The sequence below is a fragment of the Callithrix jacchus genome, chromosome 13 (assembly GCF_049354715.1).
Source record: "Callithrix jacchus isolate 240 chromosome 13, calJac240_pri, whole genome shotgun sequence".
Taxonomy (NCBI): domain Eukaryota; kingdom Metazoa; phylum Chordata; class Mammalia; order Primates; family Cebidae; genus Callithrix; species Callithrix jacchus.
Window position 1 is genome coordinate 56,215,298 of NC_133514.1, and position 288,358 is coordinate 56,503,655.

Below are 288,358 nucleotides of genomic sequence, written 5' to 3' on the forward strand. Positions count from 1 at the left end.
CAACTCTTTGCTGTGCAGTTAGATTTTTAACTGGCTCTTTGTCCCTCTCCCCAGTTTTCCTGCCATTTTCTTTAGAGTTGTAAATTGGGTTGATGGTCTCATTTTATTCTGACATTACAAGCAGGCTGGTTGTTCTCAGACTCATTCATGGAGATAAACTGCATGAGGTGAAGAAAAGATGATGGTGTGTTGGCAGTCACACAAATGTCAAAGTGAAAATGAAACAAAGCCAGATTGTTATAATTTCCCTCCCACTATCATTTTTAGCTCCTTATATCAATGTTCGCACCCAGAAAAAAATACCTTAGAGAGTGCAGTACAATTGTATTATGTGGCCAAGGCCCTAAAAACAGAGGAAGCTCTGGTGGTTGCAGGAGCTGGGGGTGGGAGAAATGGGGAGCTGTTGATCCAAGTCCACAAAGTGTCAGTTGCACAGGATGAGTAAGTTCTGAGGGTGTGATGTGCAGCATGGTGGCTGCAGTTAATAATATTGTATTTAGATACTTGCAATTTGCTGAGAGAGTAGAGCTAAAATAGCACACACACACACACACACACACACACACACACACACACACGGTCACTATGAGCTAGCCAAAACAAATTCTGGGAATAAATGAGACCAGCTTAAGACTGCATAGCTGCTAAGTCACAGAGCTCTTTATCCTGTAGTTCTAATCAGTATTTAAAATTTGAGGGGGACTCTTTTAAGGCTCTGAGAAAGTTTTGAACTTTCCTCCAAACAATGCAAAAAGTTTCTAATTTGGCATATAATTTCAGAGAATCCCCAAATTCCCTGAAGCTCATGCAAGTGAACTCTTGGTTAAGAATCTCTAATGCACCTGCACGGTGTTTATACGAGCGTTCACTCTATGATTGTTTACTTAAAGGTACATATGTCTTACATTGACTTGTTTATATGTTTTATATCTCATAATAAACAGTGTATAAAAGAGGCAATAAGTTAAGAAACAAAGGCTGTTATTTCTGACGTGGAGATTAAGACCTGATTTTATAATACATTATAGATCTTCCTAGCTTGTCTACCTGCACAACCATCTTTAGAGTGGTACATTATAATTAGAATGAAGCACACATGGCTGAATACGGAGCATCCATGTATCAACACAGTGCCTGAACCAGATAATAACAGTAGATAAAATGCTCTATTAAAATTGCTGGTGCCAGGAGGCATTACCTTACAATGCCATAAACTAACGGCTAAATTGTGGTGCCATGAGCCAGGTTTTAGAAGGCTTAGAGAGCCCACCGTAACTAGGCTTTGCAAAGTGTGGGGCAATGGCATAAATGGGAGGCAGCACGAGGTACAAAGTGCGTTCATAGCTACAGCTGTGTTTAGCCTGGCAAAGGGGATGTGCGAGCAAGACACGTGGGTCTAACAGACCAGTCAAAGCAAGGGAACCGCTGGGAGGAAAGGGGTGAGGAGAGAGAGAATAGAGACTACCGGTCCTGGTCCTGGAGCACCCAGCAAAGGCCAGGAGGTACCGAGGAGACTACACAGCATGGCTCAGGATGTGGCAGGATTTTCCATCGGGAGAGTGTTATGATGAAATCGTGCATGGGGTGTTGTTATAAGCCGGCTGGAGCATGCAGCCTGAGTCAGCTGGTTAGGCAAGAGTAACAAAGTGTAGTTGCTGACCAGGGTGGTGATGGGGACAGGAGGATTGTATAGAAATGTGAGAGGCAGCCAGGTGCAGTGGCTTCCACCTGTAATCCCAGCACTTTGGGAGGCCAAGGCAGGCAGATCACAGGGTCAAGAGATTGAGACCATCCTGGCCAACATAGTGAAACCCTGTCTTTACTAAAAACACAAAAATTAGCTGGGCATGGTGGCACGTGCCTGTAATCCCAGCTATTCGGGAGGCTGGGGCCAGAGTATTGCTTGAACCCGGGAGGCAGAGGTTGCAATGAGCCAAAATAGCCTGACTTCGCTCCAGCCTGGTGACAAATCAAGACTCTGTCTCAAAAAAAGAAAAGAAAAGAAAAGACACGTGATAGGCTCCACATCACATGTGTTAGCTTTAGGCTGTAAAGGGCTGCAAGGCTCAGCAAGAAGGTTGGGGCAATGAGAATGATGGTTCCAAGAACAGGAGAGACCTTGTGAGAAAAATGATGAGGTAAGTTTTGAATGCATTGAGTTTAAGAGGATGGTGAGAGCATCTGAAGGGAGATGTCCTGACTGGTTGGATGGAAAGGAATGGTGGTCAGGTAGGTCAGAGAGCTGGCTGATGGGGGGAGGCCTGGGCATTGCTGCCTGTATGGTGTGGCAAGACCACCATGGAGTCCTGGTTGAGGAAACATGAAGACGGACCTGAGAGGTGCCCGCTAAGGCTCGCCTGCTGAGGGGCTGTCCCTGGGCAGGACTGCGTGTCGACATTTTCTAAGCACTGCTAGGTTCCCATCAGGGCTCTTCCAAAAAGAGCTGTTCAGTATCTCAGTGGCTGAAATTTATGTTCATTAACATTTCATTTCTTTTGCATTCTTTTTTTTTTTTTTGATCTCCTTATATATTCTGGTTCTTAATCCCTTGTCAGATCTTTTGCATTCTGCACATGGTTTCTGTTACCATGTTTTATTTTCTAAAAAGTAACACTAAGAAAAAAAAAAAAAGACCAGAAAATCAGTGATTCAGAGACAAGTTTCACTTGATTTCTTATAACAACAATACTGGTTGGTACCTATGACACTCCCTTCTTATCCAGTGGCAGAAACTTGGTAATGGCTAAGTATGTATTTTTAAATGTCACACAATGCCCTGAGTGTGTTCCCCTCAGCGGTAATAAACTCCCCCTCCACATCACTTCCTGCTTTTCCCGCTGGCTTGGAACTCTGGCTGAAGACAATTCTCCAGTACCTGCCTCTGTGATATTCTTCCCTGCGTCCTGCCCAGGACCCTTCTCACAGCTGCAAACTGTGTTCCTTACTTATTCCTAATGGAACAGTCAGTCTCTAGCACAGCCCTGAATGTTTGAAGGAAGTCAATGGGAAGCATCGGGTCCATTTCCTGGCTTCGACTGCAATATGGATCTGGGCACCTCTCCTGGCACTTTGTGATACCCGTTTTCTTTTTCTTCTTGAAGTTGTACTGTATCGAAGGTGTATTTCTCTGTCAGGTTCATATTTCATATAGTTTTCAAAATTTCAAAAGTACCACATACATTCCAAGCGTGCATGGCTCCCGTCTGTATTTTACGGCGTGCAGGCACATCTTCGCCTTCCGAAGCCCTTGGTAAGTCCTCCTAGACAGCCCCCAGTGGTGCTGACTGCCCTGGAACTGTTGTGGGTCTTAATGGCTCTAAGTTATGCTGAGTTTTCCCCTCAGATTCGATGGGATCCTCAAAGAGCCTCTCGTTGTTTCATAGTTCCTTGAAGGTCTATATGCTGCTGGATATTTCTTAGGCATTTCTCCCTAACATAATAGTTAAAATCCTAAGGACATGGCAGAGGTAATTAGTAAATAATGATTAAATTGAAGAGTTGTTCCTCATTTTTCTCTAAACATACTCCAGCAGTGTCGTTGTTCCTGCAAATTTCAAAAGATCTTTGCAAATGTAATGCTTCTCCGCCATCTAATAAGCATTTAAAAAGACAGAATAATGGTCGCTTCAGCAGCACATATATTATACTAAAAGCGGAGGATACAGAGGTTAGCATGACCCCTGTGCAAGGATGATATGCAAATTCGTGAAGTATTCCGTATTTTTTTTAAAGTCTATTTAATAAAAAATTTAAAAAAGAATTTAAAAATTATAAAATCAGCCATTTTGCAAGATATTTCCAAATGAAATTTCATAGGCTTTCCAAAGGCTTGTTTCATAATATACAGTTGAAGTTTTCAACTTAATATGCCCTGAAATGTAAAAACTATCAGGATTTTTTTTTTCACAAGGTGACAAACGCAGAGCTCATGTTCCTTTCAAATCCCTTCAGTGTCCAACAGCGGGACCCATACGAGCTGTCTGAAGCAAGGGCTTGGAGGGGAACGTAATGAAATTCATGGATTTCTCTCTGAGTAACACAATTTTCAAACGATGTTGTCTTCTCACTGTATGTGCTGAGCACAATACTTAATTATAAAGTATTGAAACATGAACTCCAGTGTGAATGCCAAAGAACTGTGGTCTCTTTTCACATCTTTATAAAAGATTCAAGTTTATAGCAATTTATTTTAACGAGAACCGTTCTATGCATCAGGCATTTCATCCATGATGTAATTTTTAGCATGTGTTTGACATGCACATGTGATTTTCTGATATGAATACAAAACAGTAAAATCTTTGTTAAAAATGCACCAGTGTGGTGATCAGAAGAGAACACTTAGAGGAAGAACATCAGTGAAGGGAGCAGGTAGGAGACTGTGGAGAGTAGACAGGCACGTAACAGAGGCTGCGCATGCGGCTTTGCACCCAGACTAGAAAAGTCGGCAGGATGGAGGTGTGGATACAAGTTACTGTGATTAATGCTGTGTGACTTAAATGTAATTCTGCACCCTTGAGGTCTGACTAAATTGAACATGGAATTAAGAAGTATGAGTGAAAATGACAAAAGAGTAAGAAGGAAATGATCGGGACAATTCAGTAAGTCTTGCTAGGAAAAATGTTCAAGCTTGGAAGGAGACTCAGTGGAAAGCCTTTGATCTAGGTAGGATTGGAAGTAAACGAAAGAAAACTTCTTTTAGTACGCTAACCTAAAAGGAAACACTTTTTGTTTTGTTTTGTTTTATTAGGTATCACATTGAAATTGAGTGAGCTGGAGGGAAGGAATCCTAAAATGTAAAAACCACCAGGCAATCATTGATTTACTGCTGATTCTTACAGCACTTCCCAAAGTTAAGTGGAAAGGGGTGTGTGTGTGTGTGTGTGTGTGTGTGTGTGTGTGTGTATTTAAATTAATATAACCACAGAAGGTGGGATAGAACTTGTAGTCTGAACATAACCTAGTTAATTTTTCACTAAAACAGACATCAACATTTTCCAGAGGCCTACAATAGATTTAGAGTCTGCAATAGGCGACATTCGCAATGTCCAGGATACAACTCAAAATCTCTTGATATACAAACAACCAGGAAAATGGTACCAATTCTCAGGGCAGAAAGACAATCAAACAAATACCAACCTCAAGAGAAAATCATCAGACTTTAAAGCAGCTATTTTTTCTATGTTCGCAAGGTCAGGGAAAGCACACTTCAATTGAATGACATCATAGAAATTCTCAACAAAAAATGGAAAATACAAAAAGGAAGCAAATAAAAAATATTGAAATGAAAAATAGAATCTCTGCAGTAAAGATGATAAAAGGAAAATTAAGTTGAAGGCAGAACAATGAAAATTATCCAATCTATGAAGACAGGTAAAGGGTTTAAAGAAAACAAACTCAGAGTGTCAGGCACCTGTGTATTACCACCTAAAGATCTGACATAGTATGAATGGAGTCTCGGGAGAGGAGAAAGAGATTAAAATAGAAAAAAAAATTAGCAAGAACGCCCAGAAACTCCTCAATTTAGTGAAAGACATAAATGTACAGATTCAAGACACTTAGCAAACTTAAAGGAAACAATGCCTATTAACACATAATAATCACACTTCTGAATCCTAAGATTACTAAAAAATTCTTGGAAGCAGCTATTAAAAAAAAGCACACATTACATAGAGGAGAATCATGACTTAATGTCCGTGATTTCTCATAGAAACCATGACATTCAGAAGACAGCAGAACTACATCTTATATGAACTGAAAGAAAAGAGCTTCTGAACCTATAATTTTATATCTATTACAAATATCTTTCGGCAATAAATGTGAAATAAAGACATTCTCACCAGAAAGACAACAAAAAGAAGTCATTACCAGTTCCTACTCTTGTGCCCATGGAAAGAACTCTCATAACTCAGCATGAGATGAACAACTCAATTAAAAATGATCAAAAGATTTGAACAGATACTTTACAAATATGAATGGCCAACACACGTAAGAAAACAGGCTCAGCACCATCAGTCATTAGGGAAATGCAAATTAAAAGCACAGGGAGCTCTAACTACATACCTTCAAGGATAGCTAAAAGTGTTGGGGGGATGTGGAGCAACTCGAATTCTTGTACATTGTTGCAGGGTGGGAATGTAAAATATGCTACAACCACTTTGGAAAAGTTTGAAGATTTCTTTAGAACTTAAATAGTCTTACCATATGTCCCAGGTAAGCTATTCTTGGCTATTTATTAAAAAGAAATAAAAATATAAGTCTACGTGAAGATTCATGGCTAAATGTCAGAGCTTTGTTTATACTAACCAAATTGTGGAACTATCCCAGGTGTCCATCAGTAGAATAGATGAACTGCAGCATACTCATATAAGGGAATACAAATTATAGTGATCGCAAATTAATAGCCAGGGATGTAAGCTTTTCTGCATTTGACTCCAGATGGTGCTACTATTCCCAAGATAAGGTCCCCATTAAAATGTATCCTGGAGAACTGGGACCAATTTAACACACAATCTTTTTTCTCTGACAATACCCCCTGCTAAGTGGAAAAACCTGGCCTTCTAAGGAAAGTATAGATTATGACACTATTCTACAATTAGACCTGTTTTCTAAAATTGAGGGTAAATGGTTTGAGGTCCCCTATGTGCAACTTTTCTTTTCTGCAAGGAATAAGCCTCAGCTCTGTCAGGCCTATTCCCCATACCTTGCTCAACCCTCCTCAGGACTACCTCCACATTTGGGACTCCCTGTGGCTTCTAGCTCCACCAATGCCAACCAGGGCTCCTCAGCCCTTGTACTCCAACAGGAGCTAGGGAAGGCTGAGATGGTCAAGGCATCTCAGGCTACCAGGATGCCCAGACACTGCCCCCTACAGGCAGTAGGAGGAGAATTTGGCCTGATCAAGGTGCATACCCCATTCTCTTTCTGACTTAAATCAAGGTGGACTTAGGAAAGTTTTCAGATGACCCGGACAAGTACATAGAAGTTCTGCAGGGCCTGGGTCAGTCCTTCAAATCAGACTGGAAAGATATCATGCTATTTCTTAATCAAACCCTAACTAGCAATGAGAGAGAGGCTGCTCTAGCAGCAGCTCAAGAGTTTGGGGACACCTGGTACCTTAGTCAAGTACATGATCTAATCATGGCAGAGAAAAAGGATAGATTTCCTACGGGAAGACCAGCAGTCCCTGGCACAGACCCTCCCTGGATCCTGATTCAGAACAGGGGGACTGGAGCCATAGGCATTTCTTGACCTGCATACTTGAGAGATTGAGGCGAATTAGGAAGAAGCCCATGAACTATGCAGTGTTATCCACCATAACTCAGGGAAGGGAAGAAAAGCTAACAGCTTTCATTGAGCGATTGCAGGAGGCCTTAAGAAAGTATACTCCCCTGTCACCAAACTCCATTGAGGGTCAGTTAATACTAAAGGACAAGTTTATTACGCAGGCAGCAGCAGGTATTAGGAAGAAACTCCAGAAGCTGGCCTTGGGGCCAGAGCAAAGTCTAGAATCTTACTGAACCTCGCAACCTCTGTGTTTTATAATAGAGACCCAGAGGAACAGGCTGAAAGGAGCAGGAGAGACCAGAGAAAGGCCACAGCCCTAGTCATGGCCCTCAGGTAAGCAGACCCCAGGGGCTCAAATGAGGGAAAGGCTCGGGTTAGCTGCCAGTCTGGCAGAGCTTGTTACCAGTGTGGTCTGAAGGGACATTTTATAAGAAATTGTCCCCAGAGGAATGGACCACTACCTCATCCTTGCCCACTATTCCAAGGTCACTCATTTCTTCTAGAACCATAAGGTCATAAATAATCCTGCCACTGGAACCCCAGATGTCCTTGGTTCATGAGCTCTATCATGGACCTCAGGATCCATTTGCACCCCTGAAAGGCTCCCCTCTGGAGGAAACCTCAACTGCAGGGCCCCTTCTACACCCCGTTTCAGCAGGTGTAGCTGAAGAGTAGCTAAAGAGTGATCAACGCCCATGTCCCAACAGCTGTTGGACTTTCCTCTTGAGACTGGAGACGGAGGGTATGTATTGTCTTCCTGGGTCCACAAGGGGGCGTGGTTTCAAAGGCAAGAACTCAGCACATACCTCCACCCACTTCTCCATCCGGGAGTTTAGAGGTGTTTAATTTTCACACACGCGGGAAGATAGACTGGTCAGGTGAATTTCCTTTCTCTCTCTCTCTCTCTCTCTCTCTCTCTCTCTCTCTCTCTCTCTCTCTCTCTCTCTCTCCTCTCTCTCCTCTCTCTCCTCCTCCTCTCTCTCTCTCTCTCTCCTCTCTCTCCTCTCTCTCTCTCTCTCTCTCTCTCTCTCACACACACACACACACACACACACGAGCGGACTCCATGTTTCGATCCCCTTCAATGACATTATGGGAGCTGCTTTTCTTTCTCCTTTTTCTCTCTCTCTGCCTAAATAAATCACTTTCTACAGAACTCTTTTGGGTCCAATATTTACTTAAAATGAGCTCACCGCACCTGGCAGGGTCCTCTCTCCCATTCTTGGGTGAGTGATGGACCAAGGGCTTGGAAGAACATATCCTATCGGGGAGCGACCTGAGCCCACCATCTGCAATTTGGTCACACCAGCACTATAGGAGGCTGAGGAAGGTGGATCACCTAAGGTCAAGAGTTCGAGACTAGCCTGGCCAACATAGTGAAACCCCGTCTTTACTAAAAATACAAAAATTAGCTTGTCATGGTGGCAGGTGCCTGTAATCCCAGATACTTGGGAGGCTGAGGCAGGAGAATTGCTTGAACCTGGGAGGTGAAGATTCCAGTGAGCTGGGATCCTGCCATTGCTCTCTAGCCTGGGCAACAGAGCAAGACCCCATCTCAAAAAAGAAACAAACAAAAATGAAGAACAACACCGAAAGTCATACACTTCCATGTTTATAGAGATAGAAAGTAGAATGGTGAGAATAGTGGCTGTCAGGATTGGGGGCTTGGGGAAAATGGGGAAGATGGAAAGTTCTCGTGATGGTTGTGCAAGTGTGAATGTACCTAATGCTATAGAACCATGTTTAAAAGTGGTTAAAATAGTGAATTTTGTAGGTATGCTTAATCACCATAAGGTAATTATGAAAACATAAAAAGATGACAGCAACATGTTTTGTCTCAGCAAAGTCACCCACACTGAATAAATCCCACAAACAGGCTGATGTTTAAAGGATCCATGTTCAGGCCAGGTGTGGTAGCTCAAGCCTGTAATCCCAGCATTTTGGAAGGCCAAGGTGGATGGATCACCTGAGGTCAAGAGTTCGAGAACAGCCTGGCAAACATGGTGAAACTCTGTCTCTACTAAAAATACAAAAATTAGCTGGGCATGGTGGCACATGCCTGTAATCCCAGCTTCTTGGGAAGCTGAGGCAGGAGAACCACTTGAACCTGGGAGGTGGAGGTTGCAGTGAGCAGATTGTGCCACTGCACTCTAGACTGGGTGACAAATTGAGATTCCATCTCAAATGAAAAAAAAAAAAAGATCTGTGTTCAGAAGTGGAATTTTAGAAACATATAGGTAGAAATACAATGTCATACTGTGAATATGTGCTCCTAGGAGAGATATTAAAGTGAGTTTTTGTAACATAGCAGAAATTCTGTGAAGTTTAACATGCCCTGTCCTACAAATTCAAGGACAGTATCTTAAAACAAAGTCCTGTTTGTGATCAGTCCTGGGATAGTGTCTTGTATTTCTTTGCAGGTGAATTTGCTCTCAAACTTCACCCTCCCAGCCTATCATTGCCATTCCTATCAACTGCTGCCTGAGAATGAGAATGTATGCATTCATGAAATGGTTCTAACTTAGGTGTTTTGGGGCTAGTGTGCTTTTCAGCTGGTAACACAATATTATGCCAAGTCCTACTTCATTAAACATTATGAAACTGAAGGAAAAGATGAGACAAATTCCATGAACCATTAAGTTAGACACAGGGGCTGCCCATGCTTTGTTCTTAGGAACAGCTACAGGTGTTTACATTTGTTAGAAAAACGCAGCGTGGTGGATTTCAATCAGCGGAAAATACTGGTGCACAGCCAATAACTTAGTTGGCACTTAAAGAGTGTTCAATTTTCCACTTCTTTAGGGCCTTACTGAAGCTATTTAGAAAAAGAGCATACATGGAAAGAGAGGAGGATCAGACTGGTAGATTCCCAGAGATGAGGAGTTGAAAGACATCGATAGACGTGAAACACCATCTCCTCAGGCTGATGCTACTTTTATTAGGCTGTTCTTGCATTGCTAAAAGAATACTTGAGCATGGGTAATTTATAAAGAAAAGAGTTCTGCAAACATGGTACCACATCTGCTTGGCTTCTGATGAGGGCCTCCAGAAGCTTACAATAGTGAAGGTGAAGGGGGCAGGCACCGCACATGATGAGAACAGGAGAAAAAGAGACAGAGAAGGGGGACGTCCAACTCTTTCAAGAAACCAGATCTCAGCCATGAACGGACTGAGTGAGAACTCTCTCGTCACCAAGGGGATGGCAAGAAACCGTTCATGAGGGATCCACCTCCAAAATCCCATCACCCCCTCCCACCAGGTCCCACCTCCAACACTGGGAATCACAGTTCAACATGAGATTTGCAGAGGACAAAACATCCAAACTCACATAATCAGTCATCATTCCTATACCATAGCCACCATAAATATTGCCTCTTATTCAACAATTCCAATTGGAAATATTTAGTACCAGTGCCCACAAAAGTTTCTTTGTACTTGTTTACAAGTTCTGATGTTTTGTTAGGAAAATATTGCCACACATTTTTCCCCAGCCAGGGCTCAGCCACAGTGCCACTGGGTGCAGTTTCTCTCATCTTCTGAGCGGTTAGCCTAAAGTGACCCTGTGTTTTCCTTTGCTCTTTCTCCTCTTCCTCTTCCACGCCAGTGCAAACAAACCTCCAGCCCTTACTTGAAGGTCCTCCATTCTTTGAACCAGGCAAGCACGGCACATTTCGTACCTAAAGATTCCAATCCACAGATGACTTATTTTCTTGACATTGCTGCATGACAGACAATAAAGGATCCAGACAAAACATTAGAGACAGATGAGAAAAGGACTAATTGTGTATGAAATTCCTTTTAAGCACCTTTAAAAAGAAATCATGTTTAAAAGGGAGATAAGCAAAGGAGGGAATTTTTGTGTTTCCATTTGGGTCATATAGAGCCATAACCAAACCATAAGCTGGAAATGTGGAGCCAGGCTCAACGTACTGAAAAGCAATAGTAATGAAAATAATTCTTACGTTTCTGGAGTTTCAGGGTTATAGAAAGAGTTCTGGAATTTTCTGTTTTGTTTTTTTTTTTGAGATGAAGTTTTGCTCTTGTTACCCAGGCTGGAGTGCAATGGCGCAATCTCGGCTCACCGCAACCTCCACCTCCTGGGTTCAGGCAATTCTCCTGCCTCAGCCTCCTGAGTAGCTGGGATTACAGGCACGTGCCACCATGCCCAGCTAATTTTTTGTATCTTTAGTAGAGACGGGGTTTCACCATGTTGACCAGGATGGTCTCGATATTTTGACCTCGTGATCCACCCGCCTCGGCCTCCCAAAGTGCTGGGATTACAGGCGTGAGCCACCGTGCCCGGCCTGAGTTCTAGAATTTTCACAAGTGCTTTTACATAGACCATCTCATTTTGCCGTGAAGATCCTATGCAGCCAGCAGAGCAGGTGTGGATGTCCCATCATAGAGCACCAAGGCCTGTGTCAGCTGCTAAGGATCTGATCCTAAGCTAAACAGGCATTTGCCCACCCTCACAGAGCTTACTATCCAGTACACAGGGAGTGGAGTAAGTGAGAGATAAATTAAGTTTTAAAAACATATCAAAACTATATGTGGGAGACAAAACACAGCAGACATCTGGCACAGATGGCTGCAGGGGTAACAACTGCCAGGAGCCAAAGAGGACCTCAGCCTGAGCAGGGGTGCCTGGCGGTGGAAGTGGTGGTTTTTGGGGTGGGCAGAGTCAACCTGCTGCGAAGGGGTGGGGTCGTGGAGCGGGAAGAGAACACATGGGAGCGGGGCCAGACTAGCAGTGGGTGTGGCTGTTGGTGAGGTGGGCGGAGTCAGCCTGGGAGGTGGGTTCCCGGAGCATTGGGGCGGGGCAGCCTGTGGCCTGGAGCGGTGGTTGGTGATCTTTGGAGTGGCAGTTGGGCCATTGGGCGGTTGGGCCATTGGGCAGTTGGACCGGGTGGCCTGGAACTTGGGAGCGGGGGTCAGTCATTTAAAAGCTGTGCCCAGCGCTGTTGGAAGCATCCAGTCCAGCCCCAGACTGAAGTGAGCATCTGCTGGGACAATATGGCTGGACCCACGTGGCAGGTGTGAGGCCAGGTCACTGCCAATGGAAGAGAAGGAGTAAAGGCCTCGGGCCTTGTGGGGTGTCACCTAGAGATGCGCCAGGAGGGCTGGGGAGCCCAGGTGTTTCCAGTGAAGCCAGTTGGCATCCTGGCCGCCCTCTCTGAGTGGAAGGCAGAGGGAAATAATTGTATTCACACAGGGTGGATAGGGCGGAGGCCATCAAGATGGAAGGAGCTGTGCTGTCAAGGAGCTCAGGTGGCCTGGTATAGCCCCCGGGAAGCTGGGCAGGGACCTGGGTGGCAACTCTGTGTGGGCACGCTGGGCCGGGACCTGAGTGGGGACCTGGGTGGGGACCTGGTGGGGATGCTGGTTGGGAACCCTGGGCAGGGACTCTAGGGGGCTCTGCTTGGGTGGAGTCTGGCCTTGACTTCTGAGTCTCGGCAATGCAGACGGGAGGTCACGAGCAGTGGGAGGAAGCCCAGGTCCCAGGTTTGTGATCTTCAGATGAGGGCAGCTCTGAGAAGGTTGGGGGCCCGGCTGTGGCCCCAGGAGGGACTCCCCAGCTCTTCCATGTGGAGGTGGGGGCTGGCGGACTTTCTTCTTGGATTTGAGAATGTCAGACACCTCTTTGATTTTCTTGCTTCAGAGAGTATGCCTGGACCCAACAGATGGAAATTCCTGGAAGGCCGATTTAGACTTCTTTAATAATTTTTTAATTATTATTTTACATTTTTGTGGGTGGTTAGGTGTATGCAGACAGCTCCAATACAATCTTCTGCTAATCTTTCAGCCATTATAAATGGTTTTTAGTTTTAGCAATCTGAAAAGCAAGTCTATGCGAAGCTCCCCAAAATTTGTTTACGTGTGAAATACTGAACATTTGTTTCTATCTGCCTTTCAATTCAATTCAAGAATTCTTTGTTTTGAATTTGTTCAATAAGTACCACTTAAGTACCAGTTTCATTTATGGTTTTATTAGTGCTTTTTCCTAAATAACACTATGATTTTAGCACTTTCCAATCTACAGTAAATTTACTTGCCTAATGCAGCTACCAAATATATATGTGTGTATGTATATTTATATTAAAGTCATTAAAATTCAGAATGACTATAAAAACAAATTAGAAATTGTAAATTCATAGATTATACAGCATTGGATTACAGTTGACAAACCTTAAAGCATGACACATTGTGAAGAGGTCCTGGGCATGACAAGTACACAGCTCTTGCCACATGGCCCTACCACCTTGCAGTGCTGGTGCAACCACACCCAAGCTGTCTCTCCCCTAGTAAGGCAGAGCCGTTGATACACTGGGAGCGTCAGGGACATATCAGACTGTTATATACTTTTCCAAAGTTTTCTCCCATTTGTTCTGCTTATCTTGTCTTGACCAGTAACAGTTTGCCAACTGGCACCAGACCACAGACCACACTTCGAATAGCATTGTCATAGATTCAAGATTGGCATCTGTCCAGAATGTAAACCTATGCCAAGTACCAAATGCTTGTCCAGCAGTAGATGAAGGGATATGCCCATTCTTGCTCTGGTCTGGCCTATCCCACTGATTGCTTGAGTCTTCTTTAAAAGCTCTGCCTCATCACACAGGTGTGGAAGCTGAGGTTCAGAGGGCAGTAGTGACCTACTGGAGGGGGATGCAGCTGGATTCAGAGGAAGGGTGAGATCCAGGTACTCCGAACCCCAGCCAGGAGCCCAAATGCACAGCCAGCCAGCCCAGCCCACACCTCTCTGAGGTTGACTTGGGGCTGTCCTTGTGTCAAAGAGGGCTACAAAGTCTGGTCATATGTTAACATCACACTCAAATTTTGTACTTCCTCAGGAAATGGCGTTTTCTGAGGATCAGCCCTGCCAAAGTAGATGCCATTGGATATAGCTTGTAAACAGCAAGGTAGGTGCTTAATATTCAAAACTTTTTTCTTCCTGGGGTCAGTAGCAGAGTAGTTGGAAAACATGGAACATCCCTAGCACCACCTCTAGTTATCTGCTATAATGGAGTGGAAAAAGGCATAACGTTAAGAGGCTGATAACGAAACACCCTTTAATTCCTTTGACAGTACCAGTGAGGCATTCTTTCGCTGCTTTTGTCTTGGCAGCTCAGGCCCTGAATGGGTGAGGGTGGAAGGAGACTTCCAAGTTACTCCCCTGGGTAGAACAGGCTGTTCGGGGTTAATGTCGATGAACTCTTTCAATAATTCTATTGATGTCAGCAAAGGCAGAAAGTGGGACATACAGAAACTAGATGTATGTGACCTCGCCATGGGACTGCAGGCTCTTGGGTGGAAACAATTACATTTCTTTTTACTTGTTTAATACAGTGACTGGCAAGATGGTCGTTAAATCTATGCGGTCTCTTGACACTAGAGAATTTTTTTTCTAAAACAGATTGTATTTCCCCTTTCAGTGTGACAGACTGATCTGTAAGACCTGCCTTTCATCTGATAGCAACTGGGGTTTTTATTATTACAGTTGGTCACAAGACCTCTTGAGAAAAATCCTTTACAAATGAAAATCCAGTTCTTTCACATTTATACTTTCAAGAAACGGGAGTATGACCTGCCTTGAGATTTGGCAGCCTAATCGTGGGGGCTCTGCACTCAGACAGAGCAAGTCTCTTATTTTTCTTTTTAAAAAGTTTATAAATTTTTCTTCAGAAAATATAATAACAGAAAGGAAATCAATCTATATGGCTGTTCCCTTTCTGGAAACAGTAAGAACATGAACAGAACATGATAGCACCAGACATAAAACATTCATAAAAGAGATAAGATATCTAGTTCAGTGATTCTCAACCAAGGAATATTTTCCACCACCCCAGGGGATATTTGTTTGGAAACATTTTTAATTGTGACAATGGGTGTGTGTGTGTGACTACTGGCTTCTAGTGGGTGGAGGCCAGATATACTGTTAAATATCCCACCATGCACAGAACAGTCCCAACCACAAAGAATTGTCCAAAAAATCGTGTCAAGTTGAGAAACCATGATTTAGTTGCATCTTTAAGTTCTAAGGTAAAATGGTTGTGGGTTTATGTATATAGTCAGTCCCTGGTGTTTTACCCACTGGGGTTTAGCTGTTCTATATATAAATATTTACTAAAATCAATAAAATTTTCTTATTTCTGATTTAAAGTATACTTATAAGTTGTACAATTAAAAAAAATTAAAAGAACTCCCAGGTTGAATGTGCGATTTCTCCCACCTTTAATAGTGTTTAGAGAAGCCAGTATTAAATCTTGCAATCTTCAGGGCAACTCTTTGCTAAAAGAAGACTGCTTAGGGTAGCAAAAATATTTTTTAAGGCATCAGTACACCTGTGAAGTGAGTACAGTCTGAACATACACAAAACATTTTTGTTAAGTCTTTCAGGGTAGTGGCCTAGCTTTCATGCTGGACTTGGTGTTAGTCTCACATATTACATCCTCATGTCAGCCCCGCAGACACAGCAGAAACTTCCACCAACTTCATGTCTCCTGAAGAGCTTTTCCAATAATGCCAAAGTCTGAGGATCTGTCTCTTTCACAAATTATTTTACTTTATCCACAAACCAATATGGAGGTCCTTCCTGGAAGCTTGTTTTCAGTACACCGAGGTCACATTCAGTTGTTGAATGGGACCTCCAATTCTGCTCTGCATGTGGATTTGACTGACTTCATATAATTGTCCTTGATAGAAATCAGTGGTAGTTATTCAGAACTAGGGGTGAGCTCAGTGTAGCTGACATAGGCTGAAATAATTCCTATAGTTAAGAGAGTCTGGGGATTTCCCCAGTCCGGGCCTGGAGTGTTAGTTTGCTGAATTAAGGGTTTTCTGAAAGCCTCTGCCCACCTGGCATGTCTTTCCTCATAAGACAATATTTCTGCAGGTGGTGCATATACCTCTATGTGGGATCCTTAGGTGAGAGAGGAATGGCATATGATGGAGGATTCTGAGAGCATCAGTTGGCTCTTTTCTCTGGTATGTCTGCCTCTGTTGCTTGGTTTTTACCATTTTTATCTTGAGGAGTTATTAATCAGTAAAATGTTTTTCCCCACCAGAGGAGGCAGCAACCACGTCTTCTCTATGGAGGTATGCAAGAGCTGTCCAGCTGCATCACTGTCTGGGACAAATACCCGGGTTCGCTATCTTGCACCAAGAAGATTAAAGATACAGACACATGTGAGTGGGTTAAGGAGTGTAAAGTTTAATAGGCAGAAGAAAGAGAGGAGAGCAGCTTTCTCTCTCTTTTGAGAGAGAATCAACCAAAAGGGAAAAAGATGTCCTGATGTGGACTGCAGCAGATTTTATAGGCAGGCTTGATGAGGTGGTGTCTGATTTACCCAGGGACAACAGATTGATTTGATCAGGTGTGACATTTATATAGTGTGCTGGGAAGGCTGGTCAATCCACCCTAATCTTATTATGCAAATGAGTTTTCTGCTTGGCCAGCGCCATCTTGTCTGCTCCTTACTGTAGACGTGGCTGGCAACGAGAAGATGGAGCCATCGTTTTGAACATGTCTGTTCCCAGGTAACTCTTTTCTATTGGCACAACTGCCAGCATTCCCCTGTGCAAGCTTCCAGCTCGCTTGTCTATGTCTGCTGCTCGATTTTACAGGCTGCTCTTTGTTAGAAAATAAAATTATTTGGGGCTGCTTTTCATTAAAAGGAAGACCTTACCAAGGACTTCCTTATTCTCGCTATCTGCCTAAATAATTTCTTTTTAACTCCTATATCACAGCTTGGAAGGCACAATACACACAGGTCTTTATGGTCCACCAGAGCTGTGCAGCCACGGGCCAGCCAGGAGGTGGACAGCTGCTGGGCACTCTTCTGAAACAGGTGAGCACTGGAGTCCCCTGTTTGTTGGCAAAGAAACAGAATGCAGACATCACTGCTGTCATGGTCTCAGCAATGTCATCCCTGATCAAGTGGAAGGCCAAGGTCTCTTTCTTGCAACTACATAAAGAGAGACAGAAGAGAACACAAAACAGGAAGACATTTTTTCCCTTTTCTCTCATTTTGGGCCTCTTTTAAATACAAATGCTGATTTTTGTCAGGGAATCATTTTTAAGAAACCTCTCCTTCGTGGGCAGGAAAGTTGTGCAGGTGGTTTAACCCAGCCTTATTTCCTGACCAGAGTTACCAGGCGAGTTTTTTACAGTGCCTGCGTTGAATGCTGAGCCACCTGAGACGAAGATTGTGCTTTTTCTCTACTTATTGTAATGGGAACATTATTTTCTGATGGTTGAAAGACATTTGTCAAGTGATACTACCTACTTAATTCGGAGACTATCTGAAGAATCATAGCAATATTCAAAAGCTCCTCCCCAGTTTCCAAATGTAATGTAAACTTTTATTTTTTTACAGGCAGGATCTCACTCTGTTGCCGAGGCTGGATTACAGCTCACTGCAACCTTGAATTCTCCCTCAAGCAATCCTCCCTGCTCTGCCTTTCAAAGCACTAGCATTACAGGCCAAAGCACCACTCCCAGACACTATAATATAAACTGTCTTCTTTAATATTTCCAGTAGTTGCAGAGTAGATCAGATAAGGGTTCTTCTTGACCCTTGCTTCAAGTTTCATTCTCTCTTAAATGATTGAAGGTTGACTTCCATGGTCCCCTAAAGAATGTGGAAAGTGTGTCTTCAGATCCATGTAGTGTTCATGGAATCCCCAGAGAAGGCTGATGTAAAACGCTTTTTTTCTCCCAAATGTCTCAAAAAGTTTTATTTCCTGGGTCCTAGGGATCTGCAAGCCTCTAAAGGCATTTCCATTGTCACTACCATCAGGTGTGAACTGTAATCTGGCACAGTCCCAAGAACTGTCATAATACATGCTGAAGAAATATTGTGATGGTAACTTGCTGTTACCAACTGTGAAGTCATTAGCTAGAGGAGTCTGAAATCTGAAACACTGTGGAAAGAACAGAAAGATCCTGTCTGTTTCCCACAATTGTTCTGCTGAAAGTTGTCAAAATTATTTTCTTTTGAGACAGGGTCTCACTCCGTTGCCCAGGCTGGAGTACAGTGTTGCTACCTCAGGTCACTGCTGCCTCCATTGCCTGAGGATTGCCCAAGCAATACTCCCACCTGTCACGTGAGTAGCTGGAGCCACAGGCCTGCACCACTATGCCCAGCTAATTACTTTTATTTGTAGAGACAGAGTCTCTCTATCTTACATAGGCTGGTCTCGAACTCCTGGGCTCAAGTAATCCTCCTGCCATGGCTTCTCAAAGTGCTTGGGATTACAGATATGAGCTACCATGCCTGGCCTCACAGGAGACATTTTTAATGTCCTTCTTGACAGTCTACAAATTTTTTTTTTTTGAGACAGGGTCTTGCTCTGTCACCCAGGCTGGAGTGCAGTGATGCCATCATAGCTCACTATAGCCTAGAACTCCTGAGCCCAAGGATCTTCCCACCTCAGCCTCCTGAGTAGCTGGGACTACAGGCACTAGCCACAAGGCCCAGATAATTTATTAATTTTTTTTTGTAGAGTCAGGGTCTCACTATGTTGCCCAGGCTGGTCTCAAACTCCTGGCCTCAAATAATCTTCTGCCTCAGCCTCCCTAAGTGCTGGCATTATGGGTATCAGCTGTCACGCCTGGCTACAAATCTTAATGTTTTCCCTTTCTGTTGTTCTTTTCTCAGGTAATCAAAGTGGGTAGAGAATGATCTTTTCCCTAGGCTCCAGTGTGTAAGAATTAAAGAAAAAGGAAAGAAACACAAACAGTGGCTTGATGGTCAAGGATATTTTAGAGAAAACAAACCTGAGAGGGACTTCTGGCTGAGTTAGGTCAGAGGCACGCTCTCTTACCATTTTTAAGGATTCAGGGTGGGAGTGTTTATCAGAGGCTTGAACTGCTTCTGTATCTCTTTAGTTGTGCTTATCTGGGAGGGAGAGTTGTGTGTCTGTTCCCATACATCTTTCTGCAGTGCAGGCATATCCCCCGAGTCTGCTTTTAGCTTTCCTATTTTAGTGCACCTGAAGGGAAAGGAATGTGCTTATTAAGGCCCACTGTTTTACTGGGGCCCATTGTGTGAAGGTGAAGTTTGGCAGTTACCCAAGAGACTTTTCCCCCATCTCCCTCTGTGCCCCAGCTGTGTTATCTGTATTTTACTGTCTGCTCTTTTTGGCTGCTTGTAGTTAGAAAAGAAGTGATTTCCTTGAAACGCATGAGGCTAGAAGAGGAGATATAACTTAAAGGGGCAGTGTTTGTCCAGGATGATGGTGCTCTTACTTTGTCACAGTGGGCATGGGGATTCAGGCCACTGCCAGTGAATTTCAGAGCCCACACACACAGGCCAGAACTAAATTGTGAGTGTTTCAAAAATAAAACAAACAAACAAAAAAGCTTTATTGAAGTATAATTGATATGCAATAAACTTGAATATTTAAAATGTACAATTTGATGAATTTGAGCATTTGTATACACCCCTGCAACCATCACCACATTCAAGAGAATGAATATACCCATCACTCCTAAAAGTTTCCTCACATCCTTTGCAGCCCCTCCCTCCCACCCCTCAAACACTTAATGCACTTTTTCCCAAAAGGCAAAAAGTTAGAAAGCTCCCCTACACATTTATCAAGGCTGGTATAATCTGACTCCCAAACAAGGTAAGGAAATTATAAGACAATTAGAGAATATTAACTATTGTATTCAGTTGGAAAAGTCTGCAGTAAAATACCTGTAACAGTTAAACTCACCAGTTATGCAAAAACATATGGTTAACTACAATTGCACCCTATAGACTCCCCTTTCTATTATGTGTTATATTTCACTAAATCTTTGTTCACCTTGCCAGTTTTTCTTCTAATTTCTCTGCAGCTTTAACTTTGGTTGATGCTATAATTTGAATATTTGACCTTCCAAACCTCATGTTGAAATGCAGTCCCCAGTGTTGGAGGTGAGGCCTGGTGGGAGGTGTTTGGGTCATGAGGGTGGATCACTCATGATTGGTGCTGTCCTCATGGCAATGAGTGGGTTCTCACACGATCAGTTCCCTCCAGAGCCGGTCATTAAATAAAGAGCCTGGCATCTCCCATCCCCTTTGCTTCCTGTCTCATCATGTAATGTCTGCACACACTCTTCTGCTGTGAGTGGAAACTCCTTGAAGCCCTCACCAGAAGTAGGTGCTGTTGCCAGGCTTCTTGTACAGCCTGCAGAACCATGAGCCACATAAACCCATTTTTGTAAATTATCCAGCCTCAGGTATTCCTTTATAGCAACACATATGGACTAAGACAGTGATATTCTCAGTTTACCTTGACATGGCATGCAGCCTGTCTGTTTCCTCATAAGCTCCCAGAGTAGAAATGTGTTCTGGACAAAGGATGCCAGTGAGTGGCAGTCCCCTACAGTTCAGAAGGAACAGAACAATGAAACCAGTTGTATTCAATTACAATTTTCTCAGGCCTTTCTAAAATTTGTCAACCCCTTGAATAAGTCCATAGATGAAGTACCACAGGTGGGCAAGAAGTGACTTTATTTTTTGTGTCAAAGACGAAGACTTCTTGGACCTGGAGAATATGGTCCAACAAATAGGCCCTCTACAATAAGGCATTCATTTCTCATTTGGTCTTTCCATGCAGCTGTCTCTAACATGATTCATGGTATTTAGGAGTGATACATGATTAAATGTTGAACATTTGTCAACAAATATTTTTCAGTTGTTACCTTTTACCTGGACTGTATATTGAGGTGAAAATGGAGACAGTACTTTATTAAAATTGGGAGGATCAAGAGGCATATGTGCTTTTAACTTTAAAAAACCATAAGATGAAGGGCTAACTTGTAAAGTAGGTTGGAGTGAATGATTTGGGCATCTGTTAAGATGATATGTGTAACCAGGCTCTGCAGGATGTGTAGGGGCAGCCTTTGTGGTAGAATAGCCCAGTTCACAAAGTGCTGTCTGTGGGGATGAGACTGTGGGGATGGGTGGGTGGTAGAGACATGGCAGATCTAACCACCTGACTGAAGCAGAGGGACCCTGCTGTGCAGCAGTGGGAGGGGAAAACGGACAAAGTAGGTTGGGCCTGATCATGGAGATCCCAGGGGAATTACCCCATGACCATTTCCAGCTGGTCCCTTCTCCAAGCGACCCACTTTTCCAAAGTCTATCTCCACAGATTAGCTTTTCCTGCTGTTGAATTTCATGTGAGTGGAATCATGAATTGTTAAAGAAAAATTATTCATGACACTCATTAAAGATGATAAGGCAGACTTTATCATGGGGACCCTCCGTAATGAGGTTGTACAGTAGGGGAGAAAGATTTGGTTCCACTCTGAATACACCAGGGCAAGTGGGAGTTTCTAGCCAAAAAGCAGGGTGGGGCTCAGTGGATGGAAAATTCCTAAGAGGAAACATCAAGCCTAGGGAGGTTTTTATTAGAGGAGCTCAACAGTATTTTTGCTCAAGACAGGCCAGGATGGGAAGATATGAAGTGTGGGGGGCATGACATTTGATCAGGTAACAATGGTGGGGGATTTTCCATAAACTGACCCAACAGGATTCTAACTCAACTAAACAAACCCAGGACAGTCTAAATGTTATGCATTGAGGGCTTAGAGGAGCCTCACTGGAGTTAGGCCAAAGAGAGCCTCTGTCGGGGACTCATGTTTGACTTTTCGTATGCAAGATGTTTTTGAAATTCATATTGTGGCATGTGCACTACATTTTTTAAATTGTTGAGTAGTACTCCATTATGGAAATTAACCAAATGTATTTAACCCTTTTCCAGTTTTGTCTGTTATGAATGAAACTTCATAAGTTCACAAGTATTTGTATGTGTTTTAATTTCTCTTCGGTAATATCTTAGGAGTTGATTTCAAGGTTACAAGGTAGGTACATGGTTATCTTTATACTATATTGCCAGTTTTCCAAATTGGTTCTACTGTTTTAGGGTCCCAACAGCAATGTATGAGAATGCCAGTTGTTGCATGTCTTTGCCAACCTTTGGTATGATGTCTATTTTTAATGTTGAGTATTCTTGTGGTTGCATAGTGCTATCACATGGTGGTTTAATACGCATTTCTCTGGTGACTGATGACGTTGAGTACCTTTTTATGCATGTTGACTATTTCTACATTTTTGTGAAGTGTTCAAGTCTTTTGCCCATTAAAAAATTATCTTTTAAAATCACTGATTTGTTAGAGTTCTTTACATATTCTGTGAATTACACACACACAAACATCACACACAAGCATACACATTCTTCTCCTAGCTTGCCTTTACCAGTTTATTTGCTGAGCAGAAATATTACATGGTATGGATGCAATTTACCAATTATTTCCTTCTAGGCTAAGGTTGTTGTGGTCCTGTTGTAGTGACACAGCGAGAACAGTGTGGTAGAGAAGCCTGTTTCCGATGTCTAGGGAACTGGAACTAAGGACTATAGCTAAGTCCACTGATATGCAGTGATAAAAATATTATGCAAACGCAGAGCAACTACCGATAATGAGGTATGTGTGTTATGTAACATAAAAGGTCCTAAATAAGATGTCATTGCTTGTAAGAGTGTGCAAGTGATTATTAGTTGGCAAAATTCAGGTGAATATTTCAAGGGTGGCTCCTTCCTCCCATGTATCCCTTTTCAACTTCTGTCTGGTCAGAGTAGGTGTAATTTACTGCTGGGAAGAAGAGAGATATGTCTAATAGGGCCTTTAGCTTCCCTGGAGCTCCTGATTCTTTTCCATCTGCTTGTGTACTTTGCTGTCAAACAACATTTTGTAGATGTCTTTGGAACTGAGATAATGCCTTGCGTCACTTCATACCCAGCAAGCAGGGCTCCAAGTTGATCTAGTGGAAGAGATTGCAACCCAGCTCAGAGTCAGAACCTTCCAGGATGGCCAGAAGGGGACAGCAGGTGTTTCCTGGTCAAGAACACAGGAGTAGACAAACCTCTAAATGTGCCCTTGAAGCCATCAATCAAATACCAATGACAACTTTCTTAGCTATGGAACAGAAAAAATACCAGTATCAGGGCAGGAAATAGTACCATAGGATGAGGACTTTCATTACTCTTCCAAACGTAGCATCTGGATCCACCGAGAAAGAGAAAGGATAGAGAAGTGCATGGGTTTAGCTATCGTTCAGGGTCATTCTCTGCCAGAAGTCAGGAGCTATATCCAGGGAAGTAAGTTATCCCTATGGGATGAAGCTACGTTTGTGTGGAGTTAGTGAACAAAAGTCGTCTGTAAAAGAATTTGGAGGAAAGAGGCTTTATTCCAGTGAAACAGTTTTCAAACCTGGGAGTTGCAGACTTGAAGGTACATTCCAAAGTATAAAAAGAGGGCTCTGGTACTAAACAAGTTTGACTCTTTAGTCAAACTTGCTTAGTTCTGATTGGTCAATACAGCTGAACTCTGGCTGATTGGTTGATACAGCTGAGCTCTCCTTGGCTGGTTCGGGCGAGAGCAGCACATGGCAAAGTAGAGCAGAAGTGCGGGTGGTCTGGGGACCCAGGGTGACCCTAGTCAGCTGCAAATGACCACATGGCTCTATTTAAAATGTAGGCCCAGTTGGCCATCCGGATGCCTCTTGGAGTGGCTCTTTCGGATTCACCTTTGTTTACAGGTGCCAGAGAAGAAGAGACTCAAAAAGATACGGCCTGACCAGCTCAATTTGACTGAACGCTGACGAAGACCGCTGGGCCCTTTGTGCTCCAAAGGCGGAGCACAAATTGGTATTTGATGGCTTCAAGGGCACACAGGACCTAGGGTAGGGGGTGAAGACTACGGGGCCTGTCCCTCTGGTTCCAAGCCACACAGGGAGGCAAAGCAAAGGTGGATCACGCGGGCTGACCGAGCTGCAGGGTCCGAGAGCGGGGAAGCCCAGGCCAGCCTGGCGTGGGTTTGCGGGCACCCGACCACCAGCGCGGCCCCAGGGTGCAGGACAAAGCTTTAAAGGGTCCCCATAGCCACCCACCAGTCCCCAGGTATAAGACTGTCTGAAGACCCTCTGCCCCCTCTGCCCGCTGGCGAGTTCCAAGTCAACTAAGGCAACAGCAAGGACGACACAACAACACAGAGCCACAACCACACACCACCACCACCACAACCTCCCTCTGAGCAGCTCAGGCTGCTTTAACCAACCTATTTGGAATCCAATCAAAATCCTCTGCTGCCGTCTAGCGACAAATACCGGGAAAGCAGAATTAATAAGATAAGCTGTTTAAGAGGCAAAAAGTGATAGTCTAAATGTTTAAAAGTGCAAACCAGAAGAACCTGGGCATCCTGTGTTCGTGACTGTGCCTTGAACTGGGTCACTCCACACTTGCTAAGGGGCTAGTACGGGATGTGACAAGAAGAAAGTCGTCAAGGGGACTCCCAAGATTTTTGACTTGAGAAACTGAAAAGATAAAGCCAATGTTAATTGAGATTTGTTTTTTTGTTTTTTGTTTTTTTTTAATGTGGGTGGAACGGATTTGGGCATAAAGATTTAAAAATCCAGTTTGAAACATGCTAAGTTTGGAATATTTAAAAGGGGATACTTGCTAAACTGAACAATAATTATGGCTGTATCCAGGTTAGCAAGTGTCCCCTTTTAAGTCAAAGGATACAAAGTAGCAAATATGTAGGAGGAACAAGTCAAAAGAGCTAACGAACAACATCAGTTTCTATAGTGTGTTGTGTTAAGGATTTTCAGTAAATCAGTAGATTATAGCTGCTCTTGCCACAGGCAGAAAAGGGGTGACTATGTGAGATGATGGGTATGTTAATTTGTTCCACTATAGTAACCATTTCACTAGATACATCTTATAATATCATGTTGAGGCCAGGCGCGGTGGCTCAACCCTGTAATCCCAGCACTTTGGGAGGCCGAGGCGGGTGGATCACGAGGTCAAGAGATCGAGACCATCCTGGTCAATGTGGTGAAACCCCGTCTCTACTAAAAATGCAAAAAGTTAGCTGGGCATGGTGGCGCGTGCCTGTAATCCCAGCTACTCAGGAGGCTGAGGCAGGAGAATTGCCTGAACCCAGGAGGCGGAGGTTGTGGTGAGCCGAGATCGCGCCATTGCACTCCAGCCTGGGTAACAAGAGCGAAACTCCATCTCAAAAATAAAATAAAATAAAATAAAAATAATGTTTAACACCTTAAATATACACGATTAAATTTATTTTAAAAAAATTAAAATGGGCCAGGTGTGGTGGCTCACGCCTGTAATTCCAGCACTTTGGGAGGCTGAGGTGGGTGGATCACGAGGCGGTCAGGAATTCGAGACCAGCCTGACCAACATGGTGAAATCCCATCTCTACCAAAAATACGAAAATGAGCTGGGTGTGGTGGCACGTGCCTATAATCCCAGCTACTCCGGAGGCTGAGGCAGGAGAACAGCTGGAACCCAGGAGGCGGAGGTTGCAGTGAGCTGAGATTGTGCCACTGAACTCCAGCCTGGGTGACAGAGGAAGACTCCGTCTCAAAAAAAGACAAATAAATAAAAATGAAGCATGACTTGAAAACCAAAAAAATTATGCTGTGCTATATTTGATGTGTTAAACATTGTCATGCCCTGTTATTTGGTGTAAATATGCCCGTAATCCCCAGGATAAAAATATTGGAGTCCTACTAAGACTACTTGGACATTAGGTAATTGCATTGGTCAAGAGGTGAAAGGTAGATTACTGTCCCATAGAAAAAGTCAAATCCTGGTTTTTGTATGTATATCACTTTGCATATTTGTATGTTAAGTGGATTGAAACCGCATCACAGATGAAAGGACTGAATAAAGGATTAACTTAATCTTTTCTCTGTCTCTGTGAAAATCTGACTTTAGGCTGTCTACCTTCCTTCCCCTGGGAACCTGGTGACATGAAACATTTGCTTGAGAGTGTTGCTTTTAGGAAAAGAATGGCTGATCTTAGGATGTATCTTTTCAAACTATGGTTTTCATAATCTTTCTGTCCTGAAACAGAAAAGACTTTCCTTCAACTGGATGGGCATCGCAATGTATCGACATGAAGTTCTAGTTCTAGTGGGCACAGAAAGACCACCAAGATTAACTTCCCACACTCATCCCTCGGAGAACTCCTGAGGACCACAACTGTGCCTCGCCCTGCCTTACCCCTGGATGTGCACTTTGAAATCTCTGCATGACATTAGACTGTGTTCAAAAGATGAACAAGTGACCGCTATTTGGTGTTCTGACCAAGGAAACTCTTCAGACTTGCAAATTCATACACTTCTTCCAATAGAGGTGGCTAAGAATAGCATCCTGGGATTCGTTATCATTTGTGAATCCTTTAGGTTACAACTGTTGGCAAAATGGCAGGGGTGATGTTAACTTGCCAAATGAATGTAGAAGGATGCTAACTGCTTATGTTCAGCATAACAAAATGTGCTGATCATCTGCCTCACTAAATCGTACTTCTTGACCAATTTCATTACTGAGTCAAGAGTTGCAGATTTGGAAATACTGTAACTGATAATGTAATTGAGAATAGAATAACTTCAGATTCCTTGTTAGAACTGGATTGCATTGGTAATCATTTGCAAAATAGCTGTTGTTGAAACCGAACTGTTACTGTTCAAAAACAAATATTTGCAGCATTGAAAGACTTATGGAAGTAGAAAACAGCTTCCACAGCCCTGTTGGGTAATAGACTTTTAAACTGGTGAACTGATGGACTATTACTGATGGGTATGGTAGTACTGATTTTGGTACTTACACATGCAGATTGTTACGTGATTGGGTTGGTGCCCTGGGGTGGTGGAGTCTGCACTCCAGCACAGGCTTGCAGCTGCACAGTGATAAATATGTTATGAGATTGCAGAGCAAAGTTCAGAATGAATTGTTGTATATACAAGTCCATAAAAACATGGTGAGAATACACATACGGTAGAATCTTACCCCCACCAATTCTCCTCCCTCCTTACCCCGTGTGAAGGCATTGAGAGAAAGTGCGATTTACTATGGTGGAGATAAAAGAAACATTCATGGGGAGCCCTGCATTGCCCCAACTCCTGATTCTCTTCCGTGACTGTACGTGTTTTCATCAAAGAAATAATATTTTGAAGAGAACTTTGGAATTGAGAAGGTGTCTTGCAACGTTGTCTGAGGAATATTACTTACCCCAAAGTCATAAAGATAACCTCCCCAAAGTCTTCTGGAAGACTGTACTTTTAGCTTTCACTTAACGTCTGTGCTCTTACTTGCATATTTTTTACTTTGGTGAAATAGAAGTCAAGGTTCATCACATTTTTGTCCCAAAGAGGTGTCTCCGTGTATTAGAGTTCTCCAGAGAGAACCAATCAGATATATGGGAATCAATTTGTTAGGGGGAATTAGCTCAGAAAATCAATAAGAGGTGGAAAATTCCCACCATAGGGGTGTCTGCAAGCTGAAGACCAAAGAAGCCCACAGCGTGGCTCATTCTGGAAGTAGCCCCCAGTCTGAAACCTAAAGTCTGAGAGCCCCTCAGCAGTCTTGTGATGCAAGATTCCCAGAGTCCAAAGCTGAAGAACCTGGAATCTGATGTCTAAGGGCAGAAGGTAAAAAAGCATTTGTCTCCAGAAGGGAGAGAGAACAGAGAGCAGAGTTCCCCTTTCTTCTGCCTGTTAGTCCCAGCCAAGTCCCCAGTCCATTGAATGGTGCCCACCCATATTGAGGGGCTTCGATCAGTCCACTGCCTCCCAGGCCAGTCTCCTCTAGAAACAGCCTAACAGAAACACCCAGAGATAATGTTTCACCAGGCATCTAGGCATTCCTCAATCCAGTCAAGTTGACATCTAAAATTAACCATCACACCCAGAAATCACAGAACTGTCTTTTTTTTTTTTTTGAGATGGAGTCTCGCACTGTTGCCCAAGCTGTAGTGCAGTGGCACAATCTCGGCTCACTGCAATCTCCACCTCCTGGGTTCAAGCAATTCTCCTGCCTCAGCCTTCCGAGTAGCTGGGACTACAGGCATGCACTGCCACACCCAGATAATTTTTTTGTATTTTTTGAAGAGACGGGGTTTCACCATGTTGGCCCGGATGGTCTTGATCTCCTGACCTCGTGATCCACCCACCTTGGCCTCCCAAAGTGCTGGGATTACAGGCATGAGCCACTGTGCCTGGCCTGGGCTGCATAATTCTATGCTTCAGGGTAGTCTCATACCTTGGAGCCGGGTCAGCAACATCCCTGGCTTCTCACCCACCAGAGGCTGGCAGCATCCTCTCACCCCCCCAGTGGTGAAAAACTGGTAAGCTACTCTTCAAAAACAAGATCATTTGGAAACAACATCTGTTTCCAGGTATTGCCAAATATTTCCTGAAGGCAAAATCATTCCTAGCATCACTGTGCCCTTGGACAAGTCAAGCAGAAGAATTCTCATACAATGTTTTTCGTTTTTTTTCTCTTTATTTTTTATAGATAAAATGCAACATACATATTCTACTTAACAATGAAAGCTGATGGAACAGAAGAAATCAACATTAACTTTTGAGATGGGCAAAGACATAAAACATTGGCGTTTTCTAGTGTCACGATTTGTCAATCAAATTTGTTTTAGAAAATTGTTGGTAAATGCCTGACAGAAAAAAAATGTAAGATGTATGGAAGTGTGTTAAACTGTTACAAATGCTTGAAAACAAACATTTTAATTCCATGTCATATTATTTTTATTTATGGAAAACAGTTAAAAACTGCCTGTAGGGTTACTATTTAATCCCTTAACATCAAGTCTTTTAAGGCAAATAAACGTTTATAAAGAACAGTTGAAATATGCTCTCTAGGAAGAAGAGACATTTTAACTCCTGTGACCTTTCAGTCAGGTGAAATACGTGGACAACAGATGAAAATGCCTGAAAGAAAAGATGGACATTAATTCCTACTCCTGAACACTTGTATCTGCAAGACCGTGACCAGGGCGCAGGAATTCTCTCAGCATATAACCACATACATCACAGTTCCAGAGCATTTCTGGTTTTAAAGCTTTGCTGAAAATATTTTGCATCATTAAATGTATATTATTAAACACACACTGAAAGCTAACTGAATGACTTAAATAACAAGATTCAGGCACAGTTTGTAACAACAATTGTTAAAGTCCATTCATTCTTTTCCTATGAAAGGCAAGTGAGGTAGTTTATACTGTATAGTTGTTGTAAGTAGTTAATAATCCAGTTAAAGATCATTGACTCCAAGAATCATATTCCCAAGTGAGCTGCTTAACGAAGGGATCTTCTTTTGCAGGATGGAGGAAAGAAATGAATCGACTCTAGGGTTTTTCTCTGAATAAGCAGTCCTAAAATGTTAGTTCCATCTAGTGCTTTCTCCTGGAGGACATTGTTTTCCCAAGCGTATACCAAGAGCACTAGGAATGGGTGGAGATGAGAAGCTCTTAGGGATAGCATGTAGAAGCCCAGTATCTGCTCTTCTTTTGTTTGCAAGGATATGATTTGTTTATATGAATTCATTAAACTTTTTAGAAACAAATCTTGATAAGGCAAGAATTCTTTCAATGCATAGATGACAGGCATCTTTGCATTTTAACTGTAGGGATTTGTTTATTCTTAAGAATAAAATTGGTCAAAAAAACCTCCTTAACTGCATAAATATTTAGTCTGTGTATCTATTAAAAATTCTTCTCTCATCAATTAGCCCTCTGATTAAGAATAAGAGTTATATTCAATGATGCTAGTATTGACATGGCCTTCCATATATATATATATATATATATATATATATATGGAAGTTGAATATCCTTGAATAAACTAGAGTGATTACAGTTATTGACTCAGCTAAGTCTCTGCCATTTAAAACCACACCAAAGTGGATAAGAAATTGCATTTTACTTATCTATTAGGCATTTATTTAAAACTGGTGACAAGCTGAAGTAAATCTTAAAACCTTCAGAATTCACCCATAGGTTCTAAGGTGTTTCAGTCAAAAGAAATAAAAATTCTCAAATAAAAAGTTAAATGAACAGATTTGTGAATTTTCAACATAAAAACAACAGAATTGAACTATTTGAATGAGAGGAAATACACTGAGAAATATCACTCAGTTTTCACATATAACGCAGAAACCTAAGGTAGCTATTTGAAGAATTTCTTCCATATGTGGTCATAAATTACTGCCATTTTATGTCTTGGGATTCAGCAATTACATAAAGCAAAATGTTCATCCTTGTTGTCTGAATTGCAAAAATGATGAAGCATTTTTTTCAGACTCTAGAAATTCATTATGTAAAGTCACATGCCACGAATTACACATACATTAAAAATGAATAAAATGTAGGAATAAATATAAACTTAAATAGAAGGCATGTTTCCTTTTAGTGGTTTTCAGGCAAAGAAAATGAAAATTCTCAAAGGAACAAATCAAATGAATGGATCTTGTGTTTTCTATAAAAATATAACAGAATCCCAAATTCCAGAAATGTTATCTACATGTTTAATACAAGCAATGTTTTGCATAGACATCAAGGTATATTATATAAAAGATTTCTTCTACAAATGGGCTTAAAATATTATCATGTTTTGAGATGTCTTCTACAAATAGGTTTAAAATACTATCGCGTTTTGCTAAGTAAACAAAAAGATGTTTCCTGCATTTGTGAGCAACTCTGTCTACTGCTTGAATTGTAAGAGACAGTCATTTGGGCCTCATCAAATCCAATATAATTCATCAAAATCTCCATCTGTAGATTCCAAGCCAAAGTATACATCTGGGATACATGAGAACTCTGCTCCTTTTCCAGCTAACCGAAGAAGGGCTATATCCACAGTCTCAAGCAGAAAGGCAGAGTTGTCCAATCCCTCAGCATATTTTAGATTTGCTCCGAGTTAGAAATGTGGAGACTATGTGTTCTGGCCAATTGCAGGTCTGAAAAATGGCTCTGCAGGCTCTTGATAGTGAGAGTGTTCATCTTACCAGACATGCACCTGATTTTAAGTTTCAGGCTAATCCACAGGGCTCGGCCATGCCTGTGAATAACAAACAAATGCACAATCTGCTTTGATAGTTTAAAAGCCCTGGACATAACCGTATTTTTCAGCATTCTTGGACAAAGCAGTTCTGCATTTTTAAATTGGGACTGCAAAAGTGACTGTGTATAGCTGTGAAATATAACAAATGGTGTGTTTGATGAGAAAAGGAAGCCTGTGCCTGTTACTTGGAAAGATACTGAGCACCATAACCATAATGAAAAAATAGAGGCTCTGTGAATGTCAACTACAAATAATGTTAGGAAAGCATAAGACACCCTTTGTCAAACTAAGCTTCACTAGGAGGACCTGTGCTCACAGAAGATGCTTTAAAACTATCAGTTTTCCACAGTCGATGACAGAGAAAAGTTCATTTGCACCAGAATGCTGATGATAGTCACAATACAGTTTTCTTTAGATGAAGTTCTTCCTCCTCCAATTCAGGAGTGAGTCAGAGCATAAATATTGTATGTTTCACTTCAGAAACCGATTCTCTTTGGAAAGCAGATCAGGATTATTTTGCAGGGTAGAAATGAAGGCTATTTCTGGCATTGTCACTCAAAAAGTCAATATATGTACATTAAGTATAAAAAAGGGTCTCTTCCCCTCTTCTGTTTGGCAGCATTGGCAACATCACGAACTGTTGCTTATCCCAGGTCTAGGGCCAAGTTCATTTCTGCTATGAAGTTGAAATACTAGAAGTAATTAAGTAATTAGAGTTCCATATTCTAAATTGGTCTTTTTTTTCTGGAGGGACCACATCATCTTTCCTTTACTTTTATAAAAAAAAAAAAAAATGTCATGAGAAAGCTTCAGTTGAATTGGTGAACCAGCGCCTCTTCCGTAGTTTATGCATAGACAATGCCCACTGCTGAGGGCCAGAAATACTGAGAAAGCCATAGGAACAAACATGTCAAAGAGTGTTGTTTTCCCTACAAAATGTAGGCTCTTTTTGGCATATAATGCATGATAGCAGCTATCTTGAGGATATTTTAAGAACTTTCTTGGGGTTTAATCACCCATTCTGCTTGAGGATTTATACGATATACATCCAATATATAAGCATCTGGATCCAAGCAATGCTCTCCTAAAAGAAAGAGAAAGATCAAAGAATCAGTGTGCGTGTATGTACACATATGTGTATGTCTTCTCCCTCTCTCCCTTCCTTTTTTTTCTTTCTTTAAGGCTATGAAGTATGGGTTCTTCAAACAAATCTCATGTGAAATTGTGAAAGAAAGCAGACATACCACCACAGGCAAATTGTTCCCTTGCTTCACGGCAACAATTAGAAAAATATGGCAAGGGCTGGGTGCAGTGGCTTGGGCCTGTAATCCTAGCACTTTGGGAAGCTGAGGCGGGCAGATCATTTGAGGGAGACCAGCCTGGCCAACATGGTGAAACTCTGTGTCTACTAAAAATACAAAAATGAGCTGGGCAGGGTGGCAGGGTGTAATCCCAGCTACTTGCGAGGCAGAGGCCTCCCAAGAATCACTTGCTCCCGGGAAATGAGGTTGCAGTGAGCCAAGATCATGCCACTGTACTCTAGCCTGGGTGACAGAGTGAGACCCTGTCTCAAAATTAAAAAAAGCAAAGCAAAGAAAAATATAACAAGAACTTGTTTCAAGTATAAACTCATCATTTATATGCTAATACATGTCCTCTAATGGTTTTATTAGGTACTTGACCAGAGCTAGGGAGGATTCAAGTCAAGTTCATTTTAGGAATGGTCATTTTGTTTCTTTACTATGGATGTAAAGCCCATAGGCAGGAAATCCAAAAATGGTAACAACTAAAAGATCATTCCCTGGGGCCAATATATTTGAAAACCTTTATGTGCAGTGCACTTCAAATGTGTGCTGAAGTCTCAAACAAAAGTACCAAGAGCTGCCTGCATGCTCCATTGCTTGATGCATTCATTATCAAATATTTAAGTTATTATGTGCCAGGCACTATTCCAGGGGCTGGGGTTACAGCCATGTAGCAGTCAAAATCATTCTAACAGCAGCACAAGGCAACAAACAAACAAATATAATATCAAGTAAGTCCACTGGTGGTAAGAACATGAGAGAAAGACCAAGCAAGGAAGGCATGTTCAGGAGGGTGCAAGGAAGGAGGGTCTCACCCGGAAGGTGATTTATTGGCAAAGGCCTGGTGGAGGTGAGGGACTGAGAAATGAGGCTGTCTGGAGGGGAAAAGTCAGAGCAAATGCAGAGGCCCCAGATCCATACCTGCCGGGTGATTGGATTGACAGGTTCAGTGTTTAAAGGGACACCTGGGATAGAAACTTCAGGGGCATCCATATACAGGTGTATTTTTAACGCGGTGAGATAGATTGAGCTCGCCAAGAAGGGTAAGTGCAAATAGAGGAGAGTTCCGAGGACTGAACCCTATGGCTCTCCAACTTTGAGAGGCTGAGAGGACAAGAAGTAAGGGGCACGGGGACTCCAGCAGAGCAGCCAGGAAAAGTGGGAAGAAAGTCAGAAGCTTAGTGTGTCCTTGAAGTCAGGTGAAGAAAGTGTTCTTCAAAGGAGGGAAAGATCAACTCGGGCAGTTCTAAAACCGGACGAGCTGTCTGGTGGCCATGACAAGCGGGTGATTCTGGCGAAGTGCCGATGGGCAGAGCGTGCCTGGAGTGGCTTCAAGAGAAAACAAGGAGGAAGAAAATGGAGTGCAGACACTGACTAAAGAAGTTTTTGCTGTAAAGTTAAACAGAGAAATGGGAGTGGACTTAAAGGGAGTCAAGAAAGAATTTTGTGAAGATGAGAGAAACTGCTGATTTTTTAAATGCACAAGGAAAAGGCTGCAGTTGGGAGGGAAAGGCTGCTGGTGTGGGAGAGTGGAGGGTGCTGGTGAGGCGAGGAGCATGGAGTGCGCATGGGGCTGTGAGGGCATTCACAGACCAAAGGGAGAATTCCTTGGTCTGGGGGGATTCCTCCCCTGTTCTCCCAAGGAAACAGAATGACTTTGGTAGGAGAGCGAAAATAGGGAAGTGCATCAGAATGGTGCCATGCTTCTGAAAGTTCTTACAGCATTGTCTGCTTTGTTTTGCACTGAGTCTCCAGAGAGACTTTCCAACTTTAAGTCACACTGAAAAGACCTAAGCCACCTAGGCGTGATGGCTCATGCCTGTAATCCCAGCCTTTGGAGGCCGTGGCAGGAGTATTACTTGAGGTCACAGTTTGAGACCACCTTGGCCAAGAAGGTGAAACCTCATCTCTACTAAAAATAAAAAAATTGTCTGGGTATGGTAGCAGGCATCTATAATCCCAGCTACTAGGGAGGCTGAGGCAGGAGAATTGCTTGAACCTGGGAGGTGGAGGTTGTAGGAGCAGAGACCTCACCACTGCACTGCAGTCTGGGTGACACAGCGAGATTCCATGTCAAAAAAAAAAAAAGACCCAAGTCTACTCCATATCAACACTAAAACAGTCTCATTTAAATTTTGAAAATATTTTAGAAACGTTGTGCAACTTTTCTTATATGAGATAAAAATATCAGAAACCTAATGATTTTTAGTTTTTATATGAGAAATTTATAAAATATACCTTTATGATAATAGCAACATATTTCTTTTAGAGTAATCAGAGAACTTAGCAGTAGAAATTATTAAAGAATGCTTACCTTTAAAGAATGCTTACCTATATTTCCTCCAATTTCATATAACCTTTGGTTCTGAATCTTAATACATTCTGATGAACCATGACTGAAAAAAATGAGAAAGTAATTTAATACACTTTCCTGATCTAAGAATGCATGTTAAACAACGAGGCAACAAATAATTCATTCTGCCTTAATGAAATATAGCCCCCAAAACTATGACGACAGAAGTTATGATAAGAACACTTGTTTTTCTGTCTGATACAGATGAGAAGCTGAGGCCCAGAGAGGACAGGACTGCTCCCCACCAGGATGGGAAGCCGCCGCACTGCACCACATACAGCCCATTTCGGCCACAGTTGCCAGCTCCATTTTAGCTCCATTTTAGGGTAGTTACTGTTACTGACACATCAAGGGTGGCCACGGAGCAGCTGCATGTTTAATACTGCCTTGTCATTGGCCACATTACTCTCAATCCAAAAGAGGTCAGGTTTCATTTCTGCATTTGCTAAAAAATTAAATGGAATTCTCAGCCCAAGTCACATTTCTCAGTTTGACCCATGCTTTGCAAGGTGTCTAAGACTGACTATATTGCAAGTCTCTGCCCCTTAATAAAAGCAAGTAATGGCTGGGGTGCAGTGGTTCACGCCTGTAATCCTAGCACTTTGAGAGGCTGAGGTGGGTGGATCACCTGAGGTCAGGAGTTTGAGACCAGCCTAGCTAACACGGCAAAATCTCATCTCTACTAAAAATACAAAAAATTAGCCGGGCGTGGTGGTGCATGCCTGTAGTTCCAGCTATCTGGGAGGCTGAGGCAAGAGAGTGCAGAGTCCACTGCACTCCTGGACGACAGAGTAAAACTCCGTCTCGAAGATAAAACGAAATAAAATAAAATAAAAGCAAGTCACAAGGAACTATCACCCAATTTAATTTTTCCACCCCAGACTAGAATGCGGGGTTAGAAGAGTCTGAGTGACCACCGCTGACCTCCATCCCAATCCAGGAATGACCTTCAGCTTGGTTACTTCGAATGATTGTCCTGGCCTCTCCACTGTGAGGAAGATGCATGTGTGTTCTCTTTTTTTTTTTTTTTTTGTTTAATTGAACTTTCATTTGAGAGGCTGTAGATTCACATGTAGTTGTAAGAAATAATACATGCGGATCCTGCGCACCCTATACGGGTTTCTCTCGATAGTAACGTCTCACTAAACTCTAGTGCGGTATCCTGACCGGAATGTTGACACTGATCTAAGGAAGATGCAGAACATTTCCAGTCCCACAAGGAACCTCCTGTTGTCCCTTTATTCACATTCACTCCTTCTCCCCATCCTACCCTAGCCATATCCCTTACCCCAGCAGCACTACCCTATTCTGTTTCTATCAATTTGTCATTTCATAAAGGTTAAACAAATGGAAACATCTAGTATGAAGAAGTGTTGTATCGGCCTTTTCTCCCACTTGGCATAAATCCCTAGAGATCCACCCAGGTTGCTGTACTTTTTTTTCCTTTTTGAGACAGTCTTGCTCTGTTGCTGGGCTGGAGTGCAGTGGTGCGTCCTTGGCTCACTGCAACCTCTGACTCCCTGGTTCAAGTGACTCTCCTGTCTCAGCCTCCTGAGTAGGTGGGATTAAGGCATGTGCCACCACACCCAGCTAATTTATGTATTTTTAGTAGACACGGGGTTTCACCATGTTGGCCAGGATGGTCTCGATATCCTGACCTCAGGTGATCTGCCCACCTTGGCCTCCCAAAGTGCTGCAATTACAGGCGTGAGCTACCATGCCCAGCTTGTTGCTACACCTTTAATGCTGAGTAGTATTCCATGGTATAGATTAACCAGTTTCTTTAGTCGTTCACCTGTTGAAGGACACCTAGGTTTTTTTTTTCTTCCAGTTTTTGACCGTATAAATAAAGCACTATAAGCATTTGTGTACAGGTTTTTGTGTGAACATTGCCATCATTTCTTCAGGATAAATGTCCAGGAGTGTGAATGCTGGGTCACATAGCAGTTGGAGATTTAATTTTTTAAGAAATTGCCAAACTATTCTATGGAGTGACTGCACTATGGACATTCCCATGAGAAATGCATGAGCAATCCCGTTTCTCTGTATCTTTGGCAGTATTTTTTAGTTTAGCCATTCTCACAGGTGTGTAGTAATATGTAACTGCGGTTTTAATGAGCATTTCCATAAAGGCCAATGTTGAACATCTTTCCATGGGCATATTTGCAATTGTTTATCTCTCTGATGAAATGTAATCTCCATCTCTTAGGTAAAATGTCTGTTCACGTCTTTTGCCCACTTTCAAATTGGATTTTTTTTTTAGTGTTTTCTTTATATATTTTAGATACTGGTCCTCTGCAAATATTTTAGCCCAGTCCTTAGTTTCTCTTTTCATCCTATTCACAGGGTCTTTTACAGTATAAGTTTTCCATTTTGATGAGGTCTAATTTATCAATTTTATTTCTTATAGGTCACACTTTTGATGTCAAGTTCTAAGAACTCTTTAGTTTTAGATCACAAAGATTTTCTCCTACATTATTTTCTAAGGGGTTTGTAGTTTTACACTACACACCTAAGTCTGTGATCTAGTTTGAGTTAATTTTTGAATAGGTGTGAGGTTTAGATCGAGGTTTATTTATTTATTTTTGCCTATGGACACTATGGACATCCATTGCTACAACAACATTTACTGAAAATGCTTTCTCCAGTGAATTGCTTTTGTACTTTTCTCAAAATCAGTTGCTAGAATAATCAAATTCATAGAGACAGAAAGGAGAAGAATGGTTACCAGTGGCTGAAGACAGAGAGAATAGGTATAGAGTTTCAATGTGGGATGAGAAAAACATTCTTGGTATGAATGACGGTGATGGTTATATGACAATGTCAAGGTACTTAGTGCCACTGAACCATCCCCTTGAAGTGGTTAAAACATACTTTTTTTTTTTTTTCCTTGAGATGGAGTCTTGCTCTGTTACCCAGGCTGCAGTGCAATGGCACGATCTCAGCTCCCTGCAACCTCCGCCTCCTGGGTTCAAGCAATTCTCCTGCCTCAGCCTCTGGGATAGCTGGGACTAGAAGTGTACACCACCACACCTGGATAATTTTTAGTATTTTAATAGAGACAGGGTTTCATCATGTTGCCCAGGCTGGTCTCAAACTCCTGAGCTCAGGCAATCCGCCCACCTTGGCCTCCCAAAGTGCTAGGATTACAGGTGTAAGCCACTACGCCTGGTCTAAAACATACTTTTATGTTATGTATAGTTTATAATAAAATCTTTTTTAAAATCAGATGGGCATATTTGTGTGGGTCAGTTTCTGGGTTCTCTATTCCATTGATCCAAATGTCTATCCCTCCACCAATACCATACTATCTTGATCAATCTAGCTTTTACATAGTTGGCCTTGATATCTAGTAAAGTGATTCCTCCTACTTTATTCTTCTTTTTCAGGATGATTTTAGTTATCCTAGGGCCTGAACTTTTCCAGACATATTTTTAGAATAAGCTTGTGCATGTTTATAAAGTACCTTGCTGGGATTTTGACAGAAATTGCATTAAACCCATAGATCAATTGGTGAAGAATTGACATCTTTACTGTGTTTTCTTCCAATCCATGAAAATGACATGTCTCCCCGTTTCTTTAGGTTTTCTTTACTTTCTTTCACCAGCAGTTTGTAATTTTCAGCACACAGATCCTGTAAAGGTTTACTTAGGTTTATACTTAAGTATTTATTTTGGAGTGACTGTAAAGGGTATTGTGTTTTTACTTCTGGTTTTAAATTTGGTTTCCACAGGTTCCAAGGTGATTGACTTTTGTGTTAATCTTGTATCCTGTGATCTTACTGAACTAACTTGTTAGTTCTAGGTCTTTAAAAAAATTTTTTTAAAAGAAATTTTGTATGTAGACAATTAGGTTATCTGCAAATAGAGACAGTTTTCTTCCTTCCTTTATAATCTGTATGCCTCTTATTTCTTCTCTGTGCCTTACTACAGCGACTTAATCTGCCAGTAGTATGTTGAATGAGACTGATGAAAGTGGACATCCTTACTCTTGCTCTTCGAGGGAAAGCATTCAATCCTTCATTGTTAAGCATGATGTTAGCTGCAGGTTTTGCAGATAATTTTTATCAAGTTGAGTAAGTTCTCCTCTTTTCCTAGTTTTCTGAGAGCTTTTAACATGACTTGGTGTTGGATTTTGTCAAAAGCTTTTTTCTGTATCAATTGAGATGACTGTATGACTTTTCTCCTGTTGACATGGCTAATTACACTGATTGATTTTTTAATGTTAAGTCACCCTTGCATGCCCCCAAAAAATCCCAGTTGGTTTATGGTGTATAATTCTTTTAATAAATGCTGTTAGATTTTCTATTTTGATGATAATTTTTAAATTCTGCATTTATGAGAGATATTGGCCTGTAGAGCTTTTGTTTGTTTATTTTTTTTATAATATCTTTGAGGGTTTGTCTTCTTGGTATCAGGGTATTAACACAAGCTTCATAAAATGAGTTAGGGAGTGTTTTTCCCTATTCTATTTTCTGGAAAAGATCGTTCTAGATTAGTGTTAATTCTTTAAATGTTTGCTAGAATTCTCCAGTGAAACCATCTGGGCTTGGAGAGCTTTTAAAAACTTTAAAGTTGATGGCGCTGTAGGACCAACTCAGGATTGCAGCTCCCAGTCAATCCGTGGAGGGTGAGTGGATGCCGCATTTCCATATGGATCTTTGTTGTCCATATGGACTAGGAGATTCCCAGGTGTAAGAGCCCCATGGGCTGCATGGCAGTTTGGGCTGGCGCAGCTGTTTGGGCCGAGGCCACAGCGCAGCGACACTCTGTACAAAATACGCTGGTTTGGTTGCCCTGTTAAACTGACAATTGGAGATTTCAGAAGGCAGATTAGCACATTAATCTGATTAAATGAGATGTAAACAGAAAGCCAGCCCAGGAGATTCCCGGGCAGCAACGTGGTTTGAGCTGGCGCAGTGGGTTGCTGCACGGGAAATCACACAGATCTCGGCGCCCTTGCAGCAGGCAACTGGAACACCTGGGAGAGAGTCAACCGCTCAACTTAAAAAAAAAAAAAAAAAGGGCTCTGAGGCAGGGAACCAGGTGATCAGGCTCAGCGGGTCCCACCCCTACAGGGACAAACAAAACAGAAATTGGAAACACTCGGGGTTGAGAGTTTCATGGCAAGCACAGTGGAACCCAGGATGGTGCAGCTCGGAGGGGAGGGGTGTCCGCCATTACCAAGGCACTCAACACCTGTGGAGCTACACTGCCATTGCTGACGCAGCCTGCTGTTGCCGAGGCAACCCGCTGTTGCCAGGACAACCCGCAATAACAGAGAGTCCACCACTACAGAGGCAAGCACACTCATATAAACAGGACTACAGGGAATTACACACAGCAGCAGGGCGGAGCCCACAGCAACAGGGCGGAGCCCACAGCAGCAGGGCGGAGCCCATGGCAACAAGGCGGAGCCCACGGCAACATGGCAGAGCCCATGGCAGCTCAGCATAGCCACTGCAGGCAAGCAGTGATTAGACTGCCCCCTTGCTGGGCAGGACAGTGCAATGGTTACTCATAAATGGAGCCCTAACTCCCTGGGACAGAGCACTGAAGGAAAAAAAAAGGGGCTTTATGAGTTCTGCTGCAGCCGACTTAAACGTACCTGCCTAGCAGTCCTGAATGAACACCGGAGCTCACAGCTCAGCACTTGAGCTCCTATAAAGTACAGTCAGTCTCCTCAAGCAGATCCCTGACCCCTGTATATACAAAGAGTCACCTCAAAAAGGACTGATCAGACTGACATTTGACAGGCATCATTCAGGGACAAAGACAGCAGAAGAAGAATCTAGTAGCAACCCTCATGTTTCCGCAGCTGCTATAGGAGTTCCCCAGGCAAGCAGGGCCTGGAGTGGACCTCAGCAGTCCTACAGCAGTGGGGCCAGACTGTTAGAAGGAAAACTAAGAAACAGAAATACTCCATCATCAACAATCTGGACATCCACTCAGAGACCCAATCGGAAAATCAGCAACCACTCAGATGACAGGTGGATAAATCCACAAAGATGGGAAGAAACCAGCGCAAAAAGGAGGAAAACACCTGAAACCAGAACACCTCGCCTCCTATAAAGGACCAAAACTCCTCACCAGCAAGGGAACAAAGCTGGACAGAGAATGAGTGTGACGAAATGATGCAATCAGACTTCAGAAGGTGGGTAATGAGAAACTTTAATGAGCTAAAAGAACATGTTCTAAATCAATGCAAAGAAACTAAGAACCTTGAAAAAAGATTTGAGGAAATGATAACAAGAAGGGACAACTTAGAGAGGAATGAGTGAATTGAAAGAGCTGAAAAACACAACACGAGAACTTCACAAAGCATGCACAAGTTTCAACAGCCGAATTGACCAAGCAGAAGAAAGGATATCAGAAGTCAAAGATCAACTCAATGACATAAAACGAGAAGCCAAGATTAGAGAAAAGAGTGCAAAAAGGAATGAACAAAGCCTCCAAGAAATGTGGGACTATGTGAAGAGACCTAATCTATGTTTGATAGGTGTACCTGAATGTGATGAAGAGAATGAATCCAAGCTGGAAAATACTGTTCAGGATATTATCCAGGAAAATTTCCCCAACCTAGCAAGGCAGGCCAATATTCAAGTCCAGGAAATACAGAGAACACCACAAAGATATTCCGCAAGAAGAGCAACCCCAAGGCACATAATTGTCAGATTCACCAGGGTTGAAATGAAGGAGAAAATGCTAAGGGCAGCCAGAGAGAAAGGTCGGGTCACCCACAAAGGGAAGCCCATCAGACTCACAGCAGATCTCTCAGCAGAAACCCTACAAGCCAGAAGAGAGTGGGGGCCAATATTCAACATCCTTAAAGAAAAGAACTTTCAACCCAGAATTTCATATCCAGCCAAACTGAGCTTCATAAGTGAAGGAAAAATAAAATCCTTTGCAAACAAACAAGTACTCAGAGAGTTTGTCACCACCAGGCCTGCTTTACAAGAGCTCCTGAAAGAGGCACTACACATAGAAAGGAACAACTAGTACCAGCCATTCTAAAAACATACCAAATGCTAAAGAGCAACAAAATGAAGAATCCACATCAACTAATGGGCAAAACAACAAGCTAGCATCAAAATAGCAGTATCAAATTCACACATAACAATATTAACCCTAAATGTAAATGGGCTAAATGCACCAATCAAAAGACACAGACTGGCAAATTGGATAAAAAGCCAAAACCCATCTGTGTGCTGTATCCAGAAAACCCATCTCACAGGCAAGGATGCACAAAGCCTAAAAGTAAAGGGATGGAGGAAGATTTACCAAGCAAATGGAGAGCAAAAAAAAGCAGGAGTTGCAACGCTCATCTCTGATAAAATAGACTTTAAAGCAACAAAGATTGAAAGAGACAAAGAAGGACATTACATAATGGTAAAAGGACCAATACAACAAGAAGAGCTAACGATCCTAAATATATATAGACCCAATACAGGAGCACCCAGATATATAAGGCAACTTCTTAATGACTTAGAAAGAGACTTAGACTCCCACACAATAATAGTGGGAGACTTTAACACTCCACTGTCAATATTAGACAGATCCACCAGACAGAAAATTAACAAGGATATCCAGGACTTGAACTCAGACCTGGAACAGGCAAACCTGATAGACATTTACAGAACTCTCCACCCCAAATCCACAGAATATACATTCTTCTCAGCATCACATCACACCTACTCTAAAACGACCAGTAAAGCACTCCTCAGCAAACGCAAAACAACTGAAATCATAACAGTCTCTCAGACCATAGTGCAATCAAGTTAGAACTCAGAATTCAGAAACTAACTCAGAACTGCACAGCTTCTTGGAAACTGAACAACTGGCTCTTGAATGTTGATTGGATAAACAATGAGATGAAGGCAGAAATAAAGAAGTTATTTGAAACCAACGAGAACGAAGACACAACATACCAGAATCTCTGGGACACATTTAAAGCAGTCTCTAGAGGAAAATATAGAGCAGTAAGTGCCCATATGAGAAGAGTGGAGAGATCCAAAATTGACACCCTATCGTCAAAATTGAAAGAGCTAGAGGAGCAAGATCAAAAAAACTCAAAACCTAGCAGAAGACAAGAAATAACTAAGATCAGAGCAGAACTGACGGAGATAGAGACACAAAAAACCCTTCAAAAAAATCAATAAATCCAAGAGCTGGTTTTTTGAAAAGATCAACAAAATAGACAGACCACTAGCCAGAACGATAAAAAAGAAAAGAGAGAATAACCAAATAGATGCAATAAAAAACGATAAAGGGGAAATCACCACAGATTCCACAGAAATTCAAACCATCATCAGAGAATATTACAAACAACTCTATGCACATAAACTAGTAAACCTGGAAGAAATGGATAAATTCCTGGACTCCTGTGTCCTCCCAAGCCTAAACCAGGAGGAAGCCGAAACTATGAATAGACCAATAACAAGGTCTGAAGTTGAGGCAGCAATTAAGAGCCTACCACACAAAAAAAACCCAGGTCCAGATGGGTTCACAGCCAAATTCTACCAGACACACAAAGAGGAGCTGGTACCATTCCCTCTGAAACTATTCCAAATAATCCAAAATGAGGGGATCCTTCCCAAATCATTTTATGGGACCAATATCATCCTGATACCAAAACCCGGCAGAGACCCAACAAGAAAAGAAAACTTCAGGCCAATATCCATGATGAACATAGATGCAAAAATCTTCAATAAAACACTGGCAAGCCAATTGCAACAGCACATCAAAAAGCTTATCCATCATGATCAAGTAGGATTCATCCTGGGGATGCAAGGCTGGTTCAACATATGCAAGTCTATAAACGTAATTCACCACGTAAACAGAACCAAAAACAAAAACCACATGATTATCTCAATTGATGCAGAGAAGGCCTTTGACAAAATTCACAGCCCTTTATGCTAAAAACCGTCAATAAACTCGGTATTGATGGAACATATCTCAAAATAATAAAAGCTATTTATGACAAACCAACAGCCAATATCATACTGAATGGGCAAAAACTGGAAGCATTTCCTTTGAAATCTGGCACTAGACAAGGATGCCCTCTCTCACCACTCCTATTCAATATAGTACTGGAAGTTCTAGCCAGAGCAATCAGGCAAGAAAAAGAAATAAAGGGTATTCAAATAGGAAAGGAGGAAGCCAAATTGTCTCTATTTGCAGACGACATAATAGTATATCTAGAAGACCCCATCGCCTCAGCCCAAAAACTCCTGAAACTGATAAGCAACTTCAGCAAAGTCTCAGCATAAAAAATCAAGGTGCAAAAATGACAAGCATTCCTATACACCAATAACAGACTGAAAGAGAGCCAAATCAAGAATGAACTGCCATTCACAATTGCTACAAAGAGAATAAAATACCTAGGAATACAACTTACAAGGAAAGTAAGGGACCTCTTCAAGAAAAACTACAAACCACTGCTCAACGAAATCAGAGAGGACACAAACAGATGGAGAAACATTCCATGTTCGTGGTTAGGAATAATCAATATCGTGAAAATGGCCATACTGCCCAAAGTAATTTACAGACTCAATGCTATCCCCATCAAGCTACCATTGACTTTCTTCACAGAACTGGAAAAAACCACCATGAACTTCATATGGAACCAAAAGAGAGCCCACATAGCCAAGTCAATTCTAAGCAAAAAGGACACAGCAGGAGGCATCACACTACCAGACTTCAAACTATACTACAAGGCTACAGTAATCAAAACAGCATGGTACTGGTACCAAAACAGAGATATAGACCAATGGAACAGAACAGAGGCATCGGACGCAACACAACATATCTACAATCATACAATCTTTGATAAACCTGACAATAACAAGCAATGGAGAAATGACTCCCTATTTAATAAATGGTGTTGGGAAAACTGGCTAGCCATGTACAGAAAGCAGAAACTGGACCCCTTCCTGACACCTTACACTAAAATTAACTCCAGATGGATTAAAGACTTAAACAAAGACCCGGCACCATAAAAACCCTAGAAGAAAATCTAGGCAAAACCATTCAGGACATAGGAGTAGGCAAGGACTTCATGAACAAAACACCAAAAGCATTGGCAACTAAAGCCAAAATAGACAAATGGGACCTAATCAAACTCCACAGCTTCTGCACGGCAAAAGAAACAGTCACTAGAGTGAATCGGCAACCAACAGAATGGGAAAAAATCTTTGCAGTTTACCCATCTGACAAAGGGCTGATATCCAGAATTTACAAAGAACTAAAACAGATTTATAAGAACAAAACAAACAAGCCCATTCAAAAATGGGCAAAGGATATGAACAGACACTTTACAAAAGAAGACATACATGAGGCCAACAAACATATGAAAAAATGCTCATCATTACTGGTCATTAGAGAGATGCAAATCAAAACCACATTGAGATACCACCTCAAGCCAGTTAGAGTGGCGATCATTAGGAGCAGTGTGAAGAAGAGGAGGCGAGAACGACCCCCGGACCGACCGAAGCCCATGCGCCGCTGCATCCCGCGCCCAGCGCCTACGTCCCGCCGCCGTCGCCACCATGCCCAAGAGAAAGGCTGAAGGGGATGCTAAAGGAGATAAAGCCAAGGTGAAGGACGAACCACAGAGAAGATCCGCGAGGTTGTCGGCTAAACCTGCTCCTCCAAAGCCAGAGCCCAAGCCTAAAAAGGCCCCTGCAAAGAAGGGAGAGAAGGTACCCAAAGGGAAAAAGGGAAAAGCTGATGCTGGCAAGGAAGGGAATAACCCTGCAGAAAACGGAGATGCCAAAACAGACCAGGCACAGAAAGCCGAAGGTGCTGGAGATGCCAAGTGAAGTGTGTGCATTTTTGATAACTGTGTACTTCTGGTGACTGTACAGTTTGAAATACTATTTTTTATCAAGTTTTATAAAAATGCAGAATTTTGTTTTACCTTTTCTTTTTTTTTTTTTTTTTTTTTTTTTTTAAGCTATGTTGTTAGCACAGAGAACACTTCATTGTTGTTTTGGGAGAAGGGGCATATGTCACTAACTGAATGTCTCCAAAGCTGGATTGATGTGGGGAAACGACTTTCCCTTCTAGTTTTGAGAGACTTCCTCTTGGCTCCCAGGAGGAGGGATTCCCTGACTTTGACACACATGGCCACCTTGGCACACAAAAGCCTTGTGGTATGGAAAAACAAATTCGCTTTTATGTCCTCTTCTCCCTTTCCGTCTTTCAGCATAGACTTAACTCCCTTAAGTCCAGGCATCTGTTGGGACCTGACCCCCAGTCATTGGTTACCAGTGTGTCAGGCAATCTGGTCTTGCCAGTGATGCCATTGAGATGGCACCTGTCAAAAGAGCAGTGATTCCATTTCTAGATTGTGGATCTTCAGATAAATTCTGCCATTTTCATTTCACTTCCTGAAAGTCAGGGTCGGCTCGTGAAAAGTTGTTAAACAACATGCTAAATGTGAAATGTCAACCCTCACTCTAAACTTTCCCTGTTCAGAGCATCAGATGAAGACTTCATTGGGTTTTATAGTGGCTTTCTGATTTTTGGTAGTCCATCAAAGAAGGGAGTTTGAAAGTTGTTGTATACTGTTAATGATTGTCTGCCCATGTCCTGCCTGAAATACCATGATTGTTTATGAAAAGTATCTTTAATAAAGCTGGATACAGTTTGGCTTGGGGAAAAAAAAAAAGAATGGCGATCATTAAAAAATCTGGAGACAACAGATGCTGGAGAGGATGTGGAGAAATAGGAACACTTCTACACTGCTGGTGGGAGTGTAAATTAGTTCAACCATTGTGGAAGACAGTGTGGCGATTCCTCAAGGACCTAGAAATAGAAATTCCATTTGACCCAGCAATCCCATTACTGGGTATATATCCAAAGGACTATAAATCGTTCTAATATAAGGACACATGCACACAAATGTTCACTGCAGCACTGTTTACAAGAGCAAAGACCTGGAACCAACCCAAATGCCCATCAAGGATAGACTGGACTGGGAAAATGTGGCAAATATACACCATGGAATATTATGCAGCAATAAAAAATGATGAGTTCCTGTCCTTTGTGATGAATCTGGAGAACATCATTCTCAGCAAACTGACACAAAAACAGAAAATGAAATACCTCATATTCTCACTCATAGGCGGGTGATGAACAATGAGAACACATGGACACAGGGAAGGGAGCACTACACACTGGGATCTATTGGGGGGAATAGCAGAGGGACAGCGAGTGGGGGAGCTGGGGAGAGATAGCATAGGGAGAAATGCCAAATATGAGTGAAGAGGAGGAAGGCAGCAAACCGCACTGCCACATGTGTACCTATGCAACTATCTTGCATGTTCTGCACATGTACCCCAAAACCTAAAATGCAATAAAAAAAAAAATAAAAACTTTAAAATTATAGATTAAATTTCTTTAATGGCTATAGCACTATCTGGCTAGTTAATTTCATTTTGGTTGTATTTTGGTAATTAGTGTTTTTTGAGGAATTGATCCATTCTCAGTTTTTGAATTTCTGAGCTATAAAGTTGTTACAGTAATCCTTTGATCCCTTTGATGGAAATACTATACTAGTGATATCTCTTTTTGATATTCTTGATTTGTATCACCTCTCTTTTTATCTTTGTTAGTCTTCCTAGGAGTTTATTAATTTTATTGTTTTTAAAAAGAACCAATTTTTTGTTTCACTGATCTTTATCATTTTCCTGTTTTTAATTTTATTTATTTCTGCTTATCTTTATGCATTTGTCCTTCTGCTTGCTTTAGGATTATTTTGCTCGTTTTGGTAGTTTTTAGAGGTAGGAACTTGAAGAGTTGATTTGAGATCTTTCATTTTTATCATATGCATTTATTGCTAAAACTTATTCTCTCAGCACTGCTTTAACTGTATCCCACATAATTTTATTTTTTAATTTAATTAATTAATTTATTTATTTATTTACTTTTGAAATGGAGTCTTACTCTGTCACTCAGGTTAGAGTACAGTGGTGTGGTTTCAACTCACTGCAATCTCTGCCTCCCGGGTTCAAGCGATTCTCCTGCCTCAGCCTCCTGAGAAGCTGAGATTACAGGTGCACTCCACCATATTTGGCTAATTTTTGTATTTTTAGTAGAGATGGGGTTTCGCCATGTTGATCAGGCTGGTCTTGAACCCCTGACCTCAGGTGATCTGCCCTCCTTGGTCTCCCAAAGTGCGGGATTACAGGTGTGAGCCACCGTGCCTGGCCACCACATGATTTTACATGTTACCAGTTTTACTTTCATTCTAGGGATTTTTTTAAATTTCACTTAATACTTCCTCTTTGACATGCAGATTGTTTAGAAGTGTCTGATTTAGTTTTAAAGTGTTTAGAGGTTTTCATGTTCTCTTCCTGTTACTGATATCTAGTTTATGATACGTTTATAGTCATAGAAGATGCTTTGTATAATTTCAATTATTTTAAATTTGTTGAGATTTGTTTTATGGCCCACGATTTGGTCCATCTTTCTGGATTCTATTTTGTTTTATTTATACAATCTTTTAGTATATTGCTTTGTATGTCTTTTGCTTGTGGTTTCTCTGAATATTACAATGCATGTGTAACATATCGCAGTTTACTGGCATTGATGTTTTACAAATAAATGATGCGTACTTTCATTAGTTCCCTTAATCCTACACTTAAAACATTAATTAGATTTATTCCTTTAAAAGTTTTTATATTTCTATCATGGTGAAATACATACAACATAAAATGTATCATATTAGCAATTTTTAGGGGTATAGTTCAGTGGTATTAAATATATTTGTAATGTTGTACAACCATAACCAGCATTGTTTTCAGAACTTTTCATCTGTAAAACTGAAACTATATGCCTATTAAACAATAATTCCCCATTTTCCCCTTCCTCTAGGCCCCTAGCAACCACCATTCTATTCTGTCTCTATGAGTCTGACCATAACTGAAGTGGAATCACATAGTGTTTATCCTTTTGGATTGGCTTATTTCATCAGCATAATGTTTTTGAGGTTCATCCATTTTGAAGCATATGTCAAAAATTTTTTCCTTTTTATGGCTGAATCATATTTCATTATATGTATATACCATATTTTGCTTCTTCATTCATCTGTTGGATAGCAACTTGGGTTGCTTCCATGTCTTAACTATTGTGAATAATGCTGTGAACAGGAGAGTCAAATGTCTCCCAGAGCTCCTGCTTTCAATTTTTTGGCCATAAACTCAGAGGTGGAATTGCTGGATCATATGGTAATTCTATTCGTAATTTTTTGAGCAATCACCATAGTGTTTTCTACAGTGGCTGTACCACTTTGTATTCCCACTAATGGCGCACAAGATTTCCAATTTCTTCCCATCCTTACCAGCAGTTATTTTCTTTCTTTCTTTTTTTTAAGATAGTAGCCATTCCAATGACTGTGATAATTCTATTTCTTGTCAGTTATTTGAATTCAAAATCACCTAAGTTAAAGGAGGCCTACTGATGCATGCACAGATTTCATTTTTAAAACAGAAAGATAATTCTAATATTCTGGCATAACTAAATTTTACCTAGTTTACTCTGAAATGGCTTTACCATCGAAAAGTGATAGTTTTTAAAAACTGGTAGAATCCTGGAAACAATTTTAAAATAAATATTTAATTTTAGAACTCTTTTAGACTTGCAGAAAAACTATGAAGATGTTATGGCCCTGTTATAAACATCTAATATTAATATAGTACATTTGTTACAATTAATAAACCAACATTGATACATTATTATTAACAAAAGTCTGTGCTTTATTCAGATTACCTTCATTTTAACCTAATGTTTATTTTCTGTTCAAGGATCCTAAACAGAATTTCGCATTACATTTAGGAACTATGGGGGGGGGTGAACAGTGTCCCCCAAAATTCATGCCCACCCTCAAGTTCATAATTTGACCTTATTTGGAAATAGGGTATTTGCAGATGTAATTAAAGACTGTAAGGTTAAATAATCCTGGATTTAGGGGCACCTAAAATGAGTAAAGATGATGTGACGATGGCAGAAGAGATGGAAATGATGTGTCTCAAGCACTGGAATTCCAGGATTGCTGGCAACCACCAAAAGGCATGAGAGAGGCATGGTAGAGTTTCTCCCCCTGAGCTTTTAGAAGGAATTAACCCTGCTGACATCTTTATTTCAGACTTCTGGACTCCTGAACTGTGAGAGAATACATTTCCACCTTTTAAGCTGCCGATTTGTGGTGATTTGTTATGGCAGCACTGGGAAACTAATATAGTGGTCGTGTCTCCTGTGACTGCTCTAATAGTTTCCCATAGTTGCCTTAGTTTGGATGACCTGAACAGTTTCAAGGAGTACTGCTCAGGTATTTTGTAGAACGTTCCTCAGTTAGGATTTTTCTGATGTTTTTCTCACGTTCAGATTGGAATTATGTGTTCTTGGGAGAAAGACCACAGAGATAAAGGACTGTTTTTATCGTATCTTATCAACCGTGTACCTTGATGCTATCACCATACTATCAACACGACTCATCACTGTTAATGTTAACCTGATCACCTAATTGAGGTCATATTTCTTGACTGTAAAGTTGCCTTTTCCCTTTTTACACACTGTATTTTTTGGAAGGAAGTGATTCTGCACAGATCACATTTAGGGAGTGGGGGTGTGCCACCATTTTAAAATGTAATTGTCTTAAGTGTGTCCTCTACATACACTGAGCAATTTATCAGGTGATGTAATTTTTGCTTCTATCACCAAATGTGATTTTAAAAATGCATGAGAAGTAGGATAGTTTATAGCCCTGTTTTTACCCAATCGGTGTTCTCCTGGCCTTTCTGATGTTCTAAGCCTTGTTATAATTTCCTTTCTGTTTAAAGAACTTCCTTCAGGCATCCCTTATGGGTCAGTTTGTTAGCAACAAATCTTTTAGTTTTCCTTCATCTGAGAGTGTCTTTATCTCTTTCTCATTTCCAGAAGGACATTTTTGGTGAATACAAAATTCATAGTTGATAATTCTTTCCTTTAAGTACTTGTCAAATGTTTTGTCACTTCCTTCCAGCCTTCATGGCTTCAGATGAGAAATCTCCTGTAATTTGAATTAGTGTCCCCATATTAAAAACATCATTTCTCGCTGGATGCTTTCAAGAATTTTTCTTTGTCTCTGATTTGTACAAGTTTAATCGTACTATTTTGGCTTAGATTTATTTGGTTTATCCCATTTGGGTTCACTCAGTTTCATGTCTTTTCCTAATTGGGGATGCATTTTTGTCATCATTTATTCAAATATTCTTTCAGTCTCAATCTGTGTTTCCTCTTCTTTTGGGACTTTGGTTGTATGACATTTAGCTCACTTGTTAGACTTCCATGTTCATTTTTTTTTCCTGTTTATTTCCTCTCTCTGCTGCTCATAATCAATAAACTCTATTGATATGTCCTCAAGTTTGCTAATTCTATCCTCTGTTATCTTCACCCTACCACTGAGCCCACTCAGCAAGTTTTTTACCTCAGTTTTTCATTTTCCAGTTCTGTAATTTCCATTTGTTCTGGTATTTCTTTGCTGATATTTTCTACTTTTTCATTTGTTTCAGGAGAATTCATAATTGCTTGTGGAAGTATTTTTTGTTATAGTTGTTATAAAATTCTTGTCAGAAAATTCTAAAATTTGATGAAGTGTTGATATCATGGTTTGATTTTTCTCATTCATGTGATTTTGCTTTAATGAGTGATTTAGGGTTGTATTGCGAACATTTTGGATATGATATTATGAGACTCTAGGGCTTACTTAATCTTCCCGTTTTGGCATGTAGCCTTCCTGCTGAGGTTTAGCACAAGGCCAGGGTGGGCATGTATGTTCAGCTTCTTCTTGGGCCCCATTGAAAGCGGGACACCAATTGGCTCTGCCCCACTGCCTCCAATTGGAAGTTTAAGATCAGCTTCCTCCTGGGCACTGCTGCCATCAGGGTGGGGGAAATAGAAGCTAACACTGCTTTGTTGCCACAGGCTGAGGGTGCAGCTCAGCTCTTCACTGGGCCCACTGACCCCAGAAAGGAGGAGGGGAGGAAGCAGAGTGTCAACTGTTCCCACATCGTACCCTTTTCCACCAGGTGTCAGGTGGAGGTTCATTTCCCCACTGGGCCTGATGATACTAGTAGGGCACAAGGGAAGCTCTGCTTTGGCCTGCCTTGTTCAGTTTTGTTCACATGGTTGAAGAAGAGGCTCAGCTCCCACAGGGCCTTACTGACACTTGTGCTAAATGGTCTACCTTGCATTACTTTGCTGCTGCTAAGTTTCATTGCTGCTGGGTGAAGGTGGAAGCTTAGCTCACTCACTGCAGGACTCTGCAGACATGACCCTGGTTTGGAATCAGACCACCCACCAGGCTGTGTTAGGTGGCAGGTGGTGGATGGCAGATCCATGCCCTGATTGCATCCACTGAAACCACGGGGGTGGTGCCGGGTTTTTCCTATTGGTGTTTGGTTGGAGCAGGGCAGATACTGCGAGAAAGGTTTTTTGTGGTTAGGCCACTCCTTTCCTAATCCTTTGGCTAGGCTTTTCTTAGCGCTCTTTTTTGTCTGTGCCTGTTGTCAGTTCCTGGTTGGAAGTTTCCGCAGTGCCCTGTCTGGATAAGTGGGAGGTGACAAGGAAACTCCCAGAACTCACCGTGTCATTTCTCAAGGCCTCTTCTCTCCACCTTTCAGAGCCTTTCTCTGCTTTTTGTTGTGTTACTATCCAAGGTGTTCCAGTTGTAAAGGAGAGTACCTGGAAGGAATGGGGCTTCTCCCTCCTTTCTAACTTAAACACATAGGGCTGTGAGTAGGCAGTCAGAAATGAGCCTCTAGCGAAAGATGCAAAATCAGGGCCAGTTTACAACACTTAAACTGAAGTAGGCCATAGTTCTAACAAGCAAAGAGAATGGATAGGGCAAGATTTTTAAAAAGTTATTATTTTTAAAGTTTTTTTATTGCCATAGGTTTTTTGGGAACAGGTATTTGGTTACATGAGTAAATTCTTTAGCAGTAAATTTCTTTAGTGGTAATCCTTTTGTGGTAATTTCTGAGATTTTGGTAAGCCCATCTCCTGAGCAGTATACACTGAACCTAATTTGTAGTCTTTTATCCTTCACCCCTTCCCCATTTCCCCCATGTCTCCAAAGTCCACTGTCATTCTTATGCCTTTGCATCCTCATAGTTTAGCTATGAGCTATGAGTGAGAGCACATGATGTTTGGTTTCCCATTCCTGAGTTACCAAGATTTTTTGAAGAAGTTGTTATAATTTATTTTTATTAGAAACATTTTCTTTCTGTAAAAGGTCTACTTGAGAGTACAAAGTCAGTTTTGTAATATATATAACTAGAAGTCTATTGGATGTCCAGATCCATTGAATGATATTTCAAGTCTCTATATGACTGCCTACATGGAGGTGTCCAGTGCAATAGCAAAGAGGAATACATGTTTGGGGCTCCTGTTGGCCTCTGTCTACTTTTCTTTTTCTTTTTCAACCCATTTTCCATTTAAGAAAGAAAGTACAGCTAACTGCCAGTGCAGTACTCTTGGGGCAAGTGGGAAACGGGTTAATGTGTGTGTATATATTATACATAACATACACAAGTCATAAGTGTACAACTTGATGAATGTTCACAAAATTAACACATCATATAGTCTGTGCCAGTATCAAAAGGAAAAGAAACTTCTGGAGGCCATCAGCATGGCTTACCGGTCACTATGCCTTCCACCAGCCCTTGCCTTCCATTACCCCGATGGTAGAAAAACTACCATCCTGACCTCACACCATAGATGACTTTTACTGGCTACTTGTTTTTCTTTTAATTTTAATTTTTATTGAGATACCTGTAGATTCACTTGTGGTTGTAAGACATAATACAGAGCGATTCTTTGTATTCTGTCATTTTTCCCAATGGTAACAATTCATAGAACTACAGCAAATGCCACAATCAGGATACCAATATTGATACAATCTACCTATCTTATTTAGATTTCCCTTCTACTCATTTGTGAGTGTGTGTGTGTGTGTGTGTGTATTAATTTCAATAGAATTTTATAGAGGGTCAGTTATCCCTCACCACAGTCAAGATCCCAACACCACAAGTTCCAACACCAAGGGTCCTTCATGTTGGCCTTTAATAACCAAAACTGTCTCCCTTCCAAATCATCCCTCCCAACCGCTGGCAACTAATCTATCCTCCATCGGCAAAATTTAACCTCAAAAATGTTAAATAAATGCAATCATGAAGCATATTAACTTTTACAACTGGCTTTTTTGCTCAACAAGGCCACTTGTTTTCAGCACAATTGGAATGCTTCATTTTAAGGCCATCCATCAGGGTCTTACTAGAGGCAGCAAATCATACATGCCCTACAATAGATAAATGAGTGTTTCTCACCCTTTAAAAACCAGAAGACAAATTTTTATTCTTGAGTAAGCATGTCCAGACAGAAACTATCATGATTTGTGTGCCCCTTAGAGGTGACCATGGCAGATTTGCAAAAAGAAATTTTGTATTATTCTGATTCTAAGAATTATTCGTAGTATATTTAAAGGAAAGTAATAGCTATGGTATCCACTTAACTACATAAACTCTATCTGATATAGCCATGTTAAAGCCAATACAGGCCTAGGAAAATGTGATTCCTGAAGGACCATCAAGTTATCTACAAAACGAACCTGTTATATTTTCATTCTAACAAAAGGTAAAACTCAAGCCTGGCGCAGTGGCTTACAACTGTAATCCCAGCACTTTGGAAGGCTGGGGTGGGCAGATCACCTGAGGTCAGGAGTTCAAGACCAGCCTGGCCAACATGGTGAAACCTTGTCTCTAATAAAAATGCAAAAAAAAAAAAAAAAAATTAGCCAGTTGTGGTGGTGCACGCCTGTAATCCCAGCTACTTGGGAGGCATGCAGCCTCCTGAGTTGAACCCAGGAGGCAGAGCTGCAGTGAGCCAAGATTGTGCGATCTCACTCCAGCCTGGGCAAAAAGAGCAAAACTCTTGTCAAAAATTAATAAATAAATAAAAGGTAAAACTCACTGAATAAATGAAGCTACCAAGATAGACAATACCTATTAAGAATTCCATTTGTAGAAATTCCTTTGAAAAACAGCTTTCGCTGGGCACAGTGGCTCATGCCTGTAATCCCAGCACTTTGGGAGGCCAAAGAGGGCAGATCCTAAGGTCAAGAGATCGAGACCATCCTGGGCAACATGGTGAAACCCGTTTCTACTAAAAATACAAAAATCAGCTGGGCATGATGGTGTATGCCTGTAGTCCCAGCTAGTCAGGAGGCTGAGGCAGGAAAATCACTTGAACTCAGGAGGTGGAGGTTGAAGGGTACTGAGATTGTGCCACTGCACTCCAGCCTGGGTGACAGAGTGAGACTGTGTCTCAAAAAAAAAGAAAAACAACTTTTGTTGTTAGCAATCCTATGTCTACTAACTTCATTCTCTGCTTTTTATTCTAGTAATCCACTGGTAAACTCCCTAACGCAACAGATTCTATATTTTACAAAAGGTCAAATTTGTAAATGCCTAGAAAGTTATGCATCTGATAAAGGTTTTCCTTCTCATGCAGAGACTTTCATTCACATTGACTCACCTGTTTTCATATTGAAATTTTGCCAGTATGTCTTTGGCTTTGGTTTGATTGTTGAGTTGAATGGCCATGGACACCTTGGAGAGAAGTGGAGCATGGACTCGTATGACTCCTTCCGGCACGTCAGACTGCCAAGGAGGAGAAATTCGGTACATTCTGTCAAACTGGGATGCATATCAGCTCAATGATGTACTTAAGACATGTGAAAATCAGTGCTACTCCGAATTAGGAAACCACGTAATCAGAATGGAACACTGCTTTCTTTCTCACCTGGAAACTCACTCATGACTAAACTAGTATTTTATTTTTACTACACATGGTCAGGTCTTGCTATAATGCCTTCAAATCATGAGGGGGAAAAACTGGGTTACGACAAAAATCAAACATTTCTATCAATGCATTTCTTGAACAAAGTCCTAACTGACCCTGCTTTAAGCAGAATTCTGTACTTCAATATATTTTAAGAGTATCAACCTTCTGAAAAATTTAAGAGTCAATTTAAAAATATGGCTTCTCCAATACCCTCTTTCTTTAGTTAGCAGCCATGAATGGCTGGCCCAAATTCAATTCCCTGTGGGCACTTGAAATGGGACCCCTCAAAGTGTGCTGAAAACACTGTGCAGAGCAGTGTAGATAGTGGTGGGAAAGATGGAATCTCTTAAATCCGTACCTTCTCAAAGGATGGTGATGTTGATGTAGAAGGTTTATATAAATGGACTCCCTAGAGTCATTTTCTATCAATATTCTATTGATACCCTAGAAGAAATATGTTATGGGTTGAATTGTGTCTCCCCAAAAGAAAAATTGAAGCCCTAACCCTCCCAGTACCTCGAAACGTGACCTTATTTGGAAATAGGTCATTGCAGATGTAATTAGTTAAGATGAGGCCATTACATATGAGGTCTAAACTGCAGTAGGATGTGCCCTTAATCCAAGTGACTTGCATTCTTATAAGAGGAGAAGAGACATGGAGAGGCAAGAAAGAATGCCATGTGAAGATGGAGGCTGAGAGCGGATGAGACTGGCATCACCAAAAGCGAGGAAGAGGGGCAAGATGCAGGTGCTTCTTTTACAGCCCTCAGAAGGTGCCAAGCTTGCTGACACCTTGATTTTGGACTTTCAGCCTCAAGAACTGTGAAAGAATCATACATGTTTACTGTTTTATGCCACCTCGTTTGTGGTACCTTGGCAGCCCTAGGGAACCAACACAAAATATTTTAGAACAGAGTCAGTCCTTACAGAATTCTCCTAATATTATCAGCAAGGACCAAGAGAGCAGCAGTTCAGGAAAAGGTACTGAGGGCTTTGGATCTAGGTGGGGGCCAAGTCCCAGGCTCACTGCAGACAAGACTGTACTCCTAAAGTGTGCCTTGATCTTCTATGTCCTATTTCATCCAGCTCCCCAGATAATACATTGCACACTCTGACATTATTGACCAATGATCATAATAATCTCATTCCTCCTGTAACTTTCCACAGCATTGTAGCTGTCTATAGGAGACCCAGGCATGTATTCTGAATCATCAGCTAGTCAGGTCCCTCTACGATTCCTTTAGGTGGCACATTGAGAATGTCAAGTTTGAAGGATAGATCATGACCAAAATTAAGACATAAATGTGGTGCATGTAGCCACAGAAGACTATATAGGGATTTAATGGAAGAGAAGGGAAATTATTTTTCTTACCATTCTTCTTGCTGAGGGCGATTTTTGCAGTACCTTTGAAGTCTTGGGGCTTGTAGTCTAAGAGGAAGCACAGTCTTTATGAGTAATGTTGAGAAAACAAGCATATGCTGCTTTTGGAAGTGTAAACTGGTACAATCTTTATGGAAAACATTTTGGCAATATTTATAAAATTTAAAAATGTACATGCACTTTAATCCAACAATTCCACAGCTATACATTTATCCTACAAATATACCTCATTTGTGACCAATGATGTATATAGATGTTGTTCTCTGATGCACAGATTGTAACAGCAAAAGAGTAGACACAAACTGTTTACCAATATGAGATTACCGAAATAACTTATTGTGTATCTGTGGAATAGCACACAAAAGAAGCAGAGAGGCAAAGTTGGGGCTTTGTGGACTGATATAAAATTATCATCCATGATTTGTTAAGTCAGTAAAGCAGGACACAGGACAGGGTTTCCTGTAAGCCACATTCCTGTTAAAGGGGAAAGAACATACATTCACATTTGCTGGTAAGCGGATACAGCATCTCAGAAGGTTTATATACCTGCATCTTCCTGTGCACACACCCTTGGTATCACATTGGTGATACCATTTGTCTCCAGGAGGGGAAGTCAGAGGTGACTAATTTTTATTCTATGGTCTTTCGCGACTTCTAAATGTATAACTTGTTAATGAACTGTCCATTCCAATCAAAATTAAGAATTAAAAACACAATATAGTACAATCATATGAAAGAAAGACTATGTCTTTAAGTGTTTGCTTCTATGGCATTTATAATCTTTACATTCTGTCTTGGTTCTATTTACAATAAAATATTAAAGTGACATTTGTATAGCAATGTACAGTTTATACACACACATACACATCATGTGAGTCCATCCTAATGACAGCTCTGTGAAACAGATAGATCATTTCTGCCCTTCCTCCCAATTTAAGATAAGAACATTGGGGCTCAAAGAAAGAATGTAGTTTGTCCAGGCTCATATGGGTAGTAACTGGTAAGGCCTGATCTGACCTCTGCTCCACACGTTTAATTATATTGTTATGGTTTTCCAGAGTGAAAATGGCAGAGTGACAAACTCAAAAAGTCTGCCCCTCCATAAAACAATGGACAAACTGGCAAAAACTGTCAGTATTGACTCTTTTAGAACTCTGGATACAAATTCAAAGGCATTGACTAGGGGAGTGCTTAAGTAAGAGAAAGCTGTGTGTCATTTTAACTTATGCTTTTCCATCCCTGCTCTCTAGTTCACAGATAGCCTTGAAAATAACAGCCTGCATTTCTGGCCCGGGTACTGCAGGGAGCAGAATGGACCTCACTCAAGAATTCTAATGACTTGTTCTCATCTGTCTGGTGGCTCCCTTGAGGACTGGCTCAAACGGCTTGCCTTTACCTTGTCTAACTTGGAACTTGATGGGTGCTAAAGGGGGCGTAATGTCAAAAACGTTTACAGGCAAATGTTTTTGTCACAGCTGCCTGATGCAGTGGATCAGAGTTGAGGAAAACAAGAGATAATGAACAAGCTTGTGAGGCAAGGCTGGAGGTTGAGAAGCTTTGGAAAATAAAGGCTGTAAAAAGTTTTAACATAATCCTGAGAATACAGAAGGCCATATGATCGAGAAAGAGCTGAAAACATAAACTTCTGGCCGACCCTCAGGCTCTGTGCAAGCAGGTAGTGAGGGCTCAGGCAGAGCTAGAAGAAACTGCTTGGCTGAGTGCTAAAGGTGTGCCCCAGCACACACACTGCTCATCTGCAAAGACTAGGAAGTTTTTTTAGCTCCAGACATTTAAAAGAATCTCTGTCCAATCATTAGTTATCATTGACCTAGTGGAACATAGGCTTCCATAACCACACAAAACAAAGAATACAGACTTTACAAAATCAGTTCAGGAGAAAAGTCACAAAGCAAACAAACAATAGGAAAAAGAGCAGAAGCAACAAACCCTGAGGAGGGAGAAGAATCTGATTTCCAAAGCTGACACATTACAGTATTCAAAATGTCCAGTCTTTAACAAACAGCTGTTAGGTAAAAAAGTCAGGGAAATACTGCTCATACACAAGGAGAAAAAGCAAGAGTTTCCAAAGAAACTGTCTAAGGAAGTCCAGACATTGGACTTACTAGAAAAAGTCTTCAGGCTGGGTGTGGTGGCTCACGCCTGTAATCCTAATGCTTTGGGAGGCCAAGGCAGGCAGATCACTTGAGGGTCAGGAGGTTGAAACCAGGCTGGCCAACATTGTGAAACCCTGTCTCTACAAAAAATAAAAAAAATTAGCCAGGCATGGTGGTGGGCACCTGCAATCCCAGCTACTCAGGAGGTTGAGGCAGGAGAATTCCTTGAACCCGGGAAGCAGAGGTTGCAGTGAGCCAAGATCATGCCATTGTACTCCAGCCTGGGCAACAAGAATGCAACTCCATCTCAAAACCAGAAAGAAGAGAAAACCTTCAAATAAGCTATTTTAAGTATGTTCAAAGAGCAAATGTAAACCATGTCTGCTGTGATGGTTGCAGGACATTATGAATATACTAAAACACACTGAATTGGCACACTTTAAAATGCTTAGAATCATGAATTTTAATTATGTGATTATTTACTCAATTAAAACAAGTTTTATAAAATTTCACTTCTAAATAAAAGTACTGGTTTTACTTGAGATGAAGTCACTTTGCCTATCATCAGTCAGCAAATACAGTTTTTCATCACGATTATGATAAACCAATTAACAACACTCCCTCCCACCCCACTGCCTTGGCATTTACTGTCCTTTTCCCTGGATTAAGCGTCTCTCCTTTCTCCTTTCACAGTGATATCCATCCTTCAAGATCCAACTCCAGCCGGGCACAGTGGCTCACATCTGAAATCCTAGCAATTTGGGAGGCCGATGTGGGAGGGTCGTTTGAGGCGGGGAGTTCAAGACCAGCCTAGGCAATGTAGCAAGACCCCGTCTCCACAATTTTTTTTTTAATTAGCCAGGTGTGGTGGTATGCACCTGTAGTCCTAGCTACTGGAGAGGCTGAAGAAGGAGGATCAGTTGAGCCCAGGAGTTCAAGGTCGCAGTGAGCAATGATGGCACCATTGCACTCCAGCCTGGATGACAGAGCAAGACTTCAACTCTATAAAAAGAAGTGTAGCTCCAGGCTGGGCACAGGGACTCAGGCCTGTAATCTTAGCATTTTGGGAGTCTGAGGCAGGTGCATCACCTGAGGTCAGGAGTTTGAGATCAGCCTGGCCAACATGGTGAAACCCCTACTCTACTAAAAATAAAAAAATTAGCTGGGTGTGGTGGCGCATGCCTGTAATCCCAGCTATTCAGGAGGCTGAGGCAGGAGAATCACTTGAATTCAGGAGGCAGAGGTTGCAGTTTCAGTGAGCCAATATCATATCACTGCACTCCAGCCTGGGTGACAGAGCGAGATTCTATCTCCAAAAAAAAAAAAGAAAAGAAAGAAAAAGAAATGTAGCTCCAATGCTTCGTCCTCTGTGACACCATCCAGTCTCCCACACTAGAGCACATTTCCTTGTCCTCTGCACGGCCCTGGTACAGCTGGGCCCTTGGGGCTCTCATATACATTTGTTTCCCACATTAGGTATAAGTTCTTCTGAGGACAAAGTAAATTTCAAGTATCTTCACATCCTCCTCAAGGTTGAATGCAGTATCTGCTACTCATGATCACCCTCAAGTTAAATAAAAGGAATAAAAGTAATTCTTCTGAAACTTGTTTCCATTACATGCCTCCACACAAATAACTGTGTTAAAATTCCAAATTCCTTGGAATGCAATGAACTTACCCAAAATAATTTAAGGATTAGCTATTCATTAACTATCCAATCAATGAAGAAATCTCTTTTCCCAAGTATTAGACATTCGAATGCCGGATTGCCCTTAAATTGAGTTGACAGGGACTAAAATGCTGACTTTCAGCTTTTGCAAGAACCATTCTAGCCCTTCTGGTAGGATATCCAACAATCTTCCTGACTGAGATATTTAGAGAACTTTAAACAAAAAGCACGTAACTCAACACGATGCAAAGACCACGGTAGTCTGTTATAGACCCACTTCCCACGACATTTATAGTTACCACACTCCCTGGTCCTAGAGAATATAAAACACTTGGTTCTAAATGACAAGCTACTTTGTGCCTCCCTTAGAGGAGTACAAACATAGGCAGTGGACAATAGCAGAGCCTCGTTCCTGGTCTTACCTCCCGCTCGAGGGTTTTCCTCCTGAGCAGCTTCCTGACACTCGGGAGCTGCTTCTTTAACAGCATTGTGGCTTCATTCATTCTTCTTACTTGAGTGATTAAGAAAGATGGAACCTGGAGAAGAAAAACACTTGAATTCAACCTCCCTGGCAGATTCTGTCTTCAGGTATGGCAACTCCTCCCAGTCACATGGTATCCTGGAGCCAGGAACGATGGCACCATCCTTATAAAGTTTAGAAAAAGTTATGTGGATCCTTGTTTCAAAGGGAAATCATGTTAAAGAGCAGCCCTTCCAGAAGGTGTAAGGATGTCACAGCAACCTGGGCTTATCTTCTCATATTTCTTCCCTACGACCAAGGGAGTCGCCCAATCATGGAGCCTTTATGTTTCCTGGGGCCACGGACTTCCGAGGGGGACCTGTCATCACAATGTCACTCACCTTCCACAGAATTTTCTGGTATTTAAGCATTAGGCGGATGATGTGGGCCGCAGTATTTGCTAACAGTAATTCTTCATAATCAGAGTGTTTGCTTCTACTAAAGAAAAGGTTTGGTGCCATCACCGTAGAAATATTCCACATACTCATTCGGTTTTTTGATTCATTGGCGATCACTTTATTGAAGAATGTCATGAGGGCCTAAGAAGAAACAGCATCATGTCACACAATTGTAAACTGTGAAAAGGTGCCCCTGATTGCTGTCATTCACTCTATTCCCATTGACTTGGCTGCCAGAGAACTGTTAGAAGCATAGAATGGTAAAATGTACCATCTTTCCCCTGTAATTGGTTAAAAGTACTGAGAAGAAGTGTGACCAGTATATTCAACTGTCTGCTTCATAAAAATAGCTCCCTTTTCATGGATTTATATTGTAGTTTCTGTAACTATGGTTTGCATTTTCTTTTCTTTTATCCTAAATGAGTTTGAAAAATGTTAAAATTATGTATAAACCAGGAAGAGAAAATGCTGCAGTTCACACAAAAGGTAGTTTTGTTGTGAAGGCAGAAAAGTAATTCTGAAAAATATCCTTAACTTAAAGCATTGCTGTTGAAAACTATTTACCATTTCCTACAGAAAGGAAAACCCATTTAAACAACATGAGTATCTCATTCCTCAGCCCAAATGTAAACTCAAGTGAAAAATTTAAAAAAAAATTCATGTTTTGGGTGCTATTTTTCTATTGTTTTTCAACTTTGAAATATTCAGCTGTCCAAAAGTAAATGTTTGTGTGCAGTTCTTTTAAGCATTAAAAAAATAAAGAATTGAATAAACTTAATTTGCTGAGCTACCAAAGTATAAATACTTATCAGAACCTTCTGAAATTCACCAAGACAACTGAAATCCCCAAAAGAAGGGCTCTTCGGTTTTCTGAGTTTGAATTCCACTATACAGTATTTGCAATGAGAAAAACAGCACTGAATAGTAATAATAGTTAACATTCATTTGAGTTGGCTGTGAGCCAGGTGTTATACTTAGTACTTTATATATATTCATTTGTCATGATTCAAAACCCTGTGAGGAAGGTACTATTATTATTTTACAGATGAAGGGATAAAGGTGGAGAGGGGCTGAGCAGCTTTGCCCAGCATCAGTTAATTAAGTAGCAGAGCCAGGATCTGAATCAAGGGAACCAATTCTTCAGCTAGAGTTTTTGACCTCTAACCCGCACCAGCTACAATCTTAGCTCCAGTCACAATTTAGAATAAAAAATGAGAGAAGAGAAGGAGGAGGAGAGAGAGAGACAGACGACGCATGTGTGTAACATCTTCAGGTCCTGTGATGTTCTGGGGGAAACTTTTGTTAGAAATGTGTTGAATTATTTGATAATTGCTGTCTCCTCAGTTGTATGAAAGGGTAGAGGACATTTTGACTCAGATATTTGATACCAGATGGATTTTTCTAATAAAAGAACACTGCGTAGACAAAGCCAAAAAACAAGCTAATAAATTTTCAGCTTTTGAAAAATTACCAAATTATATTAGAAAAGGACATTTTTATGTCATAGCTGATACCCCTCCTTGCCTTGAGGATATAATATGACTGACATATATTGTAATTGACATAGATATTTTCACTGTGTAGGAGGAAGGTTCTCACCACACTGAAATGCCTGATAAGAGGCAGCACTAAGAACCATCTTTGTTTTCAGAATTATGTTTACTGGCCTCAGAATTGCAGTCTCTTTTCAACTCATTGTTATCTCAATTTCATTTCAAAGATTCCAAATACCTGTTGTGCTTAAAACAAATTTCCTATTGTATATAGAATGATTGTCCAGAGAGTAAGGGAAACTTTGATTTTTACCAAAACACAGCAAAGGATGAACATGAAATAAAGGGAGAAAAAATGGGGATGAGGAACTATAGAATATGATTCTATCAAACGTTCTATTACATACTAGCGGAGAAATCACTTTTCGGACTTTAATTTTCCTAATATGTAAAATGACCAAATTCTATCAGATGATCTCTAAAATTCTGAAATTCTAGAACTATTTAAATTGAATTACTTTCACAAATTTAAAAATGTGAACATGTTGGAAATATAATTTAAACCAGTGATTTCAAATTCCTCCCCCAGGACACTCATCAGAGTTTCCTTTCTACTTCAGTACATCAGACTAACATGAGTAGCTGAGGACCAGCAATTATAGAGTCTATTTTACAAGTTACATAATGGTCTTATTGACTCCTGACACTGTTCCACTCAAGCCTTCATCTTTGCCTCTCCTCCTACTCCTAACACCTTGCCCAGTGCCTGACACAAGATAGACAGTCAATATCTCTGGGATGAAGAGTGAATGAAACTTAAATGTTTAAGAATATACCACCCGGGCATGGTGGCTCACACTTGTAATCCCAGCACTTTGGGAGGCTGAGGCAGGAGGATCACTTGAGCCCTGGAGTTTCAGACCAGCCTGAGCAACATGGCGAAACCCTATCTCTATAAAAAAAATCAGCTGGGAATGGTGGCACATGCCTGTAGTTCCAGCTACCTGGAAGGCTGAGATGAGAGAATCACCTGTCCCTGGGAAGTCAATGCTGCAGTGAGTTGTGATCATGCCACTGCATTCTAGCCTGGGTGACAAAGCAAAACTGTGTCTCTCAAAAAAAAAAAAAAAAAAAAAAAAAAGAAAAAAGAAAAGAAAAGAAAGAAAGAAAGAAAAAAAAGAAGATACCAAGATCCCCACTCTTTCTTGTCTTCCTCAGGAGAAAGGCAGTGGGGACACAGAAAGGCATGTGTTTGCAGCACACTCTGGTGGCTCAGTGAGCTGTCATCTCCATTTTCATTTTCCTGTATGACCCATGTCCTCTGAGCAATAAGAGCCTCATGACAGACCGGGAGGTGGATGGGACGTACCTGAGCTGTATCTCTGTTGGCATCAGGCAGCGCCATGACCATGAGGTGTAAGGCTTGAAACTGTACTTTGACATGAGGCCCTCCTAACAAGAAAACAGAAATAGTCATACATCTTAAATAACACTGATGCATCCCGACAGCATTTCTTGCTAGCATCTGGCAGCACAGGAGGGCTCCTGACAGCTTTTGTTGGTAAAGACTCAGGTTTTGTGCCCAGCAATGTAAATTTGTTCACTTGGACAGGAGCCTCCGTCCATCAACTCTCTTTTCCCATCCCACGATGCCACTGTTGAGGCAGGTGGCCCAGGAGATCCTCAGAATAATTCTGGATTTGTATAAGCACTTCCCTTTCAAAGTACTTTAGCAGATCTTCCCTTCCTTTAATACTACAAATAGAAGTTAAGCTCAATACAAAAGAAAATAAACCTTGCTTCCATATCATAAGGTAGAAGAGTATAAGTATTAGGAACACAGAGTTAGAACAAGGTTCCAATCCTCGTCTACTATTTAGTTGCCATGTGACCTCGGGCAGGTTATTTAATCCCTGCCGCATTTACTTTATTAACTGTAGAATGGGAATAGTCATCGCACCTACTCACAGGCTGTTATGAGGATTAAATGAGTTAACATACGTAGAGTGTTTAAATCTGTACCTGTCCACAGTTATCTTTCTACATGTTTGTTCTTGTTTTTATGATCTATGACACTTATGCTAGATCTTCCATGGACACCTAGGGAAGGTGATTTTACTCCTCAATAGTGACACAAGATGGCGCCAGAGGGTTGGCATTTAGACTCAGGGATTCCATCCACAGCTGGATAATCCACGACCAGCTGTGCTGAAAATTTAGCATACACCAGGGAATCTAGGCTTTCCTTTGGCTCTCTGTATTCTCTTGAAAATGATGTCTTGGTGGGGAGTTCCTGGAGGAAAGTATTATGTTCTGGAATCCCTGGGGAGTTCTCAAGTTGAAGGAAAAATCTATTTATGTCTATTCAATGGCTGGAAGGCAGTCAGCTGCCGGTGAAGTTAACTGAGCTATTCAGCCGTGGAAACATTTGTGACAAGCTACTAGGTTACCAATGACAAGTGTATACAACCAAGTAATATGGGGGGAGACAGAAGATCATACTGTTGAAGCAAAATCCACCTGTGGATTTGTAGATACTTTATCAAATTTATAATAACAGGTCCAGAATGTTACTCAAAATGGCAAATACACATTGATGTGGGTTTGCCTGAATAATCGAAACTTTAAGAGCAAGTCTCAGTGCAAAGCAATTGGGGGCAGATAAGACACTATGTTAGTGCATAAACTGCAGGCTGAGGACTGTCTCTAATTTTCCAATGCAATTAAAAAAAAAATAAAACTTCTGGGGAAAAAAAACAAGAGATGCAGATGTAGTATTGAGACTACTGTGTTTCCATTAACGTCAGAGAAACTATGAAGCTCCTTTAAGATTAAGTTTGATTTGGCAAATAATACATTTTCACTTAGGAAGCCTGGCCCAACACTGGTTTGTGGTTAATAATTTCGTAGTTAATTCATTTCATACATCCCAGTCAAGAATATTCTCTCTCCTCAGGTCATTACTTCCCCAGAAAGTTATTAAGCATGTAATGAAAGCATCTGAGGCTTGATTGATGAACTACTAGTCCTTTAATTTTATGGGCAAGTTTGGGGCCAAGTTTGAAAAGAAAAAGTAATGATATTAGTGGAAAAAGCTCTGTGTTCTGAACTCCATTTGAGGGTATTGAGAGAGACAGCTTAACACACACACACATACACACATTCACAATCCTCCCCTTCAGAAAATCTTGTTACAACTAGAGCTTACTTAGGTGGCAAAAAAGGCCATTATTGCCTGCTGGTAGCAGGCCAGAACTTTGGGCTTCCTGCAGGGTTCGCTGGTATCAAATCAACCACCTGTGATATAGTATTTTTCACTTTCAAAGTCATACGAAGAAATGTGGACTCCTCTGCGAATGCTTTCAGGTTATTTCTCAGAACCTCTCCCTTCAGTGAAATGTGCTGGCTGTGGTCAGATAGGCAGCAATGACGACACTGCATGCAGTAAATGCTATGCAGAAGATAATTTGTCTTGGAAAATTATGTCCCACAGTGCTTTTGAAAATTACAAAGTCAAAAAAAAAAAAAAAGAAAATTACGAAGTCATACAGATTAGGTCTTAAGTGAAGTATTTGGGTAAAAGCACAAAAAAAACATAAAGTGTATTTTGTAACTGACAGGGAATTAATTGGCATGGTTTGAACATAAGGATTGAATATTTTGGAGGATGAAAACTAATATATTTATATATCTTTCTTAAATATGATTCTCTGAATAGATCTGGAATTAGAGGTTTGAATCATCCTGGCATAATTCAGAATACCAAAAAAACAAAACAAAAAAAAACCAAATGAGTGATCCAGAGATAAAAGGCCCTAATTCCGGTATAAACACCCAAATCTCTGGGTGACCCACAAACTCCGCCATGCGTGCGTGGGATAACACAGCGAAGCAGTGAACAACTGAGCAGAGAGCTGAGCTCCTGCCCAAAGGACCACTGGCAATTAGAGTCCAGCCAAGCAAACTGCCTGTTTAAAAGAGCAACAATAGGAACAGAAACCAAACAACATTTTTTGGAGAAATACTTCAGAATCCACAGTCCCCAAACACTCTATTCATAATGTTCAGAATAGGCTTTAAACTTACTTGACATACAAAGTAACAGGAAAGTGTAACCCATTCTCAAAGAAGACAGAGCCCAACCCTGAGATAACCCAGGTGTTAGAACTAGCCAGCAAGGATTTTGAAGCAGCTGTTGTAACTGTGCTCAGTGATGTGAAGGAAAATACACTGAATGAGAAGATAGGCCACTTCAACAGAAAAACAGAAAGTATTTTAAAAGAACCAACTGAAAATTCTAGAACTGAAAAAAATACAGTATCCAAAATAAAAAAAGGATGAAGGAAATTAGTAGCTCTTCTCTCTTTCTCAGCAAGTTTTTCTCATAAAATAAAAACAGTAATCTTACGAAGAAAAGAGATATTGGTAGTGGATGGCATGTGAATTAAAGCTTAGGAAACAACTGCCTTGCCTGCCATATTCTCTTCTTTTAAGACACGAAAGATTATTTTACGAAGGTGCTTTAGTTAGAAAATTCAAAGATGTATAACCTACACAATTTTTAGGACCAATTTAGTCTTACAACTTAGGATCTATTATTTTTGTTCATTGTAATTTTAATGATTTTGTAGTTCTGGCCAACCTGCAGAAGGTTGTAAATTGGCAGATACAGACATAACTCGTTAAGTTCACTTAACATTTTAAAATTTAAATTAGCGGCTGGGCCGATTGCAGTGGTTCACACCTGTACTCAGAGCACTTTGGGAGGCTGATGTGGGGCAGATAACTTGAGGGAAGGAGTTTGAGACCAGCCTGGACAACATGGTGAAACCCCATCTCTACTAAAAATACAAAGATCAGCCAGGCGTGGTGGCAGGTGCCTGTCATTCCAGCTACTTGGGAGGCTGAGGCAGGAGAATAGCTTGAACCCTGGGAGCAGAGGTTGCAGTGAGCCAAGATTGCACCACTGCACTCCAGCCTGGGCAACAGAGCAAGACTGTCTCACAACAACAACAACAACAACAACAACAACAACAACAACAGTGGTTGACATTCTCACATTAAGAGTTTCCCCATTAAAGCCTGGATTTGGCTCTCAATCTGACAGCAATCATTATCGAGAACCAAGCAGTGGCCAATGTCTCTAGATGGGGTATGTCCTCTTGGTTTGGACACAGCCCTTTTTGGTCCACGTACAATCAACGTTTACTTAGCAGGCTCATACATATTTAGACTTGCGATCCCTGAACTCCCCAGGTTAACAGTTAAAGCCCCCACTATGTACCCCCATTCTACTTTTCCAAACTTTTCTCTTGTTACATCCTCCACAATAGTCAACCTTTATGTTCAAACCATGCCAAATAATTCCGTCAATTACAACACACACTTTACAGTTTTTGTGCTTTTACCCACATACTTCACTTAAAGACCTAATCTATATGACTTTGTAATTTTCAGAAACATGATGTGACATTGTAATTTTCAGAGACAGATTATCTTCTGTGTAGTATTTATTGCATGCTGCATCATCAGTCCCAGGACCTCAGATTTAAGCAAAGAAGTGATCTCGTATTTTTAATGGATTATCACGCACCAGGCTCTATTCTAAATGACTTCATTCAATACCCATGGCAACCCTGACAAGTAATTATTATCTGCAATTTACAGATGTAGTAACTGAGCCTCAGAAGGTTTGACTGCATGGCTAACAGATGGTTGCACAGGAATTTAAATCTCAAGAGCCTGGTCTTTCTGCAAACCCCTCTGCCTTTTAATGATGATAAAACTCTCTAAATCAGGCTTCAGTATATAAGTATGTAAGTAGATGACTGTTTACCATCAAACTTAACATTTCACCAAGCACTGTCAGGGCACAGCAAATCTACGCATGAGCACATTTGATTCAGCATCTCTCTTCTGCTCTCACTTTATTGACCTTATATCTTAGTGCATTCACATTCAAAATCTTCTACCTACTTTCCATTAGACTGATGAAGGCAGGTATATATTCCACAGGGAAGAGAGAGGTGGGTAGTTCTCTGAAAAATGCTTTCAACATTACTGCAGCTTCTCTATGGCACATTTTGTCCCATTTAAATTTATCAGCATTAAATTTGGCATCGAGTTCTTCACGGTATTGCTGTAAATCAAGGAAAACAGTCAGTATTCAATGCGTTTTTACCACCTGACCCCATTTTCCCCTTCAGAAACTGTGCTTATATTTTTGTAAACAGACTGGGAAGGTAATGTCTACTAAGAGTAATTTTTTTCAACATGATTAAGGGAAATAGCTAGTTGAGGATGAATTTTTAAAAACATTTTCTAAAATACTGTTAATCTTGAAATGATTTTCTAATTCTACACAAATATAGAAGTTCTCTACTCTGATCACAGTTTCATTTCTGTGGTTTTGGCAGAATACCACTCTTTCCACATGATAAATGCATTGCTAGATTCTGACAAAGTCTCTGTTCCCCCTCTTTTCATAATTCCTTTTGCCATCCTCTCTTCCATCACTAAATTAGATCAAGAAGGTTTGCCTCTCAGCCGCTTCACATACAGAATGAGAAATAACCCAATAAAGTAACTCTGACCTTGCTGCAACGTGCAAACCTATGACATCTTCCTGGAGCAGTGACAGCAAGGCTTTTTTCCAAGACAGACACATGTCTCCCACATGATTCCATGCTTGCCCAGTCCTTTGTAAGGTTTGGAACACTGTACAAATACCTTTAAAAAAATCTTTAAGCCTCCGTAAGTTCTACTTGGCTCACAAATTTTACATGATTAACTCATCTGATTATCAATGCCACTCAGGCTTCATGTTTCTTTTCAAAGGCAAACTCATTTTTTACGGCTCCTTTGAAATACAAGGTTTACCTATAATGCCAGCCAGTTATAGTCGGTCTCCAGGCTAACACTAACTGCTCCAGAAAGGATACTTAGAAAGGGAACTCTAAAAGCTCTGTTTCTTTAAGGCCTCTGCTTTATTCTCATGAGAAGCCTAATTCTTCTGGCCTTGAGCATACACAGCAAGAGTCAGTGTACACATCTGACCTTTTCCTAACAAGGATCAGCTCATTAACCAGCCAGATAATCACTCTCTCGGCTCCCAGAGCCTGCAAACTGGAGGACCCTGGCAGCCAAAGTTTCTTACGGGGACATACATGATTCTGATGTACGCTCTCACCCCTACTGATAACATCAAAAGGAGACTTTCTTCTTTTCCTGGAGAAGCTTTCAATCTTATAGGAATACTTCAGCTAATCAAGAAACCCTTTGGTGATAAATACACTTCACAAAATCTTAAGCATAAAGTTCTTCCTAGAATGAAAGAGATAGAGGGGCTCTGGAAAGAGGAGGATGCAGGAAATCCATTCTTTACCTTCAGGTGTCCTGTAGTTTAGTGAGTAGGACTATTTCATGAGCTGGTACTACTAATTCAGAGTGCACATGTTATTGGTGCTACGCAGCCAGGAAAGAGAGAAGTCAAACCCTGCTAGGGCCAAGTCTTGAGGGTTACAGGGAAAAGGAAATATAAGGGCATCCTCCTCAAGCAGTGATACAAATGCCAGCAGATCCAATGTGTCTGGGGAACTCCAGTTCATTCAGCATTGCTGGCACATCTAGAGCAAGGAATGAGATGGAGAGCAGCCAGTGACCGTGCTAAGGGGACCAGCCTTCACCATGTAGGCAATGAAGGAGCCTGGAACATCTCTAAGCAAGGGAATGGCAAGGATAGATTGATCTTTTCTGACAGCCAGATGGGAAAATGATTTGGGGGGTGTGGAGCTTGGCACAGGTCAGGTGGGTGGAAACAAGTGACAAGCAAAGAACCCAGTTATCAGGCGGTGGCACCACTTCCAGGAACGGATAACTAGGGACTAATCTGGATAAACAGCTGCAGGATAGAAAGGAGAGGAGGCATTTAAGAAATGCCCAGGCGGAAAAATTCTCAAGAATCAGTGATGGATTGAACATGAGACTCAGAGGGACAAATAATCATCCAAGATGATTTTCCAAGATGATTTCCACTGATTTGTAGTTGGCAGATGGCAGTGCTGTTAATAGGAAAAATACAGGAGGAGGAGTAAGCATTTCCCATCAATTGCCTGGTACCACTGCAGTAAAGCAAAGGAGACATTGTTTTCCAAGTGCACAGGAAGCCCCAGAGAGAGGAGAAGAATTCAAATTCATTTTCCACATACCTCTGCCAAAGGGATCTATCTGAATCACGAATGTGGCCGTCCTAACCTGTGAGTGATTCCCAGTCACCTAAGGGGCAACAGGGCACCAGGGTCAAGAGGAGGTGCCACAACCAGATCCTTTAGGCTTTTATCACAACTCTGCAACTGACTAGGATATGGTCTGTGCCTCAAGCTTCTCACTGTATAATGGAGTATTAAAATGACATTCCCAAGATCAAAACAAATAATATCATGTAGAGCTTACAGGACAGGGCCTGCCATGCTGACAGCACTCAATAAACACCGCACCGCTGCTTGCCCCTCCCCCACTCTCAGGTCTATTCTAACCTGCATTGTCATTGCTATGGGAACCCCACGCGAATACAGTGTGACTATTTGGGGAATAATACCGCATCATCTTGTCTGGATGGCTGGTATAAAGCAACACTGAGAGAAAGGATGTCTTTTTTGGGTTCTGAACAGAGCTGATGTTTCAGTGGTGGTCCCAATGTAAAGCCATGTCAACCAGGTGTGACTTTACCTTGCGGAAAACAGGGAGCACCTGAGGTTCAGAAGTCAGGTTTTTCTGACCCCTGTTACTGAGAGTACTAGGCAAGGATAAGAAGTCTTGACATTAAATCTCTCTTCAGCAAAAATGCAACCTGCTTCTATGTCTGAGGTAGTTTTATACAAATGCAAATAACCAGCCTAAATAAGCCAGGTGAGGTAATTATAAAACATTTAGAACAGCCTTGGAATGATGCAAACTAGTCGAAAAAGAAAATCTCGCATGTCAAACAGTCTGCCTCTTTCCATAAAATATATTCCCCGGTGTTTGGCTCAAATTTCTGTCATTTTTGAAAAGAAAATCATTGCAAACACCAACCAAAGCATTAAATTGGTTCCAAATGAGCCGAGACCTCAAGTCTGGGACTTGGCTCTGCAGCTGCGTGTTCCCTGTTTGGCTGAAACCAGCAGCTTCCTCCCAGGCTGCTTCCCTCGTCAGCCTCCCCAAGTGTTTAAAGCACAAAGCCAGGCCAGACTGTTCACAGTAATGATACACTAGCGGACCACAGGGCTGGTATCATCAACTTGGCCCAATTCGAGGATAATTATCCTGGAGTTTTTAGTAGTTCAGTGGATGAATTACAAAAAAGGAGGTAGTTTAACTAAAAAGTTTGAATAAAGGAGAGGAATAAAGATCACTTTCATGCATCACATTTCAATGCCTTCCTAATGGCAGTGTTGCCCAGTTTCTGTTCACTTGCCAGATTTCTTTCACATTGGCCTTCCTGGGGCTCAAACCGTGAAAACATCTGGATTACATTTTCCACTAATAGGTGATGGAATAAATAGACTGAAACTACATAAAACTGAGTAGAGGAGAAAAGACTTTGATCTATATGTGGTTCAGAAATGCATGTGCCTAAAAGAACATTCTGAACGAATGATTTGCCTTTGAGAAGCATTTTTCAGTGGAGTATTAGCCAAAGAAAAGTAACTGCTGCTATAATGTTAAACTCTGTGCACACAAGAAACGCCCTGTAATGTTTTCTCCTTTGGGTGATTTAAAAATAGGACATTTAAATCATATCCATTATGCATTTTATACACCCATGCACGTGTGTGCACCCGCATGCAGATGCATGCACACACACACACACACACACACAGGAACCAGTAAGAACATGTGCAAATACAGTTTCCCAATCATGGAGGGAGGTTTCAAGTGATGGAATCTGTTTCTGTTTAGGAAATTTGTTTCTTTCATTTTTGTTCTCTGACTCTTTAGATATAATCAAAGATTTAACCAAAATAAGTAATGGTTTTCATCCTTAGATGTAGTAGACATTTATTTAGAAGTGTATGTAAGAACCAAACACATGAGAAATGGAGACAAAAGGCAGACTGAATTTAGAAAGCATAAGCCTTAAGGAACCGTTAGGCATTTCCCTGCCTGCCACAAGAGCTTGTGCCAGCATTCAGCCAACTCCACTCTCAGGGAAGTCATAACTCCTCAGCATGCCCGGAGCCCGGATGCCCTGGTGCCCTGCTCTCACTCCCTTCACTGGAAACCTTGCCCTCTTCTGCAAAAGCCCAGGTAGCGGACTCTCGCAGCTGCTAGCCCCTTCTGGATGTGGCTCAGCTGTATTTTCCACAGGATGCCCCAGCCTAGGATAGGGTGAGGCAGGGGTACTAGGGCCTGGCTGATTCTGCACAGCACGTGGCTCCTCCATGGTGAGGAATTGTCAGACCTGCACTATGGTCGGGGCCTCACCCCGGTCAATCAGGATTCCTGCCCCTTTCATCCTTGAGAAGCAGTACTGCCATGACCCTCCTCTGCTCCTCACTCATCTCAGCATCGGCTTTCTGGAGAGTCCAATAGACACAGCCTATCTATTCTGTTACCTGTTAGAAAAACCTCTCATCACACTTCTATATAAAAACTCCGAGACTGATACAAATAGAATTTCCCAAAACGCGTACTAAAATGAATTAATGAAGAGATGCTGTTTTGCCTCTAAAAATTTCCTTTGGATAAACATTACCACATTTGTTTTCCCCTACCCCTGAGATTGAAAAGATGGATCACGGATCCATCTTTTCAAACTGCTCAGGTTTTCAGGTCTGCAAGCCAGGGAGTGATCCAACTGCAGGAATGAACTCCATGGTGTGTGCCTACCCGCAGGCACAATGCGATGTTTCGGTGCATTTTTATGACAAAAGCTTTTCTTCTCTAATAATTCTTTACTTTATTGTACTGTAGAGTTTGCCACCTCATGGAATTAAGAAAGCAGAGGAACAAGATTCACACTGAACAGCTGGTTTTAGATGTGGGTGTTAACATTACCGTAAGTAGAACTGGGTTTTGGAACTGCTGAGTGAGTAATCTAGTGGTTATAGCCTTGCTACAAATTACTGTAACAACTTTCACTAAAGGGACAGCCAAACAATGTTTAAAGCAACGAATGATGGAAATGAAGGCTCATACAACATTGGCTTGGTGAATTCCATGGCTGAGAGGACACAACAAACTAAGGTGTTTAACCTCCAAAACAGTGGGGAGACGGTTCAACTTTTCCAAACTAAAGACAAGCAGCAGTTTCTGAAGATGAATTGATGTGCTGTTTCATTGTTGTTTTTGGTTCTTTAATGTTGCTGTTTGGATTTTTAAAATTCTGGATCATGAAAAAACTCTGGAACAAACATTTTACCAGAGGTACCAAGGAATACTAGGAAGGACCAAGTAATAATATCTAATAAACAACAACAAAGCGCTGGGTACCCAGTGCGTGTGTGAACTGGATCTAGCCAGCTTAGAACACGACCTAGGAAGAGACAACACGTTCAATACCTTGACTTTAGCAGTACATCCCGAAAGTCGAAATATTCCTTCAGATTCAAGACCCGATTCCTCGACTTTCTCAAAAAACTAGAAAGCAATGATATAGTACATGAGTAAGTACCTCTATATGATTACAAACATCTAAAATAATAACAACGATGACATGAATCGATAAGTTACCAAGCATATCTATGTGCCTGGCACTTGAATGCTTTGTTAAACATTCACAGCCATCCTATGATGACAACATTATTCTCCAATATGCAAATGAGAAAATACAGATTTATAGTAGTTACACAGCTCTCCTAAGATCAGCCTCGTAAGTAATGGCAACAACTCAAGTTCATGCTATTAACCACTCTAAAATTATATATGCCTCTTAACCATCTTTAAGATCTGATTCCCATAACTCTTTCTGCAGATTGATCAGTAACAAAAGATTCTAAATCTACTGTCATTGGTTGTAATCACTCTGACTAAGAAACTATAGGAATTCTAGATGTCTGACCAAAGAGTTTAGATGAGGTAATGATTAATAGCTTTTATGAGTTCCTACAGTGGGGATGGGTGTTAAAAAAAGTAATAAACACTGCCATTTATTGTGCATTTATTATGTGTAAAATCCTACTCTCAGTCCTTTACCTACATTAACTCATTTGATCATCACAATAACCCTATGAAGTAGGTAGGACCATTACCCCTATTCTACTGCTGAGGAGACGAGGTAACACAGTTCAATCACTGTAAGAAAGCAGCTCATAGTGCAGCTCTGGAAAGGATAATAACTTGGCCAAGTTTGCCCAGGTAAGAAGGGGATCCAGCAGCTCTGCTATTTTCCTTTCAAGAAATGACGGTGGATGGTGCCTGGAACTAAGGCAATTCTTTTAGGTATGAAGATAAATAGATTTAGGAAGAAGAAACATGTCTGTAAGAAAAGCCTCTCTTGCAGGAGTGGGAGAACACTATCTTGAGGTGTCATAATGAGGAACACTTAGCATCCAGTAGTACTACAGCTAACATGCTGCTAACATGATAGAAATCCAAATTCAGTTTAACTGGCATTTATTGAGTACTTTCTATTGTGCTAAGTTCTATGCTAAATTTTTGTACTTACACAGTACTATAAACTTATGTGCCAAAATGTCCATCTTTGATTTTGATGAATATTTCAAACTCGATCTTTTAAATACAGGACAAAGAAAATTCTGGTTTTAACTCAATGAAGGAAAGAATATCTCACAGTCACCATGAACTCTGGACTTTGCTGTATGCTATGCTCCTTTTCCCACTCCACCTCTTGCTGACTGTGTGTCTTGGGTAAGTTATCTCACTCTCCTATTCCTCAGCTGCCTCATCAGTAAAAGGGTGATGGTAACACCAGCCTCCTTGGGCTGCTCCATGCTGACTAGACGTGATATTCCATGGACAGCACTGACCGGCACAGCCCTGCCTAAGGAAGTCGCCCACAGAGGGCCCCTGTGCACAAAGGTGCTGCCTGTATCCTCTGGCCATCTGGGTGCCATCCTCCCAGCCCCTACCTCCAGTCAGTCACCTGATTTGAGAAGCATCTCAGTTTGAGGCACTGGTAGTAAAATATAGGAAGCTCAACAAATGATGTACAATTGTCAGTGTCAGGTAAGTATGTGTTTCCTTAGACAATGTTTTAAAATGTCATTTAAAAACTTGATTTAAAATTCAACGAGATTTGTGTTAGGGACTAGGAATTTTAATTGTGCCACTGGATGTCACTGTTGATAAATGCACACTCAGGTAAAAACCGGTGTAAATTGTTGGCTATAAAACAACACTACTTAAAAGCAAATCAGGTATTCAGCAACAATAGTCACAGAGATATCAGCATTTTATAGTTCAGATAATATCATTTCCAAAACCCCTTCCACAAAATTATGCTCTTTGTCTAAATGTATCCTATCTGCCCAGTCACAATGGAAAGTGAATATAACATGCTGGTTTTAGACTTTATTAAACTTTGTTTGGAAAATTGATAAAATGATTACACATATACATATGTTTAAAACCCAGCCTATATTTCAGAAAATACTTTTATATTTATATATGCATCGTTAATAATTAATGTTCAACTTTAGACAGAATAATCAAATAAATACACACACAAACACATTCATATGCATAAATAACATTTGGAAAAAATGTAACTGTTTGTGCCCTGGGTCAGAGTATCTGTGTCCATCACCACAGTCCAGGCACCATGAGCCATTGTGTGGAACATGGAATAAAGCTGAAAATCACCAGGGGCCTGAGTCCTAATAAGGCATTAGTGTCTTCAAATCTAAAAGAAAATTCATTTGTGTGTTTACAAAGTACCAAACCACAAGCATGAGGCTCTGTGAATCCTCCTTTCATTTGCCTGCTACTCACTTTTTGTAACACCAGGGGAACTTTCACTCCAGGGTCTTTCTTTCGGTCACTGTCCAGGAGGACTGCAAGCGGAACACCAAAAATCCCATTGTCTTCATGGTGAGACAGTAAAGGGGGAAATAAAAAAGAGTTAGGCAAGCACCGTCTTATTCCACTGTGTCAAAGTGTTAAAGCCAGAAGCAATCAGTCTTGTTAGTTACCTCGTCCTTTTACTTTCTCTGTTTTGTTTCTTTTCAGTTGAATTCCAAAGGCATCAAAAAAGGCAGTCAATTCAATCAGAGAGAGATGGCGGATTTTCTTCATGTCTTCAGCAGACAGATCTCCTGCTTCAGTTAGGCCAAATCTGGTTTTCTGAACAATGAATTTCTAAAATACACAGTGAAGATATTTATTTTTTATGGCAAAGGAAAATTATTATACCTTCACTCAAATGCCACCTGGACACTGTATGCAGCAGAACATGTTATTTGCAGAACATCTCTAAGGAGCATGCTGCATCCCAGAAATATGAATATGTGATTCAGAACGTTTGCAGATCACTACCATGCTAATTAGAAGCAAAACAGCAGTCTAAAGCATATGATAACATTGCTATTGCAATTGCGGAAACTGCCTTCTTTTTAAGGAACACCTGATATTGTCAAGCAACATACATGTCAGGCACCACATGAAATGTACACACCATGGCCCTTAACTGGAATTACATGTGACACACACATACCAGGCAATGCACCTGGGTGTATCCCAGGAGAGCTCTAAATCTATGTTTTTTTTTCTTCTTGGAAAGTTAATCTTTAAATCAGGGTTTATCTATCCCATACTGCACATTTAAGAGACTCTTAGTAATCTCCCAGTTTAAATGATTATACCTGCTTGCTGAGATAACAGTTATTCTACCATAAAAATCAAATTTAAATGATTCCAAATTCTTAAAAAAGCAAAATCCAGAGAAAGTGCAAATAATTCTGCTATCATTTTGAAGACAGAGATAATGACACATTCTCTATTTTCACACTAAGAAACAGAAGACACTAAAGTAACAACAGCAGCAAACCCTTTAACAATCCAGAAATACTGTGAAGAATGTAAGCAGCAAGACCTTTCAGAAGCAAAAGATTGTTCTCATATAATATCCACAGGTTCACTTTGCCCTCAAAAAGAGTGGTATTGAAAAATGCCAGAGTAAAACAAAAAATCCCATAGGTCAAATTATGAACACTTAAATTTAATTATAAAGCTTTAAGTTCACATTTTCCATAAGAATTGCCTAAATTGGCTGGGCGCGGTGGCTCACGCCTGTAATCCCAGCACTTTGGGAGGCCAAGCCGGGTGGATCACGAGGTCAACAGATCGAGACCATACTGGTCAACATGGTGAAACCCCGTCTCTACTAAAAATACACAAAATTAGCTGGGCATGGTGGCGCGTGCCTGTAATCCCAGCTACTCAGGAGGCTGAGGCAGGAGAATTGCCTGAACCCAGGAGGCGGAGGTTGCGGTGAGCCGAGATCGCGCCATTGTACTCCAGCCTGGGAAACAAGAGTGAAACTCCGTCTCAAAAAAAAAAAAAAAAAAAGAATTGCCTAAATTGAAGCTACCTTGGGATATTCAAACAATCTACTCATTCATTCATTATTCATTCAATAATTGTTCCTTGGAACCCCAAATATTTTAAAATAAAACAAAATGTAGGATGTGGTTCGGGGAATGCCTTATGCTGTTAAATGCTTAGCTAGTTTAACTTCTTTCCGAGGCTAAGTCCTCATATAACAGTAACACATAACAACAATATAAACAAAAATTGCAATTACTTATTGAGCAACGACTATGTGCTAAATCCTATGCAAAGTTTGTCACGGAAAGAGCCAAACCTCATAAGGAGCTGGCTTCGATGAGGAGATGCAGAGCCAGCATCCTCTCTTGGCTGCCTCTCTTTAAGGTAAGGAGGGGCTCCCCTGAAACCAGAGTCCTGTAGGCTTCTCTTTTCCCTAGACCACTACATGTTGCCTCTAACCTGGAGATTGCTTGGGGACCAGGAAGGGTTGTGAAGTTGGACATATTTACTTTCAAATCCTATTTCTACTTCCCACTAGCTGTGGGCTTTGGACATGTTGGAAAGAGGCTTCTCTGGGCCTCTTTCCTCAGCTGTAAAATCACTAGGGTCTACCTTACATTATTAAATAGAATACCTAGTACAGTGTCAGGCCCATAGAAGGCACTCAGTGAGTCCTAGCGTTCTTCCCTTCCTCTTCCTCTCCTCTGTCATGGGATGGCTGTTTGGGAATGTTCCAAGTCACCTGGTACAAAAAGGCTGTTTCTGGATGACTCATTCCTTTAGCTCTGAAACTGCCTGAGCCCTGCTCATCATGCCTCTGACCCTGATCAGCACAGAGTATTCGGGACTCCACATGATAAACCTTTTCACATGCAGTAGCTGAATGGCAAATAGACCAATGTAACGTAGTTCTCTATCAGGCTTCCTAGATATAACATTCTGGATGTAAATAAAGAGACTTTGAGAGTAACAATGTATGTAGCCATCTTTGCCCATCGTGTAATAACAGAAGTCTTGAATTGGTTTTGATATGTTTTTGTTGTCTGTCCCATGACCTCTCACTTCTTATGACTGTGACTTTTTGCAGTACCCTTTTCTGATATGTGGCTTAAAGAGGCAGAAGTGTGTAAAGTCAGGGGCTGCATTGATGCATTAGTCAAGTAAGAATATGAAGCGCAAGAAAGCTCACAAGCCAGGTAGAACCCTATTTCATTTGTAAAGTAGTATTCAAGTACACAGCCCCACTTTTCCTCAACATAGGAATGCCAGGTACAGCCAGGCAGGCTGTGCACTGCACACAAATGGTGCCCAAATAACACCCCAAATGGTGGTATGAACACTGATGCCTGGCCTCCTGAAACCCCTTGTACACATACAGAGATATTTAAAAAGGAGAATCTTAGTTTTGTCCCATGAAGAAGTTAAAGGAAATTCCTGGAATAATCATGAAAGGTTTTGCTTACAGTTAAAACATAGTCTTCTTTCTTAATCTCTGATTTCTTGAGTTTATTTCTTTTTAGAGCCTCTGTAACCATTTCTGAATAAGACACTTCAAATGACAGCTCTTCAGCCTCTGGTGGAATGTTCTTTACCAGATAATCATCATCTAAAGATAAAACGGAGACTATTTAATATGCCATTTAGTCAATCAATGCTATTTGCTATAAAATAAATTCAAAATATTTACAAGTAAACCCATAAGCATGTTAGAGTGTTTATATGCAAGAAAAAGCAGCAGACTCACCCCCAGGAGTTCAGTTAAACAGTAACGTAGCATCACAGACCTCCATATGGACAAATGTCTATCATCATTGTCCAAACAAACTATTTAATCTGAGTTTGTCCAAACAAACTATTTAATCTCAGTTTTCAAATTTTAGGTTTGTATGTCTCATGAAAGTTGCTGAGGATTATTTTAAGAAGTCCAAAATAGGGTATTTATACATATTCTTATGATATTAAAATTAAACTCATCTAGACCCAATGTCACTGTTCCAGGTAACCAGAAGCTTAGAGGAGAGGAAGAAAGGGTGGAATGTGCTAGAATCGTCTCTACTTTTACTCCTCTTGTTTCTCCCCTCACCTGTGGAATATCTGCCTATTGAGGTTTGTTCAAATTCAATTTGTATTCACTGCTAAATGTGTTTAGGCGAATTAATTAGAATTTCTGTTATTTGATATTGGTTACCTAACTTTGTATGACATACATTAAGAAAAAGCCCGAATGCGTTATAAGTAGTACCCCTTAAAAATGCTTTTCTCAAGCTAATTTGAAATTTAAAACAAAAGATTCATTGAACAGAAACAAGTGAATCCATAAAGCATTTCAGCAATCCTAACCTGATTTCTGATTAAGATTTCAGCTTGTCATCTGCTTTCATTGCCTGGCAAAACTGTTCATATGCAAAGTGAATAATTATTTTACTATAAAATGAACTCATTCTCTTTTGCCCTCTGCGGTAGGCACTGACTAGAGGAACAAAAGGAACTAAAGGCAGAATAAGGAAAACTTGGTTAATTTTACATCAAAATTAGGTGGGGAAATTTATAACTCAACAGATATAAAAATTCCAAGTAGTGATACTAATTGAAAACACAGTAATAAATAAGTGCAGCAAGAACTTAGAAAATGGCAAAGGGATGCCAGGTGCTGGGGCTCACGCCTGTAATCCCAACACTTTGAGAGGCTGAGGGAGGCAGATCACCTGAGGTCAGGAGTTCGAGATCAGCCTGGCCAACATGGAGAAACCCTATCTCTACTAAAAATAAAAAAATTAGCCTGGCATGGGAGCAGGCACCAGTAATTCCAGCTACTTGAGAGGCTCAGGCAGGAGAATCACTTGAACCTGGGAGGCAGAGGTTGCAGTGAGCTGAGATCGCACCACTGCACTCCAGCCTGAGTGATGAGAGTGAAACTCTGTCTCAAAAAAAAAAAGAAAGAAAATGGCAAAGGGAGAGCTATGATGCTCACTTGTTATACAGGGGCTTGCATTCAAAACAGAGGAAGACACGAATAGAACTTTGACTTCCTAAGGATCTATGAAGAGAATCTTTGGAGAGCAGCAATTAAACAGGCCAATGCTCCAACCACAGGACCACTCCTCGTAGATGGCTAGCTTTTAGTGGCATGATTTCAACTATGGCAACCAACAGAATGATGTAGAATACTACTGTCTAGCAAGTCCCTTCATTTTTATTTTTATTTTTTTCTTATCAGCTTTATTGAGATACACTTCACATGTCATTCGATTCACCCATTTAAAGTATACCTGCCAATGGTTTTTAGCACATTCAGAGTGGTACAACCATCACAATGATCAATTTTAGAACCTTTTCGTCATCTCAACATCTTTGATTTTTGAAGCCAATGCTGAAAAAAGCACAGGCTCCATGATTTACGAAAAGAATGCACATATTTGGGAAAAACTGAGAAATCGCAAAAGTATGTCCAAAAGGGGGCTTATTTCCTACCTGGAGGATCCAAGATTCCATACTGAGCCCCTCTAGGGAGCTCACCTCTCAAATGGAAGAGGTCCAGGTAAAAGCCTCCCCGGCAGCCTTATCAGGAGCAACCTGCTCTGGTGCTGCCTAGGCCTGAGCAGTAATTAGGGATCCTCAGAAGTGCCTGCTTCCTGGCCTACCTGAAACAGTGGAGCAGACCACATCACTTGCGAAAGAGCCTTTAAAGCAAAGACACTACCCACATGAGGAGTTTCTAAATGATGAGGTGGTCGTGAAGGAGGAAAAGATTCTGCTTCCAATCTGGCTTAATTAATTTTGTCTTGTGTGACAGAATGGAGTGTTTGGAGGTGGGTGGGAGGAGTGAGTGCTGGAATTGACGGAATCACAATGGGGAGAAAAGCACACTTCTATTTTGCTTTTAGAAATTCACTGCTAACTGTACTGAGTGCCAGAACAAAAGCGAGAAGACACAGCTGAAGCTCAACGGAAGGCATGCCGCTCACCACTCATCGCATTCTGAACTGGCTGTCCAGGTTCCGGTGATCCATTGGAATGAACTGGTAGGTCTGGAATGGTCTCAAGTAGAGCCTGCCAAGCCAAGGAAGATGAACACGAAACATTTTACCATAAATACAGTCCACCCCACATTTCAGCCTGAGTTATGTTCTGCGGTATACAAGAGTTATTTTCACAAAAAAGCCATTCTTGATTTGGCAAAGGCCCTGCATCTGACTGCCTGTTTCTGCATTCAGTTCAGACGTGTGCAGCTTACACTGGTTTCACGAAAGGGTACAACGTAAGGTCCACATAACTGCTTTCTTAGCTCTCAAATATTTGCTGCTTATACCTTTGCTAAGAGGTAGAAATTATGGCGCCTGATGTAACATAATTTGATAATTACAGTATCACTTGTTAATTAATCTTCATGCATTTTGGCTTTACCTATATTAATTATATTATGTTAATATAACATTAACATATCAATTCCCCTTACAGCAAAATACAGAGCAATAGTAACTAACAAAATATTAAGTATCTTTTCTAATTCAATTTCCCTTCTTAATTAATTTGGTACTTTTTAAATTGAAATCCTGCCAGAGCACTGAACTCCCCTGTAGTATTATCAGATGTTGAGAATCTATTCTTGTAAAGGCCTGTGAAGCAAGCTACTGCCTAGGTTTGGATGGGTATCAGTAAAAATTTACACACAAATCCTATCAAAAACATTTACATGCAAATCCTACAAATTTTAATATGAGAGTTATCTGTGAATATGTGTCATAGTGAAATCTGCTACCCCATCAAGAATCTTTTATATGCTATTCACACATAAAATGTTTTCCTCCAGAGCCTTTTTTTTAATTCTTATATTTATTTAGCAATAACTGAAAACCTGCTTCATGAAAGAACTTTTATCATGTACTACAAGTTGCACAAAGGAGTCTTGAATTCTGAGCCTCATGATCTCCTTTTACTCCCATTTATTTCAAAAAAGTTGATATAATTATAATTGCGTAAATGGCATATGAATAGATGTCCAATTATTAAAACATAGATGCCCAATTACTGTAATTGACGGAAGAATGACAAACTGAAAAAAGGTCTAGGGTCATAGGGTCATATAGGTTCATTGTCTGGCAGATCTTTGGTGGTTCCACAAGTAACACTATAGAATAAAGATTACCCACACACTCAAATAGTTAAAGAGATATGGACAACTTTTCCCTTTTCTTAAGTTTTCCAGCAAAGAAATGCTTTCTCAGACTTTAAAATAGCTTACCTATGGGAGAGAAGACTCTTGAAAATTCTAACACTTTTTCATTTATTTAGGGCTTGAAACTGATGGTTTAGGTACTTAAACTTACTGAATGTCATTTTCTTAATTTTCTCTGTCGGTTAAACTGGCCTGGAGCCTGTTAATTTTACTGAAGGAGTGCCTGCTCTTTGTAATATAAATAGTTGTGGGACTTTCTTGGGGGAAGCAGAAATTTGAGTCATAATTCCTGCACTTGAGCTACTTACAATGAAGAGAAAAGAATAACACTTATGAAGCATTATGAAAAGACAAGCCACTGTCAAGAGCTAATTTCTGTAATACCAACTGCAAGTGTTATTGGAGAGCAATCTAGAGGGAGGAGGTGCCATCCAGAAGGTTCTCACTGATAAGGTGGTTGGATTTGAGCTGGAACTTAAGGAATAATGAACAGGACTTCCAAAGGCAGAGGCAAAGCATTCAGGACAGACAGAGATGGAAGCAGAAATTTCAGACATGACAATATCTGAAGCATTTCAGCACCAGGGACCATAAAGAGACTAGGGTACCAGGCAGGAGTCATGTCATGATATTACAGAAACATAAGAAATAAATTCATCAGGAGAATCAGTACAAATTATGGAAGGTTTTGAAAGCCAGGTCAAGGAGTTGAGACTTAGAATTCTATGGGGTTAGAAATAGAACAGAGCAAGACAAACAAATGCTCATCTTTGTGTTAGAGCAAGAGAAAGATTCATGGGGGAGATGAAGGAACAGTGGCAGCCAATAAATGGTACCTGAGTTGGGATGTAGGTTTAGCAGGAAGGCGAGATGCTTAACATATATCATTTTAAAACATCCATTCCTCATTAAGGATCATATTATGACTAGCATCGTTTTTCATTTGTACTAGTGATTTTAATGTATTTTAAATACAAAGGCAACCCCCATTTAAAGCAACCTTCCCTGGCTTGTTCATAACTGAGCACACCATTTCCCTAATGTGCCCAAGCACACGTGTTTCTCATCAGGGCTTTTACTGCTAAGGGAAGTGACAGAATCACAACAGGTCAATCACGACAGGTGCTTTCCCTCTGCTGAAGGTTGCTCTGCTGCTCTAGTTACACCAATCTAGGATTGGAAAGTAGAGTATGAGGGGTTATGTTGTTAAATTTTAAATTGTAGGAGCCTGGTGCTATCTGTTGTAGTTTTATCTTAAAACTAGGCTTTGACTAACATTGTCTGGTATGTCCTCCATATTCAACAAACACCATGCAAACATTCTCAATGCTTTGTTCACTACTTAAAATTCATTGACTCAGAAGATGTTTCTGATCTCTCTGACAGGCTGTTTCATTTCTGCCCATGGTTGGAGTTTCTGTGCTATATGACTCCATGTAAAGCCACCTGAGCTTGATTAAATAAAGACAGTAAGGCTCCTCGTCTTCTTGTTCTGCAACCAAGACCAGAACGGACAAATCTACAACTTGAAAACACTGTGTCAAGTTCCCCAGAGACCAACTTAAGGAAGCCACATTCACTGACAAATATATGCAATACCATTTTAAAGTAGAAGATATAACACTTGCAAAATCTATTCAACATGAATCGAAAGGTATTCTGATATCTTGAATTAAAATATAATTCACATCTGTAATTATAACCTAAATATCAAGACAATGAGAATATTAAATATCAAATATCCATGAGAATAGCCAAAGTATTATTCAGAGATTCTTAACTTTAATGCAAATGACTAAACTTAAGTGAAATATCTTCATACTCTAAGAGACAAGAAAAAATTATCCAAGTAGAGCTAATAAAGAATGTAAAAAAAAAAAGGTTTGAATAAATTACTGAAGTAGGAAAAAATAGGCACAATTAAATAAAGTTAGTTATTTCTTTAAAAATATTGCTGCTGGAATGATTAGGCATGCATGGGAATGGGGGTACGTGGGAAATTGCTGCACTCTTCCACCTCATTTTGCTGTGAACCTAAAACTGCTCTAAAAAACAAAGCTCAGCCTGGGCAACATAGAAAGACCTCATCTCTAGTAAAAAAAAAAAAAAAATAGCTGGGCGTGGTGGTGCACACCTGTTAATCCCAGTTACTCGAGAGGCTGAAGTAGGCAGACAGCTTGAGCCCACTTGTTCAAGGCTGCAGTAAGCCATGATCACGCCACTGCACTCTAGCCTGGGTGATAGAGCAAGACGTTCTCTCAAAAATAAACAAATGAATAAATAAATCAATAACAAAGTTTATGAATTTAAAATATACTGCTGATATGGGCAACTATTTACAGTCTGATTAAGATATGGCACAAATTTTAGAAACAAAAAGTGAATAGTATTTACCATCACAGATAATTTAAAAATTATAATGTTAATTAATGTTTGTGTGTACATATATATATATATATACACACACACAAAATAAATTTATAACAACATATCTTAAAATTCAAAATAAATTGTATATCTTGCTAAAGCAAAATTCATACAAATTGGGATAGAAAATAATCTAACCCTTAAATTATATCCATTAAAAAATTAAAGCTTTATGCCTATAATGATACCAGGCTTTGGAGGTTTTATAAACAAATTATTAAATATATCAAAAATATATATTAATTATAAATACATGTAGATTTATATATGTTTACATCATAGTTCAATAAATGGCTCCAAGATACTGAAAAATATCCAGAGTTTTCAATATATTTGTACAAAGATTAGCATAACCCTGGTAAACAAATTTTAATAAATTATATATGTGGACTAATCCCATTTACTGGAATAGAGGTTAAAATGTACAGTCAAATTCTACAGTTTAATAAAAGAATAACAATACTGTGAGTTGGATTCAGACAAGAAATGAAATAAAGTTCAATATAAGAAAAACCTATCAGTATAATTTCCTAAAGTAATTGATTAAAGAAGGAAAATAATATATTCATCTTAAGAGATGTTGGATAATCATTTGATATAATTCAGACTACATTCCTCATTAAAGTAATTCTGAGGCTCAGAACCCAAGAATAAATATTCTCCTTAATGATGAAACATTAGAATAATTCATAAGAAAAATCAAGAACTTATCAAAGGATTCCCATAATTATTAATCAGTGTTATAAGTGATGGTGGTCAGTCCCCTAACACAGAGAAAAAAATGAGATGAATAATTATTTTACATATTGAGTCAATAAAATATTCAACATATGCAGATGATTTCTGAGGAAAATTATAACATTAAATGAAAAATTTTTAGAAGTAAAAAAGCTTCAGGAAGGAAGCTAAGGGAGACACTGTTATAAGAAACAAACACCTTTCCTGATATATCTGCAAAACAAGTTAGAAAATACCATCAAAAATTATACAATTTAAAATACCAGTGCAAACTAGTATGTGTGAAAATGCATGTACGACTTAAAGGAATAGATTATAAAACCTCACTGAAGGACGGAAAAATGGAAAGACACAACTATCATTCCTCAATGGAAAGACTCAATGTTCTAAGATGTGAATTCTCTCTCCATTAATCTTTACATTTAATGAAATTCTTAATAAAGCCATAACAAGATTTTTGGTGGGGCAGTCATAGCCTTTTTGTACGTTCATCTGGAAGAAAAAATTTCTAAGAAGGGCAAAAGGAAATTTTAATGCAGACTTTGATAAGAGGGAACTTACTCTATCAGATTTCAAAAACAAAGCATAGAGACAAACATTTGCAAACCTGGCAGTTTCACTTAGCACAAAGTTGGCATTTCAAACAAGCAGAAAAGATGAAAGACTGGGGAAAGATACAGCTTGGTCCTGGCTATCTTTTGGAAAAGATCGATTTAGATTACCTTCTTTATACCATTTTACAACATACATTCCAGTAGTCCAAGTTGTTGGGGCCCCTGAAGTCTTGGGGATGACAGTAAATTGCCCCTGGGAAGTTAACTTGGCAGGATAGGTTTATTTTTACAGGTGTCACAGACAGGACCCCTGGGGCACTGGCCCCTGCTTCACTTGATTACTGGATATCCCTCCATCTAGAAGAGACTGGGAAACCAAACTGAGTGCCTATGGTTCCTTATAACCAAAAAGCACAGGACTCAAAATGTAGTTACCAAAGCATTCACTCGGGATCTGTGAGCCACTCTAGTAAATAACCATGTTGTTTAAATGTTCTAAATAAAGATACTCTGGATAACAAACGATCCAACGTAAGTTGAAGGCCAGTGAGATATTTTTTAGACCCAATACGGCTGAAACTTTTATTTATGTCATTACTGGCCTTCAATTTGCCTTCAGAAAAAAACAAAATGAAAATAAAAACAAAATCTGGGTGATTAACTTACTCTGGACAGCTCTGTAACTGCCACACAAGAACATTTTCTTTCTTTTATGCCCTCAAACTTGCAAGAAGCCTATTTGTAGACAACATGTGCTCAATAAGAATTTGCTGAGTAAATGACTGAATGAACCAACAATGTGAAGAAGTTAGCAGCAAAGAATAAAGAAAGAGAAAAACATGACCAGCAGTCTTATCAGAAATAAAACTGTGGCCATGGAACTGCCATGGAAACACCTAGGAAGGAAGGCATGCCTGCCATCCTCTTCCGTGGCAACTCAATCATACAATCATCCTCCTTCTAGTTCTGCTGGTGTGTGTGTGTGGAACCACACGCAGTCCTGTGTTGCTGCTTGCACAAAATGCGGGGGTTGTTAAAGCCAGCTAGAGAGGCCAACTTGGGGTCCGACCATGTCAGGAGCTTCCATGTTAACTAGAAAGTGTTGGAGAACCATCGCAGGGTTTAAGCAACTTGTATTTTAAATCAATGACTTGTGGGAGGGATAGATTTGAGGGAATAAAGCTCAAGTCTGGAGATCACTGATGAGGCTACTTTAGCAATACAGAAGATGATGAGTTTCTGTACTAATGCAGGAGAGCGGGAAGATTTTACAAGCACTTACATGATGAAAGTCACAGGTCTCAGATATGGGCATGAAGAGGGGAGAAGTTAGGCAGAGTTGAGGGAGCCATGCAGGCGTGACTCTAGGGGACATGGGTGCCACGAACTGCGATGGAAGATAAAGGATCCTGGGCAAGTCCTCAAAGCACGAGTCCCCAGTCACAAGAAAACAGCACAACTGTGTAAGATCTACTGCAGGTCACTCCTTATTCCAACAGTCACCAGACTTTGTTTTCATTATGAAGTGGGGTGAATTTGAGATGATGTCTGAAATAGAGGCACTCTCACTCATTTGCACTCCATTGCCTGGTCTTGAATGCGAAAGTAATAGCTGATTTACAGTCAGTGGGTCAGATATTGTGGATATACCTCAGCCTATTTATGCCATAACCTACAGAGTTATCAGTAAGTTAATCAATGATAAAAGTCATTCACATTATTTTATTCCTCTTACATAATCACTGAGCAACAAAACAAAGCGATACTATAAACAAAAATCTAAAAACACAACAGCAAAGCTAATTTATATGGGGCTAATAGCATTATCTTCCTCAACAGTAGGGATTTCAAGGAATGTGTCATGCATGCAGATGTCACCAGCTAACTTGCTTCTGGAAATGGACAGGGACTGAGAAACAACTGCCCCAGCAAATCTTTGGATGTGCCAGCTCCATCTGAGAGGCTATTGTGCTAACGGCTGCCTTCCATCAACCTGCCACTGGAAAACCATTGCCTCATCTAATAGGGTCTCTCACTGTCTTCTTGGAGGGTCTATCATATCACTCCCTGCAGAGCATCTGCTCAGAGACACTGAGTGGGGAGTTGCAGTGGGGGTGACAGGAGGGGGAATGACCAAAATTTTTGACAAAACAAAAGTACAAGTTCTGTTACTTAAGACCAAGTGATAAACTCATCTGAAGACAGAGTTTGCATGAGTGAGTTCTGAGAACTCAGTCTGGAAATGTAGGTACAGTAGACAGCCTTCAATATCAAGATGCAGGTTTTGAATTTATCTTGTGGGTAAAACGAAATTCTGGGTTAAGATGACAGTTAAAAGACACAATTTGTCTGAGTGAACTCAGCTGAGAAGACCAAAGTTAAGAAATGCCTCCAAATTTATATACATAAAAACATCCTTTGATTTCTGGCTGCAGTGATATTAATTCATGGAATCCTCTTTTATTTTGAGCCTCTTACTTCCTAATTTTTACAAAGTTAGTAGTTCCACCAGCGGCTACTTCTACCAGCAGTGGCTTCCTTGCAATCTTAGTTCAAGTATTTTTTTAACACTTTAAAGAATTGCTTCTTCTTACCTTCTTACATTAGTTGCTTTGACTTGCAACTGTACCTTGACTTGTAACTGTGCTGATACGTGATGACTTACCGCAGAGTCACTCCTGGGAACTGCAAAACGCCCTTCTTTATCCTGGGATGCGTCAGTCAGGGTAGTACTGTTGGGAGAAGCATCATCTGGCTAAATGGAGAAATAAAAGTACCATTCTTATTCAGGGAAACACTTTCCAATGTGCTTGTGTATTCTGCTCTGTGTTCATACTGAGATATGTGTGGCAATATATGCAATTATGACTGCCTGTGCATGGACAATTGCATCTAACTGGTAGTGCAGCATTACTATGAGCCACTTAAGTGCCCAGCCCTCTCAGGACACAGGTCTCTGTGGCAGATACTGATGTGACTGCTACAAACTCCATTTGCCTTAACAGTATCTTAGTTTTCTTCCAGGGAATTAGAGTAAATCAAAAAACCTGATTTCCAGGCCCATCTGTAAGGTAAGAGGGGTCACGTGACAAGTGTGGCCAACAAGGTGTACGTGAAACATTACCAAGTATATTTACTAAGAAAAAGAATAGGTTCAGCCGATACATGCTCATGACAGGGCCGTAGATGACAGCGTGGAGCTGCCAGGTGTCTAGCACAAATGAGGACAATGGGCACCAGAAAGAAGTCAGGGACAGAAGAGCGAGCCTGGCTGTGTCCACGCAGCTGCCCTATCAGACTTGGGCCATCCATCTGAAGGGTCTCCATGTGAAGCAAAACAACTCTAACTTTTTGATTACATGTATCCAAACACAAACTTAACTGGACTAATCTCAGAATTTTTTTTTTAGCAGATCCAATGACTGTTTTTTGTAGTGAATAGAATTTACTAGCAACAGTATGAAGTTTTAATTTTTTATTTATAAAGCTGAAACTAAGAGATTTTCGCTGTAGTGTAATGTGATGCCACTGAAATTAAGATGTGAATATTATTGTCTTCAGCAAAGGAAACTTATTGCAAAATTTAATGCATTTGATGAAATGCCATTCTTTATTTTGCTTGACTATATTTTCTCAATTTTCTAGAGACAGTATACATTGCTTTACAAAATGAGCAAAGATTTTTTTTTTAAAGAATCAAATAAAAAACAAGAACTAGTACAAGAAATTTAAGTTGGCCAGGCACAGTGGCTCACACCTGTAACACCAGCACTTTGGGAGGCTGAGGTGGGAGGATCACCCGAGATCAGAAATACGAGACCAACTTGGCCAAGAGGGCAAAACTCCATCTCTACTAAATATATAAAATTTAGTCGGGCATGGTGGTGTGTGCCTATAATCCCAGCTACTCGGGAAGCTGAGGCAGGAGAACTGCTTGAACACTGGAGGCGGAGGTTGCAGTGAGCCAAGATCGTGCCATTGCACTCCAGACTGGGTAAGCAAAAGTCTGTCTCGAACAAAAAAAAGAAAGAAAGAAAAAGGAAATTTAAGTCAAGATAGTGAGCTGACAATCTACTTCCCTTGCCACCCAAATAACTACAAATGGCAGAAAAACATACATATTTTTTAAAGGAACGGATTTTGAATAACACTGGAAACCAAAGAATTCCACGGCAGGCCAAATGAGAAATTTGTGGGTGTAAAGCCAGTAGGACTGGTTTGGTAAGATAAAAATCTCTTCCTAAAAGCAGCATAAAATAAAATTTCTAGGAAGGGAAGAGAAAAACAAATAACGTGGAATGAACAAAGAGTAAGAAAGTGTTGCAGACAAATAATTCAGACGTGTTTAGAAAAATAGGAGCCAAGTAGACCTCTTTTGCCGTAAATAAGTAGACAGCTCCTAAATATAACCCCACAAAAAACGCCAAAAAATGCAATCTAATTTAAATGAACTTGCTGCCTTGGGGATGTTTCTAGTTTGAATATAGAAGCCTAAGGGAGAAGGAACTCCAGATGCCACAACAGAAGACATGGAGGGGAGAACAAGAAATGAAATCAGCTTTGCCTGGAAATAATAAAGTCCTTTATCTCCTTCATTGGTTTGGTTTTGCATTCGGGGAGCATGCATACTAACCAACCTATCCCCTTTACACATGTCAAAAGTTAAGCATGCCGTACTCACACGAACACACAATCAACAATTTTGGCCTTTCTGGAAAATAGATCTACTCAACTGCAAAGGAAATATACAACAATTTCCTATACAAATCAAGTGCCTCTGCGGAACACTTTAGAGGCACAGAGAGCGGTAGTTACTTCCATCTGCAATGTGCCGACAGCTTCCACCTTGCAGAACGCCTTTCACACCATGTGTCCTTAGGTGAAGGCGTAGGGTATATCCTATCGCCCTCCTGCTGTAATAGACTCTGATTGACAGGTCTGGGGGAGTGGCTGGGGAGGAGGACAGGAAAAAACACCTTGGATTGACAGCCATGGTGGAAAGCTCTCCCTCCACTGGAGGCACAATCTAAAACCTGGAAACACTCGCTGCCGTCCAGCGGGAGGCGTGCAGTTCCCTGACCAGATGGTACTCACACTCAGGGAGACACTTCATTGCACATCACGGATGGCCACATATTCCAAAAGCTAATGCGTTCTCTACACGCGATGTTTACATTTCCAAGATAACTGGAAAAACTAAGCGTTTATATCTATGTTGATACCGAAAAAAATATTTATACAGCAGTCTGTTATTTTTTCTGAGTTCACCCATGAAGTCCTAGCTTTTGTTGACAACATCCTCCACACAGGATATGTAATAGAAAATGATCTTTTGTTGCTGTTTCTGCCTGTAGATCTTTTTTAATGATAGAATTTAGTTATTTTAGATTTACCTATTAAATTATTCCTAAGTTTAAGAGCTATGGGCGATGGGGAGGTGTGGCTGTGTTTGCTGACAATCTGAATTATGTAGCATCTTTACCTAAGGGAAATGAGATCCATATCCTTTATTCTACATTTGTACTCATAAATGTTCTGGGCAGCATTATTCATAACTCCAAACTGTACACAATCCAAATGTCCATCATTGGGTGAATATCAATAGTGCTACATTTACACAATGGAATATTATTTAGTAATGGACCAGATTCCTAAAACATGTAACAAATGAATGAATCTCAAAATTTATTACAAATTAAAGAAGTCAGACATAAAAGAACATACTATAATTAGACTTCTGTGAAACGGGAAACCAAGCTAAGGTGTGAGAAATCACGGCTGGTCTTGCTTCTCTAGGAGGAGGGACCGCTGATTGAAAGAGCCCAGAACAAACTTCTGGGTGATGGAGATGTTCTACATTTTGATTAGCTGTGATTACATGGGTTATAACATTTGTTAAAAATAACTGAAGCTGGGCCTGGTGGTGCACACCTGTAGTCCCAGTTATTTGAGAGGCTGAGGAGGGAGGATCACTGGAGCCCAGGAGTTCAAGGCTGCAGTGAGACCCGGTCTCTAGAAATCCAAAACCAAACACAACCCAAACTATTGAATTATACATCTAAAATGAAAGCAATTGTAGTTTGTAAGTTATACCTCAATTTAAGAAAATGTAAAAATTATTTGATTCCCTAAAAATAATGTGATTCTTATCTTCTGAGAAACTTAAAAGGGCCATTGCTGCTTTGAATTGAGATTATATTGCTGTAATAATGGGCATATTAGAGATTAAAAAATTGCTTTGGGAAATAAGAATATGTTTCCCAAAATTTATAAAAAGAGTGAGACAAGCTAAATAAAAATACAAAAATGACCAAGAAAAAATTTTCAGATCTGGAGCATAAAGTTGAAGAAACCTAGAAAACAGAGCAAACCAAGTAATATGAGATAATTCCACAGAATCCTTAGGGTGTTACTTTTATAGCTGGAAATGTGTGTGCCTTTGTCTGAGTTTTGCTCGGGCCCACTGGGTTCATTCCACCCACTTGGCCCAGCAGGCTGCATTTGGCTCATGCTACTGGCCCAGGTCCCACCCCTGCCAAGGGTAAGCCAGGTGTGGAAAGGCAAGGGGTGTGTGAGCAAGCACAGGGTCCAGCCACTGCACACAGCTAGGCATGCCAGCTGCAGTGGGGCAGGCAGCTCCAGGTGCCAGTACAGGCACTAGCTCCGTGCGAGGCTATGGCTGGACCAGGTATACCAAAGGTGGCTTCCATGGGCTTCCACTGTGGACACCAGGGAATGTGGTGTTGCCTGGAAGCTTGGAGATGCCAGGAACTGCAGAGCCCAAAAGAGGGTGTCACAGCCGTGGCTCAGAGATCCCCCAGGTCTGAGCTCCCCAAAGGGCCACAGCTCTTCTCTCCTTCTCATTCCCCCACAATATGGCAAGTGGGAAGAGTGTCTCAGCCCTGTTTGTGTTACAGCTCTTTCAGTCCCACCGTTTGGTGGGTCCCAAGTTCTAGTCCCACATCCAGGAATAATGAGGTACATGGACAACTGGAGGGTGGGCAAGGCAGAGTGGAGCTTCACTGAGTGAGACAGCTCTCAGGAGACCTGTAATGCGTAGCTCTTTTTGCAGACAGGTCATCCTGAAGAGACCTGAAACGAAATGGGTAGCTCTTTCCTCCAGTTGGTAGCCCCTGATTTCTGTGTGTCTGGCTGAGTCCAGGGGCTTTTATGGGCCCAGAAGGGAGGAAGTGCATGCTGATTTGTCCATGGGTGGCTATGGGTGGGTCTGGAAAAAGCACCATCCAATTGGCCGAATGGTCTTCAATGAAGTCCCCACTCCAGTCAGCAGACTTCACCCAGAAATGGCAGCCCAGTCCCCAGGCTTCAGACTGTTTCTGGCTTGAAGAAGGGGTTTCACTGGGTACCTGCCCCTTTCTGCTCAATCACCTGTCTGCCTCCCACCAGCAACATGCCATCCACAGTGCCCAGGCTGTTGCTGCTGAGGGACACCTGCAGACCTGTGCCGAGCTGCCCTCAGCACCCACCTTGGCCTCCCTCCCATGCTTGTGGGTGCCCAAAGTTCAGAGGGGGCCAAGGTGGAAGGAGTGCTGGAGTGTAAGCACTGCCCTGAGCACATGCACACCTGGTGGAGTTTCAACAGTGCCCAGGCTGGGCCACAACTTTGCTCCACACTGAGCAGGTACCAGGAGTGAAGAGAGGCCAGGAAGCGTGGGCAGGCACTTCCAAGCCTGTGGGAGGAGGGGTTTCTCAGGCCCCTGAGAGTGCAGGGATGCCTGGGTGCTAAGCTGTGGGTGGGTGGCTGCAGCTGTGCCTGGGAGCATAGGGTTCCAGCCCTCCCAACTCAGTAGAGGGCAGGGTTTCTGCCTGATTCTGGCTCCTGCTGGCCCCGTGGAGGGCATAACCCTGGCTGCACCTCTCTTGCTGCAGCTGGTATCTTTACAGCAGCAGTTCCAGAAGAGCCACCACTGCCTCAAATAAAATTTAGGAGCTAGGCAAATTCAACTGAAGCAAAGCATCTAATATGTGCTCTTGGAAGGTGTGAATGGGGAGAAAAAGAATTTAAGACATAATAGAAGAAAATGTCCAGCAACTGAAGAAAGAAAACTGTTCTTAGAAAAAACTCACTAAGTGCTGACCAGGATGAATAAAATAGAAAGAAGATCTTTGTGAAAGTTCAGCATTCCAGCAATAAGTTCAAAATAAATTCAAAATTTTTAAAATTTAAAAAGTTGTAGAGAGAACAAACACAAAAACCTAGGGAAGTTTATTTATATAGGAATGAGGGTCCAGGCAACTAAAAGAAGGAAAAAAAGACATACTGTGACACTAAGGGTTTAACAGTTTGTCAAATAAGTAAATAAATGAGAGAGAGAGAGAGAGAGATTCTACTGTACAGGTTTTCCAGGAGAGTGAAGGTTTGCTGTTAAAAATAGTCAGTTGTAACACGTTCCTAATGTAACCCCCCCACACCCAGACCAATCTGGCTCAACTCTCCTGTAACCAAGTGGTGAGTTATTTTTTAGTTGTCATTGTGAACCCAAAGTATCTGAGACAGGTCTCAGTCAGTTTAGAAAGCTTATTTTGCCAAGGGTAAAGATGTGCCCATGATACAGCTTCAGGGGGACCTGGCAACATGTGCCCAAGGTGGTCAGGATATAGCCTGCTTTTATACATTTTAGAGAGACATAATACATCAATCAATACATGTAAGGTTTACATTGGTTCGATCCGGAAATGTGGAACAACTTGAAGCAGGGGCTCTTAGGTCATGGGTGGATTTTAAAATTTTCTGAATGGGTTGGGTGTGGTGGCTCATGCCTGTAATTCTGGTACTTTGGGAGGCTGAGGTGGGCTCAGATCACCTGAGGTCAGTAATCTGAGACCAGCCTGACCAACATAGTGAAACCCTGTCTCTACTAAAAATACAAAAAAATTAGCCAGGCATGGTGGCACACGCCTGTAATTGCAGCTACTTGGGAAGCTGATTCAGGAGAATCGCTTGAACCTGGGAGGTGGATCGTGCCATTGCACTCCAGCCTGGGTAACAAGAGTGAAAGTCCATCCCCCGCAAAAAAATTTTTTTTGATTGGCAGTTGGTTGAGTTATTAGTAGAAAGGAATGTCTGAGTTAAAATGAGGTTGTGGAGACCTAGATTCTGTCAAGCAGATGAAGCCTCTGAGTAGCAGGCTTTAAGAGAATAGAATGTACATGTTTATCAGACTTCAGGTCTGTGTTGTTGCTAATGTTAGCAGGTAAAATGAGGCATGCCCATCTCCCTCCTCCATCATGGCCTGAACTAGATTTTCAGATTACTCTAGAATACCCTTGGACAAAAGAAAGGGGTCCATTCAGATAGTTGGAGACCTTAAAGTTTTATTTTTGGTTTATGCCATGGACCCTCCGCCTCAGGTTGAAGGTCACACAACCTGAGCACGACCTGACGAAACAAGCATGCAACCATAGGTGGAATCTAAGTGCTCAGACTGTGGAACAGGGACTGAAGTAAGAAGCAGACATCATATGGCAGGATCTAGGATCCAATCAGATTGAGCCCTGGCATCATCCCATGGCAGGATCCAGTCAGAACAGGCCTCCTGGCATCACCTATTGCAAGATTCAATCAGATCACACCTCATTACCCTCTGACTACAAAACTTGCTCCAACTCCCAGCTCAGGGAGACAGATTTGAGCATTTCCTCCTGTCTCCTTGCCATTCAAATGGAAATAAACCTTTCCACTGCAAAACTTGGTGCTTCGGTGTTTGGCTTTTCGTTTTGTATGGGCAAACTGACCCAGTTTGGTTTGGTGACACTAATGGGTATCAACAAGGTATCAGAGCCTCCTAAGCATCCTATAAGTATGAGGATTAAGCGCACATGCTAAGGCAGCAACACGAAAGGAAAAAGTTGTTAGTCCATGCTAAGGTTACTACATTGTTTTGCAGTTGTACCAGCCTTGGTTAACTCCCTATTAATTTCTTAGTTTTGTGATTTAAAAAAACCCGAGGTCAGGAGATTGAGACCTTCCTGGCCAACATGGTGAAACCCCATCTCTACTAAAATACAAAAAACTAGCCAGGCATAGTGGCATGCACCCGTATTCCCAGCTACTCCGAAGGCTGAGGCAGGGGAATCCCTTGAACCCAGGAGGTGGAGGTTGCAGTGAGCCGAGATGGTGCCACTGCATGCCAGCCTGGGTGACAGAGCAAGACTCAGTCTCAAAACAAACAAACAACCCTTCTACTTGCTTAAATTTAAGTTCCTTTGATTTTCTTTTATATAAAGAAAACAGATACAACTCATGATTTTTAACAAATGGTATGATTGGATTTTACAGTAAATTATGAATCAATAGCAACTATAGCTATGTGGTTATCATTTAAGACACTGGAAATAAATTACAAGGATTACTTTACATTTTCAATAAACTAATAATCTTGATGGAGTATTTCATTTATGTTGACTACACATAAGAAAAATGGCTTTTTATACAGGAATTCATTTGTAAGGTAGATTTTTGATTATTGTAGACTGGATTGCAAACATTTTATAAGTGCTTCGATTTAGTGGCATGTGTGATTAGAGTCAAGGGTTATTCATATGTAATACATGAATAGACTGTTTATTTTAAGTTGCTTACTGAAAAATAAGTATGTTGGCTATTAATTAGATTAGAAAACATTCAATGGACTTTTAAAAACAGGTTTATTGAGCTACAGCATACATGTAATTAACTGTAAATAAAGTATATACAACATACAATTTGATGAGTTTTGACAACTATATAGACTTACAAAACCAACACCACAGTCAAGATAATGAACAAAACAAGCAGCCCCCAAAAATGGCCTCATGCCTCTTTTGAATCTTGTTTCCTCCCCTCCTCACCCTCCCCTTCTTGTACCCAGGAGGAAATCACTGATCATCTTCCCCCCACTATAGGTTAATTTACATTTTCTATCATTTTGTATGAATCACATATCTTTAGGTCTGGCTTCTTTCACACAGTATAATTATTTTGAGATCCACTGTGTTATGTGTATAAACAGCCTGTTGCTTTTCCTTGCTGAGTAATATTCCATTTTGTGGATATACCACAATTTTTTTTATCTGTTTACCTGCCAATCTGGATATTTTTAGTTTAGGGCTATTACAAATAAAGCTGCTATAAACATTGTGGATAAGTGTTTGTAGTGTGTGTATATATATATATCACTTATGAGTAGAGTGGCTGGGTCTCATAGTAGGTATATTTTTAATATTTTAAGATGCTGCCAAGTGGATAAAACATTTTACACACCTAACAACAGCATGTAAAAGTTCTAATTGCTCTGAATCTTTGGCACTGGTTGGTGTGGTCAGTCGTTTTACTTTTAGCCATCTACAGGGTATCTAGATATCTTATTGTGGCTTTCTTTGCATTTCCATATTCATTAACAATGTTGAGCACCTTTTATTGAGCTTACCTATTCAACTTGAGCTCATTTACTGCTGAATATTTTTCTTAAAAATTATTTAAAGGTAGATTAGATAAGTATGTTGAAATCTGTCGTTGTCCAACTGTTGTAATTATGTTGCACTTTTTTCAAGTTTTGCTCAACCATCTTGAAGAAATAGCTTGTTTCGTGCCTACCACCATCCCCCCACAACTATAACTTACCATGGAACCACTTGTCTTGATAATTCTTGGAAGCTCTCTTTCTTCCTGGGTGCCATCCAACTGATTAGTGTGGTTGTCACAGGTCTCATGTGGCTAATAGAAGAAATGAAAGCCACATTTATCTAGGCCTATCTTTCCAAATGGGATTGCGCATTCACTTATGCATTACAGTAGAGTTTTTCTATATATGTATATAAAACATATATATGTTTTATATGGAGATTTATACAATTAGTGACTAACGGGGCATTGATGGCAGCACTTACCAATTCATTCATAATTATATTGATCCTCATAAATGCCATGCACTGTAACAGAATTGGTCTCAGAAGCAGACTCTGCTAGCTTCCTGCCCAAACCCACTTTCTTTTCTTTCCTAACTTATAAATATCATGATTTTGCTTCAAGATGCTGTGTCTCTAACTAAAAAGACTGAGCGTGATCATGTGATGATTACATCCAGTAAGATATAAATGTAATTCTACTTGGTGGAGTGTCCAGGAAAGCTAAAGTTTTCTTGTGAAAATGGATGAAGTCAGCTGACCAGTGCTTCTTTCAGAAGCAAGGACATGGTGCCTGTGATGTCCAGACATCCTGTAAGTATTAACGATTGGCCCCCACACTAAGGAAAGCAGAATGGAAAGATGAAAAAATTGATAGATCCATGCCAGGGTAGCCATACCAGCCTTGGCTTTTCTCCTTAAGCTTCCTGTTGTAAGAAAAGTAAACCTCTTAATTATCTAAGTCAGATACTTACTAATAAAACCATGCTATTTTAAAGCCAGACTTTGTGATTGTATTTGGCAATGGTTTGTAAACCAATATCAACAGAAAACTAACAACAGAAAAAAGAAATACAGCGATAAACATTCCACAGGAATCAGATAATTGAGGAAAGAGAAGAACATTTATAATTATTTAATAATTTTAAAGAGATTTGAGAGGTAGTTGCAAGAATAAGTCAGAAGCTAAGTATAATAATAAAGAAGAAATCAGTGAAAAAAGAGACATTCTTATAAATTAACAGTATATTTGTTGAATTATAAATTCAACAGGGGCCAAGTTACAATTACTCATGGCAAAAATTAAAATTAAGTCTCCGCAAGAATAATGCAGACAAAAAATACCAGCATACAGACTAAACAGAAAAAAGATATGGAAAATAAGTGACAATTTAATACGTGTGAGTTTAATTCAAGCAATGAAAGGAAGAAGAGAAAAAGTGACGAGAAAAATAATTACAGAAATGCTGGGAAGAGAATGTTTAGAATTCAAAGGAAAAGAAAAATTATGAGAAACAAAAAGCTGAGTGCTGATGTTGGAAAAAAAAAAAGATTTCATATCCCAATGATATTTAATTCTCCAACAATAAAAATACACCTACAAAGTTTCCAGAAATATAAAAATGAAAGCAGGATATAAATAAAGAAGTAAGTTTTAGAGAGGCATCAGACTTCTCAACAATAACACAGTATGAAAAAGCAGATGGGCCAATAGCGATACGTTACTGCAGGAAACCGATTTAGGGCCTAGCATCTTGATACTCACCAATTTAGGATTTAAGTTTTTTGGATTATAAAAATCTAGCATCCAGAGGCATTTCTTGCCAGATTTGCTCAAAGAGTAAAAGGCACAATCTGCTAAGAAGATGTAATGTTCTGTAATATATGTGATTATGTAAGTTGGTATTTTTACTGTTCTACGTAGTCATTTCATTATGCTCTCCTTCATCATCCTCCTGCAGGACAGGGACAATGCCTGCCACCTCATTCCACAAACTGCCCAGCAGCTCATGGGTATGGCTAGAATAACTTCAGCCTTCTCTTCCATCTCAGTGAGAAGTTTCTTCATGTGTTTGGCACCATGCTTACCCTGGCTAACTTTTCTTTCTTTCTTTTTTTTTTTTTTTTTTTTGAGACAGGGTCTTGCTCTGTCATCCAGTCTGGAAGGTAGTAGTGAGATCATAGCTCACTGCAACCTTGAACATCTGGGTTCAAGGGATCTTCCTGAATAGCTGGGACTATAGGAACATGCCATTGCATCTGGCTAATTTTTTATTTTATTTATTTTTGTAGAGACAGGGTCTGGCTTTGTTGTCCAAGCTGGTCTCAAACTCCTGGGATCAAGAGATCTTCCTGCCTTGGCCTCCCTAAATGCTAGGATTACAGGTGTAAGCCACCATACCTGGCCCTGATTAACCTTTCAAAGGTGATAAGACCTCCAATGATTTGAAACGAAAGGCAAAGAGAAAGCCAAATGAGAGACTGTTTTGGCCGTGGGGTGACTGAGAAGGAGAGGGACAGAGGAGGCTGCTGTAATTCTGCTTCTGTCTGCACATCCCAAGGATGCCTCAGATCGTTTTGGCACTTTGATTATTCACTCTTTCACATGGAGCTCAAGACAGAACTGTTTCACTTACCCCAAAGTGACAGCCAGTGGGGTTGGCACAGCTTGGTTGGGTTGGGGTGGGTGGCAGCCAAGGAGAGACAAACGCAGGGTGGGTTCATGCTCCCCTTTGGCCAATGTAAAACCACTTCGTAAACATTCCATCCAAAGGCCAACTGTTATCCTACCTGGTAACTGTGAATTTCCGCGTCTCATCTTCTAACCATCGCCACGGCTTTTGTTCGCACTCTTCATTTTTAAGCTAACATATAAAACTCCTGTGTGCAGGGACCATGTCTCCTTATTTTACTGCTGTTGTCTAGAGTAGTAGGCACTTAGTGAGTGTTCACTAGATACATACTATTGCTTCATTGTGATTACCCTATAAACCTGACTCTGATTATCACTTTTTAAGGGAAGAAGAGAGGATAAAGGGAAATGAAAGAAGTTTTACTCACCATACACTGAGAAATATATTATATTGAGAGCTCTCGAGAAAAGAGTCACCATAGCAGGCCTGACACACTAGAAAGGCCTGTTTTGCAAGGCAGGCCCTTTGGCTGGCAAATGAGAACCTGCATTTCAGGAGGTTCCCACTGTTTCCTAAGTGTTAGGACTGGCTCATGAATCCTAAACTGCTTGTGCAAACAATATGGCTTATACTGAATACCTGCTTTCCTTCTGGGAGTCTGGAATTCTGCTGTGTACTAGGTAGAGGGTGCCTATGTGATCAACTTCCAGTGAAAACCTGGGGCTCGTTGGTGTCAATGAACTTTCCTGGCAGACCACAGTTTGTTGGGGGAGGAATTAATCTTGTCCTATGTCACTCCCCTAAGAGAGGACTCTTGGAAGCTTGCATGGATTCCCTGGACTTCGCTTCATGCACCTTTCCCTTCAGAGATTTTGCTCTGTACTCCTTTGCAGTAACAATTCCAGCCATGGGTAGGACTATTTGCTGCATCCTGTGAGTCCTTCTAAGTCCCTGGGCATGGTCTTGGGAACCCCTCACCCAGAAACAAACCAGAATATATATTTTGATATTTAAACTAATATATTTTACAATTCCATATATAGGTGTTTGAAGACTAGCACTTGGTAACCTACACACGCACATGCGCGTGCACACACACACACACACACACTCATCCTTTCATCGTTATCTACATTATCTTCTGCTTCACATGGTTAGATTTGGAAAAGGTATGAAATACATTTTTCAAATCTTATCGACCTCTGCTTGCCTGATGCAATGTCTGCAGTTCAATTTAAAAATCTACTCATAGAGGACGCAACAAACCTTTCTAAAATAGAAGTCCCTCTGTAATATACTGAGAGAGAAGAAGGTCTGTGAAAACTCACCATATTTTTCCTCTAGTTTGGAAGAAGGTAAAAGATGGAACATAAGGATAAAAAACATACAAGAGAAAGTAAATAAAATAAGCCCAGAATAATGAGAATTCCTAGTTAGGGGTGGGGTGTTTGTGTGGTATGAGACGGAAATTAGGGCTCAACATGATAAGCTGCCTGGAAATCTGCTGAAATCAGATATAGCAAGTTCTCCTGCCATGCTCCTGCAGAGGCCAAACAACCCTCCTTATCCAGAGGACAGTCCTTGGGTATCTCTGAGTAGTATTTCAGTTCCCTGCCAGCCCATGGAATTATTCAAAAAGCCAATTACTTACTCCTGTGGGAGTCAGGGGACAGCCTGCCCTCTTAATACTAAGAAGTCTGCTTGTTTACCCTGTTCCCAAGAGCAGCCTACATGTGGCCCTGTGTGGCATGCAGTGTCTTCCTGTCCGGGCTGTGAGGACATGTGACTAATAAATGCTGTCAATTTCGCCTGTCCAGTGTTGGGTGCTGTATGTTCAGCCACTCTCACAATCCAAGGATAGAGATCTTTCCCTTACCAACGGGGTAAAGAGAAGACAACCAAAAAAGAAGGTAGAGCGGGGGGAGCACAAGGCTCACAGAAACCCATTTTTGGAAAGGATTCATTGCCTGCTCTGACCTGCCCTTCTCTGGCTGAGGGGTGAGACAGTGGCTGCTGCAAGAGGAATGGGGACAGCAGAGAGGATGGAACCTGGGGCTAAGCATCCTGGTGGGAAGAAAGGGATGGCTGGAAGGCATTAGCACACTTCAGAAAAATATAATAAAATTAGAAAAGAGATTAAATTTAAAAAAATAGATATAAAAGTCTGCAAAACAGAACTGCTCACAGAACCCGCTGACTGCACTCCACGTCCAGACCTCAGTCCACTCACAGGCAACAGAAGAGCGGCCTGAACACAAACTGGCCACATCCAAACCACTCAGCAGAATCTTAGGAGAGACCAAGAACTTGCTTCCAGATAGAGTGCCTCACATGAAATCTATGTAAGAGAAAAATAAACTGCACAGAAACAATACATCACCATCATCACCTTCATCATCATCACCTTCATTAGGTCAAGGGTGGGAAAAGAAATTATTTTTGGAACAGCAAAGAATCCTTCTTCCTCTAACAGGAAGAAAAAAGACCCTAAAACTAAAGAGAAGGAAACATACTGAAGTATAACAGAGGAAAGTCTTTCACTGTAAATGGTCTGCCACCAGGAATCAGGTTGAGGCAGATGTCAGCAAAGCCCTGTCCTTCTATGACTCCTACACATGGTGCACCATTTCAAAAGGGGAACTCAAGCTTCATGACACGCGGTATAGATCATGCATGGGGTTCATCTCATAGAAATAAAGCCTTCTACTGAGACAGATTCATTGGCAGTCACAAACTCAGATTAGCATTCTTCGAAACTTGTTACTAAAATGGACAAGATGGGTTCTGATGAAATGTGTTCACTTCCTGTGCTAGAAAGTGTACTTTTCAGGCCGGGTGTGGTAGCTCATGCCTATAATCCCAGCACTTTGGGAGCGGTGGGTGGATCACGAGGTCAAGAGATCAAGACCACCCTGGTCAACAAGGTGAAACCCCGTCTCTACTAAAAATACAAAAATTAGCTGGGCATTAGCTGGGCATGGTGGTGCGCGCCTATAATCCCAGCTACTCCAGAGGCTGAGGCAGGAGAATTGCTTGAACCCAGAAGGCAGAAGTTGCAGTGAGCCGAGATTATGCCATTGCACTCCAGTCTGGGTAACAACAGCGAAACTCTGTCTCAAAAAAAAAGAAAGTGTACTTTTCCCACTTACTGTTACATATTTAAGATGACATAGTGCTGCGTCCCATAAGATACTTACATTTAGAGTGGCACACATATACCATGGAATACTATGCAGCCTTAAAAAGGAATGAGATCATGTCCTTTGCAGGAACATGGGTGAAGCTGGAAGCCATTATCCTCAGCAAACTAAAACAGGAACAGAAAACCAACTGAAAGTTCTCACTTCTAAGTGGGAGCTGAATGATGAGAACACACTGTGGATGCATGTGGGGAACAGCACACACTGGGGCCTGTCCAGGGTCAGGGGAGGAAGACCATCAGTAAGAATAGCTAATGGATTCGGAGTTTATACCAACATGATGGGTTGATCTGTACAGCAAACTACCATGGCACATGTTTACCTATATAACAAACCTGCGCATCCTGCACATGTACCCCAGAACTTAAAGTTGAAGAAAAAAATGCAATTCTAATTCCAACAAAAAAAAGCTATTTACCTTTGTAAAATAACTGACCTGGGCACAGTAGCTCATGTCTGTAATCCCAGCACTTTGGTAGGGAAGAGGCTAGGAGTCTGAGACCAGCCTGGGCAACATAATGAGATCTCATCTCTATAAAAAAATTTAAAAATTAGCTAGGCATGGCGATGTGCAGCTGTGGTCCCAGCTACTAGGGTGGCTGAGGTGGGAGGATTGCTTGAGCCTGGATTAAAGTGAGTTCCAGGTTACAGTGAGCTATCACTGTGCAACTGCACTGCAGCAAGACTCTGTCCTGAAAAGAAAATAAATGAAATGTCAAAATATTTCCTATGGTGGGAATTAAATTAATACTAGAGGATACATGGAGGTAGCGCAAGGTTTTCCATTATGAGCTCATCCAAGACAGCACAAGTTGATCTGACAACTTCCCCCACATTTTGACTTCTGGCTGCAGCTATTGCTGTGGGTGTTGTTATTTTTGTTATTATAGGTAAGGCATATAGTTATTTGTGAATTTAACTATTTAATTATTTATTCCTGAGTTTATTTTCAAGAGTCTCCTTTCTTTCTTCACAGTCTCAAAGTAAGTGGGCATTTTTTCCATGAGTGTTTCTAACTGTCTTGAAATAATTATTTTTTCTAACCTCCTTACACTCAGCTTCCCTTGCTTTATCTTACCAGTTGGCTATTTCTACACGGAATTGATAACACCTCTTCTTTATCCAGGGTCACATCCAAAAGAGGAGTTGGGATACAAAAAAATCCTCTATTGAGAAAAATTAAAGTGCATTTTATTTTATTTGTAGTTTCCCAAATTTAATTGTGTAAAGAATGACTTGTTATGTATAGTATGTGTACCTTCATACAAATTTGTGGAGATAACCATAGCTATGATTACCTGTGCAATGGTCACTGCATTTAGCAATTTATCAATCCATACTGAGTGCCCACTAAATGCCAGGCACATTAATAGACACTGTGCTTTGTGGAGGACTCCATCAACTATATACCCCAAATCCAATCTGCTCTCTTCCTTAAGTTTCCTGATTGTTTTTATAAAGACAAAAAAGAAAGTCAAAAGGAAACTGGATTCACGGTAGGGAAAACCACCACCTACGTTGTTTTCTTCAGAGAGAAAAACAAACTCATATTTGTATAACACATGATTTCTTGCGTTTTCTGTTACATGCAGCCAAATGTATACATGTAAGTTACATAATCAATTTTTACAGTATATATATTTACATAGTCAATTGTAAATCAATTCCACTTTTAGCTAGTTGCTTATCAATTATAAAGTTGGAGATAAATTAGATTGACTACTTGCCCAATTAAATGTGTTACTGAAAGGAATATTTAATTCAGATCTTCGGAATGTTGGAAAATGTATTTAGGTCCTGGAATTCTGCTCATGATGAACAGGACTGTAAACGGTGCATGAGGTATCTGGAGACTGATTTAACATTTTGATTTACTATACAATGGCTTTACTAAAACAAGGGTTAAATGTCTATTCCTTCATTATAAAAACTCCATTGAAAAGCTAAATTTGATAGATATTTAGTGAAATAATGAAATTTCTTTGGACTCGTAGAAATTCTAATTCTTCACCTTGCCTGTTAATATTTTCTAAGTTTCCCATAACAATTATGTATTACTCTCATAGTAAGAAAAAAAAAGCACATTTATTTTTTGAAAGGAATAAATACTACTGAAAAATCAGCACAAGAAAATTCAATCAAGATAGCAAAACGCACAAGCTACTTTCTCCTGTTCCTGCAAATTACTCCAAGTGTCAAAAGATAGTCTTTTTAAACCTGTAGTTCTAAAAACTACTGAACATTTCCATTATCAGAACTGAAATTGCTGGAAGTTCCTGGAAGATAAAAATCAGGCAGGAATGGTTTGATAGGGGTAGAGGAAAAACCTCACCCTGTAAGAAGGCACAAGAGAAAAATGCGTAGAAGGTAAAGGCTGATTCAGAGAAAGCTCATTTCCAGAACCAAAATAAAAAGATCAGGGAGGCACCCCCAACTCAGAAGGACCAAAGTAACTGCAAATTAATTTTCTGAACAAAGAGGCCAGGCAGACCCTTCCCTCCCAGACACTGAAGAGCAGGCAGTAGCTCATTCTCGGTGACAAGTGACACCTGCCTCAGTGGCAGTGGTGGCTGTCCCAGTGAGGGTGTGGTGGTTGTAGACACAAGGATGAATTGCATTTCACTTGGAGCCTTCTAAAAGAATATGGACAGGAGTATAAAAAGAGAAGTTCAGTTTCCTGAAAAGGAAATATATTACAGTTCTTCAGGACTCTCATGACTTTGGCACTGGCACCATTATGTATGTGTCTTTTAAAAAAATATTTTGCATATTTTTAATTTTTATAGTCACCATAGAATTTTTAAACTTAAAAATATGATTCATACAAATGTAAAATGAGCACATGTCAAGTGTTATGCATTGTTATTTTTTAATTTCTAATTTCTGTGGGTACATAGTAGGTATATATATTTATGGAGTATATGGGATATTTTGATTCGGACATACAAGGTGTAATAATCCCATGTGTATGCGTCTTAAATGAAGGATGACAATCAACACATTTCACCATTCACAAAGGCCCAGACTCCTATTCACAGGAGAGTTCTGGGAGAAAAGAGGACTATACAACTCCCATTACCTATACTAATCAATCAATCAATCTAGTCCTTTCTTAGTAAATACAAATCAACACCCAAGGATCAAAGTCACTGAGCAACAAAAATGGAAGAGAAAAACAAGGATGCTAAAATAAACAAACGACTCTGAAGGAAGCAGAAAATTCAAGGAAAGGAAGAGAATTTTGAAATTTAAGGTTTAATTCGATTATTACCTGCAGAGTGCTGAGAGGCTACTGCAGTCAAGTAACAAGAACAGATGCTATGATGAAAGAGAACTCAGGGCAAGGGGAGGGGCTTCAGTAAATTAGCAATATGTCCACTAATTTTTTTTTCTTTTTGAGACAGGATCTATCACTCTGTCTTCCAGGCTTGAGTTAAGTGGCCCAATCATGGCTCACTGCAGCCTTGACCCCCAGGCTCAAGTGATTCTCCCACCTCAGCCTGCTGAGTAGCTGAAACAACAGGCATGGGACAGCAGATGTGAGCCATCGCAACCGGCTAATTAAAAAAAAAATTTTTTTTGTAGAGACATGGTCTCGGTATGCTGCACAGGCTGGTCTCAAACTTCTGGGCTCAAGGCATCCTCTTGCCTTGGCCTCCCAAAGTGCTGGAATTACAGGTGTCAGCTACCATGCCTGGCCAAATTTTAAAAAAGAATAATGAAAGGCTAAGTGTTAAAACCACTATGGCCGAAACAAGCTTGGAAAAAATAAGAACATTTAAGAGACACAGAGGTTCAATCCACAGAGTGCCACAATCATCTAACTGGAGTTTCAGAAGGAGATAATTGAGAAAATAAAAGGAACAAACACTTGTTTTAAATGCTGGATGAAAATATGTAGAACCTGAAGAATGAACTAGTTCTCAGATTGTAAAGGCTCACTTAGTATTGACCAGGATGAATTTTTTAAAAAGATAAAACTGGTGAAATTTCAAGTTTCCAGCAACAAAAATAAACTTAAAAAGCTTCCCCATCTGTTATGTAAAGGAATGGGATTGTCGCAGGCATTGTACTTCCCCATAGGAATAGAATATGAGAAAAGATAATGGACACATATCTTCCAAACTCTGAAGTCAAGTGATTTTGAGCATGGAATTCTATGTGCAAAAAAAAAAAAAAAAAAATTCAGAGAAGAACCAGTATAACATATATATTTATTTTCTAAATTATTGAATTTATAGATAAGTATAAGATAAATACTTATATCTTTTTAAGTATTTTGTACAGTGTAAAGATATAAGTATTTATCTTATCTATCTTAGTCATATCCTTACTAGTTAAGCATACTGGGTCAAATTTATACATTTAAAATGAATGTAAAATCTCCTTATGAAACTGATTATAAGACTTCACAAAGAAAGTAAAACGGAAAATCTTAATTATTCAATTAATGTAGGTAAATGATGCCAAAGAAAGAGTAAGGGATAGGGAGGGAGACAGACAGTGGGGGGAGGGGACGGAGGAGGAGAGACAGGGTGGAGGGGAAAGGTGGGGGGAGGGAGGGAGAGAGAGAGAGAGAGAGAGAGAGAGAGAGAAAGAGAAAGGACCCCAGAGACATACAGAGAAGAAGGAACAGAGGAATTGGTGTTTATGTTGTCACACTCAAGCAGAAAACTGAAAAAGTTCAGGTACATTTTCTAGAAGCTTCCAAATTTCTTGCAGAAACAGATGCTGAATTTTTTAGAAAAAAAAATCTGTGATATTTCTTAGGCCATATATATTATGAATATTTTTTAAAAGGCTAGGTTTATACAGCTTTTTATATCTCTGACAAGGAACAATCTGAATTTTTTAAACAGCTCATACAATGCCAAGCTTATACTGATTTCATTTCATTCACTGCCCTATTTCCCAAGATAGCACAAGACCTTTTGACTCCTTAGAATATATGGTCTTTCTTTCTCCTGTGCACACCCACTTCCGTAGTCCTCATTCTCAATTCTCTAGAACTGAGGCTTCCGCAGCAGGACAGGCAGGAGAGAAAGAGGAAGGCAGACAGAAGGAAGAGCTCTGGGCCGTTCCTCACTGCCCACCACAAATGCACCCTCATAGGTCCTTTTTTGGTCTTTCCAGGAGTTAGACACCAGTTTATTATTCACTGAGACCATTTGCCTGTCTCAGTGAAAACAAAGACATTTTATTTTGAGGAAGTGAGCACTTTATCTTTCCTTTTGGGGTCTAAAGAAAGAAGAAAGCACAAAAAATACCTTTTATCTTGCTGTTTTTACATTACTAGAAGTCCAAAGTCTTAGGAAATCTGAAGAGAATAGTTATGGAAATCTGAAGAGAATAGTTATGCATTCTCTAGTCTTAGGAAATCTGAAGAGAATAGTTATGGAAATCTGAAGAGAATAGTTATGCATACTCTAGATATTTGAGAAAATGGAGGATTTGGGAAAAGCCTAGAAAGCCTTTTTAATTTCGCAGTTTCCTGGGGGAAAGCAAAATTCAAAGTCTGGAGTAGCTGGAAATAGAAGTGAGAAAGACAGCATGGATGCAAAGATTTTAAGACCCTCTCAAGATGATCCTGGAGACAACTGAAAAATGGCCCGGGGAATTTTTTTTGTTTTGAAGAAGAATTCCCAGGCTCAGGCCTCTTTTTATTTACAGTAATAGCAAATCACCCACTTGCAATTCTTCTAGTCTCCCATCAGCTGGAATCAACTAGGTACTGTATATCTTTGGGATCTACTTTGGTGGATACAAGAAAGGAAGAAAGAAACCACCAGAACAGAAGGGCATCCCCCTGCTCCAGCTGGAACCCAGAAGAACATCTGAGATTGCCATACCTGAATGCTCAAAAGAGGAAAGAAGGAGAGCTGCTCTCCATTTATTTTGAAAGAAAATTCATTTGAAAGATGAATTTCAAATGAACATGAATGGTCATAAGTCAAATGTAACATCATAAGTCTAATGAACAGCCATCATAAATCAAATGTATTAATCAATTAGACCTTCAGCCTAGGAAACAAAGTTTTCCTTTTTCTAACACACCACCTGAAACAAATTTGCCAATAAATCTCGAAGATTTAGTACAAATAGTACGATTCATAATTGCTTTCCACTTTCCTTTCTTCTAACACCAAATAGAATGCAAGTGATGGGTGAGACTGACTTAGAAACTTACATTAACTCTTAATCTAAAAAAATTATGTTGGTTACTGTGTATCTAACTAAAACAAAGCATTCGAATACTGCTTCGCAAGTAGAAAGTCCTTGAAAAAAAAGATTGTTAAGAAGTATAATAAACTTTTCAAATCCCACAAGACAGGTTACTTGTCCTTCATTTATTAGGTTGTTATTACGGAGTCTATCCCAATTTCCCATAAAATCATCCCTTGGAGGCTGGGCATGGTGGGCAAGACCACCTAGTCTTGCTTACAACACTGAAGGCCACTTCCCTGGGACTCCTTTGCCCGACCACAGTGTTTCTACTCAGTGCTTAAATTCCAGTAAAGGGTCTGTGGATCCTACCCACAAAGACTAGCTCCACTGCTGAAGAAGTCACTTTCTGATTTCAACAAAGAAGGGAATAAATTTAGTACTGAGGGAGACTGCAGTACAGGAGACAAGAAATGATCACTTAAGTTCAAACTTGTAAAAATTTGCACTGTGTTGTCTGCTTTAGTTTTCTCAAAAAGTTATAAAGGAACCACTCAAGCAACATTTCTGATATTTTATCTACCCCAGCGCCACCCTACCCCCAATCCCAATCAAACCAAGCACCTTTTGAGCCATGTTTGAGCTATTACTTACAGGAGATTCACTGACTCCAAAAATGTCTCTGACATCCCTGATGGACTGCTTATTCTTTTTCCTCATGGTTTGGGTATAGGTATTATATCTTTTTGTCACTGCAGCTGCTTGGGTTCGAGTCAACGTAGAGAGCAAGGCTTTGCCATCTTCCTCTTCATCACCTGAGATCAGAGTTGATAAACCCACATCTTGCAGCCATTCTGCTTCAAGTTCTCCTTCTGTAAAAGAACATTACCCAGAGAAGGTTAGAACTTTTTCTGGATGATTGGATGCCATGTGAATATCAGACAAGAAGTATCAGTAAATAATATAATATTTGTATTTTTTTCTACAGCAATTATGAGAAAGAATTATAAGAATGGGCTGGGTGTGCTGGCTCTCACCCGTAATCCCAGCACTTTGGGAGGCCAAGGTGGGCGGATCATGAGGTCAAAAGATTGAGACCATCCTGGCCAACATGGTGAAACCCTGTCTCTACTAAAAATACAAAAATTAGCTGGGTGTAGTGGTACATGCCTGTAGTCCTAGCTACTAGGGAGAGTGAGGCAGGAGAATCGCTTGAACCTGGGAGGCAGAGGTTGCAGTGAGCTGAGACCATGCCACTGTCCTCAAGACTGGTGACAGAGCAAGACTTCATCTCAAAAAAAAAAAAAAAAAAACCTGTAAGAATGAATGAAAGTCTGCATTGTATTTTTAAAATAAGTCAAATTTTAAAGTATTTCCTAATAAAGTAAGGTAATTGACAGATTGGTAAGGTAAATTTTCCTGCTAGAGAGTTAAATATGAGCCATATCTGGCCTACTAATTTCAAAAAGTCACATAATATGAATATTTAAATTAAAACTATAATAGAAAAAAAACCATGAATTAATGAAATACAAATCAGCTTTTCAATCACTCACATGGAGGTTCAAATGCCAAGGCCACCATTCACCATCTGTTCGATTCCTAAGTTTTAAGATGCCTTGAGGCCTCAGTGTCCTCTTGGCAAAATGAGTATGTGAAATGAGTATTTGTATTGTTTTCTACAGTAATTATGGGAAAGAATTATAAGAATGGGCTGGAATTACAGATTATTATAAGAATAATTTTACGTTGTCTTGGTATCCCTTTTGAGTATGGGTTTAACTTTATCACACCAGAGGCAGGGCTGAGTCACTCTTGATGCGGTTTCCGGGTGTCCGCCTCCTCCCAATTCCTCAATATGATGGATCCTGACATCTGCCTTATACAATCACCTTTTGGTGATGACTTCCTATGAGACAGCTGGATACAACCTGCCATACTCATCCCACCAACCCACACCCTCTAGATGAACTGCGCAGATACAATGCAGTAACCACCTCTCAGTCACAGTGCAACTCCCTGGATCTCATGCCCGCCTGCTCTAAACCTGCCAATTAGGACTCCAGGTAAGAAATCTGCTTGGGCAATGCTTGGATCCTAATTGAGGCTGTGGTCCCCAGGTCCCTCAGTCACTCTCTCTTTCCTGTTCTCTGCCTTCCTGTTGATTGTAAGTATCCCAGATGGCTGCCCCTTCCCACTGGCCCTGGGAGAGGAGCTGCCGTCTTCTCCCTGGGATCTGTCCTTTCTCTTATTTCTTGCGTTTTGCTGAGTTGCCTCCTCTGTGTCTCACCTGGCCAACACACCTGAACCTAGCTTATTTCCAGTCAGGGCTCTTCTACAGCATCTGCCAGTACAAACGAGTTTCCTGTGAGAGGGACACCAGGTCACGGGTTGAACGAGAAGGTATTAGGCCACCCACCAGGATAAGGAGGTATCCTGTGAAAGGCAAACATCAACGACCAAACGCCCTGCAGCTGCATCAGAGCAGGGTTAGTTTATAGCCACTCACATGAGAGAGACCTCAAGACCAAGTCAGAGAAAAATACAACAGTGAGGGTAGTAACCACAAGGGATTAGGTGCCTGTGAGGATTTTTTTTTTTAATCAATGTATTTGTGACAATGTAGCAAACAATCGGGAACAAAGTCAGTATTCAATTGATGTTTATTCTCCTACCTTTCTTCTTTTTCTGAACATTAACCTCTTTCCTCAGAAGAAAATTCAAAAACCTATAATTCCTCAATATATAAAAATATAAGGAAATCAGAATAACAGTGTCCTGTAACAGAAAATCTACTAAACATATGTTTCTGGGAACTCTGCTAAAGAGGCATTACCCAAATGAGGGTTGTTTAAAGAGCAGATTAGCATGCCAAGGCATTAGTCTAGGAGTCCTGGATTCTGCTTACATTATTGCATCACTGGTGTACAAACAAAGCCTTTGACGTGTCTTACAGGCCCAGTTTCTTAGCTAGATGAATGTTTAATTTGCTATCTTATTTTAATTGTTTATGTGCTTTGTAAGCTGTCCCTTTAACAAAAAATGAAAGGCGAATTTATGATTGGCAGCCCTAACCTAAATAATAAGCCTTTTAAGTTAGTTAAAACATAGAACTCTTCCTTAAGTTATGGATAAGATTTTAATTTCCGAAGACAAAATTTACAATTTACAATTTAATATTTTAATATTAAAATTTTAGGCCGGGTGTGATACCTCACATTTATAATCCCAGCACTTTGGGAGGCTGAGTTGGGCGGATCAAGACCATCCTGGCCAACATGGTGAAACCCCGTCTCTACTGAAACTACAAAAATTAGCTGGGCATGGTGGCGCGTGCCTGTAGTCCCAGCTACTTAGGAGGCTGAGGCAGGAGAATCGCTTGAACCCTGGAAGCAGAGGTTGCAGGGGGCCGAGATCTCACCTTTGCATTCCAGCCTGGTGACAGAGTGAGACTCCGTCTCAAAATAAATAAATAAATAAATAATTTTTTAAAATTAAAAAAATTTTAAAAGTTGAATTTTCCCTCTCCACCTATGTAAGGAATAATGAAAGAGTGGAGGAAAGAGTACTTGGTAGGACTGGAGTTGACATAAATCAAGGGTGAGGATGGTCTAAGTCCTTAAACGGCAGCTAAGTAGGATATACGTTTTCCATGGGTAAGAAATGTCCAGGGCAGATATCACTGTTACTACTGTTGACTGTTCACTCCAGCTGCCAAATGTGTAACATCAACAGAGCACTCCTTTGAATTTCAGTTCCATATATCTGACTGCCTATTCAATATCTACTTGGTTCTGTCATTCATATGTCATATTTACTGTGTTCAAACCTAAACTCATATTTCTCACTCCCAACTCTAGGCCTCTTTCAGGATTCCATATTTCAACAAACGAAACCCACCCTCCCATGTAATTAGGCAAGAGAGTAACCCAGGAGGCATTCTTGACCTCTCCCTCTCCTTCACACATCAACTCCAACACATCCCCAAGGCCTTTTCATGCTGCCTCCTTATCATTGCTCAGAATGTCCACCTTCCTTTATCTCTCCTGCCATGATCCTAGTCAGAGCAACATCCTCTCATGTGGACTGCTGTGATAGACTCCCGACAGTTCTTCGTAGGCCATTCTTGATCCCTTCCTAATCTATTATCCATATTATAACTAAATGAGACCTTTCAAATGAAAACAAAAATAATTCTACAGTTTGTCTTTGCTCTTATGATTAAGAAAACCCTTACCATAGCCAACAAGATGTCAAATTTAAGTCAACAACTGCTTACATTTCTGGACACGCTTATACCACGCTCTCCTCCTCTCCTGTTTTCAGGCAATACTGGCCTACTTTGGATTCCTCAAAAACCCAACATTCTATTTTGTCACAAGGTGTTTGGACATGCCAGTCCTTCTGTGTGACCTCATAATTACTGACCACCCATCTTTCAGGTCTCAGTTTCTACATCCCTTTCTTAGAAAAGTCTCTTTTTCCCTGAACCCATCAGATAAGGTCATGTCCTACTGCTATGAATCCTAACACTGCCGTTTCTTCTTCCTTCAAATAATTCTTTCCTCCAAATATATCTATTTATATGATTTTATTAATTACCTTCTCTTCCACTAGATTATCAACTCTAGTGGAAGAGAAAGAAACATTTCTGCTTTTTTTTTATATATAACTCTAATACCAACAGCTTCCAGAATGTTCTATTAGAGACACTGTATTCCTTATGCTGCTCTTAAGGGAGTTTATTTTAGTTCCCGCAGTACAAATACATACAACACCTAACGTACTTGGGAGTGATAGAACATCAGGTTGGCAATTGCTCTCAAATGGTCTCTAAAAAAACCAGTCTTTAAAATTGCACTTGTGGCTTCTCTATATGTTTAGAATTATTTCAAAATAAAAAATATATGGGTACATATGACAACTTAAAGCAAAAATGACAACACTGCATTGATGTGTGTACGTATGCAGATGCTATACGTAAGACAATGGTACAAAGCACCGGACAGGAAGAAGAATGGAATTAAAGCGCTGCAAGGTTCTTACATTTGACATAGTAAAGCATGGTGTTTATCTAAGTAGAATATGATAAGTTAGGGATGAAGATTAAAATGCCTGAACAGCAACTAAACAAATTAAAATGATATAGCTAAAATGTAAGCATAGAAAATATGAAGAAATAGTGAAAACAAAACAACAACAACAGAGAATAAAAGGATGAAAAAAGATATATCTTGCAAAAGAGTAATAACAAGGATATGTATGTGCTGTCACCACTTCCATTCGACTTGTACTAGAGGCCCTAGCCAGCACATTAAGGCAAGATCAAAAATAAAAGCACAAAAAATCAGAAAGGAAATTGTCTCTACTCATAGATGACATCTTTGCTTACATATATAATCCTAAGAAATCTAGTAGACAACTAGTAGAAAATGAATTTAGGCAGGTAATGATATATAACATCAAGATACAAAAATCAACTGTATTTCTATATGCCAGCAACAAACAACTGAAAAGACAGATGTTACAAACGCAATTAAAAGACCCCATTAAGAATACGAATAGACAAGTCACAGGCAGTGAGAAAATATTTACAATACATATATTTGACAAGTGACTTGTATCAAGAATATACAGTAATAAAACGTTTTAATAAAAAGTTTTAAAAATCAGTCAAAAGTTTTCACAAAGCAAGATATATGAAAAGACAACAAGCACAGGAGAAAATATTCAGCATTGTTAGTCATCAGCAAAATGTAATTACAACCATAATGAGATACTCCACATATCCACACATCCAGTAGAATCACTCATAAAACAGAGAATGAAAGCATCAGGTGTTGCAATGATGTGAAATGGAACTGTCTATCATATATTGCTGGAAGGGGGGTAAAATAGTACAGCTACTTTGGAAAAATGCCAGCAGTTTCTTACGTGGTTAAACATTCTATGAAAACTGCATATATCCAAGAGAAATAAAAACATATCTACCCAAAAAGACTTTCACAAGATTGCCCATAACAGCATTATTAATCATAAGCAAAACTGTAAACAATGCTCAAATTTAAAAGTAGATTGATAAACAAATTGTGGCACATTTATACAATGGAATATTACTGGTATGGGTTGAATTATATCTCCCAAAAAGTTATGTTGAAGTCTTAAATCCTGGTGCCTACGAATATAACCTTATTTGGAAACAAAGTTTTTGCAGATGTAATTAAGATGTAAATTGAGATGAGGTCACACTAGAGTAGGGTAGGCCCTTAATCCAACATAACTGGTAGCTTTGTAGGAAGAGGAGAAGAAACACAGACAAGAACAGGGAGTATGCTATGGACTACGGAGACAGAGAGTAGTAGAAACGGAAACAAACTACTTAATAGTAAAAAGAAAAACTATTGATATCATAGATGAATCTCAAAAACATGCTCAATGAAAGAAGCCAAACTCCAAAGTAATCTATGATGCAAAAACAAGGGAACCATGGTTGTCCCTGGCCAGGGATGGCAAGTCATTGGGAGGCATGAGACTGACTGGGAAAAAGCATGAGGAAATCTGGGTTGATTGAAATGTTATCTATCTTGATCGGCATGAGATTACAAGAGTGCATGCCTTTGTCAAAGCTCATTGAATTGTACATTTAAGATCTGTGCAAATGCTTCAAGGAAGAAAATCTGCAAATAAATAACACACTGTAGTTAGTACGTCTGCTTTTGTAGCAGTTAGATTAGCAAACCTGAAAATATTTCCTGTATTCTAGGTTTGAGCAAATGAGTAAATATATAGTACAGAGTGGGAGCCAGGTTTATTACTGGAGAAGAGAGTTAAAAATACAGAAAAAGGGAAGAGAGCAACAAGCCTTGTGGTGCTGGATTGAAATGGGAGGTTATCACTGTAAACTCTTGGTGTTTAACATGAATAGCTAACTAGCTGGGTAGATAGAAAGAAAAAGAGGTAGGGGATAATAGGTGTTTTCCTTTATGTGTCTTCCTGTCTTTCTGGATCTGAAAAGGCAAAATCTAAGCAAGCAAGTAACAGGAGTAAGAATACATTTCACTGTGGTGGACAGTTGCCTTGAATGTATTCTCATTAAATGTGAGGCAGGGCTTTCTATTTCAAGTAACATCAGATGTAAGTTAATGGTGGTACATCTTAATGATTTCTTAGTCCTGAGAAACAGACTCATAGAAATGGGAATGAAGAATGAAAATACTTTCTAAAGTTTCAGTTTATCCTGGCAGTTGTCTTGAGGTTAATCATTGGCTAATGAACACACTCTAAGGTGTATACTTTACTAAACTACCTTTAGTCTTTCTTGGATTTCTTATGTATTTGCTTGCTGATAGACAGCTAGGGCCTGGACGAGATGACTGACCTTTGCTTTTAATTCACTGTGAGTAGTTTTGCTCTTTTTGAGAACTAAGGACAATTATACTGTTTATTGGTGCTTTTCCCCGACTCTTCCATCTTTTTCTGTTTAGTTTCATAAGCAATGGGTAAAGGACTCCCTAATTCAATAAATGGTGGTGGGATGACTGACTAACCATATGCAGAAGAATGAAAGAGGACCCTCACCTTTCACCATATACGAAAGTTAACTCAGGATGGATTAAAAATTTTAATGTAAGACCTCAAACTATAAAAACGCTAGAAGGAAACATAGGAAATATCCTTCCTGACATTAGTCTTGGCACATTTTTTGGCCAAGTCCCCAAAAGCAATATCTATAAAAACAAAAACAAAAATTGACAAGTGGGACCTAATTAAACTAAAGAGCTTCTACACAGCAAAAGAAACCATTAACAGAGTAAACAGACAACCTAGAAACGGGAGAAAATACTCACAAACTATACATCTAACAAAGGTCTAATATCCAGAATCTATAAGAAGTTTAAACAAATCAACGAGCAAAAAGCAAACAGCTCCATTAAAAAATGAGCAAAGGATATGAACATATACTTTTCAACAAAAGACATACAAACAGACAACAAATATATGAAAAATGCTCATCATCACTAATTATCAGAGAAATGCAAATCAAAACCATAATGAGATATCGTCTCACACCAGTCAGAATGACTACTATCAAAAAGTAAAAAAAAAAACAAAAAACCAGACACTGGAAAGGCTGCAGAGAAAAGAGAATGCTTAGGTACTTTTGTTGGTGGGAGTGTAAATTAGTTCAGCCACTGTGGAAAGCAGTTTGGAGATGTCTCAAATAACTTAAAGCAGAGCTACCATTTAACCCAGCAATCCCATTACTGGGAATAAACCCAAAGCAAAATAAGTTATTATACTAAAAAGACACATGCATGTGTATGTTTATTGCCATGCTATTCACAACTGGAAAGACATGGAATCAACCTATCTGCCCATCATTGGAGGACTGCATAAAAAAAATGGGGTACATATATAAGATGGGATACTATGCAGCCATAAAAAAGAATAAAATCAGGTCCTTTGCAGCAATGAGAACACAGCTAGAGACCATAATTCTAAACAAATTAACACAGGAAGAGAAAATTAAATACTACATGTTCTCATTTACAAGTGGGAGCTAAACACTAATCATCCACAAACACAAACATGGGAACAACACACACTGCTGACTACTAGAGCGGGGAAGTATGGAAAGGGGAATGGGTCAAAAACTACCTACAGGGTACTGTGATCACCACCTGAGTGCACTATACCCATGTAAGAAACCTGCACATGTACCCCTTGTATATCTAAAATAAAAGTTGGAAAAAACAACAGCAACATGGCTTTTATTTGGTGGAATATAGGATAATCTAATATAGTAATACCAGTAAATGCTTTAAATTCAAATTTTTCTCCTTCACAATTAGACTGCTAAAATTTCTCGCTCTCTAATTAGTAGGAATTAATAGTTAAGTATGAATTACTCTAATTAATAATAAGTAGACAAATATAAAAGCTGTCAGAATTACAATACTCAATCTGGTTGATGATAATGAATCAAACCAATAGATAGGCACAGCATCCTAAATAGCGGTACATAAGGCATCAATTTATGTTTTTGTTGAGGTCCAGGTCTCCTCAGGTCATGTCACCTTGGATAAAAGCCACCCTGAGCCAGTAGATATAAATCAATCAGTGGAAGTAGGTCATCAATATGTCAGATTCTACTGATTCACTACTGGTGGGATGATTTCTGCGTATGAACAGAATAAGAGAGGGCAGAGAAAGAAAGCCAGTCAGCACACAGGAAGACAAATCCAGCATCTTACCATCCACAGGTGTGACCTCAGCTGGCGGTGGCTCTTCTTGCCTTCCCATGCTGCTTTCTTTAATACTTTCTATTTCCCGCCAGAAATCCTCCATGGAGGCGCTGTCTACGGAGGCTTCTGAGTTGGAGCGGCTGAAGGCAGGAGGGTGGAGGGATTCATTGGAGAGCATCCTGTTAATTCTTCGGCAGTGAGGAATGGATTTTCTGAGAAAAGAATAGTATCCATGAATAAATACTGGTTATGTTTTTATGTTATAAAGTCACAAAATTGAATTTAATTAAGTTTAAATCAAATGGAGAAGAGGAGTTACCATGGTTGAGATGGGTTTGAGGGAATAATCTCCACTCAGTGGTGGCCCTTTTAAAAAAATTATCTGTACTTTATTTATTTTTTAATTTATTTTTTTGAGATAGAGTCTTGCTCTGTTGCCCAGGCTAGAGTGCAGTTGCACTATCTCAGCTCACTGCAACCTCCACCTCCTGGGTTCAAGAGTCTCCCACTTCCACCTCCTGAGTAGCTGGGATTACAAATACCCACCACTACGCCATATAGTAGAGACAAGATTTCACCATGTTGGCCAGGCTGGTCTTGAACTCCTGACCTTGTGATCCACCCGCTTCAGCCTCCCAAAGTGCTAAGATTACAAGTGTGAGCCACCACGCCTGGCTAAAAAATTCTCTGTACTTAATGATTCTGTGGCTATATAGGAATTCACATGAAAATGTTTTTAATAATTTTCACAAACTTGTAAAATGCAAAGTTACTTAAAGTAGTCAAAAATGCATAGTAGAAATCTTTTTTTGTAAACTATCTATGTTGACAGCAGAGAAGGGCATAAGAGTTGCTGCTCACACCCATTAGGGTGGTTACTATTAAGCAAACAAATAAAAAAACAGAAAATAACAAGTGTTGGTGAGCATGAAGAGAAACTGCAACCCTTGTGCACTGTTGGCAGAAATGCAAAATGGGACAGTTCTATGGAAAACAGTATGGCAGTTCCTCAAAAAAATTAAAAATAGAACCACCATAAGACCCAGCAATTCCACTTCTGGGTATATACTCAAAAGAATTGAGAGCAGGAACTCAAAGTAATGTTTGTACATCCATGCTAATAGCATCCATGCAATAGCTTTTGGCTATTGGCTATTTACAATAGCCAAAAGTTAGAAGCAACTCAAGTGCTATCAATGGCTGAATGGACAAGCAAAATGTGGTATCTTTATGCAATGAAATAGTATCCACCCTTAAAAAGGAAGGAAATTCTGACACAAGAATCAATTTGGATGAAACTTGAGGACATTGTGCTAAGTGAAAAAGCCACTCACAAAATGACAAATACTACATGATTCCATTTATTTGTGGTGCTGAGTAGTCAAATTCATAGACAGAAAGTGGAATGGCTATTTCCAAGGGATAGGAGTGGGATGGAGTGGGGAGGAATGAGGAGTTCGTGTTGGCATGGGTTTGCAACTCCCTTCAAAGAACCTCCTCCAAGCTTGCCTTCTTCTCCTTTGGTTCAGGTGAAACTGGACAAAAAGACTGAGACTAACTCTTAAGCAATGTATGGTCTGAGCTATTTCACTCAAACAAGAGCTCCCAGGTGGAAAAACGTAACTGGACCAATGGCACAGTAATGTCCACTGTGGGTTTTATAACGACTTGGGACAATTTCACCTTAACACGTAGAGCGGCAGCAGATGGTTATGAAGTTCAGCCATGGCTAGTGTAAAGCACATTATATTCATGAGAGTATGTAAAGAGAGGCAAAATGACGTTTCCATAACAAGATCAAAACATTTCCCTGTGCTCATATGCTGTACACACCTAGGAATCCTAGATTTCTAAATCGCATCTAATCTTAGTAGAGATTTCTGGAATTTTATCTTGGATCTTTTCATAGTATCTGACTGTATGTAGTTCTAGTTTTGAACATTAACTGACAGCAAGATAGCCGATTTATTTTTTTAAACCAAAAACATTTCAGGAAAATATGAAATATCTATTTTTATGTGTTGTGTGATAAGAATTTTAGGCTGTTTTGTTTGATAACTGGGTGATAATTCTCACTGAATTCTTTATAATTCAACAAGTCTGACACATTCTATCCAGTTGAAATGCCTATGAAATTGACAAGATATTAAGACAGTTATTGCTAATTTTATTATTTTTAGGCTTTGAAGGCTTTTTTCCGTTTGCAATAAGACTAATATTGAAAACCACTAACAAATTCTTAGAGTACTAGTATATAAACACCTACTTTTTATTTTTGAGATGAAGTTTTTCTCTTGTTGCCCAGGCTGAAGTGCAATGGCGCGATCTCAGCAATTCTCCTGCCTCAGCCTCCAGAGTAGCTGGGATTACAGGCATGAGCCACCACGTCTGGCTAATTTTTGTATTTATAGTAGAGGCGGGATTTTTTACATTAATTCCTTTAAAAATTAATATGCTTGACTTGTAAATATGACAGTCTTAACGGTAGATATGGACCATATTTTAAAAATTATAATGCAATGTAAGTGTATGTCTAATATATAATTGTGTTAAGCAAAAGTGGAAAGTCTTTTTCTCCCATCTGTATCATACCAATATTGTTCTATAAACTGCTTTGTTTTCCTGACTCAAAAACATGCATAGACTTTTTTTTCATGCCAATACAGTAATACCACCTCAATGGCTGCACCTGTATATTATAACTGATCTTAGAAATTAAGCAAACAAACAGATATACCCAAACACTGAAAATATTTGAAGAAGTAAGAAATTTGGGAAATAATAGGTAAATCACAGAAGACAAGGGGAAGATATATTTAGGGCTAATAATTTTACAATTATGGGACACAGTTTCTTATTCATGCAAAGGATATACTAATGGAATCTCAGGGAAGAGACATTCATAAAACTCTGCTTGGGGCAGGAAGAACAAATGCGAAATACTGTTGGTCATGAGCAGCTGAGTAACACTGATTCCCTCTGAAACAATTCACCCAAGAATCCTTTAATCGCAATGATCAACTTTTTTTTTTGGCAAAGAAGTTAGACAGCATTTTTGGGGATAAGAGCACTTGGAAGAGCTCTCACATTTTTGGTAGATATACAAGTATTTCTCCTTCACCCCAGGGTGGAGTAGAAACCATGAACTTCCACTCTGGAAACATTATGTAATTTTTGATCCTCAGGCCCATCCAACAGTTTGATGAGCCTTAATGGGCAGCTTCATACCTCACCATATTAGGAGAAAATGGAGTTTAGGCTTCATCAGCTGTTTGTGCCTTTTTATTCCCAAACAACACCAGAAAAATATTCCATGATAAATTGAATGCAATCTTGTTACATAGAAACTTTTGTTGTAAAGGCAACACTAGGTTTAAAATTAAATTTTAAGTGTATGATAATTACCATAAATTCAAAGTGGCAATAAGAAAAGGAAAGATTTTATTATTCTTTCTTCTATCGTCTTCTTAGCCATAAGTTATGCTGTGTTTTAGTAGATATGAGAGATCTTTATTACTATTGAGATGAAATTAGTATTTTACAACTTCACAGCAGTGTACAGATCTTACAGAATATAATTCTCCCTCTACCCTTTATGTTTCTGTTGTCATCTATGTTGCTTCCTCCAACAGTTATTGTTGTTGCTTTAAAATAGTAACTTTTTAAAAAAACTAAATACATGGTATTTTAGATTTATCTTTTCTAGAGTTTCTCATTCCTCCCTACATATCTGTGTTTCCACAACAGCTCCTTTCTCTTCAGTTTTGAGAACCTCCTTGAGCATTTCTCTCTCGTTCCTTAGATTTCTTGTACTGTGGATCTGCTGACAGAAACTTTCCTGGGCTTTATTTCTGAATATGTCTTTAATTTATTTTCATTTTTGACAAATATTTTTTACTGGGCATAGAACCCTAGGCCGGCAGTTTTTGTTTAAATTCTTTCAAAGAGGTCAGTCCATTGTCTTATTGAGTCTACTGATTCTGATGAGAGTCAGTTACAATTCTTATCGATGTTGTTTTCTCTGTCTGCTCATAATAGATTATATCTTTATCTTTTGCTTTTAGCAATTTGAGTGTAGTTCTCAATTCTGATTGAGGTTTACTGAGCTTCAGTCTGTGGGCTAATGTCTTTCATCAATTTTAGAATATCCGTATCCATTTTCTCTTCCAGTATTTCTTCCGTTACATTTCCTCTCTCCTCTCCTGGAACTCCAATAACATGACTGTCAGGTTGTTTGATGTTGCCCCAAATGTCCTGCACAATCTGCTTTGCTTCCCTCCCCATATCTCTCTGTGCTTCAGTTAAAAAATTTCTACTGCCCTGTCTTCATTTTTCCTAACTTCTACTGTGTTCAGTGTGCTAAGTCTTCCAATGAATGCTTCACTTCCAATACTGTATTTTTTCATATCAAAATATCCAATTATTTCTTTTTAGAGATTCAATTTCTCTGTTGACATTATCCATGTTTTTATCCATTATTGTCCATCTGTCCTCTAATTTCTATAACATATTATAATTGTTATTTGAAAGATCTCTTAAGGTCAATATCTGTGCTGTTAATGTGCTTAACAGTTAATCAATTAACACCTAGATTAATCAGTTAACATAAGGTGTTAACTGATTTTAAAACAACCAATTGCTTATAGGTCACATTTTCCTTTTTCTTCACATATTTCTTAACTTTTTATTATATAGAAGATGTTGTTTTTAAAAGAACTCTAGAAAACTGAAGTAAATAAAGGTTTCCCCCAGAAAGGCAAGGCTTTTCCTCTATCTAGTAGATGGAGTGAGGGGCAGATTACATCAATCCAATCAGGAGTTGAGCTGGATCTGGGCTGGGTTGCAATTTACATTAGTTTTCATTTATCTCTGGTCTCAAATGCTTCAAGGGGGAAATCTGTCCTGTGTGTACTATGGGTCCTTCCTGCTAAAAGGGTTTTGGGAGAAATATGATGGGACTAGAGATCTCTCTCTGCTTTATAGCCTGGCCCCCTGTGTTGCTGGGATCCTGTATCGCCAGGGCTCCCAGCAAAAATCCCAAGGGGGAGAGTTGTTGAGTGGAGAGAGAACTAGCTCTGCATTTGAAGCTTCTACAAATTCCAATTTCTTGTGCTAGTGCAGGCAGCCATTAACAGCTCCATAGTTCTCCTCACCCCAGCGGAGTCCCTCCACCTAGACAGGTGTGACCTTCGGCCCAGAAGTGCAAAAACTCAGGGAGCAGACATGCCCAGGGCAATAATGACCACTGAGCTCTGCTCATGTCACAAAAGTTCTTCTTCCCTGGAACTTGGCTCCTTTAGACTTCTTTGTATCCACAGCTCTCCAATAGTTTTAAAAATATAGGTTTATATATATGTATTTTTCTCTAGTTGCTACAGTGGGAATGATAGTCTGTTACAAACTAGTTCACACCCTAACTGGTAGTGGAACTCCCACTAAACACTGTAAACATTAACAGATATTTTTAGAAGTTGCATTTGTTTATGCACAGCTTGCTTTGTGTAACCACAAGTTTCGTTGTTGAATATATTTCAAAAAAATATTTTCAAAAGACATACTTCTTACTATGAAATACTCTATGGGCCTTTATTATCTGTTATTTTATGGAGAGGTTTATACATAACGAGTTACTATCACGCACATTACATCACTTGATCTTTATATGTACCCCACAAGGTAGTTGGAGCCACTATTGTATGTCTCATTGCACAGCAATGGAAAGCTACTGAGAGTAAAGTGGGAACACAGAGCTTCCTTTGGCAGTTAGAAGTAAATGTAAATTCTGTTCTATGACTTCAAGGCTCAGTACCTTCTGTCCTCAGACTTCTTTGCTAGTCTCACCTTACATCACTCTCCCATGGCATAAGCAATGGGCATGCTCATCTTTCCTCAGTTTCTCCAAAAAGCCAAGTTCTTTCTTCCCTTAGGAAATTTCCTTTCTGCTCTTTCTTCCTGGAACCTTCTTTCTCCCCAAGCGATTTCTGCAGCAAGTCTCATAATTCAGCTCTTGACATACATGCCACCTCTTGGGGGATCCCTTTCCAGGCCACTCTAATGTAGCGGCGTTCCTCTAGTTATTACTCATGCTCTCAGTGCTTGGTGTTCTGTGCTTCTTATTCATCAATAATCAACACGTCATGTATTCATTGGCTCACTCTGCTTTGGGGGGTCTATGTTCTCCACTACAATATAGACGAACCATGTTTGTCTTATTAACACAGTGTGTGGCAAAGGGAAATAACGTAGAAATGTTTGCTGAATGAATGACTAGCATCAGTGGAGCCAGGACAGGAATTCAACCTTTCCCCATCCTGTCCAAATGTTTTCCCCTCCTGTAATTGTTCTTAATTTCAAAAGCCCCCACAAGTATTTGTGTAATTGCTTATAGCTGTAAATATTTTTATAGCAGAGACGTGATAGAGTGTGGTGATTTAGACAAAAATGCTCAAGCCAGCTAGCACAGGTTTAAATGGAGGCTACAGCTCTATAATCCTCAACAAACTACTGAACCTCTGTGCCTCTGTTTCCTAATCACAAAAGGGGGGGTATTAATCACATGCACTTCAAGGGGCTGTTATGAGGAGTGAGTTAATATATGTAAAATTCCTGGCACAGTCAACCCATGTGTTAGTGACTGCTACAATTCAACTAACTTGATAGAATGTTCGGAGCTAGATAAATCTGAACTGGGGTCTGGCTATGATGGGTGCTAAAATGTAACAGTTACACAAAAATATCCCTAGAAATATTATTAGATAAATAAACCTGTATTTATCAGAATTGCTCTCTGTCCCAATTCCATTCCAACCCTGTTGTCTCAACTCCCTTGGTTCAGAAGTGGCATCTGGCACAATTCTGGCCAAAGTCACATAAGTAAAAGTCTTATCCAGGGTTTCAGTGAAATCCTTTGTTTTCCTGATATAGGTTCCACCCCTTTCTCTTTCTCCCTCCTTGGAATGAGGACAAGATGACTGGTGCTGCAGCAGCCACCTTGCCCATTATGAGAGAAAAGCCAAGAAATGGTAGCAGTTGGCCTTGATACTTCTGAGTTTTGGAAATAACACCAGATGCTGCCTATCTCTGGACTTCCAGAAATGTGAGAAATAGAAATTCCTATTTTTACAAACAACTCTTGACTTTTTTCTGTTTGCTATTTGCAGCCAAAATAACTTTAACTGATAATTGGAAGGAATCCTCTAACAAGTCATTTGGGTGGGGTGAGGTGAGGTGAGGCACCCTCTGTACCCCACTAAGGGGAATATTCAAGTAACAATTTACAGCCAACACAACCTGCTTCCTAAGGAAGGTGGGTGGCATCTAACAACAATTCTCTCTTGTTTTGTTTCTGTTTTGTTTTTTTTTTTTTTTTTTCTTTTCTGGAGGCAGGGTCTCTGTCGCCCAGGCTGGAGTACAGTGATGTAATCATAGTTCCCTGTAGCCTCAATCTCCCAGACTCCAGACATCCTCCCACCTCGGCCACCCAAGTAGCTGGGACTACAGTGTGCACCACCACACCTGGCTAATTTTTTTGTTTTTAGTACAGATGAGGTCTTGTTATGTTACCCAGACGAATCTTGAACTCCCAAGCTCAAGCGATTCTCCTGCCTTGCTCTCCCAAAGTGTTGGGATTACAGGTGTGAGCCACCACACCTGGCCTTCACACAATGATTGTCAATTGTAAGGGCTACCAAATTATTAGCCTAACCCCATATCTTGGTTTGGCTTTGATCACACGATGGAGTTACACTTCCTGGTGAAAATACCCCACCCACATATACAGGGAATATTTTCACATTGCTCTCAAACTGAACAGATTCCAAGAGTTCCAGGAAGAATATAAAACCTAAGATTCTGCCTCATCTCTAACACAGGAGGACTGAGTTCTCTACTATTTGTCACTGCTGTTGAAGGATGCTGGCGGCAGCACTGTGTGGACATCTAGAGAAACTCCTGTGGACACTGACTGCAGTGAGCCTTGGCACCAGGGCTCTTGCAAAAGAAACCACTGACTCTCTGGAACAGACCCTGGCATAGTCCAGTTCCATAGCTGTCTGCCCTCTTAGCTTCCTCAGGAGCCCATTCAGATAGAGTAAGAGGACAAATCCCTTGTTTCTTGTGTTCTGGCTTCTCAGTAATCTTTGGATTCTAACATGTTTATAAACAACTTGGATGTCCTGCGCAAAAGCATTTGAAAGGCAATAATGCTCAAAAGAAGCCACAGTTTCAGACTAACAGGACCAAGAACACAGAGGAGGTTTCTGCTTTCTTTCTCAGGCTCCCCAACTCTCTTTTTCTATCATTCTACCATCCCATCAGTTTGTTTGTCTGTTACTTGCCTGGCTGGCCTCATTCCTCTTAGGAGAAAAAGGAGAAAGCCAACAAAGCTATTCATCAGCAGGTAAACAGGTCTGCTTGAACCTCTCTGTGGACAGCAAAGGATACAGAAAAATGTGTTTGTAGACTGGGAAGCTGAAAACAGCAAACAAATCTTTACTTACACAGCAGGGAATATGAAGGGTTGGATTTTTTTTTAAACCAATGACATTGACATCAGTAATTAAGTTGTTAGGCATTCATGGGTCACCTCTGGGTACAGCACTACATTAGGAATGGGAATGGTGGCAATGGAAGAATGAACAACTTCAAACCAAAAATTCACATGATACACTTTATTATGACATTAGCTTTGTTGCAGAGGTCTGAAACCAAACCCAATACATTGCGGTATGCCTGTACATAAATTGTGTGTGTGTGTGTGTGTGTGTGTGTGTGTGTGTGTGTTATATATGACAAAATGAAATATAATCTGTTTCTTAAATTTCCCCATCTTTATCTAAGGGAGAGAAGGAGAATGACTGCTAATAGCTAGAATGGTGATAACTATGTTCTAATGTTAGTCAGAGGTGAGATCCCAACTTTGTGAATATGCTAAAAACCACTGAATTGTACACTTTAAATGGGCAGATTTTATGTTATAAAATATCTCAATTTTAAAATGTATGAGAATTACCCCTGCTTTAATTTTTTTCATTTTGATAATTAAAAATGCTTTGAGATTTCAAATATTTTTAAGAAAAGGCAAAAAGAATCAAAAATTTCAAAAAAGGACATGGGTTGAGAAAGATTTAAAGATGCTTCTATGAAAGGTTACTTACAGGTTGCCTTTAGCAAAGGATAACAGTCACAGGTAGGAAATGGCTGAGTTAATTATCATCTACATAAAGACAGGCTAAAATGTCTGCTTTGCAGGCAAAATAAATCACTAAATGTGAACGTTTTATGTTCTGTGTTAAAAGTAATATGCAATTTATAAGCTTGACATATATATTGATTTTGGTAACTCTCAGTCAATCCCACAAGTGACACATTATCCTCAAAGATAAATTGAGGTTATGAGTACAGAACTAGTTTGGTGCCATTTAATCATTGCTCAGAGGCTCATATTTTTTATCCAATTAGGGGCTACTGAGGAAGGAATCCAAAAACAAGAGTATGAGCAAAAAGAAGCTTTCTATGGCTCTTTACTAACATTCCACCCGTTGTCCATTCAGTGACATGTCACTCTAAGAGTCTTGGTAATCTACATGTTTTGTGCTTCTGACATTATACATCACCAAGAAATCTGGATAAACATCTTTTTAAAAATTGTCTTTTAATTTCAAAAGTAAGTAACATATTCTCTCTATTGATTAATGCCGAACTGCAGTATGTATTTTGATTATGTAGTTTTAAGGGGGCTGCTGCAGCTAGCACTACTATGTATGGCTTTCAGAGCAATTAAAAGATGAGTCCCCCGTTCCAACATCATGTAAGAATTTACCTTGACTTTCTAGCTCCCTCTTTGCCTCTCTGATGCTGTATATATTTGCTAGAATGCAGCCATTTAGCCTCTGTTTCTTCTAAATCTCTGGTTTCCATTTAGTGCCATTGTTACCTAATCATTAACGTTCTGTCAGAAAATGTGTAAACTCTGCTTGATTGTATCCTTGTATTGCTTTTCAGTTTCTTTTATCTGTTTTCTCTCTTCAGCTCCAAAAATTGAATAACAGAACAGAATCACAAGGTCAAGGGTATTAACCAGCAATTTCTCTACCTGCTTGGGGTCCCATGTGGGTATTCTTGGGTGGATGGGCTTTACAGAGCTTGGTCCACCTTCACAAGGCTTTCCCTGAGTGGGACTGGATTTCCTCCTCATGGGCACTCACTTCAGCTCAGCTCCCAACTATTCTGTACAAAGTCCACAGTGAAACACAAATACAACTTATTAACTTCTATGAGGGGTGAGCTGACAATTTGAATAAAGGTATATCAACCTTCCTTATTTTTCCTCTTTCACAATATGCTTTTTTCACACACAGACTCACTCCATGCTGGTTTTAACTCTGTAGAGTCCCCTTGAGGATAACCATCCTGTGCTCCATAAGTTGTCATTGGCTGACTTTGAGAAGGCTGTTTCCTAAGTTCCATGTAGACAGCTCTGAATGGGAAAGCCACAACTAGGGTTTCCAGCGAAACAGAGGATCCTAGCTATGTTCGAGAGGGAGATTCTCTGATTGAGAGGGAATTTCAGAAATGCCTGAAGAAACCACCACATTTTATAGATATGAAAAATGAAGCACAGAGGGGTGGTAAGTTGTCCAAAATCACACAACTAATTATTGAGAAATGGAACTACAGGTTTGGTCTCCTGGTGCCTAATTCCATGCTCTTTCCCCCATCACCTATCTCCTGCCTATTTATGCTTTATATTCTTCACTTACTTAAAAAATATGAGGCTTCACACATTTATATTAGAGATTATCCTCTCTGTTCCCTTAATGTATTTCTGAAAAGCATATGACAAAATAAGTTATCAAATTGAGTTTATTTTTTACCAAAAAAATGTTAAGAAATATATCACCAGTCAAAAGTTTTACTAAAGATCAAAGAGAGCTAAAGGCAAAGTATCATAAAAGATTTGGCTATTTAAAAATATATATAAAGCTCTCTAAAAATCTGAAAGTGAACCAATAAAATTGGCAGGTGTAGCAGACCAAATACACTGGATATGTAAGTTGTATACAGAGAAGTACTACACATTAAAAAGCAACCGCTGTATATATGCTCTACGGGGAGTGTATCAGCACTATTCACTATTAAACATTAATAGCATTTTAAAGTCACCCATTGGTTGACCTATTAGAATGCATGGGAGATTCTTGAAATAGTGTCAATAATTCATGTCTTCTATTTTAAAATCATGCAAGAAAGAAGCAGCTAAGCCTTCATTTTACTCAGCTTTCCATGTGGTAAGTAGAGACATTCCCAAAGTATCATACCAGGTTAAAATATGATAAATTCTAAATCCACATTCTGATTATTGACATCATTGATAATAATCATTGTCATCCAACTGAAAGCATCTGACATTAGTTCTCTACCTCACCCTCTCCAGTTTACTCAAAACACTGTTCATCATCATATAAATTCCTTGAGAAAACCACAAAGCCAGCAGTCAGAGCACCTCATGCTCTCTAAAAATGCCGTGAAAACAGCAGTCAGAATTAGGGCCCTCAAAATCCCTCTTACTGCATGACAAAGAAAGGTACAGATCAGCCATCTGAATGCCCATGGTCAACACGAACATTAGAAAGACAAGAGGTATAATTTCCATCAAAAGAGAATCAAATAAATAATTTTATGCTGGCTGACACTTAGCGCGTTGGGAGTTCTGTCATCAATATCTCTGAAGCTCTTCCATTGTCGAGGTGAATGGTTTTAAGGAGCTCAGTATCTAATCCCTGACAGCAGACAGAAAACTATAAATCCCTGGATCAATAGTTGATGCCACGGAGATGGAGAGTAATTTATTTTCTGTCATCTTAGTCAGGTGAAGCTCTTTCTTTTTTTTTGAGATGGAGTTTTGCTCTTGTTGCCCGGGCTGGAGTGCAATGGCGTGACTTCGCTCACCATAACCTTCGCCTCCCGGGTTCAAGCGATTCTCCTGCTTCAACCTCCTATGTAGCTGGGATTACAGGCATGTGCCACCACGCTCAGCTAATTTTGTATTTTTAGTAGAGAAAGGGGTTTCTCTGGACCTCAGGTGATCTACCGGCCTTGGCTTCCCAAAGTACTGGGATTACAGGCATGAGCCACTGAGCCTGGTCCATCCAATTTTTAAAAAACATTAATGACATAAAGAAGTAAGGTCTTGCATTTCACTCTATTTACTTACAATTGTTTAAAACAAGAAGCTGCCTTGTAATATTTTGGTTTTGATGGATAGTCAAGTGATGTTGGAAAAGGTTTCCCTTTTTGCTTCCATTTGCCATTCTAAAGCTCCTTCTTTAAAACAAAAATTACCCATATACTGCTTAATAGAATATCCATATTTCAGTAGAGTTGTAAAAATTCTACCAAGGCTCCTGCTAGTCTAAACAGCTTCTCTGTATGGATTAAATAAAGACTAGCCTCTGGCCGGGCACGGTGGCTCACGCCTGTAATCCCAGCACTTTGGGAGGCCAAGGCGGGTGGATCACGAGGTCAAGAGATCGAGACCAACCTGGTCAACCTGGCGAAAAACCCCATCTCTACTAAAATACAAAAAATTAGCTGGGCACGGTGGTGCGTGCCTGTAATCCCAGCTACTCAGGAGGCTGACGCAGGAGAATTGCCTGAACCCAGGAGGTGGAGGTTGCGGTGAGCCGAGATCGCGCCATTGCACTCCAGCGCCTGGGTAACAAGAGCGAAACTCCGTCTCAAAAAAAAAAAAAAAAAAGAAAGACTAGCCTCTGTGGGAAAATATGGTCTGGCTATTGGAGCAAGGCTGCATTCTTAGTAAGAAAACAACCTGGGAAACTATTCATTCACCCTGAATTCTGCTCAGTGACTCACAGTTTCCCATTTATTTCTATTATAGAATTCTTCTAGAAAAATGTCTGTCTCTAGCCAAACTTTTAGAATAATATAGCTCAGAAAAAAGTTTTACTAAATGAATAATAAATATGAATTGATATTAATTCACTGATAAAAATTAATAATTAATGGGAAAGATTGTGAATATTAGTTATGGCTATTTGAGTAACCTTTTGAGAAATATGTTCTTTTACAAACAATTTTTTGTTTTATTATCCCAAGAAGAATAAGAGAAAAGAAAAAGCAGCACTGTTTATTTATCTAAAGGAGGCACAAAAATAAATACATTGTAGCATAAAAAAAACAGATGTGCACTGTTAAAAACTCCAGGAGGAAGGTAAGCAAAGGTTCTAGAGCCTCCCTCAGTCCTCTGCACTGCTGCACATAGTGAGCACAGCTAGCTAAGGGCCACTGTACTTGGAAGTATGTCTGAATGTACTTAATAGACGCATAATAGGTGACTTATACATAGCAAACCCTCAAACTGTTTACTGAAAGAAGTGAACAGACTTTGAAACGGGAGTGGCTAGGTCCGTTTCCAACTTTGAAAAGTGAATGCATGACAATCAGCAAATTCAGTGCTGGTTCAATGACGATTCTTATCCTTCTTCAGGCTTTTCTTCTGCCTAGTCTTCCAAATTAGTTATTAATAATGTTCACGTCAATAATTTTAGTCAATGAACATTTATTCTATTAACATATCAATAAGTTTGTATAAACTTGGCGATGGTGACCCAAGTTGCAGCAGCAAGAAGATTAAGAATCCAGGAATATCCTCTGAATGGCCAGATACTGTAGATACTTTTACAGTCAATTGGACTAGAACTCTATTCTATATTTGACTCAGCTGATAGGCCCTCCTTCTTTAAACTCTGGTACAGTGGCTCAGAGTATTTATTTTGCTAAAAATTTCTCATAGAACTTTGTAAAACACAGATCTTTGGGCCCTAATCACACAAAAATGTCAATTCAGAAGATGTGGGGAGAGGCCAAAATAAATGTATTTTTATTAGCACTCCACCCCCACGACCACTATGCAATGCTAGTGCCACTTATTTGTGAGTCAGACTTTCAGAAACACAAATCTGCCTTTTAGCAGGAGAACACTCTCCCAATTCTCTAAAACTCTCTGAATAGTTCTCCTCTGTCTACTTTCTTTCTTTCTTTTTGTTTTTGAGATGGAGTTTTTCTCTTGTCGCCCAGCCTGGAGTGCAATGGCACATTTTCGGCTCATTGCAACTGCCACCTCCCAGGTTCAAGCAATTCTCCTGCCTCAGCCTCTCGAGTAGCTGGGATTACAAGCATGTGCCACCACACCTGGCTAATTTTTTTTTATTTTTAGTAGAGACGAGGTTTCTCCATGTTGGTCAGGCTGGTCTCGAACTCCCAACCTCAGGTGATCCACCCGCCTTGGTCTATCAAAGTGCTGGGATTTCAGGCATGAGCCATGGTGCCCAGCCCCTCTGCCTACTTTCCAAAAGCTCCTTATCTACCAATCTTTATCTGTTGGTGCCTCATAAAGTTCTACCTCTAGCACACAGCTCTTCATACTCTGTATAACACCCTCTCCCCAAAGCTTTTCCTACCTTAGAGTTTAGCTTTAACCTACATGCTGATACCTTTCCAGTCTTTAACACCATCCTTAACTACTCCCTCAGACTCACACCTAACAACCCACTGGTCTGGGCCCATGGCTGTAATCCCAATACTTTGGGAGTTCAAGGTGGGCTGATTTCTTGAGTACCAGAGTTTGAGACCAACCTGGGCAACACAGTGAAACCTTGTCTCTACGAAAAGAAAAAAAAAGCCCACTGTACATCTTCATCTGGATGTAGCAATGAGATGGCTCAAGTCAATGGCATGTAGTCACTCAACCATACATCCTACAGACTGATGACTGGGTGCCTTTGTTCATGCTCTCCCTGGGCTTAGAATCTTTCCTCCCACTGCTATCTGACTTAAATTAAGTTTCATTTTAGGTGCACTCTCCTGAAGGAAAGAACTTCTCAAACCCATCCTGCATTCCTTTATACATGAGCTGATGAAATCCTAAACATACTTTCTATTAATACATTTACCTGTATCTCATAAAAAAAATAAAAATAATATGTCTGTAGATGCTCTGGAATTCATATAGAGATAAAGGCAGGAATCTAGATCAAACTTTCTCAATAATCAGCTAAAACTTTGGCTCGGTAGCAAAGAAAGAAAAAACCAAGTTCTGCAAAGTATCCACTAATTTAGAGGTGAAGGTGAGTTAGGAAACACACATGAAGACTAAAAATTTATTTCTGAAGATATTTCCTGACTATAATATGATAATGACAATGATTAGTTTAACAAATACTTACTATCTAAAAATATCAGGTACAAGATGCCAGACACTGTTCTAGGTACTGCAAATCTAGCAATGAACAAAAAGGCCCAGTCCTCTTAATGGTTTGGCTCTGTGTCCCCGCTCAAATCTCATGTTGGATTGTAATCCCCAATATTGGAGGTGGGGCCTGGTGGAAGGTGATTGGATCACGGAGGTGGTTTCTAATGGCTCAGCGCAGTCCCCCTAGTGCTGTTTCATGACAGAGTTCTCATAAGATCTGGTAGTTAAAAGTATGTAGCACCTCCCGCTTTGCTTGCTTGTTTTCTCTTTCTCTCTCTCCTGCTGGCCACGTAAATATGTGCCTGTTTCCCAATCACCTTCTGCCACGATTATGGTTTCATGAGGCCTCCTCAGAAGCAGAAGCCTATACAGCCCACAGAACCATGGGGTGGTTAAACTTTTTTCCTTTATAAATTACCCAGTCTCAGATATGTCTTTATAGCAATGAGAGTACAGACTAATACACCCTCATTAAGCTTTCATTCTAGTAAAAGCAAATAGAGCCAAAACAAACACTTTACGTGGTCATTTGTGCAGATAGTAGGTAAAAACTATATCAAGTGAACTTCCATTTCCAACCGTGACAGAGCAATGGGGATCGAAATTACTATCCCACTGTAAACAACTAGAAACTGGACAAATAGAGGATGCAACTGTTTTAAGATTTGACAAGAGGCAAGACAAGACTATGATGCCAGGGAGAAAGGAAACAAATTAAGTGAGCTTCCAATCAACGTGGTTTTCTACTTGGAGGAATTTCCAAAATAGAGCACAGGGAAGGAGTTCCTGCACAGAGCCCAGCAGTCTCACTGAGGTGAAGGAGCAGAGATGGAAGCTCAGGAAGGCTGAGTCAGCTAGAATCTGCTGGTCGGAGCACCAGAAATGTACAATCAATGAAAAGACACTGCTTCAGGAATTGGCATGGGGGTCCCCTTGACTCCGTCTGAATGCCTATCTATGCTGCATTAGTTGAACCTTCTCAAGATAGGCAAAAATTACCTTCTGCACAAAGAACCAGGGAGCTATAATCCAAAAGTTCCCAGTGCTCACACAGAGTTGGAAAATGTAAGTACACTGGTGTGTATACTAAAAATATATATACTAAGTGGACTTCTGTTTTCAATCATGACAGAGTAACAGTCTTCACACCTGCCAGACTAAAGAGACAAGGTCAAATACACAAGATATACAGTAGAAACCTTAGAAGTCTCATGCCTTACTAAGAAGGCTAAATTTGCCCTAGCTCAAGGCTGCTCTAGAATGTAACCCCTAAAAAAAATACCCACAAGAAACTGAGCTAGCTGCCAAAATACAGCTGTACACTCTTTAATAGAACAAAATCCAATACTCAACCACTTGAATTAACAACTTCCAAAATCCAATGAAAATTACTTAATAAATGAAGAAGAAAAGAAAAGCAACAAATAATGAGAAGAAAAACCAATCAATAGAAAGACACAGAGATGAGGGAGTAGGCAGAAAAAATGTTAGAACATCTATAATAAAAATGCTCAAAACATTTAAAGCTTTAAAATACAACACAAATAAAATAGGGTAAAAGAAGACACAAATGATGAAATTTCTATACATAAAAAATACAATATGTGAAGTAAAACCTCCAATGAATGGAATTAACAATAGATTAGATATGGGTGAAAAAACATTCGAAGTAAAGACACAGAGAAAAAAAAGAGTGAAAAAATAAATAAACAGAGCCCCTGTGACCAATAAGAGGATGTCAGATGGCCTCATAAATGTGTCAGCTTCCACCAAGATTGAGTAACAGGAACCAGACTTACTTCCTACTTGAAATTTTAAAAAAACCACACACATACATACACAAAATATATGATTCTCAAGATATTGAATGTCAGGAAGCTAAGAACAGCGATCCTGGAAGGACAGGGAATAAACAAGTTGAGCCCTACAACAGCCTCAGTTTATTGCTTAGGGAAAGTTTCCAGGCCATGGTGCAGAAGCAGGGAACCCAGCTGAGCCTCATGGTCTGAGTTTAGGAAATGGAGCTGGGAATCAAGGAAGCCCTGGAGCTCACAGAACAGGATACTGGTGAAGAGAGATCTCCAAAGATAGAGAACTCTGGAGCTCCTCAGAGGGGCCCTTTCTAGTCTTCAGCTGAGTAAAATCAGCAAATTCTTATATGGAAACCATACTCCGTCAGGGAAAAGTCACTGGAAGAATCAGATAACAGGATCCCAGTAATCACTAAGGGCCAGGAATAGTTTGTGTTCTCACAACAAAGAGATGTTAAGCAAATCATACTCAATTAAACCAAAAGAAGCCAAAAAAAGAAAATGAAGAATGAAAAAAGGAAAAATATAAAGGAAACACAAATAATATTTAAACATAACCACATCAGTAATCACATTAAAGTACCACATCAGTAATCAAAGTATAAATGGTTTAAATTTCTCAATTAAAAAGAAAAGGTAGCCAGGTGCAGTGGCTCATGCCTGTAATCGCAGCACTTTGAGAGGCTGAGGTGGATGGATCACCTAAGGTCAGGAGTTCAAGACGAGCCTGGCCCACGTGGTGAAACTCTATCTCTACTAAAAATACAAAAATTAGCCAGACATGGTAGTGGGCACCTGTAGTCTCAGATACTGAGGGGGCTGAGGAAGGAGAATCACTTGAACCAGGGAGGCAGAGGTTGCAGTGTGCTGAGATTGTGCTATTGCACTCCAGCCTAGACAACAAGAGTAAAACTCCATCTCAAGAAAAAAAAAGGCAAAAGTTATCAGAAAAGATAAAAAAGCAAGACACAACTATACACTGTTGACAAGAAGCCCACTTTAAATGTAAAGACACAAATAGCTCAAAATTAAAGGTTAAAAAGATACCATGCTAAAACAAATCAAATGAAAGTTGTAGTGGCTATATTAATCGAAGAAAAATTTTATTACAGAGCAAAAAGATTACGGTAGATTAAGCCAATCAGTTTATAATAATCAATATGCTCAACAAAGAAGAAATAACAATCTTCAAAGTTTACATACCAACTGATGAAAGCTGCAAAACGAATACAGCAAATAACTCCGAGAACAGCGAGGAAAAATAGAGAAAAACCACAGAAGTCTCTTACTGTAAAGATTTCAAAACTGCTCTTTCAGCTGGGCATGGTGGCATGTATTTCTGGCTATTCAGGAGTCTGAGACAAGAAGACAGTGTTAGCCCAGAGGCCAGCCTGGGCAACACAGCAAGACCTGTCTCTAAATAAATAAATAAATAACTTTTTCTTAAAAACCCTCTTTCAATAATCTATAGAACAAGTAGATACTAAATCAGTAAGTACATAAAAGACAACTTATTTGACATATATAAAACGTTTCACCCATTAATAGCAGAATACACATTGTTTTCAAGTACACATAGAACATTTACCAATATAGATACTATTTAGTCTATACAAAAAGTGTCAATAAATTTAAAAGGATCCATAGCATAGAAATATGTACTTTGGGCTGGGCGTGGTGGCTTATGCCTGTAATCCCAGCACTTTGGGAGGCCAAGGTGGATGGGCCACCTGAGGTCGGGAGTTCGAGACCAGCCTCACCAACATGGAGAAACCCCATCTGCACTAAACATACAAAATTATCCGGGCATGGTGGCAGATGCCTGTAATCCCAGCTTCTCAGGAGGCTGAGACAGGAGAATTGCATGAACCTGAGAGGCAGAGGTTGTAGTGAGCCAAGATTGTGCCATTGCACTCTAGCCTGGGCAACAAAAGTGAAACTCCGTCTCAAAAAAAAAAAAAAAGTGATTTGACTACAATCGAATTAAATTACAAATCTATAACAGAAAGATATCTGGAAAATCCGGGAATATTTTGAAACTAAATAACATACTTCTAATTACCCAACGGGTCAAAAGAGAAATAAAAATACCAGAAAGCATAAAATTATTAAAAATGTAGTATAACAAAATTTGTGATACACAGCTAAAGTTGGAGGGAAATTTGTAACATTGAACAACTATAATGTCCAAGCAATGACTTCAGTTTTGATCTTAAAGAGGAAAAACAGCAAATTAAACCCCAAATAAGCAGAAAAAATAGGAAATAACAAGTACCGGACCGAAAACAATGAAGCAGAAAACAGAAAAAAAAAAAAAAAGAATAAATCAATGAAACCAAATACTTGTTTTTAGAAAATATCAATAAAATCAATAACCTTTATCCGGATGGATCAGGAAAAAGAGAAGACACAAATTAGCAATCTCAGGAATGAGAGAGGTGACATTACAAATTTTACTGATATTAAATGTAAAATATTGGAATATTACAAATAACTTTATGCCAACAAGCTCACCAACTTAGTGTAAAAGATAAATTCCTTGTAAAACACAATCTACCAAAGCTCACTCAAGAAGAAACAGACATCAATATTCCTTCACCTATAAAGAAATTGAATTTGTAATTTAAAACTTTTCTACCAAGAAAACTCCAAGTCCAGATGGCTTCATCAGAGAATTGCAACAAACATTTAAGAAAAAAATAATTTATTACTTTTATTCTAAAAAAATAAGTTCTTTACAAACTCTTTCAGATAATTGAAAAGGTGGGAACACTCACTAACTCATTCTATGAGGACAGCATTATCCAAATACCAAACAAGACAGACGTAACGTGAAAAGGAAGCCATCAGCCAATGTCCCCTGTGTACATAGACACAAGTATTATTAACAAAGTTTTAGCAAATGAATCTAACTATATATAAAAAATGATAATACATCACAACCAAATGAAGTTCATCCTGAGACTACAGGATAATTTAACATTTAAAAAATAGTCAACGGAATTCATCATATCCACAGATGAAAAAATAAAAACCACATGAACCATTGCAATATATGGGAAAATAGAACTTGATAAAATCTAGCATCCATTCCTGTAAAAAAAATTCTTAGCAAATTAGGGCACTACCTCAACCTGTAAAGGAAATCTAGAAAAAACAGTAATATTTAATGATGAAAGACTAAATGTTTTCTTCCTAGGGTCAAAAATAACACCTGCATAATTGCTCTCACCACTTCTATTCAACATAGTAATAAAAGTTCTAACCAATGCAATCAGGCAAGAAAAAGATAGAAAAGGTATCCGGATTGGAAAAAAAAATAAACTATCTTTATATGTAGATATCATGAAAAATTCATATTTAGAAAATCTTATAGAATACATAAAAGCAACTAAAATTAATAAGCAAATTTAGCAAAGTTACGATACATTAGTAATATACAAAGAGCAACTGTATTTCTCTATATTAACAATGAGCAACTAGAAAACTTTAAAAACAATTCCATTTACAATAGCATAAAACATTCTAACAAAAGATGCACAAGATCTGTACACTGAACACTGCAAACTTTGCTAAGAAATTAAGGAAGATCTAAATTATTGAAGAGATATAACTTGTTCATAGATTAGAAGATTTAGCATTTTAAGATGTGATATAAATTAGTACAGCAACTATGAAAAAAATATATGAAATTCCTCAAAAAACAAAAAATAGGCCAGGTGGAGTGGCCATAGCCTGTAATTCTAGCACTTTGGGAGGCCAAGATGGGTGGATCACTTGAGGTCAGGAGTTCGAAAGCAGCTTGGCCAACATGATGAAACCCCATCTCTACTAAAAATACAAAATTAGCCAGACAGAGCAGCAGGTGCCTGTAATCCCAGCTACTCACGAGGCCAAGACAAGAGAATTGCTTGAATCCAGGAGGGAGAGGTTGCAGTGAGCTGAGATCATGCTGCTGGACTCCAGGCTCGGTGACAGAGAAAGACTCCATCTCAAAAAAAAAAAAAAAAAAAAAAAAAGAACTGCTATATGATTCAGCAATTCCGCTACTGCACATAAGACGACAAAATCAATATAACAAAGAGATATCTGCACTCTCATGTTTATTTTAATTATCTCATGTTTATTGTAGCACAATAACCAAAATATGGAAATCAACCTAAATGCCCATCAATGGATGGATAAATGGATAAAGAAAATGTGGTATACCTACGCAACGGAATATTACTCAGCCATAAAAAAAAGAATGAAAGCTGGTCATTTGCAGCAAGTTGGATGAAACTGAAGGTCATATTAAATGAAATAAGCCACGCACAGAAAGACAAATGTCTCGTATTTTCACTCAGATGTGGAAACTAAAACCATGAATCTCATTAAGATAAAGGGTAGATCAGTAGTTACCAGAGGCTGGAAAGGGTAGACGATGGACAGAGGTTAATTAATGGGTACAAATTTACAGTTAGAGAAAATAAGATCTAGTGTTTATTGATAGATCAGTAAGGTGACCAGTGGTTTATTTATAATAATTTATCATACATTTCAATATAACTAAGAAAGGAATAATTTGAATGCTTTTGGAATAAAGAAAAAAATATTTAAGGTTATGGATATCTCAATTACACTGATTTGATCTTTACAACTTACATGAATGTATTAAATTATTTTATGTACTCCCAAAATATGTACATCTATTATGTTGCCATTTTTAAAAACTCACATTAAAAAAAAGATGTCAATTTTCCCCAAGTTGATCAATATATTCAATGATTCAAATGCAATTCCAATCAAAATCCCAGCAGGCTTTCTTCAGAGAAATTGATAAGGTTTCTAAAGCTCATATGGAAATGCAAAGAACCTGAAATAGCCAAAACTACTGTGAAAAAGAAGAAAGTCAGCACACTTATACTATCTGCATCAAGACTTGTTATAAAACTACAGTAAGAAAGCAATGTGGTGTTACCATCAAATGGACTCAGATTAGAACAGAAAAAGTCCAAAAATACACTAACACATATGTTGTTAATTAATTTTTGACAAAGGTGAAAGGGCAGCTCACTGGGGAAAAGATCATCTTTTCAATAAATAGTACTCGAACAACTAGAGATTCACATGCAAAAAAAAATGTAAAGTCCTTCCATCCATACTTCATACTACAGCATATACAAAAATTAATACAAAATGGATCGTGGACCTAAATGTAAAATCTAAAACTTCTAGAAAAAAACATAATAGAAAATAAAAACCTTTGTAACCCTGGCTAAGGCATATTTCAAAGATAGGACATGAAAAGCATGATTCATGACTTATAATTCTTCTGCTCTTTGAAAGACATTGATAAAAGAATGAAAAGATAAGCCACACACTTCAAGAAAATATTGGTAAATCATATATCTGATAAAGTACTTGTATTCAAAATACATAAAGAACTTTCAGAACTCTGCAGTAATAAAATCACTGTATTTTTTAATGGGTTAACGATTTGAACAGACAAGTCGCCAAAGAAGTAAATTGTTAAGAGAAAAATGAGGCATTGTTATAAACCAAGAACTGAAGTCAGTAGTACTTTCTCTAGGATATCGTCCCTGATCCACCAGATAAAAAGAATCTGCCAACACATACCACTTGTCACCTTGTAGTTCACTGGACATGACTCATCGCAGCTATTCAATTTTAAACTACTTGGAATGAGAAAGGACATTAGATTAATTCTGATATCCTCAGTCTGTCACAGGATCTAGCATGATGAATGCTTCACATGAATAAATATTAAATGCACAAACACTGAAGAAGTGTAGGTATATATGGAAATGCTTTTTATTTTTATTTCAATCGCTTTGGGGATACGAGTGGTTTTGGTTACATGGCTGAATTCCATAGTGGTGAATTCTGAAATTTTAGTGTACTGATCAACTAAGCAGTGAGCACTGTACCCAATATCTAGTCTTTTATTCCTTACCCTCCCTTGAAATCCCCAAAGTCCATTATATTATTCTGTATGTCTTTGCGTCCTCATTGCTTAGCTCCCAGTGAGAAAGTACAGTATTTGGTTTTCTGTTCCTGAGTTACTTCACTTAGAATAATGAGCTCTTTAAAGTGAATGCTGTATTGAAGAAACATATTTCAGAAAGTTATTTTATAAGTTTAATAATTTATAAGCTGGGTCTGGTGGCTCGAACCTGTAATTCCAGCACTTTGGGAGGCCGAGGCGGGTGGATTGCCTGAGGTCAGGAGTTCGAGACCAGCCTGGCCAACATGGAGAAACCCCATCTCTACTACAAACACAGAAATTAGCCAGGCATGATGGCAGGTGCTTATAATCCCAGCTACTCAGGAGGCTGAGGCAGGGAGAATCACTTGAACCTGGGAGGCAGAGGTTGCAGTGAGCCGAGACTGCGCCATTGCACTATGGCCTGGGCAATAAGAACAAAACTCCGTGTCAAACACACACACACACACACACACACACACACACACACACACACACACTCTTTTATACTTTGTTTCCTTTTCTGATTACATGTAGATGGATGGCTTTTTTTGTGTGTGCATATGAATCTCCAATTGTTCCTTGCTATTTAATGAAAAGAATCTTTTACTTTTTATTTCCTATTTTTATCATTAGTGTTCTAAAAAATTGAATTTTACTAAAATAAATCTTCTTTTAAAATGTATGCTTTTCCTTTAAACTTAATGTTTTAAAAACTGTTTCTAAAAACATATCATCTAAAGTTAATCACTGTTCTCTAGTTTCCCTTCTCATAGGTTTCCAAATTGTAGAAACCTGTTCCAGGCTCTGCCCGTTCTAAGAAGATAACAAAGCTCTGCCATTAGAGAAGAGAAAAGGAAACAGAAGACTGGGCAGAGGGAGGTGGTGGAGAAACATCATATAGAGTTTCATGAAAATCTAGAGTCCTGAAGTTGTAAGTATTGTCCAAGAGACAATTGCCAGGACAATTCTAGCCTCAGACAATGTTCTGAAGCCAAGACAGATGTCCGGCTACGCGGCCTCCGGAAGGCAGAAACCCTTGAGTTGGCAGCCATCTAGTCTTTTCCAGTCTCCAAGTGACAGAGGAAAAAACTCCAAAAGCAACAAAGTGATCCAGGGATTTTCCATTTCTGAAGTCTTACTTCAGGTGGGGAGTTACTGATACCACACACACACAAAAAAAAAACACTCTTCCACAAGCCAGGGCAGGTTTTTTAAGTGGATATACCTGACTCCAGAAAGTTAACCTTACATAACAACTGATGACAAGAACAGGTAGGAAACAAATAGGGCCCCAAAGTCTATTGACTTTGAATAAATATTTATTGGTCATATACATATAAATTTCTCCCTCTAGTGAGTTCTGAAGTTTGTCTACATTAACCTAATTTCATTGCCATCCCCAGTCTACAGACCCCTCCTCCTACCAGACACCTGGCTAATGTCTGCTTCTAATTTTCCACTTGTTATTTCTTAATTTAAGAATCATTTAAAATTTTTCAATTATTTTTGAATAAAATATAAAACCACAGAAGTGTGTGTGTGTGTTTGTGTGTGTGTGTGCATACACACAAAAGAGGAGAAAGAAAAACAAGTAGGTCATTTTAGACTAATAGAGAATCTTGCTCTTTTAAATCACCAAAGGTTCTATGGGAATTTGCCAGATAGGTTCACTTGCCAATCTCATTAGTTATAAGACTTATAGGATGTCGCAATAATGTATTTTTGGAAAGTAACAACAAAGCTGAACTTACAATTTAGAGGAAAAAGAAAAGAGAGCGAGATTAACCTTAGAATGACTGCAGTTTATTGGTTACCGAATCTTATAGCCTGCATGACAATCTACCTTTTCTCAAGAAAATGACCTACACATCAAATGAAAAATAGTGTATTCAATAAAATGGCTATTGATATAGAATGAAGAAGATCTGGGCATCTTTGAAGCCGGGGTAAGGAAGCTTGTAGAAATGGAGAAGTTGATGTGTGGGAAGGACGGGGAGTCTAGCAAGGCTGCTGGGGGAGGCATGGGAGAGAAGTTGAAGATTTGTAAAGTAGAAATGCATGTTGAGGAGCTCAAGTGGTCTCAATAGGCTCTGAAAAAAATGTATTTATGTATGTATGTGTATCTATTTTTATAAATACATGAATGTGTGTGTGCATGCACTCTGCTACCATTTACTGACAACCTCTTTTCAGCGAGTGCTCACCAGTACAGAAATCATGCTGGTTGTCTACCGCTAAGGCCTGTTTCTCTTAGTAGGTACCTGGGCCTTCTGAAGAGTTATTAAATATTTGGAATATTACCCCTGTCCGTTGCTGTACATTTTGTTAAGCACGTTCATTCATCCACCGGCCAAACTTGCCTTAAATGCAGAAGAAGCCTTGTGGGCTTTAGATATGATGGTCTGGCTTTTGTCTTATGCTGTAGTTTGAATTTAGGCTCCAATGCTACATATGAAATGCAAGGATCTACCTCCTACCTGGCTGTATGTTTTAAAACTTAATTGGGATGTCCCAGGCCATATCCTAGACAACACAGGCACTTAAGGAAGCCCAGCCTCTAAACATCTGATGGCTCTTTCTGTGAATGGGAACTTGGCCATTCACATAAGGGCTATACCCAGCTAGCCCAGTGAGAATGTCAAGTATAACTTAGAGCAGGGATCAGTGAACTACAACCCATAGATAAATCTGGAGTGCTGCAGGCTCTTTGAAAACAGCCGTAGTGACATAGAGCTCCTCTTACTTGCTTATATATATATAGTCCGTGGCTGCATGCCTGCTGCCACTGTAGAATTAGTAGTTACAACAGAGATCATATGGCTTGCAAAACAGAAAATAGTTACGTCTGGCCTTTTACAGAAAAAGTTTGCCAATCCCTGGTTTAGAGCAAAAGAAGGTGTGTGGAACCCAGGCTGCAGCTGTGTGCCTGCCTGGGACACACAGAGAAATCCTCTCCCTTCCCCAGCCTCGGGGAATACTCTATTCCCCGAGGACAGGTGACCATGAGAACTCCCTCCCATCCTGTCACCAGCAACACAGGCTGTGCCCTCCTGGAGCACTCTTCTTTCTCGCAGGGAGCCCTTCCATTCTCTTCCTTGCTGGATCTCAGGCAGAATAGGAGAATAAATGAAAATGCGGGTTTTCATACTCTGATTCTGAATTTTTGTGTAAAGATCCACTCCCTCAGAGAGAAAGTGCTCTAGGATCCTGGATTTTCAGGAAACTGTTTTAATGTCTTTCCCTATTCACCCTTTTCCCTCCACCTTTATACATAGGCAAAGACATAATGCGGATCATAAAGTGTTTCCTGGATTTAGAAAATTAGTGTTGAATAAAATGAATACCCAGGAAAATACTCTAGTGCTAATCTGTGAAAATAAAACTTCAGTGCTTCAGTTGATTTCTCCAGAAACTCTGTTTAAATCTGTTTAATTTTTCTTCATGCATCTAAGAAAAATTGCAATTGATAATTTGGGCCAGGCATGGTGGCTTACACCTGTAATCTCAACACTTTTGGGAGGCCAAGGCACGTGGATCACTTGAGCCCAGGAGTTCGAGACCAGCAACATGGTGAAACCCTGTCTCTACAAAAAATTCAAAAATTAGCCAGGATTAGTGGCTTGCGCCTGTCATCCCAGCTATTTTGGAGGCTGAGGTGGGAGGATTGCTTGAGCCCAGGAACTTGAGGCTGCAGTGAGCTATGATCTGTGCCATTGCACTGCAGCCTGGACAACAAACAAGACCCTGTCTCAAACATTTAAAAAATTATATTGATCATGTGAGTTTAGAATTCAGAAGCTCAAGTTCTATTGAGCAAACAAAAGGCAAGACCAGAAATAAATGGTTTAGACCCTAAAAGCAAATCTAAAAGAATTTATAAGAAAAACTGAAAACCACTGGGAGTTTTAAAAATCACAAATCAAGGGAGACAATGCAGTGTTCTGCAAGGGGTAGAGCAGTAACACGCATGGTTACCTGCCAGCGGAGGCCCAAGTCCTCCTGGTGAGGACGGGCAGTTCCAAGTTTCCTCTGCCATTTATAGGACTGTTGCTCCATTTTCCTGTTACATGCTCAAGATCTGTGAGCCCATTTTTAGAACTGACAGTTTCTCTTTTTGAAGTCAGACAAAAACATAAATCAAAGCCACTACAATTTACTTATTGCATTATGACGGAAAAAAACAAGAATGTGAACTAGAACAAAATTTGGTAGTCTATTATGAAACTTAACCTGTGGGGAGGATCAGAACGGGTTGGGAAAGAAGTATTTACCATGTTTAGCGAGGTGCGTGGCGGAAAACATAACAAATCTGGCAGTTATTTTAAGCACAATCAATTTTATGTGCATCTATTGTGCAACACCTTAAGTCTAAAACTGCACGTCTTACACTTTTTCTTAATGAGAAATATTATTTGTTTTAAACTGGAAAAACATTTGACGGTGTTTGTTATCTAACATTTTTGTTTTTTCCTGACTGAAAATGAATAAAGCACTCATTTTATTAACATATAGAATTTACAAAGTATAACCTCTCTCTCCTCCTCATACCCATTGCACGAATGATCTAACAGAGCCTTTAGCAAGTAATCTAGTACACTCCCATATTGATAAATGAGTTTGAGTAGAATATTTTCCATTTACATTGCAAATCATCTAGTATCCCTTTTGACGACCCTTAGCCTTCTCGGGTCCTTCTGAATGAATAACAAATCTAAATCAAGTCCTCAGCATATTGGAAGTCAATATACGTCTATTACTGATGAATGCAGAGAGTAACCAACAATCTTTTAAATGTCACTATCAAGAAACACTTTATGATCCGCATTATGTCTTTGCCTGTGTATAAAGGTGGAGGGAAAAGGGTGACTAGGGAAAGACATTAAAACAGTTTCCTGAAAATCAATTGTAATTATTTAGTTCTCTTCCACTTAGAACCTTAGAGCCCAAAATTTAACTCTCTTCCTCCACCCTTTCTCTGTCCGCCTCAAAGCTGTCCGCTCCCTTTGGCTGTGGGAAGACAGAATGCAGCAGAAGAAAGAATAAACATGAAACAAAATAGAGGTATGAGGTATATATAAGAGGAGCATCCATGGCCGGAATCCTTGACCAACAGGTCAGAGAATTATTAGAGGAGTAATGTTTCTCATCTGTCCTTATTTTGAGCATAAAAAAACCTTACTTACTGTTATATACCAAGGCCTCTTGCAGTCAATTAAGGCTCATTGCAATGATGGACCTTATACTTGTACAGCATTTTAGGGTTCCATATTTATCATGTCTCATAAGTGTGTTAATTTCATAATAGAAATAGAAGCTGTAGATGTCAAATCACTTGCCCAAGTCCTGACTTAAAGTAAAATAGTCCTTTGGGAAGAAATGTAGAAAACTTTTGGACCCAATGTAATTGGTATAAAAACCACAACAAATCATGCAGAACAGTAAAAGTGTTTCTTTCAAGGATTTCACTATGTTTTGCTTAATGTTTGAAACACAGTTTGAACCAGTGAGCCTCAGGCTGGAAGTAGCTTTAGGAAACAGATCTCATTTGTAAGTGGGTTGGAAACCAGCTGGGTGCACAATTTATGTAGACACAGTGGAACAACCGTATCAGCCGACAGCAGGGAGAACTACAGAGTTCCACAGAGGTTATGACTACCACACCATTATGTTATTTTCCCCAATTTCTTGCTTAGCCAGAACTCTAAGAGTGAAAGAGGGGCACTTGATGCTGTGAACCCTTGCTTCCCCCTTGGACTGTATCACTCCATAGGGAGTGTTCTGGAATGCTGTCGGGGAGCTTTCTGATTGTTGCAATGAGTAGCATTTAACTGGCAGGGCCAGGAATGCTAGGAGTCCTAAAACGCATGGACAGTCCTGCATAAGAAAGTCCTGTGTCACACAGGACTTTATAATCTCTGCTGGACATTCACAACAAGAGAAAAACCTGTTTATAACCATCAGAGCTTAATTCAGTTTTAGACAGATACATGTTTTCTTTTTTTTTTTTTTTGCTGTTTTATTAAACATTATTGAAAAAAATTATTGAACAAAACTGATGAAAAATAAACTGCACGTGTATTAAATGTACAATCTGATGAGTTTTGATGTTTGTATGCACTCATGAAACCATCATGACAATCGAGGACACATACACTTCTATCAGCCCCAAAAGTCTTCTCCCGCCCACTTGTAATTCCATCCCTTCCTCTACATCCATCTCCAGGTAACCATGATTTGTTTTCTGAAACTACAAATTAATTTACCCTTTAGGCCAGGCAAAGTGGCTGACACCTATAATTCCAGTACTTTGGGAGGCAGAGGCGGGCAGATCATCTGAGGTCAGGAGTTCAAGGCCAGTCTGGCCAACAGGCGAAATCTTCGTCTGTACTAAAAATACAAAAGTTAGCTGGGCGTGGTGGTGGGTGCCTGAAATCCCACTTTACTCCAGAGGCTGAGGCAAGAGAATCCAGCTTCGGTGACAGAGTGAGACTTCATCTCAAAGAAGAAAAAAAAAAAACCCTTGCACTTTATAGAATTCCAAATAAATGGAATCATACAATAAGTACTCATAAAATATGTTTTTATATGCAGAATTTTCCAGAAGTACAACCATAGTGTAATTTAAGGGAAAACTATACTTTGTTTTGTTTGAGCACTCACCATTTTGGAAATTCAAGTCATCTGCAGCATCACAGCAATACAGCTCATATAGACCCCTCTCCATTGTAGTACACATGGTAATTCTCCACATCAGATCAACCAACCACTTGACTTTCTCAATGTGTTCAGTCAGTTTTAGTCATGTCCCAATGTTTACATATTTAAATACCTATTATATAAAATATATTTTTCTCTTACTTTTTCCTTTATGTGATGGTTAATATTGAGGGTTAACTTGATTGGACTGGGGATACAAAGTATTGATCCTGGGTGTGTCTGTGAGGGTGTTGCCAAAAGAGATTAATATTTGAGTCAGTGGGCTGGGGAAGGCAAATCCACCCTTAATCAGGTGGGCACAATCTAATCAGCTGCCAGGGAATATAAAGCAGGAAGAAAAATGTGAAAAGGAGAGACTGGCCTAGCTTCCCAGCCTACATCTTTCTCCTGTGCTGAATTTTTCCTGCCCTCGAATATCAGACTCCAAGTTCTTCAGTGTTGGGAATCAGATGGCTCTCCTTGCTCCTCAGCTTGCAGGCAGCCTATTGTGGGACCATGTAATCCTGTAAGTTAATACTTAATAAACTCCCAGATAGATAGACAGCTATACATATAGATATCTCTCTATATATGTACATCTCCTATTAGTTCTGTTCCTCTAGAGAACCCCAATTCACTTTATATTATAGTTGGGGCATTATATTCATTTCTAAAATTGTGTGCACAAGTAGATTATATTATCTATAAATTTCATTATGGGATGGCAAAAGTGAACAGTGTTTAATAGTGTTGAGTAATGGATCCACAGACCGTTCATTCTATCTTTTCTGGAAAATCTCACACTCCAGGCTTCTGAGATAACACTATCTGCCAGTTTCCCTGATCACTCTTTCTTAGTCTGTTTCCCTGGCTCCTCTTGTACCCATCCCTGAGAAGCGGCAGTGTTCCTCTGTTGCATCATCTACTCCTCTGTTCTTATCAACTTCTCTCTCCCATGAATTTCCATGACATTTACTAACAACTATTTGCCAAATTGCTCTCAAGTCTAGGTAGGTAGACTCTCCACCCCTTTGGTTGATTCCATAGCACATTTTCACTTGTCCACTCTGTTCTACTTGGATTTTCTCCCAGTGCAGTATATCAAAGGCAGAAAGTCACAAACAGAACTCCTTATCGTCTCTGCAAAATCTGCTCTCCCTGTATCTTGTTTCTCTTGGTTGGTGATAATACCATTTACCAAGTCTGCAGTTTCAATTAGAAAACTGGAATGTTTTGGACTAACTCATCATTTTTTTATTCTCCTAGGGCAAGTTTTCACCAAATACAACTATCCTATCCTATATCCTGAATATTTCTAAACTCTAAAGCACAAGTTTCGTACTTTCACTAAAAATCAATATAATAACATTAAAGTCTTAATGTTAATATGATTTTGCTCATTAAGTCTACTTAATGTATCTAGCCTAAAAAAATAATAATTTTAGACAACTTTATGCCCAAAAATGTTACATAAAAAGTTATCTATGAAAATTTGGAAGCAACCATTAAACAATCTGAGGGCAGGAATGGTGGCTCACACCTGTAATCCCAGCACTTTGGGAGGTCAAGGAGGGCTGAAGTCAGGAGTTCAAGACCAGCCTGGCCAACATGGTGAAACCCCTTCTCTACTAAAAATACAAAAAAATTAGCCAGGTGTGGTGGCACGCACCTATAGTCCCAGCTATTTGGGAGGCCGAGGCACAAGAATCACTCTAACCAGGGAGGAAGAGGTTGCAATGAGCTGAGATCATGCTACTGAACTTTAGCCTGGGTGACAGAGTGAGACTTCATTTAAAAAAAAAAAAAACTTTGATATTTTAATTTTGCATCTATACGAAAGTAATTTTGAAGCCATCAAAAGCATACTAATAGAGTGTTTTTATTATAATAAGAAATACTTTTCATAGTGTTAAATTAAAAATCAGGATGTAAAATTTCCCTACGTATATAAAACACGCAGGAAAAATGACAACAATGAATTGTCACTGCTGGTGATGTCTGGTGAAAGGACTATACATTAGTTGTTATCTTCCTTTTTATTTTGAAATAAAGTCTTGCTCTGTCACCCAGACTGGAGTGCAGTGGTGTGATCTCAGCTCACTGCAACCTCCACCTCCCATGTTCAAGCAATTCTCCTGCCTCAGCCTCCGGAGTAGCTAGGATTACAGTTATGTGCCACCATGCCTGGCTAATTTGTATTTTTTTGTTTTTTGGTAGAAATGGAGTTTCACTGTGTTGGCCAGGCTGGTCTCGAACTCCTGACCTCAAGTGATCTGCCCTCCTCAGCCTCCCACAGTGCTGGGATTACAGGCAAGAGCCACTGCACCTGGCCCGACTTTTCAAAGCATAGATCTGTTCATGGAGGTAGCCTTCAGTTGGCTCCCTATCATGCAGAGGCCGAGGTACCAACTCTATGCATGTCATAAAAAGGTCTCACACCCTCTCTCCCAAGTCTGTTTCTTCAGCCTTAACCCCTTCAAATTCCTCACCAACACACAGACCTTGCTACCTTCACTGGTGCAAGTCATGAACTGTGGCATTTTTACAAGGCTGATTTCTTTGACAAGAATATCCTTTTCCCCTGTGTGGTCAGGCCAAGTAATACATTTATCCTTAACAACTCAATTCAAATGTCATTACTCCTTTGAAGCTTTTGCTGGTAGAGTTGGGAACCACTCACACTGTCTTCCCAAACAAGTTGTGGATACTCTGTTTCACACTTATCTCTTGATATAAGACAGAGGTGGCCATAGGAATTCTTCTTCCTGGGCAACTACTGTATCTTGGACATGTTTGCATCACTTGTCTCTGATCGTTTGATACACCATTCTGGCACTGCTCTGAAGAAATGCCTGAGACTGGGTAATTTATTACATAAAGAGGTTTAATTGCTCACAGTTGCACAGGCTGTACAGGAAGCATGATGCTGCCATCTGCTTGGCTTCTGGGGAGGCTTAGAAAACTTACAATCATGGCAGAAGGCAAAGGGGGAGCTAGCACTTCACCTGCCCAGACCAGGAGGAAAGGGCTGAGGGAGGTGCTATACATATCTGAACAACCAGATCTCATGAGAGCTCACTCACTATATAGTGTCATGGAGGGTGATGCTAAACTATTCACGAGCACTCTACCTCCAAGATCCAGTCACCTCCCACCAGGTCCCACCACCAGCACTGCGTTACAATTCAAGATGAGATTTGGGCAGGGACACAGATCCAGACCTTATCAACTATGGACACGCAGATGCCTCAAGACCAAGAGAAACTGAAACCAAGCTGTAGTTTCTGACTAGACAAAAGGCAGAATGAACTAGAATATGCAGAACAAAGCAGAACTACTCAAATTAGTTAAACAGGAAATGATGGAGTAATCAACTGTCAGTCCAACCATTACAGATAGCAGTTAGATTATTTAAAAAGTTGGAATTATGCTTTTACATTAAGAAATCTCTCCTGCCTGTATATTTAAAATACAGTTGTCTTCGAGATTTGTGTCTAATACTTTTAATAAGGAATGATAACATTGGTTAAAACTGTGTTTTTGAACAGTGAAACAAAACACCCATGGGGACACCTATGGAAAGCTAACCCACCAGATTAAAATTCAAAGTGCCATCACTTTGCCTGCACATCACAACTCTGTAAAGTCTTACTCTCTGTGAACAGACATTATGCTATATTGTCTTAGGTAAAAAGAATCAGAATCTCAAGGGGTGGGGCCCAGGTAGAAGTAACTTTTTAAAGTTCCTTCCATTGTTGAAACCACCAAACTACATGAAAGAAGTTTTCCCCAGTTACAGACTACATCCCTTGAAAAAAAATAAATATCTTTAACCATTCTCACTGATGATCTCTACCTAAAACATGAAAGCAAATGATATATTATTAGTATAAAGGAAAAGTAAATCATAACAATGTAGCTTAAAGAACTTTCTTCACTCAATAGATGCTGATTCTTATTTTAGTTGTTTTTTTTTTCCTATCCTAAAAATACATTTACAAGGTCGACTTCAATTCCTTTTTTTACTTTTTGATATGAACTTTTGCTCTTGTCACCCAGGCTGGGGTACAATGGTGTGATCTTGGTTCACTGCAACCTCCGCCTCCCGGGTTCAAGTGATTCCCCTGCCTCAGCCTTCCCAGCAGCTGAAATTACAGGCATCTACCACCATGCCCAGCTAATTTTTGTGTTTTTAGTAGGAACAAGTTTCATCATGATGGCCAAGCTGGTCTCCAACTCCTGATCTCAGGTGATTCGCCTGTGTTGGCCTCCCAAAGTGCTGGGATTACAAGCACGAGCCACCACATAAAACCCCAACTTCAATTCTAAATAAATGATCACATGAGAACATTTCAATATTTTTAGGTCATAGGAAAAAGCCTAGAGAATAAAAAACTTTGATGGTAAAAAGCTGAGCTCTGAAAAGAAAACTTGCTATTTTAGGGATGTTTTCCCAAAGCAAATGCTTTTATAGCTATTAATATTTATATATCAATAGCCATAGCAAATAGCTTTAAACACTTTGAATGGCAATTCTTGTTGTGAGGATAATTTGTTTTGATCCTTTTAATCAAATTTTAAATGACACGCTCTTATATCATTTTTTCAGGGATTCACCTATCAAAATAGCAAGGACATTGGAATAACAGTTTCAAAGAATGAAGTGGTCAGTATACCCCAAAAAAGCATGCTGGGTGGTATGTGGTTGGGAGGTTACAATGGGACAATGGTGGGGACCCCCAGTGGTGGGAGAAGTTAGTGGTGAGAGAAACTGGGCACCAACTTTTCCTTCCTGAGAACTGCTCTTCTTCATCACATTATCACATTTTAATCCTCATTGACACCAACTTATCTTGATCTGGGTATACACCTATATCTCTTTAGACTGGCATAGTTAGGAAAATTCTCTTAAAAATTTTTTTAAAGTAGAAATGACAGGGTCAAAAAGTTCTTTACTAAAAGCTAAAAAAAGGGGGGGGGAATAAAATAGAAAAACAATGAAAAAGTGTAATATATAAGCTTATGACCCAATAGGACTAATGTCTAGTTGCAGTTTAGTTTGTACAAATTAATAACTGGAAATCACTACCTTAGTCACTCTGTGTCAAAATACTGTTTTGTTCAAATGACATTTCTTAGTCACCCTGTGTCAAAATACTGTTTTGTTCAAATGACATTTCTTCTCCCATTTAAAGACATAAACCTCCCTCCCAATTATTCCTCCCAATGAAACTTCTCCTAATTTCAACAGACGTCTCCTCAGGGAGTGTTTTTCAAAAAATGTTTAATGTCAATCCATATTTAAAAACACAATTTAGATCTCTATCCAGTACATACATATACCTCCGATATGTAACTAAAATTTCATGAAACAGCCTCATTATGTGTGATATACTCTGACCTATTTCCTTTTCTCTTTCACTTTTTCAAATGGAGATACTGACAAATTAAACTAATTTCATGCACTATTACCGGGTGGTATTTGTCACTGGAAAACCACGCCTGAAAAGGTCCATCTCAGTCTGCATGGAAGCTCATTAACACATCACAGGCACAGTAATCCCTTTCTCAGTTTCTCAGCTGCACCCCCTTCCTTGGAATTCTCAAAACCTGCTGGTTGGTTTAGTCATTTATCATACAAGAAGAGTTACAACATACCAGGGGCACAGGACCACAGTCAGGGCATCAATTCCTACAAGTATGCACAGATGCCAATCCAAGTTTCAGGTGCTTACAAACTAAGGAAGCAAAGAGTAGGAAGCAACTGTGCTGGTCTAAGAGATCGCTGGGCCAAAGAAGGAAGCACTGGAGGTAGAAAGAAGAAAGTTCAGGAACCCAGAGTGATGGACCTATCTTTACCACTCAGTTATAGGGCCAGGAAGGGGGTAGAAAAGAGTTAAGTTTTGGGTGACACACCTGGTCCTCTTCAATGAATGAATGAATGGGTTAAATCAGTATTCAAAGCCCTAAGCCAATATTTCTTTTTTAAAAGTTATAATGATATGAAAAAGCATTCCACCACTCTTGCTTAGGTAATCTGGAATCTGTGTTATTTCACTTATGTGAACTATGCAGAGCCTTGAATGGGGAGTGTTCCTTATAGGCGATAAAAGAAGAGGACCCAATTAAGAAGTCATGGGAGAACCCTTCTGAAAGAGGGATGTAGGTGTTTTAACAAGAAATGAAATTAATTCCAAAGACAGCTTATGAGGGAATCATTTGGTGTTTTCTCCACAAATTTCCTTTTGGTAAAAAAAAAAATAACAGCTCTTTAATTTCTTCAGGCTCTGCCTGCCCACAGGCATTTGCTGCTCAGCAGCTGCCTCAGTACAGACAGCTCTGACTCCATGGACTACTACTAGCTGTTCTTGGGAGAGACACTGGTATTTGTCCAACATGACATTCGAATAAAGCTTGAGGACAGGAGATTATAACCAGATACCTTTACTCAATATTTTCACATGTAACTAAAATTAGAAAACACATTCCAAAGGATTTTACAGAGGGACTTAACATTCATCAGGCAAAGTAACTTTAGATAACTTTGACCTTTGTTTCCACATCATTTTGTTCCCATCTCTGTTATGTACTTACTTCCTGCTGAGCTGAAACTGACTACGATCATGTCTTCATTCCTTCACTGAATCAAACTGAGGGCAGGAACATGTTTTCTTATTCTTTGTATCCCTAACATCTACCACCTTGCCTGGAGTTTTGAGTGGATTCAATAACACTTTGTGTAATAAATAAGAAAAGAGGTAAGAGGAGCATGAGCTTTGCTCCGTGTGTATGTGAGGAGGTAGGAAAGTAGTTGGAAGCAGGGCAGGAGAAGCAAGAATAGTTGAGGGCTTTCCCCAGAAATGAAAGAGATTACATTCAGAATGCGTAAACTTAACCAGACTCTGGCTACTTGCTCCTTAAAGCAGTTCTTCTTAATCTAGGTGCATATAAATCACCTGGCAGTCTGGTTACAATGCAGACTCTGATTCAAGAAGCCTGAGGCAGAATCTAACATTCTGCATTTCCAGTAAAGCTCCCAGGGGTTACAAATACTGCTGGGCTACAGTTTTGACATACCTCCAGGAGCAAGCCACTCCAGGGACCTATGCTCTAGGTATCTTCAACGGCATGGATTTGACCGAGGTCCCAGGAGGAAGTAGATAGTAAACTCAAAGAGGTAACTCAGGAGGCTTTAAGAAGAGTCTGCTTGGCTATTTGCAAAATTGAGCAGCATGAGGGGAAGAAAAAAATTAAGGAACTTAACAGTTAGAAACCAGGAGGATGAGGCATCACCAGCCCTAGACTGGAAGCCCAAAGGGAGGGAGTGGTTGCCAGAACCAAAGAGCTTTAAAGCTGGAACAGGAGCAGTAGGCTAGGGTCATGAAAAGAGTTGCAGTCTTGGGTACAGTAGAGAGGAACACAGGCCTTCCCCAGGGCTGGGAAAGGAGAATAAGCATCCCAGTATCACTCTCTTCCCAGTCTCTCACTGCCTCTTACACCTCCCATTGGCCAAACCCAGCTGGGAGCCAGTGGGCAAGGGGACTTGTGGATAAGCTCCCCCAGAGCCTCTCAGAGCACAGAGGTAGAGGACAGTCACAGTGAACTTGTGAATAATTCAGCAATGTATTATGTCCTGTGGTTAAAAGTAAATGCCCTTAAAACACAAAGAGTCTGGACTTCTCGAGGGGGATGACATGAACAAAAACTGCAGAGGGTCCCTGTTTATTTCTATAGGTAATCTTTAGGAAGAAAGGAACCCCAAGGAGGTAAGTAGGGGCAGCATTAAATATTTAAAAATAAAAAAGCTGAATGCCTGAGGCAAAGTGTTGGGAAGCCATCCAAAGCCCAGCTTAGGAAGTGAAGAATAGAGCAGCCTCAACAGGTTCTCTTGGAGAAACAGGACTGGCGGGTTGGGGCTGGCTGCAGCAGTTGTGGGAAGACCAGCTTTCACACTGGTCTCAGGGGCACCTAGCCTGAAACCCTCCTGCTCCTTTTTAGAATTTAGATACAATGTTACTGGTGGATTTCCAAGATTTGGGAAAAAACGTAGACCCAAAGAAAATAAGAAACAGTAAGCATCAAGACCAAACAGCCAGCTCCTAAAAAAGATCAAATCAGAAGTTTGTTTGAGAAATTTATATGGGCACACATTATATACAAATATACAACTGTATATAAAATATGATATATAATCTCAGATAGTGATGTATATGTATATTTCAAGGGATTCCTCATTAATACTCTAACCAAGGCTGTTAGGAATAACATTAACTGAGTAATAACTTCCTATTTGGATTTTCAATGTGTTATAAACAGTGAACACTCTTATACCCATTTGCCCTAAAAAACAAGGTTATCTCACCCCCCTGACCCCCAACTCTTACAACCAGGACATGCTCTACTCCTCCTCATCAGTTGCAGTGGCTAAGCACAGCAGACCTTCCCAAGGCTGGGGAGGCAGCTAGAAAACACAGCTGGAATCTCCAGGAAGTGAGAACTTGGCTTGGGCCTTGACTGATGAGTCAGATCTGGGTGCTTTCTGCCAGGATAAGACGATAGCTTGTTGATTGATATGCACCCTGCCCCCATCCCTCAACCCATATTCCAAGAGATATGGGCTGGCCAGTTTACCACTTGCGCCAGGGAGAATTGTTAGGAAGAAAAATAAAAACAGCAAACAGATTCCAGAATCTTGGCTCTAGTTCAAATGAGAGACAAAAACAGTTTTGAAAAGAGATACAACTGGCAAAACAAGTTTTTTTCACCACTCCATCCAAACCAGAGAGAAGGAAAGGATTTGGAGAGGAAAAGATTATTATGAGCAATCAGAGGCCATGTGTTCGGTGCCCCGCCCCCAGAACAAGGCCACAAAGTGTCAGCTGGGAAATGGGGCCCTCACAGGCTTCCTCATGAAGTCTCGGAGGATCTAGAAAGACACTTGCTTCCGACTTCCCTTCTTTTATGATTAAGGAAGCAGCCTCAGAGACACATCCCATGTCACTAGGGCAAGAAGAATGGGCAGAGACAGCAGCTCCCGCTCCTGCTAGGGAGTGATGGGGTCAGGAGTTCCCTGTACAGCCTGAGGGGTGCCCACTTTATCTGAGAAAGAAAAAGAAGCAGACAGAGATTGATTGATTCTCAGAGTCTGACAGACATGCCTGGCTGGAAATAAGGGTCCCTGTGGCAGGGGCTGCAGAGTGAACACTTCCTTCCAGAAACTGAAACAGGCTGAAGGCTCAGCTCCTATCAGAGAGACAAGTAGGAGCACCACACAGATCCACAGATCCACATTACCAACCCAGCAGCACTGTGTCCAATCCCATGGGGTCAAAGCTCAGACAGCAGAGGAAGGCTGAGTCAAGAACACAGCTGCCCCTGACTGTCCTGACTGCCTCTTCAGATGCTGCTTCCAGCAGCAATACAAGGAAAGGAGGGGGATCAAGGGGAAATACTCTGAATATTCCTGAATTTTAACCAGAAGCAACTTAGAAAGTGCTAAATTGGATCAAGTCAACTGGCTGTGGCTGTGACTAGATGGAGTTTTTCTGCTGTCAGAAGTAGAGGCTCAGAGTTAGATTATAAATTTTATTACCAGAAATAAAGAAAAGTACATTCGGTGACTGTGAAATTCATAGGCATTACAAGACTGATTGATTTTTTTTTTCTCAGCTTCCATTGCTTAAATGTTACACAGGCACCCCTCAGCATCTGAGCGCGATTGGTTCTATAACCCCCGTCTCCCAACTAATACCAAATTCCACCAATGCTCAAGTCCGTTATATAAAATGGTGTAGTGCTTGCATATAACCTTAGCACATCCTCCCAACACTTTAAGTCATCTCTAGATCACTTGTAATACCTAACACAATATAAATACTATGTAAAGAGTTGTTATACTGTATTGGTTTTTTAATTTGTATTTTTGTCATATTATTATATTTTTTTCTCCCAAATATTTTTTGATCCAAGGTTGGTTGAATCTGCCCATGAAGAACCTGCAGATACCAAGGGCTGACTTTATGGGAATACTTGGTTAAGATCCAATTCTATCCAGAAGCAGCAGCTCAGCAGTCTGGCTTCTGCATACGACCAGCTGATTCTGGGCAGCCATATGGCCTAGTCACTGAGATGGGGTGGCCTTGTAGGTCCAGCTCATGCTCAACAAGCAGCAGCCCTGCCTGGAAGCACCTGGCTCTCTTCTGCTCTCCTCTCCTTTCCAACGTCCTGCTGCAAGCCTCATATTTCCCATGAAGTTCTCCTAACTGTTCTAGTTCATAGGGATCATTCTTACATAAGCTAGGGACTCTCAGGTTCATAGTTAGTGACGTTTCGAGTTGTCGTTAATTTACTTTTGTGGCAAGATGGTTGAATTTCTGCCAGCAACTTGTTAGAAAGATGCATGCAGGTCAGAGTAATTTTAAAGCAGTAAGGACTGTCAGATGCCTGCGTTGAATCTTGACAAATGAATTTGCACCATTACCTATCATAGCTTCTCTGATAATGAGGAAGATGTTTAAAATGCTATACAATAATAGGCAGATGTTTCTACTGTCTATAAGGATGGGCAAGCGCCTGAATGTGACCTCCACCCTAGAACTGGGGCAGACAGTGGTCATACAATGGCTGTTTAGGAGATCATGGTATACCTGTACCTTGGAAGCTATATATTGAAACTTTGTAGAATTCTGATGAAAACAAAATGGAAAGTCTATAATACAAACAGTATTCATATTCAGTTTGTGAAAACCAAGTAGACGCAATGAAAAAGCCTTCTGTAATTTTGTTCCGCCCAAGGAAATGTGATAAATGTATGCAGTTCCTGATAACGTCTATTTTGCCCAGCTTATTATCCCTTTCTCTATCAGGTAAATTCCACAACCCTAATTAGCAGATGTAAGCTTTCACAGCTCACTCTGCAGAGCTTCAATATCTATCTTAGTACGGCAATTTGGGGTAATTTTCCAGATAACATGATCCAGGATTATTTTCATATGCAGAACACAGTGCACCCTTCAATAATATCCGGATCCAAACTAAGTTTGATATGTATAATGGCCTAGAAAAAGGCCGAGGCTCTGCATGAGCCTACGTAATGGACATTAAAGTAAACACTTCTACGAGCACACTCACTCAGGCAAGCATTCTTGTGACCTGGTCTGGAGAACAAAGAATATAAACATACCAGAATATCTGCAGATCACTTCAGATGTTGACCCCTGCTTAAGCCACAGAGTTAGCCAGTGCTCTGCTTACAGATGTGAAGTGGTGATTCTGTAAGAGGAAGAAGGGAGGAATACCCTGAAAAAGTATATAGTCTTACAAATCCAAAAGAATGAACTGCTGTGATAGCCCAATAATCGCTAATATCAGATAATCTATTATTCTCAGTGCCACCTAGGGATTCAGGAAAGTCAGATAAAAACATTTCGAGACAGCCACTCATAAAGGTATTTAAAGAACAATAAAAGAGCAAAATCAACTCCAATCAAGATGCACTAATGCTCATTAGTTACATGTAACACTCCCTAGTAGCCAATATTAAGTAAAATACTTGTTGGAAATCCTCAGCAATTCCATGAGAAATCCTATAGGTATTATTTATAGATAAGGAAACAAAGGCTTAAAGAACATTTGCCACTGGTCTGAAGACAGATTGCTGATTAAGAGGAAGAGCTAGGATTCTAACTCAGGCAGTCAGATCTCAGAGCCAGGACTCTGCCCTGTGCCTTGGGTATTTTCCCATAAGCTACTTGCAATATTTTTTCTGATGCAGTATTATTTCCGATGCAGTGACCACTGCTAAAAAGCTGCTTATGAATAGACAACATGACCAATTTCTTCTCTTCATTACTGAAAGAGGGCACCACAAGAGAATGAAGAAACTCATACATTTTTAGGACATAGGAGGCTGCCAGTAAAATTTCCAGGGGATTTTACATGAAACTTGCAGTTCATTAAGAAACTGTCAATCATTTCATGTGGACTCATCACTGCACTAATTTATTTCAAAACTAGAAATGTAACATGCCAACTTCATGGAAAAAACATCCTAGAGAAAGGTTGATACACCTAATCAAATGATTATGAATGAGTTACACACATTTCCAAACTACACCAATCCTTAGTCGATTTCTATAGGGCAAAACTTTCCCAGGTTTGGAGTTAATATTCTGAGAATATTTGAAAAAACTGAGAGCTAATGGCTTAACTAATGCCTAAGGGAACTACCCTAAAGAATGGCTGGTAATCATATTGACAAAGGCTTAGGAAATACCTATGTCCAATCAGAGTCCCTAGTGAAGCCACGACCAGATTGGAAAAATGCTAAGGAGGGTCAGAGATTCAAAACCGATGGCTTTCTTGGGTACCGTCCTTCATACTCTGTCAATATCTTTCTACTTGCAGCAGCCCTAGCTTCTCCCCACAACCTTGTCCATTCTCTTCTTCTCTACTTACGGGCTAAGGGTTCACAACTTATTTATTTATTTAATTTAGACAGGGTCTTGGCTCTGTTGTCACAACTTTGTCCATTCTCTTCACTCACAGGCTGAGGGCTTTTATTTATTTAGACAGGGTCTTGCTCTGTTGCCCAGGCTGGAATGCAGTGGTGCAACCGTAGCTCACTGTAGTCTTGACCTCCTGGGCTCAAGTGATTCTCCCACCTCAGCTTTCTGAGCAACTGTAACTACAGGTGAATGCCACGAAGACCTGCTAATTTTAAAAAAATTTTGTTGACATGTGGCCTCACTATGTTACCCAGGCTAATTTTGAACTCCTGATCTCAAGTGATCCTCCCACCTCAGCCTCCCAAAGTGATGGGATTACAGGCATGAGCCAGTGTGCCCAGCCTTGCAAATCTTTGGGCTAATTGCTCTTGAACTCTGACTCCTCAGGATGTCAAATTGTGTTCTGCATATTCTCCTCACTTGAAATCCATCTTGTCCAAAGCTCACCCCACTCCTAACTGCAATCCCTTTTCCCAATCTTAGTAATGGCATCATTTGTCATTTTTTTACTTCTCATTTTTTACTACTCCCTCTTCTTTGCCCTCCCTACTGGATAGATTCACAAATGCTGGTGAGTCTCCCTTGAACATTATCTCTCAAATACATCTTTTTCTGTTCTGTTGTACATCCAGCATTCAAGTTTATAATATATCTAGGCTATTGCACCACTTCACTGGTCTCCCAACTCCTCTCATTTTAATACTTTTTAAATATCCTTGCAAGAGTCATCTTGGTAAATCAAAAATTTTGTATGTCATTCTCTTATTAACAATCATTGTTGGGAGGATGTTCCAAACTTGGTAGGTTGTATAAAAATTTCTTCATAACCTGCCTTAGCTTACCTTTTCAAACTCACTACAATCCCCCACTCCAACCATATATGCTAAAATTCATCCATAATGATCTAATCATGGAACTTTTAAGTTGGGCTGCTGAATAGGAGTCAACAAAGACGAGATACTATAGCTGTTAAGAAAGAGGGCTTTGCAGTCAAACCAATGTTAATTGAATCCCCGATCTACTACTTACTGACAGAGTAATCTATGTACCATTCTGAAACCCAGTTTCTCCTTGTCTCCAAAAGGTCACCGTCATAACTAAATGAAATGTGTTAGCTATTATAATTATCTTCCTCATCAGGTGTACTTATATTCACTACTTAATATAGAGCAAATTGTCAAAGAAACACTTTTGGGCAAGGCATGGTGGCTCGCGCCTATAATCCCAGCACTTTGGGAAGCCAAGGCAGAGGCAGGCAGTTAACTTGTGCTCGAGACCAGCCTAGGCAACATGGTGAAACCCCATTTCTACAAAAAACACAAAAAAATTAGCTGGGCCTGGTGACATGTGCCTGTAGTCCCAGCTACTGGGGAGGCAGAGGTGGGAGGATGGCTTGGGCCCAGGAGACAGAAGTTGCAGCGAGTTGAGATCACATTGTTGCACTCCATCCTGGGATACAGAGCCAGATCCTGTCTGAAAAAAAACAAAAGAAAGAAAGAAATGTCTTACAGAAATCTATTACTGTTAGTTTTGGTAATATCTTCAAATCTTGTATCCATTACTCTCTGGACTTCTTGAAATGACAGTTTAGGAATACAATTGAAATAGGTATATAGCAATTAAAAAATGTCTTTTCTAGGCTTTCATGGTACCCAATTACACACCAGTGACTTAGTAATTAATGGACTACAGAACTTTCTTATAACATATCTTTTATTATTTTAGTTACTATGTGTTGTAACTCCAAATAAGCTTTTGAGTACAGAAATTTAACCTTATCCTTCTTAACATCTCTATATTACTTAGCGCAACATAAGATTCTTGGGAGACCTTCAGTGAATATTGAGGTCAGTCAGTCAATAGCCTAAAGACAGCTACTACCCAAGATAAATGCCAAACATTAGAGGGATGTGTTTGTGATGCTCTTTAATTGTGATGCTTTTTTAAAAAAAAATACGGATTATACTTTATAAAAAGGAAAATCATTTTACAGTTTCTTTTCTCATACTACACAAAACAAAATGCAAATTAGTATGAGCCATGGTCATACAAGTTAAAATTGGGCTTAGAACAATTAAGCATTTTAATTATAATGTTAATAATCACAGTTCATAACATGGAGGCCTTATTTCTCCAAACTACCTGCATTACTTGATACCAATGGATATACACAGTGCTTATAAAAATGTGACTGATATTTACCTTCCCAGCTGACTACAAGTGAAAAAGTCTGTGAGTGTGACCTCTAGTTGGAGAACGTCTCCCAACACCTCTTTGGGAAAATATTGTTCCCATCCAATATCCTGTATCTATCAGTTTGAAAATGTTTCCTCTGATAGCCAAGCTTTGAGGATTTAAGAAATCATGGCCCAAAGTTACTCAGCTTCTCCAGTAAAATTCACAAACATTTATTGAGTGCCTGTAAATATAGCTAACAACTATTAGCAGTTACTCATGCCATCCACAATTCTAAGCACTTACACCTACTAACTCTTTCAATCATTACAGTGACCCCATAAGGTAGGCGCTACTATTCCCTTTTACAGACATGACAACTGAGGTTTGGAGAGAAAAATTCACTTGCTCCCAATTATACCATAATAAGGGGATACAGCTAGGATTTTCACAGATGCTGTCCATTTCCAGAATCTCTGCTCTCAACCATGATACCATACAGGCTTAGCACTTATGGATACAGTTAGTGCTAAGAGTTTTACACAATGCTTTGAGAAAGCAAAGGAAGGAGAAAGTATTTTTCTATTAAAGGTTCAGGAAAGATCTCAAGGAGAAGAATGGGCAGGACTCTGAATGGCAGAGATGGTACAGGCACGACATGCATTCTAGGCAGAAGCCCTTGGCAAGTAAAGCTATACAGCCAGGGAAGGACAGGGAATGGGGTGAAATGGATGAGGAGTTTCATGTAACCAGTGATATAGGAGAAGATATAGTTACAGATTCTTCAGATGCCATGGGAAATGCTTTTGGACCTTAATCACTAGGTTGTAAAATGCCCCTGAAGTTACTCAACACGATACCATGAGTACATTCTTTGGAAATATTAAATATTTTCTACAACCTTAGAAATTTTTTTTCTCAGATCATTTTCCTTACTATTCAAATAGACTACTATGGATATGAATCTAAAAATCAAGAAACTCTCAATTGGGAGAACTAATGGACTAAAATTAGCAGGATGAAATTTAACAGGAAGAAGTATGAAGTGCAGAAATTTCAGTATATGTTTAGGATGATTTTTTTCCTGGCCCGAGTACAGGTCATTTGAAAAGAAATAGAGATTTGGGGCAACTAGGTCAGTACAAGTCAATAGCACTATGTAAATGTCAATAAAACTAATTGGATCTTAAGTGGCATAGAAGTATACGAGTATACGACACAAAAAGGGCAGACGATTGTCCTAAATCCAGCAAAACTGGAATTCAGCTCTAGGCACCACATGTAAAGGAGAATGTTAATAGGAATGACTTCAGAGCGCATGGCCAAAGTCTGACTGTCAAGTCATGCTCTGTGGGAAAATGTTGAAAGCACTGGAGAAATTTAGAAGGCTCCAGGGATGCATGATCACTATCTTCGAATATTTCAAGAACTATCTTGGGGAAGAACAATCTATATAGGCTTAAGATTCAGAAATAGAACCAATGGGAGGATAATATAATGAATGAATCAACTAACACTAAAGGCCAGCTCTCTATTAGAGGTATATTACCTAATAGGGCCTACAGGCTAGCCAAGGAGACAGAAGAATGCATCTAAAAAGAATCCTCACCTTGCTGCGTATGGGAGTGTGCAAATATTAAAGGAAGCATACTGCCAACGTAGTCTTCAGGGTGAGGGGTGGTGAGAGTGCTTTACGGGAAGGGGTGGGGTGTGGAAATTGAGCTGGACTTTGAAAGATGTATCAGTTTACAAATCCAAAGAGGTCATGTAACAGCCAAAAAGCCAAAGCCAAGATTACTGGGAATCCACTTAGGGCTTAAGAACATACAGTAATTCTCTATAATACATTCTTTCTCAAACTTTTGCAGTTCATAAGAAGTAATGTGTGTGATTCCTTCCCTTGTTTTTTTTTTTCTTTTTGAGATCGGAGTTTCCCTCTTGTTGCCCAGGCTAGAGTGCAATGGCTTGATCTCGGCTCACTGCAAACTCTCCCTCCCAGGTTCAAGCGATTCTCCTGTCTCAGCCTCCTGAGTAGCTGGGATTACAGGTGCATGCCACCATGCCTGGCTAATTTTTGTATTTTTAGTAGAGACAGTGTTTCATCATATTGTGGTCAGGCTGGTCTCAAACTCCTGCCCTCAGATGGTCCACCCGCCTTGGTCTCCTAAAGTGTTGGGATTTCAGGTGTGAGCCACCATGCCCAGCCTCCTTTCCTTTCCTTAATCACTGCAGTACACCCAGCACACACACACACACACACACATTCCCCCCACAATATTTACATATTAGTACAAGAGAATAAGTGCCATCTTATCCTTCGAGATAGAAGTCTGAAAAGAAGTAAATATCCTTTGAGAATAGAGCACACAAGAGCCCCATCAATGAGGAGAAACAGCCTCCCTAGACTGTGCCAAGTTCTGCAGCTACTTCTACCAAAACCTCAGAGTTTTTCTACTACCTCTTGACTGAAAAACACAGACAACACATTTTGTCACTCATTTCGCACTGTCTGGGAAAGTGCCCAGGTCCTGGAGTCAAACAAACTCTAGTTCTCATTGTTGCCCTGAGGCTTAGCTGTATAAACTTGAGCAAAACACTTAACCTCACTGTGCCTTGGTTTCCATACCGGTATGTTATGGATAATCACTTCTGCATGGAGTTTTTTGAAGATGAATGAAGCTGTATTTGTAAAATGCCTGCACACTGAAGGGCATTGAATAAATAGTAGCACTTAGGGTGCATATCCGAGGAATGCTTTATTTTGAAATGGGCCCCAAAATGCATGCCCTGCCTTGTAAGTAAGGCAGGAGCTGACTCTAAATGAATGTAATCAAGTATTGGTCAGCTGGTCTCGAAATCCTGACCTCATGTGATCTGCCCGCCTTGGCCTCCCAAAGTGCTGCGATTACACGTGTGAGCCACCATGCCTGGCCTCCTTTCCTTGGAGGGGACCAAGATTTCAGCTCTCAGGCATAGCCAGCAAAGGTACAAGCGAATGGATTTGTTCAGCAGTTTCAAACTTGGTTGAATTATGACATTTGTTCAAAGAAAAATGTGGACAGAAGATGAGGATTTCAGAGGGATAAATGCAGAGCAGCTCTGGTTCAATCATGGATGGAGATCCAGAGGCTATGCGGATTCTCCTCCACCTTCTACCCCAGAACCCTCATCCCCACCTCCTGTGCTTCCCTGAGCCAAGTGAGAAAACTCCCATACCAAGTGTTTTATCCCGAAGTGTCTTACCTCCAGCATTCTATAATTCCACTTCTACCACTGCCGCAAAAACCTACAGCTTTCCAGTCCCCGATGCCTTGAAACCTCAGGCACCTCTGATGCTTTGACAATTACATCACTTCTTGAAAAGTGTTAACATGGGTTTGTATCATATTTTTAAAATTGTATCATGGCTGTTCTTTTCTCTCTCTCTCTCTTTTTTTTTGAGACAGGGTCTCACACTGGTGCCCAGGATGGAGTGCAGCGGTGTGATAATGTCTCACTGCATCCTCGACCTCCCAGGCTCAAATAATCTTCCCACCTCAGCCTCTGGAGTAGCTGGGACCACAGTGGCACACTGTCATGTGTTGCTAATTTTTGTAGAGATGGAGTTTCACCATATTGCCAGGCTGGTCTTGAACTCCTGGGCTCACACTATCCACCCACTTCAGCCTCCTAGAGTGCTGGGATTAGAGGCATTAGCTACTGCTCCTGGCTGCCTTTGGATAATATTGATTTCTGCTTACTTCTGTAGTATAGATTACAAAGCAGTGTGAAGCGACTGAAGCTTCTTAATAGTAAAGGATATCCACAGACTCGTTCAATTAAAAAAGAGTGTAGGCTTTATGGTACTTTGTTAAAAAAAAAAAAAAAAGCAACAGCAGCTATGAGAGATAGAACAAATGATAAATCTTGTAGTATTTTTTAAACAAAAAGATACTAGACGATTCATACTTTTTGAATAATTGGCAAAGCATGAACTGGAAGACAATGTATAATTTGCTAATATTTTTAAAGAGTTGTTTGACATGAACAGATTTATGGGCCTCTATTTTAGTTACATTTGCTCTATAGCACCTGCCTTGAATATTTCTAAGTTACTGCAGATGTTCTACTAAGCTGCAGACACTGGTCAGCTCTTGGGCTCTCCTGCAAACTGCCATGTGGTTACTGCCTCCACATCTTCCGCATTCCTTTCCAAGTTTACGGATGCACTATTTGGAATGAGCTCTGCAAACTGTGGAGCAGCAAGAAAAACAAGGCAAAAATACCTTGATCACCATCTTCTTATTCTGGGAAGTTTCAGATCGCTACATACCACTTTAGTATATAAATAACTGAAATAGTATGCCTTCTAGACATCTTTTTAAAGAGGAAAAAAAAAAGACTGTTCCTAGCCCAATGGTGATTTTTGTGCAGCGCTCAGTTGGACTCTCGGGAGGCCTAAGCTAGTGTGATTTGTAGCTGAGCAAGAAATATCCTTTCCACGTCTGGCCCCAATTTTACCATGTATCCTCATTTTAAAAAAAAGAAAATATGTTTACACCTTCATGTTCCTTTTTTTAAATATATCTGACAAGTAGAGAATTGCTTAAGCTAATCTTCATAGCTAACAGACAGCTATGTTTACTCTGCTTACTTCCCTGAGTTTGTTTGGTAAATGAGCTTTGTAACCCTATTGTTTGTTTGTTACTAAAGTCTCCCAACAATGAATGCCCATCTAATCAGCATTTACCTTGCCCAAACACCCCCCCCAATACCATTTTTCCTCTTTTTTTGTTTTTTGGGATGGAGTCTCATTCTGTCACCCAGGCTGGAGTACAGTGGCATGATCTCAGCTCACTGCAACCTTCACCTCTTGGGTTCAAGCTGTTCTCCTGCCTCAGCCTCCTGAGTAGTTGGGATTATAGGTGTGCACCACTACCCCCAGCTAATTTTTGTATTTTTAGCGGAGATGGAGTTTCACCATGTTGGCCAGGCTGGTCTCGAACTCCTGACCTCAGGTGATCTGCCCATCTCAGCCTCACAAAGTGCTGGGATTACAGGGATGAGCCACTGCACCCAGCCCTTTTTTCTTCTCTTAATCCACAGGCTTCTACATCACTAAGAAACAATTCCCTTATTCTCAGTCTCTTTCATCTGTTTAGGTGAGTGCCTGGGGTGATTGCTGCAATCTTCTTGGTGCAGTCTTGTAAGAATGGTCTTAAGGCCAGCAGCACTGAACCTTCAGAGAGAGTTGAATGGCTGTGATACTCCAGGTGGTGGCCAGCTGCTGCTCCAAGCCTTTACTGTATTAATACTGTACATCTTGGCTGCACTGTTTCCACTCTCTACTTTTGGAAAATTTCCACATTCGGTCTGTGTTTACGTCAGCAACACTGAGTCAAAACACCACTGCTGGGGTTTTAAAAAAGCATTATTAAAACACATTCCTGCACTCAGCTCATCTGGAGTCAGGAGGAGGCCTTCCAGTAAATCTCTACTTCACTTTGTCATTCTCCGTATCATAGAAAGGCACTGATTTCCTTTAAGCTCATCTCAGGGGCTATACTGTTATTCTTTTCCTAAAATTTTAGCCAGAAACTTGTCCTTAGAACCTTGTATTACTGTGCCCATTGTTTTCAGGATTCCTTATCTGTAAAAGGATTCTACTAGCTTGGGTAGCTAAGTGTTGTTCATTTTCCCACTGTTTTCTCCACTTCGGCTTTAAGATCATAAAAATGAAATCCTTTGTTGAGATTTTCAAATCTAAACATAAGTCTTATCTTCTTAAACTTGTCTTTAATTAGTGCCACTGATATACAATTAATACCTTTAGAGTTTAACAGGGGCCTCACAAAATTTGCTGGCAAAAGACAGGCACACGTACAAAGTGGGCAGGGGAGGGTAATGGTAATCATACATAGGGGCTCTTAGAAAGAAACCACAGAATGTGAAACAGAAACTATTTCTAAATATAATGCAAATGCATTATTATCTAGATTCAAAGTTAAGGAAAGTCTCCCTATTTAGTAATCATCATCAAAGCGTGTGTAAACTTTTATTATTTTCACAACTGAACACATCCAGCAAATGCCATATCCAAAGCATCACTAGGGAATGGTCCTATCACTGCCCTTAGTTTTTCTTACATTACCTATAATTGAAGGTAAAACAAACAAACAAAAAACTCTTACCCCTTCCTCCACACACTATAAAAACAAGCAATATTTCATTGAAGGCTTCCTTAACATACTCTAAACCAATCTAAAAATCAAGCTCAATAGGGTCAAAGAAGACTTGACTTTTTGATTACAAAATGCTCTGGTAAAAACACTTAAGAACAATAAGGAAACTATAAACACAGCTTTGTAAATATAAAGATGACACTGCTTAAGTTAAAACGAATCCATAATGCTCTGACGCAGATGACTGGAATCTAATTTTAACTAAAAGTAAACTCAAATAAACAGCAAGACCACCTCTCTTAATGCTCCTCCTCCCTAACCAAACCCAAAACAAAGGACGAGAACAAGAACAAAAATGAAATAAAAGACAAACAAGGAGTCTTTGACAAGGCAGTTGTATGCATGACAATGTTTTACAAATTAAACATGAAAAGAGGTTAATCGATATCATGGAAGCCTTTCTGGGAAGAGCACACATTTGTGTTTCCCGAAGAAGAGCCTCTGCCTGCTATTGATCAGACTAATTAGGTCCTTGGCTTTGAGACTACACTAACACAGGTACTAATTAATATCTAAGAAGGTGCTTAAGGGAGGGGTAGACAGAGGCCACGGAAAGATCAGAAGAAATGGACAGATGCAGGTCACAAATATCCGCCAGCAAACCTCTTTTCTGTAGAACTCCTTCCCCACCCACCTCTCTCCTGTAGGACCAGGGCAACACAGCCACTTCTGGTGGGTGCCCTCTGTCCCAGTGCTGAGAGCAAGAGGAAAGACTTGATAAGCCTGACCACAGATATGCATTAATTCCATTAAAGAATAGAATAGCTTGCTTGGCTAAGGAACTCTATCTACCTCAGTAGGTTTTTCTAAAATTAAGTAATTAACTGGAAAGATTGGGTTAGATAGTTTAAAGTCTCCAGCACACAAACAGAAATAGGAATGAAAAGACTTCTAAGCCATTCATTTTTACACATCTATAAAGAACACATTTTAACTAGTTCTCTCAAATTAGCAATAGGACTTCCCTTCTATATTTGAGTTTTAAAAACTCATATCCATACCACAACAAAAATCTACTTCGAAAGGTTAAAAAATGGCAATTTACTATCAATTTGATGCAACTATAAATTACTAATAAAACTATAATCCCCTAAAAATAGATTTTAAAAAAAAAAAAGCTATCACAACTATCTGTGTCTTCCTTTCTCTTTTAAATCAAAGAAAGAAACAGTCTGCAGAAAGAAGTCTGTGGCCGAAGTTTTAAGAAGTGCTTAAAACCTTACCTTTTAGCAGGTTAAAAGGCTCAGGGATGATATTCTTAAGGAAAACCCACAAAACTCCTCTGCAAGGATGTCTCCCCATGGCCCAAAGGCAGGGAAACCATCCCCAGTCCACATTCAGCACCCCACACCCATTAAAATTGCTTCAACCAGGGTGGGACAGTGCTGATCACCTCTAGCCCTACAGAGCCAGACACAAAGGGCAATGGAGTTCCTTCTCTAAGTGGCGAACTAATTCCATCTCACAGTAGCTATTTAAGGAGGTGGTGCCTGTGGGACAAATGCTGCTAGGAGCCTTCCTGTTTGTGTCTCAGCTCAAACTTCTATCCATTTCCTAAGGAAGACTGAAAAGTGTAATCAGCCTCAAGAAGGCTGAGATTAACAGAAACCCACACAGTGTGTGAGGACAATTTTTACAGTTTTTCCTTCCTTCTTTCCTCTAATTAACAAACGTGGAGCTTTATGCAAAAGTCAAAAGCAAAAACCATAACTGCTGTGATTACAAAAAGTTTTCCTATTCCTGAAAGATTTTTTTAACCTGAAATGTAGAAAGGAAAGAATTCGCGGATGATTAATTCACTATATACCACCCAGCAATACAGAGAAAAATCACGCAACTTATGGTCAGAAGGTAAGGGTCTGATTAAAAAAACTTTGCAGGGCCGGGCGCGGTGGCTCAAGCCTGTAATCCCAGCATTTTGGGAGGCCGAGGCGGGTGGATCAAGAGATCGGCACCATCCTGGTCAACATGTTGAAACCCAGTCTCTACTAAAAATACAAAAAAAAAAATTAGCCAGGCATGGTGGCGCGTGCCTTGTAGTCCCAGCTACTCAGGAGGCTGAGGCAGGAGAATTGTTTGAACTCAGGAAGTGGAGGTTGCGGTGAGCCGAGATCGCACCATTAAACTCCAGCCTGGGTAAGAAGAGCAAAACTCCGTCTCAAAAAAAAACTTTGCAATTTACTAGCGTTGAGCCCTTCAGAAGTTCACAGATTCTCTTTGGGCCTCAGTTTTTCCATCTGAATAAATGGCATTAATAAATGGCTATATAAGCTCTCTGTAAAAGACCCTATACTTGGCTCTTACAAAAGTCAGATCATGCTATCATTATACCGCAGTATTTGATTTCCCGGCTGCTGTCACACAATATCAAACATTACTAAAAGGAGCTAATATAATGCTCTTCTTTCTAAAATTATATTATGTATGCATCTGTTGCTTGTACACTCTCTGACTTCCTCACTGGCCCCCAGGCCGTAGGTGGAACAGAAACTTCATTTGTTATTTTGATTTAACATTTCCAGTGCCTAGAGCTGTTCCTGGAATATATTAACATGCAATAAATATTTGCTAAATGAATAAATGGATAAATGCATAATTTCAGACAAAGTCAAATACAGCATTCTACACACAGTAACTCAAACAAATATGTATTTCATTAGTCAATGAATACAGATGCTTCTCGACTTATGATGGAGTTATGTCCAGATAAAACCATCATAATCCCAGCACTTCGGGAGGCCAAGGTGGGTAGGTCACCTGACGACAGGAGTTCGAGATCAGCCTGGCCAGCATGATGAAACCCCATCTCTACTAATAATACAAAATTTAGCAGAGCATGGTGGCCACACCTATGATCCTAGCTATTCAGGAGGCTGAGGCAGGAGAATCACTTGGCCCTGGGAGGCAGAGTTTGCAGTAAGCCAAGATCATGCCATTGCACTCCAGCTTGGGCAACAGAGCCAGACTCCGTCTCAAAAAAACAAAACAAACAAACAAACAAAAAACCATCACAGTTTGAAAATACTGCTGAAATAAGTCAAATAAGTTGAAAATGCAATTAATACACCCAACCTACCATCACAGCTCAGCCTAGTCTGCCATAAATGTGCTCAGAACACTTACATTAGCATGCAGTTGGGTAAAATCCTCTAACACAAACTTATAAGACATGTTGACTATCTCATGTAAGGTACTGATACCCTACTGAAACTGTATTGAATAGTGTACTGAAAGTGAAAAACAGAATGCTTGAATGGGTACTCAAAGTACAACCTCTACCAAATACATACATTTTTGCACTATTATAAAGTCAAAAGATCGTAAGTTGAACCATCCTAAGCCAGGGACCATCTGTACCGTTTTTCTATAGAGAAACATCCTGAGGAAAACGCAATGTAGTAAACTTGAAGTTGTAACTCCTGAAAACAAGTGTAATAAATATGACCTTATATTCTGTTCGAGCACCCAGTTGAAACAATAGATACTATTAAGATGGTTAATGTACAAATGAACTTCATGGAGTGTGACTATTAGGTACAATATTTAATATGAATTAATTCACTGAAAAAAATTTTAGCTTAGTTTAGAGTATACCCAAAGTCCTTTCTTGGGCTCATTTCTCTTAAAAATGAAAGCTCCCCATTACCCTTTAAGTCCTAGCTTGGTGGCAGTGGGATTCATTAATGGTACTGTGGGGCTTTTCGGATTTGAGAGGATTTTTACTGATATATAATATTTTACATATTTATGGTGTCCATGTGATATGTGGTTACGTGTATAGAATCTGTAACGATCAGGTCAGGGCATCTGAGGTATCTACGACTTTGAATTTGATCACGTCTGTTTCCTCTCTTCCAGCCAGTCATCCTAATATGCTGTTACCTAACAGTTCTAATCCTTTATCTAACTACATAAAGAACATTATCCAGACAAGGAAAATGACATGTGTTCCCCTGTGGTTCTTAGGATCCAACTACCAATGTTTACCATAACATCGTACTGGGCAACAGGAGTCTCAAGGATCGGAAACAATATGGCATTCAGTGATGGGCCTTCACATTCTTGCTTGAATCTGGTTCAGTTCACAGATCAATTCCTTGATGAATGTTTATGAATCGATTATGTCTAAGGAAGAAAGTGACTTCAGTGGTTGTCTATTTTATAAAATTACCAAGAGATGAAAGATCCCGAACCTCGAAAGATCATCTGAAATATAATTCCCTCTCACTTCTAAGGAGCTCTGCTTTGCTTGTGAAATACAAACCTCCCCCTCTCTCTTCTTTTCCTCTCTACTGTCTCTTGGCTCCCACTCTTTAGAGAGGACAAGAACTATCTTACTACAGATCTTTTTGTGAGTAATTGAAAATAAAGACTTAGGCTGGCCATAGTGGCTTATACCTGTATTCCCAGCACTTTAGGAGACTGAGGCAGGGAGACAGCTTGAACTCAGGAGTTTGAGACCAGTCTGGACAACCTAGTGAGATACGCCCTTCATCTCTACAAAAAATCTAAAATTAGCCAGGTCTGGTGGTGGTGCACACCCATAGTCCCAGCTATCCAGGAGGCTGGGACAGGAGGATTGCTTGAGCCCAGGAGAACAAGGCTGTAGTGAGCCATGATCGCACCACTGCACTCTAGCCTGGGCAACAGAGCAAAACTCTGTCTCACACACACAAAAAAGATTTAAAGTTGCTCACTCTGAATGAAGTCATTGTAGTTCCAAAATATAGAGAAGAATTTCATGATTATTGAATCTGAAAGTTACAGGTTTGGGCTAAAGAAAAAGAATCTCTAAGAACAGAGTGTGGTCAAATAAAAACAAAATTGACTGCCTTTCACAAGTCTTTACTCTTCTTTAGGTTTTTCTGAATTCAAGGTTTCAGACACTGGGGAAAAGTGGCTCCCCACCTCCCTCCGCCTCCCTCTCCCCTCACTCACCCAAAGGGCTAGAGGCATCCTTTAATTGAATAATAAAAGATTCTAAAGAAGTTTGGTATTGATTTTTTAACAGTTTCCAGCAGCCAGGCTTTCTCACTTACAAGTAGCCTCTGGCCTGACAAATACCAGTCTATGTGGAACAAGAGAGCTCAACTATAGAAGGTTGAGCATGTGGCTTAAATGCTGCCTATGACAAGCATGTTTGACCCCAAGGGAAGGTGGGGTCAAGTGTGGAAACTGCCATCCAATATTCAAGTCTTTTTTCTTCATCAAATGTAAGAACACTTTGGAAGCACTCAGAAACTCTGAAATCCTACCCTGGGGATGTCAATGTTCGGGCCAGCTTTTTCCTGTTTTATTGCCCAGATTACTGACAGATTTAATCAAGACAGCACTATATATTTGGTTCACAAATAAAAAGATAACTTCAAATTACTGATTGTACTATTTCTATCATTATTTGAGCCCATATTTTAATAAATATTTATCTAATGCTGCAGAAAACACAAAAATCAATCTTATAAGAGAAGATCATTTACGTCCACAACTAAAAGGAACAAATATCATAGAACACGTTATCCCAAAGCCTGCAATTACTGCTTAGTACACTTTGCAACAGAATAAAAATGCATCTTTCCTTGTTGCCATTTGTTGTTTTATAGAAGGATAGCTATTTCCTATCAGCTGACTCCAGTAACTATGATTTGTTAGGAATAAAATAAATAACACAAAGTTACCTTGAGAGGAAAATATTCTTGATAAGGAAATATTTTGAAGGCAAGTTAATTCTAAGAGTTTAGGACTATTTGTTTTCCAAGTAAATAAAAAGGGAAACGTTTCTTTCTCTTTTTCTCTCTTCCAATTGCTGTGAGGAAGGGCCCCACTAGATGCTATGAGAACACAAGACATGTAAGTACAGGGTTCCTATTCTCAATCAATTTATAAACTACCAAGACAGACACAGAAACAACTATGGTACAAAGGTGGTGTGCAGCATAGAGAGAAACCTAATATCACGAATGCAGAGCATGAAATGAAAAGGACATGGGCGCAAATCCTGGCTTCGGCACATTGCAGGTGTGTGAACTTCAGCAAATTTCTTAATCTTTCCAAGTCTCACTTTCCTTGTGAATAAAATAGAGACCTTACCAGTACCAACCTCATTGGGTCACAGTGAAAATTAAGTGAGTTTATGAATGCAAATCCCTTAATAAAGTTCCTGGCTTTTGGAAGTCCTCAATAAATAACACTGATGCAGAAGAAAATGATTGAAGAAATATTTAAATTGCCATGGACATTCAAAGGAAAAGGAAAATTCACATCCATAAATGAAACGATAGATATGAAGCCCCAGTGAAGAAATCACTTTCTTGGAATAGTTTAGCTGTACAGGCTGTCCCTGACTTACATTCCTTACGTGTGAAAGGTGCCTGGAAAACTATACCTGGGAAGAGCCGGAGCCACAGCACCCCCTTGTCCCCCAGTTGTCAGACTCCCTTTCTTTCTGGGAGGCCCAATTATGGTTCTGTGTCTAATATCAGCTTGTGCCAGTCCAGGGCACATGGAGACTCCATGGCCCTGGAGTCTCTTCTCCCCCTACCAAAATGTTGCTTCCTTCTCAACTCTAAGGAGGCTCAAAAAGGCTACCTTAACGTCTAAGAGGAAACACACAGAATATTTATAAAAGCTGAAATTGTTTCTGGCCACAAAGGACTAACTGATATTAGATTAGCCTTGCCACCATCAACAACCAGGAAAGTGCATAAACTACGTAAAAAACTGTTTATAAGACATCAGATAAGAGGAAGGACAACAGAAGATGTGATGCCTGAGAGAAAAGGAACAATGAGTGGGTCCTATGGGCATCCCAGCTTTCCACCTGGATGAACCGTGCAGACCAGCAGTACTGCAAGGGCAAGCCAAGAACACCGGGATCTCGCCGACTTAAGAGGACATAGAACAGAGTTCAAGGAGGCTACGGCAAATGGAATTTGGTAGAAAAAGTATCTGACAGAAAGAAGTGATAGAGACAAAGAGCTCAATTAATCCATATGGGGTCTCCTTGAGTTTTTCGCTAAGTATTAAGTCACTCATGTTCAGGGTCACCTTCATACAGCAGCCCCCACCCTCCAAAAAAATATCTTCAGTAAGTTAAGTAATTCCCATAGCACCCAAAGGGCTGGGAGGCATTTGACTCTGGACCAATCAGAACAGAAAGTCTTTGTTGAGAACCTGGGGTTTTAGTCAAAACCCCAGAAGTTTCTCATTTTAGTGAAACTAAATCAGCCCAAGTAAAGGCGACTCTAGACCTACCTTAATGAAACTTATAAAGAAAGGCAATAAAACCTTGCACCGAACAACAACAAAATAACAAGTCCAGCATTCACTAAAAAACTACATATATGCAAAGAAGCAGAAAATGAGACAGAAAAACAGACTCAGAAATTATGGAGTTGAGAGTGGAGGAATTAGCACACAAGGACATTAAAGAGAAATCATACTATGCTCAATAATTTTAGAAATTAAAAAGAAAAATAAGAGGGGAGACATGGAAGATAAGAAAATAAAACTTTCTGGAAATAAACAAAATATCTGAAATGAAAAACATACCAGACAGAATTATCAGCACATTAATCAACTGCAGAATAAGAGACCAATAAATTTGGAGACAAAATATGGAAAATACTCAAACTGAAACACACAGGGAACAAAAGTCTGGAAAAGTTGAATAGAGCTTGAGTGACCTGTGCGATGATACTGAGTAGTCCAACATACGTGCTACTGGAGTGCTAGGATGAGGATTGGGAGGGGGAACTGATTTAAAGAAATAGTGGCTGAAAATTTTCCAAGGTTGTTGAAAACTATAGATCACAGATTCAAGAAACTCAATGACCTCAAGAAAGATAACACAAAACCACAAACAGGCACACAATGATGTAAGTGCTGAAAAACAGAGATAAAGAGAAAATGTTGATAGCAGAGGAGTAGAAAAAAGCAGACACATTACACACAGAAGAACAAAGATAAGAATCACTGCAAACTTCTTGTCAGAAACAACACAAGCTAAAAGCAGTAGAGCAACATCTTTAAAGAGTTAAATAAAATCATGATCAACCTAGAATTCCATATCCAGTGATACTATCCTTCATAAAGGAAGATTAGATAAATACTTTTTTAGACAAACAAAGGCACAGAGCCAGCCAATCTGCACTAGAAAAAAATACTAGAACAAGTTTTTCAGGCAGAAAGAAAACAATACCAGATGGAAACTTGGACCTCTACAAAAGAATAAAAATGTGGGAAACTGTAAATATGTGGGTACATATAAAAGAAACTATTTTCTTATTTTGATTTCCTTAAAATAAAATTGACTGTGTAAAACAAAACTAATAGTGTATTTTAAGGTTTATGAAATATGTAATAAATAAAATATACGATAACAGCAAAAAGGAGAAGAAAAAAATGAAAGCAAAAATCGTAAGACTTATACATGAAATGATAACATTTCTCAAAGGTAGAATGTGATAAAATAAAGTGTCATTATAAACTCTGCAGCAATCACTAAAAATACTGAACAAAGAGCTTAAAAGTAGAGATAAAATAATATTCTAAAAAAAAGCAAAACTCAAGTAATCTAAACGAGGGGCAGAAATGAGTGAGAAGAAGGGAAGAAAGCGGATGGAATAAATAGTAAACATAGAGCAAAACCCAAGCGTATATGCTGTCTACACACTTTATAAAGACATAGGCATAGGAAAAGTATAGGACGGACCACGGTATGCCATGCAAATGCTAATCATAAGAAAGCTGGATTGGCCACATCATTCAGACAGGTAGACTTGTACGGCAGCTTGGGTCCTTCATAAAGCAGATGTCAATACTGAGTCAGAGGCTCAGAAGATTTACTCGGAGAAACAGTCATGAAAGATTAAGGTAAATGAGAGCAAGACTGGGCACAGAAAAGCCTTCAAACATGAATGAAGATCTGAAACCCTTGATCAGAGAAGGGGAAAAAGACTTGAGTAGGAAGAGTCTGGGACTGAGGTGTAGGTTCCCAAAAGTCTCAGCCAGGCCTATGGAGATCCCGCAGCAGAAAATGCCAACAGAGGAGTTGGCATTGGGCTTAATCAGCCCAGTCTAGTACCATGCTGTGTTCAGTCATGGGCCAGTGGCATCTTGGGGAGAGCAGAGCCACTACAGGAAGACTGGCAGGTCCTGAAGTGTGAAAACTGAGGCTGTGGGCTAAGTATTCCACTCTTTGGAAAGGAGATCTAGCAGCGAAACTCCAAGGCTGTCACAACTTCAGAACAAGAACTGGGATTAAGGACAAAGAGGGATATTTATTTATGATAAATGACTGCATTCATAAAGAAAACCTAATAACCCTAAATGGGTATGCCCTGAAACACAGAGCTTCAAAATATTTGAAGTAAAAACCCTTCAGAACTGAAAAGAGAGACACATGCACAATTATAGTTAGAGATTTCAACACTGTCCTCTCAGTAAGGGATAGAACAAATAGATAGAAAATCAGGAAAAATAAAGAAAACAACCAATAGCATCAGCCAAATTAACGTAATGGAGCTTTATAGACTACTTTCATCCTAAAGAGTGGACTACACATTCTTTTTAGATTCACAAGGAGCATTCCCAAGATAAAGCACATGCCAAACCATAGAACAAGTCTCAAGAAATTTTAAAGGACTTACTTCATATGCACAGTATGTTCTTTGACCACAACAGAATTAAATTAGAAATTGATTTTTTAATACCTAGAAAATCCCCAAAGATTGGAAATTAAGCAACACACTTTTAAATAACCTGAAAAGTCAAAGAAGAAATCCCAAGAGAAATTAGAAAATATTTTGAACTGAATAATAAGAAAACCACAACAAACCAAAATATGTGGGATGCAGCTAAAGCCATCCTCAGAGGGAATTTTATAGCAATAAATGGTTACATTAAAATAGAAGAGAGATTAAAAATCAATTATCTAAGCTTCCACCTTAGGAAAGCTATTAAAAGAAGAGGATTAAATTAAGTCAAAAGTAAACAGAAGCAAAGAAATAATTAAGACAAAAGCAAAAATCAGGCAAACAGTAAGCAGGCAAACAATAGAAAAAAATAAATGTTTAAAAAAGCAGGGTTTGGAAAAGATAAGTAAAATGAATAAATTAATATTAATAAATATATAGCTAGAGGGGAAAAGTCAAAAATTAGCAGTGCTGGAAAGGAAAAAAAGAAGATTGTGCCCAAAAATCCTACAGATCAAAAACAGAAAATAAGGGACTATTATGAAGAATCCTATGCCAAGAAATTCAACAGCTTATATGAAATGGACAGATGCCTTGAAAGATAATTTATTAGAACTGACAGAAGAAGAAATGTGATCTATCCATATTTATTAAAGAAATTGAATTCATAATTTAAAACCTTCCCACAAAGAAAACTCCAAGCCCAGGTGGCTTCACTGCCATGCTATTAAACATTAAGGAAGAAATGCCAAACTTGCACAGAAAACAGAGGTAAAAGGAACTCTTCTCAAATCATTGTAAGAAGCCAGGATTATAATGATACCAAAACCATCCGTACAAGGACACTGCCAGAACAAAAACCCACAGACCAACATCGTTTACAAACGTAGACATGGAAATCCTCAGCAAAACCTTAGCAAATCAAATCTAGTACTAGCTGGTAACATCTTGTTCTGACTGCTAAAGTCTGTAGCAATAATTACTGCTGAGTCTTTTTTGTTTCCTACTTAAGTCCTCCATTAGAGATAAACACTTAAATTATATTGGTCATCTGGTATCGGCCTTTTTGGTTAAGCACATTGTATTGCCTTTTTTTTTTTCTTTTTTTTTTTAAACAGAGTTTCGCTCTTGTTACCCAGGCTGGAGTGCAATGGCACGATCTCGGCTCACCGCAACCTCCGCCTCCTGGGTTCAGGCAATTCTCCTGCCTCAGCCTCCTGAGTAGCTGGGATTACAGGCACGCGCCACTATGCCCAGCTAATTTTTTGTATTTTTAGTAGAGACGGGGTTTCACCATGTTAACCAGGATGGTCTCGATCTCTTGACCTCATAATCCACCTGCCTCAGCCTCCCAAAGTGCTGGGATTACAGGCGTAAGCCACCGCACCCGGCCCCTGGTTAAGCACATTGTAAAGTAATGCAATAAAGTGACTGGTCCACAGCAACTGCCCACAATTTCTAACATTAGCATTTTTAGCACCAAGATCAGAGTATAACATGCAGAAAGTCTAGTCATTGCTTTCAGGCTTGAATTGATTAATTATAGGGATAAGACGCAGAATAGCCTTACAAGAGTTTTGATTGATTTGAATTCTAAGGCAGGCTTAAAACTGGAATCTCTCTTAGCTAGTTCACTGGCCTAACATATAGGTCAGATCCAATTAGTTAGAGAACTGACTGCTGCCGCAGGGAGGCTCGCAGGCTTTCAGATCCTGAAGAGGGCTTACTATAATAATGTCAGGGCCAACTTAGTCTCTGGCTGATGCCTTTCCTGATTCTAGGGAGGAGCCATCTTCCTCTGAACTCTCACACTTTCAGCCTCCCTTAAGACAGAGGGTGGTCCCTCCTTTTCCTCAGGGGACATGCTCCAAGACCCCTATGGGATACCTGAAACTTCGATAATGCCAAACCCTAAGTACACTATGGTTTTTCAATCTGATTATCAAGAGAGCTACTAAAGTGACTAATGGGCAGGTAGTATAAACCCTGTTGATATGCTAATATTTCCTTTGATCTCTTTGGATGTGGGCTTGTACACCAATATCCATGGACCCTGGATTGCAGGAAGTGCCTGTGAAATTCTAGAAAAGGTACCAATTCATGTTCATTTTTCTAATACCAAGCAATTCAATAATGGAACTATTTCCCCTTCATTTCACTGAAATTACTATGTCATTCTTTCATGTCTATGAGGACTCCTTCCATGGACAACTTAAAGTGCATGGAATTAGATTTTATCATCCATATTCCAAATTTCTAAAGAAAGCTGTTTTTCTTTAGTTTGAAAGAAGAAAACAGCCAACTAGATCGTATGAATAAAGACTGAATATAGCATATTCTTGATAATTATTTCTCTGCTTTAATACTTTATTTTTCTAACCCCAAATAAAGAGAACTGCAAAAACTGTGGAGAGAGAAGAGGGAGAAGCTCAGAACACTGTCTCTTTCCCCAGCCACGGGCCAGACGAGACTGCTCTGGGCGGCTCACTTGTCTCAGCATTGGAGCTGGAAACACCCCGCACGTATTTGTGAGACACACACTATAGTGGACACTGGCTGACAGGTCAGCGAAAAAAAATCCAGACGTAGGCTTTGTGCTCCGGGAGCCTCAAGACTAGCAGAGAGGAAAATTAAACAAGTGTCTGCAGCAAAGTAGGATGACTGCTATGAGACGGTAACAAGGCTAGTCTGGAGTCAAACTCTAAAAGGTGTGCAGGAATAGTCTTCTCTGACAAATAAGAACTACGGAAAGAGATCGGGTCACCTGTGCACGTCTGGCAACTCCGCTTTTCCCCAGTTTTCTAATCGTTAAATTTAGGATGATAAAATCATCTCTCTTGGCTAGGGGTGATGGCTCATGCCTTTAATCCTAGGACTTTGGGAAGCCAAGCCAGGCTTATCACTTGAGATCGGGAGTTTGAGACCAGCCTGTCCAATGTGGTGAAACCTCATCTTTACTAAAAATACAAAAATTAGGTGGGTGTGGTGGCACATGCCTGAAGTCCCAGCTACTTGGGTGGCTGAAGCAGGAGAATCACTTGAGGCAGAGGTTGCAGTGAGCCGAGATCACACCACTGCACTCCAGCCTGGGAGACAGAGCAAGACTCTGTGTCAAAACATACAAACCAACAAACAAACAACCATCTCTCTCATAAAGTTATTGTGAAAATTAAATGGGATGACACAAGGCATGGCGCATGGTCAATATAGTTTTGGTGTTGTTATGCCCATCAGAGGGCATCTGGCCTAACCCAGAGAGTACCCTAGAAAACATTTCTACACTCAGTCCTGAATCAGGGAAGTGAATTCATTGTGGGTATATTACCCTGCTCAAGCTGCCATACCAAAATGTCACAGACTGAATGGCATAAGCAGACATTTTTCCCTCACATTTCTGGAAATAAACAGTCTAAGATCAAGGTACTGATGGCACTGGTTTCTGCTGAGGCCTCTCTCGTTGTTGCACAGATGGCTTTCTTCTCCCTGCATTCTCACCCAGTCTTGCCTCTGTCCCAATGTCCTCCTTCATGTAAGGACACCAGTACAGGATACTAGATTAGGCCCTATTTCGACTTAACTAACTCTTTAAAGGCCCTATCTCTAAATGTGGTCACATTCTGAGGTACTGTGGATTAGACTTCAACATAGGGATTCTGGGGGCACACAGTTCATTTCATAACAACGGGAGAGGCACGGCAGACTATTCTAAGAGAAGGAATAGCATGCATGAATTGAAAGGGGATGTGTAGCATGTTGAAGGAGAAACTGAATGAAATTACATCCTTTTGCAGTATAGACTGAAAAAGAGAAACAAGATTTGGGGCTAGAGAGGAAAGTGGTGGCAAATCAGGCCACGTAAGGCCTTATAAGGTGGTATAAAATATTAAGCAGTTCAGGTTACCCTGAGGGAAATGAAAACCATTATAGAATTTTAAGCAGGGTGTGTGCGTGTGGCATGGCTGAACCTGCATTTTGGAAAAATCACTGTCTGCAGTATAAGAAACTTTTGGAGCGGGATGTGCACCTGGAAGGCATTTGAGGTAAGACAAGCTAGAAAGGCTGACAGCTTGAGTCATGCCATGGAGATGAAAGAAACTGACACACTGGAAAGCTAATCAATGAGGTGATTGGTAGAGGGCAGGAGAAAAGGAGAACGATTCCCAGGCTACCAGCAAATGGGTAGATAATGGTGAGCAGAGATGACGAAGTAAAAATTGGACCCCTTGAAATGAGAAACCTGTGGAACTGCCCATAGACACTGGTTATTGATAGTAACTACCCTTCTTAAACCTTTCCTATATACCACAGAGTGCCAACAACTCTGTATTATCATATGTCTTCTTACAAACGAGGAAGCTCAGCCTTAATGAGATAACATAACTTGGCCAAAGGCTCGCAGCTACAGAATGGCAAAGCTAAAAGGGGAATTGACTCTTCCTAATTGCAGAGTCCAAGTTGAAAACCACTACTCAGGAAGGAGGCTGGGTGGAGGTACATATTTAGAGGTCAGTCGATCAGAAAGAATGCTTAGCTTGCTGGCTTTACTTCCCAGTTCCCTCACTGACCACTGGCCTTTCCTGATTCTGATCCTTGGTCCTCATTCGCATCTGTTAACAGATTACAATACGGCTGGGTGGCTGATGGTCCAAGCGTAGGGCCTAGGAGCTCAGATTCATGCTGTGGGTTAAGCAATGGCAATACCTGCCTCCATCAAAAATAAAACTGTTTCCTTTATTTTATACTGCGGGTTAAGACTCCAAGATCTGTGAGATACATGTGCACATAAGCAGCCTCTCCAACTCGTATTTGGGTAATATCCAAGACCCGAGCTGAGGAACCAAAATTCTGTGTTTACTAATGCACATGCCTTTAAAAACATTTTAATGTAATATACATGCGGAAAACAGAACAAACCATAAGGAGATTGCCTGATGAGTTTTCACAGACAGAATACACCTATGAAACATCATTGAAATCAAGAAAAAAATAGTAATGCAGAAGCTCTCCCCATGTCCCTGCCCTCACCCCACCCCCATCTCTAGGACATTACTAACCTTACTTCTAATACCATCAATTACTGTTGCTTACTATGTATGCTATATAAATGAAATCATACTACATATATGCTGTTTTGTGTATGTTTATGTGTATTTTAAAGACCGAAATTTAACTTGGAAAAATAAAAAAGGTTGTTGTATACGGAGACCTAAGTATAAGCCCACTATCTCATCTTCCCATATTTGAAGGACTCCTGATATGGATATATACAACTTCTACATTTGTATTCTGAATTACACCCAGGTAAAATCAGTAACATGAAATGAATCCAGGAAAGTACAAGGCCCATTTCGGCGTTGCGTCCTCTTGAAGAGATTGAGTCACTGACCCAGACTAACTGTAACAAACCCCTTCATATGAATTAAAGATCAGAATGTAAAGTAATAATAATGGTGATGCAGGTTTTAAAGAGAAACCTTTATTGCAGTAGCTAAATTGAGATAAGCTTTGGATGATAATAAATTTGATATCGATGCGAATTTTTACTTTATTACAGCAATCCATATTTTTAGTGAGAAATCTTTTACATTGCTAAGGAACTAAAAGCTTCTGTAGAAAGTGTTGTGAATGTGTTGTACAAAAACAGAACTGGCAGCAAAAAATAAACTTTTCTACTAGTTCAAAAATTCTTTTACTATAATTTCACAGAAGTCATGCATTAAAATTTCATTATTTCGCTGTATGTTCATTATACTATACTGTATGATTTCACAGTGTACTTGCTGAATTCTGAGTTTGTTTCTTACCTGGACCTAAGAATTCTTGGTATGATGGGGATTGTAGTCTTATTTTTAGGCTAAGAGGTTCTTGACTTTGAGAGTTCTCTTACAAATTACACTTATTTTGCTTTAAATCACAGCATTAAAAACTTAGTTTCTTTTTTTACTTGGAAAATGAAAATAATCATATTTGCAAATTTACTGTCACCAAACTTTTAAAGTGGCCCAATGTTTCTAAAAGGAAAAAAATTATCTGTTCACTGCAATTCTCCAAAACATGTAGTTTGTTTGTGTGTGTGTTTGAACTTACATAGGCAAGCATAGTTAGGATATAATTCCATGAGAGAGAAGATTCACTTCATGATTTTAGCACATTGAATTCTTCATTTGAACTCCTACTGGAAATGTTTTGATCACACGTTTCTCTTAAACTCCTACAATTCCTGATTTCGGTTTGATGTCCCTCTCCAAGAAAATAGCCAACAATTAGCATAGCCTTCTGGTTGAACCACAAGATTCTGATACCAATCTAAGTGAATTGCCTTCTGAAAAAGGAATCAACCACCTGTGACCATAGTTTCTAAACACAGTGGGAAGTGGCGACTTGTGGGTGAAATTTATAGTCAGGTTGTTCTTTAGCAGGGGAATGCCGCTGGGTACAGGAGACCAGTTTCTCTGTTATTCTTTCCTATTTTTTCAAGATAAGATAGGAATCTGAACGTGTTCCAATTTTAGCTACTATTTACTTTTTGTTTTTGCGATTGTAATTCCATATAGATGCGCTGTAGATTTCAATTTCTTCACTCATTTAATACTGATGTTCCATACGCATATCCAGCATATTTAAAATTTTTAAACCTATTAGGTGCAGGGCTCAAGCTCTAAATATACATTTGAAAACAAACCAACCATATTTTATGCAGCATAATTCTGAATAAATTAGTAGCATTTAAAAACAAATTAGAGAATCACCGAAATTAAGGTAAGTCCCTGTAACTTTGTATACTACAGAAAAGATAGAAAATAATACAAACTATATCTAAACATAGGCTTTTATTGATCCTTAATAGAATGTTCTACCTAAAAAGCAGACTTAACTTTTAAACTTTACTTTTTGAAAAGCCCCATTTTTTTCCAAAATTTTCTTGCCAACTCAATAAAATATTCTGAAATTTGAGTAACTGTGTCTAAAAGGATTTGAAATTAAGAACTAAATCCCCATCTGCCAGTATATCTGAATTTGCCTCCTTTCAAATTATATGTAAGGTATCATTGGTGAAATGACTATAAGCAAACACAGTAGGCATCTAAAAGGAAAAGCCCACTCCATACATATATTCAATATAAATTGGTTTCAACCAACTATTTTATTCAAACTTAATTTGACTGTATCATACGTGAATTATGACTTCTAAAGCTCATTAACAAAAATTCATTTACTAGAGTTCCGCATTGCTTCAGAACACATCTGAAGCAGTACTATGTCCTTACCTGACTCTTAGTTTTTTTCCCACCCCACCCCTCTCCTGACTCTTACAATAAATAAATCACTATTTCCTGATTTGCCTTTGATCTTCCCTAATTGAAGATCATAATTCTCATTTATTTGAGATAGTAAGTGAATAGATAGAGAAAAAATCATAAATACCATAAAACCTTATTTTCAGGTCTGTATACCTACAATGTTTAACTAGACCAACCAGCTAGAGGTAAAACTGGACAATTTGTATTGCTCATCCTTTCCCTTCTGGCTTTCTGGTGCAATGTTAAAAGACAAGCAATCGGCTGAACTTGGTGGCTCACATCTGTAATCCCAGTACTTTGGGAGGCCGAGGTGGGTGATCACCTGAGGTCAGGAGTTTGAGACCAGCCTGGCCAATGTGGTGAAACCCCATTTCTACTAAAAATACAAAAATTAGCCGGGCGTGGTGGTGCGTGCCTGTAATCCTAGCTACTTGGGAGGCTGAGAGAGGAGAATCACTTGAATTCAGGAGGCAGAAGTTGCAGTGAGCCAAGACTGTGCCACTGCACTCCAGCCTGGACAACAAAGTGAAACTTTGTCTCAAAAAGAAAAACAAAAATCAAGCACCAGACTCCAAAGCAGAATCTATGCCCTAAATCAAAGCAAAAAAGGACAATCTTTAGTTATACTTTATAGCTCTTAATAAGTTCTCCAGCCCCTCACCCATTGCTCATTTGACGGTTTTAGTATAGTTATGTCCACCACAGGAATTTCTCACTCTGATTATCCTAAATTATATTGCTAGCAAACCTACAACTCCATGCAGTGACATAGATCAAAAGAAGAATTCCTCAGGCATCAGTGTGTTTCCCAAACCCTTCCCCAGTAAACTTGGGAAATAGCTTATTTCATACAGCACAAAAAGAGGACTTAGTGGTACTTGGAAAATGCCTCTCAGAGTCAAAAATTTATACCTTGACTTAGGAATGCTGAGGTCAAGTCCCAGGGAACCCATGATAAGTCTTGCAACTTGGCAGATAATCTAAGGGCAGGGCTCATTTATCTTCTGGGGCAGTGCTGTGTGAGCTTGAGCTTGATCCATACTCCTTCTTGTGTGGCTTGAACAACCAATTCCGTTTTCAACGCATTATTCTATCGGATGCTGGAAAGACCCTTGGCTTCACCAATTTTTAAAGAATTTACCAAAGTTGCTGAGAACACTGGGTATTTGGTCTGTTTCTGTGTCTTTGATGTCACAGGCCACATTAACTTTGCAATGACAAAGAGGAGGACATAGGGAGAAGGAGATCACAACATTTTGGAAATATATATACACTTGTCATTGCTTAATTCTGAATTCAGTAGGATAGTAAAATAGAACAATGACCATGACTTCAAATGTTCCTTTTACCAAATTTGTATGGATTGTATTTCCCTAAGAAAGTAACATCATAATGACCATAAAATCCTGGCTTTGTATTAATCGTCAGTATGTTCCTATAATTCCTGCTTCAGATATAGCCCTCCCAATATGTAAAGTTGATCAAGCTTCTGTTCTAATTTTTTCTGCCTTTGACCCATCTTTCTAGAGACATTTTGCTTCTTTTGCTTTATTTCATTTATTTCCCTTCTTTTAAAACACTGCCATGCCCCCCATTTTCCTACAGATCTCTACGAATGTGTAATTGGGTTTTCTCCTGTTTTCTGAACTTCACCATGTGAAAGAATGGCTTATTCCAATAACCAGTTTCCATGTTTCCAAAAAATACTGCTATTTGCCATTTGTGATAACCATTAAGCAGGTCATATTTGTCGCGAAGGGTTAGAAAGGATATTTTCTTGATTTTTTAAGTAATGCTTTTTATTGTCAAGACCCAGTGTGATGGTTAATATTAAATGTCAACTTGATTGGATTGAAGGATGCAAAGTATTTTTCCTGGTGTGTCTGTGAGGGTGCTGCCAAAGGAAATTAACATTTGAGTCAGTGGACTGGGAGAGGCAGACCCACCCTCAACATGGGTGGGTGCCATCCAATCAACTGCCAGCTCAGCTAGAATAAAGCAGGCAGAGGTGGGAGCTGTGGACTTGCAGAGTCTTGTGGTCTTCCTCTTTCTCCCATGCTGGATGCTTCCTGCCCTCAAACGTTAGACTCCACGTTCTTTGGCTTTTGGACTCTTGGACTTACACCAGTGACTCCCAGCCTTTGGCCACAGACTGAAGGCTGCACTGTGGGCTTCCCTACTTTTGAGATTCTGGGCTCAGACTGAGTCACTACTGGCTTCCTTAATCCTCATGGTACTTCACCTTGTGATTGTGTGAGTCAATTCTCCTTAATAAACTCCCTTTCACATATACATGTATCCTATTAGTTCTGTCCTTCTAGAGAACCCTGACTAATACACCAAGTAAGGAACATTTTCAATTTAAATTAATCCTTCAGTTTTGATTAAATCATCATGATCAATAATGTGTATATTAAGAAATCAACCTCCACATTTATTAGGTTTGGAAGATCTCTTTCTATGTGGTATCTTATTCTTCTAACATAAGCTGAAGTAGAAAGGATATTTTCTGATACATTATTTCCGTGGGAGTTATTTTCCTTATTCAATTTGGATTTTTAACACCTTAAAGTAATGGAGATGGAGCAGGAAGGAGAGGGAAGGGAATGAGGAAAGGAAATTATCATTCAAAAGACTGTGGCAAAAAAAGAATATTACATCCTGAGAATATAATAAAAGAATAATTAGTTCTTCCGTAGATCTATGTCGCAGTCATCGTTCTACGGACTTTTCTTAATGTTTTTAATTCTCACAATAAATCTGTGAGATTAATACTACTACTATCCACAGGGAGGAAACTGAGCTACTGAGGCTAAAAACCTACCCAAGTTCCCACAGTCAGTAGAAGAACCAGGACCCCAATCCAACAGTCTGGCTCCAAGGACTCCTACCCTTCCCCATAGGTTTGCTTCTTCCAAAGCTAACAGAGTTGATTATTTCAATACCGATGAGACTGAAAGTGAAATTAACAGTGACTTATAACCAAAACGCCCTGATTCTTTTGTGATTCTATATATGAACCAAAATATTTGACACCTACATATTGATTTAACTTATATTTTTGGTGTTGATTGATATAAAAGAAATTGCTCAAGTGCTGGTCAGCAACAATACTCATTCGAAAACATGGAATACTACATTTTATGGTATTTGGACTAAGGTATAAGATCACCACATATTCTGGTTTGCTCAGAAAACCCCGGGTTATACCTGCTGTCCAGACATAATTGTTAAGTTCACTCTCAAAACGGTCTCATTTTGAATAATAAAATATACAGTTGTCTTAATTAGGCACAACCCGTGCCACTGGCACAAGTCAAATTGCCTAAGATTTGAGATCCAATCTCTTTTTCAGTTCATTTTTCATAGCCATTCCAGAAGCCATTCATTGGGCTATGCCAACAACAGTCAATGTCTATTCAGCATTTACTCTTATATTCACATGCATTTTTCTTGGTGGTCCGGTCTCCAATCTTCCTAATTCCTTCCTTTTACTTTGTTTTTTCTATCTATAAAATTCCTTATGACTACTAATGAACTCTAATACTTCTAAAAGGCAAAAATCAAAATAAAACAAACACCTACCCTCCAACCCCAAAAAGTAAATAATGAAAAACTTTCAGTGCACCCAAGTCTATATAAATTTACCTCCACAAATGTCAGTTTACAATCAGATATGCTCATAAAAAGGGAGTATCTACTGACCTTTTATTTTCAAGCATTTTACAGGATTTGGTACATCACCACATGAATTTTAAATGATCTTTATTCATCCTCTTAGAATCAATATCTGCATAAAAGCTGACAAGTGCTGCATTTGCTTTTAATAATTCTGATGCTTTCATTTTGTCATCCTAAAATCAATTGCTTTTACCATTATAAGCTCGACAATGCTTTTCCCCGTTTCTCTTTTTTCTGCCTCTTCCTGCCTTTAAACACTTCATTTCCCTCTAGTTCTTTTGGCAAATCACTGCCTCTCCTTCTTCGGTGCCTTCTAGTCTGTTATAACCCACTAATGGCATTTTTATCCTTAAGGATTCCATTATCACTTTTTGGAAAGGCGCCACTACTCAACTTCACTCTCTCACATTATGTTTCCCATATTGTCTTTGACTCATCACTTGCCTTAAGAGAGCTAGGTTTTTTCCATATCTCTTAAAATTCTTCCAAAAATTTATTTTCTTTTATTCCTTGGAGACGGAGTCTCACTCTGTCACCCAGGCTGGAGTGCAGTGGAGCAATCTCGGCTCACGGCAGCCTCTGCCTCCTGGGTTCAAGTGATTCTAGTGGCTCAGCTTCCCAAGTAGCTGGGATTACAGATGTGCACCACCGTGCTTGGCTAATTTTTTTGTATTTGTGGTAGAGACGAGGTTTCACCATGTTGGCCAGGCTGGTCTCGAACTTCTGACCTCAGGTGATCCACCCACCTTGGCCTCCCAAAGTGCTGGGATTACAGGCGTGAGCCACTATGCACAGCCAATTTACTTTCTTTTAGTCCCCTTACACAAACCCCCTGACCTCCTTACCCTTGGATCAAATTCATGTATTTACTCAGACATACAGTCTGCTTGGGAAATTTAGCTGGCAAATTAAGGTTCCCAGCTCCAGGGCTTCATTTCACAATATTACTTATGAAGATCTTTGGGAAACTCACCTGCAGAAAGAAGGGAGAAAAATTCCTGTCCTACCTCTGCAGAAGAACAGTTTACATATGCCCTGAAGCATTAAGTCTCATTCCTTTACCCTTACCACAGACCACCAAATTACGGATTTTGGTGGCACAAAATCCACCAGCTGATCACTGGTCCTGGAAAGCTGCTCCATGCCATCGGTGATTTAGTATCAGGGAGACAACTGCCAACTCTATCCCACTCAGTGATTTGAGAATTTTGACAATGCTCTCCCTTTCTTAGCCAGCAAGCGCTCTTAAAATCTTAGTAATTAAATTTATGCTGCTTATGATACCCATACAGAACTGTACTACTTCCCTTCTCCTAGTGTGATTTAGCAACATTAAATGGCCCTACTTATCCAAATATAGTTTACTCTCATGAGAATAATGACATATCATTAACGTGTTTGCTATAAAAGTTGTTGGATATGTCATACCTTTTGGAAGAAACTGCAATAAGGACTGAAGTAAATATCATTAAAGATTTAAGGAAAATAATTACAGCTTCAGAGTCACATGGCCAACAATATATTATATATTCTATTCTATGATAATGTTTTCAACAGTCATTCTCCCTAATGACCTGCTACCTTGTTCTTTCATGCAAATGGTTGTATTTGAGATAAGCAGACATCTAGAACAAATGAAGTCATTGCAGAGATCAACTGTGTATTTTAGAGCTACTAATGTAATACTGAAGAACAGATATGCAATTGTAGACCAGAATTTGACCAAATCCTAGTCACAAAAAGTGAGCATGGCTCTGTGACAGCTTTACAATTAGATTCCTTTAAGAATTTCAGCAACTTTTTCTGTCTCTTATGGGTAGAGACAATATTTACTAAGACAAAAATTGGTATGCTAGGGGTAAAATGTTTGAAGATGAAATGCTAGTAGAGAATCCAAACACGCCATAGCTCTGCCTCTGGAAGACCGTCAGAACTCAAACTTTAAAAACAGTAGCAAAAATAAGATGATTCAACGAATTCAATCTAATTTCCCCAAATATTATCTTTTCATTTAACTTGGAAAATACCCACTTTATTAGGAATAATCTCTAAACATCAATCTCAAACCTTGCACTATGTGAGGTTATATATATTATGTTCTTCAAAGTGTGGACTTCATCTATAGAATAAACTGAAACTTTCTTGTATGCTACAGAGTAAATTATAAGATTGCATTAATTCCGTGAATCACACACACAGGGAACAAAGAAGAAAAAATATAGTTGATCTGCAATTTGGTTTTATGAAGCACATTACTTGTTCTTACTGTCACTTTGCATTTGATAAAATAGGAATATAAAAAAAATTAAAGACTAACTTAAAGGAATTTCTTTTTAGACAAGAGCGGTGGCGCTCATCTCAAACTAATTTTCCTACTTTAAGCTTTTATAATTACAACATTGTCCTGAAAATAAGCAGACATTATTTAATAGTCTCTTTCAAGGACTCTTCCCTTAAAAAAAAAACAAAAAACAAATCTATTGGTACCATTTCAAACTGGGCCCCTAAGTATTACAAATCCCTTTATTCTCTCTCTCCTCCCAAATTACATACAGTCTAGACCCAGAATCACTCAACTAAGCAACATTTCTGTAAGACACAAAAGCTAGTGATTTATTAGGAAAAGCTTGAGGGTCTATTAATACTTCATTAAAACCCCTACATAGTATTTATAGCAACAACAGAAGAAAAAAAGTATTGTCAATTAGTGGGTCAAAAACTCAAGCAAATAAAATGCTTATGAACATAGAAAGCAAAAATGTAAACCCATGACTTGGTGCAATGATACTAGCTTCATTTCTTAGAAGTCCAACTTCTGCATTCCTGAACTGTGACCAGGGATGGTTAGGGAGTGCTGAGAGGAACAAAGGGCCTCACTGTCACCAGTCCATGCTCTTAAGCCGAGAGGAGGAAAAACCTGCTGTGTCACCACACAGCACTCCCAGGCTAAGAACTGACTTTGAGCCCACGAGAAGCTTCCAGAGTCCATTTCACAGCAGTCCTTAGACATGGTCTTTCTCACGCAGAGGCTGGGTGGATTTAGCACTTTGGTGGTTTTGCTGAGCCTGGAATCTTTGTTATTCTGCATGAGGTTTACACTGAAGACACAAATGACCTTGAATGTAGACACAAAAAGATGGTGAGAGACCAAGTTAGAAAAAGAGGACCAAGGAAAAGCTCATTAGAAATTTTAAAGTCAAGCACTAGACATTTATTGACTTGTGACGCCAATGATGCCATGAGAACAGGCAGGCAGGTCTGTTTTGCTTCATTATTTTGATTTGGGTCTGAGTTCCCAATAATTTATGATAGTGCTCACGTTCTGTTGAAACAGCTCCAGAAACTGTGTTTATTGAACTCAATAGAGGAAAGAATTCCATTTGGTTTTACTGATGTCTTTTCTCTGAGAGTAGTAATGATGATTAACAACAACAACAAAAAAAAACACCAAAAAAATAAAAATAAAAACAGGGCTCAGTAGAAACCTTTTTAGTCTACCAAGTGTGGATGGGCATTAGCCAAATTGTAAAGAGAGCTAAAATTAAATTCTTAATATAATCTAATGTCATTAAGTTCATAGAATAAAGAATGACCACCTTGAAAATTAATCTATTCAAAAGTTAAAATAAAATCAAATTACTCTGTTCTACAAATGTGGCTTCCTTTTCTTTCTAATTAAACATTATTTTATGATGTTGAATTTCCCAGATGCCTGGAATTTTGTTTGTAAGTTTGTAAGCAAGGCTTCAAAACTGGAGGGTACTTTGCTATTTCTTACAATAGAAAAATTGGCTTTTTGTCTTCGCAACTGCCAGTTATGTTTATAACCCTAGGAAATTTCAAGGACAGAAAATCAAGCTAAAATCAGAAAAGCAAATTATATCGCAAATGGTATGGCTTACACAATTACGAAGAGACAGCACTTTTTTATTTTGTAATCTATGATGCTGCTGGGGCCGTAACTGCTGTTGCTGGGGCTGCCAGTTCTCTCTATGGGTAGACACCCCAGTAGAAAACCAGTTTGTGTGTGCCCACCAGTGGGACAATACTTTCTTCTTGTTGATACAGTTGGCATGGAAAATTTTGCCTTTCTATACTCCAGCTCCAACAATCTCAATTTTCATGTAAATTGATCATGGCCATCATTTTCCAGTCTTTAAAATTATGTTTTTTGATCCATTCTGAATCATCCTAAGTCACTGAGCCCTAAATCAGATGCTGCACTTTAACAAGAGACAAATTATTAATACCTCCAAGAAGAGCAATGGCCTCACAATGAGGTCATGGAAACTCCAGTTTCACAATTGAAAAACAAAAGCATTTCCTTTCTCTTTCATCTCCTGGGATTTTTTTTTTTTCTTTACAAGAGATAAAATCTGACCAAGTGAAAATATAAGCAGCTGGCTATGTGGAACCTGACCTAGATGAACATTTCTGTGTGTTTCTTTGGTCTATCATTTTCTATTTCTCACTGCAAAATTTAAAAAAAATTGTCTTCTCTGCCAAATTTTAACCATTCAATTATTTTTTCAATTTTCAAAAAAAAAATCATACATTGCCTCCCTCGCTCCAAGCCATAAATATTTCTAGGACATGTTGGTAGGTACTGAGATCAGAAAGATAAACCCTGACTTCTGCTCTCAGGAAGGCTATATAGTCCAGTGCAGGGCTAAGGGTCAGCTATAGAGAAGTAACATCATAATTACCTTTGGAAATAATAAATTTATGGCTGCAGTTGGCCCAGGGTTCACTGGAAGCATAAAGAAAATAATCTATACCCGAGTTGCAAGAAAATAAAGGTATTAAGGAAGGCTTTCTAGATAATGTAAGTACTATGTTTTAAATATGCCCCTCAAATTTTATATGTTGAAAAGTTAATCCCCAAGTTCATATGCTGAGGATATTTGGAGACAGAGCTTTTGAAAAGTAAGTAGGATTAGGTAAGGTAATCAGGGTGGGGCCTCCACGATGGGACTGGTGACTTTATAAGAAGAAAACAGACCTGAGCTGGCACACTCTTTCCCTCTCACCATGTGATGTCCTCTACAAAGTCCCTGGGCATATGCAGCACCAAGTTCTTGGATTTCCCAGCCTCTAGAACCATGAGTTGAGCAAACTTATTTTCTTTATTCAGTGTCCAGTCTTTGATATTCATTTGTAGAAACAGAAAACTAAGACAGTAACATATGATCCAATCTCCAAGGACTATAGTACTTAACATACGAAGACTAGGGAGAAGAATCTTCAGGCAAAGGAAGTAGAATGTATAAAAAGGGAACAGAGTGTGATGGCTGAGAGGCATGAGCTGTATTGTGGAATGTATATTTTACCACAATTTTTAAAAACAGCAGCAGCAGCATGGGTTTTAGGCTGACATTACCATGCCTGGGCCAATTAGTTACCCTGTTATCTCCGTTTCTAAATCTGTAAAATGAGAAGCAAAAAAATACCCACCTCATAGGAGTATTAGGGGCTTTAATACATGGAAAGCATTTGGAATAGTGCTTGTTTTTTAGGAAGCACTCAGTAGATGTTAGCACACAGACCCAAAGACATGTGAGACCAGGAACCCAGTAAGGCATGGGAGTTTAAGATGCCTTCTTCAAAAGGAAAAGTCCAATGGACAGAAGGAAGGAAACCAGAAAAGAAAACTGAGTTGGAGATAATCACAAATGCCATTTTGAAGATATCCCTTTTTCCTTCCTGGAATCTTCACTGAACTTTCAATGTGCACTGAGGGTATATTTTTGAAGCTACCTACACTTTATTACTTGAGAAAAACCTGTCAGTGAAAGTTAATTATGTCTTAATTTTTAATTTTAAAATAAAACGCTCATTTTCATTTAAAAACTCCTTTTCAAAGGGCAGTCTGATTATAGTAGTACTCTAAATATGTCATCTATACCAACGCCTGAGAAAGAGTACAGTCCTGAATCTATGGATGCTCAGCATTACCCCCAAATCTGTTTTTGGTTATATATAAGCTATCTTTCACTCTGTGGACAGAGTAATGCTATATTCTGATGCCACATATTATATAGGAAGGAATGACAGGAAGACAATATGAAAAAGCATGATGATGAGTTCTTTCATCTAAAAAATGGTACAGAAATGTTAGAACATTGGAGACTTAAGTTGACTATCATCTCAGCTTCTTCATTTGAAAAATAAGGTCAGATGTTTCCTAAGGATCCTTGGGGCTCACATGTCCTATAAACTAACTGATTGCTGGACAGGTTATTTGCAATCAAAGCAGACTATAAAACCCTAGGTAAAGAAAACTATCTCTCCAGTTCAGCATTTTGTCAGACAATACTACCAAGGAATATTTGTAGGAGAGAGTAATATCTGCCTTTTACATTTCTAACTTTCCTTTAAATATATGCTACTACTTTGCTACCTATAACTTTAGCTGGCCTTTCTTGAATTTCCACTTTTGGTGTACTATGGCCTACTGAATGGATAATATACAAACAGATCAGACCACTTGTTTGCAGTGATTGACTTTTAGCTCAAACATTTTTGTCTAATGTTATGATTTTGACTTTTAGCTCAAACATTTTAATCTAATGTTGTTATGATTATATTGTCAGGGATGCACTAGAAGCTTTATCCCCAACCTCAGAATGAGGATAAACAAATATGCATAAACAAATTGCATGCATAAATATTTACATAAACAAATATGTTTTGCCTCCATCTTGGCTCACAAGACTAGGAACTGATGGTCTCCTGTGCAGATCACCTACCCACATGGGAATGCAGGAAAAGCACTAGAAACGCAGAGCAAACTCCCAATTAGGAAATGGGCCACAAACTCTGGGTATGAAGGTCAAAAAAAAAAAAAGGATTAATTTCCCTTTTTTCTTGTTAGGCAACAATGTGTATAATTTCCAGTAAACATGTGGGAAATACTGAAAAGCTTGTTTCCTCTATACCTTCCTTGAGAAATGACTAGAACGCAGTACCTTCTTGGGCCCTGACCTTGTTAAATGTTGATTGCCAACATTTTCCAGTTCTGAGAACAAAAACACCCTATTCATATGGTATTTTCTGCCATGCCCAGAGTCCTTCCAGCCTCTGCTCCATCAGCTTTCTCACCTCAGCCAGAAACATCCAAGTCACAGAAGTGACTTGCCCATCATGGCAATGCTGCCCAGAAGTGTCCTGATTCAAGGAGACAACACAGATGGCAGCCTCCAACATAGCAGTCACTAGAGCGGGCCCTATTTTAGCCCTGTGCTTATATTTTTATATTGATCTTGCCCTACACTTGTTCAAAGCTAATCTCCCGGTACTAGAGAAACGCTCTTAATACTGTGAAAGCTCTCTCCAGGTATATAACATAGTCATGGTATCTATAAATGTAAAGATATCCTGGATGTAAAAGTTTCCCAGAATAGGTATTGATGCAGTAACTGGTTCACTGAATCGAGTATTTGCTGATTTAGGTTGAATCTTGTTAGGGAATGTGGAGATTCTATTCCAGGGGTAGTATCATTTCAGGAAGGCAGAAAATCTCTAAATGGATCTCCTTCACCACTTTCAAAGCAAACGGGGGTGCATTCCACAGCACCAGTGGCTATGGGCTTAACTGCAGCTGACCAGGTTTGAGATGGCCTCCAAAATATGCTCTGTTATTAGTAATATTTTTGTATTCACATAATTACCAAAATGCCTAAGGCAGGCCAGTGTTTCATCAGTGTTGAGTTAAAGCCTTACCCCTCTGCTTGCCCCATGTGCCTTTGGTGTGCAACACTGGATACCCAGCTGGGTCATCCAGCCACAGCCAAGGTAAACACCGAAAGCGTGAGTCACTGCGGGTAAGAGCTATGTATTTCTCCACCAATTGTGAAGTCTGAATACTGGCACTCTGGCTGAACCACTACAATTCCAGCATATGTTTATGATTAACAGCTATTACTACTTACAATGTGTAGTTTCTACAGTCATTTGGGTAATTTTTTGTGTGGGGAAGCATGAACTCTTCAAGAGCTCTAAAAGAATTTTTGCTTGAGTCTGATTCTTTCAAAATTAATGTTTTAATATTACATTCAATGTTTTAATTATACAATAGACTATATGGCATCTACAGAGTTGAAGACATCCTCCCAAAGTGAGGTACTTTTATTAACTTATTTTAATTGCTTTGGCTGAAACAATTGACATCTCTTTGACACTGGTCTGTTGAGCCAACCCCACTCCACAAATTAAACCCTGCCAAACATATCTATAAAAACTATCACTACTTCCCTTGCCAATCCCTAAATACAACCAACCTGAATTATTGATTCCCTCTCCCTACCATCTACCTTCATCTATACACCAATATACACACATCACACCATATCCACATGCCCAACTCAAATATCATGTCCTCCATGAAGCAAACCCTGTTTCCTCTTTAGAGGCTACAGTACCAAACAAGAAATTGTTCCCAATTCTCCTGGGCTCCAGTATAAGCTCCTCAAGCACAGGAACTCCATCTTGATTAGCTTTGCTCTTTCACGGTGCATTCAAGAGAAGATGTTTGGTGAATGTTTGCTAAAAAATATCCAAAGAGGCCAGGTGCAGTAGCTCATGCCTGTAACCCCAGCACTCTGGGAGGCAGAGGCGGGTGGATCACGAGGTCAAGAGATCGAGACCATCCTGGCTAACACGGTGAAACCCATCTCTACCAAAAATACAAAAAATTAGCCGGGCATGGTGGCACGTACCTGTAGTCCCAGCTACTTGGGAGGCTGAGGCAGGAGAATCATTTGAACCTGGGAGGTGGAGGCTGCAGTGAGCTGAGATCATGCCACTGCACTCCAGCCTGGGCAACAGAACGAGACTCTGTCTCAAAAAAAAAAAAAAAAAATCCAAAGAAAGAATAAATGGATGAATGAAGTGAATATCAGAGAATCTAGAGGTCTCTATTTTCTCAGTTAAAGGTATTTACTATTCATTCATCATACAGATATAATTTTAAGACTGGTTTGGACAAAGTGCTCAATATACAGTGCTGTTTTTTGTTTCATAAATCAAGCTGCTTGCTAAATGTATAACACTTATCCTTTCTTGGCTGACCCCTGATTAAGTTTTCAGAACCCTACCACCTGAATTCCTATATTAGTTTTTCTCTCTCTTTTATTCCTTTAAAATACATTAGCTAAGACAGTTTCTCCAAACGTTGACATGATATTATATTTGATGTAATGTGACTCATATATCCATCACGAACAGTTAAAGACTTAGGAGACTGAATTGTCTGGACTCTTCACTGACTCCTTGTGACCTTGAAAAGTTACTACTTTGAGATTCAGTATCCTCACTTAAAAATGTGAGATTGTAACAGGTGCAACCTCAGGTTCCTTTCAGCTTGCTGTATTCTGGAAAACTAATTCTCTGTATTATGCTAGGACAGCCTTGCTATTCAGCCTCAGGACTAGGCAGAGCAGAAAGCTGTCTAAATCAGGAGTTGGAAACTATGGCCCACAGGCCAAATCCAGGCTACTACCTGTTTCTCTAAATAAAGTTTTATTAGCACACAATCAAATCTATTGGTTCATGTAATGTTAATGGCTGCTTTCTCAGTAACAACAGTAGAGTTCCCACAGAGAAAATAAAACCAGCAAAGCCTAAAATATTGACCCTTGCAGAAACTATGCCAACCCCTAGTCTAAATTATGTACATTCAAGTGTGTGACTTCCGGCCTAAAGAACATTCCGTTTCCTGAATGAGACGTGGAGTCTCACTACTAGAGGTCTGAAAAAATGTATATACGCTTTGGGAAGATAAAACACCTTAAATGCTAAGAAGCCTGTTCCTTAGTACAAACAAAATGATCCCTTCATGGAGCACTACAGGGAAAACAGAAGGGCTCCAGGAAGCCAAAATAAATTGATCAGGCACAAAAATAACTTGCTTATATCCCAATCTTGGCTGGGTCTACAATGGAGGAATGAGTCATCAGATGCAGTATCCCGAAAACAAAATCTTGAGTTCTGTTTTCTCACAGTGTGATGATGGGTTTTACTCTATACCTGCTTCCTTGCCCAGCCCCTCTTAACCCAACAGCCAATAGCTGCCAGACAGCTTGATGACAGTTGGGTACAATAATAGAATAAAACCACCAAATGGTCTGTACATATTACTGACACTTTCAGGTACCAATGAAATGGTGTGTCTGAACCTCAGAAACCATTACAATGAGCAGAGGAGCCAGACACAAATCATATATTCAGTGATGCTCTGTATAGATGGCTTCCACGAACAGGCAATGCTAATCTGTGGTGACAGAAGTCAGAAACAGGTTGCCTGGCAGGAAGGAGTGACTGAAGGAAAAAAAGTGCATAAAGAAAATGTCTGGGGTGAGGGAGATTTATATATCTTGTTTTGGCTGGTAGTTACATGGGTCAAAAATCATGAAACTGAATATCAACAACAGTGCACTTAACTGTAGAGGAAGTATACCTCAATTTTTAAACTGACTGTTCTCACTAAATAAAGGATTGATTTTTATTTGTTTGTGGGTATGGTGTCAGAAATCCTGGAGGTCTTTAGATTCATGACCATTATATAATATTCCCTCTGTGGTAATGGACAAGAAGATGAAGTGAAGATAGGAAGGTGAAGAAGGGAGGAAGAAAGGTGAAGAAGGGTTCCCTGGTGAAGGGAAATTCCTGTCATGCCTCTAAGCCCATTTCCTTCCCAGGCACATTCCTGCAATGTGTCATCAGATATCAGTTTTAGGACCTAGCACGGAAGAGGACACTCCAAAGTGGAAAATGAGGAAAAAGTTTTTTTTTTTTTTCCTTTTAAACCGGGCGTGGGGGTGGAAGTGGGGGTGGGAGGAAAAAATAGATTCTTCCTCTTAAATTGTATGTGTGTGTTTTATTGAATTATTAAAAACACAGGGAAAATATTCAATAATATGCTCCCATGTTTCTTGGAAGTCTCTATTTTAATTTAAATTCCATTAAATTTTTCTAATTTTGTACCAAAAAAGAGTATAAACTAAAATATTTTAATTAAATAAAATATAAGCCGGGCACGGTGGCTCATGCCTATAATCCCAGCACTTTGGGAGGCTGAGGTGGGTGGATCACGAGGTCAAGAGATCAAGACCATCCTGGTCAACATGGTGAAACCCCGTCTCTACTAAAAATACAAAAAATTAGCTGGGCATGGTGGTGTGCACCTGTAGTCCCAGCTACTCGGGAGTCTGAGGCAGGAGAATTGCTTGAACCCAGAAGGCGGAGGTTGCGGTGAGCCGAGATCGCGCCATTGCATTCCAGCCTGGGTAACAAGAGCGAAACTCCATCTCAAAAAAAAAAAAGAAATATAAACATAGTTAAATGAAATTAAAAAGTATAAATCAAAGTATTAAATGTAGCACATAAAATATTAACAAAGTATATCTTTCAAAAAAGAAGTTATTAGTGAATACTCTTAACTTTGAACAAAAAATAAATAAAGAGCCATAGCATTCTTAAACACTACCTAACATTCCTAATAATTGAGTTGTCAATTTACAATCATCTAAAAAACAAAAATCTGTTCTGCTTATTGGATAAGCTATATTTTTCAAAGAAAATCTTAAACACAATATATTATCTGGGCTAGGGCGGCTTAGTTGAAATAAACCAAGCTGTACTTTGAGTAATTGAATGTACTAAAATTAGGTAGCAATTCATGTGACTGTACAGACAGCAAAAGTACCTGAGAGATCAATTAAATAAAGTTCAACGAGAGGGGAGAAAGGTGTTATAAAATTAGCACAGGTCTAAAACCATGTTTTAGTTAAAAATCTAGGATTATCTAATTACCCTCACTTCCAACTTAATAATAGAGAAAAAAAGACCCTCGAGGTCAACTAATGGAACCCCTTCATAATCCAAATGAAGAACTGGGTATGTCATTGAGTACAGTCTGACCCTAATCATTTCATTCAAAGTGCACATTAAATGGTCTCTACTCTCCCTCCCTCATCTCGTATTTCATAGTCTCAGCAATACCAGCATCTGTGGTTACATGCTGCAATGCCTCTTCCTTACTCCTGGTTCTTTGGCCAAAAACACTCTTCCAACTCTTAAAATTCCCCTTACTAACTCACACTCATTCTTTAGACTTCATTGAGTTATTGACTCCTCCAAGAAGTTTTCCTTAACCCGTCTCTCACCAATCCAAGTGAGCCCTAAGTGTTAGTTACCTCTTCTGTGCTTTCCCAGAGTATCTTATGCATTTTTTTCAGTCATTCATTCATGGAACCACTCATATATTGAGTGTCAATTCTGGCCAGTAGGCTAAAATGCTAAGGATACAGAGATAAGGGACAGTGTTCTGTCCTCAAGCAGTGGAACTTTGGTTAAAGCTGAAACTGATCATTAACACATTTCTCATTTAAGGACCAGCTATTAACCATTTTTGTGGCCCCAGCATTCAATATCACATATGGCATAGATAGATTCAATAAATAGTTGTTCAATTTCACTTTATATTGCAAAAACCAGAGCTTAAATTCTTCTTGTTTTAATGAGTGAAATGACTCAAGTAAAATTTAATCTTCCAAAACAATTATATTTACTTTCTATAAATTATCTAACCATGCTGCACACAGTTTTATGTATGAAGCTATGATTATTTACAATTGCTGCCAGTTTGGTTTTCATTTGTTATTCTTCTTTCTATAGCATATTATCAATAGTATATATCATCCTATAAATAAAGGTTAATTCGGTGTATTTTCTCTCTCAGGGAAGACTTTGTAAACGAAGAGATGGTCAGATTTTGGAAGATTTCCCTGGTAGCTTCCAACAAAGGAGAAGTCACATTTCCACATTTCAGCCTCCACTGTTAACCATTTGTTAAGACTCTACTAAGTGCCAGGCCCTCTGATGAGGGAGAGGGGAAGGCAGTTAAGGATCCAGTAATGAAGAAAATAGACAATCCTCTTGCTCTAGAAATGCTTCCATATTATTCTGAGGCTAAGACTAAAGTTTTATCCTATAAGGAAAATGTGTTATCAAAGGATTTTAAGTAAGAGAAGAAATGAGTTTTTAAGTCCTGCATTTTAGAAATGCTAGTTTTCTTCTTGACTTTTATCAGAATTTTAGTTCTTTTGGATAAATTTTTTTAAAGCTCCCCTCTTCGGTCTCCCTCTTCTCTCTCTTCCTTCCTTCTTACAAACTAAACTTTTAGAAGGAATCATATCTACTTTCTGCCTGTATTTCCTTATCTCATAATCACTCTTCAACCTGCAGCAAACTGGCTTCCACCTCTACATCTCTGTTAAATCCACAATAGCAAATATCATCATTGATATCCAGACTACTTAATCTGGTGGATGATTTTCTCTACCATATTGGTCATTTAGCTACTCCTGATGTGGCTGTCTGATCATTCTGAGACTGATATGTCTGTTTCTGGAATGCTCTCATCTGTTGGTCTCCGTCACAGGCTCCCAAGCCCTGCCCTTCCCTAGCTGGCATTACTCAAGTTTCCATCCTTGTTCCACTGCTGTCTCTCTAGAAACTTTACTCTCTCCTGCCAGATCCCATCCAAGCCCAGTTTTAACTATTCCTGAAATGCTGAAGACTCCCATGAATAAATAGCTCAGAACTTTCAGCCTTGATCTCCCTCCTAGGCTTCCAACTTGTATAGCCACCTGTCTGCTGAGTGCATACACTTATCCCACAAGAACCTAAAGGTTGAAATTTCATATGTGAAACTCACTGTCTCCCCACCCACAATCTGCTTAACCACCACAATTCCCAACTTCAGTTCCTAACACTCCTAGACAGAAAACTAAGTCATGCTTGGGTGTGGTGGCTCATGCTTGTACTCCCTGCACTGTGGGAGGCCAAAGCAGGTAGATCACCTAAGGTCAGGAGTTCGATACCAGCCTGGCCAACATGATGCATTTTATGTAAAAGTACAAAAAACAAAAAAAGTTAGCCAAGCATGGTGGAGGGTGCCTGTAATCCCAGTTACTCAGGAGGCTGAGGCAGAAGAATCATTTGAAACTAGGAAGTAGAGGTTGCAGTGAGCAGAGATCATGCCACTGCACTCCAGCCTGGGAAACAAGAGCAAAATGCCATCTAAAAGAAAGAAAACCAAGTCACGTGTTCCTAGTTCTCAGCATGCATTTCATTACCAAATCATACCAACTTTTTTGTTTTCTCCATGGAATCCTTCAGTCCCTTTCATCCACATTCCCACAGCTCCAGCCTAGGCCTTCATCAGCTTCACTTGAGCTACTTCATTACCCTTCGAAACCCTTTCTCCAGCTCTTTGTGTCTACTTTAAAACCATCTTTTAGAGTCTAGAAGAAAAAAGCGATTGGGAGATCCTAGAAAAGAATGAAAGTAAAGAGCTACAAGATTACAGTTTTGATTTTATGAATTTTGATCCAGTAGCTTTCAAACCAGATTAAAATACTAATGAGCCAAACTGGATGTAGGCAGCAAGAATAACCTAGAGTAAGATTTGGCTAAATGAAGAATTCCTGTTTAAGAAACACTTTAAAAGCCCACTAAATGGCAAAGCACTTCCATGAACTCTAAAGAAAATTGATGCTAATTTTTTCTTAACTCCCACAATAAGAACTTTTTTATCATCTGGATAAGAGGAGCACCGTGTTTGTTTAGGATTGGTATAATCAAAATCAGATTCACTTGGGCTTCTTATAAGCAATGACTCATGTTGTTTTAGCTGGTGTGGGATCATTGCCTCATGAAGGATGACATAGCTTTAAACACGCAGAGCGTGGCCTGTTTTTTCCAATTCCATGCCTCCAGCAGCTGGAAGAGGTGGGAGTCCTCTAGCATGCAGCTTTCTGCAACTAAGCACAATTCAGATTTTATGAAAACAGTTGCCAAGTCGACCTTGTAATCACGGAGCCTTATAAACGAGGAGGGAGAGGAGTCAAGTTGTGGTATGTTAAAAATCACAGGGCCAAGCATCCTCTGTTTTTCAAACCAGAATCTGTGGAAACTTATAGTCAGCTCTTTTCCTCATTAATTGCTTACTCTATTGAGACCAGTAAATTTTTCTTTTTTAAGATGCAAATGAAAAGTCACAGCAATATGTTTTCAAAACTCTCCAAGTTACACTCCCAAGACAATGTGCACGGGTGGTTGCAATAGAGTATGAAAGGAAGCTAAGGAAATGCCATTCTCATAATCGACACCACCTTTTCTCTAGCTCCGTACTCAGTCAGGGAGCACATTCTCCCCTCCTCCGTGTTTTCCTTGCCGTTGGCCTGCCTGCTTCCATGAACCCAGGAGACCACGTTGTGGGCCTGAGTGAATGCTGTGGTGATGGGAAGCAGGTGATCAAAGCTGGCTCAACAGGTTGGTAATTCCCTCTGAGGCTCTAGGGAAGATGCGTTTCCATACTTTGCTTTCCAGCTGCAGCACAGACATTGTTCCTGGCTGTTCTTACTCATGACTGGCCTCCATGAAACAGTTCTCATTAGCAACATACTCTGAGCTCCCTAGCTGGTTAAAAGTAGTGAGAAGACACTGTTAAAGGCATGGCAGTTAGCAGAAAAGCCCAGACTCCTGCTTATGTATGATGAAAACAACTGTTCTATCTCTGTAGTTCTGGCGCCCTAAGAACTAAAGTTTATTAAAATGAATAGCTTGAAAAATAAACACAAGGGCCCAGAGCCTGAGGGCCATTCTGATTCTGACCTCTGCAGAGGATTCAGGTCCAGACTCAGATGGGCCTAGGATTCATTTTCTAAGTGGAAATATCTGAGGCCCAGCTGAGATTGGCATCATCCATGGCTCCAAGATCACTGATGGACAAGGGCTGTACTCAGGCTTACAGGAGACTCAGGATGGCTTAGGGGTCTGAATTTCCACAGCCTATCTTATCTGATCCTAAATTTTTGAGCAAGACTTAGAACAGAACTGAGCTCTACAATGTCACAGTTTAGGACCTGACTTAGTCCCTTGGTTGCCTTCAACTCAAGACAAGGTGAAAACTTGACTGGAAATTGGGAGAGAATAGAGGAAGAACCTATTTATTCTCATGGAGTGTTGTTTCTCAATGTTCATTAAGAATTCTTAGGGTATAAATCATACTGCCAGGAATTAAGCAAAAAATGTTTTTAACCATAGAAATCTATTTTAGTAGTTAAAAAGCAATTAATAAAACTAAAGTGAAAAATTTTAAATCTAGTTTCTAAGAACATAAACCTAAAGATTAAAGGATTAAAACCTGCCCTCCTTCCTCCCTCAAAAAGAAAGAAAGAAAGAGAGAGAGAAAGAAAAGACCCATAGGAAGATTTCCTGTTACTGATTGCCTAGATCTTACCTTCTTAGTCAATTTGAATGTCTTCTCTAGAACATTTTGTCTAGTTGTAAATACTGTTATATATAGTCTTAAATAAGACTAGGTAAAGGGTAAGATTATAAATGAAAAAAATCCTATAATTGAACTTCCTTCAAGTGATAACAAGAGTTCTCAAATACATTATTATATTTAAATCAATTTAATATATCCATTCATACCCACTTCTATGCTTATTCCACTAAAACAGAATAGAAATGTTTGCAAAATGAAAGACTAAATCAAAACAATATTTATAACCTCTACTATTTGGAAGTTGCTCTTGTAGGTTGCTAAGAGGGCTACACCAGTACTGTCCCTGCACTCAATAATCATATTAAGGCAGAGAAACAATAAATCTGTAATATATTAATAATGTTACAAGATTTAAATAACAGGTTAAAAGCACCAGATCTAGAAGAGGCTGGGATGGAATCTTGGCACTCCTTGCTGTGTGATTTTGGGTTACTTCTCTATGCTTCCATTTCTTCCAGTGTCATAGAACAGTTGTGAAGAATAGCTGGATAATACATGTCAAGCTTTTAGCATAGTGCTTGCCTCATTTGTAAGCTCTGATTAAAGCTAGGGCTTATTTTTAAAGAATCAACATCACAGGACCATAGGGGAAGATTAGTGCATGATTGATTACCAAATGAACATTACGGTGGTAGATGGCAGCTTGCTACAGTAGATCAGAACTCTTCCTACAGTTGACAAGGAAACCTTCAGAGAAGTTTAGTCCTCACTTCCTTGACTGAGTTTATTTATTTTTTCTCTCTCTTTTCTGCTTTTTATCTCTCGCCACTTAAATATAGATTTCATCCCAACCACTTACATATAACTCTGCCTACTACATAAATTTTTGTGTTGTAGTGAGGGTGAGAGGAAAAGTGGAGAGAAAAGGAAGAAATCAAATATCATAGTATGAGTTATAATGCCATTTTAGGATGTTGAAAACTTTTTCTAGCCACTGTCAGATTTCTCCACTGATCCTCAAAAGCATAAAATGGACCTTTATATAAAAATAAATACACTAATAAATGTTTTTTTAAGGCAAATGCATAATCAGTATTTTCTAAATTGATTTTTATAAAAGAATACTCAATAGGAAATTTCAAAGGGATTCTTTTCCCTGTGTATTATAAATGTATATAAGTAAATTTTGTGGCTAACCACAAAGTTTAACAAAGATACAAAGATTTATCTCTGGTACCTAAAAGATAATCAGTACCCAAACTTACCATTGCTAAAATAGCACAAATAAATCTCAAGTGTCTGACAGTTTTAGAAATACTACCCACTACTTTTGTCCTTGGTTTCCAGTTTCTCCTTCCTGTCCTTTGTATTGTGTGTTTGTATGAAATCATCATCTATTCATCTGAGGGATCAGAAAAGGAATGCATAGATGTAATTAGTTTTTAAGAGTAACATGAGACAGGCAGCTGGTTCTCTGAGAGATACTTAGTATATGTTCTCCCACCCTCGGAATTACATGCACTAACTGTCAGATAGACACTTTATCTATGTTATTCATTTATTGAAGAGTGACATAACACACAGATACTCAAAGAATGTGTCATAAACCCCAGATATTTGAGAAGATGGATATATAGCAAAACAATCTACTTTCTTTACTTCCCACTTTAGAGACTACAGCAACTGGAAGTTTCTGTACGCTTTATTACTCTTTGATGCACAGCCTACAGTAATCACAAAGAGATGAATTCTGAAGCTTCACATGATAAAGAATGATACCTTGTGAAAAACCCAATAACTCAACCAGAGCACAGCACGAAACAAAAAGCAAACAAGCTAAAAAAAAAACTCTCAAAAAACCAAAATAAATGCTACCAAATTCTTTAACGAAAGAGTATACACTTTAGCCCTTTGAACAGCCTTTCCTTTATATAGTTGTAACAAGCTGATTATCTTGATTATCTAATCAAAAATAAATTACAAATCATGTTAAAAGTAACAATATTAGAAATAAAAGTACTGCTGAAGACTTTCAGAGCTGCCTGAAGAAATAATAAGTAATAATTTCAATTTATAGTAAATAAAACAATATACCAATAAAGACTATTTATTATTAAAGCAAGCAAACTTACACGTCTCAGTAAGTACCTTTACTTTAGTAAACATATTCAATTATGCTGTCTTAATGACAACAGTCATTAAGAAAAGGTTAATTGCTAACACTATTTAAGGGTATGTCTGAGTTTTTATTTTCATCCAAAGAGGCTTAAAAACAAAGCAAAGTGTATTGCTTAAATAGATGGAATTTATTTCCAAAATTTTCTTCTGAAAAACATGCCATTAACCTCTTTTGCTTTGCTATATAACATTTAACTTTTATTCTTGGCTAGAAAGGATACCTAGAGACCATATGGTTGAGAAATAGGAACACAGCAATTACCTTAGAAATGAAATTGTTTAGTTTGAGGACAGAATGAGAAACATTCTGATTACATGCAAATTAGAATGTTTGCTTTAGTTAAAATACATTTGCAGATGTTCACATAACATCTCTGTAACACTGGTAAGAGGAAAATGTTTCCTATCAGGTACAAAGATAATTCTAAAAGAATAAAAGATAGTCTCAGTAATACTCTCTAGGCAAAGTGGGATTTAAGAACAACTACACTCTCTGAACACATCATTTAATTGAGCAACTTTCTGACTTTTTTTCTTTTTTTCTCTTCTTCTCTTTTTTCTTTTTTTTTTTGAGAAGGAATTTCCCTCTTGTTGCCAAGGCTAGAGTGCAATGGCTCAATTTCTGCTCACAGCAACCTCTGCCTCCTGAGTTCAAGTGATTCTCCTGCCTCAGCCTCCTGAGTAGCTGGGATTATAGGCATCTGCCATAACACCCAGCTAATTTTGTATTTTTTTTTTTTTATAAGAGATGGGGTTTTACCATGTTGGTCAGGCTGGTCTCGAACTATCGACCTCAAGTGATCTGTCCGCCTCAGCCTCCCAGGATGTTGAGATTACAAGCGTGAGCCACTGCGCCTGGCCAATTTTTTTTTCTTTAAGCCTCTAATAAACATTTGCTTCCAAAAAAACATGGAAATTTAAAAATTAGAAAATATATCTTTAGAGCTTTCATAAACTCAGACCAGGTAAAATTAAACCATTTTTTATACTTTGTGTCACAAAAAAAGTAAAACCAGTAGATTAAATGACTGTTGATGCATATCTATATTTGGTTGACTTTTTAAAAGGGAATGAGGTAAAAACAAAATCACAAGAATACTAAATGTCTATTTCATACTACTTAAAATAAGTCAAATGTAAAAGAAATGAGAGAAATAGAAAAGTCACCTTTAGAATACCGCAGTAGTGAATTTTACTGGCAAGATCCACAGTTAATGCCAAAAGGAAAGTTTAAGGAGAAACAGGATATTTGCACAGTCTCAAAGTATCTCTCCAAAGGTAGCTATTAATTATAAAGAGGAAAATAGTAACTTCATAATACAGAAATCTGGCAGACACTACCTTATCTAGGTGATCAAACCTAACAGCAACATTAATAAGACGTCAGCATCACATACCCACTGAATGATGCCCTCAGAGGGACCCAACATTACTTCCACAGATTTCTCACCAAAAATGTATAACCTTGATCAGACGTGAAGGCTCACATCTGTAATCCCAGCACTTTGGGAGGTCGAGGTGGCCAGATCACTTGAGCCCAGAAGTTCGAGACCAGCTTGGACAAAGTGGCAAAACTCCATCTCTACAAAAAATACAAAAATTAGCCAGGCATGGTGGCATGTGCTGTAGCCTCAGCGACTCAGGAGGCTGAGATGGGAGGATTGCTTAGGTCCAGGAGGTCAAGGTTACAGTGAGACATAATTAGACCACTACACTCCAGCCTGGGTGACAGTGTAAGACCTTGACTGAAACAAACAAACAAAAGCCCATATATAACTTTAATCATTAGAAAACATCAGACCAACCCAATTTGAAGGACTTCCTATAAATCATTAACCAGTTCTCACAAAGTGTCATGAAAGACAAGAACAGACTGTCAGACTGGAGGAGACTAGGGAGATACAACTAAATTCAGTGTGGACTCCTACATTCAATTCTACAGCAGGAAAATTACAATTCTAGTGGAAAAACTGGTGAAATCAGAACACAGATTGTAGTTTAGTTTACAGTATCATACCAGTATTACTTCTTTTAGTTTTCACAATAGTATTCTGGTTTTGCAAGATGTTAACATTTGGGAAATCTGCATAAAGGTTACACAGAAACTTTCTGGACTATTTTTGCAAGTTTCTTAAGCCCAAAATTACATCAAAATAAAAAGTTAAAAGTTATGACGTTTTAGTCATCACATGAAAGTGATTCTGTAATACCCTAAATTCACTAATTTTTTGTGCATACATTAGAGATTAATGATCAGGGAGAAGTGAGCAGCTTAAAAATGGATAGAGCAACTGGCCAAATGTTTAGCCATATGACAGCATCAAAGGAAATGTACCAGATGTTTTGCAACAGCTCTGCATATGGAGGCACCTACACTCAGCAGGGATCCCACTGTAAAAGGAAACCAGAGACACCAACTCTGCTTTCAACCATAACATAAAGAATGGCCTATAAATACCTATTGTCTAGTAAGAGTCTTATTTCCATTACTATTTTTGAATCCTTTCAAGAAGGTATACCTAGTATCCCCCAGAATTTGGTGTCCCTGCGCATCTGTACATAAGCTCATACAGACCTACATAAATGCTTACTATGAGTTAGCATCTGGAAAGAAATATCTTCTTAATGAATTAATTTCAGTCCAGAAAGGTACCAATAAATCCATCACTAAAAGTTCCTACATGTAGTTTTTCCTCAATATAAAATACTTTCTAATCATCAATTCCATTTTAATCAAATTATTCTATTATCAAGAATAGTTAAGAAACAATAGCCCCCTCACAAAAGTTTAAACATTGCTGTCAAATTAGAATTGCTAGAATAACCTTGGTTAGCTTTTGCGTTTGTTTTTGAGAAAGAATTGGCTGTTTCCCTCCTCTATTTTTGTCCTCTCTTGGGAAGTTTATGGAATAACTAGATAAATATCAGAAATAATCATGACCATTTTATACTATACCTTCACTAAAAAAATTTTACTTCATTATTTGTATATAGTTAGGATATCCTTGAAAAACAAAATATCTAGCTTTATCCTCAGTACCTTTCATTTTATCAGTGACATTATTTTGTATGTTTGTCAATAATCTCACTCTGGATTCTAAAATTATGATTCTAAAGATAATTTCAACCATTGAACAGGCCTGATAATTTATAGTTATTTTATTCTTTCTTCCTTTACAATAGGATGTGGATATACAATTTTGTGAAATAAATAATTATATCTCTTCCTCCCAACAAATACTTATGACTTGTGAGTCTCTTTGCTGCATGAATAAATTCTGTAGTGGTTTGAATTCCCCACGACCTCAAAATGCACTGTAGACACCAACTAGGACTCCCTGCCACTGTTGAGCATATACAAGTGGTCAACACAGAAGGTAATAGGTGTTCCTCTTCAGGAATAAGCCTAAACTGTCCAGAAATGCAAACTGAGAATGTTTTTTTGTTGTAATATCAAATCAGTTGACCAAAGTGGAAAATAAGTGAGACTGAAATATGTTTGCTAAAACTTCCTCTGAGGGAGTTATGCTCTTGCTTTAAACTACTGAAAAGTTTGTGTGCCTACTGGAGACATGAGGATGTTGTACCTTGATGATTTTCTTGCCTTTTAGCTCCGAAAGAAACAAATTGAAATTCATGTTACAAGTATGCCTTGTAACTACAGGCATACTTGTACAGGCATACTTGTACAGGCATACTTGTACAGGCATACTTACTTGTAAAGGCATACTTACTTGTACAGGCATACTTGTACAGGCATACTTGTACAGGCATACTTACTTGTACAGGCATACTTGTACAAGCATACTTACTTGTACACGCATACTTGTACAGGCATACTTACTTGTACAGGCATACTTGTACAGGCATACTTACTTGTACAGACATACTTGTACAGGCATACTTACTTGTACAGGCATACTTACTTGTACAGGCATACTTACTTGTACACCATACTTGTACAGGCATACTTGTACAGGCATACTTACTTGTACAGGCATACTTACTTGTACAGGCATACTTCTACAGGCATACTTACTTGTACAGGCATACTTACTTGTACAGGCATACTTCTACAGGCATACTTACTTGTACAGGCATACTTGTACAGGCATACTTACTTGTACAGGCATACTTGTACAGACATACTTGTACAGGCATACTTATTTGTACAGGCATACTTGTACAGACATACTTGTACAGGCATACTTACTTGTACAGGCATACTTGTACAGGCATACTTACTTGTACAGGCATACTTACTTGTACAGGCATACTTGTACAGGCATACTTACTTGTACAGGCATACTTACTTGTACAGACATACTTGTATAGACATACTTGTACAGGCATACTTACTTGTACAGGCATACTTACTTGTACAGGCATACTTACTTGTACACCATACTTGTACAGGCATACTTGTACAGGCATACTTACTTGTACAGGCATACTTACTTGTACAGGCATACTTGTACAGGCATACTTACTTGTACAGGCATACTTACTTGTACAGGCATACTTGTACAGGCATACTTACTTGTACAGGCATACTTGTACAGGCATACTTACTTGTACAGGCATACTTACTTGTACAGACATACTTGTATAGACATACTTGTACAGGCATACTTACTTGTACAGGCATACTTGTACAGACATACTTGTACAGGCATACTTACTTGTACAGACATACTTGTATAGACATACTTGTACAGGCATACTTACTTGTACAGGCATACTTACTTGTACAGGCATACTTACTTGTACACCATACTTGTACAGGCATACTTGTACAGGCATACTTACTTGTACAGGCATACTTACTTGTACAGGCATACTTGTACAGGCATACTTACTTGTACAGGCATACTTACTTGTACAGGCATACTTGTACAGACATACTTGTACAGGCATACTTGTACAGGCATACTTACTTGTACAGGCATACTTACTTGTACAGGCATACTTGTACAGGCATACTTACTTGTACAGGCATACTTACTTGTACAGACATACTTGTATAGACATACTTGTACAGGCATACTTACTTGTACAGGCATACTTGTACAGACATACTTGTACAGGCATACTTACTTGTACAGGCATACTTGTACAGGCATACTTACTTGTACAGGCATACTTGTACAGGCATACTTACTTGTACAGGCATACTTGTACAGACTTGGCTACAGAAAAGTCATAGCCAAAGTAGATTTTGTGGAGTCCTTGAAATTAATTCCTAAGAAAACTTTAAAAGATAAAAGTAACCTGAGAAAATAGAATTAATTATGAGAATTAACAACCAAGACTATCCATCCTCATACTCTATTAGAGTAAAGGAATATAGTGATAGAAATTGTATAAAAAAAAAGAAATAATTCTTAAAGAAACAGGGGGTGTGGAAAGGAATCCCAAAGGCTATAAAGGAAATATGTCTAACCGTATTTTAAGTGCCACAGCAGATTTCCCAATGCAAAATTCAAAGAGCAAAAAACAGAACAGGACAAGATGGACAAAGGATAATATGTAAATTAAAGATCAACATACTAATTTATATATTCTGAATATTGATTTTAAAAAGAGAACTTAAATCTGAGGATGACTTACTGTCAATATATGCCAGCTTAGAATCTTTTAGGTACACATAACTCTCTCTAAAAGCCAGTGCATCATATGACTTCAGGCGGTTTCATTTATTATGTTCCATACACAGTTTTAACTAATTTATAAAATGAGGTAAGAATGAGTGATCCCCTCAATTCTTCTGAATTGCAATATATCAGAGCTATAACACTCAGATATTTGAGTTTTAAATGGCCCCCTTTTTTTTCTTGAAAAACAAGGCTTTCTTGACCTTGTTTTGTTTGTCTACTTCTGATAGTGATCCAAGTACCAAAAATGTTTGACTCTCCCCTGTACATCAAAAGCGCCTGATTAAAAGTGGTAACAGTAGGAATACAGCTAAAGTATCTGGTGCTTCCTTTGTGTTAGTTAATATCCTAAGCAGTGGAAGTAAATTGCCCAAGGCCACATTGTAGTAATTGGTGTAGAATCAGGATCCGCCAGTCTGACCTCAAACCTGAGAAACTGACAAGTACACTTCACTGGCTACTTAATTTGGGAAAGCAAAATAAATTTAGTAAAATAAAATGAGCAGGCCCTAAAAGAAATTGCTTCCATGTTGAAGGGAAACAGGCAGAGTGTGGCACAGTAGCATAGTGGCCCCCATGATGGAGCAGCCTTGGCTCAGTGGGATGGCAGGCAGCAGGACAGGCCTGAGCTGCTGGGTCCTCACAATTTTTTTTTAATGGTTAGCTAAAAGTCCAGATTTACATGTGAAGCCTCTTGATGTACAATATTGTCGCTTATTTCATCTTTATTTGCAGTCTTGATGGTTTGAAAGGTAAAGGGCCACATTCTCGGGGCAGGGATTATGTCTCATTTACCTCTGTAATCCAAATGCCTAGCATGGTGCTGGCACATAGTAGGTACAAACAGGTTGAGGTTGGCAGTTAAAAATCCCACCATTTAATCTTGGCTAGTTTGTAATCCTGGCAGGAACTCATTAATTTATTCAACAAATATTTATTGGGCTACTACGATGTACCAGTTACTGCTCAAGGGATACAATAGTGGAAAAAAGGAACAAAATATGGAAAAATTGTACTCCATTTTACTGGGAAAGGCCAGAAGGAAAAAAAAAAAACTCTTAAAAACATATAAACTCAGGTGTAGAGGAGGTCTGGAAAATAAAAAAGAATAGATTGCTTTGAATTGAACCAATGTCTCTAAGAGCTAAAAAATATGATAGTTAGACATAAAAGTCCATGCTTTCTAGTGCTGTACTGGTCACTGCTCCACAAATATGTTACAAATGTGTAAGCAATTTGAAGGAAAGGATATTCTTGAAAGAGAGAGTGCTTTCTTGAGAAGTAGAACAATACGATCTTGCTTCTTGGCTTGAAAGGAAGTATTGATCATTAGTGAGTCAAAGGTTAATAACTTGGGCTTGATTATTTCTGTTATCAGACTCATGATTAATGGTGTCCTCTGGCTCTTTGTAAATACAGGAACCTCTTTTTGATTGCTTTTTACTGGGAACCAAGGAATTAAGCTATTCTCTTGTGACTGGGTTGCAAGGGGCTGGGGGTCCTGCAACAGAGGGGCAATGGTACCAAGGCTCCCATAGACAGAGTGCAGGGTAGTTACCAAAAGTGCAAACTTGGAACAGGAATCAAATTGGCAACCCTAAGGTAAAATACTAGCTCTGACATGTAACGCTTGCTCTTATGTATTATCATTCCACAAGACCACATGCTGAGTTAATAGAATTTCTGCTTCTAGTTTGCTTTGGAAACGGATGTAGTTTCAAATTGCCCAAATGGCACAATCTGGCTGGCGCTCTGAGACAGCTGCTGGGAATTACAGACAGGACAGCTACACTAGGACCGTTTATAAGATGAACAAACTTGGCCCATGCTTTTTATCAAAACACACACACACACACACACACACACATATATATATTTAGTTAGTCATATCTGAGTACTTACAGCCAATGATTATGTTCAGAAAAGAAAATACCCCAAAGATAAATGCCAGTTTATATCTTCAAGGAGCCTTTAAAATAATATGCACAACTCCTAAAGCTGGAAACAATGTTGTTTTCTCACTGTCTTTATATAAAAATGAGATTTCATTCAACCTGCTATTTTTGAAAGAAACAACATTTTCTTTGTTAGCCAAGACCAACAGAGATCTCTTGCCAATGTAGTTTGTTTTTCTCATGGATACTAGCCAAAAAGATATTCCCTGAAATAAAATCACAGTCTGTTGAAAGCCTCACAAATCAATTAAACTAGGAAACAGAAGTAATCATTATCACACAACTAAAGTTAAAAGTATGAGAAAAAAAAGAAATGATTAAAAATAAACATGATGAAAACACACCACTCAAACTGCCCACTTGTAAAGAAAAGCACTCATCGATGGATCAGTCACATTTACACAAATGAAACTTCCCCAAATATGTATCAAATATTTTAATAATATTTGATATTTTAATACTTTTATAATACCTTTACCCACGAAAACATTTTTGTTTTAGTTAATGAAAGTTTCCTTGGCCTTGATCTTGCATCAAATGGATGATCAGATAGAGTAATTTAACATAGATCCCTGAGTAAATCTGAAATGTTCAAGACGAGATGCTTATAGACTTCTTTTGACAAAAAGGAAATATATTTGCATTGACAGCATGGAGTTGACATTAGCAGTAATCAAATGACTCCAATGCATTTATACAATTGAAAGGTTTTAACATGTAGAAATAAGCATGTTTAAAAGTCCACTGAGGTGTACTTTTTAGAGAATTTCTCAACCTACATTTTAACTCAGGCATGCAGTTACTGAACAGGCTCTCAAAAGGAGTATTCTGAGGATTTAGGGTTATGCATTTCAATGTTTTCTTTTAATGTGCTGCTTGTGTTTCATTTGGAATATTTTTTAATTTCCCGACATTTTATAGGCAACTTTGGCCGAAATGAGGGCTATATGTGTATATGTATGTATGTAATACATATATATATATGTCTATCCTCAAGACATATCAAGAATGCAATCCTGCTGCTAATCTCTACTAGCCAACGACTTCAGCTCCGGCTGGTGGAGCCTTCGAGCGTTTTCCACCTCCAGTCAAAGACAAGGAACCCCAGGCTCACTCATCTAGTCCACCAAAACTTGAAACAATCAATTGACGGCGGTCGTGCGCCCCGGCAGAAGGCGCAGCTGCACGGCGACTCCCTCCCCAAGCCCAGCGCGACTGCGCCGCCCTCGCGGGAGCGGCTCGGGATACCTGCTGAGCGGATGGCTGGCGGCGGCCCGGGGCGCGCAGCGCGACTCTGCTCTGGGGGGCTGGGCGCGGGCGTACGAGTGGTAGGCGGTCAGCACCACGCCGCCCGAGTCCTCCACCTCCATCGTCAGCCGCGCATGTCTCGGCGCCGGCCCCAGAACAAAGACCGGGACCAGCATGGACCGGCGCGCAGGCAGGCCGTTAGCAGCGAGGCGGCAGGGCCAGAGGTGTGCCGAGCCGCTCTCTCCCGCGGCTGTCAGGGCCCCGGGGCAGGCAGCCCCGCCCCGCCCCGCCCCGCCCCGGGCCGGCGAATTCGCAGGCGCAGGGAACCACGCCCACGGGCTGGAGTGGAGGCGGGCGCTGTGTGCGTAAGTGCGGGTGTGTGCCTGTGTGTGAGTTGCTGTGTGTGTGCGCGCGCGCGTCTGTGCGTGTGTGCCTGTATCAGGGTGTGCGTGTGTGCCTGTATCAGGGTGTGCGTGTGGGTGAATGCCTGCTTGTGTGCCTGTGTATGTGTGTGCCTGTGTATGTGCGCCTGTGTGTGCGTGTGCGTGTGCGCGCCGGCGTCGGGAGTGCGGTGGGGAGGTGTCATCCCTACTTCTAGGAAACTGGAAACCGGCCGGGATCCTTCGGGGCTCCTGCTAGCGGCCTAGTAAAGTTTGTTTTTCTTTGTTTCTTTTTTTTCCTTTTCTCACTTCCCCTCCCAGCCCGCTTCCAACAGGAGGCTTATCCTGTGGCTGGGAACATTTCCTGCCTGGCTGCGAGGAGTGAGACTGAGAAACCATGCCTCAGACTGCGGAGAGAGGCCGGGTTTGAAATGTGTGCTCTGGGGAAGAAAAGGAGAAAATGTGGCACTCCCCCATTTAAAGCATCCACATCAAAAATTGAAGAACTGGATTATATTGCTGTTTACTTAGACAAGTTACAGTAAACTTGATTTCCTTTCGGATCAGGTAATTCCCTCCTACGGCAAGGGAACACTTCCCTCCCACACCCTCAATACGCCACTACCAGACTCTTACCTCACTCTCACATCCCTTTCCTCCTCTCAGTCATGATCAAATTAACAGATACGGTCTGCAGCTTGTCTGAAAATTAGACTTTATTATTGTAGGCCAAATGGCTGTTATTTCCAGAAGTTATTTTTGGTGGGGGAGGATGTAGGTACTGGTGCAAAGTAGATTAAAAAGGGGCATGCTTAAAAATCTTGAGTCTGAAGGATGTCCTTACCCACATAGGACTAATAACACAAATGGAAAAACAACGTTCTTACAGCTGATTAAAAAGTAACCAGGAGTATGCCTAGGAAGAGGCTCACATGAATGTTTTACTCACACCGACAATGTGTTTTATCTGCTGTCTCTTCCATACATCTTGGGAACTAGGTGGAGTGGAAAGACAAGTTAATCTAATCCCTTACTGGAGGGCGACTTGATCATACTGCTTAACATCTCAGAATCTGTTTCTGCATCTGTGAAACAGGGAAAATAACATTCACCTCGTGGGACGAAAGGACCAAGTATATGTTAGGTTCTCAAGGGGTGGGGCTACTCTTTGTTCTTTACATTCATCAAGAAGGGACATGTTTATTTTCATTGCACTTTCAGAGGTTGGGAAAACCTAAGTTTTTCATCCCAAATGCTTTTTAAAAAATGTTTTGTTGATTAAAGGGGTGAGATAATAATGACTAAATTTGCTAACATACTACGTACGTGTTAGACGGTGTACATTAGCTCTTTAAACAACCCTATGAAGTAGGTAGTATTATCATCCCAATTTTATGGGTAAAGAAATTTACCAAGCATGAGTGTAGGGAAAAGACACATACAAAGAATCCTTTATTCTCCAAAATCTTCAGATAAAAAGAGGTATCTGTTTACTTACTGTGCTTTATGCCAATGCATAAAACTAAGATAATACCTTCTTAAAATGTGAAATTTAAAAACCACTGTAGATATTGACATATATCCACATTTCTTCATCTAAAACCTTGGGAACAGATACATTTCAAAAATTATATCTACCTTTTATTTTTAAATGATAATTTGATGCACGCCCATTTAATTTAAAAAACCCTCAGCCCAGTAAATTTGGGACATTATTGTATATTTAAATGTATTATATATATTATATATAAATTATATAATTTTAGAATTACCATAAGGAATTATAGTAGTGGAACTTTTTCTGGCCATGGAACATCCTTCTTTTATTTTTCTAAACTACAGACTCACAATATGAAATACCTGTAGGATCTTTGCTTGTAAACATTTTGACCATAACAGGGACTGTAGATGCCCCGCATTGCGATAGTGCCCCATCCTGCCAGATACAGAGCCCTCCTCCTCTTGTGAATTCACCTGTGGACACCCTGGCTTCACTTGGGACTCCTTCCTCCACTTGATGATCAAATCTGTCATTTCTTCCTCAAAATGTCTGCCCACCATTCTGTGAGTTCCTACTGCTAACGTCTTTGTCCTATCATCACCATCTCCTTACTAGGTGACCGCAATCCTTCCTTCACAAAGATTACTTTCCATCAGCTTCCTCTTAAGCCCCTTCCCCTTTCAAAATTCTAGTAGGGTGATTTTCCTAAAATGCAAAACATCCTCTTCTCAAAAGCCCTCGATTGTAACCCACTTGCTACAAATTGAAGTCCAAACTCCTTAGTATGGCCTCTCCTTAATCTATTTTTATCACCTAATACTTCATCACTCCTAAGGCCTTGTGGCCCACTTACACCAGTGATCTTCCTTTATCTTTGCCCCTCCCTATTATTTCTTGTCTGGAAATGCTGCCCTCTAAATACCACTAGAAAGCCTCTCAGGTGTTCCTAATTCAAAGTAATCCCTCCTTCTGCCCTTCTGTGGAAATTGCTCTTACTTTCATTATAATAAATAATTTCATTTAATAATTTCTGCCATGTAATTAAAGCACAATCAGCCAAACACGGTGCTGTGTGCATTTTCCCTGACTGCACCCATGTCAGATATTGCTAACAGATCTTAATACTTTTTTCCACTGAGCTCAGATATGGCCATGAAACCCACCTCAAAATAGAAACCCAAACCAGCAAGATAGCTTTGAGATGAAACTACTTGCTAACCCAAGATTGTATTCCTATTTTCCAACAAATTAGTGTCTTTTACTGAATTGTAAGCTAGTGGAAGGGCTAGTGTCATGTTTTTGTGTTTATAGCCCAGAGCCTGTAGTGCTTTGCAGAGCAGGCATTCAGTAAGGATTATTTTTTGAAAGAATGAACATATGAATCAATGAGTGAATCAATGAATGAGATGATACTCTTTAGTGTGGTAGTTTCAACCTCTCAGAATGGCCAAGTGTAGGGGTCAAAGGGAAACCTCTTTGCCCTCTGAAGTTTCACTGAAAAATTAACTCATGAAAGGCAGATTAATTGGAGAAAAGGCATAAAAATGTATTTAGTGTGCAAGCTCAGGAGCCCTCAGAATGAAGACCCAAAAGTATAGGGGAAATTGTTGAAACTATGCTTATTTTGAACACAGTATGGACAGCCATGCAGAAATGTGATTGGACAAAAAGAATATTATCTAATGCCAAAGACTAAGTGGAGAAGCCCAGCAAAGCCTGTCTGTCTTGATTCTCTGCCTCTCTGAGCATGCATTTTTTCCTTTAGGGTATGGGGCAGGACTCTCTCTGGAATGGGGGGGGTCTTATAATCTACAGTCAAACCAAGTATGTCAGATAACTCCTTTATGGCCAATTTTTACACAGAACATTGGAGGAAAGTGCAGGATAGTGTTTTCACGGTTTATGGCTGTCTTTGGGGAAAAAGAGGTGCTGGTTTTTACGACCCACCTTCAAAAGAGAGATTCTAGTTTCTATGGCTAGAAGATATGACTGAGAGACTGGGAGCTTAAAAGGTCAGGAAAAAACCTTTCGCTTCCAAGACTACTCCTAAGACCCTCATTTTGGGCTATTGTTTTCTGAGCTCCAATATCAAAGCATTATTATAAATGACTCATAAATCTCTATGGCACTAAAACTGCAAACCAAAAAAAAGTTGACATGTATATATTAATATTTTTCCAATGAATCTTTATGCTGTTGACTTAATAAAATGCAACTCTTTTAAGCATTCTTGAGTTTTGGCTTTTAGAAAGATGGTAGAGTACACATGTTGGACGTTATAGAGTATGCTGTGCAAGCTATTTCCATTAGCCCTCCAGATCTACTGGCCAACTCACTACCCTACTTGTACCCTGGGTGGCTCACCATGTGGTCTACATCTGTGAACTCCCTTGCCTCTGGCTTCAGTGAGGGTTCACTAAAGAGAGGCACCAGCAGAAGATCTAGAGGGAGGGGGAAGTAAAGTTAGGTACTGACTTCCCAGGTTTCTTTCCTATTTTGCTGCAGGTGAGATCCTTCTACCTACTACTCCTGACTGCAACCCTCTGCTATGCTGCTTTCTCCAAATTAAGGTAACTCCTGCCTCTACCTGGTCCTCCTGATCTAGGAGTAGTAACAGCTCCTGGTGCATGTAGTACTCACTCCTTCTGCTGTCCTCCAGCATCCCTTATGAAGGATTCCTTTGCTCCAGCCATGCTTTATGAACAGTCCCTTTAATAAATCTCTTTATTCACCTGGGCTGAATGCCCCATCTCTTTCTGCCAAGATCCTGATTGATACGCATCCTGTTGCCCAGGATGTAGGGCAGTGTCCCTCACACTATGAGGGTCAAATGCAAACTATAAATAACCTCATGTCAGTTCAGATGTTTTGCCACAGAAAAAGTTCAGGTCTGAACAGGATTTGCAGTCAAATGAGTTATAAAAAAAAAAGGAATCAAATTTGAGAGTTTCTGAATTTCAACATTCAGACTTAATAGAGTCTGTTAACATTCTTAGCATTCCAAACAATGCTGGGATCCACTATGTTAGTGGATGACAACCAGGGCTGTGACAGCTGGCCAGGCAGTGGAGTCAGTGGTAGCCCTGGGGAAGCTAAGCTTCCCAACACTGGACAGTGGACATGCAGGGCACAGAAATAGCATTTTCAGTTTATTTGGAGTAAGGGCAAGATAGAGGGAAACTTATGGTTTCCTGTGCTGCCCACCTTTTGATGCCATACAGTGCCCAGCACTGGACTGAGAATCGAGAGACTTGGATGACAGTACCAACTCTGCCACCAACATGACACCCCAAGAAAGTAGCTGAACTGTAGACCTGTTTTTTTCACATGTATAAGAAATAAAACAGCCTACATGTATTGAATACTGATTATGTGCCTAGTTCTGTTTAAGACATCAGAACATCAACTCATGAGAGGCTCGCAGCAGCCTCTGATGTGAGATAAGTATCACTGCTGGCAGCTCCATGTTATAGTTGAAGAAACTGGCTGTAGTAACTTCCAAGGTTACCCAGGCTAGGATGTGACAAAGCTGGGATTCAAACCAGGGAATCTGGCTCCTGAATTTAGGCCCTTAAGTATTACATTTGTCTTTTATAAAAGGTTTGACGAGATTCAAAATATATTTCCCCTTGTAAAATGTAATGAAATGGGCAGGATTTGATTTATGTTTCTTTATGGTAGCTTTTCATAAACCTATTTGGCATATTGGAGGGTGACTATCACTAGCATGTAATGATGATGGTAACAATAATAGGGAGGGAGTCACATGTATTTTCAAGGCACAATACTAAGGTAGTTCAAAATTACCAAGGCAGTTCCAAAATTATTATCTTTTTATATGTGTGTGTATAATTATTGTCATGAACTACTCTTAGAATGTGTTGAACGATAATACAGTTTTTCATTCTGCCTTGTAAATGTGTCAGTGGATACACATAAATAAGGCATTAGAGAGTAGCAAAATATGTAACCACAAATGCACAAAGACTGCACTTTCTAAATGAACGGGAAGCAGAGGGGTAGCAAAAGAGAGTAAGGCAGAGTTGAGTTTGAGCTTGGTTGTGATTTACCACTTACTGGTTGTGTCACCTTGATTTCTCTCTGTTTCCACTTCCTAATTTGAAAAATAGAGATCAATAATATCTTCTCAAAGAGTTGATGGGAAGTTAAAATGAAATCACATCTTCAAGACACCTATCCCAGTACTAAGCATACCCTAGATGCTCAGTAGTTGTTGGTTCCCTTCTCTCTCTTTCACTCTTCCCTGTCACCTATCCTCTGTCTCAGCCCTTCTGGAAGTATGATTTGAGTTCAGCCCTCAAGAGTAAAGAATTTGGACCCAGGAATTCTAAAGGTGTTTCACAACCTTTGCTGAGAGATGAGTGGGACTCAGTTTACATGATGAAACCTACCGGGGGAGGCCTCGCAAACACTGACCCCCAAGTGCCACCAGCTGCATGGGTTATGAAGTATGGAGATATTCCAACATATTCAATCCCATCAGGAAAGGCAAGAAAACAAAACATTTATGCAAAACTTTAATATGGACAAAAGAAAAGTGCCTCTTGTGGCCTTGGCTGCTAACCTGGCAAAATTGCTGCTAGGATAATCATTTCATACCAGAACAGGAAAACAGCTGCAGTCTCATGAGTCCTTGCAGCCGCTGACTGACATTCTCTTAGCAAAAGGGGTTGAGAGAACACAGTCACTGGCCCTATCTTGCAGGAAACGAAGGCACAATTCTTACCCACCAAAGAGAACACGGTAATTCTGCTTTTAGAACTCCACCTGCCAGGGTGACTCACGTCTATAATTCCAGCACTTTGGGAGGCAGTGGCAGGAGGATCTCTTGAGCCCAGGAGTTCAAGACCAGCCTGGGCAACATAAGGAGACCCCCATTTCTACAAAAAAAATTAAAAATTAGCTGGGTGTGTTGGTATGTACTAGTCCTAGCCACACAGGAGGCTGAAGTGGGGAAGATTGCTGGAGCCCAGGAGGTTGAGGCTGCAATGAGCGATGATCGCCCACTGCACTCTAGCCAGGGAGAGAGAGCAAGATCCTGTCTCAAAGAACAAACAAACAAAACAAACGAAAAAACCTCCATCTTACATACATTATCAGTGCCCTCAAATGGAAAGACTGGTTTGAATTAGAGGAATGAATATAAAGTTGCATTTATTTGATATAAGAGAAAATACTTTAATGAGACAGCATTTTAGAAGATAGTGTGTAAATCTTTCATCATCAGGTCAGTTGGTAAATCTTGATTTGCTACCCTGAAATGTTTTTCGATGTATTGACACTACTTGAGTTAAACAAATTTATTTTCTGATGATGACACAGAATTTCTAGATTACTTTGATTTTCCTCTTGCTTTCTTAGCATCTATTTTTAAAGAGAAATTAGTGCTAATTTTTCTTCATTAACTGTTTTGGGATCTTTGATCAATTTGGTAATTGGGTTAAGTAGATTATGTCACCACGAGAGCCAGCCAGCCAGGTCAAGACTTGTGTTATTTATGTGGTAGACATAACTGAGTTACTTAAGTGACTTCTCCAAATAAATTGAATCATTATTGATTGGAAATGAATCACTACTAATAAACCCAAGCAGCGTAGAGGAAAAGAACAGACCAGCCATAGCATAAAGTTTTAGTCTAAAAAATAAAACTTACATTATGAAATATTTCCTGCAATGCCATGTTTTACAATTATTTAAGGGCTTCATTCATTCACTCTTCCACGTATCCATCCATCCATCCCCCCACCCACCTACCCCAATAATTTACAATTGTTACTCAAACCCACAATGCTAAGTACCAGGAATATGAAGATGAATAGGAATATGAAAGCACAGACTAACTGGGTCTCTGCAAGCGGGGAAGGGGTTGGTGTAGAAGGTCACCAAAGAACACACTTCCCTAGGAGGTTATGTTAGAGATGCTCTTAAAAGATGAATGACAGTTGGCTAGCTCATAAGTAGGTGTGGGTGGTTGAGGCTATGTGAGGAAGGGCATTCCAGAGGCAGGTAATAGACTGAAAAAAGGCACAGAGAAGGAAAGGAAATGAAGCAGGTACAGGGAAACCTTTTTAGTGTAGCTTTGCTGAAGAGTCAAGTGTAAGGGAGAAAACTCTGGAGACAAAGCTGGAGACAGGAAGAGGCCAGTCCTTGGTGCATCTGAATGCCTTGAAGAAGTTTGAACTTTGTCGAGAGTTCAGATGGGGAATCCATTGAAGGTGTCAAACAAGGTAGCACTAGAATCAATTTATGCTTTTAGGTATCCTTCTGGCTCTGCACCACCTGATCTTCACTCAGCATTTCTGACCTACATCTCCTAGGCTTCCTAACCTTTTTGGGAGAAGAGCATACACTAGAATCTGAGACAGAAGAAAATTGGCTATAAATGGCCACATGCTAAGTCCCAAATTGAACCCTAAGTCAAAGTCCAAGATGGGATAAATGGAATTTAAATCGTTGTTGAAAATAAATGTAGCTTAAAGAATCACACAGGTCTCTCAGAGTGGAAGCTGGGGAAAGGACCCTGGCAATCCCCTCTCTCTGTCACTAGCTCGTTATCTCATAGCAGCTGCCTGTTTGTTCTGGGTCACCTGGGGAGGGACAGACCACCTGACCTGGCAAGTGATGGGGTGAACACAGTAGGAGACAGTGAAGGAAGAAGAGGACAGTGAGAGGCTTGGGGACATGCAGTATGCAGGTCTACCAACACAGAGGGAAGGTTTATTATGATAATTCTTGGGTTGTAAACCAAAGAAACATTTCTGATTAACCAAAACAAAGAAGAATGTTTTAGAAAGGTCTGAGGAATAGCACAGGATTAAAGATTAAAGCTGAAAGACAACTCTTGGAGCAGGAATGAGAGCACAATCTTGCCAGGGTGCTTCCTAAAAAATTAACAAATTTTAACTTTTTCTTTTATCCTTGCTTCCCTCTTCTCAGGAAACAGGATTTCAGAATTGCATCAGATTGGCTATGGTTAGGCCTCCACCTGGCAGTCACTGAATCTTAAGAGGTGTGGTCGTCAGGCACTGCCCTGCCACTGAAACGATAAGACGGGCCCCAGGATCATATACTATGAGGGAGAAAGTCCCTAAATTGACATCTTGGAGATTTCAGATAGCAGGAATGGATGACAGCAAATTAACAGCATTTATTAGAGCAGGATTTGGTGAAGCCTCACGGAGGCAGGGCTCACCTGGAAGCACTGAAAAAAGGCGTAATCAGGACATAGATATAGTAAAGATTTCCAAGATCTGGAAAGGGAAGCCGCTCTTAGAGGATGAGATGAAGTGATGCACAGGGAGATAATACATGTGCCTATTTTGCAGTGTTGCCTCCACATGGCCCTGAATAAGGAGGGGTAACTGCCTGACAAAGTTGATAAATCAAACAGACCTGGGATTTCATGATGAAAATAGGAAGGTTCAAATCCACATCTGCTAACTCCGGCCTCAAATATGGCTCAGACTGCATGATTCAATAAGACGTACATGACCTGAACTGAGTCACCTGGATCTGAAGATGTTGTAAGTATAATTTTAAAGTAAACTTATACAAGGGGTGGTTAAAATGGTGAAAGGCAGGGTTTGGAGCAGGACAGATATAGGAGTTATGCTGTGTGACTGTGAGCAGTTACTTAATCTCTCTGGGATCTGATTTTTCTCATCTGTAAAATGAGATGGTAATACCTATCACACAGAGTTCTTGGCCACGATTTGAAAAGGCTAAGTTGTAAGACTGCTGTGTATATAATGCTAAAAGAATAAGTTCTTTTATTATGCTATGCATTCAAGAAATTATTATTTTATCTTCTACTTTGTTAGCAATACCTATTGGAAAAGATTCCAGGAGAATTCAAGAAATTCTAGCCACCATTAGTCAGCCAGTAAATATTTTTAGTACACTCCAAAGACTATAAATATTTCTACAGAAAAGGTCATGACTGTGTTAACATAAGTCATTATTTTGAAACTGAGCAGAATCAGGTAGATATCATAAAAGGATGTTTGTTTGTCAGTTGAAACATTATTCAGTGATGTACCTAGTTATTACTGATTATCATTCGGCTCAAAAAAGTCCTGGAAAGGCTGAATGTCTCGATGTCACTAGGACATTGGCACGGCCCTGAAGAGGACGTCTCCTCTTACCACACTGGCATTCCAGATGAGGCATTTATGGGTGGGATCTGAGCAGGCTACAGGCACATTCAGTATCGCATCTGGTACATAGTAGGCTTAAATAACCACTTCATGAATGAAGGAGCCCTCTCTGACTTAAACCTCGATTTTTACCTCTGTAAATGTAAAACGCAGCTACAGTACTGTAGGTACTAGAAAATGAAACTACACGACTGATACTAGAAAATGGAAGTACAGGACTGATAGCTTACTGTGGCTTTCTCAAAATGTATGAGAACTCGAAAATCATAGGAGAACGTGCCAATGGGCCTCCACACTAGAGAATGTGATGATGTGTAAATTGTGCCCCCTGGAGTTGTGCAGTGCACCCAGTTGGAATGGCTTTGAAGACAGGATTGTAAGGTGAAATTAGACAGTTGCTGTAGTAATAAAACTTCTGTTGAAGGGAGAGGACAAGTCTGATCGCTGCTCTGCCACCTACTAGCCAAGAGGTCATATACTAAATTTGTCTGTTCGTAATCCCTTCCTTTGGGGAATTCACACTAAAGCAATTTAACCTCTGAGTGAGTAGGAATAATATAATATTGAGAAATACAAAAAGGAAAGCATGTGAGTAAACTTGGTAATGTTATTTCATTGCATTCATATCCCAAGAACCCATAATAGTGTCTGTTGTATGTGCTCTCAAGAAATGTATCATGTATAAACTTATGTTTAATATGTAAATCAATCAGTCAATCAATCAATGAGTAAACAGCTGCATATAGTATCCTCCCCACCCCCAATACTGTAGTTTTATAGTTAGGGAAGTAATTAGGGTGGGTTTTCCATTCAATGGCTGCAACCAAATGACTCTTCTCAGGAATGCCCCAGCACTGAGCACATTCCTCTTTTCCAGGGGACCTGGAGGTGAAAACCAGAAAAGGAGGGGGAATTGACTTGTTTGTCTCATGTCTTTAGAGGATAATAGAGTCAAAAAATGGGTCAGGTGCAGAAATAAAAAATCATGAAAGAAGTAGACTCCAAATGTCTGAAGTTCCCTAGGTAAATTGCTACCAATCAAATTACTTTTGACTTATATTTCATTTGGATCAGATTTGTAATCTGTAGATAACAGGTATTCATATAATTTAGGAAATGTACCCTTTCTACCATTGGCTATTGAAATAAATTCAGAACAAAGAGATTTTACATTATTTGAAGTACTGTGGTAAAGGGTATAATAATTCTTTCTCAAGTATCTCATCATCTTAAGCCTCTTTTCAGTCACTTTGAGAGAATTTTTTTAGAAACAGCCAAGCCTCAAGTGACCATTTAATCCTACATATGATTATGAAAGAGAGAGACACAATCAAGTCATCAGATCCAAACAATGATTCATTATTTCTTTGTGTGAAGAAACAAAGTGTTACTTGTTTTTAGGGAACAAACTATCATGATTCTTAGTATCTAACTTTCATTCCAAATCCTCAGAGCTGTTTGTGAACATAAACTCATTTATTCCCACCTACCAAGCACCACTCAGAAGGAATTCTGATGGGATGAAGTTGTGTAATAATTACAAATATTGCAATCACAATTATTTACTGAGAATCCACTATGATAAGTATTATATCATTTACTCCCTACACTGGAAGCTCAGCGATGTTAAGTTACCTGTCCAGGTTCACAGTGTTAGTCTACAGAATTAAGAGGCAGCCTGGAGTAGTTAAGTCCCTAGATTCTGACGCCAGGCTACCTGGGCTGAATCCCACCTATAGCTCTTTCTAGAACTGTGACCTGGGGCAATCTAACATCTCTGAGCTTCCATTTCCCCTGTGCAAAGTGCAGAGGATGGTAAGAAGACAGTAATAATGGGACCTACCTCATAAGGCTGTTATGAGGACTGGGTGAGTCAAGTGCTTAGAACAATACAGTGGCACCTAAAAATGACACATAAGTGCTAGCTATTGGTGTTATTCTTGTGGTTGCAAGTAATGAGAATGCAACTCACACTAGCTTAAGCAGCAAAAGAAGGGGTGGCGGCAGTATTTGCTTCAGACATGCTTTGTAACAGAGGTTCCAATGATGCTCTTAGGAACCTCCCCAGTATCTCAGCCTTATTTCCTCTTGGCTTCCAGATATATCAGATAGGCTGTGTGGTCACGAGGTGGACACCTGCAGCCCCAGGGATGTATTACATTTACAGAGAAAGAAAAAGTTCTTGTTATGAAGTTATGGCAGAGGCCCCAGGGAAGTGGCCCAGCTTTGGTCTCATACCCATTCCTGAACCTAGGCTATAAGCCAGGCCAGGTCTGGGTCATGTGATAAGCTCTGAGACAGAAGGGCTGGGTTTGCCCAATCCAAACCACATGGCCTGAGGACAGTGCCTGTATAAAGGCTCTCAGGGTGATGCCCCAAAAGGAGAGGTCAGATAAAGACCAAACATATATGTGGTCTCATGGCTAGTAGGTAAGAAAGCACAAATCGGAATTGTCCTTTCCCTCCGACCTATAGCCACAGGCCAATTCAGCCTTACACTCGCGACTTCAAAGTCACTCTCACCAGGCTGCGCTGTACAAATCCATGGGCACAATTTACCCAGCATCACATTCTCTAGTTTTGAATCCCACTGGCACTGCACTCCTAAGACTTTTGAGTCCTTACACTTTTTGAGAAAGCCATAGTAAGTTATCAGTCCTACAGTTTCATTTTGTAGTAACTGCAGGACTGTAGTTACATTTTACATTTACAGGTATCGAAACTGATAGAGCTGTCACAGGTGGAATGGAGAAATGACTAAACCTTTCATGTTCAGATTTTGACTTCTGAGATTAGCTCTTGAAGAACATTCCAGAAACATTAGTCAAGAAAATCAGGCTTTCAATGACCAGAGCTCAGCACTTGAGATTTTCTAAATTCTAAAAACTTCCCATTAAGCCAGGCACTATGGCAGGCACTTGTAGTCACAGCAACTCAGGAGGCTGAGGTGGGAGGATCTTTTGAGCTTAGTAGTTTGAGGCCAACCTGGGCAACATATGCAGACCACATCTCAAAAAAGAAAAGCAAAAACAAAACAAAACAAAAAATCTTCCTGTTAACATCTAGAACCAAAGTTCAGAAGACTGAATGTGGAAGCTTTTTATCCACCATGAGAAAGGCTTCAGACAGTGATGTAGAGATCGCACCACTGTGATCCTGGGTGACAGAATGAGACGCCATCTCAAAAAAAAAAGACAAAACAAAAACAAAAACAGACAGTGACGTAAAGAGAAGGACAGCGTTGCCTCCACACAGAGGAAGTCTGGGAGAGATGGCAAAGAGAAGAGTAAAGGATACTGTGGGCGTCTGTCTTAGAGGAATAGGAGCTGTCACATCTGCCCCTTCCTGGGTTACAGGGTAATATGAGCAATGGATTTGAGGGCCTGAGGCTAGAGAAGCTTATGTGTCATCCCCACCTGAAACTCTGGGATGAGGCAACCCTGTAGAGACCTTAAGATGGCCTACACCTCCTGAATCCTTTATAAACATACAGATGGGATCCAGAATTTCCCATGATCGCCAGCAAGAACTGACTTGACAAACTGTTTGAGGAATCAGTATTGTCCAAGATGAAATGACCTTGTAGCCAAGGGTCTCAGGGTTTCATTGCCCAAGCCAGGAGTCAAAGAGTAGTTTTAGCCAGGCCAATGGGAGATCCCTAGTGGGGACTAATGAGCAGTGGGAAATGTTGGAGTTCCTAAGGAGCATTGCTTATGCTAATAGAGGGAACAGGAGCTCCACCAGCAGTGGGGCTGTGTGAACAGAGCCCCCTACCCTACCAAAAGCTAAAGCAGATGCAAAGTTTGGAAGACAGCATCGTCTTCACAATGTCACATAATGTCCCCTGTGCCCAGGTACAATCTCACGAGATAGAGTAGAAGACAAGAACCCATCACAGGGGAGAACAACTATGATAGGAACTTGGAACTTTGGTGAGCTTAAATGCAAACTGAATGACTTCCTGAAAAAGCCTGCTTTACATCGGAAGAGACTGAGCATACTTGAAGTGATAGTCATGGAGCTAAGTGGAGTTCAAGGATGTATGAATAAAGCTGTATTTTTTATACATCTGATTTGTGGCTCTATTAGAAAGGTAAAACCTATTGGGTGAGGATGAATAAGATACATAAAATAAGAGAAATTTTTTAAAAGGATAAGATGTAGCAGTGTGTTACCAGGGGGGTCATGGAAGCCAGAAGTTTTCTATATTACAATTTTGCATATGACTGGTATTGACATTTTAATGAATAAATACATTTCCTGCTTGTAAATTGGGCTTATGGGGCTGAAATGAAAATAGATGAAGCCTAGGGCCAGAGGTGCTAATGTCCTACTTCAGAAATATGATGCCAATTGAGAAAAACAGAACAGAGTTGGATGAAAGCCCAGTAAAGGGCAATCTAATTAAGTGGAGAATGAGGCTTTATGAAAAGAAATATTAAGACAATAAATCAACTGAAAAACGCAAATTTTAACAGGCTACAGATTGAACTCTATCAGTTAAAATATATATTAAAAGAGTCATCAGCCATTATTCAATCCCACTTGAAGAAAATTAAAGAGTTGGATGACTCAGAGGTTTGATTCATTATGCCAATTTTTTTTTTGACCCAATAAACCCCACATGATTTCAGAAGTGGCACAATCCCAGGTGTTTGTATGTATTGTACGTGCTAGAGGGGTGGGCAGGGTTTTTGTTTACTGGTGTTACCCAAGAAATGTCCCAGCAATAGGGCATCTGTTTTCAGAACAGACATCAGTCAAGATGAGGTTTTCCTTCAAAACATTTTAAAACAAGATACTGAGAGAACCCGGATGCAATGGTAGAAGAATACTCATTCCCCAGTGAAACCACAGTGTTGGGAAACTGTCCACGTGGAGCTTTCATAAAAAAGACTCAAAGAGGCCCAGCGCAGTGGCTCAAGCCTGTAATCTCAGCACTTTGGCAGGCGGGTGGATCACGAGGTGAAGAGATCGAGACCATCCTGGTAACATGGTGAAACCCTGTCTCTACTAAAGATGCAAAAAATTAGCTGGGCATGGTGTCACATGCCTGTAATCCCAGCTGCTCGGGAGGCTGAGGCAGGAGAATTGCCTGAATCCAGGAGGCAGAGGTTGCAGTGAGCTGAGATTATGCCAATGCACTCCAGCCTGGGTAACAAGAGCGAAACTCCGTCTCAAAAAAAAAAGAAAAGACTCAAAGAGCTACAAACTGGCACAAACTTGGACAGACAAGGCTCAGGACTCAGAGTAGGCTTTGGGTGAACATTTAAGAAATGGATTAATTTTGTACCAGTGACTTTGAACCAAGAAGCAGACGTCTCAGGACAGGGCAGATTCTGAGTTATGGCAGCAATGTGGGACATGCAGCAGAAAAAGGGGCTGGAGGCAGCAATAAATCACAATGGATAAAGCATTGTCATCAGTTCCTCAGTGAAGAAGAAACAGACACCTGCATAAAACATTCTCTGCCTCCTTTATAGTTAATTTTCCATGTACTAAATCATATGGAGATCTTATTATAGAGTGTGGGTTTAGTCATTCTCAATAAATGCTTTTGATGCTTCCATAAAAAACCAAGTTAAATATCCCTCTCTGCATGTATTCTGACTGGTTGTTAAAATCAAGTGTCTGGTAAGGAAGCACTTGCTGGATTCTTCTCTTTTTGATGAGTACACTAAATGGGCTATATTTATGCCTCTAACGCTCCCGTCCCCTATCATTTTTCCAAGTGTGCAATCTCATGGTGGTCGTGAATCTCCTATGTACCTAGGCTGGGGTATGTGGCTTCCTCCACGCACTGCTCCTGTGCAAGTCAGCATAGAAGCTCCCCATAGTTGTGCCAGTACTGTGCTGAAGCTGGGTTATACAGGCTCTGAAGAGCTGTTTGTTTTCACTCTTAGAGAGGACATTTATCTCTTTGTTGAAGAAATATGTACTTTCAGGACTCTGCCTATTGGCCCTTTGTTGCTTTTCAAAGTTTAAAGAGAGCTTAGCTTAAAGACTGCTACAGGAAAGAGAAAGCAGTAATAATCACTTCAGTTTTTTTACAATTGATGTGTTTTTAAGGATGAATATACATATATCGCATTATCTGTGCTAATCAAGAAAATCAGTGTGTTGATCCAAAACTTACTAGCGGTGAGTTTAAAATTATTTTCACACATTTGAAAAGGATTTAAGTTTGTGATGTTTACAAGAAAATAAAATAATGCCCTTTTTTTTACTTTTTAAGAGAACAGCATAGCTCAGTGGTTAAGGGCACAGATGGGAGAATCAGAGTACGTGCATTTAAAACTGCAAACTGCACCCTATCAGCTCTGTTAGTTGTTAGATAACCTCTCTGCACTTAGTTTCCTCATCTGTGAAATGAACATCATAACTGAATCTATTGCATTGAGTTGTCGTGATAATTAGACTGGTTAACATATGTAAAGCATTTAAAACAGAGCTTGGCACACGGTGAGTGCTGTATAAGGTTTGCCATTTTCATGACTTCTCTACCACCACCACTGCCACCACCAGTGCAATTGCTGCTGCTGCTGCACCTGCATAAGGTAGTGAATTCATTGACATAGAGTTAGTAAAAGGAAACTACGAAAAGAATCCTCACCTTAGAGTCATTCACTCTGTTGCAGAAAAAATTAACTTACCAGAGATCACACAACTTCCCTGTTAAAATTCAAAGCAGACGTTACATCTCCTGTGATATATTCTATTGTTAAGTTAAATGGCTTCTTTCTGAACTTGAATTATACTTGAATACATATCTTAGTTAATTAGTCAATCAATTACCAGAAGCTATGTGGTTCTTTATGAAAAAGAATACTTTTTCTTAAAAGAAAGCAATTTTCACAAGAGCACGGTGGCCTATAATCCCAGTGCTATGGGAAGCCAAGGCAGGAGGATTGCTTGAGGCCAGTTCAAGACCAGTCTGGGTAACATAGTGAGACCCTGTCTGTAAAACAGTCCGCCAGGCCTGGTGGTGCATACCTGTAGTTGCAGCTACTTGGGAGGCCAAGGCCAGAGGATGGCTTGAGCCCAGGAGTTTGATGCCACAGTGAGCTATGATCGTGCCAGTATACTCCAGCCTAGGTGACAGAGTCCCTGTCTCTCTCTCTAAGAAAGAACAAAAAAAAGAAGAAGACAGAATAGTTTCTTCTACTACAGGTGTATTGTCCAACATGCAACATGGCAGCCACCAGCCATGTGTTTATTGAGCATTTGATGTGTATGTAACCAGGGCATATTGAGATATGCTGTAAACGTCAAAACACATGCCAGATGTGGAAGATTTCATTTGAAAATAAAACATAAAATGCCCCATTAATAATTTTCCATTGGTTAAAAGTTTAAATTATAACATTTTTAGATACATTGAGTTGAATAAAATATTAAAATTAATTTCACCAGTTTCTTTTTACTTATTTTAATGTTTCTAGAAAACTTAAAATTATATATGTGGCTTGTATTATATTTCTATTGAACAGAGCTGCTTTATACCAGACAAATCTTTATGTCCAACTTTGAAAGCTGAAAACATAGTTCCATTTAATGAGTCTAGAAGTGTTCTTTGCCTCAGTTAGGGGCACTATCATCCAACTAGTCTTCCAAGCCAAAAACCTGAAAGGTGTTACTGACTTTTCCTCTTCCTGTATTCAATAATAATTGACTCATTTTCAAATCTGTCTGTCTCCATCTCTTCTACCAGTGCAGGCCTCACCGTTCAGATGCAGATAGGACAAAAGCCTTCACACCAGTCTTCTTAGGTACCAGTATTGGCTCCCCCAAATCCTACCCCTACATTTCTGCTAGAGTAATATATCTAAAACACAAGTCAGATCATGCCACTCCACCAGGAAAAGCCCTTCCATTGGTCCCTAGTATAACACACCAGCCTCCCCGCTCTCCAGCTTGGACAGTGATTACTTATCAGCTTCATCTCATCTCCTTTTATACACTGTCTTTTGAAGTGATATAAAGAAATTCTTAAGTGTGCATATTTTATTGGGTGCTGGGTTGCAATGGCGGTTGGCAAATAACAGAATGAGGAGGAAGATCAGAACGGTGGCATGAAATGATGACTTATTATATGTACTAACACATTAGTAATTTGGGTTTGTTTTTTTTTTTTAGACAGACTCTCACTCTGTCACCCTGGCTAGAGTGCACTGGCGCAATCTTGGATCACTGCAACCTTTGCCTCCCAGGTTCAAGCGATTCTCCTGCCTCAGCTTCCCAAGTAGCTGGGATTACAGGCACCCACCCCTGGCTAATTTTTGTAGCTTTAGTAGAGACAGGGTTTCACCATGTTGGCCAGGCTGGTCTCGAATTCCTGACCTTGTGATCCACTCACCTTGGCCTCCCAAAGTGTTGGGATTACATATGTGAGCCACCACTCCCAGCCTTAATTTTTTTGAATGAGATATTAAACACAGATTCAACATCTAACTGGATGTCCTGGCCAATGCATTAAAACAAAGGTGGAAATGATCTATATGCTTGTATCAGACACATCTTACTATAGCTCCTCTAATATCCTCAGAACCATGGCCTCCTAGACCTATAGAACTGGAAAATTATATCTAAGTTATCAAGTTGCTATGACCAGTAAATGAAATCCTATATAAAAAGAGTTTAACCTAGTTAAAAATAAACTGTGGCACATTAAAATGTTAAAGAGTTTGAGCAAATAGCAATGTGTGATGCAGACGACTCCAAACCACAAGTAGTTCAGGACTCCAGAGGGAAGGCTTTTTTTGTTAGGAAGAACTCAGAAGCAAAGGCTAATAAAATATTTAATTGGTTAAAGTAAAGCAGTAGTCTTCCTTGGATCATTCCATTGGAAATTTCCTGTTAGAGGTTGGTTGGTGGTTTCTGACTAATGGTTAAGCGTAAGTTTCCTTTTTCAGTGTACAGTGTGTTGGGTTTCACGTTGTTTAGGCAAGACCCTAACGCCCTGGAGCCGCCTCAGTGAAATGGCCTCCCAATTAACTATTTTAACATCATTTTCTAGCTTTTGGCTCACACTTCACTTTCACTAACCCCATCTCCATCATCAAAGATCTTTAGGTGGCAGCCTAGGAGGTGAAACTTTAAAAAATAATGGATAGTTTAACCAAGAGATCACTTGCAAAGCCTTTTTCCAGATCACAGACCGCTGATTACTGTGGAGCTTAAATAGATGTTATTGCATGGAAAAACCTTATTCGTTGAGAATAATGCAGACAGAAAACAGCCAAGGAGGCAAAGTGAACAATAATTAGGAAAAAAGGAAAAACACTTTATGTCTGCCTTCCTGACAAATTAAACAAATAAGAAAGAAGAAACCATGTGGTGGCCATTATTTATCTCTATATTTCAAATATTATGTACCACAATGTTTGGGGACATATTGGAGGATTTCACTTATTAACATGAAAATTTCATCTTGTTGAAAGGTAATTTTTTTCTGGCTAATATTCTCAACAACTATCCTGCTCAAAAACTAACTTTACTGTCATTAGTGAATTCTAGAAATTAAAGTGTAATTATATATTGACTGACTTAAACATTTATTTAAAAACGTAATTATGAAAATATTATTGGCTCTTTGATGAAAATTGCCATGTTCACTTGAATAATTCCTGTTTTCCTTCAGGGGTGAAGAGTTGAAATTTTTCATCTTTAAGATTGAAAGAAATTTTTAACAATTGTCATCCTATGACCTAAGAATATTTGTACTCAGTCTGATAGATCATTTGAAACAGATCGTCAATAATTATTTGTACTATTATCAAAATTAAGATTCATTTACAAAACTGAATTTCTCCATTCTGTGACAGTCAAAAACAAAACAAACATTCTGATATATTGTTTAATAAGCCATTAGTATTTATGCAATCTGGAAGTCTGAAGACTATTTAGAACCCATCAGGCCGGGAGCAGTGGCTCGCACCTATAATCCCAGCACTCTGGGAGGCCAAGGCAGGTGGATGGATCACCTGAGGTTAGGAATTCGAGACCAGCCTGACCAACATGGTGAAACCCTGTCTCTACTAAATACAAAAAAAAAAAAAAAAATTAGCCAGGTGTGGTGGCAGGTGCCTGTAATCCCAGCTACTTCGGAGACTGAGGCAGAAGAATCGCTTGAACCCAGGAGGCAGAGGTTGCAGTGAGCAGAGATGGTGCCATAGCACTCCAGCCTGGGCAACAAGGGTGAAACCCCATCTCAAAAAAAGAGAAAAGAACCCATCTAATCCACCTTCAGACTCAATTTAGTCATTTCATTCAATTCATCAAGAGATTTTTCCCTTTTGTTCTCAGTCTAATACATACGACTTTCATCTAATGCTTGCATAGCCCTTACACTTCCTGTAAGTTTAACCAATAACATGACACTACTGACTAACTTGTCTAAGAGGATGATTTTCAAAGTCAAAATTTCCCACTTTGGGAAAGTTCTGGCACAGGGTAGGACTTACTATAACTCGATACAGATTACCCAGATTTCTGGAAGGTTTAGCATTTACTGCTCCTACTTGGCCGAGGCAAAAATCAGATCATTTTTCTCTGATTCCCACAACTCACGTTTTTTCAATGAAAAAGGTCAAAATTTACATGTTATTTCTATAAAATTATATAAGTGGTAACAGCCATACTAGAAGTCTTAGCTCTTTAAGGGTGCCAAAAAAGAGACAAAGGTGTTACTCTGACTTTTGCCTTTACTTTGTAGATTTTGCTGTGCTTCTAACACCTTATATCACCACTTGTTCTCCCACCCCAATCCTTTAATCCAGGCATTGGTAAGCCGTGGCACATGGGCCAAATTCAGACTGCTACCTGCTTTTGTAAATAAAGTTTTATTGGAACACAGCCACAATTATTTGTTTGCATATTATCTGTGACTGCTTTCCTGGTACAATAGCAAAACTGCATAACTGTGACCAAAATTGTATGGTCTGCAAGTTTCCTGATCCTTGTTCTAGGCATATCTCTGAGTGTTCCCATCCTTTCCTTCCTGAAACACACCTGGATGATCCAGACAAAGGAATTCTTCCCCTTTTTCAAGAACATGGCAAGTACTTTCATGCCATGCAGATGCTGCCCTTTGCTAGAATTACCCTCCTTCTTCGCCTTCACTTTGTTCCTACTCATCCTTTAAAATCCAGCTATACTGTTATTTCACTTGAGTCTTTGACTATCTCATGAATACCACTCTTTTGTATCATCTTTAATTAATTAATAATATATATTATATAACTAATATATATTATATATTATGTATATTATATGATATTGTATATGTATATTATATGATATAATTATATCTAATATAATTATATCATATAATATATTGACTAAACAGACATAATTATAGATATATAATACAATATATGATATACATAATATATAATATATAGATATATGTTTATATATTATAGTATATATAATATATAAATATACATGATTATGTATAATATATAATCCATTTTTAGTTTTTAATATATAAACTGATTGTATCTAATATATAATAATATATAATATAATTCGTTTATATATATATAATTATATATATATAATCAGTTAATCAAGGGGACATTATCCGAAATGTATATGCATTGAATAATCAAGCTTCAAAATACACAAAACCAAAATACATAGAACTGAAAGGAGAAATATGTAAGTCCACAATTATAGTTGGAGATTTAAACATTTGCCTTTCAGTAATTTACTGAACAAGACCAAAATTACTAAGGATATAAAACACTTCAACAACAAAATTAACCAATTTGACCTAACTGACTTTGGAGAATATTGCTTTCAAAAATAGCAGGACACACATTTTTGGAAAGTGTACATGGATCAGTCACCAAGATAGAATATATTCTGAGCTATAAAACAAGCAAACAGGCTGGGCGTGGTGGCTCGCACCTGTAATCCCAGCACTTTGGGAGGCCAAGGCGGGCAGATCACGAGGTCAGGAGATCAAGATCATCCTGGCTAACATGGTGAAACCCCATCAAAAAAACAAAACAAAACAAAAACAAGCAAGCAATGTATTTAAAAGTTTTGAAATCATGCAAAACATGTTCTCTAACTGCAACTGAATTAAGTTACAAATCAATAACAAAACACAACTTGGCAAACTACCACATATTTGTAAATTGAACAAAACACTTCTAAGAAGAAATCTCAATGGAAAGTTAAAAATAGTTAACCAAACGAAATGGAAAATATAACCTATCAATTTGTGGTACACAGATGTACTTATAAGGAAATTTAGAGCATTAAATGCTTATAATTGATAAAAAGAAAAGTCTCAAATCAGTGATCTAAACTTTCACTTCACAAAACTAGAAAAAGAAGAGAAATTAAATAAAAAATTAGCAAAGGAATGAAAATAACAGTGAACAGAAATAAATTAAAACTAGAAAAGCAAGACTGGGCCAGGCAACATTGGCTCATTTCTGTAATCTCAGCACTTTGGGAGGACAGGATTCAAGGCTCACTTGAGGCCAGTTCAGGACCAGCCTGGGCAACATAATGTGACTCTACAAAACAAACAAACAAGCAAACACAAGAGTGACAAATAAATGAAACCAAACTTTAGTTATTTTGTGAAAATCAATAAAACTGACAATTTTCCAGATCATAAGAATAAAAGAGAGAAGATATAAATACCAATGTAAGGAATGAAAGAGGAAATAGGGTATCATTACAGATCATACAAGATTTAAGTCATAATAAAAAAATATCAGAAATAGGCCAGGTGTGGTGGTTCATGCCTGTAATCCCAAGACTTTGGGAGGCTGAGGTGGGTAGGTCCCCTGAGGTCAGGAGTTCAAGACCACCTTGGCCAACTTGGTGAACTCCTGTCTCTTTTTTTTTTTTTTTAGCATGGTTAATAATGCTTTATTGTATATGTCAAAATTGCTGAAGGCAAATTTCAAGTATTCTCACCACAAAGAAGTATTTGAGGTGATGGATATATTAGCTTGATTTAGTCTTTCCACAATGTATACATATAACATCACTTTGTACCCCATAAATATATCCAATTTGTACTTGTCCATTTACAATAAAAGTTTACAAAACTAATAAATGTTTTTTTTGTTTTGTTTTTTTTGGTGAACTCCTGCCTCTACTAAAAATACAAATACTAGCTTGGCCTGGTGGCAGGTGCCTGTAATCCCAGCTACTTAGAAGGATGAGGCAGGATAATCACTTGAACATAGAAGGTGAGCCAAGATCACGCCATTGCACTCCAAGCCTCGGTGATGAGAAAACTTCATCTCAAAAAACAAAAAAGAATATCAGGAATAATTTTACATAACAGGCTTGATAGCTTAGATGAAATTGAAAAACTCCTTGTCAAACAAAAACTAGCTCACTAAGGAAGCAATCAATAACCTAATTAGCCCTATATTTATTAAAGACATTATGTTGATAGGTAAAATCCTTCCAACATAGAAACCGCTAGGTCCAGATAGTTTCATAAGTGAATCCTATCAAACATTAAAAAATATTGCCAACTCAAAACAAACACCAGAAAACAGAAGATATAAAACTTTTCAATATTTTTTGTGATATCTTCTTTACCAGAAAGCAAAACCAGGAAAAAGCACACAAGAAAAGGAAATTATATGATGATGTTGCCCAAGCTGGAGTGCAGTGGTGCAAAAGCTCCCAGTAGCCTCCACCTTTTGGGTTCAAGCAATTCCAGTGCCCCAGCCTCCCAAGTAGCAGAGACTATAGGCATGTGTCACCATGCCCAGCTAAATTTTGTATTTTTAGTAGGGATAGGGTTTCACCATGTTACCCAGGCTGATTTTGAATTCCTGACCTCAAGTGATCTGCCCGACTCAGCCTCCCAAAGTGCTGGGATTACAGGTGTGAGCCACCACACCTGGCCACATCCAATATTCAATCCCATTCATGACAAAGACTCTCAGTAAAATAAGAATAGAGGGAGAAACCCTCAACCTCATTAAAGGGCAATTATGAAACACCTACAGGCATCACCATAGTTAATAGTGAAAGACTGATTGCGTTACACCTAAGATCAGGAATAAGACAGGGACTCCTGCTCTCATCACTTCTATTCAACATTGTACTGGAGGTCCTAGTCAGTGGCATATGAAAGAAAAAAGAGATAAAAAGCAAAGATTGAAAAGAAAGATATCAAAATATCTTTATTCATAGGCAATATGATTGTCAACACTTGGTGTTTGTTAAATCAGTAGGGCGACTGTGGCTATCATTAATCTATTGTACATTTCAAAATAGCTAGAAAAGAATAATTCAAATGTTCCTAGCAGAAAGAAAAGATAAATATTTAAAGTGATAGATATCCCAATTACCCTGGTTTATGTGAATGTGCAAATTTTCATATGTACCCCTAGTATATGTACTTCTATTATGTATGTATCAATAATAAAAATAAAAATTCTAATGATCTAGAGAAAAAAGCTACTAGAATTAGTAAGTGCATATAGCAAGGTTATAAAATACAAGATTAATATATTAAGATATATTGTGCATATATATACACACTAATAAAATTTGGAATATAAATTTTAAAAAGCATTCTTTTACAATAGCATCAAAATTATGAAATAGTGATAAATTTTTTAAAATATATATGTGATGTAAACTGAAAATTATAAAATACTGTCAAAAGAAATGAACAAATACCTATATAAATGGAGAAACATACCATGTTCATGGATTCAAAGAATCATGTAAAATGTCAATTCTTCCAAAATTGCTTTATAGAATTAATGCAATTCTTCCAGAATTGCTTTATAGAATTAATGCAATTCTGATCAAAATTCAAGTAAGCTTTTTTTTGTAGAAATAGACATGCTGATTTTACAATTTATATAGAAATGCTAAGGACCTAAGACTAGCCAAAATTTTTTGAAAAAGAAAGAGGTTGAAGGACTTACACTATGTGATTGTGCTAAGTGAAAGAAGTCAGACATAAAATGCTACATACTGTGTGATTATATTTATATAAAATCCCATAAAGGCAAACTATAAGAAACCACAACAGTAGTTGCCATGGACCAGGATCAGAAGAAGAATGGCTGTGAAAAGACACAAAGTAACTTTTTAGGGTGAGGAAAATATTCTGTCATGGGCACAATGGTGTTTACATGTGCTGTAACATGTAGTGATGTCACATTTTTCAAAACTCATCAAGTCATACCTATAAAACTGGTTAGTAATATTGTTTGTACATTTTATATCACCAAAGCTGATTTTTGAATGGAAGAAAATAATTTTACAATTTAGTTATACATATGAGAGAAAATAAATGGAAGGTACAGAAATAGAAGTTTGAGATATTTGAATATACCTTATTTGGTGTATGTACATATTTTTACATAATTATAAAAAATTTAAAAATAGTCCCTAGAAATTTGATGTACAATAAAACAACTTAAGTCTGTATTCGCCTGAAGACATAACTCTCCTTAGGGAACTATTTTATATGACTCCACAACACACTGTGTTGATTTTATTATACATTCCTAGTGGGGCATACTAGTAAAACAAAAAAAATTCATTTTAGTAATTTTTTTTGAGACGGAGTCTCAATCTATCACACCCAAGCTGGAGTGTAGCGGCATGATCTCGGCTCACTGCAACCTGCACATCCCCAGTTCAAGTAATTCTCATTGCCTCAGCCTCCCTGGGATTACAGGCATATGCCATCATGCCCGGCTAATTTTTGTATTTTTAGTAGACATGGGGTTTCAACATGTTGGCCAGGCTGGTCTTGAACTCCCAACTTCAGGTGAACTGCCCACTGTGGCCTACCAAAGTGATGGGATTACAGGTGTTAGCCACCACTCCAAGCCATTTTAGTAATCATGTTGTTGATGTCCATGTTATTACACTAGCAGCTCACAATAACTACTAAATTTTATCAAAAATATACTCAGGAGCAAATCTGAATAATTTCCCACTTGTCAAAGATGAAACAATATTATATCTATGAAGACAGTAACTTCAATGCACTGAAACACATCAGGTATCTTTAAATCAACGAATTATTTAAAAAACAATTCTTTATTGAGAAAAGTAGTAAATGAAGGAAAATAATTTAATATTTATCCTGCTTATATCATACAAATAGTACTTAAGGATAATAAAAGAATTGATAAGGCAATCTTTTCTTATAGAAGTATTCCAACTAAAGAAAAAAATTAACAGAATTAAATTTTTACCTCTTTACAACTTCTAATGAAACAATGAATCTAAGACAATAATCATTAGTGGCTGCTAACATCCCAAAAGAAAGGAACTAGACATTATGTATTTCCTATTAAAGGTAAATAATACCATCTGCATTAGTCTGGTCTCATGCTGCTATAAATAACTGCCTGAGACTGCATAATTTATAAAGGAAAAAGGTTTAAGTGACTCACAGTTCCACATGGCTGAGGAGACCCCAGGAAACTTACAATCATGGTGGAAGGGGAAGCAAACATATACTTCACATGGCAGCAGGAGAAGAAGTGCTGAGTAAAGAGGGAAAAGCCATCAAATCTCATGAGAACGCATTCACTATCATGAGAACAGCAACACTGGGTGATAACCCCCCATGATTCAATTACCTCCCACTTGGTCCCTCCCGTGACACATGGGAAATATGGGAACTATAATTCCTAACCCAAATCAGTTCAATCTAGATTTCACTCCCAATGCAATGGACAGAAGAACATGATAAATGACACAATGGGGATGCAATCAGTGGTACCCAGACAAAGGAAAATGCTTCAGAACAAAGACCTGATGGGTTTTTTTTGTTGTTGCTGTTGTTTTTTGAGATGGAGTATCACTCTGTCACCCAGGCTGGAGTGCAGTGGCATGATCTCAGCTCACTGTAACCTCTGCCTCTCAGGTTCAAGCAATTCTCCTGCCTCAGCCTCCCTAGCAGCTGGGACTACAGGCACACACCACCTCACCCAGCTAATTTTTGTATTTTTAGTAGAGACAAGGTTTCGCCATGGTGGCCATGCTGGTCTCAAAGTCTTGACCTCAAGTGATCCACTCACCTTGGCTTCCCACAGTGCCTGGGCCAGCATTTTTTTGAGAAAAGAGAGAGAGAAACTACAATTATCTAACTTTTATTATACTATATCATAATTGTTCTGTTTTATTAGATACTACTGTTAATCTTTTACTGTACATAATTTTTAAATTAAGTTTTATAATAGCTATGTTACATATAAGAAAAAACATAGTATGTATAGAGTTTGGTACTATCCTAAGTTTCAAGCATCCACTGGGGGGTCATGGAACATATCCCCCTGAGGATAAAGGGAGACTATAATATAAGGAATGACTGTTGAATTCAAAGAGTATAATGATGGTATTGGAATAACACTTAAAAAGAGAAGTGTCTATCTTAGCAATACATATAGTAATATTTATAGATCAAATTATATAGTATCTTGGATTTGTACTAAAATAATATGGAGGTGAAGGGGATATAGGTAAATAGCAGAGAAAACAAAAATAGCTATGAGTTGATCATTGTTGAAAGGTAAATGAAATTCTTCATTGTACTATTTCCTCTACTCAGTATATACTTGAGATTTTAATCTAATTTGATTTATTTACTTTGATACTGAACCCCACTCTGTTGCCCAGACTGGAGTGCAGTGGGGGGATCTGGGCTCACTGCAACCTCTGCCTCCTGGGTTCAAGCAATTTTCCTGCCTCAGCCTCTCAAGTAGCTGGGATTACAGGCCCCCACCACTACGCCTGGCTAATTTTTGTATTTTTAGTAGAGACAGGGTTTCACCATGTTGACCCAGCTGGTCTCGAACTCCTGACCTCAAGCAGTCCACCTGCCTTGGCCTCCCAAAGTGCTGGGATTACAGGTTTGAGCCACTGCACCTGGCCTTTGAGATTTTAAATAATGAAAAAAGCTAAAAGACATTTGCTGTCATAAAATTATACAATATTGATTGAACCTAAAGAAGTGTAACTGAGAATAATTTTCAAATGTTTTCTGGGAGCCATCTCATACTTGAGATTTATTGAATGAATCTTTTCAGCGGTGCCACTACCTAGCAAATTTTTCTCTCAGATTCAGCTATTTTTAGAGTACGTTTTAAAGTACAGAATCAGAATTGTCCGTGAAACTAAGATGGCACACGAAATAAAATTATGTTTTAAATTTGGAAATAGAAATATCAAGAACCCAGAAAGGTGCCGAACAGCTTTTTATAAAGCCAGTTACTAATCTTGGTAGTCCCAAAATGATACTTATTTTCTTACAATGCCGTAGAGAAGAAAGCACTTACGAGGTTGCAGTGTAAGTGAGTCAAAACATCAAAGCTGAGATCAAATGTGTATTATTGTGTTCTTGTGAGACTCACCATTGAAGAACAAAGAATATGTTCCACAGTGAGTATACTAAGTTGAGCTTTGCTAAGGACAGTACCCTGAAATGAATTTACATAGGCAGCTGAAACCCCACCTATGGAATCAGTGCTATTTGACTGATGTGGGTATCAGGTGCAATCTTCAGCCTTTGTAGTTATCGTGGTTTCTGGTTCTTCATAATCCAAAACATTCAGCTCCTCTTCTCCATTAAATTGAGCAGAATAGGGGGATTTTGCTAAAATTATACTAGATTAGAACCAGTAATTTAACATCAAAACAAGCATTAATAGTTTGCTTTCCAAACCTGTTGATTGATTTCCTTGTAACTGAACACGTAGAACTATATTGTATTGTCTATTTTCAGAAATAGTTGTCTTCCTTGTACCCACTGCCCTACCACAAATGCCCACATGCCAACAACAGCACATGACTACGAGGGAAGTTCAATGTGGTGCCTCCATTCACACTGAGTCCCAAAAGCAGAAATGAAATGCTCTCATCCTCCTGTCCTTCATTCAGTTTTCCCAATTTTACTGAGAAACATCTCAGGCAACAAGGGCCTGGCATGGGGGATGTTAAGGGCTTTTCAGACTAACGGGTTTTGTTATTTTCATAATCACCAATCAATCAGGCCTCCAAACAAGATTTAGAGTTTCTGTAATAAAGACCCAAATGTTAATTTAGTCATTTAATGTTTACCCAAAGAAAGAGAAAACTGAAATTTCATCAAAGGTATTTTTGTTGCTAATTATGGAAAGACTTTTACTTAACACTTATTTTGTACCTACTGTGAGGTCGGCATTGTTCCCGGTACTTTACAAACATTAATTAACTTAATCTCATAAATCTGTAAGGTAGCTACCATTGCAACAATTTCACTGAAGAAGAAATTGAGGCACAAAGAGATTAAATAATTTATCCAAAGTCACAAAGCTAGTAAGTGGCAGAGAAGAATTTGAACTCAGGTTTGGGCTTAACCAAAGTTTATATACTAAACTACTATACTCTGATGCCTCTCTATTAAATTCCTGTGATACTTCTACTGTACTATACTTCACAACACAGGCTCCCTTTCTCTCTCGAGTCAAATGCTGTATTTCAAAATTATCTATCAACCTAAGAATATGCCAGTTTTAAAAATATCTTTGAACATGTTCTTAAAATCCACGTAAAAGACATTCTTCAGAGCAAGGGTTGAAGGAAAGTTAATAATAATAACTTGATTAAATTAAATATACAGCTCTTTTCCAATAATGAAGAGTCGGGTCCCTAACTGTTCATTTACAAAACAACAACAACAAAAAAAAACACAAGGGGGAAAAGCAGAAGTTTTTTTCCATCTGCTACTTATTATCATGGCAAAAACTTATCAGCTAAAATAATAAGTTATAGGTGTATCGGGTTTTTTCTTTCATTAAGGTGATCGTGTTTCATTGTATTTGCCGAAAGCTTACCTATACTCAGTACAACATGGGAACGGGTTCCTGGAAGATTAAAGGAATGCTACTCCCAGACTGACTTTTAGAAGTACGTGTTGGAAACACAGGCCACACGTCCAGTACACGCCCATAGGAAACACATGTGAAAGCCAGTGAATATGCCAGAGCAGAAATTTTATCAAGTGGAACATGACCATAGTTTGTACACTTGAGGACAGATTATGTTAAAGACAAAGTTATATTGCTATGTAATTCACACTTATTGTTAACTTGCATTACAATTAGTTTGAGAAAAATGGCTCAATGACAGAAAAATGGCTCAATGTACTTTGTAGCTGACCCACACTTTTTCTACTATCAATTACTTTCCGACCCCTAAAGACTAGTGATGCCTAAAAATAAAAGTATTTTAAAGTTTATTTGAATGTCAGGGATTAGCCATAGGGCTATTCTTGTGCTAGATGGAAGTATCCAACGGGGAAAAAAAGTCTTCAAGAGTCCTGTTCATTTAAACATTATAAGAACAATAGAAGAAGTGAGTAAGGTTCCTTAGGCCATTAAGACAGATATAGGGTGTTCTCAAGCAAAGTAGAAATTCTCTTCATCTTGGGAAATAATAAAAGGAAATTTAATTGGTCTTATGGGGAGAGTCTTAGAGCAAAGGTGAAAACTTTAAGTGGGAAAAAATCCACTGAAGGCTAGAGAAAATCAATGATTTGACTTTTTCAGAACATTAAATAGAAAATCAATTCACCTGCTCTTAAGACAAAACCTATTAAAAATGTATTTCAGCTCAATAGTCACGCTAGACAAGGGGAAAAGATGATAGAAATTAGGAGAAAGAAAAGACCATCACCTCAGGCCTACCTCAGTGATAACTTCTACAGTGATAGCAACCACATACAGTACATTTTCTTGAACCCTTCCAGTTTCAAACAAGTCTCTATTGTTTTTCAGATACATTCATTTGCATTTATCCACTTGTTCTAACTTCTAGTTGGGAAAATAGCTGTCAACTATCATACTTCTACCCTGACCTCAAGTTCACTCCTGCTGTAGTCCCAGTTCCTCCTGCCTGATCATTAGCTAGACAAAAGCAAACCTTTGCTTCCCACATTTATCATTCCCCTCTTGTCCTCCCCTACACTCAACCAGCCTCCAGCCCGAATCTGTTTTGGCATTGTAACCTTACCTTCCTTCCCTCTATGGTAGCCAAGATTCCCAATCTGGCTTTGAACTGCTCTCAAGGCCATAAATCCAGTTCCATTCCTACCACCACTGGATACAGTTAATGTGCTTGGCTCTGTGCCCTGGATTCCCTAGTATCCCCAGCTTTTTGGCTCACAAGTTCTCCTTTTACAAACTTCAATCAAAAATCATTTCTTAGGTACTTACCTCTGGTCATCCAACTAATTTTAGTTCCTCCTTCTCTGAAAAGTTTTCTTTCAGTACAGTGAGGATGAGAAAATACTGATATGAAAATCAGATTAGTTTCTCTAACATTCATAAGCATCTACCTGTATGTTCCATGCAAGCACTACACTGTACTTGCTGGTGGCGGATGGAATAGACATACCACAAATAAACAAGAAGTTTCTTGCTCTCAAAATGCTTAGAATTGAATGGGCGGGGAACAAGGTAAAAAATTATCTCAGATATAAAAGCAATTTTGAAGCAAGATTAATCTGGCTTCAGTGAAAAAAATGGATTGCAGGGGGAAAGAATGAGCTAGGCAAATACGCTTGTCTCTGTATGTGGTGAACACAAGAGGAAGAAAGTGCTTCTGACCAGAAGACTGGGAAAGTTTTGTTGTGGAAATGGATTTTGAACCAGACCTGGTGGGACAAGTAGGATTTCAGTAGTGGAAAATAAAAAAGAGTACCAAAGAATGCTCTTGTCATCCTTGCCTATGTTGTGCCATAAAAATCTATCTGGCCAGGTCAGGCATGGTGGCTCACGCCTGTAATCCCAACACTCTGGGAGGCTGAGGCAGGTGGATCATGAGGTCAGGAGTTTGAGACCAGCCTAGCCAACATGGTGAAACCCTGTCTCTACTGAAAACACAAAAAATTAGCTGGGCATGGTGGCACATGCCTGTAATCGCAGCTACTCAGGAGGCTGGGGTAGAAGAATCACTTGAACCCAGGAGGCAGAGGTTGCAGTGAGCTGAGATTGCGCCACTGCACTCCAGCCCAGGTGACAGTGCAAGACTCTGTCTCAAACAAAACAAAACAAAACAAAATCTATCTGGCCACTGTTGTCTATTTTCCAGGGGTGAAGTACATTAATTTTCTAGGACATGTGGTACTTTCCATAACAAAGTACCACAAACTGAACAGCTGTGATGACAGAAACTTATTGTCTAATTTGGAGGATAGAAGCCCGAGATCAAGGTGTTAGCAGGGTTGGGAGCTTTTGCAGGCTGTGAAAGTCAATTGATGACTCTCACCTAACTTCTGGGAGTTTGCTGACAATCTTTGCTATATCTTGGCTTGTAGAAGCATCGTTCTAATCTCTGTCTTGATCTTCACGTGGCATTCTCCCTGTGTGCATGTCATTCTCCAATTTTTTCTCTTTCATAAACATACCAGTGCTAGTGGATTAGGCCTGTCCTAATGACCTAATTATCACTTGATGACATCTATAAGGACCATTTCTCCAAATAAGATCATATTCTGAGGTACTGAGTCTTAGGACTTCAACATATACATTTGGTGGTGGTGGTGGTGGGCAGGGGGTGCATAAGTCAGCCCATAGCAGAAATGTACTAAAAATATATAATAATATGTAAGCATAATAATTAACACTAAAATATAACATACTGACATAGGAATCGATTAAATCACATGACCAATATAATTATATTAGTACTAAATAAAATATATAATATAGATATAATGATAATAGTCTTTACTGACCATTTACTATGGGCTAAGTTATTTTTTTCATCTTATTTTCTTCTCACAACAGTCTATAAGAAAGTTAGGTCCAGAACTTGCACATTTGTTACACAGTTGCAGATGGCAAAGTGTACCATGATTATTCTGTTAGAGTACCATGTACTCTAATAACTACACTAAGTATGGCATTAATGTACATGTGCATTTACAAATGGATAGCTGTAAAGTAATGAAATGGATTCTTCTGTGTAGCTTTATGAAAATCTTTCTATATTTACTGTTTGTTTGTTTGTTTGTTTTGAGACAGAGTCTCACTCTGTCACCCAGGCTGGGGTGCAATGGTGTACTCTCAGCTCACCGCAACCTCTGCCTCCTGGGTTCAAGCAATTATCCTACCTTAGCCTCCCAAGTAGCTGGGATTACAGGTGCGTGCCACCACACCTGGCTAATTTTTTTATTTTTAAGCAGAGACGAGGTTTCACCATGTTAGGCTGGTCTCAAACCCCTGACCTGGTGATCTGCCCACCTCAGCCTCCCAAAGGTCTGGGATTACAGTTGTAAGCCACTGTGCCCGGCTTATTTACTGTATATTACACAGATAAATGTAGCACAAAGGCACTTTTACATTTACAGCTTTTTGTTAGGTAAAATATTGGTTGTACTCAAATTCTTCACCTCAAATCCCACAGCATCTTAAAGAAACACCTCAAGTTTCGTGTTTTTTAGATTCTCTATTTCTGAATCAAAAGAAGGGCACATTTTATATCTAGGGATTCCAAGTCCACAAACAACTTATTTTCTTCCCATGAGAGGTAAATGAACAATGGGAACAGATAATGCATTTTGGTACAAATAGAATCCAGATAAAAACATTAGAGAGGTTGGCTCCTAAACAGTGATAAGATTTAATGCCCTCTACTCTTACTGTAAGTACCCTTAAGAGGATGCCAAGTTTAAAAAAGATGAAAGCAAATGAGGGTATTTTCATGTATCCATCAAGGTAATGGGAGTTGTACTAAGAAGGAATCATAATGACAATAATAGTTTTGATTTTCACAGTGCTTTGGAATTTTCAAAGTGCTCTCACATATTTTATTTCATTTGACTATAACAATCCTGTTTGGTGGGCAAAGTACGTGTAATGACCCCCAGTTTTCAATAAGGATGCTGGGGCCCACAGAGGTTAAGCTGTCTCCCAACATCATCCAACTAATAAATCACAAGAAACACAAATACTGTAGTCTGCATCTTTAGCACAGCTTTTTATTCGCCTTTGGGAATTCCAGCTTTTGAAAACAGCATGTAGCATTGCAGTGTCAAAACTGAACTGACTTAGGAAGCTTTTAACCTGAAAATTTGTTGCAAAAATATTCCATTGGGAATTTTGTTGGGCATTGTTTTGTTTTTTGAAGACTTCATTTGTAAGAGCAGTTTTAGGTTCATAGCAAAATTTGGAGGAAGATACAGAGATATTCTATATATTTTCTGCCCTTTTGCCTGCATAGCCTTCTTAATTACCAGCATCCCCTGCCACAGGAGTACATTTGTTACAACTGATGAATTTACATTGATAAATCATTATCGCCCAGAAGTCACAGTTTACATTTAGGGTTCACTCTTCCTATTGTACATTCAACGGGTCTGGACAAATGTTTGATAACATGTATCCATCATTACAGTATCATTCGGAGTAGTTTTCTGCCCTAAAAATCCTCTGTGTCCTGCTTATTCATCCCTTTCCTCCGTATCCCCTGGCAAATACTGATTTTTTTTAACTGTCTTCATAGTTTTGCCTGAGAATTTCCTCTAGTTACTTGGAATTCTATAGTATGTAGCCTTTTCAGATTGACTTCTTTCACTTAGTAATATACATTTAAGTTTCCTACATATCTTTTCATGGCTTGACAGTTCTTTTTATCACTAAATAATATTCCATCATCTGGATGCATAGTGTATCCATTTCATTACTTAAGGACATCTCAGTTGCTTCCAAGTTTTGGCAATTATTAATAAAGCTGCTATAAACATCCATGTGTGGGGTTTTCCATAGACATAAGTTTTCACCTTCCTATTGTACATTCAACGGGTCTGGATGAATACCAAGGAGCCTGGATGCTGCATCATAGAGTTATAATATGTTCACTTTTGTAAGAAACTGCCAAAGTATCTTCCACAGTGGCTATACCATTTTGCATTGCCATCAACAATGAATGAGAGCTCCTGTGGCTCCACATCCTCATCAGCATTTGGTGCTGTGAATTTTTCCCATTCTAATAGGTAAGTAGGGCATCTGGTTGTTTTAATTTATGTTTCCCTGATAGAATATGTGGAAGTTCTTTTCGTATGTTTATTTGCCATGTGTATGTCTTTTTTGACTAGGTGTCTGTTAGGTCTTTGGCCCATTTTTTAATCTGGTTATTCTCTCATTACTGAATTTTAAAAGTTCTTCGTCTGTTTTGGATTGTGATAACAGTTATCAGCTATGTATTCTGCACATATTTTTTCCTTGTCTGTCTGTGGCTTGTCTTTATTCTGACAGTGTCTTTCACAAAGCAGAAATCCCGTCCCGTCCAGTCCCGTCCAGTCCCGTCCCATCCCATCCTGAGACAGAGCCTCACTCTGTCGCCCAGGTTGGGGTCCAGTGATGCAATCAATCTTGGCTCACTGTAACCTCTGCCTCCTGGGTTAAAGTGATTGTCCTTCTTTGGCATCCTGAGTAGCTGGGACTACAGGTGCAAACCATCACACCTGGCTAATTTTTGCATTTTTAGTAGAGATGGGATTTCACCACATTGTCCAGGCCGGTCTTGAACCCCTGACCTCAAATGATCCACCCTCCTTGGCCTCCCCAAAGTGCTGGGATTACAGGTGTGAGCCACTGAACCCAGCCCAGAATTTTTTATTTTAATGAAGTACAGCTGACTAAATCTTTGTTTCAGGAATTCGGACTTTGGTGTTGGATGTAAAAAGTCATTGCAGAATATGAGGTCATCTAGAATTTCTCCTATGTCATCTTCTAGGAGTTTTATAGTTTTGTGTCTTACATTTAGGTCTGTGTTAAATTTTCAGTTAACTTTTGTGTTGGGTGTAAGGTCTATATTCATCTTCCTGCATGTGGATGTCCAGTTGTTCTAGCATCATTCTGAATTGTTTTTCAGGACAAAATGTTTAATAGCTGTTCAAGCTGCTCCTGATAGAACGTTGTATTATTTCATGAATGGCTGCCAAGTATCATATGTAAACAGTGAACTACAGAAAAAATAAAATAGCAAAAGACCAAACCAATTCTGAGATGCAGACTCATGCAAATAATTGCCATCTTCACATCTCCATTTGGATACCAAAGGTGCATTTCACAGTTAATGTGAGAAAAAATTTGATTTCTTTCACTTCAAATTTGGTCATCTTCTAGGTTCTCCATTTCAACAAATGAAGGACTCATCCTTCATTTTTCCCTTCCCTTTATTATACATCCATATGAAGATATTAGCAAGTTTCTATCTCCAAAATATATCCTATAATCATTCCTTTCTCTCCACCTCTGTTACTACCACCCTAATCCAACTAATCAAGCCCAGACGAGTTCGCGCATTTCCTAGTCTCCCTGTTGCCACTTTTTCCCTCTTAAATCCAATTCCATGTGGAAAACAGAACGTTCCTTTTAAAATGCCATTCAGATCACTTATCTGCCCTTCTTAAAACCCTTCAATGGCTTTTTCTTTTAGATGAAATAAAATTTGAACTCCTTAATTTGGTCTACAAGCCTTTCATAACTTGGTCAAAGCTCACCTCTTTGACATCATCTCCTTTCATACCTTTTTACCTGTTGTAGGCAGAATAATGCCTCTTTTCCTCCTCCCTCACCAAAATATACACATCCTAATCCCTGGAAACTGTGAATATGTTATCTTACATGGCTAAGAAGGATTGAGGTTGCAGATGAAATCAAGGATAGTAATCACTGACCTTAAAATGGGGGGTTTATTCTGGACTATCTGGGAAGTCCAATGTAATCAGAAGGGTTCTGAAAATTGGCCGGGCACTGCAGCTCACGCCTGTAATCCCAGCACTTTGGGAGGCCAAGGCAGGCAGATCACAAGGTCAAGAGATCGAGACCATCTGGCCAACATGGTGAAACCCTGTCTCTACTAAAAGTACATAAAATTAGCTGGGCGTGGTGGCACAGGCCTTAGTCCCAGCTACTCAGGAGACTGAGGCAGGAGGACCTGTTGAACCCGGGAGGTGGAAGTTGCAGTGAGCTGCAATTGCCCCACTGCACTCCACTCTGGTAAAAGAGCGAGACTCCATCTCACAAAAAAAAAAAAAAGAAAAAAGAAAATCGAAGAGGGATAAAGAAGAGTCAGGGTCAGAGAAGACAAGATGATAGAAGCAAGGCCATCAAAGTGATGTGGGGTGATCATCAAGCCACCTGGCTCGCTTTGAACATGGAGATAGAGGGCCATGAACCAATGAGTGGGGGCAGCCTCTAGAAGCCAGAAAGAGCAAGGAAACAGATTCTCCCCTAAAGTCTCAGAAAGGAAAACCTTAGTTTGAGCCCAGTGAGACCATTTCAGACTTCTGACCCAGAAATGAAACACAGTAAAAATCTGTATTGTTTTAAGTCACAAATGTTATGGTAATTTATTACAACAGCAATAGAAAACTAATACTAAGACAAGCCTCACTGGTCTATTTCATGAATTGGTATCTGCCTCGGAGTTTTTATCTTTGTCGTCACCACTACCTTGGAATGCTCTGTTCCCATTAACACAGCTGACCTGGCTCCTTTCTGTCATTCTGAGCTCAGCTTCATAGTGTGATCTTCTCTGACCACCCAATTTAAAATAGCCTACTAACTGCTCTCTATCACATTGTTTTATTTTCTTCATAGCATTTTAACCATATGAAATTATCTTGGACATTTATGGATATCGTTGCTTGTCACCTAATTTCCTACTCTAGAATATAATTTTCATGAGAATAGGATCTTGGGCCTTTTTCACCACTGTATGTATCCTCAGTGCCTGGCACAATGTGCATGTTCAATACATAAATGTTGGCCACTGAATGAATGAAACCCCTGTGGGTGGAGCAACGAGAGTGATGGGGAAAGAGGTGTAAGAAGAGGCTGGAGGCCGGGCGTGGGGGCTCAAGCCTGTAATCCCAGCACTTTGGGAGGCCGAGGTGGGTGGATAACGAGTTCAACAGATCGAGACCATCCTGGTCAACATGGTGAAACCCCGTCTCTACTAAAAATACAAAAAAATTAGCTGGGCATGGTGACGCGTGCCTGTAATCCCAGCTACTCAGGAGGCTGAGGCAGGAGAATTGCCTGAACCCAGGAGGCGGAGGTTGCGGTGAGCCGAGTTTGCACCATTGCACTCCAGCCTGGGTAACGAGCGAACTCCGTCTCAAAAAAAAAAAAAAAAAAAAAAAAGAGGCTGGAGCAGTAGACAGGGGCCAGTATCTTTTATCTATGCTAAGAACTTTGAACTTTATCCTAAAAACATTGATAGGTCATGGAAAAACTATAGAAAGTGGAGTGATATACTTGTATTTTTTCTTTTAAAAAATTTGTTGGAGACAGATAGGAGGGGTGAAATGGTGTATGTGGATGTAAGGAGAATAGTTAGGAAGGATGCTGGTGGAGTCCAGGCACAAGATGATGGTAAAGTTGGACTGGGGTAATGAAAAGGTAATGAAAAAAGCTAATGTCTAGAGATATAACTTGAAATTAAAATCAACAGAACTAGATTACAGACTGGAGTATAAGAGGTCAAGATGGATTGATCTCAAGAATTACTTCCAGAATTATAGTCTGAGCACCTTAAAAGACTATGATGCAAATTTCTAACATGGGTAAAATGAAGAAGGAACACATTTGAGTATGTACACTGAGAAGAAAGATAGTGAGTTCAGTTTTGGCTTTGTTACATTTGAGTTGTCTTAAGGATGTAAAAGTAGAGACATCATGTAGACAGTTAAAATTTCAGCCCAGAACTCAGTTTAGAAGTAATGGTGGTAGATAATGTGTTTTGAAGATAAGAACACTGAAAGCCATGGGATTGGATGAAATCATCTAGGAACAGCGCAGAGAGAAGAGGGCTCAGGACCCTGCAAGTTCTCCTTCACTGAGAAGTCATCAGTCCTCCTCACTGCAACCCAGAAAGCAGACCCAGGCTTTCTCAGCAGGAAAGATGGCTATTTGTACTTTGAGACTTTGCTTAGCCCATTCAAACGATCACAGATGGAATTTCCTCTTTCCTACTCTCCTCTGCACATTTAGACAGAGGTGAAGCCAGTAAAGAACACTGAAAAGGAACAGTCAAGGAGGTGAGGAAAATTTCACTTCATCGAGTTTACAATGCCCCCCAAAATGGATAAAGAAACAGTGACTTTTGTGGGATAAATGACTCCTCCCTTATCAGAACATTATGAAGCCAAAGACTGAATACCAGCCTCTCTCATCCTAAATTCTTACACTGAGAGAAGATTTAGGGAACATGTATATCAGGGAAACATAATTCTTGATGAAACTGCATCAAGTTTTCCTACCAAAATATTTTCAAAAGAATGCTTTCTCAGAAAACCCTCTCCTCCAGTATGTGCTGCGAGGCAGGAGCCAAATTCAAGCACCTTGGCTTGCTTTGTTGTGGTGGCTGGCTCACTCCTCTGAACCTCCTAATCCAGAGGTTCTCAAGGTCGGGACCCTGTCAGGCAGTCTGCCAAACCAAAACTATTTACGTAATAATGCCAAGATGTCATTATCTTTATCACTCTCATTCACTCTGTGGTGGATGCTGAAGTTTTCCAGAGGCTATAGACTGAACAGATTGAATGTCGAGATAAGAGAATATATTAAAGAAGTTTGCAAAAATGTAATATAATGCTACTCTTCTGTCCTGGAAAACAAAGTTATTTTTCATTAAAAAAAGATTAATGTTTAAGGAGTTCATTACTGATTTAAAGAAATTGATAGTTTCAGGTTTCTCTGTTTTAATTTCTAATACAGTAAATGCTGATATATAAAACCCATATGAACAGAAGTTCTTTGGGGTCCTCAGTCATTTTTAAAGACATAAAGAAGTCAGGAAACCAAACTTTGCATTGCACTGTCCTAAATGGTCACAACCAGGGTTCTGAAAACTGAGACAATTAACAGCCGATTCGATTCTCCTTCCCTAGTATCTAGCCATTCCACCTTATGGATAGGAAGCTCCCTTTGTACTGAAACTTTAGGACTGTCATCCCAATCTCCAAACGGAGACAGCTCTACCTCTGCACTGACGCTGATCTTGCTTGAAAACCTCAGTTGCCTCGTGCCTGGTCTACATCTTATCCTCAGCTTCACTTACACGCAGGGTCTCCAGCCTCCGCCCAGTCGACATCTCTGGACACGATTCCCAGTCGTTTTTATGAGAGGGACTTGGGACTCTGTTAACGCTCTTGGAAAGAATGGTACAAACTGGGGAGAAAACGCAGTGGACGTACGGTGCAGCTAGCGGCAGGGGCAAGGAGGCCCGGCGCAGCGCTGGTACCCTGGAGCGGCCGTCAACCCCACCTTCCACCACCTGCCCGGGGTGGCTGCAAGTGCAGCTGCGCAGAAGCCAGGGGCGGGGCATCTTCAGGCAGGGGCGGGGCAACCTTGCCTGGAGTGGATTCCAGAAGTCAGGTTCTGTTTAGTGCTGATGAGATTGGATTGATAACAACTGGGAGGATATTTTTTGTTTTGTTTCTACTTTTAGAGGGTGAAAATGTGTTTTAAGATTAGAAGCAAACACTCTAAGGAACAGAGTATGTTTATACAACCATGTAGAAACCATAGTTTGAAAGAGAATTGAGCCCAACTTCCCACCTGTGGGTCTGGGATTGGAATGAGGGAGACCTGTGAGTCTTTGATGGGTTAGATAAGAATCAGGTGCGGAGGAGCCGAAAGTTAACACTGTACTGAGTTCAGCTTCTGCCAAGCAAGCTCTGGGAATAGCTTGAGGCCAGCCGGTGCCCACTATTTGTCAGCATCTCAGACATAGCAGTCTGTGGCCCCGCAGGAAAGATTCCTGTTTGCACTTAGGGACTTTTCTCAGAGTGGATGGGACAGTGCCCTTTGCACAGCTCCCTGGACACTTGAGTCACAGTGGTGATGTGAAACAGAAAGCCCCTACAACCTGGACATGAGAGGGAATTAAAGGGCCCAGCTCAAGATTTATACATCATTTCTATCCCAGGCCCAAGCTAGAACACTGGCAAACCTCCCTCCATTACAGGGAAAGGGGCCTGATCCCAGAGGATCCAGCCCACAAGGATTTGATGACAGGCCAAGGAAAGGTCTTTAAATTCAAAGTAGCTAGTCAGGGTGGAGCTGGCCAGTAGGGTCTGGGAACTTGAGTTGAAAACGCGATCGAAACCTTTAATAACTCTCAGAGCAAAAAGTGCTGTGTCACAAATTCCAGATAACTTGGCGATGTCAACCTTTCCACCTCCACGAGGAGGAAGATGTTTTCTAATGTTATCTATACATCTCTGTACCATTTAATTTAAAAATAAGCCTGTCTTCCAACTTGGCTTTCCAATGTCCAGCCTAGATTGCCTATTAAGATTTTTTTATATAACTTTTGGTGGCAAAGTAGGTTCTCAGGAAACCACGCTATGTTCAGAGTGATTAGGAAATTAACAAATTATAGTTTTGATCCTTCTATTGTTAAGTCTGATGATTTTGTGTAAACAGACCTATTTGAAAGGTGTATATACAAGTGTCCTGCAACTTACGATGGAGTTACAACCAGATAAACTCATCACAAATGGGAAATATCGTAAGTTGGAAAGTGCAGACATTGCTGCATCCTAAGTAGAGAAGTGTACTGAACATGTATTGCTTTTGCACCATTGTATAGTTGAAAAATTGTAAGTTGACCCATCGTTAAGTCGGAGATCATCTGTTTTTTTAAATATGTGCAACTACTTATTCCCCAGAGTGACATTTACATTTGTTGAAATTCACCTTTTCAGGTACTCATGGCACTTGTAGGGCTAATCAGTGCGAAGTATCTCACATTAAACAAAATATTAACTATATCAAACAATAACCTTCACATCGAAAAAGCAAATTCTAGTTAGAAATTCTGGGGTCAGCTAATCAAAAGCATATGCTTGTGTTTAATATCAAGGCACAGTACAATGCACCTAGTTTTACGGAAAAAGGAAATGTGAAGGGAATAGCAGGAGAATCTCTAAAGTGCGTTCCAGAATCTCATAAAAAGCATTTGGCAACTTTTCAGCAAGTTTGGAGACTCTCGAAAGTTTACCAATACTCCATGCCCACTAAGAATTGAGTGATGTCTGACTATGTGTTATGATCAGCCCTGTTCAACTTTTTCTGTGCAGTTGTGTATGAGAATGCAGTAAGGAATTTAGAAAGCGGTGTCACAATACATATTTTGAAATCTGGGGAACTCTTTTACCTTATCATCTTACAAACGTTTCAGACATCATTGACAATGACACAGAAATTGTCAAATGTAGACAGATGACTGTGTTCTTAAAGCACAGAAGCTGAGGGAGCAGGCAATTTATCACACCCTGCTTTGCAGAGTCAGCACAGCATCTGGGACTAACGATGAGCTTTGAAAAGCTTGAGATCAAATACCGGTTTACACAAGAGAAATATGTTACTAAGTCCATGAGGTTTTTTAGAAAATGACAACTGTCATTGGGTTCTGCCTCTTAGGTTAAGCATTATTAAGTAATGATTGATGCAGAAGGAGAAAACTGAATTGAGAAGGAGTGACAAAGGTGAGAAAAGTGCACCAGAACAGAAAGCAGTATTCTTAGGACTTAGAGATTGGCATGGCTCCAAGGAAGAGACTTAAGGCAAGTGGCATGATGGTTAAGCATCAGGATTTGGAAGACAAACTGCCTGGGTCTGGATCCTAGTCTTCTCACTTCCCAACTTATAATTGGGCAAATTAATGTCAACCTATTTAGTAGGATCATAATGATAGTATCACGAGGATTAAATACAGAGATGCATATAACACAGTTAGCATAGTGCCTGACACTTGGTACATGCACTAAAAGGTAGTTAGCATGGAGTGGCAGGACAATGCCACCAGGAGGGAAGTTCTAGACTTAGCCCATATACAAGCATTAAACTGTGCTCATCTCAGTTACACGACAGGCCAGACTGCTGTTATAATGGAAGTAGAAGTGACATGATCACAAAGAGATGAGCATTAGAAACTAACAGCAGATTCACTAAAACACAGTCTTTAGCATAAAACCAAGTGACAGATTATCATAGATTATTTGGACTCCATGAGGAAAAAAACTTTGGTGATAATATGATTTTCTCAGCCTTACCCACAAACTTGTGACAGATTGTTCAGAACCTAGGATGGCGTCAAGAAATCTAAACTCTCCACAGCTCTGTGCCATCTTTTAGCTCATTTGATTTTAGGAATGTCGTTTAACTCTTCCACTTCTTCAGCCAAAAAAGGAAGATAATAAAATTTTGACCACTTGTTTAATAGTTTTTGCTAAGAATATAGAAATAATGATTTTAAAGTATTCTGGGGGAAATGAGTTTAGGAGATATAGAATCAAAACCAACATTGTAAAGTTTATTAAGAGGTCAATAAATATTCTTTCAATTGAACTTATTGTGGATATCAATTTATAGATATACATAAACATAAATATGAGAAGAAGGTAGAGACCTATTTATTCAACCAGAGCTACAGATTGAGAAGCAGATACAGATGCCTGGGTTCCAGTGCTGACACTGACTAGCTTGGTGACTTCATTTTACTTTATTTTATTATTTTATTTTTTTGAGATGGAGTTTCTCTCTGTCAATCAGGCTGGAGTGTGGTGGAGCAATCTTGGCTCACTGCAACCTCTGCCTCCCAGGTTCAAGTGATTCTCTTGCCTAAGCCTCCTAAGTAGCTGGGATTACAGGTGCCTGTCACCATGCCTGGCTAATTTTTGTATTTTTAGTAGAGACAGGTTTCACCCTGTTGGCCAGGCTGGTCTTGAACTCCTGACCTCAAGTGATCCGCCTTCCTCAGCCTCCCAAAGTGCTGTGATTACAGGCATGAGCCACCATGCCCAGCCTAGCTTGGAGACTTCAAACAAGTTAGTTAATTCTTCTCCTCCTTAGTTTTGTCAGCTGAGGAACACAGGTGATAAATTCCTAACTCATGGTGTTATTTTGAAAATCAAATATAAATGATTGAACAGTTTATGAAGTCCTCTAAAAAATGCAAATGCCGGTAATTTATATTAATAGGATATTAATGTGAATAATTTTTTTTGTTGTTGTTCCTTATTTGGCATTCATTTTCCTCACCCTGGAGATATTTTAAGTTTTACCCTCTAACAACTTTTATATCTTTCATTGTGATTTCTTTCTCACCATCAGCCTGACAAATTCATTTCTTTCACATCAAACACAACTTTGCTTTCTTCTAAGAACATCTTTTTTTTTTAACAAAATGAAGAGCATGACAGTAACTATAGTAGGCTAGTGCTATACCAAACTGACATAAAAAGCATTTTAACAAACTCAACATGATCGATGATGGAGTCTCTTAATTTAGTTGTGCAGAGAGAGATTGCAATGACTCGGTTGTCTGTCACTGTCTTCAGAGAAAAGCTATTATTCACAAGAGCTATCATGTCCATTATTATAATTTATTATGTAGCCTACTAAGGCTTACTGTCCCTGTTTTTACAGGGGAGAAGTTTGCCTAGAATAGAAAGCATATATTAGATATATGTACATATATACATATTTTCAGCTATGTATTAAAATAGAATTATCTAAACACACATACGTTCATGTAATTTATTGGATGTAGTACTCCATAGAGATTAAAAACTGTTTTATTTTAAGGGTTTTTAAACATACTTATGTTATTTCCCCCTTTGTTAATGAATATACTTTCATGTAGCTTTCAGTCTTACTGCAGAGAAAAAGTTTAAAGTTTATCTCAAAATCTTTCCAAATCATTTCTTAGAATTGTTTAGATTTTTAAAACATTTGAAATAAGGAAACTCCACTATTTCTTTCTCAGATTTCTTTGTATGTGGTTTGAACTGTTTTCTCAAATGAGAAGCACATCGAGATACAGGGGATGAAATGAAGTTGAGATGAATATCAAGCTACTTCTAGGGAGAAGTTGGGCTCTTGTTTCCCCCTGCAGTGCTGTCTGTCAGCTTGAACCAATCATTTTCTCTGCATATTTTAGCAAACTGGCATGAATGATGCAAAGCACAGCATAGATCAAGGCTGAAAAAGATTTCTTCTCACACATAGTTTATCCTGTGATGAGGGTGAGATGGTGAACTCCCTCTGTGGGTGCTCAGGGATTCTTCTCTCTAGGCTCAGCCAGTGATTGGGACAGCCCAGCCACACTCATCCTTCTTGCTGCTGCTTTGTTTTGAGGCCACATCCATGAAATAACCTCTTTTCAGGGATGCTTTTTCTGCTGTGCCATCGTATCTCTCTAAGGAGAGTGGAGTACATCCTTCAGCAGAAGGGCAGAAGCAGAATTGCCTCAGAAATCTCATGTTAGAAATAACTATTGCATATATTTATCTTCCATGCTACCAAGAACCATATTCTCAGTCTTCCTGCTCCTAAGAAAAGGAAGATGGCTTAGACCACCACCCCTGTATCAACATTGGTTTCCTTAATAGAACATAGGCAGGCTTGTTTCTGGCCCGTACTGCCTGGCATGAGAGAAAGGTGGCTTATTTCCACCAAACCTGCTGCTGCTAGCCCAAGACTTTGCAGGTCTTTTTATCCATATCATGCTTGATACTTTTCAATGCAACTTACATATTTTTTCTAATTATGAAAACAATCCATATCCTACCTGTTGCCATCTACCCCAGGGAAATAATTTGATATGTGGTTGAATATTTATAACTTTATTCATTGCATCATTATTTATATCAAGAAACTGTATATAATATTCATGTCTAGCCATACGGTAATGCACTGTAATATTTAGCCTTTGTTAAAAATGATGTTTTGAAAGTCACAGATGAGCAAATACTCCCCATACAATGTTAAGTGAAAAAACAAATACAGAATGAAAATACATGACTTAGCACCCAGTATCAACTCAGGTCTAACACATATATGTTCATATCTGGGTATATGGAAAAAATGGAAATGAAATATAACAAAATATTAACAGTTGCTTTCTCTAGGTGATAGGGATGCTAGGATAATCTTTATCTTCTTCCATAAACTTATTTCCTTTTCTCAATTTATCTACAGTGGTCATATGTTGCTTTTATTTTTTATTGCATTTTAGGTTTTGGGGTACATGTGAAGAACATGCATGATTGTTGCATAGGTACACACATGGCAGTGTGATTTGCTGCCTTCCTCCCCATCACCTATATCTGGCATTTCCCCCCATGCTATCTCTTCCCAACTCCCCACCCCTTGCTGTCCCTCCCCTATTTCCCCCAGACAGACGCCAGTGTGTGATGCTCCCCTCCCTGTGTCCATGTGTTCTCATTGTTCAACACCCACCTATGAGTGAGAACATGTGGTGTTTGATTTTCTGTTCTTGTGTCAGTTTGCTGAGAATGATGGTTTCAAATGCATATGTTGCTTTTATAACTAAGGAAACAGTTTTAAAACATTTGGATGTTTGTCCTCCACATTGAACTTCATGTTGAAATTTGATCCTAATGTTTGAGTGAGTGCCCAGTGGGCAGTGGTTAGGTCATGGGGGCAGTTCCCTCATGAATAGATTAATGCCCTTTGCGGGAGTGAGCTCTGACTCTATTAGTTCCCACAAGAGCTGGTTGTTAGAAGGAACCTGGTATCTCTCCTTTCTTTCTCCTGCTTCCTCTCTACCATGTGATCTCTGCACACTCAGCTCTCCTTGGCCTTCTGCCATGAGTGGGAGCAGCCTGAGGCCCTCACCAGATGCCCAATCTTGAACCTGGCAGCCAGCAGAAAAGTAAGCCAAATAAACCTGTTTTCTTTAAAATTACCCAGCCTCAGGTATTCTATTACTGCAATACAAAATAGCCTAGGACAAAGTGTAATAAAAAATAATAATAATAAAATTACCCATTATATCACTCTCCAGAAGTAGCGGCCATTAAAAAACAACAACCACAAAAAACACTTAATGTATTTTCTTCTCATCCCTTTTCCATAGATACAGCACACTATACTATACACTTATTTGGGTTATTTTAACTGAAATGGAAAAATTAAATCAGCCTACCATTACTGAGCATAAGGTACAGGGTGAGTGTTAGATCAGAGGTATGAATTTGTAGACTGTCTATAGTGCAAGATCCTCACCATGCTGAATGTCAGCCTAGAGTTTAAAGACAGCTGGGTCATTATTGTTCTTGTTTTAATATGACATAGCCGCTAAACAGAAGCCAACTAATTTACTTGCTGTTCAACTAAGAAACAACAATCTGTTCAAATGCTGGACTGACTGATTAATGGTACTATATACTAACTTCACAGTGGATTTAAATAGAAGTGATTTTCCAAAGATTAGTTTGATTTAAAGCAAATTTCAACTTGGATACTGACACACAGTTATGAGTTCCACATGAGCCACAACTCCACCACCTGCAGCAAGGTCTCCTGAACGTACCTGGAAGAGTCAGGGATGTGGTCTTGGGCAGCACTTCCTGCCAGGAGGCTCTGGGCTCTGGGCAGCCATGGAACGTTCAGGTGAATCCTCAACCTTCACTGCATGCTCAGTGTTTAAACAGAGTTATATGGATAAGCCCTGAATTTCTTGAGGCCTAAAAACTCTGCAGGAAAAAATAATTAGGATTCAGGACAAGATACCCACAGATGTGTCTTCTGGACCAGTAGAGTTGATTACCGAGGACTTCAGGGAGAGGGGTCAAGAGGCATACTGAAAAGCCTCTGAAGGCAGAAACCTGGCAGGAAAGATCAGACTCAGGGACAAGCATTGGTATTGCAGGAACCTAGTGGATCCAGGTTAAGTGTGTGTGTGTGTGTGTGTGTGTGTGTGTGTGTGTGTGTGGTGAAAACTCATGGACTCAGGGCTTCTCCCTTCTTCTCAGAAGATGCTGATGGCTGTGTAGAAGAGGAATTTGATATAAAATAAAGAACCAGATTACTAAGAGCACAAGTCTTATCCTGTAGGACTCGCCTCTCAAGGAGGAAGAGTGAAAAAGGAGTGCAGTGTCAGTACTGACCAAAGAGAGAAACAAAATCACTGACCACCCAGGGAGGGGAGCAGGGAGTTCATGGGCCAGGAACAGTGGGCATGAGAAGTCAAGAGCAGATTGCCACTGCATGGGCACCCCAGGAAGACCAGCCAGTGACCCGCAAATTGTGGGAGGCTTGGGACAGGGGCAAGGAAGCCGCCTGTGAGCAGCAGTTTGGCACCAGCAGAGCCACACCAGACATGGGGGCCAAAGTGTGACAAGACAAGGGCACCAAAAAGGGTGGGAGCAGGAGGGGACATCAGATCAGCTGGTGACAATTCTGATCACACCCCTGCATACACTCACCTGCACACCACACTCATATCTACACACCACATACATCACATATACATTCAGACATCACATACAGTACATACCCTCACACATCGTATACTCTCTCACACACACTCACCCCCACCCCCACACTATACACATTTGTGAACTCCTGAAAAGATATGGGAGAGGGAATTACTGAGATTCTGTACTTTGGTGGGAAGGCAGTTCCTATTCCAGCAAGACAATGCTGCCTAGGATATAGACATGAACACACTTGATGGCTCTAGGAAATGTTAGGAGGATAGCAATAACACCTTTAAAACTAGACTATGCTTACCAGAGGGGTTTGTGACATTTCTATTTGAAAAAGTTACTGTAAATGTGTCTATAGTTATTCTTGCTCACTGAGGACATCGTTAATATTTGCATCTGTCCCCACATCTATATACACACATACATATGGTAGTGGATACTGTGACTCCCCCTTCACCGCGATTCCAGCTCACCTTCAAGACAGGACTGAGCACTCACTCCCCAGCTACTGACAGTGTTGGTGGCTAACAGCTCTTAGCTGATTTCCTTTGTGGGCATTACTCTTGGGCTGAAGAGCCATTCACCCAAGTTAATGTCCCTGCTATGGTCTGAATATTTGTGTCCCTAAAATTCATATCTCAAAATATTAACTTCCAGGGTGATGGTATTAATATGTGGGGCCATTGAGGGGTGATTAGATCATGAGGGTGGAGCCCTTATGAATGGAATTAGTGCCGTTATAAAACAGCCTGAGGGAGCTCATTTTCCCCTTCCACTAAGTGAGGACATAGCTAGAAGGTGCCCTTTGTGAGGAATGGGTTTTCATCAGATGCCAAATCTGTAGGTGTCTTGATCTTGGACTTCCCAGCCTCTGTAACTGTGAGAAATCAATTTCTCTTGTTTATAAGCTACCATTTCATATTTTTGTTATAGCAGTCTGAATGAACTAAAACAGCCCCCTTTCCAGGCAGCTTAAATATACATTTTTAGTGGAGTGAGACAAAGTCTGGCACTCCTGCCTGTCTTGACTCCCAGAAGGGCCATTCCAGCTGGAGAGCTCTGCATAAAATCCATGGAGGCCCTTGTTTTTGCTGTATCTTGGTTCAATTTCTCCCTCTGCCCATTTCCCCTTCCTTCAGTCCCCACCACTCTCCATCCCCAGGGGTTCTCACCAATATATTTCATGCACACAAATTGTCTCACAGTATGATTCCTGAAGAGCCTGCTCTGCAGCAGTTGCTGCTATAAGTGGTTTAAGGAAGCAGACACCAAATGGGATTGGGAGCTGGGGTACATGCTGACCAGCAGCCATGAGGTCCCCATGCTGTGGGTAGTAGCCCTGGTAGTAGTAGCAGTGTTAACTGTTAAAACTTTCATTGGTGGTAAGCTTGGATGGGATATTGGTGGAAGGTATTGCATTATCAGATACAAGGGATTAGGCATTTGAGAGACTGGGAAGTCCAAATGTTTAAGCACTATGGAACTGGATAGCTGTTGTTGAGTGCCATCATAGCCAAGTTTGCAGAAAGATGGTGAAGAGCGTTAGCTTCCTATTGTATAATGCATTGCTACAAAATTGGTGGTTTAAAACAACCCAAATTTATTACCTTAGAGTTCTAGAGGTTAGAAGGTCAAAACAGGTTTCAGTGGGCTAAAATAAAGGTGTATACAGGGATGTGTTCTTTCTGGAGGCTTAAGTGTACTCCATTCTTTGCATTTTCCAATTTCCAGAGGCCTCAGGCATTCCTTGGTTCCTGGCTCAGGCAGCAATCGCAACTTTCCAACCTCTGATCCCACCATCCAGGCTCTTTGTCTGACCCCGACCCTCCTTGGGATTACATTACCTACTCAGGTAATTCACACTAGTCTCCCATCTCAAAATCTTCAGCACCTCAAGAACTATAAAATCTCTTTTCTACAGGCTTCAGGGATTTGAATGTGGACTTCTTCAGGGGACATTACTTTGCCTACCACAGTGATTAATCATTAATTAAGGCTAAGTGTGAAAGCCACTAGGCCTCCTTGGTAGCATATAAAGAGACTCTCATCATCTGCAGTCAGCGGACAAGAAAAAACTGAGAAGGCCCACAACCTAATTAGAATGCTATCAGAGCTACAGAAGAGGTTGACTTCTCAGCCAAAGATGCTACACTCAGGCCAGGCCACAGTTGGAAAGGAGTGTGACATGTTACAGGGATATCTGAGTTAATGCATTTGGCAATCTTGAACGCTCAGATTCTCTGAGCTCTCTGAACCTATACAAGTGGCCACTCTTCTCTACTATAGGCCTGTGCTGTACTCTTTATCTGAAGATGATGAGAGGTCTCTGCCCTGCAAGACAGCACATGCTGCCCACCGTGTCTAACCCCATCTTCCTCTCTGCACACCAGTGACCTAATTAGAGTTAATCACAATATACTCACTGAGGATGTGTTGTATTCCTCAAGAGGGAAAAAACTATTATACCCAAAAGGAGCTACAGGATGTAGCTATCACAGACCATGTGGAGCCAAGGGAATATGAATGACTCTGTGTCCTGAGGGTGACTAATGAAGTGAGCTAGAACATAAAAGCCAGATAAGGAAGAGTTTATCTGGGGATTGTGCTAAACTCTGCTTCATGCTGCTGGGGCCCCACTTCAAAGCTTGGAGAAAGCAGTGCTCCACATTGAGTGAATGAGAAATGCCAAAATACTCATGGCAGAATGTGAAAGAAAAGATCAAACAGTTTGGAGAGGAGGACCTTCTGGAGAGAATGTGCTACGTAAGGGCTGAAAACCTATCTGACAGCTATGCTCCAGGAGAAAACCCAGAGGACACCCCATACACCAAAAGTGATAAAGAATGAGCACCCCATTATTGCCAGAGCAAGAATGGAAGATGCTGTCACAGAACTGTGCTCCCTGAGAGCAGTGGGGATGACAGCATCTTGAAATAAAAGAGGCTGGGTGGCAGTGCTTCAGTGCAGAAGAAAGTAGGTGCCATTTTAAGTGGCAAGATCATGATTTGTAGGTTATGCAAGTGGTTAACTGAACATGGTACACCTCAAATGTGATAGGTGGTAAAATAAGGATTGTCTCAATCTATAAAACCAAAAAAGAATCAAGGATGAATGATCAAAAGACTGAAGGCAGCCATCTAAATAAAAAGTTATGATCCCTTGCCCAGTTTCCAGAGCTGAGCCGATTTTAAACCCGTAGTCCATTGTCTGAAGAAGAGCTTAGGATCCCAGGACAATGGATCTTCCAATAGTAAATAGACAGAGCAATGAGTCTCCTGGTTCCTCCTCAAAGAGACATGGCTATTTACCTAAGTAATTGTACATGGCAAAAGGGAATGCCAAAAGTTTCAAGGATTGTTGGACACAGGGTCTGCGTTGACATTGAGATAGGAAAACTCATCACAGTCCCCCTGTTAGAGTGGAGTATAAGAAATTTGGAGTCCTGGCCAAGATCTAGCTCATAGTAGATTAGTTACACCAACCTGACCATGGTAATTTCCCCAGTCCAAAATTGTTTAATTGGAATGAACACAGTTGACAGATGGCAAGAGCCTCACCCTGGTTCCTGAGCTTGTGGGGTGTTCAAGGCTACTGTAGTGTTGAAGGCTAAGTGGAAACCTCTGAAACAGTCCCCAGTCCCCAACCATGCCATAACATATACACACTGTCACCAAACAGTATTACAATTTTTAGAAAAGGCAGAATATGGGGCATACCTAAAGGCCTAAAGGATACAGAGGCGGTAAACCCCTTCTCCATTTAATGCACCACTTTGAGCAGTTTAAATGAACCCTGGCAACCATAGACTGAAGCAACTTTGTAAATAACCGTAACACTTCAGTTTAACCAGTGGGAACTTTGCCCCCCTACAAGTTGGTTTACTTTTATAGGTCAAATATCACTGCCATATATTCTCTACACAAATTATTGACTCTACTAAATTCTTGTTACTGAATTTAAGACTATGAGAAAACCAAGTCACCTGGTCTAATAAAAATAAAATTTGACATGATAGCTCCATATCGAGTAGAAAAATAGATTTCATTACTGTAATCTACTCTACTTTCACACTTAAAAAAGTTTTTTTCATTTCTTCAAAGTGACTATTTTCAATTTCACTTGAAGACATAAGACATTTATATTCTAGGAAAAGCTGTCTAACCAGCTGCTGTCATAATTATGGAAATGGAAACAATGGGGGTAACTAACTCTTCAAGAAAATATGTGGACACAGAGAGTGCAGAAATACAAGAGCTACAGAGAAGAGAAAATAGCCCATCAGGTTGCAATTTTTAAAAATCTTACTTTAGATTTTATCTTTTGAGGAAAAATCCTTCAAAATCTTGAAAATCTTCAATGGTTTGGTATCAATTTCCTTCCAGCCTATGTAGGTCACAGAACAGTGATGATGAGCTATTGCTTCGGAATCATGGACCTAGAATTATCTCAACTCTATCATTTAGTAGCAAGATAATTAAATTTTATGATTCTCAGATTTATTTTCTTTTTTTCTTAGACAGACTCTTGCTCTGTCACCCAGGCTGGAGTGCAATGGTGCTATCTTGGTTCACTGCAACCTCTGCCTTCCGGGTTCAAGCGATTCTCCTCCTCAGCCTCCTGAGTAGCTGGGATTACAGGTGCGTGCCACCATGCCTGGCTATTTTTTTTTTTTTTTTGTATTTTTATTAGAGATGGGGTTTCACCATGTTGGCCAGGCTGGTCTCCAACTCCTGAACTTGTGATCTGCCTGTGTCAGCCTCCCAAAGTGCTGGGATTACAGGAATGAGCCACCACACCCAGCCGATTTCTTTCCTAAAAAATGGAAATGATTGATCACACTACCTGCTTCACAGGATTCTGTGAGGATTAAGTGAGATCATGTTTATAAATACTTAGTACAATTTCTGTACCTAAGAAGTGTCCAATGAAAGTTAGCTATGGTTGATGAAATTATTCTGATGATGACAATGATTCCCTAGAATGAGGTTAAGAGTTTCTAGTCGCCTGGCATGGGGGCTCAAACCTGTAATCCCAGAACTTTGGGAGGCCAAGGCAGGCAGATCACCTGAGGACAGGAGTTCGAGACCAGCGTGGCCAACATGGTGAAACCCTGTCTCTACTGAAAATACAAAAATTGGCTGTGTGTGGTGGTGTGTGCCTGTAATCTCAGTTATTAGGAGGGCTGAGGCAGGAGAATTGCTTGGAACCGGGAGGCGAAGTTTCCATCAGCTGAGAAAGCGCCACTGCACTCTTGCCTGGGCCTCAAGGTGAGACTCTGTCTCAAAAAAAAGGAGTTTCTAGTCCAAGTATTTTTCAGCTAAATAAAGGGAATCAAGCTTTTGATTTTCATTATTAAATATTGTATCATTCCTTTTCCATTTGCTGGAAAATTTCAGAAAGTAAACTTTCTAATGCAAGATTTAAAGCAGTTATATGAGAGACATAGGAATTCCTTGCCAAAACAACATTGTATAGTAGAAACATTAGCAACTGTTTCTCTTATAAATGATTCAAATTGGCCACCTCATAAACTGTAATGCTCTGACAAAAATCATCATGGAAATCTTTTCAGTATTTCCACCATGGGCCCTGTAGCTTTCAACTTTACGTAAAAGATTACTGAAGCCAATAGAAAACGGGATTTGAGAAAGTGTTCTTTGGATCCTAAAGGCAGATAATATTTCTATTTATGGGGAATGAATATCTATCTTGAGTGGACAAAATCTATTTGCCTGATAGTTGAGGGTAGAATGCGAAAACTAAAAACATTTTAAAAAATTATTGTAACATATAATTTTTCTATCTATTTATTTATTTATTATTTTTAGACAGAGTCTCGCTTTGTTGCCCAGGCTGGAGTGCAGTGGCGAGATCTTGGCTCATTGCAACCTCTACCTCTCGGGTGCAAGTGGTTCTCTTGCCTCAGCCTTCTGAGTAGCTGGGATTACAAGCATGAGCCACTGCACTGTGCCACTGCCTGTGACATACAATATAAATACAGAGCAATACAAAAACAACTAGGCACCACCCAGGCCAAGAGATAAAATTATTACCTGGGAAACATCAGATCAGGAAAGAGAATATTGCCCTAGAACTTCTTCATGTGCTGTCTCAATCATAATACTACACTTTTGCTCCTGGAGAAAATGGTTAATCTGATGTTCATTCTTTCAGCAGAAGATATGATGATTTGATATTAATCCTAGTTGGCCATTTCTGGAAATGGAAGATGTGGATTTTAGAGATTCCTCTCAAATCTTATCATTCAGGAATGAGCTCAAAAGCAGAGGTCAATATGAATACAATCCTATACAGGTAAGGAAATAAGAGAGAGACACTGAATTGAAGGCCATGGTGCATTAGACAAAACTCAGTTGATCTGAATGAAGAGAAAAAAATCTTGAAAAAAATAGCTATGTAATATTCATAAATCTCCCCACCCCAGATAAAGTCTAGTGGCTTAGGGAATTATTCATGGCTTGCTCTTTCCTTGAAACTGTCTGATATTAATAAAACCTCCTTCCTTCTCTCTCCTCTCCTGTGCCTCCTCAAATCTCACTCACTCACTCACTCACTCACCCACCCACTCAGTCACCCACTCAGTCACTCACTCACTCACTCAGCAATTCTACAGGGGACTTACTGAATTTTACTTCTGAATTTCAAATTTCATTATAAACAAAGATCCCTTTTCCTATTGATTTTTTCCCAGTTTTCTGGAAGCTCTAAATGATTCTTGGCTTCTCTACAATAATTTCAGAATAATCTCTTGTTTTTCTCCCTCTTTGGAGCTTTTTAAAACAAATCCCCATAATTGTGTCTAGCATAAAGCCTTCATTCTAGTCTTTAAAGCCACTTAATGGTTTTAGAAATGTTTTCTTTAGATTTGTGTTGGCTCTATTTTTAAAGCAAGTAAAAACAAGCAATTCAAATATTTAATTTATTTGTATTAACAAGAAGACCCAGGGAAAAAAATTCTTCCTTCCTGAGAGTAAAAGATCTAAGTGACAATAACATTATTGCTTCAAACATAATTCCATAAAATATAAGACTAGCCTTTCTTAAGAGACAAGCATCCTATATAAATAGCAGTGCTATTCAGCTGCGCTGTGTTAGGTGAAACGAATCTCTCCTTCTCTCCAAGGTCAATATAATACCATGCACAAAAGAAAAACCAAGTCTGTGTCGACAAAAATGGGACTTTTCAGAGGGAATTCTGAAACATTAGATGTTTTGTTTCTTGTTGTAAATATACACATGTTGTCTGGAATATATACATTAGGTTGGTGCAAAAATAATTGTGGTTTTTACCATTAAAAGTAATTGCAAAGATCACATTTACTTTTACACCAACCTAAAATTCATAGCAAGAAAGAGAACATCTAATGTTTCAAAATTCCCTCTGTAAATGGCCACATAGATCCTTGCAGTGTTTGCTTATGATCATAGACAATTGGCCAGTGTGTCAATTCTACTTGCCACAAGACAAGAAAAATCCTTGCTTGGGTATGTCCAAGGTTCTAGTCCATAAAAGAGATGTCCTGACAGCTTCCCAGTTGATAAGAAGTCATCTTTGAAAGGCACGAGAATGTTCACCACAGTGTTTTTTAAAAATCAATAAATCCTGGAAGCAATTTAAAAAATCTATTCATAGGCCAGGCATGGTGGCTTGTACCTGTAATCCCAGCTACTAAGGAGGCTGAGCCAGGAGGATTACTTGAGGCCAGAAGTTCAAGGCTAGCCTGGGTAACATAGTGAGTCTCTTGTCTATAGAAAAAGTCAAAATCAAAGAATAAAAATTCATTAATACAGAACTGATTGAATAAATTATAGTTTAGCCATATATTCTAATACTATGTAACTCTTTGATAGACGATGTAGCTCTATATTCATAGGCAGAGAATGATCTACACAACATGGTGATTTAAAAGCAGATCATGAAATAATTTACATAATTCTATTTGTTTGAATTGTGTGCTTCTATATTCATATATATACACACAGAGAGTTACTTAGAAAGATGTTCCCCTACAAATTCAGGATATCTAGCTCTGGGTGGTAGGATTAAGAGTCATACTTACTTCTTCATACCATTTTGAATTTCTTTTCTCTCTCTCTCTCTCTCTCTCTCTCTCTCTCTCTCTCTCTCTCTCTCTCTGTGTGTGTGTGTGTGTGTGTGTGTGTGTGTGTGTGTGTGTGTGTGATGGAGCCTTGCTCCGTCACCCAGGCTGGAGTGCAGTAGAGTGATCCTGGCTCACTGCAACCTCTGCCTCCCTGGGTTTAAGTGATTCCCCTGCCTCAGCCTCCAAAGTAACTGGGATTGCCAGTACCCACCACCATACCTGGCCAAATTTTTTTGTATTTTAAGTAGAGACGGGGTTTTACCATGTTGGCCGGGCTGCTCTCAAACTCCTGACTCCAAGGTATCCTCCCACTTTGGCCTCCCAAAGTGCTGGGATTACAGGTGTAAGCCACCATGCCCAGCCTGTTTTGAGTTTCTTTAAGGTTAAAATTTTGTTTTGTGACATGGATTTCACAAATATTGCACTCCACAAAGGAGTACCTAAATGGATTAAATTTTCTCCATGAGCACATATTAATTAGATTTAAAAATCAGGAAAAAATAGTAAAACTGCATTTATTTTAGAAAATAAATAGTTAATTGATATAGTTGTTTATTTTGTTTCAATATTATCAAATTGGCTGTAAAGTAGGGTACAGGGATTTAGTGGGAGAATTGCCTTCAGTCAATGGACAATGTCCCAGATAAGTTTATGCACTTCAAATATTTCACAGCAAATTTTGATTTGTGTATTTCTAACAAGTATTTTTAAATTTACATTAAATATAAAAGATAAAATGACAATGAAATAGTTAATTATTACTTGATATTTCTAGAACTATATTATTGAGAAATTGTAGCCTTAACAGAAACTTAGTATTAAAAGCAGCCGGGCATGGTGGCTCATGCCTGTAATCCCAGCACTTGGGAGGCCGAGGCCGGCAGATCATGAGGTCAGGTGATCGAGACCATCCTGGCTAACACGGTGAAACCCTGTCTCTACTAAAAATACGAAAATTTAGGCCAGCATGGTGGCACGCTGCCTGTAGTCCCAGCTACTTGGGAGGCTGAGGCATGAGAATCACATGAACCCAGGAGGCCGAGGTTGCAGTGAGCCAGGATCTCCCCACTGCACTCCAGCCTGGGTGCAAGACTCTGTCTCAAAAAAAAAAAAAAAAAGAAAGAAATGTGAAAAACACTTCAACTTTTTGTCCTTTTGATTGTTCTATGAAACTATTTTGAAAGACAGTCAGGCATGTGTTCAACAAATGTTTCATACTAGAAATGTTCTGCCATATCATAAACTGATTGAATAGCCATGATAATTTCAGTGTTCTTTTGTTTATATGCTTCAACGTTTTGTTCATTTGCTTGAAATATGTACTTTGTTTTTAGCTAAAATCAGGTTCATATGTGTTGAAAATAAAGAGCTGTAGACTTCCATGGCCATATTCTTGTAACATGAGATCTGTAAAAGATTATAGAAATAACTTAATAGCCACTTGGCATCAAGTGAAAAGAAAGCTATATATGGAATATGTTTTTATAGTAATAACATTTGATTTTGGTCAAATCCATCTCAAAGAAGAACTAGAATTCATTTTAACTTTGGTATGCCCAGAATATGGACAACCAGATTATCTCAATTGGAAACATATTTTCACATTCAGAATTACTTACTCTCAGGCACAAAGTTTCCATTTCAAAGGATGCAGCCTTATATAGCAAACCCCTCATTTATCTGAAAATCTCAGCTATCCAGATCACCATTGAGAATTAGGAACAAAGAAAAAACAGGCTCCTGAACATCAAAATAGATGTCACAAATCTTCTCTGCACACCAGCCCTTCTCTTAGAAGTCTGTAATAGATTAAGAACCACAAATTCAGAAAGGAGTCTTAAAAGTCAAACTGGAAATAGTACAAAGTAGTGACTCTTGACATCATGACAGTCAGGGGAATAGCATAACATGGGGCCATTTCATTTCGGATCGCCATTCTCTTTAAGGCTGGCAGTGATGATTACAAAGCACAGTAATGGACACTAATTGTTTGCTCCCCAAATACACAGCCTCCAACCATGTTTCTTGGCTTGGGCCTCCTGTGGTTCTCAGTGCTTCAATGGATTGGCTATGACTTGCCACTTATGAAGTACAGGGACAGCAGTTTTAAAGGGCAGAATCATCTAATTATCTAGGCTTGTCAGTTATTCTCCTGTTATCTTCACTTCTGGTATCGGTATGAATTAATAGGTTAGAAATATCAAGAACACAATTGCCGTACACAGTAACTTACAAGTGAAAGGAAGGCTAAAACGAGCATATATGTTTTATATGGCCTGGAGCATTTTCATATTTCTATCATGAGACATTTCTAGGTTTTCTTCTGGAAAAAATTCAGTCGACTAGAATATAACCAGTTTTTAAATACAGCTCACTAAATTACACTGTGCATGTATTATCAGGTTCTACTAAGAGAAAGGGAATTTGAATGAGTGTTTTCCAATCAGCAAAGACAGGTTGAAAAACGAAACAGGGATCCTTTCTGGACTTTGCAAACAAGACTTTCGTGTTTAGAAATCACAGAAAGTAGAGGTGAAAGCCATTATTACCATCATTACACTCAAAGGCCTCAAGACAGCAGGGGCCTCTCTGCGAACATGAAGTTGTGGCCTCCTGACCTCCCTGTGTCAGCCACAAATGACAAAGCAAGAGCACATGGGAACTGGTCAAATAAAACTTACCGAAAAAAATGAGGCCGTAATCACAACAGGCACTCTTTCCTTGAGGAATGTTTTTTTAAGTATGTGTCTTTTTTACAGAAAAAAAAGTTAAATTTAACTTAAAAGTGCATTTGGTGGGGTTGAAATTTTATAATGGAAATCTTTAGCAGTTGCCTTCTTCTTAGCAGTTGCCTTCTGCTGTTCCAGGGGAGGAAGTTAGCAACGTTTTTCTTTTTATAAACTGGGAATTCCTAGGGAGTGCTGACAAAAGCAGTATCTTTCTCACTTTGTTTTTGTGTGGGTTGCACAGCCCTGGGTTATGTGATCATACACTACAGCCTATCTTGGTAAGAGGTGAAATGTGGGTTTCACATGCCTTGGTTTTTGTATCGAAGATCAGGGTTGGACTTAGAACAGCCTTGATCAAATTCATATTAATTTTTTTGGATGAAAATATTATATTCTGTTTGGGAGGCTGAGGCGGGCAGATCACGAGGTCAAGAAATTGGGACCATCCTGGCCAACATGGTGAAACCCTGTTTCTACTAAAAATACAGAAAAATTAGCTGGGCATGGTGGTGCGTGCCTGTAGTCCCAGTTACTTGGGAGGCTGACGCAGGAGAATCGCTTCAACCTGGGAGGCGGAGCTTGCAGTGAGCTGAAATCGTGCCACTGCACTCCAGCCTGGCAACAGGGTGAGACTCTGTCTCAAAAAAAAAAAGAAAGAAAGAAAAAAAGAAAAGAAAATACATTCTGAATATTAAGACACTTTTTCCACAAAGTAATAAAATAATGCAAAGAGCAGCCTCTAGCATGTGGAGCAGGCAAGAGTTCTGAGTGAGTAAACCTTACAAGCATTAGAGCATACTAGAGAATAGCTATAGCTAGACAGGGCTTTTTTTTTTTTTTTTTTTGGAGACAGAGTTTTGCTCTTGTTACCCAGGCTGGAGTGCAATGGCGCGATCTCGGCCCACTGCAACTTCTGCCTCCCAGGTTCAAGCGATTCTCCTGTGTCAGTCTCCCAAGTAGCTGTGATTACAGGCACACACCACACTAACCTAGTTTTTGTATTTTTAGTAGAGATGGGTTTCACCATGTTGGTGAGGCTGGCCTTGAATTCCTGACCTTAGGTCATCCACCCACCTCAGCCTCCCAAAGTGCTGGGATTACAGACATGAGCCACTGCACCCGGCCAGGGCTATTTTTTCTGAATATACTTTCCTCCTTGGTTTCCATTACTTAAGCGGCCTTTTCTCCCCAGTGGGGCCTCACTGAGGCTGTCAGACACACTGAGATGACAAAAAGTTTCACAGTAGGCATTTATTCCTGATATGAATACTGCCCCTGAGAGCAAGCCAGGATGGGAGTGCAGAGAAAATAGAAACAGAAGAAGAAAAAAGAACAAGTAAGCAACAGGAAAATAATGTGAAAGTTGGCATTTCTGTGTCTATTCTGAAATGTAACTGTTCAAACTAACAGTGTTTGATAACAATCCACAGTTATCAAAAGTTCTTTTAAAATTCTTGATGCTTGAAATGCTAATTCTAGATTCCATTAGTATATATTTGTAAATATTATTTATACCAGATTTGTCAAGTACATTATTTCCTGCTTCAATAGTCAGAAAAACATTAATGAAGACTTTCAGTACTTCTCTGAATTAATTTTTTTTCTATTTCTATTTCTCAGAAACAATCAGCTTCCCTGAGCACACATCCCAACTCTCTGAACTCTCAACTAGCTCACTCCTCTTCCTTTTCCTCTAGGTCTTCCTGTATAGATGCCACTTATTCTACAAAGATTCCCTGAATCCCCAAGTCCGTATAGAGATTCCAGGGGCAGGTTTTCTTAGCACCCTGCTCTTCCCCTGTCTGAGCCCTAGAGCAACGTATTGTAAGGTTGCTGTCCACTGGTCTCAATCAATCCTCTGTTAAACTCTAAGCTCCCTGAGGACAGGAAAGTCATAGTTATGAGCCTGGGCTTTGGAATAATAAAAAACACATAGTAGCGCATCTTATAAGCCAAGTGTAATTCTGAGTATTTTACATATACTAACACACCTAATCTTCATAACATCCCCATAGGGAATTGGGGCAACAGCAGGTTATCTTTCCCAAGGTCACATAGCTAGTAAGTGGCAGATCCAGAACTTGAACCCTGGCCATTGTTTGCAGAGACCATGCTCTTTCTTTTAATAAGCTGTTGCCAATCAGAGAGCCGTGGTTTTTAGAACAATGTCAGCCACTTAATGAGTCAGTTGACCAGGAGTAATTACTTATTCGAAGTGAATCTCATTTTTCTTATCTAAAAAGTGTGAATAAATAACAGTATTTACTTCAAGGAGTTCAGAAGCTTCCATGAGATAATGGACCTTGTGAAGAGTAGATAGTGTACTCAGCATAGTACTTGCCATATAACAAATACTCGATAATTATTTGTCCACTGACATTTTGGGCTTATCCTGTTCTTGTTCTTATTATTCTTTTCAGTTTCCTCCTCCTCTTCTTTTCTTTTTCTTTTTTTTTCTCACTATTCAGAATTGTGTCTGGAGCTCTAAGCAGAGGATTGACATATAGTGGACATTAACAAACATCTCATGAATGAAGGAATAAAGGAATGAATGAGTGTATGAATGAATGAAACAGCAGGCAAACTTTACAATCAATTTGCATCTATCTTCCTTACCTCTTCATCATGTGTCTTCCTCTACAGCAGACTGAGGGGGCATCTGCAACCCTGGGTGCAGCTGGCCTGTTGGGCAGTGACATCATTTCTCCTTCACAACAGCTTGAATTTACACAAAATCTTTACTCTTTTGAAAACCATAGTTCCAAAACAGCATCAACATTTTTAAGCTGACAGATTTTATTGGACTAAACATGATTAGCAAACATTCCTCACTAAACACACCCAAAGATTAAACATAAGCCAGAAACCAACAGCAGATGCAGGTCAGGCATTCCTGAATCAAATTTTTTAGTGAAGGACAAATGATAAAATCTCAGGTCTTCTCATTCTTCTCAAGTACTCCTACATTTTCTTGTCTAGTGTTTGTTTCTAGAGGCAATTTTTACGTAAGAGGAATTTCCTATAGAGTGGGAATTTCACTACTTTATATTTTTTACTACTCCAAAGGAATTTCACAAAACATGTCATTGCCTTCTACAGTGGATGGGTAAGATTCCTTCATCATTCACACCTGTGTTTGTGTTTCCCTGTGCTGGTGGGGAATCGGACCTGGTACGAGGTGGGCATAGAAAGCACCTGCCTTGGAGAGACAGCCTGGGAGAATCGGGTTGACTTGGCTGTTTTCAACTGGGGTTTGGCCAGTTTCTCTTTGCCCTTTAGTTTCCTTTGCTGCCTTTCTTTTCTTACGGTTACAGTGTTGTTGTTTCTTGTTACAGGTGGTGGTTTGGTTTTGAGAAATATGTAGTTCCTGGCTTTCTTTTTTTGGCTTCAGAATCCCAAATTACAAGCCAAAACAAATTCAGGTTTATGTGGGGACCACAGGTCTCTTAGCAAAGTCCCTCTCCAGATGGCTTTTCTTGTCCAGGGGGAGCATTCAGAGCCACTGACAGAGACCATCCTCCGCAATAAGCATATTGTTGCTCCTCTCAACAATGTTAATGAGCCGGAAATGAAATCTCTGTTTCCACTAGATTCTTTGGCATTTTACATTGGTCTATTCCTTTCAGAAGAGTTCGTGCACCTTAATTCCAATTCCGCATATTACTGAAGAAATTTCAGATTTGCCTTCAGTTTTAGTTTACGTTTGATTTTTTGGATCCATCCAGTGCTTTGAAAATATGAAGCCAATAGAACTTCTGGAAAGAGAGAAAGAAAAACTCGTTGTGGGTCGGCTTTGAACATACCAGTTACACGGAAATTCTTTTTCTTTTTTTTAAACCAGTGGAAGGTTTTAGAATACATACTTCTGCTGTTTCTTGGGTATTTACAAAAAAATTTGTATGGTTGTCTAATAAAAACTCAAGCAATTTTCAAACTCCCCATCAATGTGTAGTGTTTAAATTACTTATCTTTTTATTTGTAGAAAACAAAAGTTGATTATGTAGATTAATTTAATTGATTAATTAATTAAACCACAGTTGACAAGTTCAATTTTATTTATGGATGTACATAAATGGGCCATGGGGCAGACCTATGCTCTTTCAAAATATACCCTAAAAATTAAGTTTAAATAAAAAAATTAAGTTCTAGAAATTGCAAGAAATAAAAACCATGTCAAAAGGTTTGCCCTGGAACATGGCTAGTCGCAAAGTGCAAAGCTCTACTGTACTATGGTTGAGTGCAGACAAATCTCCCAGAATAGGAAACTTTCCTAAAATTGTAACTATATTGTGGGGAAGAAATTTATAAACTGAAACCTCTCCACAATATGGAAGATACCTATAAAACATCTGTCTATGATAAGTAGTGTCTAAAAGAAGTGCTAGCAAGTGCATAAAAGCACAAAAACTTTTAAGCAAACTAATTGAAATATTACTGCATCTGTTCCTGAATAAGTGTAGTGTGTCTTTGGCTGGAAACCTGATCCCTGGGCAGTATGTAGGGATAACAGATGTGGCTCTTGAACAAGAAGAGACATGCTGGAAAGGTCACGAAGGTGAGACCTCCAACGAAGTCTTGATATTTATAGCATGGGATTCTAGAAGCCACTAGACTCCTCCCTGACACACACATACATACACACACACACACACACACACACACACATTATTTTTTTCCTTCTATGAGTTGCAAGCATTTGGAGTCTCTCTCTCTCTCTTTTTTTTTTTTTTGAGACGAAGTTTCGCTCTTGTTACCCAGGCTGGAGTGCAATGGCACGATCTTGGCTCACCACAACCTCCGCCTCCTGGGTTCAGGCAATTCTCCCGCCTCAGCCTCCTGAGTAGCTGGCATTACAGGCACACACCACCATGCCCAGCTAATTTTTTGTATTTTTAGTAGAGACGGGGTTTCACCATGTTGACCAGGATGGTCTCGATCTGTTGACCTCGTGATCCACCTGCCTCGGCCTCCCAAACTGTAGCTACTGGAGTCTCTTAATCGCAAGTTATTAATTTCTATCTGTTGTTATTCTTCTCTTAATTCACATTCTTTCTCTTAAAGGTCTATGTATTTATTTGAATAAATACTTTTTTCTTGAGACAGTTTTGCTGTTGCCCAGGCTGCAGTGCAGTGGTGTTATCTTGGCTCACTGCAGCCTCCAGCTCCCGGGTTCCAGTGATTCTTCTGCCTCGAGTAGCTGGGATTACAGGCACACACCACCATGCCTGGCTAATTTTTGTATTTTCGGTAGAGACAGGTTTTCACCATGTTGGCCAGGCTTGTCTTGAACTCCTGACTTTAGGTGATCTGCCTCCCAAAGTGCTAGGATTACAGGTGTGAGCCACCACCCCTGGTGGGGGATTTGTTTTATAAGGTTACTTTTTCTCTCTCTGCAACTTCTATCCTGTTGGGCGCAGAATCTCAGTGTTGCAAGGGGCCAATAAAGTCATCTGCTTGAAACTCTGCTCAGTGAGGGCTTCTTGGCTTGTTATTTTCCTGAAGAAGAGTGTTGGGATTTCGCTTTATTGCTTAGAGAAGTGAAAACTGCCTCAATTGCAGGCCTACCCAAATCACTGTTGGAAAATCCTGTGTGTCCACCTCTCTCATTTTCCTTTTCAGTTTTTTTGTGGTTACTACGTGGTTTCCTAAGGTAATATTTTTCATTATATTATTGGACATGTCCCTTTCTTTCTTCAGCCTCTTCCCATTTCATTCTCTGCTACCCCTTTTAAAAGATTTTAGAAGCCTGGTGGGTCATGCGTGTAACTGCAGCACTTTGGGAGGCAAAGGCAGTGGATCACCAGAGGTCAGGAGCTTGAGTCTAGCCTGGCCAATGTGGTGAAATCCTGTCTCCACGAAAAATACAAAAATTAGCCTGGTGTGGTGGCTGGTGCCTATAATCACAGATACTTGGGAGGCTGAGGCAGGAGAATCACTTGAACCCGGGAGGTGGAGGTTGTAGTGAGCTGGGATTGTGCCACTGCATTCCAGCCTGGACAACAACAGTGAGACTCTGTCTCAAAAAAAAAAAAGGTTGTAGAAACGAAACACTATAAAATATGTATTTCTACCAGGTATTCTATAAAAGATATGCTACTTTCAACTGGAGTTGCCCTGATGAAGTCATTATAGACAGCCTCCATTGATACTGATATGTGAGTGTACACACACACAAACACACACACACACACACACACACACACACTCAGTCTCCTACTGAATAGCATTCAAGTTTGACCCAACCATCCTTTTCATTTTTGCCAACAAAAATCTTCAACTTTTTCACATATATCTGGTATTTGTAACACTTGGAAAGAAATAACAGGAGTGCCTGATATGTAGGATTCTGAGTCTTTATTAATTTGGCAGAGATGAATGCCCTTTAACTCCAAATTTAAGGCCTTAGAGGAAGCAGAGGGCACTCTGCACCTTTCCCTGCAAAGAGGGCTGGGGTTCACCCCTCTGATTTTTTTCTGAATCCTTGCCTTTACTCACAAGGGCAGGAAAGGTAAAACAGAGGTTGTCGAGTGGCTGCCTACCAGCTGACTCTGGCCCCCAGAGGTATTTTGAATGATCTGCTCAGAGGGTTAAAAATAGTTTAATTAGTTGCCAGCATTTGCAAATGAGGACATTTTACTTAAAAATCGAGATTTCTGCCTCCACAGCAAAGTAGAGGCACTCATAGCCCTGGGCACATTCTTTCCTGGCAACGTTTGGCGGCTGCCTCCTTTCACTGGAGATGCACTCCCTGGTTTAGCACAGCCTTGCAAGTGCTTTTTCTTGTCCATTCACCCCACTGCATTCTGTTGTCTCACCTCCCAGAGCCAGAAGAGGCATCTGAGCTGTTCCCCTGATGAAGACCATGGTTGTGAAATGAACCGGGGGAAACAAACAAACTCTGGTGAATAGCAAGGGGTAGTTGTATTGATGGTGAAGGTGGGGACTATGGAAATATGCATAATGTAGAATCAAAGATCCGAACTGAACAGCTTGCTTCTTCCTTGGGTAAATTCCTTGGAAATAGTCCATTTATAGTCTATACTAATTGCAAATATGATGAAGATGGAAAATGAAGATTTGGGGGCAACAAAATATGAGAGGGAGACAGCTGTATGGTCCCCAAGCTCTGACCCTGGACACTCAGCCAGGCTACATATCCAGCCTCTCCTGCAGAGTTGTGGCCACATGACTGAGAACTTGGGCAGAGGAAGGGTGCCATTTACAGGCCCCAGAAGTTTTCACCCGCATCTCTCATGCTCTGTCTTGGTTTCCAACTTCCAACCATCTGGGGAGGACCCTAAGAACTTAGAAGCAGGCCGGGTGCAGTGGCTCACGCCTATAATCCCAGCACTTCAGGAGGCCCAGGCAGGTGGATCACCTGAAGTCAGGAGTTCTAGACCAGCCTGGGCAACATAGCGAAAACCTGCCTCTACCAAAAATACAAACATTAGTCAGGTATGGTGGTGCATGCCTGTAATCCCAGCTACTCAAGAGGCTGAGGCAGGATAATTGCTTGAACCTGGAGGTGGAGGTTGCAGTGACCTGAGATCACACCACTGCACTCCAGCCTGGCTGACAGAGCAAGACTCAGAGTCAAAAAAGAAAAAAAAAGAACCTAGAAGGTGGTGGAAGGTGGGAGGAGTCCAAGAAACAGCTCCAGAGCCAACCCACCCTACCCCAGCCCCACCCTGCTGCACATTAATGCACAGTAACCTTCGCCTTGAGTGATAAGCACTTGTAGTCCACTGAGAAGCTGAGGTTTAGGGGATGTTTGTCACAATGGTTGTCCTACCCCTGATTAATACAGAAGGTTACCGAAAGTCCATTAGGAAGTTGATGGAGTGACATATTCCTGAAGATAGTGAGGGTGCTAAGAAGTACCTGTATGCCACCAAAGACATAGGACTCCAAATAAGAGCACTTAGTCCTTAACAGGCTAGGAAGCCTACTGCTTCCAGGTTCCAGCTCCCGCTGAAGAGCGGATGAGGAGCTGCGGATGTATTTAGGAGATCTTTTATACAAAATTGCTCCATGCAGCTGTGCTTTTCCTGCCCAAGTGGAGAGGAACACATAAAGGAAGGCCCATCTGCTTTGGGACTGTTAATGTGCCTCTGGGTTCCTAGGTAACACATACCTAAAGAGGGAAGCAGAGACACTGTAATGACGAGACCTAACTCAGCTGTGGAATGAGGTCGGAAATCTACGGCCCCCTGCTGAGATACACCATTCCAAGTTAGGACTTTTTGTTTTAGTGGTTTAGTACTGCTGAAATGATAGGAGGTTTACAATTCTGGCTTACATTAGCCTTAAACTAGTGATAAGTTGTTCCAACCTGAAATGTTCTCTTTTCTGAAAAGACTTAAAATTGTTGTTACTTTCTTGAGTGACACTTAGTGTGGAAACAACTCTAGAGAGGGTTTCTAAGGATTTGGCAATTTGTTGAGATCAGTAGGAATAAGGGAAGAAATGGCATCAGAACCAGTATATTACTCTGAATTTTTTGTTCTACTCATTATGGGGTTGTCTGTAATGTAGTAATTTAATACAGAACATTTTAATGTTAGTGATCTTATTTCCTGGGGACTTGCCCAAAATGAGCAAGTTGGTTCCTCCATGGTTTTTGTTCAACAAATGAGACTCAAAATGGTAGGAAAGTGAGCTCTGTGGCCTGGTGAATTTTGGTCTTAAGAAAGGCAGAATGCACCACAGGATGACAATTCCAGCATCTAATTCCATCCCAGTGGCACAATGACATGTAGTAGAGACCTCAATTTTCTATTTTTTCTTAGAGTCAGGGTCTTGCTCTGTCACCCAGGCTAGAATGCAGTGGTAGGTGCCATCATAGCTCACTGCAGCTTCAAAGTCCTGGGTTCAAGCCATCCTCCTGCCTCAGACTCCTGTGTAGCTGGGATTAGAAGTGCATACCACCATGCCTGGCTAATTTTTAAATTTTTTGTAGAGATGGGGTTCTCACTATGTTGACCAGGCTTGTCTTAACTCCTAGCCTCAAGCAGTTCTCCCATCACGGCCTCCTGAAGTGTTAGGATTATGGGCATGAGCCACTGCACCTGGCCCAAATAAAGTCCTTTGAGTAATTTATTTTTAAATGTATGCTCTGCATCTTTGAATAAAATGAGGAAGAATACACAAAGACACATATTAAAAGGTTAATAAAAGAGAAATAAATAAGACCAAAGGAAGAGGGTTTCTATAAGACTAGGACCATGACTTCATAATGGTTGCTACGGTTGAGTCAAATTTAGCTCTGAGCATCTAGCGCTGAAAGCAAAGAAGATTCGGTAAATTATAAAATCATGTTCTACTCAATGGCGTATTCATTGGCCTCCAATTCTAAAAGAAAGTTTGAATCTGGAACTTCCTAGGAGCATCATTCGATAACACAATAATCTCCCTACATACAATTTTATTAAAAGCAAAAATTTTAAAAGACCACCAGACTTTGTCAAGGAATATACATAATTGCAATTCAAGGAAAGTAAACTGGGGAGGGGAAATTCTGGTGATTTCACTACCTAAAACTTTTCCCAGGACAAGCCCACTAAAATACACATTAAACCATAGCCACTGTTCTCTTTTATGGTACCTGAAGCAGAGTTTGACTTAAAGCACTGTTTATTTTGAATATGAGCGCAAGTAAAATTTTAAATAGTCCATGGAAGTTCATTTGTATAATTGGAAGTGTTACTGAAGTATGGGTTACGTTTAATTGCTTAGGCACTGTCTGTGGAGAAATACACAGAGATTCGTTGGAAATGGGATATTAGTACTCTTTCTTTCTTTTTTCCTAACTTTTATTTTAAGTTCAGGGGTACATGTGCAGGTTTGTTATATAGGTAAACCTGTGTCATAGGGGCTCATTGTACATATTATTTCATCACCCAGGTATTAGCCTAGTACCCATTAGTCATTTTTCCTGATCCTTTCCCTCCTCACAGCCTCCACCCTCCCATAGGCTCCAGTGTGTGTTGTTCCTCAGAACAGGCGGTATTTGGTTTTCTGTTCATGCATTAGTTTACTAAAGATAATGGCCTCCAGCTCCATCCCTCTTCCTGCAAAGGACATGATCTCATTATTCTTTATGGTTGCATAACATTCCATGGTGTATATGTACCACATTTTCTTTATCCAGTC

At 39.7% G+C, this 288,358-nt stretch overlaps 2 protein-coding genes, 1 long non-coding RNA gene and 1 pseudogene across 8 annotated transcripts; 3 read left to right on the forward strand and 1 right to left on the reverse strand.

Annotated features, from left to right (window-relative positions):
- The first annotated feature begins 3,625 nt into the window (after positions 1 to 3,625).
- Positions 3,626 to 3,725, forward strand: LOC118147041 (U6 spliceosomal RNA; annotated as a pseudogene).
- Positions 3,726 to 12,163: 8,438 nt separating this feature from the next.
- On the forward strand, positions 12,164 to 19,170 carry LOC118146843 (uncharacterized). The gene is made up of 5 exons (XR_004732903.3): positions 12,164 to 12,318; positions 14,136 to 14,204; positions 16,350 to 16,470; positions 17,032 to 17,132; positions 17,661 to 19,170. It is a non-coding gene; the product is annotated as an uncharacterized LOC118146843 (long non-coding RNA).
- Positions 19,171 to 31,987: 12,817 nt separating this feature from the next.
- On the reverse strand, positions 31,988 to 219,258 carry ARHGAP28 (Rho GTPase activating protein 28). Of its 6 annotated transcripts, XM_035270597.3 has the most exons (19): positions 219,031 to 219,258; positions 161,305 to 161,393; positions 120,365 to 120,567; positions 111,765 to 111,982; positions 99,333 to 99,425; positions 90,375 to 90,464; positions 82,780 to 82,864; positions 80,278 to 80,420; positions 77,461 to 77,626; positions 77,261 to 77,352; positions 74,870 to 74,947; positions 69,305 to 69,467; positions 64,698 to 64,780; positions 61,779 to 61,976; positions 61,340 to 61,453; positions 57,126 to 57,182; positions 55,445 to 55,569; positions 34,850 to 34,914; positions 31,988 to 32,298 (listed from the first exon to the last, which is right to left on the reverse strand). In XM_035270597.3, exons 3-19 carry the CDS (start codon positions 120,531 to 120,533, stop codon positions 32,204 to 32,206), a joined length of 2,034 nt encoding a protein of 677 aa, XP_035126488.1. In that variant the 5' UTR covers positions 120,534 to 120,567; positions 161,305 to 161,393; positions 219,031 to 219,258; the 3' UTR covers positions 31,988 to 32,203. The 6 variants fall into 6 exon arrangements, with proteins under 6 accessions (XP_035126488.1, XP_008977764.2, XP_017819368.2 ...); XM_008979516.5 differs by lacking the exon at positions 161,305 to 161,393; XM_017963879.4 differs by lacking the exons at positions 99,333 to 99,425; positions 161,305 to 161,393.
- On the forward strand, positions 45,313 to 45,787 carry LOC103787566 (non-histone chromosomal protein HMG-17). Its single transcript, XM_035270601.3, has one exon. The coding sequence runs from the start codon at positions 45,418 to 45,420 to the stop codon at positions 45,688 to 45,690; it is 273 nt and encodes a 90-aa protein (XP_035126492.3). The 5' UTR covers positions 45,313 to 45,417; the 3' UTR covers positions 45,691 to 45,787.
- Positions 219,259 to 288,358: the final 69,100 nt, after the last annotated feature.

Bases quoted from the DNA above. Each gene is read 5' to 3' on its own strand.
- LOC103787566 (XM_035270601.3), top strand. From the start codon at position 45,418: ATGCCCAAGAGAAAGGCTGAAGGGGATGCTAAAGGAGATAAAGCCAAG.
- ARHGAP28 (XM_008979516.5), bottom strand. From the start codon at position 219,206: ATGCTGGTCCCGGTCTTTGTTCTGGGGCCGGCGCCGAGACATGCGCGG. The intron at 77,353-77,460 runs GTAACTAACAAG...CTCACCATGAAG, and splicing joins AGAGAAAGTAAAAGGACGAG to ACAATGGGATTTTTGGTGTT. The intron at 69,468-74,869 runs GTATTGAACGTG...CTTGATTTACAG, and splicing joins GATGTACTGCTAAAGTCAAG to CAATACCGTGAAGAACTCGA.